General features: G+C 40.8%; 3 protein-coding genes and 1 non-coding gene across 4 annotated transcripts; 3 read left to right on the top strand and 1 right to left on the bottom strand.

Annotated features, from left to right (window-relative positions):
- The first annotated feature begins 47,726 nt into the window (after positions 1–47,726).
- Positions 47,727–53,863, top strand: LOC124606747 (28S ribosomal protein S18c, mitochondrial). Its single transcript, XM_047138784.1, has 4 exons — positions 47,727–47,873; positions 47,961–48,073; positions 48,155–48,365; positions 53,611–53,863. The coding sequence occupies exons 1-4, from the start codon at positions 47,855–47,857 to the stop codon at positions 53,700–53,702; spliced, it is 435 nt and encodes a 144-aa protein (XP_046994740.1). The 5' UTR covers positions 47,727–47,854; the 3' UTR covers positions 53,703–53,863.
- Positions 53,864–91,254: 37,391 nt separating this feature from the next.
- Positions 91,255–92,594, bottom strand: LOC124606746. The gene is made up of 2 exons (XM_047138783.1): positions 91,861–92,594; positions 91,255–91,623 (listed from the first exon to the last, which is right to left on the bottom strand). The coding sequence occupies exons 1-2, from the start codon at positions 92,428–92,430 to the stop codon at positions 91,438–91,440; spliced, it is 756 nt and encodes a 251-aa protein (XP_046994739.1). The 5' UTR covers positions 92,431–92,594; the 3' UTR covers positions 91,255–91,437.
- LOC124606745 (condensin complex subunit 2) lies at positions 92,536–288,105 on the top strand. Its single transcript, XM_047138782.1, has 12 exons — positions 92,536–92,994; positions 132,919–133,086; positions 148,338–148,430; positions 176,811–177,008; positions 191,211–191,457; positions 208,237–208,431; positions 212,668–212,880; positions 229,072–229,279; positions 229,372–229,516; positions 252,403–252,525; positions 286,886–286,990; positions 287,082–288,105. The coding sequence occupies exons 1-12, from the start codon at positions 92,929–92,931 to the stop codon at positions 287,337–287,339; spliced, it is 2,019 nt and encodes a 672-aa protein (XP_046994738.1). The 5' UTR covers positions 92,536–92,928; the 3' UTR covers positions 287,340–288,105.
- Trnat-ugu lies at positions 268,287–268,361 on the top strand. The gene has a single exon. It is a non-coding gene; the product is annotated as a tRNA-Thr (tRNA).
- Positions 288,106–288,358: the final 253 nt, after the last annotated feature.

Raw genomic sequence — 288,358 nt, 5'->3', positions numbered from 1 at the left:
GCACTGATTGCTAGAGTGTGAGTGAAAGTTCTTTATTTGAGTGAGTGTGGCTGTACTTAAATTGCAGAATTACTGAGACTCACAATATCCTAGCGCAACGCCATCTAACTGCAAATAATTAATTCAAAAGAATGGCCCTGACTAAAAAGAAATCCTAACAATAACCTGTACATTTCATTAAGCACTTACCTCACAAAAACCTTCATTATGCGAACTACTGCAATACATCGAGCGTCAATACTGCCAGCTAAATAAAAGATTCTAAGTGCTAAAGCCACTAACTACTAATAGGCATATTGTTAGCAAAGGAAAGATTTTGTTGCAAACCAAATAATGTATTTTTTACCTTAATAATGTGACGTCCAGTTCAAACACGAATACAAATCGTCATTGACATCTAGTACAAAGGTATATAATCATGAATAATATTCAGTCTCCAAGTCGGATACTTCCAGATCGTTAGCCTACGCTAACACTTTAGACTTCTACAATCCATCAATGCTAATTTCTCACATCTAACATCCATCACCGCTGGCTGTTCTCCTCCAACTGCCCAACAGTACTTCCATCACTGCTGGCGCCTAACTTCCAACTGCCCAACAGTTCTGGCAAATAACTTCAACGAGTCCGACTAGCCACAGTCTCTTACAAAGAAAGCGCAGTCAGAGGTCCAATGCAAAGCGCTACACAGTGCTGCCAACACAGAAGCAGCCCACTTACAAGTTGTTGGCCGTCCTCATGAGGGAACATCGTGCCAAACTCTGTCCAGTTGATGAGTTAATTCGTCTAAATCCCGAACTGGTTGGGATTCCTGTCCGTAATCGTCCAAACGTCTAAAACTGGGGAAAGATCCGGCGACCTTACTGACCAACGTATGATTTGGCAAGCACGAAGACAGACAGTAAAAGCCCTCGCTTTGTGCGGACAGGCATTATATTACTGAAACGTAAGTCCAAGATGGCTTCCTATGTAGGACAACAAAACGGGTCGTAGAATATGTTTGACGTACCGCTGTGCTGTAAAAAGGTGCCGCGGAATAAAAGCAAAGGGGTCCTGTTACTGCAAGAGATGACAGTCCGAACCATCACCCCTTGTTGTCGTGCCGTACGTCCTGCGACAGTCAAGTTGGTATCCTATAGCTGTCCAGAACGCAAAATTCAGACACGTTTTCGGTCAGCAATCTCATTGACTGATGTATAATTGTCTTCAGTGACGAGCTCTGCTTCTAACTGAGCGATAAGATTCGAATTATATATTAATACCTTCAGCTGCTGACGGGCGGTGATATATATCAACGGGGACAGGTGAAAATGTGTGCACCGACCGGAACTCTACTGCAGGGACTATCTCGCGCACGCCTCCCGCGAGACCCACATTGCCACCATGTATGTCCACTCAGTACATTCGTAATGTCCCACCCCAACACACTCATCACTCGTGGAAGACATTCTTACCAAGTCCCGTAAGAGTTCGGGGAATATATGTGCATCCGCACAGAAGAAATTCATGGCCAGTATTGCCAGAACTATACAGTGTGGTCCATTGATCGTGACCGGGCCAATTATCTCACGAAATAAGCGTTAAACGAAAAAACTACAAAGAACGTAACTTGTCTAGCTTGAAGGGGGAAACCAGATGGCGCTATGGTTGGTCCGCTAGATGGCGCTGCCATGCGTCAAACGGATATCAACTGCGTTTCTGTAAATAGGAACCCCCATTTTTATTACATATTCGTGTAGTACGTAAAGAAATATGAACGTTTTAGTTGGACCACTTTTTTCGCCTTGTGATAGATGGCACTGTAATAGTCACAAACATACGGCTCACAATTTTAGACGAACGGTTGGTAACAGGTACGTTTTTTAAATTAAAATACAGAACGTAGGTACGTTTGAACATTTTATTTCGCTTGTTCCAATGTGATGCATGTACCTTTGTGAACTTATCATTTCTGAGAACGCATGCTGTTACAGCGTGATTACCTGTAAATACCACATTAATGCAATAAATGCTCAAAATGATGTCCGTCAACCTCAATGCATTTGACAATACGTGTAACGACGTTCCTCTCAGCAGCGAGTAGTTCGCCTTCCGTAATGTTCGCACATGCATTGACAATGCGCTGACGCATGTTGTCAGGCGTTGTCGGTAGATCACGATAGCAAATATCCTTCAACTTTCCCCACGAAAACAAATCCGGGGACGTCAGATCCGGTGAAAGTGTGGGCCATGGTATGGTGCTTCGACGACCAATCCACCTGTCATAAAATATGCTGTTCAATACCGATTCAACCGCACGCGAGAAATGTGCCGGACATCCATCATGTTGGAAGTACATCGCCATTCTGTCATGCAGTAAAACATCTTGTAGTAACATCGGTAGAACATTTCGTAGGAAATCAGCATACATTGCACCATTTAGATTGCCATCGATAAAAGGGGGGCCAATTATCCTTCCTCCCATAATACCGCATCATACATTAACCCGCCAAGGTCGCTGATGTTCCACTTGTGGCAGCCATCGTGGATTTTCCGTTGCCCAATAGTGCATATTACGCCGGTTTACGTTACCGCTGTTGGTGAATGACGCTTCGTCGCTAAATAGAACGCGTGCAAAAAATTTATCATTGTCCCGTAATTTCTCTTGTGCCCAGTGGCAGAACTGTAGACTACGTTCAAAGTCGTCGCCATGCAATTCCTGGCGCATAGAAATATGGTACGGGTGCAATCGATGTTGATGTAGCATTCTCAACACCGTCGTTTTTGAGATTCCCGATTCTCGCGTAATTTGTCTGCTACTGATGTGCGGATTAGCCGCGACAGCAGCTAAAACACCTACTTGGGCATCACCATTTGTTGCAGGTCGTGGTTGACGTTTCACATGTAGCTGAACACTTCTTGTTTCCTTAAATAACGTAACTACCCGGCGAACGGTCCGGATACTTGGAGGACACTTGGAAGATACAGTGCAGCATACATAGCACACGCTCGTTGCGCATTTTGATCACAATAGCCATACATGAACACGATGTCGACCTCTTCCGCAATTGGCAAACGGTCCATTTTAACACGGGTAATGTGTGGGCCCCTCGTGGTCTCGCGGTAGCGTTCTCGCTTCCCAAGCACGGGTTCGATTCCCGGCGGGTCAGGGATTTTTCCTGCCTCGAGATGGCTGGGTGTTGTTGTGTCGTCTTCATCATCATCATTCATCCCCATTACGGTCGGAGGAAGGCAACGGCAAACCACCTCCATTAGGACCTTGCCTAGTAAGGCGGTGCGGGTCTCCCGCATCGTTCCCCTACGCTCTGTAAAGAAGCATGGGACTTCATTTCATTTCAATGTATCACGAAGCAAATACCGTCCGCACTGGCGGAATGTTACGTGATACCACGTTTGTGACTGTTACAGCGCCATCTATCACAAAGCAAAAAAAGTAGTCCAACTAAAACATTCATATTTCTTTACGTACTACACGAATACGTGATAAAAATGGGGGTTCATATTTAAAAAAAAACGCAGTTGATATCCGTTTGACGTATGGCAGCGCCATCTAGCGGGCCAACCATAGCGCCATCTGGTTTCCCCCTTCAAGCTAGAGGAGTTTCGTTGTTTGTAGTTTTTTCGTTTGATGCTTATTTCGTGAGATATTTGGCCCGGTCACTATCAATGGACCACCCTGTATGTCAGAAAGAACAGACACCATATCCACATAAGTATATGAGCGATAAGATGCCAGCCTGACTGCCGCCCACCTTACGGGCCGATAACAAGGGGTTATGGTATTCGCTGTCATTTATTTTCACAACAGGACCCCTGTGGTTGTCATCCGAGGCACCCTTACAGCGCAGCGGTGCGTCGACAATACTCCGCGCTCCGTTTCGTTGCCCTTCATGCCAAGCCTCCCTGAACTTAACATTTCAGCAAGATAAAGTCTGCTCGCACACGGCGGGAGTTTCTACTGCTTGCCTTCGTACTTGCCATACCCCTACTTTCTTGAATGAAATTCTCACTGTGCCGGACCGAGACTCGAACGGGGCGTGAGTCGTGCTTCGGTAGCTCACTTGGTAGAGCACTTGCCCGCGAAAGGCAAAGGTCCCGAGTTCGGATCTCGGTGCGGCACACAGTTTTAATCTGCCAGGAAGTTTCATATCAGCGCACACTCCGCTGTCGAGTGGAAATTTCACTCTAGAAACAACCCCCAGGCTGTGGCTAAGCCATGTCTTCGCAATATCCTTTCTTCCAGGAGTGCTAGTTCTGCAAGATTCGCAGGAGAGCTTCTGTGAAGTTTGGAAGGTAGAAGACGAGGTACTTGCGGAATTAAAGCTGTGGGGACGGGGCGTGAGTCGCGCTTGGGTAGCTCAGTTGGTAGAGCACTTGCCCGCGAAAGGCAAAGGTCCCGAGTTCGGGCCTCGGTCCGGCACACAGTTTTAATCTGCCAGGAAGTTTCATATCAGCGCACACTCCGCTGTAGAGTGAAAATTTCATTCTAGAAACAACCCCCAGGCTGTGGCTAAACCATGTCTCCGCAATATCCTTTCTTCCAGGAGTGCTAGTTCTGCAAGATTCGCAGGAGAGCTTCTGTGAAGTTTGGAAGGTAGGACACGAGGTACTTGCGGAATTAAAGCTGTGGGGACGAGGCGTGAGTCGTGCTTGGGTAGCTGAGTTGGTAGAGCACTTGCCCGCGAAAGGCAAAGGTCCCGAGTTCGTGTGTCGTCCGGCACACAGTGTTAATCTGCCAGGAAGTTTTATACCCTACCTTGGCGAGGAAGGTCGCCGGATCTCTCCCCAATTGAGAACGTTTGCAGCATTGTGGGAGAGGCCCCTCCAGCCAGGTCGGGATTTTGACGATCTAACTCGTCAGTGGGACAGAACTTGGCACGATATCCTTCAGGAGGACTTCCAACAGCTCTGTCAATCAATGGTAAAACGAATAACCGCTTGCATAAGTGCCAGAGGGGCACCAACGCCTTACCGGCTTGCTCAATTTGTGAAGCTCTTTCTCTTGAATAAATGGTCCAATTTTTTCTGAAAATTTAATCGTTTGTTTTTCTGTGCACGTACATCATTTCTATTGACTTCTGTTCCCTCGTGATAATCCCTTTGTGATTCGTCGTTTTCTCCTGCCTTAGAGTGTATAATAACAATCAGCTGGTTCTATCGTGCTACGTCGCCCTGTGGTGTAGTTGTCATCAGAACTGGCCTTGGAATACGCTATCGCAAGCAGCTGACTGTCGCACCGTACCGAACGGCTGAGTATCACGGACAGTGACGTGCGGCTGACTAGGCGCGCCTGACTTCGTGTAAGTTGGACGCTACGTCGTTCTGAATCATCGAAACGCTGTGGAGCTGCTGATCTCTCACTTACATACTATAGTCTGTCTAAAATAATAGGCACATTCAGTCACGGAAAACGTCATTTTATTTAAAATCAGAAAATAATTTTAATACTTCATCAATTGCAACAATCTAGGAATACGGCTGGCCAAGCGGTTAAAGGCGCTACAGTCTGGACCCGCACGGCCGCTACGGTCGCAGGTTCGAATCCTGCCTCGGGCATGGATGTGTGTGATGTCCTTAGCTTAGTTAGGTTTAAGTAGTTCTAAGTTCTAGGGGACTGATGACCTTAGCAGTTAAGTCCCATAGTGCTCAGAGCCATTTGAACCATTTTTTAGGAATACGGCATATGTTGAAAAAGATCTCCCTGCACCGCGATACATTTTTGTGCTCGTGGAATCACGCTTCATATCACTTTATGCACGACTGTAACATGTTTCAATACACCAGCGTAAGTTTCGCTTCAGTTGGTCTACCGATTTATGGTTATTTTCGTACGAGTTACCTTTTAGATATTCCCCTGGATAATAATAACAAGCAGACAAACCAGCGAACGAGGAGACCACAAACGTTTGCTTACTTTGCGTTCTTCTGTCAAGGTTTTATCTGCAAGAGAAACCGACTGACGAGACGTGTAGCACGTAGCTTCATCTTGCTAAAAACGCAGTACTCCCTTTTACTGAGAGCTGAAATTCTAGAAAATGTGAAGATTAACACTTGCACTGACTGTGGTTTCAACTAAAATCGGGCTGACAATTCTTCTGCCAGAAACCGTCCGCCAAAATCCATTTTTCATTTTTATTTTGAAGAGGAATTTAGTGCACACTGTGAGAGTTTGTGGTGTCTGGAACATTTTGCAAAAAGTTACTGCTAGCCCGGAAAGAAAACTGTGTTGATGCTTACACTACTGACAGGTGTTAAACGTACATCTTGTCATTCTGTATTTAAGTCTTTACACATTAACCTTCACCGCATTTCGCGTGTTGAGGCATTACTCCCGACATAAAACAAAAGAGGATTGAGTGCTGCGAATGGTTCCTTAAAAGAATTGTGGGTATACCTGCAAATAAACAAAAAAATAAGTACGTAACTTTATGTTTTGAGGCTACAATTGAAGCTTTGTGCCTACCTAGTATACCCAACAACTCCTGGAAGGAGCACACACTACATAGCTCTGCACAAGACGCAGTGTGCCCAGGGTGGCTTTGTTCCTCATTCTTTTGTACTTCTTGTCTAGAGGGAGATTGCTAACGAATCGTAGAACGTTATATCTAGTTTTCGCCTGGCCTGAGTGCACAAACAGCTCCGCAGAACCGGCACTACCCGCGACTGCAAGCAGTTCTGCGCAACGCGAGGGAATGGAGAAGGGAGAAGGATGTGGTGGTGGTGGAGTGAGGGGGGGTTGAGGTGGGTCGAAGACAGAGCACACGATCAGTCACTTAGCTAATTGTCAATTTATTTTCAAAGCTACTATATTACTAACTTCATTTTAAATACAGGCACTACAGATGATCTACATCTAGAAGAGTGTGCACTGACTTGAAACTCCCTGCCAGGTTATAAGCTTGTACCGCACCGGGTCGCGAACCTGGGGTCTTTGCCTTTCACAGGAAATTGCTCTACGGATTGAACCATCCAAGCACGACACATGACCCGATCCTACAGCTTTATTTCCGCCAGTACCTCATCTCCTACCTTACAAATTTCAGCACTTGCCCACTAAAAGTAAAGGTCCCAGGTTTGAGGCCCGGTCCGACACATTTTTGTAATCTGCCAGGAACTTTCAAATCAGGACACACTCCGCGCAGAGTGAAAATTCATTCTGGTAACAACCCGTCAGGCTGTGTCTAAAGCCACGTCTCCGCAGCATTCTTTGTTCCAAGAATGCTAGTCCCACAAGATAAGCAGGAAAACTTGGGCGAAGCTCTGAAGATAGGAGATGAGGCACTGCGAAGTGCGTGGTGGAGGATATGTAGTATGGTACCATGTATTGAGATTTCTTTCCATTCCAGTCGGGTATGGAGCGCGGGGAGCATGACTTCTTAACTGTGTCTGTACTTGCTGTAATTTATCTAATCTTGTGTTCACGGCCCCTACGGGAGCGGTAGATATTAAAACTGGTTCTCGAAATTTTGAAAATAGGCTTTGCGGGATAATTTGTGCCTGTCTTCAAGAGTCTGCCATCTCAAGTTTTTCAACACTTCCATGACGTTCTGTCATGCAGCAAACAAATCTGTGGCCGGAGGGAAAAGAAGGGGGGGGGGGGGGGAAGAGGCAAAGCGCGGCACTTGCCCCTCCTGGAATTTGGAGTAAAGATTTTTTATTCGTAATAGAATTCTCACGAATTTGTAGCAATGATTGTCTGCCTTTTTACTAAACTGTAGGTTTAGCATGATCGAGGGCGACCGGTAATATTGTGATTTAAGCAATCACTATACATGTTGAATTTTCTTCACTGTCACGCTGATGATGGGAAATTATGTCAGTTGCTTGATGCTTCGGCAGTTTGGACGCTGTTATGTAGTGTCGTACACTGCATACCATGCAGCAGAACAGGACTATCCAACAATCTAGCACGCCGTTTCCGATACTAATTCCCAGCAAAGCATAAAAGTGGCAGTAATACATATGCCTGTCGTGCGTTAACAATTCTCATAAAGTCTCCCTCTCCATTTTCTGCATAACAAAATCACAAATATGGCTTATTGGATGTCTGTGCGCAAAGGAGACCCTTAACCAGTTGCTGACAGGGCTACTGTCACAAACTCTGAAGAACACAACCATGCTATGCTGTAAATGTGTACATCTACAGTCCATATATAGTATCAAATAGGCCTACATTACTCCAAAAGAGAAACTATCATTTTATACACTAGGATAAAAGAAAAAAGTGTGAAATTTCAAGGTTGAAATGATGTCCACACTAGGAACTGGAACTTTGTCAACTCTATGAATGCAATACAGTGACACATGCAAAAAGTAACAAATTTTGTGCTTCAGATGTTATGCCACTATTGTGAATAACTGGAGAGACGAGGACAAACCAAGTGGTTTCGGGAGATTTCCCACACTCGTCTTATAGTGACCCTGATTTACATTTTACCCAATCAACCCCAAAAAGATGTAGTTTACAAAACACATTGATGAACTAAAGTTACCTTAGGCTACATGAAATTATTGTAATAAATCCAGAAACATCATCAGTTGTGAAGTTCCGTTTGCAAACACAATGTCCCCAGAGCTGAATGCGCGTATCAGTGTCAACCTAACACTGTTACAAGATGAACTAAGCTACTGTCAATATTTTCTGGCTATATTTCATAACTCTTTGGATATCTCTGATTTAATAATAATAACATCGAAATATAACTCCAAATTGCTGAATAAAAGAGTGGCATTTATATTCATACTAAGATGTATTTTGCATATGCTATTGAAATATGCTTACTATCCAAGTAACATACCTTAAAAATACTAAATGAGTAAGTATCATCCGTTAGAGATAAAATAAGTTTTATATACATCCTGTCAATATCAGTCGTTGGGCTAGAAACTCTTACAACTCACCGAATAACTAATATAAAAATAGCTACTTTAGAATCTTGCTCCCTCTTGGATCAACTTCTGCGGACGCCTATGCCCTATGGTGACCATCTTCGTGTACGTTTAATAACCCCTGCTAGTTCTATTTGTTACGGGTCCCACACGCTTGAGCAGTAATCAGAGAAGGGATGTACCAATTTATTGGCAGTCTTCTTTTTACATTCACTGTATTTTCCCTGCCGATGAACCGAAGTCGTCCACCTACTAATCATCCCATTTGATAACGCTAAAATCTGTTGTGCCTACGTATTTGTAGAGGCGCTGACGATTCCTATTATTACTCGTTAATATTGTAGTCATGGGATACTACTCACCTGCGTTACGTGAAGCACACAAATTTATATTTCTCAACATTTAAAGAAAGTCGCTAATTTCTGCACCACTTTGTAATCTTAACCATCTGAACAACAGGAACACCATCACATTTTTCTGGGGCACACCTGAAGTTCCTTCTACATCTGTCGATCTCTCTTCATCCAAGATAACGTATTGATCCTCCTTAACAAGAAATCCTCAACCCAGTCATACATTTCGCTTGACACCATACATGATCGTTCTTTCAGTAATGAGAGTATATGTGGTACCGAGTCAAATATTTTTGGAAGTCAAGGACTACTGGCAGCTTCCTAACTGCCTTAATCCACAGCTCTGAGGATATCATGTGACGAAATGCACATATTGGGTTTCGCGTGATCGATGTTTTCGGAATCCAAGCTGTTTGGCATAAATGAGATCGTTCTGTGCAAGATACTGCATTACGTTTGGGCTCCGTTTTATATAACTTTTAACCAGTTGCGACTCAAAGGTTTAAAGGGCCCTCCTTGAAGTTAAATTGAAATTAGGGACATTGTCAAGGATTTTATGAATACTAAAATTCGGGAAGTAGATTTTCTGCAAATATTTTTGCTATTTTTAAAACTGAAAGATTAATTACGAGTTTAATGTTGTTTGTGTGATAATGAATGAAAAGTCTACGAAGTATCTTTCTGTCTCAATCCTAAAACGAAACTAATGTCCCAATAAATTTTTGAATACTAGGGTTGAATTACCTAGTCAACCCAAGCTAAGCATGAGCTGTGGGTGCCAGGGCAGTGCTCACATCTCAGTGACGGATAGACTAGAACCGTTTCCATAGCTCTATCTCTTTCCTTTCGAAGGTGAATGTGACCCTGTGGTGGAAGTGTTTCTAGTACATACTTCGGAGAAGTTTGAATTGTGAATTCTTCGCTGCTGTAGGCCTGCCTTCCAGACATTGCGTCACGGACGAGACCTGTCCTCCACCAACGAAAACATATTTCCACACACCGCTTTACAGCAGTTCGACAGCCAATCATGTACTCACGTACTCAACTCCGCTTGAAAGAATTACATTCACCAAAAACGAGCGTTGTAGGTGACGACAGCCCAAGAAACAATAAAATAAAGCAGACGTTTTAATTTCGCATGTTTCACGTACTCGGGTATTACGGTGCCCCCACACATTGCTAGGCATTTTTAAATGTAAAGTTCTGTTTTTTGTTAGTACATTTTAAGTCCATAAAAAGAATCAAGGATAAATTTGAAAAGGGAATTAAAGTTCAGGAAGAAGAAATAAAAACTTTAAGGTTTGCCAACCATGTTGTAATTGTGAAAGCGAAGACAAACGATTTGAAATGTAAGGTCAACGGGAAAGAGCTTATGACTCTATGAAAGTAAAACAAGGGTAATTATTCATCAGGTGATTCCGAGAGAATTAGATTAGTAAATGACACATTTAAAATATTAGGGGTGTTCTGCTGCTTGGGGAGCAAAAAAGTCACAGCAGAAGAAGTAAAGAATACAGAAAGTGCCGACTGACAATAGCAAGGAAAGATTCTCAGAAAAGATAAATATTTTATCTTACTATAAATTTAAGTGCTGGGTTTCAGCCTTATGCGACATCGACAATAAACGGTACAGACAATCAGAGAACAGAAGCTTTTGAAACATGGTGCTACAGGAGAACGCTGAAGATTAGATAGGTAGATCGAGCAGCTTCGAGTTGAGGGGAAAGGAAAATTACAGCACACCTTGAGCAAAAGAAAGGATAGGCTGATACGACAGACTCTAAGGCATACGAGGAATAGTCAGAAAATGGTGGGAAGTGCGGGAAGGGGATGGGGATGGGGATGGGGGGGGGGGGGACTGAAGAGGCACACCAAGGCTTCACTACAGTAAGCAGCTTAAAGTGGATGACGGTTCCAGTGGTTATCTAGAGACGAACTGACTGGCAAAGGATAGATTAGCTTGAAGCCTTCAGCAACCAATTCTTGATACTGAAGATTAAACTAACAAGAAAACGAAGTTTTTCGGCGTGAAAAATAATTAAAAGTGTAAAATTTACGTGTCTCGAGTGGTCAGGTACTAGAGATCAGGAAAATAGCCTGCGTAGTCGTTTACCCAACGATGGTGAATGGAGAATAAAGATTTGTTGGGCGAATGCTGAAAAAGTGTTGCACATTACTAAGCAAATTACATAGAAGGCTCCTGCGCGGGTTATTTCAGAGTATTTTTCAATCTTTGGGTTCTTATACAGTCTATCAGCGGAAGACGTTGAACGAACTAAAAATCGCGCTACCAGTATCGCTTTAGATTGATACAATACGCACGGAATTGTGGAATTGTGGTACTCTGGGAACTGAAATGGAGAACTTTGGAAATAAAGATGGCGTTGTTCTCACGAAAACTCGTTGTGTGTAGCTAGAGAAGGAAGACAGTGCTCCAAATCTGCTGCACCCATCGCATACCCAGCGCAAGAATTGCGAGAATCAAGTAAGCGTAGTGACATATGTTTGAAATATTCTAGTCAGTTTTCTTTATTTATAATGTTCACGTAGAATACGGTATCTATGTCGGAGTTGTAGGATTCCATCCTTAGATGTCCATATGAGTGTTCAAACCAGTCGATCACGGAGTGAAACTAGCAAATCATAGTGTACACATACGGATACATACGCCTGACTGACATAAAACAACCGTCTTACGAAGCATGAAGTCAAGAAGTCACCATATCAGCATTCGCGTTAATCAGTTTAGGAAAGCTAACGTAATGACCGGATAAAGGTTTGAACCCCTCACCTCCTGAATGCGAATTTGGTGTTTTAACCACCTCTCACACCTCGCTCGATCGTGGTGAATAAAATCTTCGGCACTCGCTCGCCCCTTGAGGCATACTTGCAACATAGTGTTATTAATAACGTTTCGTTGAGAGGAAACGATGAGGGCAAAGTTTTCCTCTCTTTTATAAGCTAATATTTAAAGGCTAGGTGTTTCACGGTTGCGTTTACTTAACGAAACAAGACTTAAAACCATTTTTCGAGCCTCTAAAATAAAACAGATTATTTAGTTATTTCTGTGGATTGGGGGAGCTGGGTAATAAACTGTTTGCTGGCAACAAAGTAACATCGAAAACTGTCACCAGAATTAGAAAATAATGCAAGATCCGACGAGCACCAAAGGTATAACCGAAAGGTGAAGTCCCACATCTCGCGCGTGTTTAAAAAACACCATAGCTCGCCGCCAAGGGCTGCTAATGAATACTTCTTTATTACAAACAATTTCAGCCCTCAGAAGATCTTAAGATACCTGAGGATGGTCTGAGAACTGAAACCGCTTGCAATGGAGAAGTATTTATTAGCAGCTCTTGGTGGTGAGATACGTTTTGTTTAAAGCGTAACTGATTGGTGTTCAGTAAGTTGTTTAAGCCATTTGTTATATACTGTTCAATATTTTTACTAACTAGAACTTAGAAGTATGCTTCACTACTGTACCCAAGATCACGAGGAGCTAAAGAAGTTACACCAAGTCGAAAAATGATTACAAAACTTCTGCATATAAGCATTAGTATGTTGCTATTTTTAAAAGTTTAGCGCTGAAGACGCCTGCCTTTATTGCAACATTGTGTTCTTCTCTCCAGGCAGTGTCTCTAAGGCAAATTTCTTACAGAAAGCAGACAGCGACACTGACTCACTCTCACTTCTATATGACGCAGCCAGCAGAAACAATAGAAGAGTGAATCGTCAGCGAAGGAGTGCACGTCGGGTAGCAGCTGACATTGGCCCACTTACTAAGAATACGCATCAGCATAAACATCAGCTAGGGCAGTGCTACGGAAGCACGTTTCACTACCTTCCACTTGCTTAACCAAGAGGATTACGTGCATCTTTCCAGCTTTGAGACTTCAGGCAGAGTACGTGGAAAGGAGGCAGGTACTGACCGATCTGATTACTATCGAACCATCGTTTTAAACAATGGGAAGTCCAGGTTGGAATATCACCAATACTATGAAAAGGGTGAATTGCTACTCACCGTAAAGATGAGACGTTGAATTCGGACAGGCACAACAAAAAGACCATTACACACTGAACTTTCGGCCAAAACCTTCTTCAGAAAATAAAGCTCACAAACCCTCACACAAGCAAGCACAACTTACGCAAACATGACCGCTATCCCCGGCCGCTCCGACCACAATTGGTTTAATAAGGCATAGTTGCAAAATACTGACACGCATTATTTACACAAGAATGGAAAATATAGTAGAAACCGACCTTCAGTCTGGATTCCGGAGAAATTAAGAAACACACGAGGCAATACTGCCTACGACTTTCCTTGAAACGTAAGTTGAAGAAAGGTAGACCTATGTTTGTAGCATTTGTAAAGTTAGAGAAAGCGTTTGACAGTGTTGAGTGGAATACACTTTGAAATTCTGAAAGTGGGAGGGGTAAAAAATCATTGAGCAAAAGGTTATCTACACTTCCAATAGAAACCGGGCAGCAGTTACAAGGATCGAAGGAAACGAAAGGGAGCTGTTGAGAAGACGATTAGACGGAACTGAGCCTATCCACGATGTTATTAAGTCTGTATATTGGGAGGATAGTACAGGAAACCAAGGAGATATTTGGAAAGGGAATTGAAGCTTAGGGAGGAGAAACAAAGACTTTGATGTTTGCCGATGGAAGTGTCATACTGACTGAAACGCGAAATGAGTAGTAACGTAAAACAAACTCCGTCCGAACAGGCCATGAAGCGCCAAAGGTACCGACCGGCCGCCGTGTCATCCTCAGCCCACAGGCGTCACTGGATGCGGATATGGAGAGGCATGTGGACAACACACCCCTCTCCCGGCCGGTTTACGACACCGAAGCCGCTACTTCTCGATCAAGTAGCTCCTCAGTTTGCCTCACAAGGGCTGAGTGCACACCGCTTGCTAACAGCGCTCGTCAGACCAGATGGTCACCCATCCAAGTGCTAGCCCAGCCCGACAGCGCTTAACTTCGGTAATCTGACGGGAACCTGTGTTACCATTGCGGCAAGGCTGTTGGCAACGTAAAACAAGGGTAATGGAAAATTACATCAGGCGATGCTGCGGAAACAATATTAGGAAATGAGACGCTAGAAGTCGCAGAAAAATCGTGATGATGCCCGAACAGAAGTTACGGATAAATGTTGTCAATTATTGCAAAAAAAAAAAAAAAACTGCTACTTTAAGCCCAATTAGGGTTCTGTGGACCTATTGTCCTCTCTAAGCTTCTCGAACTGGTTGTCTGCTGCTTTAATTCGTTTGTTAGACCGTTTTGACACAATGGCCCATATTTGAGAGATGTTGGAAGTTTCACCAAGTAGTTCGTGTATAATGCTTTGAGGCTAGCTACTCGTATTCTTGAGAGCAACCGAGCGTAATGTTGCAGCGGAAACGAACTGGAGTTGCAGTCGGCTCATCTAGATTGATGCTTTCCGTGGGTTCCCTCGAAGTGGAATGCGGCAATGCGAAGTTAGTTTCTCTTAAAAGGATGCGGCTGATTTCCTTACCCATACATCAACCAGCCGGGTTTCCGTTCCATCTCTAACAACCTTGTCGTCGACGGTACGTAATCTTCCATCTTTGTCTCTCACAGAGCCATTCCTAAGAAGCTATATGCAGCTACATTGTCCATACTCTCAGACTGCAAGACATTAAGTGCTGTACTAATTCCTTCAAGCGGTTTACGTTTAAACTGCAGATGACAAGATTATATTTTAAGACTTATTGCCATACTTTACTCATTTCCCTTCTTAATCTTACGAATTATGTTTTTCAGAGCCTTAAGGACGTCAATAAATTTCTGCTTGTGTAGATGATTTCATAGTTACGAGTCCACGGGTTTGGATTTGGTGTCTTTAGCGCTACCTTTGAACTCACGAAACAAGTGTTTTAAATTCTTTTACGCTAGAATTCTGTGCCAAAAAGATTTGTAGACGTTCTCAGCTGTTCTGAAACATCGCGTTGTTTCTTGATTAGTCTCTTAGCACCACCGACATTTTTAAGGATCAAATTTAAATTGTGATTTGATTCTATTTTGCACACCACTGCATACACTAAGCACCACGGATGCTCCGTCATAGCCTTGGCTGAAACAGTTTTCACATCTAGTTCCTTTCGTTCTTTGCATTCAGTTAACTAACTCACACTGTAAACTTTCCAACTAGGATCACTAAATCCTCAAGGACAGCCATTGATAATATTTTTATAGACAAGTCAAAGGAACAAAATCATATCATAAAACCTGTAATAAATGGACTATCAGATCATGACATGCAGCTCCTTGTTTTAGATGTAAATTCTAAGCAGATTATCAAGACTGCTAAATCTGAGTACAGGAGAGTATTCAATCAACCAAAAATTGAGTATTTTAGAAAACTGCTCAAAGATATGAACTGGGAAGATGTTTATAGTGCTCATGACATGAATGAAAAATATAACAAATTCATGAACAATGTCAGTACCATGTTTGAAAACTGTTTTCCTCTAAAAGTTACTCAAATTAAACAGAAGTCTATAATAAAACCATGGATCACACAAGGAATAAAGATTTCCTGTAAGACAAAAAGGAAAATGTATCTGTCGACCAAGAATAGCTCCAATGCTGAAGATTTAGCTAAATACAAGGAATACTGTAAAATATTAAAAAAAGTAATTCAGACATCTAAACAAATGTACTACGAGAAGAAGATAGCAATGTCAAGGAACAAAATAAAAACAATATGGGATGTAGTGAAAGAGGAGACTGGTAGAACTAGAAAGGAACAGGAGCAAATAGCACTAAGGGTAGATGACACATTAGTAACCGATGGGCATAGTGTGGCAAATCTATTTAACAAGTACTTTATATCCGTTACTGATGGAATGGGATTGTCAGGCTCAGTAAATAATGCCCTTGAATATCTGAAACTAGCCTTTACAAATAGCTTCAGGTACATGAATATGTCAGTCACTTCACCAAAAGAAATAACTTCCATAATAAAATCTTTAAAAACAAAGTATTCTAGTGGTTACGATGAAATATCAACAAAGTTAATTAAGGCATGTTCTTGTGAGTTTAGTACAATCCCAAGTTACTTGTGTAACCAGTCAATTATGACTGGGACATTTCCTGACTGGCTGAAATATGCAGATGTTTAGCCTCTATTCAAGAAAGGGGATAAAGAGATACCATCTAACTACAGGCCGATTTCACTTTTGCCAGCATTCTCAAAAATTTTAGAAAAAGCAATGTAGAGGCAGCTTCTCAACCATCTGACCACAAATAACGTATTATCAAGAACACAGTTTGGATTTCTGAAGAGCTCTGATATCAAAAGGCTATTTACACCTACAGTGAAAATGTACTTAATTCATTAAATAACAAGTTACAAGCAGCAGGTATTTTCTGTGATTTGTCAAAGGCATTTGATTGTGTAAACCACAACATCCTTTTAAGTAAATTAGAATTCTGTGGTGTCACGGGCAGTGCTGCAAAATGGTTCAAGTCATACCTCGCTAACAGGAAACAAAGGGTGTCAGTGCAAGGGACTAGTGAATTAAGTCACCAGTCATCATCATAATGGGAAGAAATTACATGTGGTGTCCCACAAGGATCCATCTTAGGGCCACTGCTTTTTCTTGTGTACATTAATGATCTCTCACCAGTTACACTGCCAGAAGCAGAGTTCGTTTTGTTTGCAGATGACACAAGTATTGCAATAAATAGTATGTCGAATGTAGTTCTAGAAAGATCTGCTAATGATATTTTCATGGATATTAATAAATGGTTTAAAGCCAACTCACTGACATTAAACTTCGAAAAGACTCACTATATGCAATTCAGAACCTGTAAGAGGTTTCCACCCAGCATATGCATCAAGTACGAAGAAGAGCAGATAGAAGAGGTTGACAGTCTTAAATTCCTGGGATTACAACTTGATAATAAATTCAGTTGGGAGGAGCACACCACAGAACTGCAGAAACGCCTTAACAAATCTGTATTTGCAATTCGAGTGTTAGCAGACATAGGCGACATAAAAGTGAAAAAGCTTGCATACTTTGCCTACTTTCATTCCATAATGTCATATGGTATAATATTTTGGGATAACTCTTCAAGTCAAACAAAAGTTTTCAGAGTCCAAAAGCGTGTAATACGTATTATTTGTGGAGTAAAGTCACGGATGTCCTGTAGAAACCTCTTCAAAGAACTGGGTATACTAACTACTGCCTCTCAGTATATTTACTCCTTAATGAAGTTTGTCCTAAATAATATATCTCTTTTTCCAACAAACGGCTCAGTTCATACATCCAATACCAGGAACAAAAAAGGACTTAAAAGCACTTACTTTAGTTCAAAAAGGGGTCCACTACTCTCTTTTTCCAACAAACGGCTCAGTTCATACATCCAATACCAGGAACAAAAAAGGACTTAAAAGCACTTACTTTAGTTCAAAAAGGGGTCCACTACTCAGGAACACTCATCTTCAATAATTTGCCAGCAAACATAAAAAATTTAGTTACAAATAAAGATCAGTTTAAAAGGAGCCTGAAAGACTTACTAGTGGCCAACTCCTTCTACTCCATTGACGAATTTTTTTATAGAAACAAATGATGTATTATACATATTCATACTATCAGTATTGTTATTTCAGCTTTAAAAAAAAGTGACATGTTCCACATCCACGAGGATCTCCTCAACACGGATCTATGGAACGAAAAACTAATCTAATCTAATTTAATCTAACTGAAATTCGTATCCTAATTTATCTCTGACTTGCGTAACGGAGGTAAATGATTTGCGTATCTTTACTCGATAATTATTTCCTAAACAAGTTTTCTTCTTTTTAACGCAGTGAAAAATTTCTCTTGACTACTTCATTTCACTAAAATTTCCACTTTTACTTCCCCATTCACTTTTACATATTTTTTTCTATTTTTAAGTTCAAGAGGCACCTTATCCTGGAGGACATTGTCTCTCCCGTTCCAGCCTATTACGTCCCTACTATTACCACTGGATACTTTCGTTACTTGTGCGGTGGTTATTTTCCACATTCCATCTTATAAATAAACAGCACGCATGGCGACGTGACTCTGTTCTCAACAATACAGCGTTCTTTGCAGCGGTCCACGTCGTTGCATAGCAACAGTCTGAAATGAGACGATTGGCGAGCAACACGAATGTGTCTGTCCCTCGTCTGCAGAACTTAACACCGTCAAACGCGGGAAGAACACAGCAGCAGCCATAGCAGTCAGAAGGTAAGTCATCAACAAACGTCTTATGTCCTGCTATTTCGTGGAAACCAAAATACATGCGTCAAATCGATTGCACCTTACTGCTGCTGTGTCACAGGCAGGTCTTCGACATTCGAGTTATATATAAGTTAAACGGATTTTGCAAACTAAGTGTACCACACCCAACCTAGTGCTACTCATGAAACGTAGCAACGTGGAATTGACCAACTAGTGGTCCTTGCTGCACATAATATCCTTGTCCGCTCAATTCTTGAATATTGATCTCAAGCAGAGGTTATACCAACAAGCCAAGCGAAATGAGTTCAATCTCCTGACCGGAGAATGCTGCGTATTGCTGGAAATCTGCATCATGACTTTCCTACAAATGCTCTTCACCAAGCCTTCAACACAAAAAACATACAGGAAAGAATCAAAGAACAATGCACCAGAATCGGGCTTAACACGCTAATCCGCGACAGACTCACTAAATCTCAACTTTTACAGCGTGACCCTCTAACGTTCAACTTCCAAAAATTCAAGTACTGTTTCCCTCCCTATATCATTCTAGAAGCCATATCCGACTCACTTCACCAGATGCATCTTAGGTAATAGTGAAGTCAACAAGATCGTCCTTAGACCAAAGCTACCCACAAGGATACACAGCAAAATAATTGATTAAGCATTCGTATTTCATACAATGTCTACAGAATGAGACGAAAATTTTACATGGGCTAAATTTTCAGTATCACAGCTGAGGCTTTTCGACCGGGGCGATTTTCCCTCAGCCGAAAGGCGAATCGCGGGATTCGGAATGAAGAAGTTAAAAATAATAACATCTTTCTCCCATCTATCTGCAACAAAACTCATCGAAATTAAATAGCAAATTCTCCTAAATAAATTGTGCCACCACAGAATAAACTACAACTAATAGCATTTAAGAGCTATACTCTCCTGCAGCCCGCCATCTCACTCGGAGATGGGGGAAAAAAACTGTATGTCAAGGTACAACTGAGACACTTTGAGTTGGAGGAACGTGAATTTTATAAATCATGTAATCACAGGAAAACGGGGATGCTAAAATTATACAATCAGAGAGCTTGTATACAGTTGGTGAAGGAAGAGCGGAAAATTTTGAGAGACATATGGGGCACCACAAAACATGGGGATATCTGGATACACAGAACACGACAGGGACTGTATGAAAATATTGAACCCATATCGGGCGAGATCCGGAAGAGGAGGTTACGATTTGTTGGGCACATCATGTGGACGGACGAGGAGAGGTTGACTAAGAGGATATGGAATACAACATGTCATACGGGAAACAACTGGGTGAAGGAAGTCAGAGATGACTGGAAGGCTGTAGGAATAAAAGAAAGGAATCTGCAGGCAGTAGTACAGGACAGGGAGAAGTATAAAGGGACGGTGGATGGTCACAGGTGGCCGGACACCAAATTCAAAGTTGTCTTAATAGAAGAAGAAAGAAACAGAATAAGCGAGAGAATGAAGAGGTATTGGGAAGAAACAAGACGTGTAAAACAAGCCACACGTGATCCTGAAGGGTCCTAACGAAACAGGAGGAGAAGAGTAAGTTCTTCTACGAAGTTTCAGCGCCAAGTGATCTGTGTATTCGCTGGTGTAGAAATTATTCGATGAATCGAGTGTTTCAAGGCGAAGTCTTGAAACACGCGTTTCCCATGTACGTATCATCAGAAATAGTTCATGTTTATCAGAATTTCTAACATTTATAAATGAATATGAAATATTAAGCTGTATTTTTTCAGAAAACTGGTTTTCTTTTTAAAATCTTATGAAGTACGATTTGGAATTGTTGGTTCTGCTTGTGTATAATTAAATAACGTTGATCAGCTTTCATGTCTTCGTGCCACTGCATTTCGTATCCTCACTACCAGCACAGTGCGCCTACGTTTCCTTGGGTTATTGTCTCCCTAGTACTACTTCGGTACGAGTCACTGTAATTTGAGTAGTTAATGTGTTGAGTCTTCCCGCTGTCAACTTGACACTATAGTCGTCTTTGCTTAACGCTGTGTTGCATTTTGGCGATAAGTAATTTGTAGCAGATAGTATCATTTGTATATGACCTCTTCGCCTTTGTGTCTCCCTCCCCCCCTCCCCCCCCCCCCCCCTTTGGATCTGACACGACAAAGTCAAGTCATCGTTCACTCTGGAAAGACACTCGAAGCTGTGGCTGACGGGAGTAGCTATTTCGATAGAAGTCGGATGACTGTGAACGGTCTCGAACTGATTTTCACATGTTTACAGTAGCTAACGATCTCAGTTTTCAATATTGTGTGCAAAGAATGATATTCACATGTTTACAATAGCTAACAATCTCAGTTTTCAATATTGTGTGCAAAGAATATCTTCAGTGAGCTCATCAATCAGTTTAAACCGTTTCATATTTAATTACATACTCCTATAACATTTTTGTGATCTTTAACTTCACATGTTATGTTTACTTTCTTTTACAGGTAGCCTACATAAAAGCATTGGACGAAGCGTCGTCTCCTAGCTAAAGTTCGCATATATTTTCGTCAGCACGATTTCCAAAACGATCTCTGATTATTTTAATGATCGATTTTACTAATTTTACTCGTTTTCTTTTTTCTGTTTGTTCTTTATTTCGGGTACCATGCCGCGCGGAGCGGCCATGTGGTTCGAGTCCTCCCTCGGGCATGTGTATGTGTGTGTGTGTTGTTCTTAGCATAAGTTAGTTTAAGTAGGGGCGATGACCCTAGTAGTTTGGTCCCTTAGGAATTCACACACATTTGAACATTTCGAGCGCAATGAGCCCTTCATCCTCAGTGTCCCCCGGCTCATGCCCCCGTAGCCCCAGTTCAGTTACTTCCTTCCTTTCGATGACTTCCTCGGTCGTCATAGTCAATCGTGGTGGTCTTTTGTGTCGATTATCCAATCGACCTCAGTTTTAGTGACGATATGTAGAATTCAGAGAGGTTGTATATGCCACAAGAGGTTATGTCGACGACAATGATGGGATGTAAGCAACGTCACCAATCCCATACAGACATAGCCCTCTATAGCCTCTCAGCATCCTGCGCCAATTTCCATGAATCACTATGGCTATAATCGCTGTTCCAGTTGAAGCTGTTACGGTACGGTAATACACTGTGATCCCAACAGCTTGTTTTATGAGATGATGAAGGTACGCCGATGATTCGGACAAGATTTTCTGTCTTATCAAATATAATGCTATGACTGTGTGTAATATTGTGCTCGGGAATCACTCTCTTGTGCAAGTCTCGATATTTAATGATAGCATCGGTGTCCTGCACGGCGTTCAGGCCCTGTAGCGTTTACTGTAGCTGCTCTCATAAGGTATTTTATAATCCCATATATCCTGAGACCAATACAGACTTTTACCGCGCATTGCGTCTCTTTTTTCTTATTGGGTGGTCGGAAAGTAGCTTGAATTACTTGTCTTCTCAGGGGAAAGGAAGGAAGATTAGGGCTTAACGTCCCGTAGACGACCAGGACATTATAGTATACGCAGCACTTAGCTCGACTGGGGAAGGATGGGAAAGAAAATCGGCCGTGTCCTTTCGAAGGAGCCATGCCAGCATTCACCTTTAGTAGTTTCGGCAGATCGCGGAAAACCTATATGACGACTGTCGACGGTGATATGGACGGCCATACTCCCGTCGTCTGCTCATCCTGTTACACTGGATGTTGCTCCGCAAAAAGCAAATAGTGTTGCAAGAGTATTGTCTTGTAATGGTTGAATTCTTTCACATTTTCGCAGTGTTCCTTGGGCAGAATTAAAGTCTTGTTCGAGATAATGGTTCTTTTGAGACAATTTCCATGTCTCATCTCAAAACTCACGTCTTTATCGTCATCAACAGTTGTAGTTCTAAGTACGAAGAAAACTAAAAAAGAATTACGCAATTACGATGTTATGGGAAACTGCTTTCCCTAATGATTAGTAAGCGGAACACAGTGGCTCTCTACAATCCACGTGCCCTAATTTTCCTCCAAATTACAAGTACCCTTGTTGTTTATCACTTATAGTTAATTTGAAATCAGAATCATTTGATTGCAGACTGCGATAGGGTTGTTACTTTCACAATTGGAAAATTAGCTAGTCCCAAACGCGATCGAGATCGTGACATTCTGTGTCGTATTCTCACTATTACCAACTAAGTGCTAAGTGTCCATTTGTTGAAGAGCGGGGGATGGGGCAAAAATGTGGAAACACCGAGAGAAGTGCATGCTTGAAATTAAATGAAGACGCCAGTCAGGCCTGCAGGTTGCGCTTTTGTACACACATCAAAAAAGTTTTGCATCACCTCGGTTCCGAGAGTTCCGGAACCTGACAGAAAATTGGAATAGATATCAACATCATTTCCGCCCTTTCTATTGCTCACGAAAACCACACATTGCATCTTGAACCATTATACAGCGAGACCTTCAGAGGTGGTGATCCAGATTGCTGTACACACCGGTACCTCTAATACCAAGTGGCATGTCCTCTTGCATTGATGCATGCCTGTATTCGTCGTGGCATACTATCCACAAGTTCATCAAGGCACTGTTGGTCCAGATTGTCCCACTCCTCAACAGCGATTCGGTGTAGATCCCTCAGGGTGGCTGATGGGTCACGTCGTCCATAAACAGCCCTTTTCAATCCATCCCAGGCATGTTCGCTAGGGTTCATGTCTGGAGAACATGCTAGCCACTCTAGTCAAGCGATGTCGTTATCCTGAAGGACGTCGTTCACAAGATGAGCACGATGGGGGCGCGAATTGTCATCCATGAAGACGAATGCCTCGCCAATATGTTGCCAATACGGTTGCACTGTCGGTCGGAGGATGGCATTCACGTATCGTACAGCCGTTACGGCGCCTTCCATGACCACCAGCGGCATACGTCGGTCCCCAGTAATGCTGCCCCAAAATAGCAGGGAATCTCCACCTCGCTGGACAGTGTGTCTAAGGCGTTCAGCCTGACGGGGTTGGCTCCAAATACGTCTCCGACGATTGTCTGATTGAAGGTATATGCGACATTCATCGGTGAAGAGAACGTGATGCCAATCCTGATCGGTCCATTCCGCATGTTGTTGGGCCCATCTGTACCGCGCTGCATGATGTTGTGGTTGCAAAAGGTGGACCCCGCCATGGACGTCGGAAGTGAAGTTGTGCATCATGCAGCCTATTGCGCGCATTTTGAATCGTAACACGACGTCCTGTGGCTGCACGAAAAGCATTATTCAACATGTTGGCATTGCTGTCAGGGTTTCTCCGAGCCATGATCCTTAGGTATCGGTCATACACTGCAGTAGTAGCCGTTGGGCGGCCTGAGCGATGCATGTCATCGACAGTTCGTGTCTCTCTCTATCTCCTCCATGTCCGAACAACATCGCTTTGGTTCACGCCGAGACGGCTGGACACTTCCCTTGTTGAGAGCCCTTCCTAGCACAAAGTAACGTGCGGACGCGATCGAACCGCAGTGTTGACCGTCTAGGCATTGTTGAACTACGGACATGAGCTGTGTACCTCCTTCCTGGTGGAATGACTGAAACTGATCGGCTGTTGCAACCCCTCCGTCGTAATAGGCCCTGCTCATGCATGGTTGTTTACATGTTTGTGCGGGTTTAGTGACACCTCTGAACAGCAAAAAGGACTATGGTTGTGATACAGTGTCCACAGTCAAGGTCTGTCATCAGGAGTTCTGGGAACCGTGTTGCTGCAAAACTTTTTTTGATGTGTGTATTTGTCCAGTCGTGGTCATAACAGTGTTCAGTGTAGTTGTGAGTGCATTATGTCTGACAAGAGCGCCCGTACAATAGTTTGTAAGTGGGTGGGTGCGTGAGGCGGGGGGCTAAACTTAAGAGGTATAGAGTATTCTTAATATTTCCGAAGCCGAAAGACGACTTTTAAGTAGACATGTAAAGTTACAACTACGACGCAGTTAAAAACGAACGTAATACCGAATTTTAAATTATTTTCTTGAGAGAAATCACCTGAACGCACTATTTTTATCCTTTCCCTGAGAACTAAGGGGGTGTAACTGCACCCCCACTCACCTTTGCCCCCGGCCATGGGCGCCCTCCTTACTACAGCTAAGTGAACTCGAACGTGGGCAAATTGTTGGTGCTCGTTAAGTTACGTGCTTCCGTAACCAAGGTAGCCAAAGAATTTTAGAGGTACCGTATTACATACAGATAAAGCGAAAAAACACCATCCGCTATGTCACAACGTGGGCAAATATGTGTATTGAATGATCAACATAGACGGTTACTGAAGAGGACTGTGACGAAAAATAGAAGGGCGAGACCTGTAGAACTGAATGTCACACTCTGGAAAGCTGTAAGCACTAAAAAAAAAAAACGAAGATAGTTCAATAAGCAGCGAATTGCAGGACGAGCTGAAATTCCAAAACCACTTATCAGTGACACAAATACCCATAACGGGAAAACGTGGTGCCAAGGCCATAAAACATGGACTACAGAGCAATGGAAGAAAGTGATCTGGTCAGATGTGTCTTGTTTCGCACTGTTTCCAACTTCTGACAGAGTTTGTGTCCCGAGGATGAATAATGGCTGACGTTCGTGGACGATTTCGTCATCCATATGGTGGTATTGCATGGATCCTATTGTTACGCTTCGAAGTCGCATTGGCTTATCAGATTCATCCAATGCTACAATGTTTGTTCCGCAATGGTGATACTGTGTTCCAAGACGGCAAGGTCTCTGTTCACACAGCTCGCATCATCCAGGACTAGGTTTATGAAAACGAATATGAATTGTTGCATCTGCACTGGCCACTGCAGTCTCCAGATATCAACAACATTGAGCCTTTGTCGTTGACTTTGGAGAGAAGGGAGCGTGATCGCTATCCCCCTCCATTACATTACCTGAATTTGCCACTATTTTGCAGGAAGAATGATATAATATTCCCTTGAGAATCTGTGTTTATCCATTCCGAGACGACTGCAAGCTATTCTGAATGCCAACGGGTTTTCTACACCGAATTAGGCAAGATGATGTGTTGTGTTTCTGGGGTCTGCATATTTTGTCCAACCCGTGTAGTTACAGATTGTAAAACGCCTATAAAAATATCACTTTTGCTGCACTGAAAGGTAATTCATCGTAAATGGCAATAAAAGCAGATATTACGCACATAAAGAGAAAAATTTAACGTTCTCGATAATTATATCGATGATTTTCTCAGGAAGTAAATTAATCTTTTTACACCGATATCAACTGTTTAAATTGTGGAACGTTATAACACTATGTAATAGGCAAGCAAAAAATGGGTCACACTGAAATACTAGGCTCAAAGTTAGAAACCTGTTTGACGTCTGAAAAGTTGCCACTTTGTGCTTCAGAAGAGCGCTGTAGAGATAGCTGGACATGTTTGGTGAGAAAGTCCACTAAAACATTTTCCCCTACTTTATTTGGAAGTGATGGTTAGAGGTATTGATAAGAGAGGATTGAAACTTGAGTTTTTGTGCAATTAGAACAAAAATTCTATAACGCTCTGTATGCTGATACATTTTGTGGAACGCACACTCAATATTTTCCTATTCGCAGACACAATTTCTTGCTATCGGATCATGTATTCGGTACAGTTGAGAAGGAGTATTGGATTAAGGAAGAGATCATATCACACTGTGAGTGCAGAAATATCCCAGCAAAGTTTGGAAAGGTGCTGGTATAAGGAAAAGACTGGTTTTCCTACGACTTCTAATGGATTTCTGAGGAAATGTGAGTGTACACCTTGCGTTTCAAAATGATGGATTTATAAGCAATAACTCACAGAGAATGACAAAATTCAATGGTTTTAAAATGACGTATTTATCTGGATATTCTGATCAGACATTTGGAATACACGAATTCCTTCCCAGTTGGGGTTAAGGTTGTGGTGACAGGAAGGGCATCCTCTAACGTTAACAGTACCAAATCCGATAATAACCATGTTTACCCCATGTATGTATAGGATAAAGGCAAAACAAAAAGAAGATGAATACTGTAGAGGCAATAAGGAGCGCTGGACTATTTCCATGTGGTAGTTTTCTGTCATGGACATAAAATCAGCAGAATTCAATTTACTGATGACATAGATTTGGTCGCCAAATGTGAACAGAAACTGCTTCAAGAGCACAATGAAATGGAGTGTGTGTTAGCCGATAGCGATAATATGCATGTAAATAAAAAATGAAATTAAGAATTATTTATTTATTATTATCAGCAGATGGAGACCTTGTATGACTAAAGATAAACTCGGGAAACAGACTCTTGAAAAGGTGAATAGAATATCTACGAAGGTGCAAGAAAGGCACAATGGCAAGGTCTGTTCAGTGTCGTCAATGACTGCGCAATGGCGCACAGCGTTTCGCGGCCAAGAATCAGACGGCATTCAGCTAACGGACGATAGACGTCGGCACTGTAACGTACCCTCTCTGTTACGTTATTGTTGTTTTGTGTTATTGTAGTTGTAGAGATATGAAATTATTGTAGCGGTTTGCTTAGTCAGCCGTACTTCGGAATTTTTGACATTAAATGGAGCCTGAAACTTGCGTAATAAATACTTCGCGTGAAGTGCGATTTTCGGCATGTTGCGGAGATGTAATCCACTGAATATTAACAGAAAAGCTTTAGCACAATGCGCACGACTGACTAGACACATTCAGAGGGTACGTACATTCGCGTGCGAGTGGTTGCGATCTGATGAGAAAGATCTATCTTAATTTTTTTCGAAAAATAATTACGTCGTAACACACTCGGAGATTTCGAACGTGCAATCAGGGTAGAGGCACGTACGTTCTATTATTCCCCGTGGCCTGGGTAAAAGAATTACAATTATTTAAATTTAAGAATATTTCTTTTTTTATCGGACTCCTATTTTTATACGAAAAGGAAGATTGCAGGTTCTGAATGTCTCGCCAAAAACACATCGGAATTAATCTTAGCGGCCACCAAAGGAAAGTAGTGAGCACAATCACGTACCTCTATTTCTGAGCAGCGCCGTCGTGAAAATTGTCGCCTCCATCTAAAATTCGCCTTCTCGAATTAACAGAATAATTTGTACTCCATTGGTATGGGATTTAGGCTTGATCTAGACAGAAATTATAAAACACATTTTTCATCCTTTAACACCTTCATTTAACATACACATAGACATGAAATTATACAGTACGTCTTTACGCCAGCACATCAGAACAAAAAGTAGTTAATACTAGAAGTAATAAAAGAATCTCGAAATTAGTCCTTTGTCTGTCAAGGATAAAACAGTTTTTCAGAGTATTCCTCTGGTATGACAGTCGAACAAATTTTCTTCTTGTATCTTTGAGATTAAATTACAACATCTTTTAGTTCCTTTTCAGCACCATCGCCACTAACAGGCGCAACCACCCCTAAGCTGCTTCTGCCGTGACCCCAGCAACGCCATCTGGCATACATACAGTGTTGCCAATTTACTTGTTTTCAACTAGATCTAGTTTTTGAAAGGCCATCTGGTTGGAAAATTTAAGATCTGGTTGCTAGTGGGAAATTTAGTCCTTTTAAAATATTACCTGGTTGAATTCTAGTCTATATATTGTATTCTTCGAAAAGTTTATTTTGTTCATTCTAGTTCGTTTCAGCATGCTCAACAGGTTATAGAAAGAATTACTTTCTTGCAACTGCTCATACTATAAAATCTGTTAAGAAACATAAAACGTTCATTCGAAAGGCCGCTTTCTGGCCACTGCGCATGTGCAAAGCGGAAATGTCGTTCGAAACGCGTCTGGACCCAAATCTGGTTACCTGAAGTGGGGCGCCAGCTGTTTGAAGAGCGACTAGGAAGTAGCATTAAGTAGCCAGATGCTACCTGTGGATCGCCGATAGCGATAATATGCATGTAAATAAAAAATGAAATTAAGAATTATTTATTTATTATTATCAGCAGATGGAGACCTTGTATGACTAAAGATAAACTCGGGAAACAGACTCTTGAAAAGGTGAATAGAATATCTACGAAGGTGCAAGAAAGGCACAATGGCAAGGTCTGTTCAGTGTCGTCAATGACTGCGCAATGGCGCACAGCGTTTCGCGGCCAAGAATCAGACGGCATTCAGCTAACGGACGATAGACGTCGGCACTGTAACGTACCCTCTCTGTTACGTTATTGTTGTTTTGTGTTATTGTAGTTGTAGAGATATGAAATTATTGTAGCGGTTTGCTTAGTCAGCCGTACTTCGGAATTTTTGACATTAAATGGAGCCTGAAACTTGCGTAATAAATACTTCGCGTGAAGTGCGATTTTCGGCATGTTGCGGAGATGTAATCCACTGAATATTAACAGAAAAGCTTTAGCACAATGCGCACGACTGACTAGACACATTCAGAGGGTACGTACATTCGCGTGCGAGTGGTTGCGATCTGATGAGAAAGATCTATCTTAATTTTTTTCGAAAAATAATTACGTCGTAACACACTCGGAGATTTCGAACGTGCAATCAGGGTAGAGGCACGTACGTTCTATTATTCCCCGTGGCCTGGGTAAAAGAATTACAATTATTTAAATTTAAGAATATTTCTTTTTTTATCGGACTCCTATTTTTATACGAAAAGGAAGATTGCAGGTTCTGAATGTCTCGCCAAAAACACATCGGAATTAATCTTAGCGGCCACCAAAGGAAAGTAGTGAGCACAATCACGTACCTCTATTTCTGAGCAGCGCCGTCGTGAAAATTGTCGCCTCCATCTAAAATTCGCCTTCTCGAATTAACAGAATAATTTGTACTCCATTGGTATGGGATTTAGGCTTGATCTAGACAGAAATTATAAAACACATTTTTCATCCTTTAACACCTTCATTTAACATACACATAGACATGAAATTATACAGTACGTCTTTACGCCAGCACATCAGAACAAAAAGTAGTTAATACTAGAAGTAATAAAAGAATCTCGAAATTAGTCCTTTGTCTGTCAAGGATAAAACAGTTTTTCAGAGTATTCCTCTGGTATGACAGTCGAACAAATTTTCTTCTTGTATCTTTGAGATTAAATTACAACATTTTTTAGTTCCTTTTCAGCACCATCGCCACTAACAGGCGCAACCACCCCTAAGCTGCTTCTGCCGTGACCCCAGCAACGCCATCTGGCATACATACAGTGTTGCCAATTTACTTGTTTTCAACTAGATCTAGTTTTTGAAAGGCCATCTGGTTGGAAAATTTAAGATCTGGTTGCTAGTGGGAAATTTAGTCCTTTTAAAATATTACCTGGTTGAATTCTAGTCTATATATTGTATTCTTCGAAAAGTTTATTTTGTTCATTCTAGTTCGTTTCAGCATGCTCAACAGGTTATAGAAAGAATTACTTTCTTGCAACTGCTCATACTATAAAATCTGTTAAGAAACATAAAACGTTCATTCGAAAGGCCGCTTTCTGGCCACTGCGCATGTGCAAAGCGGAAATGTCGTTCGAAACGCGTCTGGACCCAAATCTGGTTACCTGAAGTGGGGCGCCAGCTGTTTGAAGAGCGACTAGGAAGTAGCATTAAGTAGCCAGATGCTACCTGTGGAAAATTTTCTGGCGCTGTCAAGCTGCCGATTTTGCGCATGCACACAGTTAAATGGCTTGTAGTGGGGGTACGTGTCCGCGTTTTTTCGATTGTCTTTCAATAGCCGATCGCATTAGTTCACTGTTTGTGGATCTTCGAGATTGCAAGGTAAGCACATTATTTGTTCTTAAGTTTTATTTATTCTTATAAAATCACCTGTAGAGGTTAACCTGTTCGCCGCTTGATGACAGTCGATCAGTAAAATGCGTTGGAAGAGCCCAGACACCAAGCACAGGCTCTTGACGTCAACGTTGACGCGCATGCGCAGTAGCGCCTGTGTGCTGGTTCTTCAAGTAGCTTCCTGGCAGCTCTTCGAAAGAACCTAAGCTTAATTGCTACTGGAACTCAACAATGTAAAAAACGAGTGCAAGAAGGACTTAAGTATGAAACTCTCATACTTTGTTGTAAAATTGTTTTAAATGTATGAAAAATTGAAATTAACTAACTTCAATAATGCATGATACGGTATAATATTTCTATTATATATTCCCATTGTCGAGGACCGAGCAGCTGAACTAAAAGCAAACTGCTTGTTATTATTCAGCTACAGTCGAGTTCGTGCCAGAAGTGGCTGTGCTTGTTCTTCTCGTCGTAGTGATTGATTATAGTTCTGTTAATTGGGTAGAATTAAACCTCAATACACTCAAATGTTTAGGGAAGAATGGTTAAACAATCCGAAATTTGTCCAATGGTTATCGCAATCTGTAGTAGATAACACAAAGGCATTCTGTAAAGTGTGTCACTGTGCTGTAAGAGCCGGTTAGCGGATATAGAAAATCAGGCAGAAATTAGAAAACATAAATCTGCAGTTTTTTCCTTTTCCTCCGAAAGACAGGAAAAACTTAATTTTAAAACAGTTCAGGATTTCGTAGGGCCCGTCGCCCTCTCTGTGTCCGCACATTGTGCTATAATGTCGTGTGATCACTTGGAGAAATGCGTAAAAACAGGTTCAAAGGCAGTCTTGTTGCAAGCCAGATTAAGTTACATCGTACAAAGTGTAGTGCTATTATCAAGAATGTTCTTGGGCCCTATTTTGCGAACGATCTGAGAAGTGATGATGATGGTTATGTACAGTATTTTAATTGACGAATCAACTAATATTAGTGTCACTAAAGTCCTAGCAATTGCTGTAATTTATCGTAGTAAAACATCTCACAAGATTGGTTCGACATTTCTTACACTAGTGGAACTTGAATAATGCAATGCAGAGTCTTTTGTATCAGCTCTTAAAGAGGCGTTGAAAGAAGTTAATTCAGATTTAAAGAAATTGCGGGGAATAGGAACAGATAATGTTAGTGTGATGGTCGGTATTAATAACCGCATGTATGAAATACTTAAAATGGAGATTCTGCGTTTGGTACTTATAAGGTGTGTCTGTCATTCCATTCAGTTGGCAACCTCTGCAGCAACTACAGAATGTCTTCCAAGAAATTTGAATTTTTGGATTAGGGAAACTTACAACTGGTTTTCTCGATCTTCTTCACGACAGCTCTTTTACTGCCAGATTTTCTCAGTCCTAAATGAAGGGGAGGAGCCACTGAAAATCTCACACACTTGCGACACGAGATTGTTATCTATTGAACCTGCTGTATGTAAAATAATTGATCAATGGCTCGAGCTAAAAACTCGTTTTTAAATTGTTAGGCAAAGCGAAAAAGCTACACAGCTGGACTGCTCTATTCGATGTTCAGTGACGAACTTAATTTAGTATATTTGCTATTTTTGAAACCTATCCTTTCAAGTCTTCAGAGAGTCAATAAGGAACTCGAGTCAAATGGTGTGGACCCTTGCAAGGTATTAGATGACCTGGTAATTCTTATTCAATCTCTTCTTAAGCAAGTTGTCATTCTCACCTATCCAGTTCAGAGAAAATATTTTGACAAAGATTTCTAAAATCACCTAGATCCAAAGCTCTATCATGGATACTTGTTTGAAAAAAATTTCAGAAATTAGAAACAAAATATCCGAAGGTGAAGAAAAAAATATTAGAGAAATATGTGTAAAATATGTTCCTTCACTTGTCAAACGATTACAGCAAAAATTGCCTGATAATATTGAAGTATTGAGGAAATTACCTCTTCTTGCAGTTTCAAAGGCCATTGTAGAGGTAAAAGAACCCTTAATTCCCATGTTAGAAAGCTCTCACTTGGATAATGATACAATTACAATAACTGAATTACAGTGGCAAAAAATGACTGTCGTCCAATAGGATAATGTTACCAATTCTGTCGATTTCTGGTGTGAGGTTTTCAGTTACCATGACACCAGCAGTGAAAATCCTTTTAAAGTACTTGCAGAATTTGCATTATCTGGGCTCTTGCCTCCTTGGTCCAAGGGCGAGGCAGAAAGAATATTCAGCCTATTGAATCTCGTCAAAAAGAAGATAAGGAACCGAATGCGTACAGATATGGTAAACGCCATATTAGGGATTCGTGCAGGTCTTTGCAGAAAGGATCGATGCTGTCATAATTAAATATTTCCTGAGTCAGTTCTCAGAACAATAGGGGACAACTGAAGCATATAAATCGAGGCCATCAACTTCTACTGCAGCTTATCTTTCCCGTGAGGACGATGGCGATAATGATGAAGATGACATTCTTATCCAGTTTTAGGTAAGTTTAGTAAAAAAAAAAAATGTTATTTATGCAATCTGTATCTCGAGTGCGTGGCGTTTCATTGTCATTTCTATGCTTCTGAATAAAATTTTAGAATCTAGTTCTTTTATGGCATTTATAGTCTTTTTTACTCTCAATCTGGTTGGAAAAAAGTATATACTGTTGGCAACACTGCGTACATATGGAAAATAGCAGCCTACTGACTAGCAGCCAGTCATGCCATGCCATGGCACAGCGGGCTCCCCAACGGCCTGTGTACTCATGCGCATTGGACTAGTTCAAAGCGCATTCTGCACTATGGACGGAAGTGCAAAGTCAGGCTGCAGCATCGCAAAATGTTTGGATTCACCACTTATAACTAAGGACATACACAGACTTGAAGTGACAGTGTTGTCTGATGCTGATAGGGACTCACTTTACAATTCCTTCTGACAGTGTTTGTATTCAGACCTTGTGTGAACTTAAATTGAGAGATTAAAATTGTTTTACCACTCACACCTCTAGTGTTTGTTGTTCCACACTTCCCAAATACAAGAGTTTGCACAGTTCAAAAGGGCTTTCTATAAATGAAAAAGTTGCTAACATCCAAAAACATAAACCTTGATATAAAAAAGTGTTCATGAAAAACAATGTAATGTTCACAGTCTAATATCACCAACTGTTTCTGTATGAAATTATTGCCAGACACATAGTTAACTGGAATCATAAAATCATTTTTTAACAAAATAAATTCACTAAATAAATTTGAACAATTACAGAAAAGAAAATTATTGAAAAACTGTTAACAATTATTATGATTTGGTTAGAAAGAGATATCATACTACAAAGAGGTCATTTATTTATTTATTTAGCATCTTTGGATGCACATATGTGGATCAGACTCTGTTTACATCACTGTATTGTCAGTTTTTCAAAATAATAATCATATGCATTATTTAATTATCATAGGCATATTGTATTTAAATACAGTTATTTCATACATAATTAAACATTTTGTATCTGCTGTATAATATACTTACACACAAAGTAATTTAATTACACATACATAAGTACACATCTTGTGTTTACTAACCACCTACTTACACACAATGTAATTCAGTTACACCATACATAAGTACAGATCTCGAATTTACTATATGCACATTTTAACTCTATTACACAATATACACATAGCCATTTTTTACATTTACACATTAACACAAAAAACAAAAAGAAACAAAAAAGCAGCAAATTCCCCTGACACGAGTAGGACTCATGCACTGAGGATTGTGTACAAATTTAATTATGTAAGTAGATGCTTCATCCATTCAAGAAATCGAGGACATTGACGATTTATGCCTGTATTGACATTCATACTGGCAAGATATGGGTCTCAGATTTTTGAGAATGTTTTAATTTCAAGTGTGAAGTCAGACAGCAAATGATAAAAGAACTATTTTTTGGTGTGATATTATTACAAATGAACAATTTTGGAATTTTACGTTTAACTGCACCATGAAGCATTTCTTTTTGCCAAATTTCTTGATTGTAAGTCAGAGGAAAGTACCCTATAAATGTTGATGAGTGAGTTTTCTAGTAGCAAAATATGTGTCATATTTGGCTGCGTCTTTTGATTGCACTGACTTAAAACCTCAAAATTTTTACACTGCAAAGGGACTATATACTTACAATGTGTCATAAATTTGAACTTGATATGCCAACCTGCTCTGTGAAGAGCTTCTATGAAGTTTGGAAGGTAGGAGACGTGTTGCTGGCAGAATTGAAGTTATGAAACTGTGTGGATGCTTGAGTAGCTCAGATGGTAGAGCACTTGCCTGCGAAAGGCAAAGGTTCCGAGTTTGAGTGTTGGTCCGAGACACAGTTTTAATCTGCTAGGAAGTTTCATATCAGCGTAAATTCCGCTGCAGAGTGAAAATTTCATGCTGCAAAAATGGTCTTCAAAGACAGACAGAAAAACAGACAGATAAAAAATGACAAAAAATATTTTTTGTGCTGCATAAGTACAAATACACAATTTATGGATTTTTTGGTGTACTTGTACTGTGACACTTTGTTTCCTGTGAAGTTTCAAGACTGTAATTCTACATGTACCGTATAGGTTTCGATGAATGAGTTTTAGAGTGCCAAATTATGTGGCATAAACGGCTATACCTTTTGAATACACTGATTGATAAGCTTAAAAGTTCTACACATGATAAATTTGTTACATTTACTCGTTCCTGAGAAAGGTGGTTCTTAACAGTCAGACAGACAGATAGACAGATAGACAACAAAGCGATTCTGTAACGGTTCCATTTTTACAGATTGAGGCATGAAACCCTAAACACGATGCACCATGAAGGAGTTACGCAAACTGCTCACAAATTAATATTCATACTGGTATCGATAGAAAATTTATAATTGTAAACTTCGATTGCCGCTGAATGAGTGTGTCACACTGCAGAGCAGTTTCATTGTGCAGCTGATGAGGATACTAAACAGGGAGCATGTCAGTACCAGACAATAAATTCTTCGTGAATTTCATCCAGTGTACTCAGCTGAGCAGTAACTATGTCTTGCTGACAGACGAGTGAGCAGTATACACAGTCAGCATTTGAGAGAAAATGTGTAGTAGGGCTCATAGAAGCTGGTTGGAGTAATCAGCAAATTGCTTGACATTTGAATAGGAGTGATGCCACTATTCAACGACATTGGCGGGAATGGGTGTCTCATGATAGACCACAGCATCAAGAAGGAACCAGTCAACGAAGAGAGATGACAATGAGAGGACTGAGTAGTCATCAGAGATGTATTTGGAGCCCAAGAGTCATCATCATCATCAATCCAATATACAATTTGTGCTTCAGTGACCTCAAGGGTCATGAATAGGTATCTCACAGAAAGGCAGCTGAGTTCATCTGTAGTGGGGCAAGGAGGGTTTTAGCACAGTTTGTTTTTGCGGGATGCATACACTCAGGGACTAGAATTCATTCAGTGGTAAATTATCCCCTCACCCTCCACTTAACCTATTATTATGTAGATTTATGGCACCCTACTGGTTGATTTATGACCACCTCAGATAATTCATTATTCTGAGAAACCCCCCATACCTACCCTTCCCCCCTCCTGTACCCCATCCCTCAGGGAAAAGGGTTGCTAATTCTGGGACACTTTTTTGTCACCTCCTGCCCAGTTCAGTTCTGAGCCACTTCCCCCCTGCCTCAGGAATCCTCCAGCCTTCACCCCTCTGCAACCCTACTCCCCCTCCCCTCCCTCTCCCCCTCCCTTCCCCATCTCGAAACTGGCAGGAGATGCTCAGTCACTGTTGACCTGTAAGTATGGAAAAATCTCAGTCCATGATGTTCAAATAATTATCAGTTACATTATATATACTGTGGAACCTCACATAGCGAGCATAATTTGTTCCAGAATCTTACTCACAGCGTAAAATACTCGTTAAGCACAACAATTTACCCCATATAAAGTAATATAAAATATGTTAATGCTCTCCATGCACAAAAAGCTCTAAATGTTTTATCTTATTCATACCATTTATTTAATGAAAATTATACATACAGTATTATGTACTTTATTATTCAAGATACATAACTAATTCTTTTTTACTAGGATGTTATCTATGGTCATTTGTTTCTGCCAACACTTCAACACTCGGCAACAATGCGACACAGCATTATCATCAAATAAATTTACGGTGCACATAGCCACTGCTTTGTCATGGTGCTGATTTTCATTGTATGATGCAACCTATTCCCATGCTTTCAGCATTTCTCTTAATGTGCCAGAAGATTGCTGCTTTGCTGTTACCACCTCCTTCTCCTCCTCCTCCTCCTCCTCCTCTGAAAAACTCCTCTTGACAACTTCCTGCTGTGAAACACACTGCAACTCCATAAGCTCTTCGGCGGTCATTTCTAGGCTGTGATCTTCCACAAACTCATCAATATCATTGTTGTCCACTTCTAGTACCATGCTCTTGGCCAAGGACACAATCTCATTGGCTACAGGCTCCACAAGTGCTGACTCAGGTGCCTCAGAGCCACATTTGACAACACACTCCGGCCAAAGCTTCTTCCAAGCAGAAGTGAGAGTTCTCTTGGTAAACCGTTTGCTCGCCTTCTCGATCATCTTCGTGCAGTCAACGATGTTGAGATGATATTTCCAAATCTCTCTGAGAGTGAGGCTGGTAGTTTCAATCAACTCAAGGCAATTCTCGAAGAGTGCTATAGTGTAGAGTTTCTTGAAGTTAGAAATAATCCGCTGGTCTGTACGCAGGAGCAATGTAGTGGTATTGGGAGGCAGTATTTGGATCTTGATGAATTGGAATTCTTCAAGGAGACGGTCTTGTAGGCCTGGAGAATGGGCAGGAGAGTTGTCCATAGCAGGCAAGACATGGAGTGGCAGATTCATCTCAAGCAAATATTTTTTCACCAAAGGACCAAAAACTGATTTGATCTAATCACAAAAAGATCATGTGTCACCTAAGCCTTGTTGTTGAACCTCGACATAATATTTAACCTCCTCTTCTGGGGTTTACACTTCCTGAAGGCCCGTGGATTTTCTGAACGGTAAACAAACAGCGGTTAAATTTTCAAATCGGCACTTGCATTGTCACAGGATAGCAGTTTGATACGGTTTTTTATTGGCTTGTGGCCAGGCATTGCAGTTTTCTCTGCTGTTACAAAGATACGCTTTGGCAGCTTTATCCAGAACAGACCCATTTTGTCACAATTAAAAACCTGTTGCGGCAGATAACCCTCAAAGTCTACGAGCATCTTGAAGTTGCTGATGAAGTTCTCTGCTGCCTTTGTGTTGGAGCTGGCTGCTTCGCCGTGCCTCACAACTATGTGGCTGCCGGTTCTTCTCTTAAGTTTCTCGAACTACTCACGGCTTCCCTTAAACACTTCTTAGGCCGCTGATGATGCTGGCGTCTTTTTAACGAGGTCGGCGAAAATCATTCCCGCCGTCTCACAAATGATGTTCTCGTTAATAGCGTCGCCCTGAAACTACTTTTCATTTATCCATATAGGAAGCAACCTTTGGACATCGTCCAGAATACGAAACCATTGTTTTGATATCCATGTCACTCCCTTTGAGGCATCTATCTCCTTAATCTTGTCCTTGGTTTTGAGGATAGTGCAAATAGTTGATGTAGACCTATTGTATCGCGGTTTTCAATGATTTTACGTTTCATTTCTAAGGTCATTTTCTTCCTCAAATGGCCGTCTTCTTACGGCTTTATCTTCGGGGACATTTCTACGAAGATTATTAAAATTTGCACACTAAAAACGCTGTGAACACAAGATTAGAAAAATGTGTGATCATAAGCTGCGCTAAGATGGTAGCAGGAAGAGCACTAAACCAAGACTGCAGTACGTACTAAAGGCATTGTTCATATGCCGCCGCCGACAGTGAAAGGTGTTCATACTGTCGAACGTCTTCCCCGCCGCGCGCAAACGGCTGGTGACGTCACACAAAATCGTCGTCACTCCTTATGCAAAGCATCGCTCGCTAAGCGAGTTATTTATTTACCATTTTTCTCGTTATGTGAATTGCTCGTTATAGGAGGTGCTCGTTAAGTGAGGTTCCACTGTACTGTTTATTTGTCAAATTATGTTTGCTTAATCTTTATTTAATTAGCTTGCGGGAACAGGGCTTTTCTTATCATGCCCTCCATTGCGAATTGGCGGGCAAAAGACTCATTCTGTGCTGAGCTGCTGGAGAGGAAGGACGTATGGTACTGTTTTGGGAACTTTGTTCATTTATTTATGTGTGTATTATCCTGCTGGAGGAATTTCCTAAATTTTGGTTGGAAAACTGAACTGACGATTATCCTACAGCCTCACTGCTCGAAATTCAAATAAACACAACTGCTTAAAATTGTCGAAACGGTTGAAAAATGCTCTCGTGCAGAAACGGATCTCATGTAACGAAGTGAGCGGTAAATTCGAGCAATATATTGTTAATTTATTTGAGCATTAATTAAATTGCTTGGAAATGTGTTCAGTTGACAAGATGTTGGTGGCGTACAGAGAGGAGTTTAAAAAGTACGCAGAGAATTGAGGACTGCGTCCCTAGCCTCTACATGAGGAATGGAAGGAGGCGATAATGGTTGAGCGTAGGGGGGAATGCTTGTCACCAAATAATTTGTGATGCCGCAGGATGGACTGGTGATACATTCGAGACTCATATAGACTATTGCCTGTGCTGGAGGTGTTCATGATTTTGAAATGGCTAGCCAATCCATAGTGCAGGAGACAACTTCGTCCTATTCCACTACCCGAGAGTGAATGAAATGAGGTGCTCGTCTTGGTGTAAGGGGCTCTACTGAGAAAGCTTCTGCTATGGTCGCAGGTTCGAATCCTGCCTCGGGCATGGATGTGTGTGATGTCCTTAGGTTAGTTAGGTTTAAGTAGTTAAGTTCTAGGGGACTGATGACCGCAGCTGTTGAGTCCCATAGTGCTCAGAGCCATTTTTTTGAGAAAGCTTGATACAGGTTTTGTTCCCCTTTCCGATACCGTATCTGTATCTTTCACCTTGCTGTAGGCCCTACTCCACTATTTAAGTCGAAATTGGCGGGGAACTGTCCTACAGCCGTTGTTGTAAGAAATACATCCTACCGATCTACAAGTGAAATAGCTGCTGATAACTTGCACACAGAGACACGGTAAGAAGGAATATGACAGCAAACTATCACCAAAGTGTAGGAAGAATTCGCTCCTACCGATCTGCAAGTCTATAGCTGCTGAGGAATTTGTACCGAGATACATGGTTAACAAAGGATGAGGCAGCAAACTATCACTGTAGTGTAGGAAGGCCAATACATACTACGTACCACAATTGACGGAAGATGCTTCACTGCTCTAATTATACATCAAAATTGTTGTGAAAAAACCACCACTCGTAAACAATGGATCATAATGCAACACATGCACTGGGAATTGAGAAAAATCATTGTAATAACACAACTACCACAAAAACTGACCCCAAAAAGATCACGCTAGGAGACAGTTGCGGCAGCTGCATACGTATTCACCTCAGTGTGTGGATGCAGACTAAGCACCTCAGAACCAGTCTTACCTCTCCTCTTATTTCCCCTCCTCCCTCCCTCTTATTCCCCTGTAGGTAGGGATACCAGTTTTCCAGGCCTGTTTTAACCTGTCGCTGATGGTATAGAAAGAGAAGCATCTGCCGACAGTGATATACTGTTTCCTGTCTGCAGAAATGAGTCGCAGATAAGACTTAATAGAACGCTTCCTGCAAGCTGTTAAACGTATTTCTCGGAAAGACTAACACCTGGAACAATAGCGAAATATTTGACTATTCATCACGGATGAAGAACTGAACGGTCAACAGCAGTGTGCTTTCGAACATTGTCTATGCGCAGTCACTGTCTAAAAGTAATCCTTGGCTAAGTAAAATCAGTCTCATGTAGGAAAAACATTGAAATAATACAGCTCACGCAAATGAGATCCAAACATATCTTTGTTTACTAGTCGTTTCGTTGTGCGCCAGTCTGCCCGCTCTGCCCTGACAGGTGGAGAACGGTGCCTGCACTCACTAGCCTCTGCCACTGCATGTGGTTATAACCCGTCATTGCTTGCATTTATTCTGCTTCTTCAGATAACTATCTGAAGGCTGTGTGATAGAGGTTTCAGATGCTTCACTGTACCGCATAACAGCTTTGTGTGTGTATATGTGTGTGTGTGTGTGTGTGTGTGTGTGTGTGTGTGTATTTTTATGTTCTCATACACTGTGGAAGGATGAGATTCCTGTTGTACAGACAGCAGAGGAATAGATGATGGAGGAATTTTATACAGATCACTTGCTCCTTGTGGGGTCATAGAGTAACACACTGTACACCTCTTAAATTATAGATTGCGGCAATCAGTCGTCCATGCTTAAATTTTATTATGCAGATCTAGATTTCAGCTAGAAGCTAGCCATTCTCAATCCACTATTATTTTCGCTCAAAGCATGCAAGTCCTTGTTGATTGGGTTTCACCCACAGTTCATTGAATACTCACGTACTTACATGCTTTGAGCGAAAATAATAGTGGATTGAGAATGGCTAGCTTCTAGCTGAAATCTAGATCTGCATAATAAAATTTAAGCAAGGATGAGTGAGTGCTGCAATCTATAATTTACAAGTCAATATAACAGTCACTGAGTGCAACCGCTTTCCAAATGGAAGGTAACCTGACACTGTATATCTGCCTGAAGTATTGCCATTCTTTACAACTCAGCTGCTGTAATGTCAGCTCATTTATTTAAAAAAGTGACTGAATAAACACAAACTTCCATTTGCTGTGTGAAGTAATACAATTGCGTATTCTGCAAGGGTGATCCTTATGCTCACTGCGACGAATGTTGTACAGACAGAAATGTTGTACAGACAGACGGCACCTCACAATGTGTAAAGAGTGTTGTCTTACACTTTCAAAAACAAATACAGTGACAGTACAGATAGTGAATATAGAAATAAAATCAATGAAATTTCCTGCTAAATAAGTGTAAACTCACCCTTGTGGTATCAACTTATGCTTTTTACAATCAATACTGAACAGAGAAGATTGAATCTTGCATTGACTATACTACAAAATAAGCAGTTAACACCATCCAACAGTCCTTAAACACCCATTCAGCTAACAAGTTCCACACACTATTGCAAGTAGAAGACTTCGCCAATAATGCAAAGTTAGTAGGACCAAACAGCAAAGTAGTAACCAATATTGAACGAACGTTTCAGGATGGATAGACGTGATTTTCTTGTGAATGGTACCAGCGTGTCTTAGAAGAGCTGAAATGTAATCCTCTTATAAGAGGGCAATTAAAGGAAAAACAGCGACGACTATATTATGCTATGGTTCAAATGGCTCTGAGCACTATGGGACTCAACTGCTGAGGTCATTAGTCCCCTAGAACTTAGAACTAGTTAAACCTAACTAACCTAAGGACATCACAAACATCCATGCCCGAGGCAGGATTCGAACCTGCGACCGTAGCGGTCTTGCGGTTCCAGACTGCAGCGCCTTTAACCGCACGGCCATTTTGGCCGGCTATTATGCTATGAGTACATCCTGTCCGGCCCCAGTAGCTGAGTGGTCAGCGTGACGGAATGTCAATCTTAAGATTCTGGGTTCGATTCCCGGCTGGGTCGGAGATTTTCTCCGCTCAGGGACTGGGTGTTGTGTTGTCCCAATCATCATCATTTCATCCCCATCGACGCGCAGGTCGCCGAAGTGGCGTCAAATCGAAAGACCTGCACCAGGCGAACGGTCTACCGTCCGGGAGGCCTTAGCCACACGACATTTGATTTTCAGTACATCCTGGCATTGGTTCTGATCCATCTATGGCGATGCTCTGCATTGGTCGGTGTTGGATTGACAATGATGTACTATTTCAGGTCTGCAGAAATCAAATGTATCTCTAGGAAGTGCTGACGCTTGGAACAAAATTGAAAAGTGAAATACTCGACTACTCGCCACGGACGAGGCAAAGATAGGTCTCTGGGAGAAGAACAGCCAACAGCATGCTTCTGTCCTCAGCTACATCTCACGGTGGGAAGAGGCAGTTCAGGGGGCTGAGCTCACCATAGGGGTGGGTGCGGTGACCAGTGGGTGTTCACTATTCAATACACTGTTGCTGACCACCCCAGAAGCCTCCTGTAGCCTGCTTGCTCTCTTAGTCACCGAGCATTCAAAGTTAGTGTCTGTGGAAGTCTAGTAAGCAAATTGTCATGCATATGCGTATTACATACATTCCAGACTTACACATATCGATACAGAACTGCGGCTTTCATACTATGTATTCACTTGTTGGAAAAAAACAGTCCCTTTTACACCTGGCAGCAAGCTACAATTCGCAACCCTACCCTCCTCGTTAATTCGTAACATCCAATTGAGTAAAAGTATGAACTTGGCCTACAATACTGTTGTCAAAGATGGATGAGCAAACTGCCAAGGTCGGAGATCAGTAACAAACTTTTTTCGAGTTTTCCTCAATTTTACATATTTTTAATCATTTTCTGCAACTTTTACAGGTTTTCCATAATTACAACGCATTTTACCAGATTACTTGAGTTCCAAATTACTGTTCCTGACGATTTGTCATACGAACAAAAACATCTCATCAGGTCGATCTTGTGATGCTATCAGCCAATGGCAATGCAGCATGGTTCGCAATTTATGAATCATTGCTAAACCACTCCCTCCATTACTTTGAGACTGCTACATATATATGTGGACATATTGCGAATGATGACATAAAAACTCTTTAGCAGTGTGGGAAATAGTCAGCAGCAGAGAGAAGATGCAAAAACTATGTTCCTTAGTCGAAACACTTTACAAATTCGGTAAGATTTTATTAAGATTGGCCATCTTTCCCTGTGTACATGGGAATCACAAAGTATTCTCTTATCCATAGGAGAAAGTCAGAAACTGAAAGATCTCACCAACACCTTTGATGATTACAACCCTAACAAACGAATCACATCTATAGGAGCACATTGCCCTCTACAAGTATTTCGAAACGAGGTGCCCCTTCATTGATCCTGTTGCCTAAGGATCCTGAGCAAAACTCGAGAGTCTAGATGGTCTCTCTATGCATCTTGTAACTGTTCCTCTGCCTTTAACCAGTCTTCCCTGCAACACAGTCTCTGATTTAATGTGGAACTGACCAGAAAAGTGCACTATACACACTACATGCGATGTCCCGTGAAGGTACAGAATGAGATAAGTTCCACGTAATTGATACACTTCGTTATTTTACTTTAGGAAAGAGTGCAACACATGTTCAAAACTTGCACAACCAACCGACATTAGTGATATAGACTGGTATTCTGTGAGGACTGTTTTGTATTAACCTTACTCACATCACCCATTTAAGTACACACACTGTCTTTAGACGCATGCATGCTGCAGGGGTTAGAACTCCTTATTTGTGTATAGTAGATATGAGCCTGATAAATTTGAGAGTATTGTGGTGATATAATGGACACTTAAGGAGAAGAAGAAATGTGTGATTTACGCATAATGGTGCTTCAGATGGAAGGAATTTGCAACAGTTTACGTAAATCACTTGTGCTATCAATTCTTTAGTATTGTTTTAATGCTTGGTGTGCATACCAAGAATACATTGGAAAGAGGGAAATGATCGTAGAACATAAAAACACACTCCTAAATCTGCACAGTTCTGCACTGAAACATGCTGCAATGTTAAAACAGTGTGATTTCTGATATATTAGCTGTAGAATGCAATGCTGTTAATAGTCCAAAGCAGGAAATGTACTTCCATCATCTGATACACATACACCTCCCAAGTTTTCTATCCCAATCACTATGGTGACTAATTTTAAGAAGACAAAACCTTTACCTTATACACCAAAGAAAGAAAAAAAATAGCTTCTTTGTGATACATACTCATTATAGGTTTCCGCCGGGTGTTTAGCACCCACTTTTCATGACCAATTAGGGTTCAGACAATGTAGGGGGAAAATAAGCTGAAGATATGAATTGAAGTTTGTATTGGGTGCTTGGATACAATATTCAGCAATGCTGATCAAAGTGCTGTGGTGATAATGGTCAGCATTTCTGCCTAGTAAACAGCTGGCATGGTAGTTCAGCATGTCTGGACAGAGGGTTAGCTGCTCTCTGTAACAAAAAACTGAATGGATGGATCAAATGGGTGTCATGAGACATCCGCTGTGAACAAATGCAATGCACACTTACAAGCAAAATGAGTTAAAAAAGTAAGCCAGAAGACCTGGGTTCGAGTCCTGACCAGGGCATTGATTTTAGTTCATTTCTTCAGCTTCCATCATTATCGTTTCACACAAGTTTTCACAAATTTCGACAACATCAAAAGAAATTTTTCAATATTTTCGAACGAGTGTTGAAAGTTTTGGTGAACTATTTCGAATTGTTTACATGCATCAACATGCAAAAATACAAACATGAGATTGTCTGTCCCAGTTGAACATAAGCTGTCCCAAGCAACTGGAAATATTATTGAACTGCTTTTGACACATCCTTTCATTCTCAAATTTATGTCTGAATAAAACTTCAAATTTTTGTTGAACAATATTGGTTTATTTCACTTCTTCCGTAATAATAAGAACATCCAAATTGGAAGACCCAAAGACAATATAAGTTTAAATTGTCTAGGATTTGCTGATGACCTTGCTCTTTTGTCCAACAGTATTCAGGAAACCAAACAACAAATTATCTCGCTACAGGAAAGAGCACAGAAAATTGGTCTTGGAATATCCTTTGAAAAAACAGTCACCATGTTAACTGACCCACAACTTATAAACAAAAATGCCATATGAAACCAAGAATTGAAAATTGTAGATACATTTAAATATCTGGGAGAAATCATAACATATAACCTCAATGTCAAGCCAACATGGCATAACATAATAAACAAATTGACTAGAACACAATATATCACCAAGAACACCTACAACAAAAAGAGCCTGTCAATCACAACAAAATTAAAACATAACAAAACAGCCACTCAACCAGAAATAACATACGCAAACGAAATCATCTTCAAATCAACTAACACTGCAGAAATAGACAAAATAATCCAAACAGAGAGAACAATCATCAGAACGTGCATCATCAAATCATAGCAGAAAGATGGACACTGAAGAGTAGCTACAAATGAAACAGTCTACAAGGAAATAGAACCAGTAATGAGTACAATAGCAGGAAACACATTTCATTTTTTGGACATCTAGTCAGAACACCAGAGAACAGGATCATCAGTAGAATAATACAAAAATTGCAGAATAGTAAATGCAACATTAAGTGGATTACAGAAATCAAGGAAGATATGGATGAGCTACAGATTACATTGGAAGACCTAAGAAACAAAACTGACAAAATCAGGAAACTCACAGACAAACAAACCAGACTGCAAACGAGAATCAACAAACAGACATTAGGAAGGATGATTACCGATGAAGAAAGAAGGATGAGATCCGAGAGAATAAAGAAGTACTGGACTGACAGGAAACCAAAAAATTCTTTGTATAAAGTTGGCTAGAGTGGTCCAATGAAGGCCACAAAATGTAAATAAATAAATAGCATTATCAATATTGGCTTTGTGCACAGCCATGTTGTGCAAAGATGGTGATACCATGATTGTGTGTCATTTTGTTATTCTCAGAAAACAGATAGGGAGCAGAGAATACATGCAGAGTGATGAGTCTGTTACCTGTGTGTGTGTGTGTGTGTGTGCAGCAATAAAAACCTAGCAACATGGTAATCGTTTAGTCATGGGCTTGTTCATGCATTGGCAGACAAAAGTGTCATCCTACTGTCATGTCATAAGTTGCATGCACCTACATTGATATCTGTAGACATGGGCAAGAGTAATTAAACAGTCACAGTAAGAAAAGTATAAGCGCTCACAGGTGACTTTTGTCAGCATGACTACTTTGTCAATCAGTAGACATATATGTAGATGCGTGCATGTTTGACATGACAGTCAGGTGACATTTTTACCTGCCGACCCACAAAGAAGCCCATGACAATTCTGTCAGTGCACCACTAGGTTTTGATAGCCATGTACGCACGAGTGAAAAATTGTCACTCTCTGTGGATTCTCTGCTTCCCATTTGATTTTCGATTACCGACAGAGTGACAACCAAACATGATATCAAAGTCTCCACACAACTTGACTGTGTATGATGATGTGGGTAATATTACTCCTATAGAGGTGGAAGAAAGACCAATATTCTTCAACATAAATTTGAAAGATTATTCGGACATAAATTTGAAAATTAAGTAATGGGAAGAGATCAGTTGAATAATATTTTCAAGTGCATGGGACAACTTGTGTTCAACTGGGACAGACAATTCCATATTCGTAATTTTGTATGTTAATGCAGGTATATTGCAAAGTAACCCATCAAAAGTTTCAACATACATTCGAAAATAGAAAAAATTCATTTGATGTTGTCGAAATTTATGAAACATTGCGTAAAATTGAACTCTCATAAGCCTGTCGCTCCAAAGAGGGTGTACCCCTAGTCATTTTTACGGTTTTCTTTTACATCTCATAAATTCGCCAGTAATGACCATCTCTTCAAAATCCATATGGATTTCAATAACAGTTTAGTGGCCACCTGAAGACGGGCACAAACTCGAAACTGGTCGTCTGTTACATAAAATAACCTTCTATTGTGACTGACAGCGGTTATTATTCTACACCCTCGTTTACTGAGCGAGCTCCACTTTTATGATGTGACTTGACAGTGTCATGGTGACGAAAATCACTCATGTACACTAGTCCTAAACGCCATAACAACCAACAACAATATATCACTATTTCAAACCAACAGCTCAATTCATGGAATCAATACTAGAAATAAGAATAATCTTCACAAGGATTTAAAGTCACTTAATCTTGTACAAAAAGGTGTTCGTTATTCAGGATCACACATTTTCAATAACTTGCCAGCAGCCATAAAAAGCTTAACAACCAATGAAATTCACTTTAAGAGAAGCCTAAAGGATTTATTGGTGGCCAACTCCTTCTACTCCATTGATGAATTTGGTTGTTAAGCTTTTTATGGCTGCTGGCAAGAAGTACAATATCACTCTACACAATTTCAGTCCAGTAATGTGTTCATTGTAAACGTGTGTGTAACTACACTCTAACTTCTGCACCATTTCACTGCAGTAATGTGTTTATTGTAAATAAGTATTATAGTAGTTGTTTTATATGTTTATTACCTTATAAATAAATCAAAAACTTTTTTATTTTAAATTCAGTGCATTAGTATTTGTAAAATGATTCTTTCATATAGTGTCCATTAAAAAATGACGATCATTCCACTTGGGACTTTTGGTATGGTACATTAGCTTATTTGTTTTAGTTGTAAATATTTGTCTTGTATTGTTGTTTTTCTGACATGTTCCACATCCTGGAGGACCTCCTCACTACGGATCAATTGGAATGAAAGTAGATCTAATCTAATGCTTACTATCACGAGACATCCCTCTGGCTTGGAAGTTGCGTAGAGTAGCTATGGTAGGAGCCGTTCTAGTATCGATGTTTTCAGTCGTAGCATGAAATCGATATAAACGAGAGAGCGGAAAACAAAACAGTGCTACAGTAACAGTTTACAGTACATTACAGTAGCAGCTTGCCGGTGGTCGGGTGAACGTGAACTGTGAGAGATGTGTTCACCGTGGCGTGGTAATACTCCCGAGAAGTACTGGTGACATGGTCCTGAGTAATTTTTATTAATGTCTTAATATTTAAGAAAATGTTGCCCTGTTGCAGGGTGGAAACGGTTGTTAGATATGTATAAAATACAAACAGTACCATCAAGATGCTACTTCGAAAGTACCTACGATGCACCTGATGACCTGGTAGCTGCAAGACAAAAGGACATGGTATGTTTAAGGGAAGTAGTGACGTTAACAAACAGCAGTATGTATGGAATTTCAAATTGTAGTAGTAGTTTTTATTTTCAGCCGGATTCGAATATGGAGAACCCTTATAAACGTGACAAAACGCTGTGCGTTTTGTGCAAATATAACATTAGACCTAATTACAAGAACGTGAAATTGTTGTCCCAGTTTATATCACCATACACAGGACGCGTTTATGGCAGACACATCACGCGACTCTGCTCAAACCAACAAGCGAAGGTAGAAGCAGAAATAAAGAAAGCCCGAGATGCAGGTAAGCATCCAATTGAAGTGTGATATTTGTGTATTTTTCTATGTAATTAATGATTGACAACGAATTTATCATCGCATAAGGACCAATATTGGTAATCCAGATCAGTAAATAATTACTTTGTCCTGCTAATTAAATAAAGAAAAATTCGTACCCATGCAGTCGATCTGAGACCATAGCAGCACTGGAGTTCACATGTTCAATAGAAAGGATTTCAATCGCTCAGGTTTTCGTGGTGTGATTAATGGCATGCTTCCAGATGTTCAGACGAGTTGTTGTTTCAGTTTTATATACATCATTGTGCATTAAATGTAAACAGAAACTCCGCTGAATAATCGGAAGCACAGCATTAATTAAAGCATTGTAGATGTGAAACCTCTTTTTTTCACAAATAGTATGGTATAACACGGTCATCATGTCCTGCCACTCTCCCATCCCCTGAAATCTTGATTGTGGTGACAGACTGATCTGTAACAGAGCTGGAGATCTAGATTAGGTGAAAGTTGTAAATTTGGTTGAAAGTTTGGGAAGACAACGAATGTACAAACCAGGTAAATGTTGTCGTAACAAATTGACTGTTAGAGCAGCCTAATGTTTGTGCCATATCGAAAAATTCAAAGCTGGTCCAGTATGTAACATTTACCCAACAGTATACTGTGCACTCTTCCACAGCCACATAAGTTATGGATTGTGGTTGGAATTGTATCCCCCTAACCGTGAAGAAATTGCACATATCTTCATTTATAGTTAGAACTAATGACAGTCGTCAGCTGAGCTGCTTATTTTAAACAAAACTGGGGAACCTTTAGTAAGAGACAAGAAATACACAATTGCAGTACTAATCAAAAGAGAAACATACACTCTAAGTTGTTAGTTACCCAACATATAGGACAATTTTCCAGCATTGGCACTGAAAATGTTTGTCATATCCTGACGTACAGTGCATGTGCCCAGAAAAGTCAAGACAAAATTTCGAGATACTGGATATGGCTATGTCTGTATCAGTGATTCTTTTATTTTCACTGATGTCACATAATGGGAATGATTGAAGTATATGTTAACCCATATGGTGATGTTAAGACTAACGCAGTTGGTTTAAGTAACTATCACTTTTAATGAGAACCATAAAACACCTTTTGCCCATGTACTAAACTATGCAATAATCTTGTATATTTTATCAGTATATTCGTATTGTTTTCTTATTGATGGGTTCACAAAGTGCAAGGTTGACACCCTCAGTCGAGTTGTGACTGATGAATGATTAACATTTGGTAACAATATGTGAAAACTAAGGGTAAGCTCAAACTCTGTAATAGTTAGATTTCTCAAGAGTATCTGTATGTGAACTAGTACTCCCTAAAATGATCATAATTGTTTTTAGACATTTCTAGATAGTGCTGTCACTTGTACATTAGATGTCAGATAATAATACGTAATTTGATTTTTCAGTGAGACTTCCTCAAAAACAACAGAACAGATATGTGGCACAGAGATGTTATTTGACACTTATATAACCTGGTAATGGTTGTGAACCTCTCCACAGCTGAGCAGAATATTACATTCTTCACAGATAACCTTTTTAGATGTGAGTAAGCATTAAAAGAAATTAGCATTGACCCAGTCTTCAATAAGATCAGCTCTTGTATTCAGTTACCTATGCAAAAGGAAAACTCATTGAAGTGTTAACAAGAAAAGCATAAGTAACCATATTGTAACAGATACTGATTTAATTTTCGTAATGCTGCATTATGTCAGCCAAACGTCAGGAAGAGGAGTTAAAGGGGGAGGAACTGTCGGGCAAAACTTCGCTGAGGGCTCAGAGAAAGAGGCAGCAAAGGAAAGGGGTCAGAATGTGGTGGCTTCACCCAGGTGCAGGCACAGGAAATTGCTTTTGGCATACAGTGAAGCAGAAGAATTGGTTCGGAAAGATAGAACAAAGGAAGAGGGAGACTGCAGAGAGGGTGTTAGAGTTTAGTTTGAGTGGGAGGATTGCAGGATTTATAGGTGTATTCTAAGGGCAGTTTTCATCTAAGTAATTCAGCGAAGCTATATTTGAAGAGGGGGTGGGTATGCAGATGAAACACATGAAGCAGAAATTAATGTTGTGCTCAGTAGCGCATCCTGCCAATGTGTGAACAATTTGATGATAGCCATTCATTAGGGTGGACAGTTGGTTGGTAGTTATACCCAGATTTTCATAAAAGGCTGTGTCTAAGTTTCAGGAAAGCCAGTATATGTCATGACTGATGCCCAAAACTAAGAAACATTCTACCCATAACCCATCTCACAAAGTGGTATTGCTTTCCCTCTCTATCTACAGCCTGGTTCATTGTTATAACACATGCTCAGAACTCCTCACCACATGGGTCACGTGCCAATGGAAGATCCAGTGCAAGACCTTTTAGAGGTTGTCTTAGTTGTTTTCCACTCAGGATTTCCATTATCGAATCGAGTATAACACACACACACACACACACACACACACACACACACACACACACACACACACACACACACAAAAGCCTATAAGATGAGGCTCCAAAGCGAAACAAGAAAAAAAAAAAAAAAAAAAAATTAAACCATAATGGCCTGGAAAGAGTAAATTTTGAGTCACTAAGACAACAGAGATATGCAATTCTTCTTACAAGTAGTACACTATACATTTATTTGAGAACAACCATAAATATAAAAATGCTTGGATGTTATATTAGAAATATAAAAAAATTAGTGAGAAAGTTAAAAATTATGTAGATGCTAGATCAATGGAGATGTGGGAAATGTCAGAGCCAGTTTTGTTTTATTTTTTATAAACTGCCAAATTCCACAAAATGGCACTGGAGCAGTCAGACATTTCCACTGAACATGTCGTTCAGCAACTAATCAACCACATACTATTAGCTTTAATTATCTATTAGTTGTAGTATTTGGTTATTTAAATAACAGAATTCGTTTGCACTTCCAAACTTCCTGAAGATACTTTCATTAGCTGAATTACCTCATAATAGACCAACAGAAAGTTGATATTACGCAGCTTCGTATGACTGTACAATGATTAATTTTGAGACTGTGATAAATTACTACTGCTGTGACACATGCAGTGTTAATAACGCCAATTCTGTTCTTTTTATGTATACATGACCTCATATCTTATATGGAAAAAACTGGAAATTCTTCTTTTTGGTTGATGGTGCATACAGCATAAGTCTGTGAGCAACACCAACACAATTAACAAAAATTTCCCTTGGGTTATTGTTTTGTGCAAGTGTACCCTCAGTCAGCTTATGTTGATAAAACATACCACTCATAAGAGAAAAACTAGAAAAATTGTTTCATTTTTAACTATTTTAGAGATATTTATTTGACACTGACAATATCATGGTGACCTCTGATGCCTGCCCAGACATCGGAAATACGGAAGCGTCCGATCCGGCCCGTCTGCTTTGACCCATGACATCACAAATATGGCGGAAACGACCATAAACCACGATTCCAATATGCCGCATGTAAAGTCGTTACGTACACATTATGAGGACGAAAATACATCGAAAAGCAAACACACACGTTCCACAAAAAGCCTAATGACACTAACGGGACAAGTGCAGGAAAGGGTTTTTGGGTGGTGACAAACTAAATATAAACAAATTTAGACATCTACCCCCATACAAAACCACGCAAATGACGAAAAAAACCGACATCACAAAACTCCCCAAATATCACTAAACACAATATCATCTGGAATCGGACACTTCTGTTGACCTATATAGCTCAACAGCAGCTCACGATCCCATAAATTAGACCTAACACTTCCCTTGACCTATATAGCTCAAAAACATCTCCCTATACCAAAACCAACATTCACAGCCACACATTGGGATCGAACACTTCCCTTGACCTGTTATCCTTAAAACATCTCCACATACAGCCGTCCCTGGTCTGAGATGCTGGAACTTTAAGTAAGCCTCATTTCTTCACAGCATACTGAACACTTCAAGACTTCATCCAAAAATCGGAATAGTTGAAGAAATTTTATTAGAGACAACTTCTGTCCCCCATCATAGCAGACAACTGAAAACTGTTGACCCTGTCAGTCATATCCATACCTACCAAAGACATAAAAACAGCAATTTACCAAAATTCACACACGACGCCACACTCGCAAACTAAACCAAAAACATCACCCAACACACCACCAGAGAGCACCACCGATCGCATCAAAACGACACCTACAAACACGCCACTCTCACAAACTAAATTCCGCGCCGTCGTGACGTCACACACCACAACAGCCTTACGTCACGGGTCAAAGCAGACGGGTGGAATCGGACGCTTCCATTCACCCCAGACATCTGCAAATTTCTTTCACAAAGTCATGGGATGGTCTGCCTTACAACTTTAGTTTGTGGGATGTAGAAGAATTAGTGTAGTTTAGTAATGCAGTTTGTATTCTGCATTGTGATGTCACGAGTATTTACATGTGCAAATCATGATGGCATGTTCACAATCATAGCCAGGGACATGAAAGTCCTCATATTCAAGAATATCAACAAGCTACGCCTATGGAGTTATGGTGTAGAGCAGGCTGTTCCAGCTCACAGCCTGCTCGAGGGCAGTTGGGCAGTGGGAAGGGGTGGGCAAATGGCTGTAGTATACAAGATTATAGTAAACTGCACGCGCAAGTAGCCAGGAGTGGCTGAAGTGTCACTCATGCCGGATGCCTGTAGGGTGGCTGGATGGTGGGTAGCCCACACTACCAGCCCTTGCCTGTGAACATCCTTAGCAGGTGATGTTGGAACAGCCTATTTTAAAGGTTCTTTGAACCCACTTAATTAGAACACGACAGTGAGTACCAATCATGCGGTAGTTCTATACTATTTGCTACATTAATGAAGTAGATTTCATCTTTGTTTTTAAAAATGAAGAATCAATGGCATATAAACAAGGGTGCTATACAACATACATTAGGCAAGTATGTGCAGAAAAAAGTTGTAAACGACAAAAAAAAAAAAAAACTGGAATCAAGAATGAAGCTATCTTTATGAAAAGGCAATTGGGAGTGACAACAGAATAGTGTCTGAATGAAATCAGAGATGTAGACTATGAGACTCAAAGAACAAGGTGATTTACATAAAGTTAATAAGTTCAGTTCAGCAGATTGGAATAAAAAATGCTGTACCTGTAAGAGCGCATTAACAATATAGCTTGTGTTTTTAATTATGTGTAATAATTTTTAATGGTATATATTTTACAGGTATGATGGCGTACTACTTGAAAGAAGTGGAATTCCTTAAGGACCCAAAATTGTTCAATCCAGAACAGCCTGTGCGTCCCCACAGATTCTAGATAGTTATTTGACACTCTGTTTTCTTTATCAGTCTAATTGTATATGGGTTGTATACTCAAGAAACTTTGGGGAACAATTAATAATTCGAAGACTGACCATTATATTTGATCTTGTTGTTGTATTATAGAATATATTGATAATAAAAGTTTACAAGCTGTAACATCCCTTTTTCTTACAGTGGCTTTTTCCAGTATTTTTCAGATGGGTGTGATGCAGATAATTTTTGAAGTGAAAATTGCTAAGTGTAGCTAATGGTAGTTTTTAATGCTGATTTGTATAAAATATGTATACAAATTATAGCACTAGTTACCTGTGGAGAAAATTTTTTAAAGGTATTAGAAACCGGTAATTGTCCTGTACACTGTTTGTTTCAGTAGGGATGCCCGGGGATAGTCTATTCATGTGTTTAATTTTGTCGCTGTATGAACAAACAACTCTCAAAATGTTGTGTGTTGAAGAAGAACTGTCTGATGATTCCAACCAAATCTTCAGTTTTGGATTTGTGTGGGAGAAGTCTGTTACCTTTCTTTTTATTTTCATGTAGGCCAGAGTAGCCAGTTTTACGGTTCCGTACATCAGTTGGTAAAACGGAACCCTTGTAGGATCACATTTTTGTCTGTCAGCCTTTTTGTCCATCCAACTGTTAAAAACCCCTTTTCACAAGAACGGGTGGATGTATCAAGTTGAAATTTGTTATATAGTAAGGACAATAGTCCCTTGATGGTACAGTAAATATACACTTCTAAGTCGATGCAGTCATAAGATAGGGCCATTTATATCACATATTTGGGTCAATCCATATGAAGTTGTCCAGTGATGGTTGCTTGACCATTTTTAAATATTTTAATTTTTTATATGTGATTGCCCTATATTTGAGAAGTTCAAAACAGTTTTTTTAAAATAATTTATCTTGTACCTTTACTGGATGGCGGCCATTTTTATTTGTAGGCACGCGATGATTTTTCAGTCTGGAGACATTAGCGAAAATTTGAATATCTCTGCACTGGGTCAAGTTACAACATTGTAGTTGGCATGATTGTTTTTAGCTCTACAACATTGTCTATTAAACAAAATACCCAAAATTCAAAAATAACCAGTAAAAATGACCTCCAAAGTTTGGTATCCAAATTTTCAAAAATCCACATTTTTAGGCCCAAAAATAACAAACAAGGAGTGATTTATGAGAGTCTATTTTTTCCTATAGTTAGATATCATACAGTACTAGCCTCATGTAGACCAAGAACACTTAACAAACATTTCCTTAATTTTTTATGAATTTTTGAAATTTTTTGGGTTAGTTATCTCAGTTGGGACTGAATATAAAAATATGATTTTTGCACAGTTTGTACACCTATATGATAGCAACATACTGTAAAAATTTCAACATTGATATCTGACTGTGAACAAAGATGGCTCATTCGGGATGAAATGAGCCAAGTGGTCATTTTTTTGAAAGTCAGCACAGTAATGACTTAGGCATGGTAATACACTAACAAAATATCAAATTTAATGATTTGAAAGTCATTTTTATTGTATTCAGGATATTCATTATGAATTGTCATCCCAAAGATTGTAGTTGACTATACTCCTTAAACACCAAAAAGATTCATTATATTGGCTGAACTGATATGCTGTCCGTGAAACGATGATGCAACAATAAGCACCTTACTGTTTAACAATAGGTTTCCTTTATATCCTGCACTGAATATTTTTTTCTGGTAAGCTTGCTTTTGAATTTTTTTTTCTCTTTTTGAAAGTGACAAGGATTACTGTCACACCTGTGACAAAAAATAAGAGAAAGTTTGCTTTTTGTTTGAACAAATATTAACTCCTAAACCTATTAAGTTTTGGAAATAACTGTATTTTATCCAGGAATGTTGTCACAGGTGTAACAGTAATATTTGTCATGGGTGTGACAATATGCACACATTTTTAAAGATATGCCAGTATAATGAAATACCAATACATAAAATTTAAAACAAGCTGTTTCTGTGAAATCTTATACTGTTGAGATTTCAAATAAACACAGGTCTACTGACATTAAAAATAAATATAAATAATGTATCTTGCATTCCTAGATAATGACTTATCCAACAGAAAGAATGAGAAAGCTGCAGGACAAAATGAAGGAAGATCCACTGTAACATGAACACTTAAAAAAGGAGAGAGAAAAAGACAAAATGAGAAGAATGAAGAACAGAGAGCAACTACTGATGAACCAACCCAGTCTACTAAAAAAAGAAAGAGAATAATAAAACTATACAAAGGTTGTGTAGAGAAAGGAAACGTAGAAATATGGCAGAAACAAACGATACCAGTGAATAGGAGTTTACAAATGTTCCCAGACATTAGGCAAAGCTGTATGTAAGGCAAAAAAATCACTTCCAAACAGTCCAAGGAAACAGACTGCTGTTGCTAGGAAGCTGGTTAAGGACCTGGATCTTGCTGACATTAAAAGAAATATTAAGATATCCCCAAAAGGTTCAAGAAGTTTGCCAACTGAAACAAGAAATAAAGTAGTTGAATATTTTTGTTAAGATGTTAGTTGAGCTACTCCTGGTATTCATGATGTAAAATCTGTTAGAGACTGCAGAAGTGCAAAATGAGAACATGTTCAAAAGTGGTATATGATTATGACTGTTGGTGAGGCCTATTAAGAATTTAAGAATTCAAACCCTGATACTCCATTAGGAAAGTCAACATTTTATGAACTGAGGCCAAGCCATGTACTACCAGTTTCAGAAACACCTCATAATGTGTGTGTATGCAAATACCATGCAAATTTTAAATTTCTAACTGAAAACATTTCACATGTGGTTCCAGATTTTCCTATTTCTACTAAAGAGTTGCTTCAGAAACTTACTTGTGATGCAGAAAATGAGGACTGTATGACATGAAAATGCAGAAAGTGCAAACATGACCTGTCATGTGGTTGACTGATGAAAATCAAGATAAAATTCTGTCCTGGAAGCAGTGGAAGGACAATGATGAGTGCCAAAGTTGGTGGAAAATACATCAACACTGAAAGCAGCCACTGAAGAGTTAAGAGGACCAGATGTCAACATTTAAAAGGCATTTCTGGATAAGAGAAAAATAAGCCAAATATTTTTAATCTTGTAAGAAAGAGCTTACAAAGAATGTTGTTGTCATGCAAGTTGACTTTGCTGAGAACTTTTCTTTAATGCCACAAGATGAAATTCAGGCTGTGCATTGGAGCCATAAACATTATTTACGTGCTGTGTATGGGATAGTGTAAAGACTGTTTCTTCTTATGCAATTGCAAGTGATTATCTTTCACATGACAAATTTGCGATTTGGTGCTTTCTTGAAAAAATTAAATAACATCTAAAATGGCAGAATTGAAATTTACAATAAGTTCATATGTTTTTGGACAACTGCACTGCACAATTTAAAAATGAATTTACATTGTCCTACCTCTGCTGCACTAAGTCCTGTTTGGGAGTTGAAATTGAGTGGAACTTCTTTGCCGCTTCACACAGCAAAGGGGCTGTTGATGGGATAGGGGGAACAGTGAAGAGAAGTGTTTGGAGAGGAATCAGAAGCCGGACAGTGGTGGTGAATATTGCAAAGGAATTTTCAGATTATGCAAGTGGTAAATTGAATGGAATTCATGTTCTCTTCGTTTCAAGCAGTGATGTAGACAAGACAAAGGAATGGCAGTAAAGGCTTTGAGAAGATGTCATTTCTATTCCTAAAGTGCATTCTAGCCATTATTTTAGAAGCTATGACAGTCGCCATATTTTAGCTGCGGAAACATCTGGCAGTGAAATGAGAAGATATGAAATCTTTCGGGAGATCCCTAAATCCAAGAAACAGCTGAAATTTTCTGATGTTTATTTAGATTCTGAATAGTCTAATGTTCAAGATAACCAAGCAACATCAGAAAATGAAGTACAGGAAACCATAAATCCAACTAAGGAAATTAAAGCTGGAACATTTTTGATCACCAAGCTACAGAGTGAGAGGGGAAATGGACAGAATTTTGTTGCTGTTTGCCACTCAGTGTGTGTCGCCCATGAAATCAAGGTTATGTTTTTTAAAAAACATTTGAGAAAGAGAACAAACACTTTCTTGCTAATGAAAATGACATTTCAGTTGTTTCTTTACTAAAGAATGTTGTTAAAATTCTGAATTCTCTGATGATTCAAATGAAAGGAAATAGTTTTTTTATTACTTTCGTGACTATTTAAGTATGTATTTCTATGTATATTTCTTTAGTTAGCTGGTTGAGTATTCATTCCTTTATTTATTTGAACATGACAAGTCTTGTTTCTCCATATTGTGTATTATGTTGAGCTAAGAGTGTGTTTCAATTGAAGATGAACTGTCTGTTGGCCTCTATTAAGGAACTGTGTTTTTTTTGTTTTTTTTTCGTTATTAATTTAACACTAACACAGCTTTCATTAAGCAATGTGATTTTTTTGTACTGCAAAAAATGTAATGAATCATCATCACCCGTTAATTCTCTGAAATATTGAGAGAAATTTGTACATGTCACACCCGTGACAACAGAAATTATCCAGAATGAGATTTTCACTCTGCAGCGGAGTATGCGCTAATATGAAACTTCCTGGCAGATTAAAACTGTGTGCCCGACCGAGACTCGAACTCGGGACCTTTGCCTTTCGCGGGCAAGTGCTCTACCAACTGAGCTACCATCAGCGCACACTCTGCTGCAGAGTGAAAATCTCATTCTGGAAACATCCCCCCAGGCTGTGGCTAAGCCATGTCTCCGCAATATCCTTTCTTTCAGGAGTGGTAGTTCTGCAAGGTTCGCAGGAGAGCTTCTGTAAAGTCTGGAAGGTAGGAGACGAGGTACTGGCAGAAGTAAAGCTGTGAGTACCGGGCGTGAGTCGTGCTTCGGTAGCTCATTTGGTAGAGCACTTGCCCGCGAAAGGCAAAGGTCCCGAGTTCGAGTCTCGGTCGGGCACACAGTTTTAATCTGCCAGGAAGTTTCAACAGAAATTATGTTATTATTTTGAAAATAATGTAAGTTTCTTTCTGATATTTTCATGGCTAATGCAATAAGTTTTTGGTATTATACAGTTATTAATTTGTTTACATATAATCATTCAATTCAGATTTTTCCCTGTAATGGTCATTGTGTTACATTGCACTTCTGACTTTTGTCACACCTGTGACACATGATTTTTGGTTAATAATACTGGTTTCCATCAATTATCAGAAGAAAAAGGCTTAGTAATGTAATCAATTTCCTTTTAAATGATATATATTGAAAGAAGAATCTTTAATATGGGACATTTTAAAATTATTATAGAGTTCAAGTGTCACACCCGTGACTATGGAATCAGTCAGATATGAATTTTTGAAAAATGAGGAAATAATTCACATTACTCTACAACTGATCTTATGACTGTTGTGTTTTGAAATAGTTTCTTGTTTCATTGTAATAAAATTTAATTGTGACATATACTTAGTTAACACTATCACCCAATATTCATTTAGTTTATTTATTTTTAATAATGCAATATTAAACAATAGGAGCTTTCACTTTTGTTCTATGGTAATAAAAATGCCCATTTACGTTTAGGTGTATTGCCAATAAAGAAGTACATTATTGCTGGATGGGGCATTGTTCTTGTCAGTCTGTTCTGGAACCTCTGTTAGAGTGGATGTACATGCTTCAAGAGTGTAGAATCTGTTATGTGCTTTGTTCTGTGTATAATTTGTAATTAATTTTGAGAGATTAACTGGAATGCAATAACATGGATGAACAGTGCTCTGTTGGACAGATAGCCAGTGAAGTGCGTCACAAAACAGTTTACGGTTCAGTTAAAAAAATCTTGAAAAATTCCAATGACTTTGATGAAGTTACACAAACTTTGTTTAAATTTCGAGTAAGTTCTTCTGTAACATCAATGTGTGAGTATCACAAGAAGAAATATATTCTGAAGTACAACCACATTTTTGGAAGAAAGTGCTGTGATCCACTTAAAGTTCATAAAAAGCCTATTACTAAAGGTTTGAGGGAAATGAAACGTGAACATTTGTCCTTGTTATGTGAGAGTGAAACAGCTTCCCAAGTGAAATGTAATATGATTCCTGGAAATTCCCTGTGCCCAAATTGTTCTCAAAAAGATTTGTTGTGACTCCAGAACCAGAATCATGTAACCTTGTTAATGACGTTTATATTCCTAATGAGGAAGCTGTTAGCATATTGGATTTTGCTTGTTGTAAGTATCTCCTGCTTCAAAAATAATGAAATTAACTATCAGAAAAAGAAAAGCAGCTATTGAAGAAAAAAAAAAATGGTATGACAAATTTAAGAAAAGACTTGGAATCATGATTTAATAATACAGATACCAACACTATTTCTAAAGAAGGAAACCTACCACCAGCATCATCATCTGACACTGAATATTTGAGCTTAATAGAGAAATTAAATGCTCAGTGACATCTAAAGAGGAAAAAGTTAAAATTTTAAGTTTGCTCCCTGACTCATGGTCAAGAGAAAGATAGTTCATGAATTCAACGTTTCTCGTCGTTTGGTTAAACTAACCCAAAAATTAGTTAAAGAGCAAGGCATTCTTCCAGTTTTAAGAAAGAAGAAAGGAGTAGGTATAAGTGAAGAAACAAAAAGATCCAGCACTTTTCTGAACATGATGAAAACAGTACAATGTGCCCAGGTTGCAAAGATAGCAGAAGAGTTGTTATAAATGGAGTTAAAGTAACAAAGCAGAAACGACTACTGTCAAATTTAAATGAACTTTATGTAGCTTTCAAAAAGTCTCATCCTGAATGCAAAATTGGAAGGTCAAAATTTTGTGACCTCCGCCCTAAGGGGTGTATTTTGGCTGGATCCTCAGGGATACACTAAGTGTGTGTGTTTATATCATAAAAATGTCAAACTGATGATTATGGGTGTAAAACTTGGTGATCTTAACTACAAAGAGTTACTAGATTTAATGGTCTGTGACACTAACAGTTATTACTGCAAGCTGAGTTTGTGTAATAAATGCCCTGGTAAGGAAACCGTTATTGAACTGTTTTACAAATATGTTGAGGAAATGCCAGACAGTATTACCTTCAAACAGTGGGTCACAACTGACAGGGCAGAAATGATAGTAGTGGTTAAATCTCAGGAGGAGTACTTGGAATCTTTAACTGATAACTTACAAACACTCACAAGTCACCACTATGCTTCTAAAATCCAAGGTAAGTTTTTGAAGGACAAAAAAGCACAACTTCATGAATCTGAGTGCGTAGTGCTAGCTGATTTTTCAGAAAATTTTACATTTGTGATTCAGAATGCAATACAAGGGTACCACTGGGTCAATGACCAGGCAACAGTGCATCCATTTATTCTCTACTTTAAAAATTAGAAAGAAGTTTGTCGTTCTTCAATTTGCATTATAAGCGACTACTTGGAGCACAACACTTTGTAATAAATTACATACAAGAAAATTTTCCCAGCATTGAGAGGCTGATATACTTTTCAGATGGAAGTGTTAGTCAGCATAAGAACAAAAAGAATTTTTCAAACCTATGCAACCACAAAGTAGACTTTGGGTTGAAAGCTGAATGGCACTTTCTTGCATCTTGCCATGGTAAAAATGCATGTGATGGAGTAGGAGGTACAACGTGAAGTAAGTAAAGCCAGCCTACAAAGACCAACCACAGACCAAATTCTCACAGTACAGGACATGTATGTCTTTTGCAAGGATAATATTAAAGGCATTACCTATTTTCTGATCAAGAAAAAAGGAGTTCTGCATATGAAAACAACACTTCAAACCAGATTTGAAAACTGTATAGCAATAAAAGGAACAAGGCATTTCCACAAATTCCTTGGCATTGCAGAAAACTTAGTTCGATGCTATGTAACATCAGAAATCGAAATTTATGGCGATCATTGTGTCAGTAAAATTACATCTTTGTCTTTAACGCTGAATGATATAATAGGATGTGTGTAAAATGGACAGTGGTGGCTTGCAGAGGTTGAAAGAATAAGTTTGAAAAATGATGTTTTTGTGGATTTTACCACCCTGGACCAAGATGATCATTCAAGAAATCTACTAGTGACAAAAGTTTGGATACCAATGAAAAATGTTTTAAGGAAATTTTCTGTGCTTGAACTTAACACAGCAACAAGGTTTTATTATATATCACAGAAGCTGTCTGAAGAAATAAGTGTTCCTAAGATTCACCTCCAGGTTTAGGAACAGTCACATCTTGAAGGATGTTTACTGAAAATATTTATTTTAAGTATGTCAAAATAATATAAATGTTATATATAAAAACAAAGATGAGGTGACTTACCGAACGAAAGCGCTGGCAGGTCGATAGACACACAAACATACACACACAATTCAAGCTTTCGCAACAAACTGTTGCGTCATCAGGAAAGAGGGAAGGAGAGGGGAAGACGAAATATGTCTGCTTGTGTCTGTATGTGTGGATGGATATGTGCGTGTGTGCGAGTGTATACCTGTCCTTTTTTCCCCCTAAGGTAAGTCTTTCCGCTCCCGGGATTGGAATGACTCCCTACCCTCTCCCTTAAAACCCACTTCCTTTCGTCTTCCCCTCTCCTTCCCTCTTTCCTGATGAGGCAACAGTTTGTTGCGAAAGCTTGAATTTTGTGTGTATGTTTGTGTGTCTATCGACCTGCCAGCGCTTTCGTTCGGTAAGTCACCTCATCTTTGTTTTTATATATAATTTTTCCCACGTGGAATGTTTTCTTCTATTATATTAATATAAATGTTAATTTCAATGATGTTTCCAGTTTTTGTATATAATTCAGTACCTTACTTCAATAATAATTGATTTTATCCCGCCAATATCACACATGAATAGGCAACAGCCGTAAGATCAGTTTTAGAATAATGTGAATTAGCTCCTCATTTTCAAAAATTCATATCTTTGTTCAGGTATCAATGTTGAAGTTTTTACAGTATGTTGCTATCATATACGTGTACAAACTTTGCAAAAATCAAATTTTTATATTAAGTCCCACCTGAAATAACTAACCCCATATATAACAAAATACGAAAATTTTCAATTAAAAAATTCATAAAAAATTAAGGAAACATTTGTAAGTGTTCTTGCTCTATATGAGGCTAGTAGTGTATGATATGTAACTATAGGAAAAAAAAGACACTCAGAAATCACTCCTGGTTTGTTATTTTTGGGTCTAAAAAGTGGATTGTAAAAAGTTCGATACCAAATTTGGAGGCCATTTTGACTGGTTAGTTTTGAATTTAGGGTATTTTGTGTAATAGACAATGTTGTAGAGGACACTTTTCTAGAAACAATCATGTCAATTGCAATGTTGTAACTTAACCCAGTGCAGAGATTTTCATATTTTTGCTAATGTCTGTAAACTGAAACATCGTCGCACGCTTACAAATGAAAATGGCCATTCAGTAAAGGTGAAAGGTAAAATTTTTTAAAAAACTGTTCTGAACTTCTCAATTATAGGGTAATAACATATGAAGAGTCCAGTGGAAAAACCTGATAAGTCACAATTATTCTCTTTTTCAGGAGGTGAAATTTAAAGTTTCAAGACTCATAAAATTTTAACTTTTCAAGTTATATTCTTCATTTTTGTTTTAGACCTCAATATTTCTTTCAGAGAAAGAGTACTGCTGCAATTATACACATCTGAATAGGATTTACAATAATATGATGCATTTTTATTACGAAGGCAGGCCGAACAGAGGAAAAATATGACAAGTCCATAACATATTGCAGGCAACTACAAGATTTCAGATTCATGTTACAACAAATTATCTCATATAATCATTTAATAATCTTCTATAAAAGGTCCTGTGCTTTTTCGATGGTGGACTGATGCAAAAGACGACTAAAATACACTTGCATGTCACTATGGCAAAATCTTTTCAAGTCTTGTAAATCTCTATTTCTCAGCAGATATTTTAAGATCACCTCCAAAAAATCATAATCCCTTAATTTAAATAGTTATGTGCCTAATATTAAAAATACTTATTACAATAAATAAAAAACTTTCAAATTATATTGCTGTAAAGGAATTACTATATCTTCATATTTAGCAGAGGGTAGGCTGAACTCACCTTCTTTCAGGCTGGAACCTTGCCCTTTCTTTCCACGAAGAAGTAACAAAGCTTGCTTGTATGCTCCATTGTAGATTCCTCTATACCGAACCAGTGCTACATGGTGCCATGTGACTTCCAATTCTCTTATTGGCCTGGACTGGAAAGGGAGTTTCTTCTTGTGTATTGTATTATCCAGATGCTCTGTCCAGTATTTGATTATCCCTGGTTGCTCCTCAACATCAATGATGACAAAACGCGAAGGATGAGTGCGTGAATTTTGAAAAACCTGATACCAGTCCTTTGGAATTTGACATTCCTGAGTTTGGTCTATCATACCAATATTTTTATCACATTCAAGGTATGAATGACCTATTATGGGGAATGTCATCTTTACATAGTCCAACCGTTTTTCTGTATGGACCAGATGGTGAAGGAATCTGAACACAGTGCCATTCTTGTTCTGCCCTCCGCAGGAGTCACAGAAGATCTCCAGATGTCTGACTTCTGGATTTAGAAAATTGTGCACAAAATGATGAAGGAACGATGAAACTTCATCTGCTCCTTTTCGGCCCGTGTTCTCTGGATCCATGTAAAAGTAGCTGTCCCCTGTTGCCAAAACAGGAACATTGAATATAAATACAGATAGCTGTCATTTATTATAAACTTCATTTGTCTTTATATTTGGACAAGGAAAGTTTTTCCTATAGTCCATTGTAATTGCAACCTTTGATGGATTGTTTTTGACATTCCATCTTTGCCTTTGTTTTCCTGTCATAGAATACCTTTTTCTTTTCTGAGATCCAATTCATGGGCTATTTCATTGGATCGAAGTTCGGAATGAAGCCTTACTTTATTTTCAACAGATGATGTTAAAAATCAGTTTCTTCTCCAAATTTTTCTTCTTGGCTAGATACCCATCGCAGGAGCCACAAGTATCAGATTGTGAATATCCAAAACTTATATTGATATCTGAACTGAATATAGTGTGGTATGTTTCATATGACACATTCTGATCCTGAAACTTCTCCTTGTACGTATAGAACATATTTTTTAATATTCAAAGACTCTGGTAGGTAAATTTTTTCTGACTTCATCAAACTGTAGTGGCTGTTGTGACCTTTAGATGATTCAATGTGCCTTCTTATTATTGCACGTGTTTCATCTTTCAAAGCCTGTGGGCGGGATCTGTGTTTCCCTCGGCCGTCTCTTAGAGGTTGGTCTCCAGATTTAAGTTTCTTCAGTAAATGATCTACCTTGCCCTTCTTTATTCCATGTAACGACATGAATGCTTGCTTGCACACATACTTCTTGGACACTTCCATTAATGGTAATACAAACACTGAATTTATATGATGCATCACGAAACTGTGCTTCCTGCTTTTCTCTTCCCGGACACCTGCGCTGTACAGGGACCACTTTGATTAAACCACTTGAACAGAGGTTTATTTCATCATGATTTTGAAAGTGGTTCATGTTAATAATATTCCTTTTATTTTCATCACTGACAATATCTAAAAAATTGTTTTTGCACTTACATGGTTCTCCTGTTTCATGTGATTGCAATCTTAAATGTTTGGAGGCATCTCCAACGCGGCCATACTTCTTCCTCTTCTTTGTCAGCTTCTTTGATGACATTCTGTAGTTTTCTTCGCAAGTAGATGAGTCACTGTCTTCTTTACTCATTTTACACTGACAGAATACAATGCTAGATCTAACTTCCTCCACAAACTCCATAAAGCTAACAACTTATACACAACAATGACTGCAGCAACAATGATTAAACAACGATAACAGTAGTGAAAACAGACCTGCGCAGCCTGGGAATCATTAAGTCATAAAATTTTATCGTTGCATTCTCTGCACTTGTCAGTATATTCCCCTGTTTTGCATGGACTTATAATGTTTTTCGCCTGCACATGCTTACAAGATATCAGAATATCTCTTGACTCATCAGGTTTTTGACCAGCTCTGTAAAACCAGCTAAAACTACACTGGCTGGTCTATCAAATTATGAAAAAAAAAAACCAGAAATTTTGGACTTATCAGGTTTTTCCCGTGGTCTCTTCATATAAAGAAAGTAAAATATTTTATTGAACCACTTCATTTGGATTGACCCATTTGGTACTCCCAAACTCACTCATCAAATCCTACAAGGTACTTCCTGTAGACCTACAATCATGGAATTCAGCAAAAAGCAAGGTTTCACAGTACAAGTAAAGGAAAATATCTGAAAATTGATGATATGTAATTATATCACATAAAAAGATTAAGAGACCGATATCTTTCCAATATCGATAACGGGCAAAAAATGAACTATCTATGTACATAATTGAGTTTGTATGGAACTGTCAGTATGTAAGTACTACTCGCACTTAACCAGTTTTTTTTCCCTCCTTGTCTCAAATACTACACTCCTGGAAATTGAAATAAGAACACCGTGAATTCATTGTCCCAGGAAGGGGAAACTTTATTGACACATTCCTGGGGTCAGATACATCACATGATCACACTGACAGAACCACAGGCACATAGACACAGGCAACAGAGCATGCACAATGTCGGCACTACTACAGTGTATATCCACCTTTCGCAGCAATGCAGGCTGCTATTCTCCCATGGAGACGATCGTAGAGTTGCTGGATGTAGTCCTGTGGAACGCCTTGCCATGCCATTTCCACCTGGCGCCTCAGTTGGACCAGCGTTCGTGCTGGACGTGCAGACCGCGTGAGACGACGCTTCATCCAGTCCCAAACATGCTCAATGGGGGACAGATCCGGAGATCTTGCTGGCCAGGGTAGTTGACTTACACCTTCTAGAGCACGTTGGGTGGCACGGGATACATGCGGACGTGCATTGTCCTGTTGGAACAGCAAGTTCCCTTGCCGGTCTAGGAATGGTAGAACGATGGGTTCGAAGACGGTTTGGATGTACCGTGCACTATTCAGTGTCCCCTCGACGATCACCAGTGGTGTACGGCCAGTGTAGGAGATCGCTCCCCACACCATGATGCCGGGTGTTGGCCCTGTGTGCCTCGGTCGTATGCAGTCCTGATTGTGGCGCTCACCTGCACGGCGCCAAACACGCATACGACCATCATTGGCACCAAGGCAGAAGCGATTCTCATTGCTGAAGACGACACGTCTCCATTCGTCCCTCCATTCACGCCTGTCGCGACACCACTGGAGGCGGGCTGCACGATGTTGGGGCGTGAGCGGAAGACGGCCTAACGGTGTGCGGGACCGTAGCCCAGCTTCATGGAGACTGTTGCGAATGGTCCTCGCCGATACCCCAGGAGCAACAGTGTCCCTAATTTGCTGGGAAGTGGCGGTGCGGTCCCCTACGGCACTGCGTAGGATCCTACGGTCTTGGCGTGCATCCGTGCATCGCTGCGGTCCAGTTCCAGGTCGATGGGCACGTGCACCTTCCGCCGACCACTGGCGACAACATCGATGTACTGTGGAGACCTCACGCCCCACGTGTTGAGCAATTCGGCGATACGTCCACCCGGCCTCCCGCATGCCCACTATACGCCCTCGCTCAAAGTCCGTCAACTGCACATACGGTTCACGTCCACGCTGTCGTGGCATGCTACCAGTGTTAAAGACTGCGATGGAGCTCTGTATGCCACGGCAAACTGGCTGACACTGACGGCGGCAGTGCACAAATGCTGTGCAGCTAGCGCCATTCGACGGCCAACACCGCGGTTCCTGGTGTGTCCGCTGTGCCGTGCGTGTGATCATTGCTTGTACAGCCCTCTCGCAGTGTCCGGAGCAAGTATGGTGGGTCTGACACACCGGTGTCAATGTGTTCTTTTTTCCATTTCCAGGAGTGTATTTTTTCTACAGTAAAGGCAAAACAAATTGATCTGGCTCTTTTCCTACCATCTTTCATCAAATAAGGCAGGGCTTTGTGGCAAGGTTTCTCAACTTCTGGCAAAATTACAGCTTCACTTTTTGAGGACTCATGAATTCCATCAATGAAGGACTTGAGGTGACACTAGGACTGAAGGCACCCGTGCCAGTTTCAGTACTGTCTATGTGAAAAATCATCTATATGTTGCAAAGGAACATGAGACATTTAGTGCTCTATTAGTTACAAATTAACTTGGATATAAATCAGTGGTGAAAACATTTTTGCTTGGGGAACAAATACCAATCACTAGGAGTCTTTTGCAATATTCACACTTTTGAAAACTAATGGATAGGCTTTGCTTCCTATTTTGCCACTTAATAGATTGAAATAGGCCAGTCTGTATGTGTCAATAACTTTTAATTCACAGCAATGTGGTAACTATTTCTGATGAGCTGAGAACAGCCCAGCCCAGTGGCTGCACTTTGTAGTTGGAAGTAGTGATGGGACAACTGACTGTTTTGAACAGTCGACTGATTAGTAGATTGTTTTTTCAATCAGTATGTTTTTTCAGTCAAATGAAACAAGTCTCTGCAGACATGTTAGCGACATGGATGTTTTTGCTCATTCATTGGCTTTGAGTGGTTTCACTCAACGTGAGACAATCAACTGACAGAAGTTCCCGTCACTTGTGTCTGTCACATGAATGTTTTCACTCACTGACCAGGTTTGAGTGGTTTCATTCAATGTGAGAGAACCGAATGACTCAAGTCTCTGTCAGTTGCAGCCGCTATATGAATGTTTTCACTCAGTCTCTGGTTTTGAGTGATTTTTACTAACATACTTTTTCACCTTTTTCCATGAGGTCATTACAGCGTGTTTGTGGCACTGCCACCGTAGCCTTCTCCTGCAGCTGCCAGGGCCAAGTTCGCAGCTGGCATGAGGAGGTGGCACAAACGCACCACTGCCGGCACCTGTGCTGGCCACCACACTGGCTGCGACCCTGGCCCCGGCAGCTGCAACCCTGGACCTGGCAGCTGCAGGACGCTGCTGTGGAGAGAGTGCAACACATGTGCTATCTCAAATTTTAATTTTATCTATGGATATTATCTATTTGCAGTAAAACATGGTGTAAACAGTTGCAAAAATGTGTCAATGTTCCTTTCTTCTTTTATATCGAAGAGAACTATGCTTGCTCGGCATTGTACTCCCAGTGAAGCTTCATTAGTTACATGTTAATTGCATATAGAACAGTTTAATTCACAGCAATTTATTTATCAGTTTTAAATTGTGAAAAGAAGAATTAGTCTTTCAGTACATAATGAAACAAATGTGTTTATTGCTTCTTTTCGCCCACCCCTGAGGGTATGTGCACCCCTCAGTTTACTGCTTTACTTCACCTAATGAAAGTACTGCAGACTGGTTTGACTCTGAAGAATAACTGGATAATTCGGCCAGCTAAACCACCAAAGAGTGCTTTCAGTTGTATTAATGAATGAACACAAGCTTCAACTGACGTGAAAACTAAATACTGCTCTCATTTCAAAAGGAAAGAACGAATAAGTCAGTAGTATTCAAAACGCCACTGGACTGTGTAAACTGTTTTCCTTCAGTTGCTCCCCGGGACTGGTTTCATGCGAAAGAAATGAATGAATAAAAATCCCACCGATACATAAAACTATGACAGACTGATTTGATTGTTTCCATTCAGTAGCTCTCATAGACTATTTTCACTTAAAAGAATGAATGAATAATTCAACCGGTATGTCAAGCTACAACTGAATGAGTCAATTGTTTTCATTTGGTTGTTTTCATCTCTAGCTGGAAGGGAGGAAGAGAACGCTGCATTCTTTGGCCGTGTTCAGTGAAACAGCTAAAATATAGCTGCCATGATTATATATAAGCCACATTGTGTTTAGAACATTTAACACATTTTATCAAAGTTCATTGCAATTGTGGATTTATGTTGATTCATGGGAATGTGAGTACAGATAGGATGGCATCGCCTACTGTGTTAGTGACAGCACGTGACTAAAACATCTTGTTCACCAGAGATAAATTTGCCTAACGTGTGTGTGTGTGTGTGTGTGTGTGTGTGGGGGGGGGGGGGGGGGTTAAAAAAAAAAACTTGTGGCTCTTAAAATACAGGTTGGTTATAAATCAACTTGCGCATTACTTGAGCCAGTGGAAACAGAAAACTGTTTACCATATGGGTACTTGACTTTATGATGTTCACACTGTGCACTGCAATATTTGTGTTGTTAGTAGTGTTATTGTCAAGACCTGACATTTGGCGCCAGTACTGGTATGGCGATGTATGGTGAAACATAAACATCAGTGTGCATTACAGTTGTGGACAGTCAGTGTGTGTGTGGACTAGGTGAGCTGGGTTTTACTCTTAATGCTGTTTTATCAAAACAACACCAACAGCACTGCTGCTCTTCACGAGGAATAGGGGGAAGTCCTCTTTCCACACTGGGGTTGACTAACATGTGATTGGAAGTTTGAATTACTGACAATTGGGGAATTGCTCCTGTGAAAGGCCGAAGAACTTCCTGTTGCCATGGCTGAGAACACTGGAAGCAGTGTGCAGTCTTCAAGCAGTGCACGAGCTGTGTTACAACTGAACATTCAATGGTTCTGTGCTGAAAAAGTGCTGTGAACAATTATGAATGTTGTCTCTAGTGAAGTTCCCGGCTGTTGTGGATGTAAATGGTCATCATATTGCTCGGTGTATGTAACCTGGAATGGAACATGGTACACAGTTAACAAATGTTACCAACTTACCCTCCCATGGGGAAATTAAAATGTGTTTCCTTCAATGGTTTATTCATTATCCCTCTTCCACGCATCCTTACAAGTTTACACAAGTGTCGTTGTCCTATGATCACTTGTTTTTCATGGGGATCCTATCAAGTAGTGAAAGATTATTATCCCCTCCCCCCAGACTTGATGTCTGGAGCTCACTCAGAGGTAGGTTGGGTGTGTGTCTATAAAACCACAAAACCAATCAATACTGGTGTGGCAATCCATCCCAGCCATGGGTACATTTTTGTTGTATGATCCTTGAAACTGTAGAAGTGGTAGTCTCTAAAACAAAAAGCATTCCTGTTGTAGCTTATTACATTCATAATTTTAAGAAACAAAACCACAAGTTCAAAGTTTTTTGCAATAAATGATGTATTCGAACAGGTGTTTAAATATGCCAAAGGCACACTAACAGATTTGAAAGTAAATTGTAACTGTCTGTAGCCTTTATCAAATGTGATTTATAACAGTTTTTTTTTTACTGTTTACATGAAAAATTGCTGTAGTAGAATTGGCAAAAGAAGATCCCTGACAGTTGCAGTGGACTTGGTGGAGCTGTTTCATTTGTCTTCCTCAGTATGTCACATAATGCGATTTTGTGTATGTCTCTATAACAATTCCTGATTGTCACAGCTTTATAGATGACTAATGTTTTCACCTGCAGCCGTTTCTGATCTGTAGTTGAAAACTGTAATAGTAATGGGGGTTCTTCTTTAGCTGACTTAATTATACTGCACAAAATGTACCTATGTGTTTAATTTTAAATGATACCTGAGTATCACTGTCTTGATCAATTTTCTTCGAGGATCTGTTTGTAGGTTATATATGCAGTTATTCAAGCTGTTACAGACAACAATAAGCTAATGACACAACCTCAGAGACTTTACTGGTCTCATACAGATATGATTTATGTATATAGAATGAAGTGGCGAGTGAAAATTTGTACCAAGGCTGGAATCTAACCCGTTTCTACTAGTTATTAGGCAGGTCTGTTAGCCATTAAAGCACCTTGACACAGCAGTTCATGCAACTACACAGATAACCCTGGCACATCTCCCTCCTTGATCCAAATTCTCACTACCATCCCAGTCTACTGTAAATTCGCCCTTACATATGCACAGAATTTCCAAGGCTCTCCACATTCTGGAACAGCCCCTCAGTATCGAAAGCAAATGGGGCTGGTTCCCCAAGGCGGCTTAGTGGCTAACGTACCTGCCTAGTAAGCAGGAAACCCGGGTTTTATCCCTGGCCTTGGTACAAATTTCCTCTTTCCACTTCAGTCTATGTATATAAAAGCAAAAATGTACTCATTTAGTTTATTTTGGTTAAAAATAAAAAAAAAACACAGAAAAAAATGAAGACCATTTATGTAATTAGTTATTAAACAGAGAGGAACACAACTTCTAGCTTGCTCCAAGTCAGTTGATGTTTCTCACTTGTGAAATACAGATGGACGTTATACAGTGACACCTCCTGTATGTGGAGGGAGGGGAGGGGGGGGGGGGGGGAGGGTGACACCTACAGGCAAGAAAACAAGAGTGACAGATCTCATTTGCTCATGTATTCTCACACTTATACTTTGAACACAGATTTTGAAATTTGAGCAAGTTGACAACAATTGATTGATCACATTTGTTTTTAGTATCCATGATATCAAGAAATTCATTTATGATTTAAATGGAACTACTAAACTTAACAATCTGTAGGCAGTGTTTTACACAAATGAACAAGGAGGTTGAAATTATTAATATGCACATATCCTGTGTCCAATGCTGGTATTACCTACGGCATTATTTCTTGGTGTCTGATCCCATCACTGTGTAGCGTAACAATCATATACGAACGCATTAGTGTAAACCTGAATGGCGTATTACAGCCAGCAGCACTGAGAGCAGGCAAGTGCTGGATGTTCTCACTGTAGTAATTCAACAATGCCAGCACAATGTTGTGAGGCAGGTCAGCTTGCTGATACAGCAAACGCAGTGATATTGCACAAAATTAGTGTGGCAAGAAGCTAGGTAGATTTTCACATGACTAGTAGTAGTACATATGTACAACAAGTGTGCCACTGCTGACTATAAGTTCTGGTCATTTTTGTCATAGAACTACCCTCAGTCTCACAACCCCCAGGGTGACGGGGCTGTGCCAGATGATGATGCCGTATGGACCTGCCAATAGAAGTCAATGGTTTGAGACCAGGGCAGGGCAACTGCTGTACACAAGTTCCTCTCTGGACTTAGTGCCACAGCGCAGCGGGCCACAGCAGATCTTCTCCAGCATCATGGCTGACTCCTCTTGTACACTAGCAACTGTCCGCCATTGCAGGATGGGCATCTCTGCGTGGGCGGCATCCCCACTGTGATGCAGCTGGGCACTGCAAGGGACCATAGCAGATATGCCATTGTCGAAGACAGCGTGCTAGCATGGGAAACCACACAGCTTAGTAACAAGGCTACTGCAGTGGAGTACCTCAGTGTCGTGAGACATTCAGGCAGTCAGCCCAGCAGAATTCAGTGGCCGGCTGGCCACTGACCCAATGTATCAAGCAGCTCAGATGCATTGATAAAAGAACATATCACATTGGAAGATCAGTTGTTAAATTTGAATGTTATGAAGTCTTTCCTGAGAGTATCTCTCTGAATGTAGTGTTGTACACAAGTGAAATGTATGTTATAAACAAAAAAGACAAGAAGAGAATAAAAGCTTTTGTAGTACGATGCTGCTGAAGAGTGCAGAAGATCGAATGTGTAGCTCAGATACCTAATGAAATACTGAAGCAGATAAGAAGAAAATATGTTAATGGCACAAATTGACTAATGTAAGGGATAGGCTGACAGGACACATTCTGAGGCACCCAAAGAACTGTCAGTCAGGTAATGGAGGGAAATGTGCAGTGAAAATTGTAGGAGGATACCAAAGTTTGACTCAATTAAAGTGGATGTACACTGAGGTGACAAAAGTCATGGGATAGCATATGCACATATATAGAAGGCAGTAGTATTGCTTACACAAGGTATAAAAGGGCAATGCATTAGCAGAGCTATCACTTGGACTCAGTTGGTTCACATGAAAAGGTTTGCAACATGATTATGACCACACGACAAGAATTAACAGACTTTGAACACGAAATGGAAGTTGGAGCTAGATGCTTGGGACATATCATTTCAAAAATCGTTAAGGAATTCAATATTCTGAGATTGACAGTGTCAAGAGTGTGCTGAGAATACCAGATTTCAGGCATTGCTTTTCATCATGGGCAACACTGGCTGATGGCCTTCACTTAATAACCAAGAGCAGTGATGTTTGTGTTAAGTTGTTAGTGCTAACAGACAAGCAAATCTATCTGAAATAACCACAGAAATCAATATGGGACATATGACGAACATATTCATTAGGACAGTGCAGCAAAATCTGGTGTTAATGGGCTATGGCAGCAGACAACTGGCACAAGTGCCTTTACTAACAGATTGAAATCACCTACAGTGCTTCTCCTGGGCTCATGACCATATCTGCTGGACACTAGATGGCTGGAAAAGCATGACTTGGTCCGATGAGTCCTGATTTCAGTTGGTAACAGCTGACAGTAGGGTTTGAGTGCGGTGCAAACCCCATAAAGTCATGGACCCAAGTTGTCAACAAGGCACTGTGCAAGCTGGTGGTGGCTCTATAATGGTGTGGGCTGTGTTTACATGGAATGGACTCGATTTTCTGGTCAAACTGAACCAATCATTGACTTGAAATGGTTATGTTCAGCAACTTGGAGACCATTTGCAGCCATTCATGGACTTCATGTTCCTAAACAACGATGGAATTTTGATGGATGACAATGTCACCAGGTCACAATTTTTTGCGATTGGTCTGAAGAACATTCTGGACAATTCAAGTGAATGATCTGGCCACCCATCAAACATTTACAGTACATAATCAAGAGGTCAGTTCGTCCACAAAATCCTGCACTGACAACACTTTTTGCAGCTTTGGACAGCTATACATCTATGTCTACATAGGTACTCCGTAAGCCACTGTACGGTGCGTGGCGGAGGGCACCTTGTACCACTACTAGTAATTTCCTTTGCTGTTCCACATGTCAATAGAGTAAGGGAAAAACAACTATATGCTTCTGTATGAGCACTGATTTCTCGTACCTTATCCTTAGGTTACTTACACACAATGTATGATGGCGGCAGTAGAATAATTTGGCAGTCAGCTTCAAATGCCAGTTCTCTAAATTTTCTCAAAAGCATTTCTTGAAAAGAATGTCGCCTTACCTCCATGGGTTCCCATTTGAGGTTCCGAAGCATCTCTGTAACACTTACATGTTATTCGAATCTACCGGTAACAAATCTAGCAGCCTGCTTCTGAATTGCTTCGATGCCTTCCTTCAATCCAACCTGGTAGGGATCCCAAACACTTGAGCACTACTCAAGAATAGATCAAACCAGTGTCCTACATGTGGTCTTCTTTACAGCTGAACCAATTTTTCCTAAAACTCACCAAATAAAACTAAGGCAATCATTCGCCTTCCCTACCACAATACTCACACGCTCGTTCCATTTCATATTGCTTTGCAACATTACGCCCAGATATTTAAATGACTTGACTGTGTCAAGCAGGACACTAGTAATACTTATCCAAAAATTACAGGTTTGTTCTTCCTACTCATCCTCATTGACTTACATTTTTCCACATTTAGAGCTAGCTGTCATTCATCACACTATCTGGAAATCTTGTATCTTCCTACAGTCACTCAACTTCGACACCTTACCATACACGTCACAGCATCATCAACACACAATCGCAGATTGCTGTCTGCCAAATCATTTATGTACAGAGAACAGCAGCAATCCCATCACATTTCCCAGGGACACTGCTGCAATACCCTTGTGTCTGATGACAACCCACCATTGAGCACAACATACTTGGTACTATTTCTTAAGGAGTCTTCGAGCCACTCAAATATCTGTGAACTTATTCTGTATACTTGTATCTTCGTTAACAGCCCATAATGGGGCACTGTGTCAAATGCTTTCTGGGAGTCTAGAAAAATGGAATCCGTCTGCTGCCCTTCATCCATTGTTTGCAGTATATCATGTGAGAAAAGGGCAAGTTGAGTTTCACATGAGCGATGCTTTCTAAAACCATACTGATTCTTGGACATAAGCTTCTTAGTTTCAAGAAATTTTATTAAATTCAAACTCAGAATATGTTCAAGGATTCTGCAGAAAACCAAAGTTAGGGATATTGGTCTGTAATTTTGTGGGTTCATTCTTTTACCATTCTTATATACTGGAGTCACTTTTGCTTTTTTCCAGGTGCTTGGGGCTTTGTGCTGGGCAAGAGATACAAGGTGAATGCAGGCTAGCTAAGTAAGGGGCTAATACCATAGGGTACTCTTTGTAAAACCAAATTGGGATTCCATCCAGACCTGGTGATTTATTTGCTTTCAAATCTTTCAGTTGTTTCTCTATGCCAGGGATGTTTATTACTATATCATACAAACGGGAGTCTGTCCGATGGTCAAATGATGGTAAGTTTGTACAGTTCTCCTGTGTGAACGATTTCTTGAACATGAGATGTAAAACTTCAGCTTTCATTTTGCTATCTTCAATTGCCACATCAGACTGGTCTACAAGGAACTGAATGGATGCCTTAGACCAACTTAGTGATTTTAAACAATATGAGAATTTTCTCAGGTTCTCTTCCAGATCTTTTGCTAAGGTATGGCAGTGGTAGTTGCTGCATGCCCTGCACACAGATCTTTTCACAGATGCACAAATATTACTAACCTTTGCTTGTTGTCATTTGTGTGTTCCCTTCTGAAACAAGAGCCTCTGTCCTCAACATCCTCCGAATTTCGTTATTAAACCAGGGTGGGTCTTTTCCATCTTTCATCCACTTAAAAGGTATATAAGTCTCCAGACCACCATTTACAGTCTGCTTAAGCTTTGCCCATATTTCCTCTGCATCCATCTTACTAGAAGTAATGTCTAAGTGAGATGCTAACAACTGCTTATCTGTTCTATCTAGCAGAAACACCGTCCTAACCTTCTTGCCTGATTTAACTTTCATAATCATAGTTGCTATGTATAATGACGTCATGATCGCTAATCCCCGTTTCTATACTGGCACAGATAAGGTCTGGCCTATTCGTAGCTATGAGGTCTAATATCTTCCCATTTTGTATGGGCTGCTGAGCTAGCTGCTCAAGACAGTTTTCTGAAAACATGTTCAAAAGTATTATGCATGACTGTTTGTCTGTACCCCCTATAATGAATCCATAGACATCCCAGTCTATACTTGACAGGTTAAAGTCGCCTCCAACTGGTACTGCATGATCTGGGTGTTTTTATATGCTACTGACCATAACCTTTCTTTGAATGACTCTAAAACTGTCACAGTGGAATTGGATGCCTGGTAAAAAAGTCCAACAATTAACTTGGTTTTGCCTATACCTTTTACAAGTGACCAGATAACTTTGCTGTCACACTCAAAATTGACTTCAAGAGAGAGAATATTTTTGTCAACTGCAGTGATTACCCCCTCTCCTATGACCTCTAGCCTGTCTTTCTGATGTATGTTCCATGATTTGCTAAATATCTGAGCTTTCTACTTCGGATTTCAGCCGGCTCTCAGTCCCAAGAATAATCTGTGCGCGAGAACTTTCCTCAAGAGCAATAAATTTGAGAACTTTGTTACGAGTACTTCGACAGTTTACTGATCAAATTTTGACAGTCAAAGTGTCTGTATTCTGAGTGATGTTTGACTTCCCTCGCTGCATATCAACTGACGAGTTTTCATCAGAGCACCTCAAACCACCACCAAGCCTAAAAAACCCTCGTGTGCACTCCACAAATACTCTGCTACCCGAGTAGCTGCCTCCTTTGTGTAGTGGACCCCTGACCCCTCAAGGAGAGTTCTGCAAATATCCACATGAAAGGCAGGTCTGCAGCCAAGACTGTCACAGAGTCGAAGTCCACTCAGCTCCAAACTACACGACCCCTATCAACTATGGGCACAATGCTGCAAACTGCAAGCTGTGCTTGCACCCTGCTCACGAGACCAGCAATCTCCATCACCTCCGCCAGCTGCCTGTAAGAACTGAGGATGGACTCAGAACATATGCGACAGGCATCACTGGTGCTGACGTGAGCCACAACTTGCAGACGATTGCACGTTTCATAGCTGCAGGTGAAGCTGCCTCAATGTCTCGGATGAGCGCCCCCCCCCCCCCCTCCCCTGCTGACATACTGGGTGCACAATGGCTTTCTTTTTAGCTCTGAAAGCTGTCTGCTTAAGGGGCTTCATAACGTGCCTAACACTGGAAGTCCCGATAACTAGTAAACCCCTCCCTCCATGTGCCTGCTCGGTCCCTGCTTAGGGAGCAGCCACCTGTCCATTCACAGAGTGAATGGGCAAGGCCAGGCAGCCAGCCTCCACGTTGGCTCTCCGCTTTGAGCGATATGAGGGTAATACCGGCAGCCAATCACCTCCTGCTGTGAGGATAGATTCACCGAGTCGGGTGCACTAGGTGGTCCCTCTGAAGTAGAGCCCATGGGCGAAACAAGGGACACCTGAAGTGTCCCATGTGATGCGCTTGATTCTTCTCCACCGCTAGCTGGCCAGTTCCTCCTACACACACACACAGCATGCACACATTTTAACCATCCCAGCAAGACTTAACAGAAGAAATAAACTACAAAAGCAGACAGAACCCTAGGTATGAAACTTACTACCCTCCTGATGTGTCATCAGTGGATGCTGATACATTAATGAGCTATGTATCTGGCTGTCCGATGAGTGACTACTGCACTACAGACGTAAGGAATTTACACTTACAAAAATGTGAGTTTACACCTCTCAAACAGAAAAACACGCATGAAATTTTATGCGTATACTACGAGGAAAACACAGAAAAAGATAAACACTTAATTTACCACTCTGCAGATGTATACTATGTGATCAAAAGTATCCGGACACCTGGCTGAAAATTACTTACAAGTCGTAGCGCACTCCATCGGTAATTCTGGAATTCAGTATGGTGTTGGCCCACCCTTAGCCTTGATAACAGCTTCCACTCTTGCAGACATATGTTCAATCAGGTGCTGGAAGGTTTCTTGGGGAATGGCAGCCCATTATCCACGGAGTGCTGCACTGAGGAGAGGTATCGATGTCGGTCGGTAAGGCCTGGCACAAAGTCGACGTTCCAAAACATCCCAAAGGTGTTCTATAGGAATTAGCAGAAGACTCTGTGCAGGCCAGTCCATTACAGGAATGTTATTCTCATATAATCACGCTGCAACAGCCCGTGCATTATGAACAGGTGCCTGATCCTGTTGAAAGATGCGGTCACCATCCTCTAATTGCTTTTCAACAGTGGGAAGCAAGAAGGTGCTTAAAACATCAATGTAGGCCTGTGCTGTGATAGTGCCACGCAAAACAAAAAGGGGTGCAAGCCCCCTCCACGAAAAACATACCACCACCACCGAATTTTACTGTTGGCACTACACAAGTTGGCAGATGATGTTAACTGAACATTCGCCATACCCACACCCTGCCATGGGATCGCCACACTGTGTACCGTGATTCATCACTCCATACAACATTTTTCCACTGTTCAATCGCCCAATGTTCACACTCCTTACACCAAATGAGGCGTTGTTTGGCATTTACTGGCATGATGTGTGGCTTACGAGCAGCTCTCGACCATGAAATCCAAGTTTTCCCACCTCCCGCCTAACTGTCATAGTACTTGCAGTGGATCCTGTTGCAGTTTGGAATTCTACATCTACATCTACATCTACATCTATACTCCGCAAGCCACCCAACGGTGTGTGGCGGAGGGCACTTCACGTGCCACTGTAATTACCTCCCTTTCCTGTTCCAGTCGCATATGGTTCGCGGGAAGAATGACTGTCTGAAAGCCTCCGTGTGCGCTCTAATCTCTCTAATTTTACATTCGTGATCTCCTCGGGAGGTATAAGTAGGGGGAAGCAATATATTCGATACCTCATCCAGAAACGCACCCTCTCGAAACCTGACGAGCAAGCTACACCGCAATGCAGAGCGCCTCTCTTGCAGAGTCTGTCACTTGAGTTTGCTAAACATCTCCGTAACGCTGTTACGGTTACCAAATAACCCTGTGACGAAAAGCGCCGCTCTTCTTTGAATCTTCTCTATCTCCTCCGTCAACCCGATCCCACACTGATGAGCAATACTCAAGTATAGGTCGAACGAGTGTTTTGTAAGCCACCTCCTTTGTTGATGGACTACATTTTCTAAGGACTCTCCCAATGAATCTCAACCTGGTACCCACCTTACCAACAATTAATTTTATATGATCATTCCACTTCAAATCGTTCCGCACGCATACTCCCAGATATTTTACAGAAGTAACTGCTACCAGTGTTTGTTCCGCTATCATATAATCATACAATAAAGGATCCTTCTTTCTATGTATTCGCAATACATTACATTTGTCTATGTTAAGGGTCAGCTGCCACTCCCTGCACCAAGTGCCTATCCGCTGCAGATCTTCCTGCATTTCGCTACAATTTTCTAATGCTGCAACTTCTCTGTATACTACAGCATCATCCGCGAAAAGCCGCATGGGACTTCCGACACTATCTACTAGGTCATTTATATATATTGTGAAAAGCAATGGTCCCATAACACTCCCCTGTGGCACACCAGAGGTTACTTTAACGTCTGTAGACGTCTCTCCATTGATAACAACATGCTGTGCTCTGTTTGCTAAAAACTCTTCAATCCAGCCACACAGCTGGTCTGATATTCCGTAGGCTCTTACTTTGTTGATCAGGCGACAGTGCGGAACTGTATCGAATGCCTTTCGGAAGTCAAGAAAAATAGCATCTACCTGGGAGCCTGTATCTAATATTTTCTGGGTCTCATGAACAAATAAAGCGAGTTGGGTCTCACACGATCGCTGTTTCCGGAATCCATGTTGATTCCTACATAGTAGATTCTGGGTTTCCAAAAACGACATGATACTCGAGCAAAAAACATGTTCTAAAATTCTACAACAGATCGATGTCAGAGATATAGGTCTATAGTTTTGCGCATCTGCTCGACGACCCTTCTTGAAGACTGGGACTACCTGTGCTCTTTTCCAATCATTTGGAACCTTCTGTTCCTCTAGAGACTTGCGGTACATGGCTGTTAGAAGGGGGGCAAGTTCTTTCGCGTACTCTGCGTAGAATCGAATTGGTATCCCGTCAGGTCCAGTGGACTTTCCTCTGTTGAGTGATTCCAGTTGCTTTTCTATTCCTTGGACACTTATTTCGATGTCAGCCATTTTTTCATTTGTGCGAGGATTTAGAGAAGGAACTGCAGTGCGGTCTTCCTCTGTGAAACAGCTTTGGGAAAAGGTGTTTAGTATTTCAGCTTTACGCGTGTCATCCTCTTTTTCAATGCCATCATCATCCCGGAGTGTCTGGATATGCTGCTTCGAGCCACTTACTGATTTAACGTAAGACCAGAACTTCCTAGGATTTTCTGTCAAGTCGGTACATAGAATTTTACTTTCAAATTCACTGAATGCTTCACGCATAGCCCTCCTTACGCAAACTTTGACATCGCTTAGCTTCTGTTTGTCTGAGAGTTTTTGGCTGCGTTTAAACTTTCAGTGAAGCTCTCTTTGCTTTCGCAGTAGTTTACTAACTTTGTTGTTGAACCACGGTGGGTTTTTCCCGTCCCTCACAGTTTTACTTGGCACGTACCTGTCTAAAACGCATTTTATGATTGCCTTGAACTTTTTCCATAAACACTCAACATTGTCAGTGTCGGAACAGAAATTTTCGTTTTGATCTGTTTGATAGTGCTAATGACTTTATACACATTATACACTACTGGTTCAAATGGCTCTGAGCACTATGCGACTTAACTTCAGAGGTCATCAGTCGCCTAGAACTTAGAACTAATTAAACCTATCTAACCTAAGGACATCACACACATCCATGCCCGAGGCAGGATTCGAACCTGCGACCGTAGCAGTCCCGCGGTTCCGGACTGCGCGCCTAGAACCACTAGACCACCGCGGCCGGCCACATTATACACTATTGGGCATTAAAATTGCTACAGCAAGAAGAAATGGAGTTGATAAACGGGTATTCACTGGACAAATATATTATACTAGAACTGACAGGTGATTACATTTCCACGCAATTTGGGTGCATAGATCCTGAGAAATCAGTACCCAGAACAACCACCTTTGGCCATAATAACAGCCTTGATACGCCTGGGCATTGAGTCAAACAGAGCTTGGATAGTGTGTACAGGTACAGCTGCCCATGCAGCTTCAACACGATACCACAGTTCATTAAGAGTAGTGACTGGTGCATTGTGACGAGCCAGTCCCTCAGCTACCATTGACTAGACGTTTTCAATTGGTGAGAGATCTGGAGAATGTGCTGGCGAGGGCAGCAGTCGAACATTTTCTGTACCCAGAAAGGCCCGTACAGGACCAGCAACATGCGGTCGAGCATTATCCTGCTGAAATGTAGGGTTTTGCAGGGATCGAATGAAGGGTAGAGCTACGGGTTGTAACACATCTGAAATGTGACGTCCACTGTTCAAAGTGCCGTCAATGTGAACAAGAGGTGACTGAGATGTGTAACCAATGGCACCCCATACAATCACGCCGGGTGATATGCCAGTATGGCGATGGTGAATACACGCTTCCAATGTGCGTTCACCGCAATGTCGCCAAACATGGATGCGACCATCGTGATGCTGTAAACAGATCCTGGATTCATCCGAAAAAATGACCGTTTTTCCATTCATGCACCCAGGTTCGTTGTTGAGTACACCATCGCAGGCGCTCCTGTCTGTGATGCAGCGTCAAGGATAACCGCAGCCATGGTCTCCGTGCTGATAGTCCATGCTGCTGCTAATGAACGTCGTCAAAGTGTTTGTGCAGATGGTTGTTGTGTTGCAGACATCCCCTTCTGTTGACTCAGGGATTGAGATGTGGCTGCACGATCCATTACAGCCATGTGGATAAGATGCCTGTCATCTCGACTGCTAGTGATACGAGGCCGTTGGGATCCAGCATGGCGTTCCGTATTACCCTCCTGAACCCACCGATTCCATATTCTGCTAACAGTCATTGGATCTCGACCAATGTGAGCAGCAATGTCGCGATACGATAAACCGCAATTGCGATAGGCTACATTCCGACCTTTATCGAAGTCGGAAACATGATGGTACGCATTTCTCCTCCTTACACGAGGCATCACAACAACGTTTCACCAGGCAACGCTGGTCAACTGCTGTTTGTGTAGGAGAAATCGGTTGGAAACTTTCCTCATGTCAGCACGTTGTAGGTATCGCCACCTGTGCCAACCTTTTGTGAATGCTCTGAAAAGGTAATCATTTGCATATCACAGCATCTTCTTCCAGTCAGTTACATTTCATGTCTGTAGCACATCATCTTTGTGGTGTAGCAATTTTATCAGTAGTGTACTTATACCTCGAGCTACCATGGTTCTACAATGTTATAATATCCAGATGTATGTTTACTTCAATTGCCTTGATATTGTATTCACATCACTACATTGCAATTTTCAGATCTTTGCTATTCATCCCCTTTATTCCTTATGTCTTTGTTATACTACAGTTAGACATTAAGCACCATGCTAGCATCTAGGCTTTGTTGATGGCTTGTGGATGATATGAATTGTGTATAGTGAGCTAACTGATCCTATTTGTTACCACATATGTTATGATGTGTTTCCTCCATGTTTCTAGTATTTTTATCACATAATCTCAAATGATTTTTATTAAACATACCTAATAGCAATATATGTTCTTCGATGATTTGTAATGGTAGTTAGGAGTGGAACAGTTGAATGTTCCATTTCAGTATCTACTTGTTGATTAAACTACACCTAGACATTGAGCAACAATTTACGTAGTTCCTAATTTTCATGCTGTACTGTTGGTGGTATTTAACAAAGGGATTTGGTGGTATCTAATAAAGAGATTTGCTTATTGTGATTTAAGAATACACCAGTTAATTGTACTTGTGTTGCCTGTGATAATATGACATGCACTTATTTTATTTTTTCTGTATCCTTGTTATCTACACTTTAAGTGAACTTTTGTAAGTTATTTTGTCAATATATTTTCTATCATATAACTGACTTAATTGCCTATGTATCAACTGCTGTGATGAACATATAACATATCCTGTTACTTTTTTAGATCTTATAAAAAAATTAAAAGATATTTTTAAAACTTCAAAAATTTTAAACAAAACCATTTTGTAATGTGCTCTGATTGGGATTGCTTCTTGTTATAGCAACACAGCAGCTTGCTGAAACCAGTAATCAAAATAAATGCTGTATTATAGCTAGCATCAGATGAGTCTATGTCATGTCAAACAAATATTGTTCAAATCATTCTTAAAAGTGACAGAAAATAACTGAACTCTCAGTAAGTGTGACAGATACATCTGAAGGCTTTCTTTTCTTTTTCTTTTTTTTTTTAAAAAAAAAAAAGTCTCCACATAAATGATACTCAGCAAATAAGTAAAATATTTTGTTATATTCAATACACGATTTCTTTTTCAGGGAACTAGGAATTTATTTTCATACGTAAGCAGATTACATGGGAAAAAAAAAAAAAAAAAAAAAAAAAGTGTATGTAATTAGATGTAATGTTTATCCATATACTGTGCTGCCAGTTTACATACATCCCAAAATCAAAGGTCTTGATATTAGTTTTAGCTCCATACATTTCTCAATGCGTAAGTATACTACTTCAAATGATTGCTAACTTATTGTTGACAGACATCACAACATTTATTAAAATCTGTGTTAATAACTGTTGTTAGCTTTCCACCCTCTCTTGCTGATTATTATACATAAAGCCAACATTTCTTTATTTTCTGCCTTAACTGTTATGAGTTAAATGTAAACTTCATATGTCTTCTGACTGAAACCAACCACATCTACCTAACATGCGTGATCTAGTCATGAATGTATGACACAACTGGATCCCTGAAATGACAATGCAAAAAAAAACATGTACATAAAGGTAATTTATAAAATGGTAATCACACACACACTTATTTGCAGCAGCAACACATGAGCAATGAAAAGCAAGGACAGCCACAGGACCTACTAAATACAAATCAAAGAGATAAAAGCTATAAACAACTTGAATGCATTAGAAATGACATGCCTGATGAAGAACAGAAGATATTGTTCCTGTGTAAAAACTAACTATCAAATACCGCATAATACTCTATGTGCTCATACCAGTTACATGTAATCTAGTAAATTAGATAGAAACCCACTACTACTACAGAAACTCTGCTTCCTCAGTTATATTAACATGTTAACTGCCACATGCATAGTGAAACCATGGTGTCAAACACTGTTATGGTTACCGGCAGGCACATGGAGTAAGATTCTGCTGTGGCAGCCTTGTGGTAAGTAATATGTTAAATAGCTGTTGTTGGTATTTTCTTAATATTATATTCCAAAGAGAATATGTGTAAATACAGAGGTCTATTTGTATTAAACTATTTTTAATGCAGCTCTAAAATAAGTTTCAACTTGCCACAGAGTTAACATGAATTTTCAGTCCTTGCACATACCAACCAGAGGAAAGAACTGAAGCATGACAAATAAAAAGCAGTCATTAAGTATGCACAGATAGCTCAGTTGGAAGGGCACTGCTTGTGAAAGGCTGGTGACCAAATTTGAGTCCCCACTACACAGTTTTATCTCGTCATAAATGCATTTAAATCTATTTCAGAAAAAGAAAAGAAGTTTCCGTATCTGAGATGCTTCCCCCTACTCTTTTGTTACACAATACATGTATTTCATTGGAGAAATCAAACAACAGAAAATCAAGGATGGAATGTAACAATATTATGAGAAGGAAAGTTGCTACTAAAAAGACTCTCACAATAATAGGTTTCGGCTATTAAGGCCTTCATCAACAACAGACCAGACATGTGTGCACATGCACACACACGCCCCCCCCCCCCCTCCCCCACTTGCAGGCACACAAACGCAACTCACACATACGACTGCAGCCTCAGGCAACTGAAACCACACCAGAGACTGCAGTCGTGTGTGTGTGTGTGTGTGTGTGTGTGTGTGTCTTGTTGACAAAGGCCTTAACAGCCGAAAGCTATAAATTATTGTGTCTTCGCTATAGCAACTTTCCTTTTCATAATATTGCATTGGAGGACTGTAATTGGCATTTCCAAACGATGCCGTGTCAAAAGTGGTTCATTGTGATAAGGGCAGGAATCCACTCTTTCAGTACATGAGTCAAGTTGCTTCGGATCATATCAACTTTTAAGTAGCAATACCAACAGGAGTTTGGGCAGCTGCTGTTTCATCAGATCACTTCTTTGAAAGCCAGAATGAATTGTGTGTAACCAAATTTCAATAACAGCAGATAGAAAGAAATCATCATATGACCAGAAAGTCACTTGCTGTAGCGATCATTTGTTTTTGCTGCAAGTGTTCATACTAAGTTACAATCCTTTTCTTCTGTAACAACATAGTACTAGTTTCTAATAAAAAAAAATCCTCATTTCCAAGCCAGGCTGTCAGGAATATCTACATTGAAACAGTGAAGTAGAATCTTGCAGTGGGATATTGGACTATACTTTATTTCTCTTTATTGTTTTCGCGGTTAACTTAGGTATCCACTTTCTTTTCCACATATATATTTTCACCGCGTTTCATTGCTCATTTTACCTACTTCCGTTTCCTGTTTTTGTATGCTACTTCCCTGCAGAACTTGTTGATATCTCACTAGGACTCAACATCTCTCATCTGACACAAAATTCCTTTCAGACTGGGTAAATTTGAAACTATCATCATTTCAGGGCAAAGTAACAAAGCTTTGGTTACAAGACCTGCAAGCAGAACAATTAAAAAATATAAAAGGAGCTGTAGAGATTTTACCCAGGCAGGTCGTGTTCTGGTTAGATCTACATCTACATCTACATTTATACTCCGCAAGCCACCCAACGGTGTGTGGCGGAGGGCACTTTACATGCCACTGTCATTACCTCCCTTTCCTGTTCCAGTCGCGTATGGTTCGCGGGAAGAACGACTGCCGGAAAGCCTCCGTGAATGCTCGAATCTCTCTAATTTTACATTTGTGATATCCTCGGGAGGTATAAGTAGGGGGAAGCAATGTATTTGATACCTCATCCAGAAACGCACCCTCTCGAAACCTGGACAGCAAGCTACACCGCGATGCAGAGCACATCTCTTGCAGAGGTTGCCACTTGCTAAACATCTCCGTAATGCTATCATGCTTACCAAATAACCCTCTGACGAAACGCGCCACTCTTCTTTGGATCTTCTCTATCTCCTCTGTGAAACCGTCCTGGTACGGATCCCACACCGATGAGCAATACTCAAGTACAGGTCGAACGAGTGTTTTGTAAGCCACCTCCTTTGTTGATGGACTACATTTTCTAAGGACTCTTCCAATGAATCTCAACCTGGTACCCGCCTTACCAACAATTAATTTTATATGATCATTCCACTTCAAATCGTTCCGCACGCATACTCCCAGATATTTTACAGAAGTAACTGCTACCAGTGTTTGTTCCACTGTCATATAATCATACAATAAAGGATCCTTCTTTCTATGTATTCGCAATACATTACATTTGTCTATGTTAAGGGTCAGCTGCCATTCCCTGCACCAAGTGCCTATCTGCTGCAGATCTTCCTGCATTTCGCTGCAATTTTCTAATGCTGCATCTTCTCTGTACACTACAGCATCACCCGCGAAAAGCCACATGGAACTTCTGACACTATCTACTAGGACATTTATATATATTGTGAAAAGCAATGCTCCCATAACACTCCCCTGTGGCACGCCAGATGTTACGTTGAGTAACGTCTCTCCATTGAGAACAACATGCTGTGTTCTGTTTGCTAAAGACTCTTCACTCCAGCCACATAGCTGGTTTGATATTCCGTAGGCTCTTACTTTGTCTATCAGGCGACAGTGCGGAACTGTATTGAATGCCTTCTGGAAGTCAAGGAAAATGGCATCTACCTGGAAGCCTGTATCTAATATTTTCTGGGTCTCATGAACAAACAAAGCGAGCTGGGTTTCACATGATCGCTGTTTCCGTAATCCATGTTGATTCCTACAGAGTAGAATCTGGGTTTCCAGAAATGACATGATACGTGAGCAAAAAACATGTACTAAAATTCTACAACAATCGATGTCAGAGATATAGGTCTATAGTTTTCGCATCTGCTCGATGACCCTTCTTGAAGACTGGGACTACCTGTGCTCTTTTCCAATCTTTTGGAACCTTCTGTTTCTCTAGAGACTTGTGGTACACAGCTGTTAGAAGGGAGCAAGTTCTTTCGTATACTCTGTGTAGAATCGAATTGGTATCCCGTCAGGTCCAGTGGACTTTCCTCTGTTGAGTGATTCCAGTTGCTTTTCTATTCCTTGGACACTTATTTTGATGTCAGCCATTTTTTCGTTTGTGCGAGGATTTAGAGAAGGAACTGCAGCGCGATCTTCCTCTGTGAAACAGCTTTGGAAAAAGGTGTTTAGTATTTCAGCTTTCCGCGTGTCATCCTCTTTTTCAATGCCATCATCATCCCAGAATGTCTGGATATGCTGTTTCGAGCCACTTACTGATTTAACGTAAGACCAGAACTTCTTAGGATTTTCTGTCAAGTCGGTACATAGAATTTTACTTTCAAATTCACTGAATGCTTCACGCATAGCCCTCCTTGCGCAAACTTTGACATCGCTTAGCTTCTGTTTGTCTGAGAGATTTTGGCTGCGTTTAAACTTTCAGTGAAGCTCTCTTTGCTTTCGCAGTAGTTTACTAACTTTGTTGTTGAACCACGGTGGGTTTTTCCCGTCCCTCACAGTTTTACTTGGCATGTACCTGTCTAAAACGCATTTTACGATTGCCTTGAACTTTTTCCATAAACACTCAACATTGTCAGTGTCGGAACAGAAATTTTCGTCTGATAGTCTGAAATCTGCCTTCTATTACTCTTGCTAAACAGATAAACCTTCCTCCCTTTTTTTATATTCCTACTAACTTCCATATTCAGGGATGCTGCAACGGCCTTATGATCACTGATTCCCTGTTCTGTACATACAGAGTCGAAAAGTTCGGGTCTGTTTGTTATCAGTAGGTCCAAGATGTTATCTCCACGAGTCGGTTCTCTGTTTAATTGCTCGAGGTAATTTTCGGATAGTGCACTCAGTATAATGTCACTCGATGCTCTGTCCCTACCACCTGTCCTAAACATCTGAGTGTCCCAGTCTATAGCTGGTAAATTGAAATCTCCACCTAAGACTATAACATGCTGAGAAAATTTATGTGAAATGTATTCCAGATTTTCTCTCAGTTGTTCTGTGACTAATGCTGCTGAGTCGGGAGGTTGGTAAAAGGAGCCAATTATTAACCGAGCTTGGTTGTTGAGTGTAACCTCCACCCATAATAATTCACAGGAACTATCCACTTCTACTTCACTACAGGATAAACTACTACTAACAGCGACTAACACGTTACCACCAGTTGCATGCAATCTATCCTTTCTAAACACCGTCTGTGCCTTTGTAAAAATTTCGGCAGAATTTATCTCTGGCTTCAGCCAGCTTTCCGTACCTATAACGATTTCAGCTCCAGTGCTTTCTATCAGCGCTTGAAGTTCCGGTACTTTACCAATGCAGCTTTGACAGTTTACAATTACAATACCGATTTCTGCTTGGTTCCTCCTGTACCCTTTGAGGCTGTTGCCCTTTCTGTACTTGCCTGAGGCCATCTAACCTAAAAAACCGCCCAGTCCACGCCACACAACCCATGCTACCCATGTAGCCACCTGCTGTGTGTAGTGGACTCCTGACCTATCCAGCGGAAACCGAAACCCCACCACCCTACGGCGCAAGTTGAGGAATCTGCAGCCCACACGGTCGAAGAACTGTCTCAGCCTCTGATTCAGACCCTCCACTCGGCTCTGTACGAAAGGTGCGCATTCAGTCCTGTCGACGATGCTGCAGATGGTGAGCTCTGCTTTCATCCCGCTAGCGACACTGGCAGTCTTCACCATATCAGATAGCCGCCGGAAGCCAGAGAGGATTTCCTCCGATCCATAGCGACACATATCATTGGTGCCGACATGAGCGATCACCCGCAGATGGGTGCACCCTGTACCCTTCATGGCATCTGGAAGGACCCTATCACATCTGGAATGACTCCCCCCCCCCGGTATGCACACGGAGCGCACATTGGTTTTCTTCCCCCCTCTTTCTGCCATATCCCTAAGGTGCCCCATTATGCGCCTGACGTTGGAGCTCCCAACTACCAGTAAACCCATCCTCTGCGACTGTCCGGATTTTGCAGACTGAGGGGCAACCTCTGGAACAGGACAAGCAGCCATGTCCGGCCGAAGATCAGTATCAGCCAGAGACAGAGCCTGAAACTGGTTCATCAGACAAACTGGAAAGGCCTTCCATTTAGCCCTCCGGAATGTCTTTTGCCCTCTGCCACATCTCGAGATGACCTCCCATTTTACCATGGGTGAGGGGTCAGCCTCAATGTGGGCAGTATCCCGGGCAGCCACAGCCGTAGTCTGATCGGGGGATGCGTGGGATGAGCTGGTCGTCCCCAACAAACCCCCATCGGGACCCCCACAGTGATGTCCATTGGCAACAGCCTCAAGCTGTGTGACCGAAGCCAACACTGCCTGAAGCTGGGAGCGAAGGGATGCCAACTCAACCCGCATATTTTATCTGACGACATGTAATAAGGACGGATTTGAGACCAGCTAGTCACAGGTGTGGCATACATTGGATTAATAGGAGCCTATGACACTGCTAGCCATAGTAAGTTGGTTAGGAAGGATTAGGAAGCTATATGCTACAACAGCAGGTTAGCGCTCAATACAGATCATCCAATTTTTGCTACAAAATAATCCATTATGTCACCTTGAACAACAGAAGGAGTCTTATTAGAGACCTGAAACATAGGATCCATTATGGAAATGTACTTGAATACAGGTTTTGAACCACTGTTCTACTGAACCCAAGTCCAGTGGATTACTAATGTGACACTTGCCCAGGTGATTGAGAAGCAGCAGGAATCCCTTTTACAGTCACAAAATGGAACCACTTAAGACTCAGGTCAAGAAAAGACTTCTGGCACAAAACATAGCCTATTCCATCATTTCCTAGTGCCCAAAAAATGGCACTGTGGTGAACTACAGCACATGGAAGATCAATGTGGTATCACGGAGAAACTTATTGATCTCCTCAACATTACATTATTGCAATGAAGACTGGAAATGTATTCAGATAGGAGAAATTTGTATAGTCGATACTTTTTAGTTATGTTTGTGTATTTTTCTCCTTTATTTGTAGTTTACATGCTTGATAAGCTTTGCTTGTGTAACTGCATATTCTTCTCAATGTCATAACTAAATTTCATATTCTGAAGTCCTGTAAATAAACCAATGTTAAATTTCCCTCACTGAAAAGTCACTTTTTCTCTCCAACATTGTTAGTGCAAAGTATCACTGTGCATATCAAGCTGTAACAGATGTTATGTGTGCCAATTTTCGGCCCTGATGATATCAGGAAATGGTTATTTGATATGAAGCTCAGGCTGACAGTCTAAGTAACCTCTGTACAACAAAATTCAACATTTCAATAAAAAGTTTTTTGTTACTCTGAAATGTTGAGAGGTTCTATGCTGGTGTTCTGAATGCTGCGAAGAACTGAACAGACAGAAATAGACATTTTACATGACAAATTTTTCCATTCCTACTGGAAGTATTACGCACTTCATAAGAATAATTTCAATTGTATTTTTCTTTTTTCCTTCATATTCATACATAAAATAAGGTAGTTATCCTTCAAAATACATATTTATAATTGGCAACATAATTACTTATGCTAAATAATTAAACTATAATATTTACAAAGATTATGAGTGTATAGGCTCCCCTATGTAATACATTATACTTTACTGTTGCTTTCATGTAAATTCATCCTGTTCGGGTTCATATCCTATCAAAGTAGGTGGTATTCCAAGATGTGACAACAGCTGCATCATAGTTACTTTATGTCCTTGTTCATGTGTCATTTCTAATAAATCCTGAAGAGCACTCTGACATCCAGCTTTCCATTTACAGATGGATTCCCTTAGCTTTGTCAAATCATGCTGCAAACAAGAACAATGACAGATTGTAAAAATTAAGCAATAGGGCTGTAGTACATAAGATGCCACACAAAGTAATTACTTTTAGCTATAGGTTAACAAAATTTCCCAGTACACAAAGCCCAAGTAGAATATATCAACAATATTGTGTAGTCTTATAAAATTGTTATTAAAATCTGTGGAACCAGGCACTCCACACTAAATTTTAAACAACAGATACAACAAACGTGTTTCGCTTGCCTTTTTCCGATAGAGCTGAGCAACTCTCAGCGACTGCACTTTATCCTCTTTCGCGGCTACATTTCTTTCTAAATCGGCCAGTGTTTTCTGATCGTAAACTATTTCGAAATCAGTATCAACACTCGTACTGTTTGCAATCTCTGTAACATCAGTTTTCGAACTACGGTTATCTACGTCTGGGCTTACAGTTTCATTTTCAACTGCGTCTCGCAGTTGCGCCTGCGTGCCTCTCCGCCTCACACGATGCTCTTTTTTGCTTGTAACAGTTTTCTGTGGGCCTTCACCTCTTTTCGGCGTTTCTGTGGACTTTACGTCTCTCTTCGGGGTTTCTGCAGATTTGAAACTGTTTGGTGTCACACATTTCGCCTTTGACAGTAATTCATCACTTCCCTCATTTTTATCAGGTGTACTTAAATTTTGACCACTTACAAAAGAACAACTGGGAGAAACAGTGGGAGATTTTCTTTTGAGGCCTACACGTCTGCAAGGAGTAAGGAGCGATTTATTTATGCCATGAGTTTGAGAGTGTGGTGTTGTAGGATTACCCGTATGCTCATTAACCAAAGCCATATCAACAGAAGGCTACGAAAACACACAGTAAATACAACAACATCTGAATGCCGAACAACTACTACACCAACTTTCAAAATTTGACGCCATCAAACTTCTCACAGATTTTATTTCCTCAAAGCCGTCCACAGCGGTGTCGAATACTAGCAAAGATCTTACGAATGTCGTACACACCTCCTTGGGAACACAATTCAAAGCGGGGTGTCGAGAAGAAATTTTATATTTGTTTGCTGTAGGAGGAAATCTAACAAACGACGCGAGTGTAAAATGCTGGGCAAAAGATCAGAACGAGGGAACCATGATTACAACAACCTGTCTGTTAAGTTTTTCGCTCCCGCTTTTGTTTATGACACTCTGGATTTGCGGCGCACAAATTTAAATTGCTTGTTTTGGTTGTTCGTCGTTCGACAGTTTGTGGTGACTAGAGTTATGGGTTCCGTACGGCTTATAAAGATTATGGTAAACATATGCTGTTAAACAAACAACAGGGGAATAACAATGAACTCTTCATCTTATGGTAGAAGATCCCTTTTTGCTTCTTCGACGGATAGCAGTCTTCCTGTGGTATGTAAAACGTTTCTGACAAGTTATAGCCTTTCAATGTTGCGTTCAGTATTATAAGAATTGGGATCAAGCTACGCAAATGAATGAACGATTTTGCTGGTGAATTTCCGTGGAGAACAGGAGTAATGTAATAGTATTGTTTGTGAATGCTGGTAAATTCAGAACGACAAATGTTTCAATATGGATTTCTGACTGTGTTCATTTCGTGGCCCGTCTTGTGCACCATCTGCCGAAACTGGATGGAAATGAAGACTAATTTTTATTTGTTGGTAGAAATATCGTTTCTCGTCCCAGTGTGAAACTAGTGTCATTTCGTATTTATATAACAGAAAATATTAGAATTCTATTTCATAAGATGATACTGTTACCTAGTGCTTAACCATCTCTGCTGCAATTACTTTATTGGACGTAAGGCCTACTTGGAAAAATTTCAGTCACACTGTTTACAAACAATCACTGGCCATTTTGCCTTGTTTCTAGTGTAAACATACTGTTCATAATGAGATTTTCACAGATATTTGTGCTTATTTTTAAAATAATACTTGTATATTTTTTGTACTTAGACTGGAATGTTGCCAAGTCATATAACACATTACTGATGTACCTAAACTACATTTTGAATGTTAATGCAATTGTGTAATTTATACAGAGTACAGCTAGTGTTACTTGCAACCCACAATATATAACATGGACCTTTGATACATCGTTCATCACTAGTCCATCGGTAACATGTAGTTTTGTCCACAGAAGTATCAGCTTTCATTACTGAGTAGCAGCATGAACTGGTGATTTTCAAAGAATATTGCTTTTTTCCATTGTCATTAAATGCCAATGATATGCAGTACCTACTTGAGGACTGAAGTTTGCAGGAGATACTTATTTGTTTTGGCCAGTGAAGGTGTGTGCTGTGGTCTTAGTAGAACTGCCCTGCAGAGTAGTCCTTCAGTTATTTTGCCACCATGATGCACATTTTGCAAATTGATGTAATTAATGACCCCATCAAGTGTTACTCTTATGTGCTATGATTGTTCATTGCATAGCTGTAGACTATGTGGTCCAAAACAAGTGAAATGTGAGATAATATGCCAGGTCTCATGAATGTGAGCTATTGGTATATTCTTTAAGTCTGATATCATACGTTACATACACATAGTGAAGTAGATGTATTTGTTTGTATGTTTCAGCTATAGTTATTGGTTGTGTATTTTTGTTGTTGTATGTAGTGTCGTTCTTGTGGGTGGTGGCTTGGATCATGTTGTTCAAAAGATCTGTTAGGTATGTAGAGATTGTGATCCAGCAGGGGAAGTATGGTATTTATTTTTTATTGATTTATTTCTTTGACACACATTGCATATCACAAAAAAACATGTACATCCTTAATGGAAACCCTTATTTTCCCTCGTGTTCTCTGATATTTTAAAGTTTTTTATATGTTTTGTATATATAAAGGTGTTAACAAGAACAATTTACCTGCCCAAAACCTTGTGTAGCTAAAATCCTGTTAGCTTTTATGTTTTTATTTTTGATAATGTTTGCATGTTAGCGATGTCATCTATATCCATCAAGATAATGACATCGTTGTCTGTAGGTGTACCATCACATTGTTAACTAATCCAAATATGTCCAGTTTACACAAAATACTGGCTGTTAATAATTATTTATATACATGTTATGGATCATGTTTGTGTATTTCATCACCTTGAGCCAGTCAACTACCTTGTTGAAGACAGTATCAGTTTTCTAGTGTGGGTATTGTGTATATTTTCAGTGAGACAGCATGTTGCATCTGTTATAATGAGTTACAAAACTAATGAGGTTGGTACACTGAACTCGTGTATTATCTTCCAGAGCTTACCCCAATTAATGCTGTCATATGCCTGCCAGAAGACAATGAATGTAATTTGTGGTCTTTATCAAATTCATAAAACTTTTGCATCATCAATGGTTTTAGTCGACTTAGTATTAGAGTGATGTACACATTATATCCTATCTCCGGCAGTAAGATCCCTCAATAATTATGCACTTTTATGACATTGCCTTTTGCAAAAATTGGGCATAAGATCGCCTTTCTCCAATCGGTGGGGATCTCCTCTGCTGATCATATTTCAGCCATAAGCTGTCTGAGACCCTCTATTACCGCTTCCCCCAGTACCGAAACAACTCCACAATGATGCCACTACCGCCTGGAGCCTTACTGTTTTTTCTCATTTGACGTTGCCTCGGGAACTACTACTTCTTTCCCTTCTATTTTCTCTAGTTCTTTTGTTTCTACCTGATCTTCAAGATTTAGTACTTTGTCAAAATATCTTCCAAACTCATCTGCTTGCTCCACTGAAAGAACCGCTCTTTCCTCACTGAAAGAACCACTCTTTCCTTACCACCCGTTAGGATTAAAATCTGTAGTCTATAAATGCCTCTCACAAACCTTGTCTGCCAAAAGGAGAAGTGGATTGCTTTCCTCAACTCCTCAGTTTGCATCAGTAGTTGTTTATCATATTCTCATTTCTTCTGCTTATTATTCCATCTGTCAGTCCTCTTTCCGCTGTGTATGCAATCTTTGTGTTATCAGTGGGATTCTTGAGTGATTCTAATCTTCATGCTGTCCTAGTCTTCACCACCTCTTCACATTCATCATCAAACCACTGCTTTTTCATGGGCTTTGGTTGATGTCCCAGCTCTTCACTTGCACCTGTAGTGACCACCATCTCTCTCCAACTCCACCTGCAGTCCTGGGTGACAGTAGAGTTAAGACTTTTTCTTGATAGTGCCATCTACTTGCTCATTTGCAAGCATGTCTTTGTCACAACGAGCCACTGCTTCATTTCTCTTTCACCATTTGGTGGATGGTTTCAATTGCAGTTTCAGAATCACTAGAAGATGGTCAGTATTATTACTTGTTCAGCACACCTATGGTGTAAGTATTTAAAATTGATTAAAATAGAGTTGTAAAAATGTGATCTGGAGTACAAGTTTTCTTGTACAGCGTCAAGCTTAAAATCACTCTGGGCGTCTGAAGACACTAAGGCAACAAATTGTTCCATCCCTGGCAGTCTGATATATCCAGATACTTGAGACAGTCAGCTGCACGTATCCCGAATGGCTTGGTGGCAGGGGGCCAATTAACGGAACACTCACTCAAAGTTGGGGTGGACTGCCACACTCAGTGCAAATCATTGAGGCAATGCTCAGATTTTCAGGACCTCTCAAGCCAGGAGGAGGTGCCACCAAATTCAGAGTGGTGGTTCACCAGTCTCTGCACACTGACTCCAAATTGAGCTGTTCCGGAAGGCTCCAGTTGGTATCCAAATGTTCTCATGATAGACAGCTTCTAACATCTTGAGGTGGGAAATACAGACAGCCATAAACCACACAGCCATAATCTAACCATGATTTGATAAATCCCCTATCAAACTGCGGGAGGCAGAACCTGTTAACTCCCCATGTCGTTCCACTGAAGCATTTCTAAATGTCAAATGATTTGAAGTCATTCACTTGTTGGTCTTTCAGGTATGGGAGCCAGGTTAATTTAATGTCAAATTTTAGGTCCAAAAGGGCACATTGCTCTTAAAATATAAGACTTTGTTCCCCATTGTGAGCTCTGGTTGGTTAACAACTTCAAACAGCAAGGTTAAAATTGACAAACATAGCCTTCTCTGGAGAGACAGAAAATCAGTTTTATTAGTCCAAGCTTTCATCTTCCTGATGGTCAGTTGTAGTTGCATGTTGTCGTTGCAAGATCAGAGGAAGAGCAGAAGATTGCAAAATCATCCACAAACTAAAACCATTTAGCAGTAGGAGACTGTGTAGGAGACGCCACTGAGAGCAATTGCAAACAGTGTGCTACTGGGTACACTGCCTTGGGGGACCCCATTCCCTGAATACTGCAGTCAGACAAATTATAACCAATGCAATATCGAAAACACAGATCCTCAAGGAAGGATTGGATAAAAAATGGCAGAATCCATGTAGTCCCTATACAGAAAGTTGCCAAAGGATACTGTGCCTCCAAGTGGCAGTTTTTTGGAGGTAAAAAACCACACCAATCAAATAGTTTCAGCATGATAAGCAGCCTTGTCCCAAGTACAATTGAGCTGCCAAGAGCAGAATGGTACAGCCTGAAACCACACTGGGAGTAGGACAGGAGCCAGACAAGGCGAGGGTTGACTGTGTGCTCGAAAGTCTTGCCCATATAACTGTTAGTGTTAGTATGATCCTGGAATTAATACTGCCTCCTCCCCAGTCATGGGGTACTGTCCATAAAACTAGATCCAATTTAAACAAGACAGGGCCTTGCCCATGCCCCCAAGGCATAGATGACAGAGCATGGCATAATGAACCTGATCCAGTCCTGGAGCCTGTCTCTGGCAACAGTCAGGGCTGATTCCAATTCCCATAGACAGAATGGAATATTGTAGACCACCTCATTTACACAAGAATAGCCTCCTCACCTCCACAGTCCTAAGGAACACTTGGAATGCAGGGGTTTGGACGATGCAGTGATGAAAAGAAAGTGTTCAGCTAGAACCTGAGCCTATCTTTAGGCATGCACACCAAGCCCCCATTTCAAAACAAGGCTGTAAGGGGAGATGTGCTGATCTTGCTTGAAATCCTACTTATTGAGTTGAAAACTTGCACAATGGTAGTGGGCCGATTAATGGAAATCATGGTTTCCTTTCAGAAGTTCCTCACTGGTTCTTATACCACTTGTCTTGCTTGTGCTCTTGTAGACATGAAAGCACGAAGATTTTCTGTAGTTGGATGGTGTTTGAATTTCTGCAAACTTGTTGTTGTTGTTGTTGTTGTTGTTGGTCATGGTGGTGGTGCCTTAGTGTGTAAAACAGTTGAGGTCACAAGTGCCTGTGTCATAACTTTAAATGGTCAATTACCAGATGAAGTTGAAGTTGGTAATACTCAGAGCCTAATCGAATGGAGTAGAGGGATAGCTAAAAACAAGCACTACCCCTTTGAGGAGGATGCTCAGATGGTTAAAAATTACGAATAAAAAATAAAATGTGATCTACAGTTCGTGCTGCATCTGCTAAAATATCTGACAACTCAGATGGCAAAATACATCACAATAAGCACAGAGTGGTGCGAGATCTGTACTTAACAAATGACAATGACAAATGACAGTGCCCAATATGCAGCCGAGCTAAAAGTATCTCCTCATGATGAGAAGGGTGAGAGGAAGACAGCCAAGCCATTGTGAGTTGTTTAATTTCCCAGAGTTTGCTACTAAATGGAGAAGACCAGTATTCATGCCAGGATGACACATTGTACCTGTGTGAAGCAAAGCAGAGAGCTTCTGAGGGCACAGAATAGCTAAAAGGCCTACGTAGTCAGACTGCAGCCTTGGCAACAATATCGGCAACTTCAGTCCCTGACATTCCTACATGACTAGAGACCCACATGTACGTCACTTTGGCTCCATCATCAGTGAATACCTGCATTCGTGGGTTTGTTGTACTAAGGGGTGGTATGTGTATAGTACACAGAGGCTCTGGAGGGCACTAAGTGAACTGGAACATAATGCATAACTGAGAAACCTGTACCGTCAGATGTACTGGGTGGCCTGATAGAGGGCAGAAAGCTCTGTAGTAAAAATCGGGCACTGGTCTAGAAGCCAGTATCTACAATATGTTTGTTGCAAATGACAAAGGCAAGGCCAACACCATGGTTGATCTTAGAGCCATCAGTGTAGACAAAGGTGCTGTCTCCATGTTTCATGTGAAATACGAGAAACGTACAGCAATAGGTCAAATCTAGAGTTAGCCTTGGGAAGTGAACTGAGTCCAAGATGAACACCGATATCTGCATGAAGCCAAGGCAGTGAAGGGCTCTTAGCCACTGCGAATGTGGCGGGTAACATAAGGTTAAGGTTCAGAAGCAGTGTCTGAAAGCGAACTCTGGAAGGCAACAAAGAAGCTGCACTTACCCCATATTGGTGGTCAAGGGAGTCATCAAAAAGGAACACATAGACTAGAGGATATATGACATGCATATCTGCTGAGGAGAACATCACACCAGTGTGACGGCAGTAGTTCGGCAGCATCTGCAGAGAGAGACTGAAAACCAGGCTAATGTAGAAAGCTTCAGTAGCCAAACATGACTCAGTAGTGGATCGTGTTGAGACGTCATAAAGTAGACAGTCGTGCAGACAAGTAAACGAGATACCCCTAGTCCATTTTTGATCAGACAAGGGACTGGTATAAGTCTAGAAGGATTTTCCGATCCACCCCCTATGAAGGACTGTTTGAAACATGTAGCATATTCAGAGATCGGGTACAGTGAGCTGCCGGATAAGATATGTAGGAGGAACAACAGAGCTTCATATCAAGCATAAGCCCCAAGAATTTCATGGTTTTGACAAACAGAAGAGCAACAGGACTGGTATGTAAGGACAGTGGAAGAAACTCCATTTGTCGCCGGAAGTTCAGGCAGACAGTTCTTTCAGTGGAAAAGTGGACGCTGTCGTCGATGCTCCTTGAGCAAAGATTGTCAAGACATTGCTGAAGTTATTGGTCAAGTAAACAGGTCCGTGGAGAACTGCAATACATAATAAAGTCATTGATGAAAAAGGTTATAACGTCAAGTTGAACACACATATTCAGAACGACACAACACATATAAGTCACAGAGTAAGTTGACAAGCAAGACGTTAACATTCGAATGAGCACTGAGTCCCAGTCTAGCGGCCGCTGCTCGGCTGGCCGCTTAGGTGGCGCAGCTGCTGCATGGCTGGCAGACAGCGCCGCACGTAGAGGACACGCGTAATTGTGCGGCGGCGCTTTGAATGATCGGCGAGTCACAACAAAAAGAGCCTAAGATGCCTGGTGGAAGACAGTCCACGATAGGGTTAACTGCTATGGCAAAGAGGACTATGCTCAGCACTGGGCCCTTAGGCATCCCGTTCTCCTGAAGAAAACTATTTGACAAAGCTGAACCCACAAATACTTTGAAAACCTGGTCTTTTAAAAACTCACAAATAAAATGGGGCCAGGTGGCTTCGTTAGCCCCACATGTGCATTGTATGGAGGATGCACGTCCTCCAGCAGTTATCTTAAGCCTTCTCCACACCAGAAAACACAGCTACAGTCTGGCATTTCTGTAGAAATTTCTTCATAATGTAGGTTGACAAGGTGATGAGATGATCAACTGCAGAGTGGTGCTTACACAATCCACATTGTGCATTTGTTAGCAAAATCTGAGACTCAAACCACCACACCAGCCGAACACTGATTGTGTGTTCCATCACATTGCAGACACTTCTGGTGAGGGAAACTGGGCAGTAACTGGTGGAAGATGCTTATCCTTACCAGGCTTGGGTATGGGAATTACAATGGCTTCATGCCAATGGCTGGGAAATATGCAGTCCGTCCAAATGCGATTATATGTATGAAGGAGAAAGTGGTTGCTGTCAAATGATAGGTACTGCAACATCTGTATGTAAATACTGTCCAGTCCTGGATCGGAGGACCATGACAAGGTGAAGGCATGTTCAAGATCCCTCATAGTAAAAATGGCATGGAGCGTTTGCGATTCTGGGAGGGGAAAGATATCTCTTTAAGCCACATCCACTTGTTGCCAAGGTAGCAAGGCAGGATGGTATTGGACGGAGCTCAAGATCTCTTCAAAGTATCGGCCCAATGTGTTGAAAATATCGGCAGAACCCACAATGACATCGTTCGCTACAGTCAGCTCCACAATGACATAATTTGCTACAGTCAGGCCAGGAATTGGGAGATGTAACTTGTTTCCAGAAAGCCGGTGTAGGTTATCCCCAAACAACATAAATGGGAATAAACCTGTTAAAAAAGTTAGTAAAACAGATCCAGCTAGCTTTTTTGTATTTTCTGATAATGTAACGACACATCGTGCGCAACTGCTTATAACAAATACAGTTCTCCTTTGTGGGATGGCATTCAAAGACACGGGGAGCACGTGTCTGCATGAACCCCATCGCCGCATTCCTCACGCCACCAGGTGATTGGGACACGTCGCATTGGGGAAGAGGTTCAGAAGATGGAACATTCTGTATTGGTAAGGACAACATTTGTAAGGTACTCTACCTGATCATCACTGCTATGTAAATGTTATTCATTGAGAGTTATCAGTGAAGAGTAGAGCTCCAGTTAGCTTTAGAAAGCTGCCACTTGGTGTTGCGTATAGATGGGACATGAGTTAGCACATGGCTTACATATGGGAAATTGTCACTTGAATATGTGTCTGAGAGGATGGACCACTCTAGACAATGGGCAAGTTGTACAGCACAGAACGAGAGGCCTAGGTGCAAGAAAGCGCATTTGGAATCTGAATGACATGTAGGTTCAGCATTCTTGAGAGAAATGTGAGTAAACTGGTTGAGATTATCTGCCATGAGAGAGCCTCTCGGGCAAATTCTCAGGGAGCCCCAAATGGGATATTGGGTACTGAAGTCACCGAGTAGCAGAAAGTGTCGAGGGATCCCACGGGTAAGTTGCAGTATGCCTGGCCTGGTGAGAGCAGAAGACAAGTGTGTGTAGGTATGGTGATTTGCACTCGTGAAATGGACATCAACTGGACAGAGGTGCTGCATGTTGTCACTATTGTAGAGGAACTCTGAGTTGGAGAAGGGGAAAAACGTTTGTTTTTGTTCCCGTTCTTAGTACCTTTACATTTGTCAGACATGGACCCACATGTTCGCTGACTTGAGGGGCACGCAACATCATCTCAGGACTATTTCTTTTTAAATTTCCATTCTTCTGGTTGTATCACAAGTGACTTCACCAGTGGGTGAAGGTTTTTTGGTGTGCTGAGCAAATGCAATGGGTGGAGGTGAGGATGTCGCCTTAGCACTGAGTGATTTCACAACCATAGCACTGAACTTTGGGTCGCAGGTCTGTGTGGTCATATCTTTCATGTGGCCGCAAAACAGCAACAACAGTACTGTAACTGCTGGATAATGGTACACAAGGCTTTCAGGTAACTAACATTTTGCAAGGGACATAGAAGGGTACCTTTTCTTTCACCCAGATCTCCTGAAAGGCTCACTCATTGTGGTACACATGGCATTTGCAGGATGAAGTGGCATGGTTGCCATTGCATTTGATGCAACAGGGAAAAGGAGACGGGCAATCTCCCTTGTGATCATCCTTACCACAAGTTACACATTTGGTTGTGATTTTACAGGACATGCGAGTATGATAATAATGCTGTCATTGCTAGCAACGCATTGGGTTCGGAACATAGGGTCTGACATTGATGACTTCATAGCCTGTGTTGATCATGAATAGGAGCTCCACTTGATCAAATGTCAAGAAAAGGGTACGGGTAGGCATGAATGATGGTCAACCCTCTTCATAACCCAATGGGCTGCAATTGTGCCCTTATCAGAGAGATAATGTTATATATCTCCCACAGTCACACCATGAAGCAGCCAATTGTATGCAACACCATGTGAAGAAATCAGTGTCCGTTGAGCCTCTAAAGGAATAGGGTTTCTATGGAGGAGCACAGCTGTAAGCAGTTTTTGGGATTGAAAGGCACTGTCTGTCTCTAAAAGCAAAGTTCCATTGCATAAGCAAGTGCAGGACTTCAGCGGGGCTGCAGTTGTGTTCACACCTTTCTGAATGATGGGTAGGATCACTGTTCTGACCACCTATGCATGACACCATGAGGTAGTGGTGTGCAACTGCAAGATTTGTCATTTCATTGGTCTCATTCCATTTCCATTTATTAGACAGAAGTTGGGTCGATGGAGTTGATGTACCCATTGTGGGTGAATCCCCCATGATTGTCAGCATCTCCAATGGCGCACTCCTTTGAGATTGGTTGTGGTCAGTTGTTAGTTGTTAGTCATGCATTTAAGGCTACAAAGATGCCATTATCAGCACCTTGCTAAGTTTGAACAAGGTGATGTATTTGGGCTATGAGAAGTTGTATGTTCCTTTTGCGATACTGCAGAAAGACGTGAAAGGAATGTAGCCACTGTACGTGATTGCTGGCAGTAGTGGTCACTAGAATGTGTGGCCCCAAGAAGACTGGATGTCGGATGGCTACATGGCGCTACCAAGAGGAAAGACGATTGTGTTTGTTGAATGGCTCTGGTGCATTATTTTGCATCTGCAGCTGCAATTTGAGGGGCAGTTGGCACCACAGTGACACAAAGAACTGTTGCAAATTGGTTACTTCAAGAACAGCTCCTAGCTCTAGTGTGCATTCCACTGGCCCCAAATCCACCACTCTTTGCGATTTCAATGGTGTCACACTATAGCTCATTGAAGGGCAATGTGGAAGTCTGTCCTGTTTTCTGATGAAAGTAGGTTGTGCCTTGGTGCTAGTGATTGCCATGTGTTGGTTAGGAGGAGGTCAGTTGAGGGCCTGCAACCAACCTGTCTGTATGCTAGACACACTGGATCTACACCTGGAGTTATTGTCTGTGGTGTGATCTTGTATGACATTAGGAGCACTCTTATGGTTATCCCACACACTCTGACTGCAAAATTGTATATCAATCTGCTGATTCAACCTGTTGTGCTGCCATTCATGAACAGCATTCCAGGGGGTGTTTTCCAACAGGATAACACTCACCCTCATAGTGCTGTTGCAACCCAGCATGCTCTATAGAGTGTTGACGTGGCCTGCTTGATTACCATATCTGTCTCCAGTCAAGCAGATATGGGACGTCATCGCATGAGAAGTCCAGCGTCATCCACAACCCACAAACTGACATCGGGCACCTGTACAACATGATGCATGCACATTTGAATGATTGCATTCATCATTCTGACTGTTACACAGGCTGTTAGTGTACCAGCATTTCTCATTTGCAATGGCTTACGTTGCACTTACATTGACCTGTGATCTTGCAGTGTTGATCACTTAAATACGTTACCTAGACAAATGTATTCCCAAAATTTCATTAATTTACTTTAATTATTATTTGGTGTTGCATTTTTTTCCATCAATGTATGTCTTCCCAGTGTACAAACAGTCCAATTTGTGGAGAGCTTGGTTGGCCACTTCATGAAAACTCACCATATAAGCTACCATTTTCAGTGTCAATTTCAGAAATGACTGATTCCCAGTCCTTGACATGTGCTACCCTTTTGAAGGAGTGCAAAATCCAGCAACCATACCCCAATGGTCCCTCATATTTTGGAGCTTGAAAAAATATACTATCACTTAAATCCCATCCAAATGGTACTGACTGAAATCCCTTCTGTTGACAGGTGGTTGGCAGTAACTCTAATATTTACTGCAGCCATGCAAATAAATGAGCACAGGGTGTGATTGGCCTTACTTGTGATTCTTGTACCAGCACTTCAGTAACCTGGACTCTACATGATCAGCTTTTACCAGTGACAGGGCTCCAGTTAGGGAACTTTCTTCCCATAAATCCAAAGACTGAAGAAGCCACGTGGTGGAGGACCAAGGGCTTTCTGCACCTCCTCCATTCCTATTCCCACAGTGGATAATCTTCCACAAGGGATACCTCTAAAGTAGTTAAAGAGAAAAAGAAGAAATTTTGGGAGAGGGCTACCAGTGACAGCGGAGATGCGAGAATCCCCCCCCCCCCCCCCCCCCCCCCCTTTCCATCGAACTCCAAACAGTGTTTGTTAATGTTGTTTTACCCTCACAGGTGAAAGGCGGTGCTCCTGGGGCATGACCTGTTCTTGTGGGCCCTTCACACTTAAGGCTCTCTTATGTCTACATATACATATACATCTGTACTTCACAAGGAGCATGACAGTGTGTTTTGGAGTATACTTATGGTACTTCTTTCTAATTCTGCCCCTCCCTTTTCTGTTTGTGTCTGGTACATGGGAAGAATGATTGTTGGTAGATCTCTGTATTTACTTTAATTTCCCAAATTGTTTTGTTGTGGTCATTACATTTGATATATGCGGAAGGGAGTAAAATGTTGTCTGACTCTACCCAGCATGTACTCTTGTAACATTTCAATAGTAACATCAGCCAGTGGAGTTTGTTGAGCATCTCCATAATGCTGTTATACTGACTAAAGAATCCCATAATGAAATGTGCTGCTCTTAGTAGGATCGTTTTTATCTCTTCTATTAATCCAATACTGCAAGGCGGTCAGACTGATGAGCAATACTCAAAATCTGTAGAAAAAGTGTTTTGTAAGCCACCTCTTTCATGGATGAATTTCATTTCCTTAAGACTCTTCCTATGAATCTCAGTCTGACATCTGCTTTTCCCCTGTTTTTTCCTCCCCTCTCCCTGCCCCCCCCCCCCCCCCCCCCCGCCTTCCCCTCTTCACACACTAGATGACAGTGCTGGACTGTATCAAATGCATCCTCAAGTTAAAGAAAAGGCATCAGCCTGAGCGCTAATGTCTAAAGTGCTGTAAACAATGTGGGTCTCATCGAGGGACAGAGTGAGCCGAGTTTCACAAGATCTCTGTTTGTGGAATTCAAGAAGATTTTGTAGAGGAAATTTTTGTTTTCCACATCTCAGAAGAGACCTTCCGCATACACACTGGTATCCTTTCCCAACCAGCCACTGTTTCCCTGAGAGGCTCCATTACTCACCTAAGGTTAGAGCTCCCAGTGACCAGCATACCTGTCAAAAGCCAGAATAATCACCTTTTCCAGGGTGGACTGCTACAAGATGTGCAGGAAAGAGAGAGAGTAAGTGAAGTTCCAGAACGTACTGACCACCAGGGAGCTCATGGCTCTTTTGTGAGATATTGAGTGTTGCTTACGGGGTGCTGAGCTATTGCAGCCCTTTGTTCCTTTGTGGGCTGTATTCTTTTACCCAAACCCCTCCCTCCCTGTCCTTATTCCTTCCCCTCTTCTGTTCTCTTGGTGTCCTTGCTTATGATGGCCCAGCCACCTTCCTGGTTTCTGCTGTCCATTACAGTTTTGTTCCTCTTGTTTTTTTTTTTTTTTGTTTTTTTTCATATTTCCTTTTTCAGCATTTATGGTCCGCCATTGGGGTTTGACCTTCCCTTCTAATTTTGTCTCTGTAGTGTTGATCAACTTGAGAAGAAAACCTTTCTTAGTGTCTTTGGCATGTGGCCTTTCCGCCTCTTCCATTTTTTTTATGTCATTGTACTTTAATGTATAAACCAGCATGGTAGCCAGTCTGTGTGGTGGAGTCATTATGTACCCTTTTGATTGATCCACTTGATAACACAGGTATCACACTTTTGATACCAGAGCTGTTACCTCCCCACGTATGCCTAGGAGTGGTTGTTTATCATTCTGAGGCATTGGAACTCCTGGCAATGACTGCTGTGCCTGGGTGATTCCCAAGGGGAGAGCCCCTGATTGAAGTGGGTGGTTCCAGGGCAGACAATTTGTGTATGAAACCTGTTGAGCTCTAAAAAACTGGCCATTCTTCTACAGCAGTCTCTTTAGTTGGAAATGGACCTTTAATGCTGCTGCTTATGACCCCGCAGCCTTTCTTTCACTGGCTACCCTCTGGGAGGATGGCCAGGCTCACCAGCTTGAGACCCTTTACTCACTACCTCGCCTGTACCAAGACTGATGGGAAACCCTTCAGTGCCACCAAGCTGTTATTTTTTATGCAAACTGTTGAAGACAAGTTTGATGAGTGAACTCAGAGAGTAAGATGCAGGTGGGTTTGCTGTTACCAAAACTTGTTCTGTTGCCTAACCTGCTGCCCTTTGTGCCTGTGACAATCTTGGTGACATCTTAGCATCCATTACTCCTCACCATTCTTTGAATATGATTTAAGGAGTCTTTCTTTTTCTTTTTTTTTTTTTTTAAAAGGAACCTCCACTTTCCAACTGATGATGAACTACGGGCTGATATGGAATGGTGGGAAATTCATTTTGTTCAGCATGTTCGGAAAGGCCATAAGGACAATCACATTGATAGAGGTCCCTTTATTCAGGCATTTAAGGAGATTACCCTCCCAGAGAAGGTCAAGGTAATGGTTTATTGGTGTGACATGAAGCCGTACGTCCCGCCACCCATGAGGGGTTTTTGGTGTGTGCGCTTTAGGCAGATGGCTTCCCACTGTACAGGGAACCCTCCATACGGTGAATGTGGATACCCACCAGTTTCTTGTGGACTGTAATATGTGCTTTCTTAATGATGGTTCCCCTTCCCATTTTAAGGCTGCTTATTGCACTTCCACTGCCATTCTTTTGCTCACTTCCCCTTCCTTCTCCCTTGAGCACACTGCTTACTACACTATAACTTCTGTGATAGTGACCACTACCCTTTGATTCTCTCACTCCTTTCTCACCTCCTGATGGCCAAGTTACCCCAATGGTCTTTCCTTCTTGCTGATCGGCATCTATATACCTCCCAGGTCGTGTTCTCTCTTTGTCATATTGTATTAATGAAGTCATCTGTGATGTGTCTGGTACTATTACTCACACTACTGACACTATTGACCCCTTCTCAAGAAGCCCCTTTCACTGCCAGACGGTCCTGTGGTGGAACACAGCCTTTACCATCACCCCTGCTCTGTTTGTGGATGATTTCTGTATCTGGGCTAGTGTCCACTTCATGGCCTCTGCAACAGCTCCAGGGTGCTGTTTGGCATTCTTCTGCATGGACTCCCTCACATGGCTTTCAGTTCTCCCCCCTTAAATTGCAAATGGTGCATTTCTGCTGCTGTACTGCAGTCTATCCCTACCCACAACTCTACCTCGATTTCCAGTCCCTGATTGTGGTCCCCCCAGTTCCTTTTCTTGGGACTTCTTTCTGACAGCAAGATTACTTCGTTGCCCATATCTGCCTTCTAAAGACTGGCTGTTTCTGTAAACGCAGTGCCTTTCCCTTCTCTGCCCATACCTCTTGGGGTATGGATTGTTTAGTCTTCACTACCTTTATCAGGCCTTACTTCTGTCCTTTCTGGACTACAATTGTCGGTTTATAGCTCAGCTGCCCCTTCCACACTGCTCCTCTTGGACTCAGCCTACCATTGTGGTATCCGTTTGGCTGCTGGTGCCTTTCGCACTAGCCCTGTCTATAGTTTTCTGGTTGACATTGGAAAGCCCCTCCTTTCGTCTCAGCAATCCCACCTCTTGGTTTCCTATGACACTGCTATCCACTCTTTCATTGTTCACCCCTCCTATTCTTTTCTTTTTGCAACTTCTGGACATCGCCTGCCTGCCTGCCCTAGGGTTGGTTTATAGGATGGGCTCCACCTTGCTTCTCTCCACTGCAGTTTCAATCTTTCCTGTGTCCTGTTCCTTACGTTCCCACCCGAATGCCACCCGCCTCCCCCTCTCCATCTGCTCCCTTTGGTTAGTTTGTCAACCCTGGGTTCAGATGGGTCTCTTCTGGCTTCTGAAGGGCTCTATCGCTCCATGGTGCACTGTTGTTTGTTCCACCTGCTCTTACAAGAGTTTTTGGTTGTTATTATTTTTTACACCAATGGCTCTAAATCTGCTTTTGACATGGGATATGCCTGCACGTCTTCTGTTGCCATGGAACACCATCTGTTGCCTGCCATGTGAGGGGTGTTAACTGTGGAACTGATGGCCATTTACCAGACTATCTGCTTTAATAAACGGTCCTCCCTCACCTGAGTTTTGTTACGTACGGACTCAATGAGTGGCGGGGTGTTTACTGTGGAACTGGTACCCATTTACCAGACTGTCTGCTTTATTAAACAGTCCTCCCTCACATAGGTTTTTTTTATGAACGGACTGAATGAGTTGCTTTCAGGCTATAACCCAGTGTTTTCCTGCCACTCATTGGTCTCTGCCAACTTTTTGCTCGGTTGTGGACTGACTCTTGAGGAAGGGGGGGCACTCCTGTGTTTAATAGACATTGTGATATTAGGGGACTCCCTCCACATGGCCTTCTTCCCTCTGCCTCTCCCAGTTGGTGTCTACCATTCTCTGCCATCTTTTTATCAGCCATACTAGGTTTACTCTGTAATGAGCAGTCCCCCCACCCCATGCATTTGCAGAGTTCTCCTCTTGATTATTCATATTTTGAAACTTTGTGGCAGATTAAAACTGTGTGCCGGACCGAGACTCGAACTCGAGACCTTCACCTTTCGCGGGCAAGTGCTCTACCAACTGAGCTACCCAAGCACAACTCACGCCCCGTCCTCACAGCTTTACTTCTGCCAGTATCTCGTCTGCCCGTGAAAGGTAAAGGTCCCGAGTTTGAGTCTCGGTCTGGCACACAGTTTTAATCTGCCAGGAAGTTTCATATCAGCACACACTCTGCTGCATAGTGAAAATCTCATTCTGGTATTCATATTTTGCTGCACTGCCCTTGCCTTTTGGCCCTCTGCAGTAAACACACCCTCCCACTCTCCTTGTCCCAAATGTTAGCAGACCACTCTTGCATAGTTGTGTTTGCCCTCAATTTTCTTCGTGAAAGTGGTATTTCCTTCTAGGTTTAAGTACCTGTATTTCCTTCCTGAATTGGAGTCCCTTGGTTAGCATTGGTGTTTGTTTGGGTGCCCTTCAGCCTTACATCCACACTAGCCAGGTGTCCTTCCCATTTTCCCTATGGTCTGGCTTTTTTTGTGTCATTTTGTTTACCCTTTTCTTGTGTTTTTTGCCTGGTGTTGTCATTGTTGTGTCATGATCATAGTATGGTGGGAGGAATGGGATGGGTCGGCAGTGGAGTTGAAGCCCTGTCATGTGTAGTGTGTCTGGAGCACCCCCTGCTCTCGTCCCCCACCTCCTCCCAAACATCCTGTTCTTTACTCTTCTTGCCACTCTGACATTCCTTCTGGCTCTTTGTTTGCTCATTTTCCTACCGCATTTATTGGGCTGTGCTGCTGATGTTGTTTTGCCCTTAGTTGCTGCCACCTAGTATTGTGGAACCGACAACCTTGCTGTTTGGACATCCCCCCCCCTCCCCCCCGCCCTCTACCAACCAACCAGTCAACCTACCTACCAACCTACCATCCTATCTACCTACCTACCTACCTACCTACTTGGAAGGTACCACCAGGGATGTGGAGCCGTGACAACTCCAGTGCTGTGGCCAGTTGCACTAAGTTTCTCAGTTGATGATTTATGGCATAAATAGCCTAGTCAAGGTGGGCCCATAGATTCTTAATTGAGTTTGAATCAGCGGAGTCTGGTGGCCAGGGGAGTATGGTAAACTCATCCTGGTGGTCTTCGAACCACGCACATACACTTTGAGCTGTGTGACACACTGCATTGTCCTGCTGGTGTATGCCATCGTGCCAAGGAAAAATAAACTGCATGTAAGGGTGGGCAAGCTCCCAAAGGATAGATGCATACTTGTGTTGATACATTGTGCCTTGGAGAATGACGAGATCACCAAGGGAATGCCGTCCGGCCTGGACCCTGCTAATGATTAATGCAGGGTGTTTGATTTCAGATGTATCATGCTGTTCTCATTGATGGCCATCTGTCTGATAGAGCATAAAACGTGATTCATCTGAAACAGGCACCTATCACCACTCTGTGGATGTGCAGTTATGGTTTTGGCGTGCAGATTCCAACATTCATTGTTGACACATAGCTGCCGACATAAGTGCATTAACCAGGCGCGTGCTGCAGAGGCTCAGACACCGCAACATATGTTTAACGAGCGTTGAGGAGACACTGTTGGTACCTCGTAGTTCATTAGTGTGGTCAGTTGTGCATCTGTTTCTTGTACACATCTCTGCAACCATTGTTTTTTATTTATTTATTGTTCCGTGGGACCAAATTAAGGAGAAGTCTCCATGGTCAAGGAACGAGTCAGTACATGAAATTATAACACGATATTAGAAACAGATAATATGAAATATAAAAAAACATATTCAGGTGACAAGTCGTAAGTTTAAATGAAGAAAATCAACAATGTAACACTGGAATTTGCTTAATTTTTTAGCTCTTCCAGGAGCTCCTCGACAGAATAGAAGGAGTGAGCCATGAGGAAACTCTTCAGTTTAGACTTAAAAGAGTTTGGGCTACTGCTAAGATTTTTGAGTTCTTGTGGTAGCTTATTGAAAATGGATGCAGCAGAATACTGCACTCCTTTCTGCACAAGAGTCAAGGAAGTGCATTCTACTTGCAGATTTGATTTCTGCCTAGTATTAACTGAGTGAAACCTGCTAACTCTTGGGAATAGGCTAATATTGCTAACAACAAACGACATTAAAGAAAATATATACTATGAGGGCAATCTCAGAATTCCCAGATTTTTGAATAGGGGTCGACAAGAGGTTCTCGAACTTACACCACATATAGCTCGAACAGCCCGTTTTTGAGCCAAAAATACCCTTTTTGAATCAGAAGAATTACCCCAAAAAATAATACCATTCGACATAAGCGTATGAAAATATGCGAAGTAGACTACTTTTCGTGTTGAAGTGTCACTTTTTTCAGATACTGTTCTAATGGTAAATAAAGCAGCATTTAGCTTCTGAACAAGATCCTGGACATGGGCTTTCCACAACAGCTTACTATCTATCCGAACACCTAAGAACTTGAACTGTTCCTTCTCGCTTATAATATGCCTATTCTGTCTGATCAAAATATCGGTTCTTGTTGAATTGTGAGTTAGAAACTGTAGAAACTGAGTCTTACTGTGATTTAGCATCAAATTATTTTCCACAAGCCACGATCTTATTTCATGAACTACATTATTTGTTACTGTTTCAATATTACACACAAGATCCTTCACTATCAAGCTAGTGTCATCAGCAAACAGAAATATTTTTGAATCACCTGTAATACTAGAAGGCATATCATTTATATAAATGAGAAACAGCAGTGGCCCCAGCACCGACCCTTGGGGAATGCCCCACTTAACAGTGCCCCATTGAGACTGAACATCACTACCACTCTCAATATTGCGGAGAATTACCCTCTGGTTTCTGTTCTTAAAGTAAGAGGCGAACCAATTGTAAGCTACTCCCCTTACTCCATAATGGCCCAACTTCTGCAGTAATATTTTGTGGTCAACACAGTCAAAAGCCTTCATTAAATCAAAGAAAACACCTAGCGTTCGCAACCTTTTATTTAATCCGTCCAAAACCTCGCAGAGAAAAGAGAATATAGCATTTTCAGTTGTTAAACCATTTCTAAAACCAAACTGAACATTTGACAGCAAATTATGTGAATTTAAATGCTCCAGTAACCTTGTCTATACAACCTTCTCGATAACTTTAGCAAACACCGATGGCATAGAAATAGGCCTAAAATTGTCAACATTATCAATGTCTCCCTTTTTATAAAGTGGCTTCACTACCGAGTACTTTAATCAGTCAGAAAACCGACCACTCCTAAAGGAAAAGTTACAGATATGGCTGAGAACTGGGCTAACATACATAGAACAAAACTTCAGTATTCTGCTAGATACCCCGTCATATCCATGAGAGTTCTTGGTCTTTAGTGATTTAATTATTAAGTCAATTTCCCTCTTGTCAGTATCATGGAGGAGCATTTCAGGTAACAGTCTGGGAACACTTTTTTCTAAGAGCGCTATATGATTCCCTGTTGGGACTAGGTTTCTATTTAGTTCACCTGCTATATTCAGAAAGTGATTATTAAATACTGTACATATATGCGACTTATCAGTAACACGGACATTCCCACTACGCACTGATTCTATATCCTCGACCTCTCTCTGCAGACCAGCCACTTCCTTTACGACTGACCATATGGTTTTAATTTTATCCTGAGACTTAGCTATTCTATCTGCATACCACATACTTTTTGCCTTCCTAATAACATTTTTAAGCACCTTACAATACTGTTTGTAATGGGCTGCTGCTTTTAGATTGTGACTGTTTCTAACGTTTTGATATAATTGTCACTTTGTTCTACAAGATATTCTTATCCCTCTAATCAGCCAACCAGCCTGCCTGTTTGTGCTAGTACCCTGTTTTAAACGTTCTAACGGAAAGCAACTTTCAAAGAGCACGAGAAAAGTCTTGAGAAAAGCATTATATTTATCGTCTACTGTATCAGCGCTATAAACATCTTGCCACTCTTGTTCCTTTATAAGGTTTACAAAGGTCTCTACAGCAACTGGATCAGCTTTCCTGAACAGCTGATGACTATATTTAACACGTGTTGCAGCACAAAAATCTTTTGAAGTTAAAATTTGTGCATCATGATCTGAAATGCCATTCACCGTTTTGCTAACAGAATGCCCTTCTAGTAATGAGGAATGAACAAAAATGTTGTCTATGGTTGTTCTACTGTTCCCTTGCACTCTTGTTGGAAAGAATACGGTTTGCATAAGAGTGTATGAATTAAAGAGGTCTACCAGCATCCTCTTCCTTGCACAATCACTTATACAATTAATATTGAAGTCACCACATATAACTAACTTTTTGTATTTCCTATAAAGTGAACCAAGAACCTCCTCTAGCTTTAGCAAAAACGTTGTGAAATCGGAGTCTGGGGATCTATAAATAACAACAGTTAGAAGTTTAGCTCCGTTAAATTTAACCACACCTGCACAACATTCAAACACCTTTTCAGTGCAGTACTTTGAAACATCAATTGACTCAAATGGGATGCCGTTTTTCACATACATGGCTACTCCCCCACACCGCAAAGAGCTCCTCGAAAAGCTGCCAGCCAACCTGTATCCTGGTAAAGGAAGCCTCTGAATTATCTCCTTTTTTAAGAAGTGTTCAGATATACCAATAATTTCAGAGTCAACATCTACAAGCAGTTCACTAACTTCGACACTTAACCTGAAAGCTAGTGATCGAGACCTTCTTATTGTTAGATAAATCTCTCTGTTTCCACATTATGGCAATGATTGCACTGTTTTCCATGTCTCCCAACACTCTCGATATGCCTCCACTGCCAGTGCTGTCTATATGTTGTTATTGCACATTGAAAACAAACGTAGGTTTTGGTCACATTAAAGTGACTGGACTGTGTTGATGACACTTCAAAGTCTCATATGTTTGTGCTTCAGAAGCCAATGTTTTTTGATTTTTGTGGAGTTGTCTATGTGCCGATTGCCCTTAGGAGTTTCGGGTGTTATTTACGTATTCCAGTGAAAGTCAGTTTCCTTAAAGCTGTTTTTTATTTGATTTTGATAGTTACCTCATGTACACACACTTGATTTGAAGACAATATTGACTCAATTATGAGTAAGTATGAGTACCTAACAGCTATCTAAAGACAGTTCTGTCTTGAAATAGATTGTATGTACATGAAATAAACATCAAAATTAAATAAATAATACAGCAGTAAGAAAAGTGTCTTTTTTTTAGGATAAATATGTTTTAAATCTGGAGTTGATGTATCGATCAATTTGATGTCAGGAATTGTACGGTGCCATATATCTTTTCATGACAACCAAAATCCACATAGTTGGGAATATGGGATAACAGCAATAGCATACATTATTGTTGTTGGCCATTGAACCAGGTTATTCTTAGTTGCATTAACTGCATTTGCAAATTTTATGGACTTCTCGTGCAAAAATATTTTGGGCACACTGTGTACTTTCCTGTTGTTGATTGCACAGTTAATTTTTAGTTCTATAACTAGAAATACCTGGAAAGCAGCTGTTGACAAATGTATCACTGAACCATCACCTTAATAAATCATTATTGCCAAATATTAACTTGAATTAACTACAGAAGAATGCAGCACCTGGTAGAAGCTGATCCAGGGAAGACTGATGTGGATTCCATAGGAATATAGGAATGCAAAGCAAAGGTTGACGTAAAGCACCCCCACGTTTTGAAGTTATCAGGGATAAATGATAGGGAATGGATAGTTATCTACAACTTATACAGAAACCAGACTGCAGTCACACAAGTCGAAGGACATGAAACAGAAACAGCAGTTAAGAAGAGAGTGATACAATGTTGTAGCCTATCCTCCATTTTATTCAGTCAGCACAATGAGCAACCAATAAAGATATCGGCCCCCTGCGGGTTCGGGGGTTAGAATAGGCCCGCGGTATTCCTGCCTGTCGTAAGAGGCGACTAAAAGGAGTCTCAAACGTTTCGGCCTTATGTGATGGTCCCCTCTCGGGTTTGACCTCCATCTCTCTAAATTATTCCGAAGAGCGAGCCAATTGGGGAAGGGCACCTTACATGGTGCACTGTATCCTTCGTGCAATTAGACCTATAGCCGTCTTTCTCGTCGTTGCAATGGTGTCCCGCTCGTTTTCGATCTCTTGGGCGATTACCACGCTGCACTCTGCAGTGTTTCTTTTAACTGTGACGACGACCTTGGCCAGTTTTGCACCTAAGATCCAGCACGGTAGCCAGTCCGTTGTGGTGGGGTCGCCATGTACCCTCTTGGTTGTAGCCCCCTGACAACACAGGGATCGCTCTACTGATGCCTGCGCCGTTCACTCCCCACGTATGCCAAGGAGTAGATGCCCATCTCCCTGGGGCATCAGGACTCCCGGCAATGGCCATCCTGCCAGGTGGCTATTGCTGTGGCTGGGTGGCGCCCGTGGGGAGGGCCCTTGGTCGGAGTAGGTGGCATCAGGGCGGATGACCCGCAATGAAGCGTGGTACATCATCTATCGCTGGTGGGCCTCCCCCAGCAGTCTCTAAGCGATCGAGGTCTAACCTCAACGGGAAGAAATTGGATCAGAGATCGTTTCCCTCCCTAGCTACTCCATGGGAGGAACATCTTGCTAAAGAAGGCAGTGGCGAATATTCACCCCGGTACCTTGTTTGTACGCGGGTTGATGGAGAATCGTTCGTGTCGACCAAGCCCCAGTTTTTTGTGGAGCATTTAGAGGACAAGTTCGGGGAGGTGGAGGGCTTGTCCAAGATGCGCTCTGGTTCTGTGCTCATCAAAACGGCATCCTCTGCCCAGTCACGGAGGTTGCTCAATTGTGACAAGTTGGGGGATGTTTCAGTTACCATCACGCCGCATAAGAGTCTCAACATGGTCCAGGGTATTATATTCCACAGGGATCTTCTTCTGCAGTCCGACGATGAATTACGCGCCAACCTCGAACGACGAGGTGTTCACTTCGTCCGGCGCGTCCATCGGGGTCCGAGGGATAATCAGGTGGCCACCGGTGCCTTCATCTTGGCCTTTGAGGGTGATGTCTTACCCGAAAAGGTTAAGGTGATGGTTTACCGTTGTGATGTGAAACCATATATCCCTCCTCCGATGTGGTGTTTTAAATGCTGGAAGTTCGGGCACATGTCATCTCGCTGTACTTCCAGCATCACGTGTCGGGATTGTGGACGTCCTTCGCATCCTGATACTCCATGTGCCCCGCCTCCTATCTGTGTTAGCTGCGGAGAACACCATTCCCCCTGCTCGCCGGACTGTAGGATCTTCCAGAAAGAAAGGGAGATAATGGAATATAAGACTCTGGACCGCCTGACCTACACCGAGGCAAGGCGGAAATATGAGCGGCTCCATCCCGTGCCCATGACATCCACCTATGCCGCAGCTGCACAAGCGGTCCGACCATCTCCCATGTCGTCACGTACTGTTGCCTCTCAGCTATGTCACAATGAATCGGCCCCCTTGGTTGTGGGGGGCACTTCGCCCTCTGTTGCTCCATCTACTCCAGGAGCAACACCACCCCAACCATCGGGGACATTCGTCCCCCCTTCCCAGCCGGAGAAACGTAGGGCTTCTTCGGCTACTCTAGCCCGGAAGGGGTCCCTTGGGGCCCTTCCTTCCCAGGCTTTGCCCTGTGTCAAAGCGGACACCCGCAAAGTTATGAAACAACAACCGGTCGCTGGTCATAGGGCTTCACGGTCGTCGTCCGTCCCTGAGACTGACCCAGTGGGGCCCTCCCAGCCAGACCCTCCCAAGGCACAGCATGCGAAGCAGTTGAAGAAAAAGGCTCCCAAGCATCCTGACATTGCGGTGGCACCTGTCCCACCGCAGCCTTCAAACTCTGCGTCTGAGGACGAGGTGGAGATCCTGGCGTCTGCTGAGGACCTCGATCTCGCCAGTCCCTCCGACGCCATGGAAAGCACTGGCACAGGTGCTCACTTGGAGGCAGCAGGTGACCCAGCGGTGTAATCTGCCTTCCCTGACCCGTCACGCCTTTCCCAGCCATGGACAACACCATCCTCCAGTGGAACTGCAGCGGTTTCTTCCACCATCTAGCTGAGCTCCGTCAACTTATCAGCCTTCACCCTTTCTTCTGCATTGCTCTCCAGGAAACTTGGTTTCCAGCGTTGCGAACCCCCGCCCTCCGTGGCTATCGGGGTTATTATAAGAACCGAGCAGCTTATGAAAGGGTGTCTGGTGGCGTCTGCATATATGTTCTTCACACTCTGCACAGCGAGTCTGTCCCTCTCCAGACGCCTTTAGAGGCTGTCGCTGTACGCGTGTGAACGCCACAGGCTGTTACCGTCTGCAGTCTTTACATTCCACCGGATGGTGCTGTCTCGCAGCATGTCCTGGCTGCACTGGTCGCCCAATTGCCGCCACCTTTCTTGCTATTGGGCGACTTCAACGCCCATAACCCTCTGTGGGGTGGGTCAGTGGCAACAGGTCGAGGCGCCATCGTTGAGCATTTATTGTCGCAGCTCGATCTCTCGCTGTTAAATGATGGTGCCTTCACACACTTCAGTGTGGCGCATGGCACCTACTCCGCCATTGACCTTTCAATCTGTAGCCATAGCCTCTTACCGTCTGTCCACTGGAGTGTGCATGACGACCTGTGTGGTAGTGACCACTTTCCGATCTTTTTGTCACTACCACAGCGCCACTCTTCTGGGCGCCCTAGCAGATGGGCTCTGAATAAGGCTGACTGGGACTTGTTCTCCTCCACAGCCGCTTTTGAGCCTCTCTCTACCGATGACATTGATGCGGTGGTTCACTCGGTCACCACCGGCATCGTTAGTGCCACCGAATCTGCCATTCCCCATTCCTGTGGGTCCCCTCGGCAGAAGGCTGTGCCTTGGTGGTCGCCTGAGATCGCTGAAGCGATTAAAGATCGCCGGCGAGCGCTCCAGCGTCACAAGCGACATCCCTCCGTCGACCACCTTATCGCCTTCAAACGGCTGCGTGCGCGGGCCCGCCTCCTTATCCGCCAAGGCAAGGAGGAGTGCTGGGAGCGGTATGTGTCCACAATTGGCCTCCTTGGCCTCCATGTCACTCCATCGCAGGTCTGGGCCAAGATTCGACGCGTCTACGGCTACCGGCCACCTGTCAGCGTCCCTGCGCTCTCACTGAATGGAGCAGTTTGTACTGACTCCGACGTCATTGCAAATCGCTTAGCAGAGCATTTTGCTATGAGTTCCACTTCTGCGAATTACCCCCAGGCCTTCCGCTCTATTAAAGAGCGGATGGAACGTCGGAGCCTTTCGTTTCGCACCAACCACCCAGAATCTTACAATGCTCCATTTAGTGAGTGGGAATTTCGCAGTGCCCTCGCTGCTTGCCCTGATACCGCTCCTGGGCCTGATGGCATCCACTGTCAGATGCTGAAACACCTTTCAGTGGACTGCCAGCGGCGCCTTCTCGATCTTTACAACCGTCTTTGGGTCGAGGGGGAGTTTCCGTCGCAATGGCGGGAAGGCATTGTCATCCCCGTTTTGAAACCTGGAAAGAACCCTCTGGAGGTGGACAGCTACCGTCCCATTAGCCTCACCAACGTTCTTTGCAAGTTGCTTGAACGGATGGTGAGCCGGCGCTTGAATTGGGTACTGGAGTCTCGGGGCCTTCTGGCTCCATCTCAGGGTGGGTTCCGTAAAGGCCGCTCCGCCGCCGACAATCTGGTGAGCCTGGAGTCGGCCATCCGTACTGCCTTTTCCCGTCGTCAGCACCTGGTCGCTGTTTTTTTCGACATGCGGAAGGCGTACGATACGACATGGCGTCATCACATTCTTTCTACGCTTCATGGATGGGGTCTTCGGGGTCCTCTGCCGATTTTTATCCGCAATTTTCTGTCGTGTCGTACCTTCCGCGTGCAAGTCGCGGCCTCGTATAGTTCCTCCCACGTCCAGGAGAACGGTGTGCCACAGGGCTCTGTTTTAAGTGTCTGTCTGTTTTTAATAGCCATTAACGGGCTTGCTGCGGCCGTGGGAAATTCTGTCTCCGCTTCCCTGTATGCTGACGACTTCTGCCTTTATTACAGCTCTACTGGCATTGCAGCTGTTGAGCGTCAGCTACAGGGCGCTATCCGTAAGGCGCAGTCTTGGGCTGTAGCGCATGGGTTTCAGTTTTCGGCAGCCAAGACCTGCGTTATGCATTTCTGCCAGCGCCGAACAGTCCATCCAGAGCCGCGGCTTTATCTTGCCGACGAACTCCTTGCTGTGGTGGAGACCCACAGGTTTTTGGGGGTGGTTTTCGATGCCCGGTTGACTTGGCTGCCTCATATCCGGCAGCTTAAACAGACGTGTTGGCGGCATCTAAACGCTCTGAGATGCTTGAGCAACACCCGCTGGGGCGCCGACCGCTCTACACTGTTGCGGCTCTACCAGGCGTTAATCCAGTCCCGTCTGGATTATGGGAGCCTGGCTTATGGCTCAGCATCCCCATCTGCGTTACGGGTGCTGGACCCGATTCTCCACAGCGGGATACGCCTTGCCACTGGTGCTTTCCGCACCAGCCCTGTGGACAGCGTACTGGTGGAGGCAGGTGTACCTCCACTGCGGTTCCGACGCCAACGTTTGCTGGCCGCTTATGCTGCCCATGTTCTAAGCTCGCCCGGGCATCCAAACTATCGCCTCCTGTTCCCGCGGTCGGTCATCCATATGCCAGAACGTCGGCCCCGGTCTGGTTGTACAATAGCGGTCCGCGTCAAAGAGCTTCTCTCTGGGCTCCAGGGTTTCACTGTTCCACCTCCTTTCCGGGCTACTTTGCATACACCCCCATGGTGTGTTCGTCGCCCTAGCCTTCGGCTCGACTTGGCACAGGGCCCTAAGGACTCAGTCCCTCCAGAGGCCTTCCGCCGCCGCTTTTATTCCATCCTGGCCACGTATCAGGGCTCTGGTGTTGTTTACACTGACGGTTCGATGGTTGCTGGTCGTGTCGGATATGCGCTCACTCTAGGGGACCTTTCCGAACAACGTTCCTTGCCGGATGGCTGCAGCGTTTACACTGCTGAACTGGTCGCCATCTTTCGTGCCCTAGAGTATATCCGCTCCTGCTCAGGTGAGTCCTTCGTTATCTGTAGCGATTCCCTGAGCGGTTTACGAGCTCTCGACCAGTGTTTCCCTCGTTCTCGTCTGGTGATGGCTATCCACGAGTCTCTGCATACTCTCGCCTGTTGCGGCCGCTCTGTGGTCTTTGTGTGGACCCCCGGTCATGTCGGTATCCCGGGTAACGAACATGTTGACCGCCTGGCGAAAGAGGCCACCAGTAAGCCATCTCTGGACGTTGGCCTCCCAGAGACTGATTTGCGGGCAGTCTTCCGCCGCAAAATCTTGGCACTATGGGACGATGAATGGCGCGAACTGCCAATGTGCAATAAACTCCGTGCTGTCAAGGAGACGACGGCTGTGTGGCGGTCATCCCTGCGAGCCCCTCGCAGGGACTCCGTAGTTCTTTGCCGGCGCCGCATTGGCCACTCCCGGCTGACACACAGTTATTTACTGCGCCGGGAGGACCCTCCTCTATGTCGCTGTGGGGCAGCTTTGACAGTGGCCCACATTTTGCTGGCCTGCCCCCTTTTAGCTGTGGTCAGGCAGACATTTGCGCTGCCTGCTACGCTCCCTGCCCTTTTAACAGACGACTCCACTATGGCTGACTTAGTTTTACGTTTTATTCGGGCAGGGGGATTTTATCATTTACTCTGAGTGTTTCTATTTTATTTTCTTGTTTTGTGTTGATTCTGGCCTTTGGCCTATGGTTTTACACTGATTTTTTAATGTGTTTCTAAGTGGGTGGCCTTTCCTTTTTTATGTCTATGGTCGGCCAACCACCGTCACACTCTGTGTGGTTTTAGTTTGTTTTGTCTTGTCTTTGACTCAGTATCTCTTGTTTTGTATCGTCTGTGATCTCTTCTGTTCCTTGTTTTTATTCTCTGTGGGTGGTTTTTGTCTTTGGAAAAAGGGACCGATGACCATGGCAGTCTGGTCCCTTTACTCCCCGCAAACCAACCAACCAAATAAAGATATCGAAGGAGAAATTGGAAAGGAAATTAATTGTAAGAGAAACAAACATAAATTGTGTGGTTTGTCGCTGACATAATTCTGTCAGAGACAGCAGAGGATTTGGAAGATTAGATGAATAAATAGATAATGTCATGAAAGATGTCATAAGATGTATGCCAACAAAAGTAAAACAAGGGTAATGGAGTCTGATAAAATTATGTCAGGTGATGTTAAGGGAATTAGGTAAGGAAATCAAATTAATGCTATTTATTATATTTGGCAATACAAAATGAACTGCAACTAACATTCATGAATTGCATGATTAAAAAAAAAAGAAAGAATGAAGCAACTAAATCTACAAATTAATATCCAGATATTCAATTAAGTCAAGGGCTGTCTCTGTCATTGCAAAGAAATCTCCTAGATTACCATTATAAGCTTGTCTCCTACAGGTTGTTACAAAGTGTTTGATGTTCATTGCCACAGTCACATTTAGAAGTTGAAGCTTTCCCCATCATTGTAGGCTTGTTGCACAGAAGCCTAGGCTGTATGAATCCTATTAATTATTTTCCAAGCGGATTGTGGTAATTCCATGTCAGTTGGTCTTTTGCAAGATCTTATGAGAATCCGATATTCCTCATGGGTAATATTACTCCACGTTTCTGACCACTTTCTGCTCAAGTTGAAATTCGCAGTACTTGAAGTGCCCCCCAAGGGTCTCGCAATTCTTTTATGAGTATGCACTTGGCTACCTCTGGCCGCGAGCTGTTGCAGCACTATTTGCATTCTGTGCTGCAAGTCTATACTTCCATATCACATTTCTCCCTCTGTCTTCCCATCAGGTGCTCTTCTTTGCACAGACGCTGCTTGGACCTGATACATGATTGAGCTGCCCAGTTTTCCAGTTTGTTCCAGCACTCTCTTCACCTTTTTATTAATAAACCCATGGTCCCCATTATTAGATTTGACCTGCCATCACTTTCCAAATTTTTCAGAAGTGTGGATCATGCAGGGAAGGACACCCAATATGCTGTATGTTCCACTTTTGCATTCTCCCTTTCCACCACGGTAGTACATCCGAAACCCAGCAGGTAGCCATCTTGTTGTTGGGGAGGGTGGGCTGTGTCATTACATACCTGCACGGTGGTATCCCCTGACCACGCAGGGAGTGCATTGTTGATGCCCAAGTGGAAACCTCTCCAAGTAAACCAAGGAGTATGTGCCCATCGTGACTGGGGCAGATGGTCACTAAGCATTGGGTTACTGGCCAGGTAGCGATTGCTAAGGATGGTGAGGCTGGCTGACGCCCATGGGGAAAGCTCCTGTTCGGAGTGGGTGGCACCATGGGGGATGACTGACTTGCATATGAAGCAATGAACCTTTCTGCTGGTGGTGGTCATACAACCCCAGTGGTCTATTCAAAAGGAAAGAACTCGTTCAATGCGGAAAGATATGACCCCAAAATATTTATTTCCCTTGCTGTGCTGTGGGAGGAATGTAGGGCTAAGCGGCGAGCAGAGAAGTGTTACCCCTCCCCAACTCCAACTACCTGGCTTGTACAAGGGCAGATGGGGATTCTTTTTTGGCCACAGGGTTTTTATTCTTTGTAGGGGAAGTTCTTTGTACAGAATATAGTGGACAAATTTGGGGAAGTTGCAGCCATCTCCAAAATGAAGAGTGGGCCAGTTTTGATTAAAACAGCATCCCCTGCCCTGTCACGAGTGTTACTTGCTTGAGACAAGCTGGGTAACATTCTGGTGACTATCACTCTCCATAATACACTGTGTGGTCGAAAGTATCCGGACACCTGGCTCCGCCCTCCATCGGTAATGCTGGAATTCAGTATGGTGTTGGCCTACCACTAGCCTTGATGAAGGCTTCCACTCTCGCAGGCATATGTTCAATCAGGTGCTGGAAGGTTTCTTGGGGAACAACAGCCCATTCTTCATGGAGTGCTGCACTGAGGAGAGGTATCGATGTTGGTGGGTGAGGCCTAGCACGAAGTCGGTGTTCCAAAACATCCCAAAGGTGTTTCCAGAATGAGATTTTCACTCTGCAGCGGAGTGTGCGCTGATATGAAACTTCCTGGCAGATTAAAACTGTGTGCCAGACCAAGACTCGAAGTCGGGACCTTTGCCTTTCGCGAGCAAGTGCTCTACCAACTGAGCTACCCAAGCACGACTCACGCCCCGTCCTCACAGCTTTACTTCTGCCAGTGCCTTGTCTCCAACCTTCCAAACTTTACAGAAGCTCTCCTGCAAACCTTGCAGAACTAGCACTCCTGAAAGAAAGGATATTGCAGGAGAGCTTCTGTAAAGTTTGGGAGGTAGGAGACGAGGTACTGGCAGAAGTAAAGCTGTGAGGACGGGGCATGAGTCATGCTTGGGTAGCTCAGTTGGTAGAGCATATGCCCGCGAAATGCAAAGGTCCCGATTTCGAGTCTCGGTCTGGCACACAGTTTTAATCTGTCAGGAAGTTTCATCCCGAAGGTGTTCTATAGGATTCAGGTCAGGATTTTGTGCTGGCCAGTCCATTACAGGGATGTTATTGCCGTGTAACCACTCTGTCACAGGCCGTGCATTATGAACAGGTGCTATCGCCATCCCCAAATTTCTCTTCAACAATGGGAAGCAAGAACATGCTTAAAACATCAATGTAGACATGTGCTGTGATAGTACCACACAAAACAACAAGCAGTACGAGCCTCCTCCATGAAAAACACGACCACACCAAAACACCACCGCCTCCTAATTTTACTTCTGGCACTACACACGCCAGCAGATGACGTTCACCGGGCTTTCGCCATACCCACACCCTGCCATCGGATCGCCACATTGTGTACCGTGATTCGTCACTCCACACAACATTTTTCCATTGTTCAGTCATCCAATGTTTACGCTTCCTACACCAATCGAGGCGTTATTTGGCATTTACCTGCATGATGTGTGGCTTACGAGCAGTCTCTCGACCTTGAAACCCAAGTTTTCTCACCTCCCGCCTAACTGTCATAGTACTAGTAGTGGATCCTGATGCAGCTTGGAATTCCTGTGTGATGGTCTAGATAGTTGTCTGACTATTACACACTTCGAGCCTCTTCAACTGTTGGCAGTCTCTGTCAGTCAACAGACAAGGTCTGTAGGTGTCCCGTCACGTTTCCACTTCACTACCACATTGGAAAGAGTGGACGTAGGGATGTTCAGGAGTGTGGAAATCTCACGTACAGACGTATGACACAAGTGGCACACAATCACCTGACCACCTTTGAAGTCTGTGAGTTCCGCGGAGTGCCCCATTCTGCCCTCTCACGATGTCTAATGACTGAGGTCGCTTATATGGAGTACCTGGCAGTAGGTGGCAGCACAATGCACCTAATATGAAAAATGTTTGGTTTGGGGGGTGTCCGGATACTTTTGATCACATAGTGTAGTCTACACATGGTTCAAGGCATCATTTTTCATCTTGACCCCATTTTGCTGTCTGATGATGAGCTACATGCCATCTTGGAGTGCTGGGGTGAACACTTTCTCCATCATGTCCACAGGGGGCCAACAGACAATAGGGTTGCTTACGGGGCCTTCATCTTGGCCTTTGAGAGTTATTTGTTGCCTGAAAAGGTCACAGAGATGGTATACTAATGTGATGTCAATACGTATGGTCCCCACCCTATACAATGCTGCAATATGAAGAATAGGAGACGAGGTACTGGCAGAAGTAAAGCTGTGAGTACCGGGCGTGAGTCGTGCTTCGGTAGCTCAGTTGGTAGAGCACTTGCCCGCGAAGGGCAAAGGTCCCGAGTTCGAGTCTCGGTCGGGCACACAGTTTTAATCTGCCAGGAAGTTTCTGCAATACGAAATTTGGGCACATCTCTTTGTGTTGCAATGCCAGCACAATCTTTAGAGACTGTTGCATGGGAATATTCCTTGTGCCTCCCTCCCACCCTCTCCCTCCCCCACTTGTCTGTATCAGCTGTGGAGAGCCCTATTCTCTATGCTCACCAGACTGCACCATCTTTCACAGAGAGGAAAAAATGCAGGAATATAAGACTTTGGACAGGTTAACTTACCAAGAGGCCAAGAAAATGTAAGGGCATCTACATCCTGCACACATGTCAATGTTGTATGCTTCAGCTATAATGATGTTGCTCTCTCTTCAGATGGCCCTCACGACTGTTATGTTTCCGACAGCGAGCCCTCAGGGCCTTTTGACTATGCCTGCCCCCCTGACGGTTGGGAGCTCTCCTCTTGCTGCTTCGCTCACATCCACCACTTTGGGATCAGTGGCTTCCCAACTGCCAGAGATATTGATCCCCATACCCACCCAAAGACGCATCACCCTCGTCCGGCTTCTCACACCAGGAAGGGGCTCCTGTGGACACTCCCCTCTAAGGCTTCTGCTGGTCTGTTACTGGTTTCCAGCCAGTGGCTAAAGGAGCCACAGGCTGCTGGTCATAGGGCTTATCTGTCTTCCTCAGTCCCTGAAACTAATTCAGGGAAACCCTCCCAGTCATCAAACCCCCTAAGGAGAAGAAAGGCAAAAGGAAATCTTCCAAGACAAAGGAGATTACAATGGTTCCTATGCCACTGGATTCCATATATTCTGCTTTAGTGGCAGAGGCCGTGATGCCGATGGGCCCTGAGGCACCACACAACGTCTCAGAACCTATGCGTCTTGATACCATACCCTCTTAGGCAGTGGCGGCAGGTGACCCAGCAATGTAATCTGCCTCCTTGGTCCCTTCATGCCCCCACTGTATACTGACAGCATGATTCCCTACTGGAATTTTACTGTGTTGCCCTTCAGGAAACTTGGTTTCCAGCAATGGGGGGACACCCCCCCCCCCCCCCCCCCCCCCCTGCCCTTTCTTGTTTACTGGGACTGGGGCTATTTTAAAAATTGTGCTGTTAATGATGGGTGTCAGATGGAGTTCGCCCATATGTTCTAAACTCCATATATAATGAGCATGTGCCTCTTAATACAAATTTGGAGGCTGTGGCTATTTGGATAAGAGAATTTCAGAATTTTACCATCTGTAATGCTTATCTGTCTGTTGATAATGGAGTGTCCCAGAGCATATTGTCTGCATTGGTTTCTCAGCTCCCTCTGTCTTTCCTAATCTTAAGTACTTTGATGACCTTAACCATTTGTGGGGTGTAACCACAATCACTGCCTGTGGGAAAGACATTGAAAACTTCCTGGCAGATCTCAACCTCTGTCTCTTGAAAACTGGTGCCCCCACACACTTCATTGTGGCACATGGAACTTAATCGGCCATTGACCTTCCTATTTGCAGCCCTAGTCTTCTCCCATCCATCCACTGGTAGGTCCAAGATGACCTGTGTGGTAGTGACCACTTCCTGATCTTCCGTTCCTCCTTCAGGTTCACTCTCATGGGCACCGACCCAGATGGACTCATCACAGTGCTGACTGGGATGCTTTCACCTCCACAGTCATTCTTATCTCCCCACTACATGGAGGTATTAACGCAGCTGTGCAGATTACAACAGCAGCAATACTATAGGCAACTGACTTAGTAATCTTCTATTCTTTTCTTTGTGATCGGAATATAGTACCTTGGTGGACTGCAGAAATCGATCGGCTGTTGGAGATCATAGGCAGGCTCTCCAATACCATAAGTGGCAGCCATCGATGGAGCACCTCATTGCCTTTAAATGGCTCCATGCCCAGGTCTGCCACATATTGAAATGGTGGAAGCAAGAATGCTAGGAATGGTATGTTTCAACCATTGGACCACATACCCATCCTTCATGGGTTTGGGCGAAGATCCGACGGCCCTATGGATACCAGACATCTCTGCATTATGCTCCAGCCTCTGTGTGAGAGAATTATCGAACTGCCTTTGGTGTCCTTAAATAGTGGGTGGAGCGACTGCACTTATCTTTCACTACACACCACCTGGAGCTCTATAATGCACCATTCAATGGGTAGGAATTCTTCATTGCCCTAGGATTTTGCCCTGATACAGTCCTTGGGCCTGACTGCATCCACAACCAAATGCTCAAACACTTACCAGTGGGTTGTCAGCGTCATCTCTGTACCATCCTCACTCGTGTCTGCAGCAAGAGTGAGTTCCCATTTCAATGGGAGGAAAGCGTCGTTGCCCCAGTGCTGAAACTGCGTAAGCATCCCCTAGAGATGGACAGCTATCACCCAATTAGTCTCACTAATGTTAATTACTTGAATGTATGGTGACCCAGCTGTTGGTTTGGTTCCTTGAGTCTCGGGATCTTCTGGCTCCGTCCCACGGCAGTTTTCGTCAAGGCTGCTCCACTGTTGATAATTTGGTTTGCCAGGAGTCTGTCATCAGGACAGCTTTCAACTGATGTCAGCACCTTATTGCTGTCTTCTGTGCCCTACAAAATGCTTATGACATCACATGACGACGCCATATCCTCGCTGATTTCTCTGAGTGGCGTCTCTGGGGCCCACTTGTGATTTTTGTCTGGAGCTTCTTTTCACACTGACTCATGTCATGCACTTCTGTTGATGTCGTACTGTTCATCCACAATCAGAACTTTACCTCCAAGTTCGAGTTGGTGCTTCCCACATCTCCATATCCAAGAGAGTAGGGGCCCACAGGCCTCTGTATTAATTCTCTTTCTAGTGGCCATCAACAGTCTAGCAACATCTGTGGGGTCTTCAGTGTCGCCCTCCTTGTATGCCGACAATTTTAGTTTTTACTATTCCTCTTCTAGCATGGGTGTTGCTGAATGCTGACCGCAGGGTGCCATTTGCAAAGCGCAGTCATGGGCCCCCACTTACGGCTTTCAGTTTTCAGCTGCTCAGACTCATGTCATGCACTTCTGTTGATGTCGTACTGTTCATCCACAATCAGAACTTAACCTCGATGACAATTTACTTATTACTTTTTGGGACTGTTCTTATATGCCTGGCTTTTGTGACTTCCCCATTTTCGCCAGCTTGAGCAAAGATGCTGGCTACACTTTAATACACTTTGTTGCATCAGTAACATCAGCTGGGGTGCACTACCCTTCTGCAGCTTTATAAAACCCCGATCTTTTCCCACCTTGATTATGGGAGTCTGGCAGATGATTCAGCCTCACCTTCTCCATTGCAGTTACTGCACACCACACACCACTGTGCAGTTTGACTTGCAACAGGAGCCTTTTGAACTAGCCCTGTGAACAGCCTACTCACAAAGGCTGGGGTCCCTCCATTTAGGATCAAGCACCAACAACAGCTACTCAGTTATGTTATACATGTTTGTGGCACCCCTACGCATACAAACTACTGTGCCCATTTTCCTGGTAGGGAGATCCACCTTCCACAACAGAGACCCAGAACTGGAGTCACAATTGCAGTTCAACTACAGTGTCTCTGCTCAGGACTTCCAAATTCCCTCACTGTTATCTCTTGTTAGGCAGCAATCAGTATGCCTCCATGGATCTGTCTCGATTTATCCTTTGGACCAAAAGAGGCAGTTGACCCCATGGTGTTTTGCTGCCAGTTCCTGGCTGTCCTCTATGCATTTCTGGGTTTGTATGTGGTATACACTGACAGCTCAATGGTCGATAGATGAACAGGTTTTGCTTACACACATGCACAGTGCAGTGAACTATGCCTCCTGCCAAATTGACGCACACTGATGAATCGTGGGCCATCAAATGAGCCCTTACCCATGCTTATTCTTGCACCAGCAGGATGCTTCATTCTGCAGATACTCACTGAGCAGCCGTTGGGCTATAGACCAGTGCTATCCTCATTACCAATTAATTACGACTATCCAGGATCTTCTTTCTGACCTCCATCAAGCTGCATGGCTGGTCAACTTTGCTCACATGGATATGTGAGGATCTTAGAAAATGGCCATGCTGACCGGTTGGCAAAGTTGGCTACCAGGATGCTGGTTTTGGAAATGGTGGGGCCAGAAGTGGACCTTCAGTTAACTCTGTGCCATCAATTGTTGGAGGTCTGGAACTCAGAATGGTCTGCCCTGGACTCTCCAAACTGAGGGCAATAAAGGAGACCATGACCAGGTTGTCTCCCCTTCCCACTTCTTGCTGGGAATCCACTGTCCTTTGTCAGCTATGCACTGGGTACACTTGGCTGACCAATGGCCATATTCTCTGAGGTGAGAATCCACCTTAATGCCGATGTGGTGCCCGCCTGACGGTGGCCACATCTTGCTAGATTGTTCGAATTTGGCCACTTTGCGGCAATATCTTAAACTTTGTGACACACTACCTCTGGTGTTAGTAGATGATGCCAAAGTGGCTGACCTGGTTTTACATTCACTGTTGAAGGTGGTTACTACTTGTCTCTTTGGCCTCATTGACCGCCTGAGGGTTTGAAGGGGCACTTCTCACCTGCTCTGGCGTAACAGGGCCCTCAGCAGTAATTGCTTGCCAGTCCAGCCTGGCCCCTACCCTTCCCACCTTTTTATTCTTCTTATTCTTTTATGTTTGCCACTTTAAATGTTTTGTCATTCCTCAAATATTATCTTCTTGTCTGTGCTGCTCGTTTTCTTGGGGTAACAGACAGTGAGATGGTGCTGGGGGGTTGCAGATGGTGCATCTCCCGCTGCATCCAATGCTCCAGGGATTTCCAGCTCATTCTGGGCAGAGCGGCTCACCCATATTACCCCCTCTCACTTCCCACCTACTTCTCCTTGATTTTCTCTCCGTCTTATTGTATCTTGGTTACAATTGGGCTTCTCAGGACTTGCCTTTTGTATCCTTCCTCTGAGGATTATTCATAGTTCAATAAGTATAGGTCAAAGGGACTGATGACCTTGTAATTTGGTGCCCTTAACTCCAACAACCTACCAATGTGCAGTGATCTGCCAGTATGATAGGTAACTGACTGTATTATAATCGGCTCATTCCAAGTGCGGGCACATCTGAGTAGATTGGGAGCTGAGGAATTTTAATTATTTTCCGTACTCCTTGAGAAGTGCATTCTCTCTTTGAAGATCTCATGGCACAGTGCGGCTTGAAGGTGGTAACCAGTGGAAAGGAGATGATCTGATGTATTGTCCCCATTGCTGTATTTAACTCAACATCGATTTTTCACACATATGAGCTTTCAAGTCACACCAGGGCACAGTATTCGGCAGTAAAGTAGACAAATCCTAAGGAAGAACGTCTTAGTATTGTAGCTCTTGCACTCCATAAGGTACCACTCAGCTTCTATATGGTGATATTGTACTGCCTCGGCTTTGCTGCAGTTTTCTGTGTGTGCTTTGCATGACAAGGTTTTATCAAGACTTACTACTAGGTACTTTGGGAGGGCTTGGTCATGGAGGACTTGGCCATTCTATTGTTACTGGATGTGGTGCTAATGTCTACTTTTTGAAGTATTCACCCATTAAACTTAGATCTGCAGAGAGTAGCTTTTCACCTGCTTCAAGACTTCTCTGTTGAGTGGCCAAAGCGAAATCGTTCCCATAAATGAACTTCCTCAATTGTGTTTCAGGAAGACCAGATGTATATAAGTTGAATAAAACTGTTGCCCAAACTGAACCCTGGGGAAGACCATTCTTAAGTTTCTTTTGTTTATGCAATCAATTGCTGAGGACCACTTGGAAGCATCTCTGAGATAACATATTGTTTGTGAGCCTCATTATAGTTTGGTATTATATAACATTTGCGAGTTTGTGTAGGAGTCCTTGTTTCTGTACTGTGTCATAGGCAGCTGCAAAATCAGCAAAAACCACTGTTGTTTGAAGTCATTGTTGGAACCCAGCTTTTATGTGAGTAGTTAAGGTAAGTTCGTGGTTTGTACAGCTTCTATTACGCCTGAGTCATGTGTATTCAATGGGAATAACTTATATTTGATGGGAACAACTTAATGGATCTTTGGACTGATTTGTTAAGGATGACTTTCTAAAAGTTTGCAGCAGCAAACTCAGGAAGGCGATTAGTTGATAGCCAACAGCTTTATTTGTATATTATGGTTTTTGTTCTTTTGAAGGCTTTTAGAATGTTACCCAATAGCTTTATATTGGTGAAGAACTTTGCGAGCAATTTAAGAGTCTTGTTTCTGCAGTTGATGAGGAACTCTGGATGTATCCCATCAAATCCTGAGGTTTTGCCCTTTTTTTAAATTTGTGTATGTGCCGCATTGGTATTGTCTAAGATGAAATCTCCATAAAGCTTACTAAACCCTTTCTTAACCATTCTTGTATGTAGCTTATACGAGGGTGCTGCGAAGAGGGAAGTTATTCTGTTTGCAGTCTGGCCTGGTGTGACTTCAGGACCTTTGTAGATGGGGGTCGACTTCCTCCTAGTTTTCTTAAGAGACTTGATGCCACTCTACTTGACTTCTTAAAATCCAGTCTCTCTGTTTTTTATTCCCAGCACTCTTTATGAGCTTTATTTAGATGTTGAAGCACTATAAGCAGATGATACACTATTGTAGACTCGGTAAGTAGATGATGTACAATAGTACATGATGAATCACTACAAGTAGTAGATGAGTTTTACAATTTGGTAACCTGTAAACGGCTGAAGTAAAGAGGATATAAAAAGCAGAAGTGCGATAACGAGAAAAATGTTTCTGGAAACATGTAATATAAATTTTTTGTTAGGAAGTCTGTCCTGTATGTGTTAATCTGGAGTGTAGCCTTGTTCAGAAGAACACCAAAGTTTAGATGGTTAGATCAAGTAACTGATAAAGAGGTACTCCGTGTAATTGAAGAGAAAAGTGTTGTGCAGCACACCTTCAGTAACAGAAGGGACAGGTTGACAGGACACTTCATGAGAGATCAGAGAATAATTAATTTGGTAACAGAGGGAAGTTTGTTGGAGAGAGAGGGGGATGGGATGAAAAATTGGAGAGGGAGACCAGGGCATGAAGGCATGACTATAGCAAAAAATGGTCAAGTGACTTCAGGTTGATGTAGTTTCACAGTGATGAAGAGACTTGAATGAGATAGAATTTTGTGGAGAACTGCCTCAAACCAATCTGAAGACCTCAACAACAACTAGAAATTTCATGGATTGCTGTCATTTAATGTTGATGTTCTTAGTTACTGTATGTGCCTCAGAATATGATATGGATATGTTCCTGTGGCCACTGGCTTCTTTCTCCACTTAAAACTAAGTGAAACATTGGATTTAACTTAGAATTTGCCATTTGTAGTTTGAAACTAAGTGAACTATTGCATTTAACTTAGAAGTTGCCATTTGTAACTGCCTTGGTGCTGTTCAGTATGTCTTACTCAGTGGCTTACTTGAAATGTGTGAATTGAGTTTTAAAATGAGATATATTCTTAGAAAACCACACTGAGAGGACATTTCAGAAAACATGTTGTTGTTGTGGTCTTCAGTCCTGAGACTGGTTTGATGCAGCTCTCCATGCTAATCTATCCTGTGCAAGCTCCTTCATCTCCCAGTACCTACTGCAACCTACATCCTTCTGAATCTGCTTAGTGTATTCGTCTCTTGGTCTCCCTCTACGATTTTTACCCTCCACACTGCCCTCCAGTGCTAAATTTGTGATCCCTTGATGCCTCAGGACATGTCCTACCAGCCGATCCCTTGTTCTAGTCAAGTTCAGAAAACATATTTGTCTGAAAAATGTGCTCTCATTCAATTTTAGGTGTAGCTATGAATGTTCTTGCATTTATAAAATGATGTTACAATAGTGGTTTGACACTTCCACAATTGAAGACTGAATGGCACATGAATGTTATGTGAACATAGCTTCAAAAAACTGCACTGCCTAGGGGGGGGGGGGGGGGGGAATTACACTTGCGGCTCAGTTAACGAGTGACAGTCCTGCCCTGAACTTCAGGAGTTGACACTGAGTGGAGAATTACGTACAGTCAATCATTTACAGAGTTTTCACCACCATACTTTATGATAACGCAGAAACACAACTCGAGCACATTAAAATTTCCATCACCATACTTCAGAATGAGTTTGTTTATCTTTTAAATGTCGCTGGGATGTATTTGGCTATTAAATTTCTTTAATTTTATTTAACAACTCTAATCTTGCCATTTGGTTTTGTTTTCAGAATGATGATGCTGCTGAAATCCGAGAACGCAAGAGACAAAGTGAACTACGCAGAAGGGAATCTCTTATTTTGTCACCAAACAGAAGAAACAGTACAAAGGACATTTCTCTGTCTGTTCCTGAAATATTTGCACATTACACAAACTGTTTGAAGTTGTCTGCAGAAAATGTATGTTATGAGAGGATTGCTGGGAACTTTTATAGCACAAAATATCTAAGTAGCTACTGCACGTGTTATTGAAAAATAACATGTGCAGTAGCCACTTAGATATTTTGTGTTATTTGTGACAGGCTATAATTATTTTAACAACTCTTTTCTTAGTGCTAGTTGTGATGTCTGTTGTACTCCCTACTTTCTTCCTTTTTGTTGTTTTCAAATACAGATTGAAATAATTTTGTGTTGAATAAATATACTCTGTTAATAAAGTAAAACTTAAAGTGAATTAGTTCCTATTGGATTTGTTTAAGGTGATATTTTCCTTTGTAGTAGCTGTGTAGTATTTGATTTGAACTATGAGCTGCATGAATGAGTTGTCACCTGTGACTGAATATATCCTTTTCTTTTAGAACAAATATGTTATAAAACAAGATTAAATTTAATGTGTTGCCAGGAAACCGTCTGCCAGTTGCAGTGTTGCATAGTGATGTTGTGAAATAATGCCAAAAAAAAAAAAAAAAAGGTCGAACATCTTGCAAAATTGAGATCCTATACAGTGGAACCTTGCTTAACGAGCACTTCCTACAGTGTGCAATTCACATAATGTGCAAAACAAATTGTAAAAAAATTACTTGCTTAGTGAGCGATGTTTTGCATAATGAGTGATTACAATTTAGTGCATCGTCACTAGCCATTCGCATGCAGCAGGGGAAACTTTCAGCACTATGAACACCTTTCATTGTTAGTAGTGGCATATGGACAATGTCTTTAGTATGTACTGCAGTCTGGGTATAGTGTTCTTTCTGCTACCATCTTAGTACAGCTTGTGATCACACATTTTTCTAGACTTATGTTCACACAGTGCTTTTTTGTGCGCAAATTTTAATAACCTTCGTAGAATGTCCTTGAAAATAAAGCTGCAAGAAGATGACTGTAACAGAAAGAATATGACCTTAGAAATAAAACACGCGAATGTGGGGTGAGAATTGCTGGTTTAGCACTCATATACCCTCAGCCTGCATCAACTATTTGCACTATCCTCAAGAACAAGGACAAGATTAAGGAGATAGATGCTTCAAAGGGAGTGACAAAAGTATATCTAAACAATGGTTTTGTATTATGGATGATGTCAGAAAGTTCTCCTTGTATGGATAAAAGAAAAGAAATTGCAAGGTGACACTATTGACAAGAACATCATTTGTGAGAAGGCAAGAATGATTTTCACCAACCTTGTTAAGAAGACTCCAGGATCATCAATGGCTGAGGAAGTGTTTAAGGGAAGCTGTGGGTAGTACAAGAAGTTTAAGAGAAGAACCGGCATCCACAATGTTGTGAGGCATGGTGAAGCAGTCAAAGGCAGCTGAAAACTTAAAGATTCTCGTAGATTCTGAGGGTTATCTGCCACAACAGGTTTTTAATTGTGATGAGACAGGTCTGTTCTAGAAAAAGATGCTGAAGCGTACATTTTTAACACCAGAGGAGAATGCATTGGTCAGTCACAAGCCAATGAGAGAGCCTCTCACACTGCTATTGTGTGCCAATGCAAGTGATGATTTGAAAATTTAACCACTGCTTGTTTACTATTCAGAAACTCCAAAAGCCTTCAAGAAGTGTAAAGTTTAGAAGAGCAGGCTAAATGTGATATGGAGATCCAGTGGTAAGGCTTGGGTGACGTGATCTTTTTTGTGATTGGATCAATGAACTGTTTGGTCCTTCAGTGAAAAAAAAAAATATTTGCTTGAGATGAATTTGTCACTCCACGTCTTGCCTGTTATGGGCAATGCCCCTGCCCATTGTCCAGGCCTAAAAGACAACCTCTTCAAAGAATTTCAGTTCATCAAGATCCAATTTCTGCATTCCAGCACCTCTCTGTTATTATGGCATATGGACCAGCAGATTATTTCTGACATTAAGAAGCTCTACAATAAAGCACTCTTCGACCATTGCTTTGAGTTGACTGAAGCTATCAATTTCACTCTGAGAGTTTTGGAAATACATCAACATCATTGCCTGCATCAAGATGATTGAGTAGGCATAGGAAGAGGATACCAAGATAACTCTCACTTCTTTGTGGAAGCAGCTTTGGCCGGAGTGTGTTGTCGAATGTGACTCTCAGGAATTTGTGTCAGTACTTGTGGAGCCTGTAATCAACGAGATTGTCTTTGGCTAAGTGCATGCGACTAGAAGTGGATAATAATGATATTGATGAGATTGTGGCAGATCACAGCCAAGAAATGACCAACTTATGCAGTTGCAGTGTGTTTCACAGCAGGAAGTTGTGGAGAGAAGTTCTCCAGAGGAGGAGGAGGAGGCAGAAGAGGTGGTAACAGCAAAGCAGCAATCTTCTGGCCCAATAAGAGAAATGCTGAAAGCTTGGGAATTAGTTGCATCATACAGTGAAAATCATCATCTCAATAAAGAAGTGCCTACATGTGCTACAAATTTATTTGATGGTAATGCTGTGTCACATTTTCACCAAGTGTTGAACCATCAGCAGAAAAAAATGACTATAGATAACTTCCTAGTAAAAAAAAACAATTAGTTACGTATCGTGAATAATAAAATATATAATCCTGTATGTATAATTTTCTTTGAATAAATGGCATGAATAAGATAAAACTGTAAGTACTTTTTCTACATGGAACACGTCATTGTATTTTACGTTAATTTATGTGGGATAAATTGTTTTTCTTAACAAGTGTTTTGTGCTATGAGTAAGGTTCTGAAACAAATTATGCTTGCTATGCAAGGTTCCACTGTATTTTATTCATAGGAGGAGACATGGTGCAAAACCCCATGTGTGTTGAATGTCAAAATCTGAATAATGAAATTAATTATGGACAGGCACACTCCCTTAAGACCAAGCTACATTACTGTAGTCGAATGGGTTAATAAACACAATGAAATTTTAAGGCCCTAGCTGGGGTTTCTAAAGGGGGGGAACTGCCTAATATTAAAATGTAAATATTTAAGGCGTTAACACCCTTTGGGGGGTGCGCAGTTCTTTCACAAGCCGGTGCGTGGTGCTCATGGGGCCCTGATGTATTGCAGCCCATTCTTTCTTTGCAGGCTGCATTTCTTCCCTGTGCCCCTCCCTCCCCGTCCTTGCTCCTTCCCCGGTGTCAATGTTCTTACTTATGCCAACCTGGCTATCCACCAGGTTTCCTGTATTCCTTGCAGTTTGGTTCGCCTTGCCTATCTTTTTCATCTTTTGCATTTTTCGTCCCCCTTAGGGGTTTGACCTTCACTTCTAAATTTTCTCTCTGTAGTGTGAACCATTTGGGGAAGAACTCCCTCCCTAGGAGCTGTAAGGTGGATTCCTCTCTCCCCTTCCTTCCTCTCTTCCTCCCCAGCTATAGCCCCCCTCCAACCCACTAGATCACCAGCACTTGTAGCCAGTCTGTGTGATGAGGCTGTTATGTGCCCATCTTATTGAGCTCTATGACAATACAGGCATCACACTTCTGATACCTTAGCTTTTGCCTGCCCATGTATGCCTAGAAGTGGTTGCTTGTCATTCCTGAGCATCGGAACTCCTGGCATCAGCCACTAAGCCAGACAGCCCTTGCTGTGTCTGGGTGGTGCTGTTGTGCAGAGCCCCTGATTGGAGTGGGTGGTATCAGGGTGAATGATTTGTGTATGAACTGTATCAAGCTCCAAAAATCTGACAGTTCTTCTACAGCCATTTCTTCGGCTGGCAACAGATCATTGAATGCTGCTTCTTATGACCCTGCATCCTTTCCCTGTCTACTCCCTGGGAGGAGGGTCAGACTCACCAGATTGGGGTGAAACATTTCTGTACTGGGGTGGACAGGGAAACATTCATTATCACAAAGCTGTTATTTTTTGTGGAAAATATCGAAGACTTGTTTGGCAAAGTAAAGTGTCTCGGCAGGATGTGGTTAGGTTCACTTTTGATTAAAACTTCTACTGCCCATCTGCAGCCCTTCATGCTTGTGATCATCTTGGGGATGTCATGGTGTCCATTACACCTCACGAGTCTTTGAATATCATTCAGGGGATCATTTCTCGTAGGAACCTCATCCTTCAAACTGATAAAGAACGATGGGGCGTTCATTTTGTTTGCCTTGTGCAGAAAAGTCATAAGGGCAATTGCACTGATACTGCTGCCTTTATTCTGGCTTTCGATGAAGATACTCTCAAGCTTATATGTTATCAGTGTGATGTGAAGCCGTACGTACTGCCACCCAAGAGGTGCTTTTGGTGCTCGCATTTCAGGCACATGTCATCCCAGTGTACAGTGGACCCACTCCATAAGGGGAGCCCTCGCATTCTCATGACTGTCACTCTCCACATTCACCAGATTGGCTGGCTAATAAGAAAGAAAAGAAGATACAAGATTATAAGTCCCTTGATCATTTAGCTTACACTGAGGCTCATAAGAAATATGTCTGACTTCATCCTGTGTTGATGACTTCTTCTTTTGCTTCTCTTATGTTCTTTCCTCCTCCGCCTTCTTCCTTACCCCAGTCCTGTACCCCTCTCCTCTCCCCCTTCACAGTGGTTCCTACACTCTCCCTTCCGGGTGCCGCTCCCCCTCCCGGCCGAAGGGGTGTTCCTCTTCTTCGGTGCCTGCCAGTGATAGGACTCCCTCCTGGGGCCGCTCCCATTGGCATCTGTCAGGCCAGAGTCTTGTTCCCACAACTTAGCCATGGGACACAGTCTGTGCGCCCCAAGGTTGTCTGCTCTCTTTCAGTTCTGGATCTTACCGAAGGCCGCTCTCCCTCTGTGCCCTGACCTCCTCAGCCTGTGAAGAAGAAGAAGAAGAAGAAGAAGTCCCTGGACAAGGTCCCCCTCCACCCCCCACCACTGATAGCCCCAGAGGTGTCATCTCCTCCCTTACAACCTGAGTCTTGTTCTTGTTTATTGATGTCAGCTGATTCTTGTTGGTGCTGGATGATGACCCAGTGGCATGATTGGCTCCAGCCTATTCACTACCTGTTTGGATACCCACTCTGTGCTTATTCAATGGAACTGTCATGGATACTGCCATCACCTCCCAGAGTTACAATCCCTTATTGCCTTTTACTCGGCATCTTGTGTTGTTCTCCAGGAATCTCATTTTACTGATGTTCCTTCATTGACCCTTCATGTGTTCCTTGCTCTCTGTTGGAACTGGGTTGGTCCTTTGTGGCTTCCATTGGTTCATACATGTATTGTTACTACATGGATCCGACTTCGTACCACATTGGAAGCAGTTGGTGTCCGGATCCACTTGAAATCTGTGGTCATGGTTTGCAATCTCTATCTCCCTCCTGACTGGCCACCTACATCTGCTGGCCTAACTGCCCACCTTCAGCAACACCTCCCTCCCTCCCCTTGTCAGGCAGAATTCTACCATGAGCTTTTCACTGAATAGGAGCTGCTTCTGGCCCTCTCCCGTTCCCACGATTCAGCTCCTGGCCCTGATTCCATCCATAACAAATCGCTTCAGCACCTCAATCCTCCACAATGACAATATCTCGTCCAGGTTTTTAACCGTATTTGGTTGCAAAGTATTTTTCCCTCTCAATGAAGAGACAATATTGTGGTTCCTGCCCTTAACTCTGGCAAGGATGTCTCATCCCTTGATAGTTACCAGTTAGTCAGCCTGACCAATGTCTCGTGTGAGTTACTAGAATGGGTGGTGGCTTGTTGGCTCATGTGGTTCCTTGAATCTTGGACCTTCTGTCTCCTTACCAGAGCAACTATCAGGATGGATGATCTCTGATCAGTTATTGTGTCCCCTCCAGGGCCAGATTTATGGCTTAACATCAAATTCCTTTTTGCTCAATCTTGGGCTGACTTTCTGACTTTTGGGAGGCTGCCCCCCTGCCTAATAAACTTTGTGCAATCCAGGAAACTCCGGCCACATGTTATTCTTCCCTCTGCCTCTCCTGACAGGAATCTACCATCCTCTGCCATCTTCATATTTGCCATACTAGGTTGATGCATGGTTTTTAATCCTGCAATGAGCTGTCTTCCTTTGCAGTTGTGGGACTCCCCTCATGGTGATTCATATTTTACTGGACTGTCCCCACCTTTTGGTCCTTCGCAGTAAATATACCTTCCCACCTTCCTTATCACAGGTTTTAGTGGATGACCCGTGCATGGTTATGTTTGTCCTTGGTTTTCTTCGCGAATGTGAATTGTCCTCTCAGGCTTAAGTTCCTCTGGAATTTGAGTCCCTCAGTCCGCGTAGACATTGGTTATGGAGACCTTGACCTTGCCTCCACACCAGCCAGGTTCTCCCCACCTTTTTTCACTGTTTTGAGTGGTGTGTTGTGCAGTTTTGTTTCCCATTTTCTTATGTCTTCTTCCCCTGGTGTTGTCCCCATTGTATTGTGATAATTGTGTGGTGTGGGTGTCGGGGTGGGTCAGTAGTGGTGTTGGTGCCCCACCATGTGTAGCGTTTCTGAGGTGCCCCTGCTATCGTCATTTTCACCCACCCCACTCCTGTTCTTTCATCTTTCTGCTGCCCTGACATCCCTTTTCCCTCTTTGTGTGCCCATTGTCCCTTCCCCTTAACTGGACTGTGCTCTTTGTGTCATTCCTCCCTTGATTTCTACCATCCTAGGTCATGGGACCGATGACCTCACTGTTTGTTTGACCCTCCCTCCCCCCTCCCCCACACCCAGCCAACCAACCAACATAAGTTGTTAACAAAAACACAATATGAATAAGTATATAAATTTATTCGAAACCCAAATATGGAGATGCATATGGCTATCTGGCACTAAATGAAGTTAAAGTATAATATGTACCAAGAGCTCCAAATAATTGCAATGCTCAAAATGAATTCTGATCAGGGCTTTTCCGAACATATTGGTAATGCTATTACTGTGCACTGTAGATTACAAGTGAAAGATCAACAGATGTTGGGTCTATCTCTGGCTCTTTGAAGTGCGATGCTACGATTGGGCTTCTGGAGACAGGAACATTGGGTGCCAAAACGGCCACTACAGTGGCAACTGCTGCCTGCAGAGATGTGTCAGCAACAAGATTCCCATTGAAGTCTTCTCTTATCTGTCAGAAATGAGCAGCCTGCTCTTTTCTTCTCGCCAAGACAATCTGACCACCAATGATTTTACAAACCCTCTCTCTGCAAATGGAGCAATGCTTTTTCTGTAGAGATCCTGCCAAGAGTGTGTCTCACATAAAAACTCCAGTGACTTCCATAACCTCATCTCTTTTCAAAAAAAAACTTACCCTATGTGATCTGGTCTCCTTATGTTACAAGTATCTTTACTAATTTGTATTGTTTGGCATCCAGCAGTTAGCATCACTTTCCAGGACCTGAGAAAGTTAAGAACTGTGTCTGTGGCTAGCTCTAATTCTGTGGCCTCTTCATGTTTTTTGGAAAGCTGGAGATTCTTATCTGCTAAAGGCACTATTCAAATATGGTAGACTGCCTGCCTTCTACTGATATAAGTGTTTCTCTCACCCCACAGCTCTGCTTGCCCAGCCAGAGTGGGAATGTGCTGTAAAACTAAATAAAAGCTGCTGTCTTCTGGGGGACTGCCTGACAAAGCAACATTCACCTGGCCAACACACTTCTGCCTACCTGCAGCCTGACCAGACTCCATTCTCATGAATGTCAGTGTCCCTGCTACATTCCAAGCCCCATTTTTCTGCCAAACCCCACATCGCCTGTCCTGAGTCGGTTGTGTGTGTGTGTGTGTGTGTGTGTGTGTGTGTGTGTGTGTGTGTGTGTGTGATACCCGAATTCTCTCAGAAAAGTGAAGAACAGTCCCACACCAAGTTAAATGTAAAAATTCCAATTAACACAAGAAGGGTCACTGCCATCATACTTACTCTTCAAATCTATTATTTTTAGATCCTGCCTCCTCATTATCCTCTATTGAAATTGATTATCATATTGAATGAAAGGAGAAAAGATCGAACAGCTTGCTGCCTTTTAGTAGTGAAACAGAAAGTATAACTTGTGTGATGCAAGCCAGAGATAATGTTGGCAGTTTGTTCATGTGATGTTACCTAGTTTTTGCTGCATCCCCCTGCTGTCATGAGATACTGCCAATCTTTGAACTGTTCATAAAGAGTAGTCAATTAAGATATGCAGCTTTTCATTATTATTCTCTTATGCATATCCTTCAACACCAACATCCCTATGTATTTCAATTCTCTGGGAGAGAGTGTGGTCTGGACATTATAAATTAAAATCATGACCAGGCTAACAAAATTATTAGTTGTGTTTTACCAGGTAGAGCAAATGAGTCCTCCTCCACCTCTGAAAGATAAAACAGAAATGGAATCTGAAAAGTAAGGTACTTTGTACTGCAAATACTGAAAGGCTTTCGAATGTTGTTGATAAACTTAAGGTACTTGTAAATTTTTAGTAAAAGCGGATCTTGATGTTAAGACAAACTATATGTTGCAACAGGCATTAAAACTAGAAAATATTTTTGAGTTATGAAACTGTCAGATATCGCAGTCAGAGCTGAACAGTGCAAAATTAGATGGATTGAGTCGACGAAGTAAGGCATAGAAGTAGATGAGGGCCACGCAGGCATAGGAATGGCTCTGAGGTAAAACCAGCTGATTCATTTGATGAAGTAATTGGTGTAGTCATGAAGCAATGGACCACTGATCATAGTGACAGAAATTCATTATGAAATTATATTTTGTGAACCAATTTAACGTATTCTAGTTTTCTGGGGAACACATTTAATAATACTTTATTATGTATTGTAAGCAGCTGACTTTCCCAGCAAGCTGCCGCGATCCACTTTGCCACATCCTGCTTAAACGAGATTACACAATAGTATATGGACCAGCTTTAAATGTGTAATTGATGTGGCAGTGGTTTGCTTATCAACTCTAATATAGTTTTGTGTGATTTCCCTAAATTACTTGAGGTGAATGCTTTGCTGGTTCCTACAACAAGACCACAGTGTGGATTAATTGCACTACTGCCTAATTTGTAATTGTGTTAGTGAAATGTGAAACTATAACCTTTGTAATTTCTTTCTTGCAACACATTTATTTGCCCAGCAATCACCTGTTGGTTTTTGGCTTTATCATGTTGGAGGTTGTTCGCTACCATACTTCATTTTTAACAGAAAATATTAGCTGAATATAAATTAGAATGATTCTCACACTGTGCCTTATTCTTCGCCACAAGCTTCATAAATAAATGTTTAATGAAGCTGTTAGCATGCTTAATTTTTTTAAATAGTTATCTGTGAAGTTGAGGATGGACATCAGATATTAGACTCACAGCCTGTTATGTGTATTGAATACTTTGTATCTATTTTCAATTTTTGTAGTTCTGTCGTCCTCAATTGCACATTAGATTACGGAATGCTGATAATTTTTATTTTGGACCACTTAATTATGAGGCTTTTTTTTTTAAGTAAGGTCCATTTGAACATAAGTACACAACGAAAGGTTATTTCAAAAAAGTGAATTTATTTTCAGAAAGTACATACTTCACTCTATTTTTTGACATAATTGCCAAGTTTGTTCAAACACATGTCATACCTCTCAACCAATTTTAAAATACCCTCTTCATAAAAATTTGCCGCCTCCTCCGATAACCAAGAGTTCACTGCTGTTTTCACATCATCGTCATCATTGTAACGATTGCCACTGAGGTGTTGTTTGAGTTGGAGTAACAGATGGTAATCGCTCGACGCTAGATCAGGACTATAGGGTGGGTAGTCTAAAACTTCCCAGCCAAAACTGTCCAATAAATGACAGGTCTGACCTGCAGCGTGAGGTCTTGCATTGTCATAGAGAAGGACAATTCCCTTTGTCAGCATGCTGTGTCTTTTGTTTTGAATCACTCTGTGTAGCTTTCTCAGGGTTTGGCAGTATGCTTCGGCGTTGATAGTGGTTCCTCGTTGCATGAAGTCGACCAGCAAAATACTATGCCTATCCCAAAACACTGACACCATGATTTTGCACTGGGCCAGAGTCTGTTTGGCCTTCATCTTTACAGGAGAGTGTGTGTGTCTCCATTCCATGCTCTGTTGCTTTGATTTGGGCATGATATGCGAAACCCCCGTCTCGTTTCCAGTTTATGATCTGACTCAAGAAACCGTCACCTTCTTCATGATAACGAGTCAAGAACTTCATCACACACTAAAATCTTTGGTTTTTGTGATCCTCTGTTAGGAGTTTTGGTACCCAATGGGAGCACAGTTTCCCAAACGTTAGGTGTTCAGAAACAATGTTGTAAAGCACTGATTTCGGCACTTCAGGAAATTCTTTTGAGAGACCTGTTATTTTCAAGCGCCTGCTCTCATGAATACTTGCTTCAATTGTAGCCATCAAATCGTCTGTAATCAAAGCAGGGCGACCGGAGTGGTCCTCATCATGGACGTTGTCATGAACATCTTTGAATTCTCGTACCCACTTACCTACTTTGCTTTCACTCATAACAGTATCACTGTACACTTTGCAAATTGGTCGATGAATTTCTGCTGCAGACAGGTTCCTTGCTGACAAAAACCACATCACTGAGCAAACCTCACATACGGCGGGCGAGTTGATAGACTTAAACAGTTTGAAAGCACAGAACAGAACCGTACAGGTTAGCTACAGAGCTGAAACTGAGTACAGTTGTTCCCAAGGCATGCTGGTACACGACACACACGCTCGTTGTGGTATGCGCGCAAACTACTAGTGCCTGCAACAAAACAGGCCTTACTTAAAAATCACGCCTCGTGCAACTGAATGAAACACTATTTTTGCACCATATGTGTTTTACCTTTATTCTTTGCAAGGCATCTTCAGTGGCCTGGACTATGTAAATATTTCTGTTTACACTAATTATTTTACATTTAGGATGTAGTAGCTAGAGGTTATAAACAGTTCTGGCTCATTTTGCTTTTCTATCATGCAGTAATAATTAAAATTTCAAGTTAGAGATTTCATGGATGTTAATCTACATGTTGTGTCTTTGTTCCTTAGTTGTTGCTGTCCTGCTTCTTATAACTGCCATTACAAATATTGTTTTCAGATTTCACAGCACTAGGAACTGAACACTTCATTTTATTGATTTGTTTTGGTAGTTGTTGCCAAATGTTGAATGGCATCGCTAATTATGGAATGTTATTGCCAACTATTGAGTGTACTTTTGTAATATCTTCCATTGTTTCTTTTACTAAGTAGAGAGTCTGTATTGATGTGTGTTTGTTCGTTTATCACATGTCTGTCCTCAACAATGGCTTTATGGATGTGGTAGTTTTCTTCTTGCATTTGTATAAGTTTCTTGTGGCTGTTTATTATGATTTTCATGTGGTGTTCCATGTTTGTAAGATGGTGGTTGTAGTGTTTTAAGTGCTCTGCATACAACACACAGTGACAAATATAGTAAAGGAACAGGGCTTCCAAATAGCATATAAAACTGTATAAACCCTCCAATCAAACGTAAGCCACCCAACAATCAAGAGCAACAAAGTCCAGGGATCGGGGATATGCAAATGTGGATGTCAAAATTGTGATGCAGTATACATAGGTATGACGTGGAGGAATTTTAAAACCCAGTTCAAAGTACACATTAGGTGTTGGATGCTTGGAAGAAACCATTCCATATTTGAAGTGCACTTTAAAAAAATCACAATCACTATCCTACAAACATATAAGGAGACGTAAAAATAATCAGAATAAACAACCATGACAAATACCTGACACAGATACAGGGAAACTGCAGTGTCCATAAAGCCATTGTTGAGAACAAACATCATAATCCAGCAAACATACGTCAATACAAACTCTCTAGTGAACCTACTAAAGAAAAAATAATATAAAAATTATTTCACTTGTACTTGCAGCCATATTAACACAAATACATATATTTTCTCTCTCTCTCTCTCTCTCTCTCTCTCTCTCTCTCTCTCTCTCTCTCTCTCTCTCTCTCTCTCTCACACACACACACACACACACACACACACACACACACACACACACACACACACACACAGATCACAAAATACATTAGACAGTTGCCGGTAACATTCAGTATTTGGCAACATTAACCAAACTATGCATCAAAACTCAAAACTGAATATTTAGTTCTTAGTGCTGTTGAGTCTAAAACAAAATTTCAAATGGCAGTTATAAGAGCAACAGTGATAACAATGGAACAAAGACACAGCATGTAGATGAACATCCATGAAATCTGTAAGTATAGCTTAAAAATTTTAACTGCATCATGAAAAGCAAAAAGTGGCAGAATTGTTTATAACCTATACATACAATGTTCTGAATGTAAGCTAAATGGTGTAAACGAAAGTATCTACATCTTACAGGCAACTGAACATGCCTTGCGAAGAATAAAAGTACAATGCAGATGGCACTAAAATTGTAATTAGACAGTTCCAAAATAAACATTATCTGTTTGGAATTGCTCCAGAAAGTGATTCCACATTACTTAAATGACTGAAAGAAAGCTATTTTTTTTCTAATGCTTTAGACACCAAAATAGCAATTATGTGTAGGACAGATATTGCTGAATTCGAGCATTTGAGAAACCCTGTAATAAAGGATTGTCAATTGAGTTCTGTGATGTGTGATTTCCAATTAAAGTTCTGATCAGTATCCACAGGAGCTTAGAACAGTCATTTTTTGTGTTTCCTTTACCCCATGCTGTATTGCTACTGATGATGATAAAGCTCTTCTTGTACAGAATTGAAATGAACTGTGTTTTTTCTAAGTTAAGTGCTTTTGCTGAGAATCAGTCAGTAATACTTAACGAAGATTTCATTTTTTGTTGTTGCAGCTGTGTTAGTCTTGATTATGAAGTGTGCATCATCATCAGAGATTTATACATAGCAAGAACTGGAGTGGTCCCAGAATTGAACCCTATGGAATGCCAGTAGAAATTTGTTTCCAATCAGAATAAGATCCACATGAGAGCAACATGAGCTAACATGAATCTTTGTTTCCTATTAGTTGAATATGAAGTGAACCACTTAGTATATCCCAAAAGTAATGTTTCTCCAAAAGAATTTGTTTGCACAGTCAAATACCAATACAAAAATCCCAGTTAGTGAAATCTTGTCATTCAGGTATTTTAATACACACTCAATGAAATTTTAGAAGCATGTTCAGTGAAGACAACTCTTCTGAAATCCAAATTATGACTGTTTAAGCGTCTTATATTTGCAAATATGCTTAGTCTTTCTTTAACACATTACCTTTTCCAAAGTTATGCTAACTACTTAAGCCCCATCCTATTCTATTATTTGCTCCTGTGAATGTGTACGTGTTATGCAGGTCTTGGAGTCACTCATGTCCATCTGGAAAGTATTTACTGAGGTTAACGAAGGCGATATTGGCCTGATGTACTCAACGATGCCCTTTAGCTAAACTGCCTAAAGGATCGTCCTAAGAAATACCAAACTAAGATCAGCTTGAAGATGCCTAAATAAGGTGAAACGTGTAGTTGATAAATAAATAAAAAAACTAAAATTGCAACCAAGACTGTTTTCAACTAATACTATTAAACACTGGTTTGCTGATTCATGTCACAGATGGATTGGAAGAATTTCTTTTCCAAAGTTTTGGAGAAGAAAGTCAGTAGTGAAATAGTTTCATTGTTATTGATGTCTGTCTTACAAAATATCTCAAAGAGGCATCTAACAATGGTGCACTTTAGTCTGTCTGCAAAGATACTTTGTACCTGAAATATTATGAACTGTGTGAAATGTTTAGCATTTAAGAGAGGTAATTACAATCCTGATTCCCCTGGAGTAAGTTGGCGTGATCGTTGTTATTGATTAAATGCTTGTGATACTGATTGTCACATACAATTCAATGCTTTATATTTTGCACCAGTTCCTCAGTTACCATTAGAAAGTGATTGTTAAAGAAGCTTGCAGTAGTAGGTCTGGTGTTGTGGACCATTTAGTCATTATATTTAATTACTATACCATCTTGTTCCTTGATAGACTATCCCACTTACCACCTTAATACAAGCCATAGCGTTTTGATTTTATTTTCAGAATTAATTTTCTCTTACATAAAATGCAAGCTTTTCAATTCTTCTCAATAAAGAATAATAGAGTCTATAATATGAAAGCAGATGCATACCTGTGCTTATCCTCACCATTTAGTATAGTTCTGTCACTCTGTTATGTGATACTTGAATATATTTGGTTAGCCAAGATTTCTTTGATACACCACTGGTGCCATATTTCACATTTCTCTCTCAGGAGTTCAAGTCTGAGAGAAATTTATTTACAAACGCGTTAAATTTATTATTTACATTCTTTGCCTTACAGGCCTTATTCTAGATTATGTTTCACAGGTTACTTCTGAAAGTGTCTGTTATGAGTTCATTCACTGTTCTACTTGGTTTCCTAATTAACAAGTAATTCAGAAAAACTGTTAGGGTTCTAAAATCTGCACAGTTGTGGTGCGACCAAGTGAGATGGCATAGTGGACTCACATTCGGTAGGATAGCGGTTCAAATCTGAATATGACCATCCAGATTTAGGTTTTCTGTGGTTTGCCTAAATCACTCCAGACAGATGCGAGGATGGTTGGATGGGCATGGCAGATTTCATTCCCCATTTTTGGTATATTCAGAGCTTTTGCTCCCTCTTTAATGTCTCAATGTCGACTGGATGTTAAACTCTAACCTTCCTTCCTTCTCCTTTAATTCTGGTGGCAAGAATTGCAACCAAAGTTAGACTGTAAGTGATACATAAAATTTTAATATCATGTTTTGTTCAGATGCCATCAACAGATTAATATTGAGATCACAAAAATTTTTTTGCTTCCTGTGCTAGGCAAGTGACATAAGAGTCTTTCAAATTTTTCTAAGAACTTCTCAAAATTTTCAGTAGGGATCGGCAAGGCATAATAATTATAACATTTAATGTATTGGTATTAATGTCTATTTCTAATACTAGGAGATCATTTTTGCTTGTGCAGAATTGTTTAATAAGAGTTCCTGTGAGATTAAGACTTTCTGTGAACAAATTGTGGGCTTGTTCAGCCATTGTCTCAGCTGTGTGTGCTGTGGTTGAGTTTCAACCCTTGAGTAGTACGCTGGCATCATTAGTGAACACTAGTTTTTGCTAAATGAAATACTTTTACTTGTGTACTATATCTTCAGTTTTCAGTCTCGAGATAACAATAATCATTGTGTGTTCATTTGCTTTGCCCATAGCTGGTTAGTCTCATAAAACAAGTGTATCCACAACTGCATTTTATGTTCATTAGTATCATGCTTTCCTTATGTGTGGAACATAGTAAAATGAAAAGTAAAGTAATGATTTTTATTTCAACAGAAAATAAACCAGAAGAATGCATTTCATCTGCAGCTTATTGACTTCATGTCATCTATGCTCAAGAAGAAAGATGCAAGGATGGAAAACTTCCAGGTATATTTAAGTGTGCCATGCCTTAAACAAAATAATTTGATGTTTTAATAAATGTTAATTTTGGAGTTTGATTTGTATTAGAAAGATGTTCAGTAGTTAATATTCCAATCTTTAAAATGTCTCTATTTTCTTTTTTAAGTTTATATCTCAGTGCAGTTAATTGCTCCTTCAAGCATTAAATAAGATAGCTGTGTTTAAAAGAATTTGCAGAATGGTAATGCTATGAAGTGAAACTGTATTTTTGTTGTTGTTGTTGTTGTTGTTGGTGGTGGTGGTGGTGGTGGTGGTGGTGGTGGTGGCCTTCAATCTGAAGACTGATTTGATGCATGTCTCCTCACTAGTCTGTCCTGTGCAAGCCTCTTCATCTCAATAACCACTGCAACCGACAGCCCTGTAACACTGCTTACTGTATTCATACCTGGGCATCCCATTGCAATTTTGACCCTCCAGACCTCCCTCAGTTACGAAATTGAATATTCTCTGTTGCCTCAGGATGTGCAACATCAACTGATCCCTTCTTTTAGTCACGTGGTGCCATAAATTTCTCTTTTCCACAGTTTTATTCGACACATCCGCATTCGATATTTGATCCACCTGTCTAATCTTCAGCATTCTTATGTAGCACCAAATTTCAAAAGATTTTATTCCCTCTTTTCCGATCTGTTTATCATCCATGTTTCACTCCTATACCAGGCTCAACTCCAGACAAATACCTTCAAAAAAGGCTTCCTAATACTTAAGTTTATATTTGGCGTCAACAGATTCTTCTTTTTCAGAGATGCTTTTCTTACTTTTGCCTGTCTTCATTTTATGTTCTCTCTATTTCAACTACTACTTTTACAGATTCATTTCCTAACCTTGTTTCTCAGAATCACTTGATTTAATTCAACTATACTCATTTAACCTTGCTTTAATTTTGTTCATGTTCATCTTATAATCTCTTTTCAAGACACTAGCCATTCCGTTACACTGCTCTTCTAAGTCCTTCCTGTCTCTTGACAGAATTACTATGTCATCAAGGAACCTCAATTTTGTTATTTGTTCCCCATTAACTCTCAATTTCCTTTCCAAATGTTGCCCTAGTTTCCTTTACTGCTTGCTCAATGTGCAAGTTGAATAATGTGGGGTTATGCTACAGTCCTGTCTCAATCTCTTCTCAACTATGTTTCCCTTTCATATCTTTTGGCTCTTATAATTGCAGTCTAGTTTCTGTACAGGTCGTAAACAAGCTGTTTCTAAACCAACAAATGCTAGAATCATAGATTATATTTTCGTCAACTTACCTTCTAAGATTAAACATAGTGTCATTATTGCCCCATGTGTTCCTACATTTCTTTGGAACCCAAACTGATCTTCTCTGAGGCTGGCTTCTGCCAGTTTTTCCATTCTTCTGTAAATAATTTTTGTCAATGTTTTGCAACCACTAAACTGATAGTTCACCTGCGTTCACACCTATTAGTATTACATTCTTGACCTTAAAGTTTTCTGGGGATAGTACTGTGTCACTGATAAGGCCAACATTTTGACCATGGCCACATTCTGATGAGTCTGCTGGTCTATTTTGTTGTTGAGGGCCTGTTATATTTGGTCATGAATGCTCTACTAAGCATGACATTATGGCATTATTGGAGTCTTGTAATGGAAGGAGGAATAAACTTTATTGTAACTGATTTCCTGTGGTCGAGGGAGTGAGAATCTGCTGCTGACTATTGTCTCTTACAGGGTGTGCCATGACTGGTAGTCATGGGCAAATGGGTTTCTGAATTTTGTTTAGGTGATGCTGGACGTAGGCTGTGTGGCAGTAGCTGCTTGCTGGTAATGCTCCCATCTCGTGTTATTAGTGTAGCCAGTTGGGCTGAGCCAAGATGGTGCAAGCCTAAGGCTATCCTCTTTATTCATGTTCTTAGGAAGTTTTAATTTTTCAATGGTCTCTCTGATCTTGTATTTTGCCATCCCTTGCTGTTTGGCAAGCCTGTTGATTTAGTTGAATTTTATTTTCTTGCCACAGTCGTTCTGGCGTTTGGCCACTGCAGGTTTGTTGTGCTGCCCAAGTTAAATGCAGTGCTTGTGCTTTCGTATGTGCATTGCCCCTGGCCTGCTGGTTTTGGCTATGTAACTTCTCCACACTCACAGTCCACCTTTACACATCTGCAGTGTGGAGAGTATCTATCTAGTCCTTGGCATATCCCAGCACATCCTGGATTGTGTGGGTGCTACCCCACAGTCAGTGACACACTTTGCATAACCATGGTGCTGGCTGCAGTCGGTCAATTCCTGTCTGTCTTGCATTCTTTTATCCATTATCAAGGATGTGCAGATCTATCTTGAGTTTTAATCATTGTCCAAGAAGGTTTTTTGCAGCCTTTAGAGCATCGCTTAAGCATTGCGTGTAAATTGTCAGAAAATGTGTAAATACCTGTCTGTATGTGTTTGCTTCCGACATACTATGTGCCTTAGTGTACCATCCTATATACTTCCACACTTAGGAATTGAATCGCACCATTCTTCTGTAATTTGGGTGTGAAGTGGATTTTCTCATGCATTTTGTTCAAATACTCATGAAACCTGTGTAGCTCCAGCTATGTAATGAACATGTCGTCCATGTATCTGACCAAGCAACATGGGTTTAAAGTAGGTGAGCAATGTGCTGTTGCTTCAAAGGCCAGCAGGGATATGTCTGCTGTTAACAGGGATAGAGGAGAAATGGCAGTTAAGCCATCCATATGCTCGTAGTATTTTGCTTGCTATTTTTAGTATGTTTAAGACAAACATAAATCAGCTAGCTCACATATATCTTGTGGGACATGGTCTTGATGTGAACAGTTTCATCTACTGACAAGTTTGTAAATAGTGACTTTATGTCAAAACTGACTGTATGTCTGTGGGTAAAATTGTTCCTCCTTTTACACTTTCCATAAATCAGGTGGATTTCTTCACAGAAGAGTCGGTTTTGCCAACTAGAGTTCTTAATTTGCAGGCTATATATTTACCAAGTTGTATCTAGGAGAATATCTTGTACACCAGGTGAAATAGTTTTGTCAAAGAATTAATACTGCCATTTTTACTATTCGAACGGTATCAGAAGTGAGTGATTGTTCGACACCAAAATTAGTCTACTTTGCTTATTTTCATTCACTATTGTTGTATGGTATTATATTTTGGGGTAACTTTTCTCATTCTGAAAGGATATTTTTGGCTCAGAAACGAGCAGTTCAGCCAATAAGTGGTGTTAGTTCACGAACCTCTTGTCGACCTCTGTTCACGAGTCTGGGTATTTTTGACATTAGCCTCTGAAAACGTGTATTCCTTATTGTCATTTCTTGTTACCAATGTTAGTTTATTCACAAGAATAAGCAGCTTTCACTCGGTTAATACTCGGGAGAAATCAAACCTGCATTTGGATCGGACTTCCTTAATTCTTGTGCAAAAAGGTGTGCAGTATACTACTGCATCCATTTTCAGTAAGCTGCCACTCGAATCTTAGCAGTAATCCACGCGCTTCCAAATCAAAACTGAAGTGTTCCCTCATGGGTCACTCCTTCTGTTCTGTCGAGGAGTTCCTTGAAAAATTAAGCTGATTTTTATTGTATTGCTGATAGCATTTACTTAAACTGACTTTTTTAAGGTTCATGAACACTGATTTTTATCTGTTATTACGTTATGTTGTAATTTCATGTACTGACACGTTCCATGACCTTGGAGATTTGCTCCTCAATTTGGTCCTATGGAACTTGTCGAGTAAATAAAAATAAATAAATGTTTGGCTCTTGCAAGGATCTCAGTAATTCTGAGGGAATGTCATTTATTCCAGGGGCTTTTTTTCCACTCAGGTCTTTCAGTGCTCTGTCAGATTCTTCTTGCAGTACCTTATCTCCTATCTCCTTTTCACATACTATTTCTTCTTTTCTTTGTGCAATATTGTCCTAAAGTTTGTTTCCTCTTTAAAGACCATCTATATATTCCTTCCCTTTTAACTTTCCCCCCTTTGCTTAGTATTGGTTTGCAACATGAGCTCTTGACATTCGTACAGTTGCTTCTCTTATCTTCAAGGATCTATTTAATTTTCCTGTAGATGCTGTCTGTCTATCTATCTATTTATTATGTATCAATGTATCTGTTTGTTGTTGTTGTTGTTATAGCAACCAGTCATCAGAAGGCCTAAAAAGGACAAATCTTTTCATTAGTAACCTCTCACTCCTCCTCCATCACACTTATACTGAAATAGTGTTCGATGAGGCATGTCATGTTTCCAGGGAACCTCCTAGCTGTGCGACTTTTCTTTAGAGAATCTATTCTTTTTTGAATTTGTGTTGATGTCATAACGACTTCAGTTTAATATTTCTGTACTTCTGCTTCAGCCAAAGGGAGTGCTTCTACATTTTCTACATCTACACTCTGCAAACCACTGTGAAGTGCCTGGCAGAGGGTACATCTTATTGTACCACTTGTGCATAAAGCGTGGGAAGAATGATTGTTTAAATGCCTCCATGGGTGCTGTACTGAATCTAATCTTGTGCTCATGATATCTATGGGAGTGATATGTAAGTGGATTAGTATATTCGTAGAGCCATCATTTAAAGCCAGTCCTATAAAATTTCTAAGTAGGCTTTCTTGGGGTAATATACATCTATCTGAGATTTCAGTTTCTGCAGCCTCTCTGTGACACTTTCCCACAGAAGAATAAACCTGAGACCATTCATGCTGCCTTTCTCTGTATATGTTCAGTATCCCCCATTAGTCCTATTTGGCATGGGTCCCACATGCATGTGAGCAATATTCTGGGATGGACCACATGAGTGATATGTAAGTAATCTCCTTTGTAGACTGATTGCATTTCCCCAGTATTCTGCCAATAAACTGAAACTTGTCACCTGTTTTAGCCACAGCTTAACTTATTTGATCATTCCATTCATGTACCTACAGAATTTTACACCCAGGAATTTTATGAGTTGACAGATTCCACCTGTGACTCACTAATATTATAGTCATAGGATACTAAATATTTTTTTTTTTTTTTTTTTTTTTTTTTTTTTTTTTTTTTGAAGTGCATAGTTTTACTTTTCTGAACATTTAAAGGAAGTTGCCAATATTTGCACCATTTTGAAATCTTATCAAGATCTGACTGAATATCTAAGCAGCTTTCAACAAAGACATCGTCATAAATAATCTCATAAATTGCAAAAAGTCTGAGCTTACTATCAGTATTGTCCAAATGATCATTACTGTACAACATGAACAGCAGAGGTCTCAACAGACTTCCCTGGGGCACACAACGAGGTTACTCCTTTATGTGTTGATGACTCTCCATTCAATATAACTTGCTGCGATCTCTCTGCAACAAATCCACAATCCAGTCACAGGTTTTGCTTGATACCCCATAAGATCATACTTTTGATAATAAGTGTAGATGAGGTACTGAGTCAAGTGCTTTTCAGAAATCAAGAAATACTGCTTCTACCTGACTGCCTTGATCCAATCCTTTTAGTGTCTTATGTGAGAAAAATGAGAGTCAGGTTTCTCGCGATTGATGTTTTCAGAATCCATGCTGGCTAACACAGAGGAGATAATTTTGTTTGAGGCATCTCATTACGATTGAGCTTAGAGTATGTTCTAAGATTCTACCACAAATTGGTGTCAAGGGCATTGGACAATAGTTTTGTGGTTCCTGAAAACTGAATAGTTTTTCTATCAGTTTCTCCAGATTCATAAAAATGGACAGTCCTCTTTAATATTGTGCAGTGAATTTATTTATTTATTTATTTGTGATGGGAGAAGGTATATCCATATGTGATGTTTCATAAGCTGTTTAACCCTTGCATATACTAATTGATGAATATTCTAGGAAGTTAAGCCAACAATGTCTCCTTCACCGCCATTTCTTTATTTTTGTAACCTCTGGGAATGCTTCAGTAATGACAGTGGAGGCAAAACATTCGAATACTGTGAATCTCAGAATAAAGGAATAATTTTTTCCTGAATGTTGAACGTGTTACAGATCTCTCTCATAACATTAAATTAAGCCCACAATCTCATGCTGACCTACATGCTAAAGAGTTGAATGTGTGTTGGTGTTAATAACTTTTCAGTATGCAGTTGTCTGTTACAACTGTCACACCACCTCTTTTTATGTTTCCTTAAGTATGCAGGATTCTTCCTGAGTCTGCTTTTGTTTTTCAAGGGTTTTGGGGAACTCTGCTGAGACTTAAAAGCTGCAACTAAGACTCCTGGCAGTTTGAGAGGATTGTCACGGTCTCTTAACATCCAGCCTACTAATCTTGTAAGACTAGTCTTCCCAATGAATTATTAAGCAAAACAAAATAGGTGATTAGAACAGAACACTGATGGGTGTAACAATTTGTTAAAAATGATATGAGAGTGAATCAAATATAAATGGGATTTTATTTTTAAAGAATTCATTTTTTGAAAAACAAAAAGCAATTGCAATTTATTTTTTCACAAATTTCCCACTTTAATTTCAAAACTCCTTAGGCTTACAGTTAAACGTTATCATGTTATAAAAATTTGACTACAACATTATGTTTTGCAGAAGGGCAAAAGTATTTGACATAACCATAATTTTGAAAAAAGTTAGTCTTTTATTTTAATTTTAGTAAATATATTTCTTTAATCATTTAATTCCACACAACCTTAAATTTCATGCTAATTACTAGGGACTGGAAAATGTAGCATCTATTTTTGACAAAATTCACATCTATTTTGTGTCAAAATATATGATCAGACGCACAAATTTAAAAGGTTGTAACATTACACGAGTGAAGATAAACAAAGTCTTAGCTCTTTGAAATTGACTTTAAAAAAGTGCTGACTGGGAACTCTGTGACTGGAATGTTTGCTTTTCAAAAATGATTTTTCTGTTGTAAAGCAGCAGCATTTCCCAGCCATTGAACTGAACATATCTCTGATTTAAGGTGTCTCTGGACATTATTTGTCTTTATCCACTCAGTTCTGCTGGCTATTAATTTCAACCTTTCATGGGCTTTCGTAGCCATGTTACCCATGTTTGACATGGCTACAGATAGAACTAACAAGGCATTTAGCATAGAAGTGTACAACCAAATGCACAGAAACTCTGTTTTAACATTAGGGGAAGACTTTCGGTGCAGTCAGAAAACATGACAAATTTCTGATGTTGTGATGGTCGTGATTGAAATTCGTAATGGAGCAAGATTACTTGCTTTACTTATTTCAAAATAAAAAAACAACAAGTAATGCATAACACAAGGTTTCGGTTCCATCTACTATGCAGTTGCTTGTTGAGGTTAGCAGAGTATTGTTAACGACGTAGTTCAGGCCCATCCTCTAGTGGTATAAGATGCAACCACAGTTCAAAAATCTGCCACCTAACTTGCCACATTGAATGATCCGCATTTAGGGTTACCACACTACCGCTGTCCTCATTGGGACCCTCTGAGAGGGGGGTGTAGAAATGAAATAAAAATATTATTTAATATAATTACTTTTCATTTAGAAGACAATTACATGGAACTTGTTGCAGCAGAAGTAAATGGCACACCATATTTTTTGGAAGATTTCACCTTTTTCAGCAAGTCCTTTTTCTCTTTTATGTATTTATAAAACTCCCAAGTCAGCTTATAGTTAAACTGGCACTATGAGATTGATTCCACAGTCCCTGGCAGCAGCTAATTTCTTTCATCAGTCAACTAGGCCAACATCAGTGAAAATACTCTTTCCACAGTGGTGTTGTGTGTGGTAATAGAAAACAAATACATAATTTGAGCATTTGCCATTTACGTTCAGGATTTTCAGTTTCCTTAAGAAAGTAAATCTACATTTCTTCCACAGTGTGTTCAAACTTCCATTCTTCCGAGTTGATTGGCGACTCCATGGAGTGTTCTGTGCACCACGAGCAGATAATGGGTATACTTGGAAGGAGAGACAGCATTGGTCGTATTTTTGTTTTGTTTTATTAACCGCAAAATCGATTTTCGGTCACTTAGTGACCATCTTCAGTGCTGTAATATAAAATTTAAATTGGTAGGCACTGGTGTCAACAAGCTTAGAGCGATCACATTGTTGACACTAGTGCCTAGCAATTTAAATTGTATATTACAGCACTGAAGATGGTCACTAAGTGACCGAAAATTGATTTTGCGGTTAATAAAACAAAAAAAATGCGACCAATGCTGTCTCTCCTTCCAAGTATATTCTTCCGAGTCATACTTAGTTTCTAAAGAGCTCTTCAGATACATAGATTACTAAAAACATTTGAAGCCAGAAATCTTCACACCTGTTTAGTCAAGTGTATAGTTGTGTTTTCAATCATCACACAAGTCTGGGATTTCATATAGCGTCATCCAATCAAATACTTGATATTTATTGAAAGAAATAGCCCTTTTCTGTAAATAATCAAATGCTTTGATATAGAAAGCCATTGTTTCTTCTTCAAATTTCGAAATAGACTAATTATTTCTTGGGTAGAGTTCTCATTTTTTAATTTGTTCAAATTCATCTTGGTTTGCATGTCAATAAAACTGGCAGTCTTCCTTCGATTCAGATACCTCTGAGTGTCTATTAATATAGTTCGCATTTCAATTATCAAGACTTTATTCTTCTCCATTATTTTTAAATTTTTTTTCAAACAAAGCCAAGTTGGACGGCAGAAACATGAGGTAAATTTCAATGATTGGACAGCTGAAAAAAATCTGAAATTATTTTAGGTGGCCTGTCTTCAGCATCAAAAAATTGTTTTAATGGAATCCAAAGCTTAACAATTCTCTCAACTGCAGGTATTAATGATGGCCATCTTGTTTTTGAGTGAGACAAAAGAGCAGATCTCTTTCAGCTGCTCTGTCCTTACAGTGTATATTGAAAAATAATTAAATAAAATAGAGGGAAACATTCCACGTGGGAAAAATATATCTAAAAACAAAGATGATGTGACTTACCAAACAAAAGCGCTGGCAGGTCGATAGACACACAAACATACACACAAAATTCAAGCTTTCGCAACAAACTGTTGCCTCATCAGGAAAGAAGGAAGGAGAGGGAAAGACGAAAGGATGTGGGTTTTAAGGGAGAGGGTAAGGAGTCATTCCAATCCCGGGAGCGGAAAGACACAAGCAGACGTATTTAAAGAGGTCTTTAAATATGTCTGCTTGTGTCTGTATATGTGTGGATGGATATGTATGTGTGTGTGTGCGAGTGTATACCCATCCTTTTTCCCCCCCTAAGGTAAGTCTTTCCGCTCCCGGGATTGGAATGACTCCTTACCCTCTCCCTTAAAACCCACATCCTTTCGTCTTTCCCTCTCCTTCTCTCTTTCCTGATGAGGCAACAGTTTGTTGCGAAAGCTTGAATTTTGTGTGTTTGTTTGTGTGTCTATCGACCTGCCAGCGCTTTCGTTTGGTAAGTCACATCATCTTTGTTTTTAGAAAAATAATTAAATATTTTCATGATGGTTATTTCAATTTTGACATTTAATACTCCAGCAGCACTTGCACTTGATGTGGTAGTCTACTGTGGAGAATATGGGCAGAGCATCCAATTCCTTCTACATTTTTTCCTAGTTCTTCTTTAATTTGGTAACATTCTTCTGGCCAGGTCGATAAAGCCCTCTGAAGTTGGTATTGGTATTGTCTCCACAAAAAGCGATTGATTTATCTAATGAAATTTGCATTTGTCTTAAAGTGTGTAGACAAAACTTTGGAATTGTGTCTGATGTTCCGCCACTCAGCAAATCAAACTTAAACAGTTTCTATTGGATTCCGTCAACATCAGTGAAGTATTGAAGGAGGAAACATCTTTCCAGCCTTGGCATTTGACGCAGCAGTGTCTGTGCCAAAAATGAAATTTCTTGCAATTGTATTATGCATTCGGACATGGTAAGTATTTTTAACTATTGCTGTGGCTTTGATCCTGGTTGTAGATTGCATTGTTGCAACTCGGGAGTCTCTTTAATCATGACTGTAGAAATAGGTTTTGATGTCAATGCTACAGGTCTCACACGACGTGTCCTGATCTATACTCCTTTTCTTGACAAAAGACTATTTTTTGGTGTAGTGATCCAAAAAGTGACACTTCCGTTTTCCATTCTTAGTCACTTTCCTAAGTGTTGATTAGAAAAGTTTATTCGATGCTAAACAGTTGACAATAACACTTAAGTCATTGAAGTACATGTCCCTATACACTTCAAGCCCCATGTACCCACAGTAAACACTTCAGACATTACTAACTTGCACTCATTGGCTGTATTACATTTAGAAAGAATAGTCTTATCAGATTGCTGTTCAAATTGGAACTGCCTGATTCTTCTCCATGGTGCTGCTTAAATAGTTCCAGCCCCATTCTACTGTAGAAGACTGGTATTTTCTGGAATGATGCCGCTAGATCCAGAAGGTGCTTGCATCGTCGATACAGGATACACAACGTGCAATGTCATCTGTTTGACGACCTTGTCAATGTAAACTTGTTGACATAAATTAAACTAACTGAGGCTGCATTTACATGTTGTGCTAACAGATGGCGTTACTTCAGTACCTGAACCGAGCTCATAACAGTATTTTGCAAAATTGGGAAAAAAATGCGTCTTGTCGGGTTGTAGGGACAAGAAGGTCCAGAACAGTGATGGCACCAATATACATATCAGGACAGATGACAATCCCATCCCCATTATACAATCTTTCGAGCTTTAGCTGACTAACTGACTGTATCTGGCATGGTACCATATCATCAAGCGCATTGGTAAGTCATTGTATTTGTACACTTTTTATTTTGCAAACAGTTTCTTACGCTCATTATCTTTCCAAATTGGGCTTCACCAGATGATGTACGAAATGAGTAACTGAAAATTGGTTCCATTTTCGATTTATATGCAGAAAATAAAGCTATTTCAAACTATCTGTGGTGAAATAGTTCATCTTGGTAAAATTCGCTATGAAGTAACGTCTATTAAATAACTTTGTGTTTTCACATTTTTAGGTGGAATTCGCACCTATTTCGTATTCATCACAAAATGCAAATTTTTCCAGTCCCTGCTAACTACAAAATTATATTGGCTGCTTTCATTTACAGAAGATTCTGAGTAAGAGATACACATTTTAGTCTGAATGTTTCTTATTGCATTATCAGGGTGTATACGACCCGGGACAACCGGGAGATCCGGGAAAAACCCGGGAATTTTTCCATCCAGGAGAAAACCGGGAAAAACCCGGGAATTGTTTAGAATTCCGGGAGTTTTTCATTGTTTTAGTTTTCAGTTAAATTTTTGTGATTTTGACTGGTAAGAACCAATACTCTAACAAAGGAATTATTGTATACCGCTAGTGCAGAATGATACTGCAGCAACAAAACCATGAACGGGAGAAAAAAAAAAAAAAAAAAAGAAAATAAAACTTAAGTTGCAAAGGAAATGCGCCGTATACAACAACAAAACAGTGCTCGTACAAGCGTCTGCCAACAGTAAAGTGTGTCAAAGGCTTTAGAAACACTATGCAATGCTTTATAACAACAAATTGCCACCGATGAGCGTGACGTGACAACTGTTTAAATTAGATACGTTTGAGCAGTTGCGGGCGGGCTCTTGCGCAAGCGCAGTTGAGTCGCGTATGAGTAGTACTTTCTCCCGCTTCTGGTTACGGAAGTTGGCTGGGCGCCACTACTTAATATTGCCCCAGTTCGGAAATATCATAGGTCCGGGGCTGATGCACAGAACAGTCAGAGTTGTGGTGGGGAGGTGGGTCGTGACCTGTGTTTATGTTCAGTGATTTTGTTGTTTTCTCTTCGTTTATTGCTCTCACGTTAAATGATAACAAATCTGATTTTTGTGTTCAGGAGCTGTCAAATGATTTAAAATACGTTCGCATAATTACGGCAGGCTAAAATATGTTAATAATTTCAGATTTTATTTCCACCTTTGACAGTCAAGCCTTACAGAACAATGACGTTATTTTTGCTGGTTTGCTAAAGAGATTTGGCTTTTATTAATCCTTTCTACTGAGGTAGTAAATTTATTTGAAACGAAGTGTTTAATTTCACACTATTGGCTAGTTTCAACTGTTCGCTTCATTTCAAGTGCACGTATGGCATTATGCTATAATAAAGAACCAAACTTGAGTACTGGTACTCCAAGAAAATTTACATACGGATGTGCATTTTAAGCTGAGTTATGCACTTTAGTATGGTTCGCGAAATCCCGACGCTCTTGAAGTATCCTTTGATGTCTTGTTTCTTTTATGACATATGTAAGATCTTTTAATGTTTTACACGTACAAACATATGGGCTTCCTGCGTCATCGTGGCTGCGCAAGCGCGGTGACGCCATTTATCTGGCGCTTTCTTGCAAATGCTGAAACGAACCTATTTCTAACAGGTGGCGGGAAAATATTGCGAATGGTGGTTTGAAAAGCGCTACATTCAAAGCAGATTTCCTTTTACGCAAGATGAATTATGTGCGAGAATGTACAATGAATTACTTAAAACACAAAGCATTTGACTCTCATTTAAAAATCAACTCTTTGAGGACGACCATTTAGAAGTATTTCGAGCCCAGAAGATGAGACATTTGCGTCGTTATTAAAAATTTTACTGGCACATTTGTGTGTGTATCTTATAGTGCAACAAGCGCAAAAAAGATCAACATTATATGTAACTGCTTAGCTTCTCTTCCAACTTATTAATCTTCGAGACCAATATTTTATGTGAATGCTATGTATATATATTTAAGCCATTAACTTTTCTTATTTGTGTATTCGCGCTACGTAAGAGTGATCTTGCTATTGGCTGACTACATCACGTGTCCTATTGCTGTCATCAGCTGGCGAGATCACGTGAATGAGCTATGACGCTTACAAAAGCGCATCACAGTCTCAGTCTCACTTTCAATGCTTCGGAAAGTGACATGCGTTATTTGGTGGAATTCAAATTTATACCTTCGTAATACGAAAATATGCAGCGTACATGTTGCTGCACATCAAAGGTCTTTCAGAACGTGTTTTTCCTCCTACGTTTCGTTTTCTAAAGTGCCGGAAAATTATACGTCGGTATATAAAACCCTAAACATTCAAAGGATTGATGACTTTTACAGTGTCGAGGAAGAGTATACTGTCACTTAACACGGAAAAAGTGTGTTTTCATCTGGGAGAAAGAGTATTTTTAACCGGGAAATCGGGGAATTTTTTTCCTTGTCCACGTATACACCCTGATTATGAAGCATGCTGTTTATATGCATACAACATTGAATAACAAATGTTACAAGAAATGAACTGTAAAACATTATAATAAGTATAACCTGGTAGTCAAGTACTTCTCTACTGGAAAGTGTATAAAATGGTGATTGACAGGAATCTCAATCTGGCATATTACATGTGTCAAAATAAATTTATAATTCTAAAATAGGATTCTTTTGAAAGGATCCTCATACATAATTGTAGTGGCCCTGACATCTGTCAGACTCCGTAACAGCCACATCCCTGTAGAGAGAACTACAATATAATGTCCCATTAGTTAATTCTGTGACAAAAAACATGTTATGCACAACAAGAAAGCCTACAAAAAATATGTTTGAAAAGTTTTCTGCCATTTCATCAAATTGTTTGCACTTGTGTGAACTGTGTAACTCAATAAATATTGCAAAACGATCTGTTGGTCATCAGTATATTAAAAATTAAATCTAATATCCAAAATGTCCATCCCCGTGAACCATGGACCTTGCCGTTGGTGGGGAGGCTTGCGTGCCTCAGCGATACAGATAGCCGTACCATGGGTGCAACCACAACGGAGGGGTATCTGTTGAGAGGCCAGGCAAACGCGTGGTTCCTGAAGAGGGGCAGCAGCCTTTTCAGTAGTTGCAGGGACAACAGTCTGGATGATTCACTGATCTGGCCTTGTAACACTAACCAAAACAGCCTTGCTGTGCTGGTACTGCGAACGGCTGAAAGCAAGGGGAAACTACAGCCATAATTTTTCCCGAGGGCATGTAGCTTTACTGTATGGTTAAATGATGATGGCATCCTCTTGGGTAAAATATTCCAGAGGTAAAATAGTCCCCCATTTGGATCTCCGGGCAGGGACTACTCAGGAGGACGTCGTTATCAGGAGAAAGAAAACTGGCGTTCTACGGATCAGAGCATGGAATGTCAGATCCCTTAATCGGGCAGGTAGGGTAGAAAATTTAAAAAGGGAAATGGATAGGTTAAAGTTAGATATAGTGGGAATTAGTGAAGTTCGGTGGCAGGAGGAACAAGACTTTTGGTCAGGCGAATAAAGGATCATAAATAAAAAATCAAATAGGGGTAATGCAGGAGTAGCTTTAATAATGAATAAAAAAATAGGAGTGTGGGTAAGCTACTACAAACAGCATATTGAACACATTATTGTGGCCAAGATAGACACGAAGCCCACGCGTACTACAGTAGTACAAGTTTATATGCAAAGTAGCTCTGCAGATGATGAAGAAATGTATGATGAAATCAAAGAAATTATTCAGATAGTGAAGGGAGACGAAAATTTAATAGTGATGGGTGACTGGAATTCGGTAGTAGGAAAAGGGAGAGAAGGAAACGTAGTAGGTGAATATGGATTGGGGCTAAGAAATGAAAGAGGAAGCCGCCTGGTAGAATTTTGCACAGAGCACAACTTAATCATAGCTAACACCTGGTTCAAGAATCATAAAAGAAGTCTGTATACATGGTAGAAGCCTGGAGACACTGACAGGTTTCAGATAGATTATGTAATGGTAAGACAGGAATTTAGGAACCAGGTGCTAAATTGTAAGACATTTCCAGGGGCAGATGTGGGCTCTGATCACAATCTATTGGTTATGAACTGTAGATTAAAACTGAAGAAACTGCAAAAAGGTGGAAATTTAAGGAGATGGGACCTGGATAAACTGATAGAACCAGAGGTTGTAGAGAGTTTCAGGGAGAGCATTAGGGAACGATTGACAAGAATGGAGGAAAGAAATACAGTAGAAGAAGAATGGGTAGCTCTGAGAGATGAAATAGTGAAAGCAGCAAAGGATCACATAGGTAAAAAGATGAGGGCTAGTAGAAATCCTTCGGTAACAGAAGATATATTGAATTTAATTGATGAAAGGACAAAATATAAAAATGCAGTAAATGAAGCAGGCAAAAAGGAATACAAATGTCTCAAAAACGAGATCAGCAGGAAGTGCAGAATGGCTAAGCAGGGATGGCTAGAGGACAAATGTAAGGATGTAGTGGCACATATCACTAGGGGTAAGATAGATACCGCCTACCGGAAAATTAAAGAGACCTTTGGAGAAAAGAGAACCACTTGTATGAATATCAAGAGCTCAGATGGAAACCCAGTTCTAAGCAAAGAAGGGAAAGCAGAAAGCTGGAAGGAGTATATAGAGGGCCTATACAAGGGCGATGTACTGGAGGGCAATATTATGGAAACAGAAGAGGACGTAGATGAAGATGAAATGGGGGATATGATACTGCGTGAAGAGATTGACAGAGCACTGAAAGACCTAAGTCAAAACAAGGCCCCGGGAGTAGACAACATTCCATTAGAACTACTGACAGCCTTGGGAGAGCCAGTCCTGACAAAACTCTACCATCTGGTGAGCAAGATGTATGAGACAGGTGAAATACCCTCAGACTTCAAGAAGAATATAATAATTCCAATCCCAAAGAAAGCAGGTGTTGACAGATGTGAGAATTACTGAACTATCAGTTTAATAAGCCACAGCTGCAAAATACTAACGTGAATTCTTTACAGACGAATGGAAAAACTGGTAGAAGCCGACCTCGGGGAAGATCGGTTTGTTGGGACATGTGAGGCAATACTGACCCTACGACTTATCTTAGAAGATAGATTAAGGAAAGGTAAACATACGTTTCTAGCATTTGTAGACTTGGAGAAAGCTTTTGGCAATGTTAACTGGAATACTCTCTTTCAAATTCTGAAGGTGGCAGGGGTAAAATAACAGGGAGCGAAAGGCTATTTACAATTTGTACAGAAACCAGATGGCAGTTATAAGAGTTGAGGAACATAAAAGGGAAGCAGTGGTTGGGAAGGGAGTGAGACAGGGTTGTAGCCTCTCCCCATTGTTATTCAATCTGTATATTGAGCAAGCAGTAAAGGAAACAAAAGAAAAATTTGGAGTAGGTATTAAAATCCATGGAGAAGTAATAAAAACTTTGAGGTTTGATGATGACATTGTAATTCTGTCAGAGACAGCAGAGGACTTGGAAGAGAAGTTGAACGGAATGGATAGTACAAAATTGTTAAGGCTTTCGTGGCCACTTCTTGACAAACTGCCTATTGGCTTCTGTCTTGGGTTCTTCGGCCGACGTTCATCTACTGATTTTTCTGACATTTCGCCAGCACGAGTGGCTGGCATTGTCAAAGCTTCACCCTCCATTGCCGTTGGTGAACTGGAGGCGAGTTCGCGGCCGCAGACTATATGTACCTGGCGCGCCAACGTCCGAGGGCTTCTCCGCGGTCATTTCCGGTGTGGTTCTCCTCTTGGTACCTGCGACGGTCGTTCGCTGCAGTACGGGAAGCCAGGATCCGTTTACCTTAAGGCTTTCCTCTTTCTTGTTGAAACTGTTCGCGTGTTTTTGGCTGTAGAGAAGCACTATCACACGCGCTTGTTCAGAGAAGCTGTAGAAATCCAAAAACACGCGAACAGTTTCAACAAGAAAGAGGAAACCTTAAGGTAAACGGATCCTGGCTTCCCGTACTGCAGCGAACGACCGTCGCAGGTAGCAAGAGGAGAACCGCACCGGAAATGACCGCGGAGAAGCCCTCGGACGTTGGCGCGCCAGGTACATATAGTCTGCGGCCGTGAGCCCGTCTCCAGTTCACCAACGGCAATGGAGGGTGAAGCTTTGACAATGCCAGCCACTCGTGCTGGTGAAATGTCAGAAAAATCATTAGATGAACGTCGGCCGAAGAACCCGAGACAGAAGCCAATAGGAATGGATAGTGTCTTGAAAGGAGGATATAAGATGAACATCAACAGAAGCAAAACACGGATAATGGAATGTAGTCGAATGAAATCAGGTGATGCTGAGGGAATTAGATTAGGAAGTGAGACACTTAAAGTAGTAAAGGAGTTTTGCTATTTGGGGAGCAAAATAACTGATGATGGTCGAAGTAGAGGGGATATAAAATGTAGACTGGCAATGGCAAGGAAAGCGTTTCTGAAGAAGAGAAATTTGTTAACATCGAATATAGATTTAAGTGTCAGCAAGTCCTTTCTGAAAGTATTTGTATGGTGTGTGGCCATCTATGGAAGTGAAACATGGCCGATAAATAGTTTGGACAAGAAGAGAATAGAAGCTTTCGAAATGTGGTGCTACAGAAGAATGCTGAAGATTAGATGGGTAGATCACATAACTAATGAGGAGGTACTGAATAGGATTGGGGAGAAGAGAAGTTTGTGGCACAACTTGACTAGAAGAAGGGATTGGTTGGTAGGACATGTTCTGAGGCATCAAGGGATCACCAATTTAGTATTGGAGGGCAGCGTGGAGGGTAAAAATCGTAGAGGGAGACCAAGAGATGAATATACTAAGCAGATTCAAAAGGATGTAGGTTGCAGCAGGTACTGGGAGATGAAGAAGCTTGCACAGGATAGAGTAGCATGGAGAGCTGCATCAAACCAGTCTCAGGCCTGAAGACCACAGCAGCAGCATCCAAAATGTAAATATTTAGCAAGTCAGATAGCAATTCACATATGACCATAGGCATGAAATGCAAACTCTTTCTTCATTTTCTTGACACATTTCTGCTCATGCATGTCATTGACAACCTCTTTCAAACTCCTCATCTGCAGTTCGTGGTCTTGCGGTAGTGTTCTCGCTTCCCGCGCTCGTGTTCCTGGGTTCGATTCCCGGCGGGGTCAGAGATTTTCTCTGCCTCGTGATGACTGGGTGTTGTGTGATGTCCTTAGGCTAGTTAGGTTTAAGTAGTTCTAAGTTCTAGGGGACTGACGACCATAGATGTTGAGTCCCATAGTACTCAGAGCCATTTTTGAATCAAACTCCTCTTTTCTTCTACAGTCTATCATTTAACATCTCCTCCCATTGCAATCCTCTTTGGGCTACATTATCCTTCACCAGGTTTCTTCATCTTATTTGTGGTCTTCCAATTGGTGTTCATCTGGTTCCTGTTCATTCTAGGGCTCCTCTTGGAAGCCTTTCTGTTTCCATTCTTCAAATGTGGCCGAACCGTTTAAGCCTATTACTCTCCATGGTTTATTTGGAGATCTGCAGTGTGTTTTGCATTATTTCATTCCTTGACCTTTCCCTTCTCATCTCACCCAGAATCTCTTGTAGAAAATGCATATCTGTTACTTGTATTGTGCTCAGATCTTTCTTTGTCCAAGTCCAGGGTAGATAAAAACAAACAACTTATAAAAGTTAATATAAAAACAAAAGGCTATAAACTACAACTATAAAAATTTATTTTGATTAATTTGTGTATTTGAGTACATCTTTGATCACTGGGTTGTTTTGAAAATCAGCCTTATGCAAACACAGTTAGTTTATTTTTATATTTACCCATACATTTTTAGACACCTGTGTGTCCTCTACTGTGGGTCAAATTTTTATTTCTGTAAAGTACAATATGAAATTTATAATAATTTAACTGTTGTATTTATAAATTTCATATTATTCTGTACAGAAAAAAAAATTTCACCCACTGAAGATGACACATAGATGTCTAAACACGTATAGGTAAATACAAAAATAAACTAATTGTGTTTCCTTAAGGCTGATTTTCAAAACAACCCAACTTTTTATTGCAAACACAGAATAACATCAAGAGGAGCTTCAAAACTGTTGGCAAATACTTTTCTGGCTTTTAAGTGCATAAGGGTCTGGAGTGCCGTATCTTGATTTCAGCGTCTTCAGACAGTTGGTGAGTTGAGAGTGAAGGATTACTTTGGATGTTTGTGTATTCTCTAACAAGAGGATGGCCTTGATTTAATTGGGTTGTGCGAATGTGGCCGAGCGTAACAATCCATTTGGTAGGTGAATTGGTGATCTCTTGATGCCTCAGAACATGTCCCACCAACCGGCCCCTTCTTCTAGTCAAGTTGTGCCGCAAATTTCTCTTCTCCCCAATTCTGTTCAATACCTCCTCATTAGTTTTTTGATCTACCCATGTAATCTTCAGCATTCTTCTGTAGCACCACATTTTGAAAGCTTCTATTCTCTTCTTGTCTAAACTATTTATAGTTCATGTTTCACTTCCATATGTGGCTACACTCCACACAAATGCTTTCAGAAATGACTTGCTGACACTTAAATCTATACTCGATGTTAACAAATTTCTCTTCTTCAGAAAAGTTTTCCTTGCCATTGCCAGTCTACATTTTATATCCTCTTTACTTCGGCCATCGTCAGTTATTTTGCTCCCCAAATAGCAAAACTCAGTTACTATGTTAAGTGTCTCATTTTGTCTCATTTCCTAATCTAACTCCCTCAGCATCACCTGATTTAATTAGACTACAGTCCATTACCCTCGTTTTGCTTTTGTTGATGTTCATCTTACATCCTCCTTTGAAGACACTGTCCATTATGTTCAACTGTTCTTCCAGGTCCTTTGCTGTCTCTGACAGATTCACAATTTCATCGGCGAACCTCAAAGTTTTTATTTTTTCTCCCTGGATTTTAATTTCTGTTCTGAATTTTTCTTTTGTTTCCTTTACTGCTTGCTCAATATACAGATTGAATAACATTGGAGAGAGGCTACAACCCTGTCTCACTCCCTTCCCAACCACTGCTTCCCTTTCATGTTCCTCTGCTCTTATAACTGCCATCTGGTTTCTGTACAAATTGTAAATAGCCTTTTGCTCCCTGTATTTTAACCCTGCCACCTTCAGAATTTGAAAGAGAGTATTCCAGTCAACATTGCCAAAAGCTTTCTCCAAATCTACAAATGCTAGAAACGTATGTTTACCTTTCCTTAATCTATCTTCTAAGATAAGTCGTAGGGTCAGTATTGCCTCACGTGTCCCAACAAACCGATCTTCCCCGAGGTCGGCTTCTACCAGTTTTTCCATTCGTCTGTAAAGAATTCACGTTAGTATTTTGCAGCTGTGGCTTATTAAACTGATAGTTCAGTAATTCTCACATCTGTCAACACCTGCTTTCTTTGGGATTGGAATTATTATATTCTTCTTGAAGTCTGAGGGTATTTCGCCTGTCTCATACATCTTGCTCACCAGATGGTAGAGTTTTGTCAGGACTGGCTCTCCCAAGGCTGTCAGTAGTTCTAATGGAATGTTGTCTACTCCCGGGGCCTTGTTTTGACTTAGGTCTTTCAGTGCTCTGTCAATCTCTTCACGCAGTATCATATCCCCCATTTCATCTTCATCTACGTCCTCTTCTGTTTCCATAATATTGCCCTCCAGTACATCGCCCTTGTATAGGCCCTCTATATACTCCTTCCAGCTTTCTGCTTTCCCTTCTTTGCTTAGAACTGGGTTTCCATCTGAGCTCTTGATATTCATACAAGTGGTTCTCTTTTCTCCAAAGGTCTCTTTAATTTTCCGGTAGGCGGTATCTATCTTACCCCTAGTGATATGTGCCACTACATCCTTACATTTGTCCTCTAGCCATCCCTGCTTAGCCATTCTGCACTTCCTGCTGATCTCGTTTTTGAGACATTTGTATTCCTTTTTGCCTGCTTCATTTACTGCATTTTTATATTTTGTCCTTTCATCAATTAAATTCAATATATCTTCTGTTACCGAAGGATTTCTACTAGCCCTCATCTTTTTACCTATGTGATCCTTTGCTGCTTTCACTATTTCATCTCTCAGAGCTACCCATTCTTCTTCTACTGTATTTCTTTCCTCCATTCTTGTCAATCGTTCCCTAATGCTCTCCCTGAAACTCTCTACAACCTCTGGTTCTATCAGTTTATCCAGGTCCCATCTCCTTAAATTTCCACCTTTTTGCAGTTTCTTCAATTTTACTCTACAGTTCATAACCAGTAGATTGTGGTCAGAGTACACATGTGCCCCTGGAAATGTCTTACAATTTAAAACCTGGTTCCTAAATCTCTGTCTTACCATTATATAATCTATCTGAAACCTTCCAGTATCGCCAGGCCTCTTGCATGTGTGCAACCTTCTTTCATAATTCTTGAACCAAGTGTTCGCTATGATTAAGTTCATAGGGGGGGAGGGTGTTCTAGATATTACCTTCATAATGTGGTTTGGTTCTGTGTCGACCTATTTTACTTGGGTACTTTGATTTACACTTGCATGTCTTATTCTGCAGTGGAATATACCAAACTAAGTCGCGTTCAAGGATCCTTGTGCTAAACAACAACGATTTTGTGGAAAGTTGTACCTGATTCGATGTTTCACATTATTATTATTATTCGTATTATTATTATCATTATTATATGTTTTATGTAACTTAAAGTTCTCTCCATGGTCACACCAAAATATGTTGGAGTTTCGTAGTAGGAAAAAGTGATATTTCCATAAAATATTAACATTTTATGGTTGTCCAGCCTGTTGGTTAAATTTAAATGTAACACCTTTTTTGGTGGGGTTTGTGTTATGCATCCATTCGCATGAGGAAGTGCTTAAATTCTTCGACAGTATTTCCTGTACTGTTTCTGTGTCCTTAGGCTGCCCAGGTATAGGTGTATTCTAATTTTATAGCCTCTGTTTGAGGCATGTCTGTGATATAAAATCTGAAAAGAGGTGGTGCTAGGACAGATCCCTGTGGGAGCCCATTGATTAGTTTCATTTTTATGCTCCTTCTATTTCTTATGTTAACTATTAAGGGGTGTATTCCTGAGCTCCTGATTCAGTGTGTGAGTTGGGTTTTCCGCAGGTTATGATTTGCAGAAACTTGTAAATAAAGCTCTGTATCCAGACAGCCTCTGTATCCAGACAGTGGCATTGTTGCTGTCAGTTTGATAAACACGACAGATGTCTTTTTTTTTTTTTTTTTCCTCCATGCATCTATCTTTAAATGGATAATGGGACAGCAGCTGATAATATAAATGAAGCAATGAACAACACCGTCAGCTGTGTGTCTCTATATTTTATTTATGCGAGCAGTTTCAGTGGCCACTCTGCCATCCTCAGGCCTCTGGATACAGCTAGTATAACAGCAGCATTAACTATTCAAAATGCAACATCATACTGTCAATAGTAACCATAATGAAACAAACTTATATTAGCTAATATTGTACTATACCAAATGAAATTACATCTGTTGCCAGCAAAATTCTAAGACTATTAAAGAACCATAATTACAAATATTGTACCATTGTAAAAATCATAATTATTTACCGTTGAAAACCAAATGGCTAAAACAATAGTTGTATTGCTTGCTAACAGCAGGCTATATGAATGAGTGGTATCCATTCTTTCGGACATGTCTGAAAGAACAGGTGTCATGCATTCATATAATTGAGTTTCCTGAGTGGGCTATGAATCCACCACCTTCAGTGTGATGCACAATCATGTTCAACCTCATGTGGGAATCTCGAAGTAACGAGCACGGAGGATGTGGACGGGGACTGCAGATAGGTGGCACTAGGTGGGAGTGTGGGTTAGCCGGGGACATACTGAGATTGTTGGTGGCACTGTGGTTAACACAGCTGCCTAGTACGCTGGAGATCCAGGATTTGAATTCTGATCTGGCACACATTTTGATGTTGCTGACTCCGCATAATGTCCTTATGCATCTGACATCATGAGTCCCTTCACTTTCTTTCCTTTCTTCCCCCTCCCACCTTCAATTTGCATAATAAGAGCAGGCTGTCAGATATATTGAGTGAGATGCAAACATATAGTAAAACGTGTAGATCAGTAAGACAAATTGAATTACATAGAAACATCCAAATAAGGTAGAAATAACATGTTAATGCAATGTTACATCAGACTAACTAAAACGTTCCACCAACTTTGTCCAGTATACTAGTTGGTTGTTTCTGGGGTAGTTTGATAAGTCTGGTAAATTTCCATGAAAGAATAGAAATTTTTGTTGTACCTTCATAGTTGGTAAGCTTGACTGTTCCAATGATAGTATAAAGAATTTCAACAATCTACAGTGTAAGTGCATTGTTGACAGCAATCTGATTTGGTCATTGTGTTGACTGCAAATAAAATGGAGAAAACATCTTCATGCTGTTATAAAAATTTTTTATTTGCCTTTCTTCCTGTGTTTCACTTTCTCCTTTTTTGTACCTTATCTGGCCTTCGTTGACCTTTGGTAGACCTTATGGTTTTCTTCCGCTGGATTTTGCAGAGTAGGCCATCTGTGATGTTTAGTCATGTTGACCTGTCTGTTCGAGGAAGAAGGGATTGATGACCTAGTAGTCTGCTCCCTTTAATCATCCAACCAACCAATCAACCAAAAAATATTGTCGTGGGAATCAGAACACTTCGACTTATCTGAAGCTGCCAACCTTGATGGGGACAAAGACAGGCAGCACTGTGACGCCAGTGCACTTGTACCATCAACAGTGGTGATACACAATGACTCAGCAGAAGGCAAGGCTGGTGGCCAGCCCATGACCCACCTGGGGGTGTTTGCTACATATATCTAACTATACCACCTGCCAGTTGTTGAAATGTGCGGTCTCATCCGCGACAGAAGTGGCTTATAAGGTGCTTGTTCGCCTGCTCCTTGAGTATTGTTCACCTATCTGGGATCCCCATCAGGTAGGACTAATAGAGGAGATAGAGAAGATGCAACGAAGAGTGGCATGTTTCGTCACGGGATCGTTTAGCTGGCAAGACAGCATTACGGAGATGCTAAACAAACTCCACTGGCAGACATTACAAGAGTGGTGTTGTGCATCACGGAGAGATTTACTGTAGAAGTTTCAGGGCAGCACTTTTCAGGAGGAGTCCAACAACATATTACTTCCCCCACATACATCTCACGTATTGACCATGAGGAGAAAATTTGAGAAATTAGTGCCAATACAGAGGCTTACCCACAATCACACTATTCGCGAGTGTAACAGGAAAGTACCCTCCACCACACACCATTAGGTGGCTTGACTATGATGTATATGTAGATGCCATAAGTTCATATGATTTGGTAGTTGGAGCTCCTTCTGCTAAAGAAGTTCAGACAAGGCCAATGTCCTAGTTTGGACATGGACCTCAGAGTTGGGTATCAGTTGGGCAGGCACATCTCTAGGCAGAGAGTATGTACACAAGGCAACATATTGGGGGCACTTTAAGAGACAGTAGCACAAGAGGCCTTGCAGGTCAGTTATCCAAGCTGCATACAACTCCCCAGGGCACCGTGGAGTGGGTTAAAATTCAACCGTGCTGCCACCACATTGGTTTGGCATCCAGAACACTGTGTGAGCAACTGAGAGTGTTCCTAAAAAATGAGTTTTTTTGGGTGTGGTATAGCATTTCAAATTTGGTACAATTTTGTACAACGCCGTACTGCTGGATAATAACAAGGCAGCCTTATCAGCTCGATCGACAATATGCTTTAACTTGGAAGTGCAGCCAGAACTGGTCCAGCATTCTGTAAACTCTTGGAAGCTGGCAAACTGCGTCAGTGGTGGTGGGACAGAAGGCTTCTCTGCAGACAACTGGCTCGCCACCAGCATGGTGGCAGCTCCTGTATCTGCTCCTGCTGCAGCTTTGTTGCTGCTCCTGAAGGTGCAATGATTGCCGCCAGCATTCCAAAAATTCTGGGTCCGTGGTGGCCACAATTTAACGCTACGAAAAAAAAAAGAAAAATATCACACATGTGTGAATGTCCTCAGTCACAACTTTTATATCCACACAGGTGTGGCAATTCCTCGAAACTGTCCTGTCAGCACAAATGTAACTTTCCTAGTCAGTGGTGGCTCAGCTACAGAAGCCGGGGAATTGGACTTTGGAAGAGGAAAGTAAGTTCACATATGGATCAGCCTGTGGGAGAGCAGTGTCCAAACACCTCATAGGGATGAGCACAAGTTAAGTCACAACACACAACCAGTGTGAGCGCCTAAATAGTTAGCTAACATGTGGAACCAAGAGCATGGTGTGATGTGGAGGCGAGGCCCACACTGGTCAATGTTAGTGTAAGAACTGATGGGCTGGCCTATTGCCACTGGCAAGTAAACATCTGGGTCACCAGTTCTGCCCATACAATGCTCTGTGTTACTGTCCGTGACAGCTTGCCGCACTATCCTGCCATGAGACCCGGGCCAACTCGTGTGCATCCTTGTCGATGTCTGCTGGTGGGGATATTGAAATTAGAAACCAGCTTACTTTTTAGAGGTTTTATTTTATGTGAGATGGTCTATACAATTATAAATTATCCTCTCAAGCAGTTTATATAGCATGTCGAGCAGGGTAATCAGGTGGTAAATATTTGGCAGTAAAATGGCATGATATTGATTGTGATAACCTAAGGTAAAAAAATTTCTTAAGCGGTCTATTGCAAGTGACACTTTGTGTAAAACAGACTATGTATACTTTCTGTTTTTGTACATAAATCAATTTTGTTAGTTGCACATTGAATGGCATCCACTCGGAATCCGAAGCGGCACCACACAAAAAACGACATTCAGTGACACTGAAAAGCCTACAAGTGCTACACAAACTGCCAGATGCGTCTCCCCCCCCCCCCCCCCCCCCCAATAGTAGACGCTTTTTGGACACCACAAAATAAAAATGAACATTTTATCTCTCTCTGGTTATTACTCGACATTAACCATTGTACTTTCCATGAATTGGGAAAGTCTCTTAGACATACATATGCAAAGTGACTAAGTCACATCTAATACAGCTCAGAATTTGGAATTCCTTGAAAACTTCATGAACAGACTGTTCTCATTCAAAATTATTTAGGTCTACGCCATTTACAGTTATGTTATTCAGAGAAGACGACTAGAATACTACGTGAAACTGAAGACAGGTTGTCAAATTGCCCATGGATTTTCAAACATTTCACTAACATATTGCGGGTATGAGGTTTGTTGAATTGGCTCCTATCTTGTCACAAATGAGGCTACAAGATGAATAATCCTCTCTCCTCTCCTAAATTGAAAGAAAAAAAAAATGAAATCATTAATTGCTCATTTCCACTAACTTTACAAATTTCATAATATTTTAGCTGCCACAGAATCAAACTTTTATTTAATCTCATTAAGAATACTTCTCTGCCAAGTTACGTGAATAATTTACAATAATCAAAATGCATTACTTTTTTAAAATCAAACATTGAAAAATCCAGGATGAAATAATGACAAGGTTATGAAAAGGAAAGCGTGCTACACACCATATAGCAAAAATGTTAAGTCACAGACAGGCACAACAAAATACTACTAACAAGTAAGTTTTCAACCAGAAGGCCTTCCTGTGAAGTAGATATCATAGACACATACACATTCATGCAAATTCAGCTCGCTCACACGAGACAATGGTCATGTGTGTGTGTTTTGTCTATTTCGGAAGAAAGCCTTCTGGCTTTGTATCTTTCCCTTTCATGATATTATCATTACTTTGTTAAACATACTCTTACTGCAGCTCTCAGCTTGTTCAACAATTAATACCTCAAATAACATCAACATTACTAATTGTGCAGGAAAGGTCAGTACACATTTAAATTATTTAAGCATTACTAGATTTTTGGAATTGAACACTTTAATGAATTCTTAATGAGATACACACCAATACACGCTACCTATACCCATAGTAACAAGAGAAATACAGATACATCTGTGTATAGGTGACACACAGAAACTGGTCCATCAAGCATGCATAGTTAATAGGTGTGTTATTACACTTGTCAGCTCTCTTTCAGCATCCCAAATATATCTATTTGCTTGAGTTCACACCAGGTGCTGCATCTGACATATTAAATGAAAATTGAAATATCAGGCAGATATCAGTACCTCATTCTCGAAATTTAACTTAGAACTAAAAATAAAAAATTCATAATCTGCATTATTATTCTTCATATGTGTTGAGAACAGCTGCACAGAAAACTGTAATAAAAATTTAAAAAAGGGGTTATTTGATTATGGTGTCCATTAACTGACACAGTGCAAGAAAGGAAAAACAATATTTCATATCAGACATCTAACCTTCCAGCAGTAAAGCATATTAGTACTATACAGTATCATATGGAGGACACAGTCTTGCTAATTTTAGTGAGGTTTTTAAAGTTGTGTAGGTAAATCATGGATGTGGATGTTAGAGATCTATAGAGATGATAAGAGGAGGAAGGGATAACTGCAGTGAAGAATATTACTATAACAATCAGTGGTGAGTTGGAAACAATGTCTTCCTTAATCTTGACATTTAACTTCTCGATATTCCACAAGTCTGAGATTGGTGGTGTTCTCTGCAAAAAGGTGGTCCTTAACTTCTGTAATGCTACATTCAAATTCAGATGCTGGTGATACTGTACCCTCCAGTCCATGCAAGCTTTATGCAATGTTAGCTAAAAACATTTTTGAACCTGGACCAGAATGTTCCTCTCTGATTTCTGGGTCAGCTGCTGATTCCTCAAAACATGAGCAAGTGATGTCTAGTGTGAATACCGTGTCAGGTGGCACAGTGCTCATGACATTGACGTCTCATTCGGATGGAATTGAGTTTGAATTCCCATTTGGCTAACCTAATTTAGATTGTATAAATTTCTGGAGTGAAGTATTTACCAGAAAGATTTGGTGGCAGAAAGTCATGGTGCTTAGAAAAGTTTGATTTCCTTAAAGGCAAGAATAGTCCTTTAAACAAACTACAGCAGGTTCTTAGTTTTGATTTATTTATGTTTTACCAGAATTTTCCATTAATATGCTGGTCCTGGATGTGGACTTAAATACGTATGTGTTCAGTGGGGCTTAAACACCATCTGCTACAATGGTAAAGTGAAAGATTTTTTTTTGTTTGTAGAGGTCATGTGCTTTTGAAGGAAGTGGCACATCCTTCCTCAGTAGTGGTGTAGTCAGCAATAGGTGTCTTCTGGTCTCCTACTTTTGGAGATAGTCATCAGTAGAAAACGGTCACACATATACACTTTTACTGAACTTCTTATGTGAAATCAGACAATGTCATCACTGTTTTTTTTTTTTTTTTTCTGCAGAAACCATTTTGTCATAATTTCTGTAGAATTTCTTTAATTATCTTCAATTGGTGAATGACCAGTGATGAGTTGACGGGTGACTGGATTTGTATTCATTTGAATAATATGGATTGTGATAAGGTGTTAACTATTGACTTGAATACAAAAAAAAAAAAAACTGTACCCAGGATGAACAGAGATTTGCTCTTACACCTGCCTTGACCTTCTTGACAAATGTTTCTGTTGCTTCATACCATATGTTTTCAAGAATTGACATAAAAAATTTAACTTATGCTCAGATGAAATGTTGATTTTAAAAAATTAGAGAATTAACATGAAGTTTGTGTTGTTCCTTTGTCAGGTTGCCAGTTGTGCTCTAGATGCAAGTACAAAGATATATGCTGCTCGAGTTGATCGTGTACATTCCGATGGAATGAAAATGGCAGGCAGTCTCTGTATGCTTGGTAAATGTAAGAATAATCGCAGGAAGGCCGAAAATGATAAGGAATGCATAGAAAATGCAGTGGAAGGTACAAAAAAGGTTACAAGAAGACGAAAGGTATAGTTAAGTGTACAATTTTGCTTGCTTGTATTCTCCATGTATTGGATAAATGTTGCTACTGTGTTGCTATTGTCTCTTTTGATGCAATTGTTCGCTTACTAAAAGCTTACAGTGAAATTAAACAAAAACGAGAAAATGACCTTTACATGTGTTAAATGATTTGGAATTTGTTTTAAGTTTGGTATTTTGTGTTAATGCAGGAGGATTTCCTGTCATGTTGTTTCATTTTTTAAAGTGGTTTCCAAATCACTGAAACAATAACTCAGAGACTTGCTCTTTATTTCAAACACATATCATAAATAAAACAATGGAAACTCCAGGTAGGAATATAAAAAATGTAGAAAAAGATAGATTGCTACTTACCGTAAAGAAGACGCTTATGTTGTAGACAGTCACAATTAAAAGAGTTACATAAAGCCTTCAGCCACAACCTTCATCAGCAAAGAGAAACACATCCAATTCATACACATGAGCAAGCACACCCCACACACACACGTATCTGCCAACCCCGGCAGCTCTGACCAAATCACACATTTTCAGTTGATCAGTGCCCAGCGGTGTAGCTCTTTATTCCACCTCAAGCATTGCTTGGCAGTGACGACAGGAATGTGTGGCTTATGAGGAGCTGCTCAGTATTGTATCCCCATTCTTTTGAACTCCCTAGGCACAGTCATTGTGCTAGCTGGACTGCTGGTAGCACTTTGTAACTCACGATTGATCCATTCCTCTGATTTTGTACAATTTTTACAGCCAACCTCTGTAATCCTCAGTGGTTTCTGTCTGTCTGTTTTGTCATGGTATTGGTTTAGCAGCAGTGTTTCCAATTCACAGTCACATCATCAACAGTAGACTTGGGCACCATTAGAATGTATGAAATGTTCCTGATAGATTTGTTACACTGGTGATATCTAATGAGTAGTCAGCATTTGAAGTCACTGAGCCCCCCTGATTGACTCATTCTGCTGTTACTGTTTCTCTGCTAACAACACAATACTCCCTGCCTCCTTTTGCATTGACTAGTCTACCTCTTGTGACATCTAGTATCTCTCTCTCTCTCTCTCTCTCTCTCTCTCTCTCTCTCTCTCTGACAGCATGAGAAGAAAAGACTGTTGGTACCATTACCATTGCTGGACAAGATCTGTAAACCAGAGAACTTGAAGGTATGAGATAGGGTAATAAGCAAGACATAAACAGAAAAAAAGATAAGTGAACAACGAAAAGTAATTGGTGTTCCGCCCCCACCTATCTACCATATATAATGCACTTCATTTTACATTCTCGTGACTCTTCCACAATGTTTTTTCTGTAATCTCTGTCTTGCTTATTACCCTATTGTACACCTTTAAGTTCTCTGGTTTTCAAATCTTGGCTTACACTGATACCAACAGTCAGTCTTCCCTTCTCAACCTGACCCATGGTTCTGAGCAGCCTTTCCATATCTCAATTCCCATTTTCTAAACCTTACCTGTCGTTTTCCTTCATGTCTCTGCCTTTCCCTTCAAACCTTCTGCCAGAAGAAGAAGCTACTGGCTATGAACTCTTGTGTGTTTCCACATCTTTTATGTCTTTGTTCCTGTCACTGCTATATGTAAAATAAAAGTTAGCACTAACTCACAGTTTGTTAAAATTTATGCTAGTGTTATCCAGAATGCAAAAAATATAAGTCTAATACAATTAGTATAAAAGTTAGAAAATGGAAAATCTATGATGGGCTTCATACAATAGCTGAATAGTATACAGCAGTAATTTTCATTGTGGCTATCTGCCACTCAGTGCCTCCACTATGCAGTGAGCAGCAATCCATTCTTTTCAAATTGTATTATGAAAGTTACTTTTTCTCTGCTTTGACTACGCCATCATTTCTTCTATTACCTACACAAAGTGCCAGACATGTCAGCTAAAAGAACATGCCAGTTTCACATCCCTCAAAGGGGTGTGTTCATGTTATGATTTAAAGTGAAAATGGCTTCTAAAATTCATCACAAACTTAATTCTGTCTACAATGGAATGTTTTGAATTGACAAATGAGGAAAACTGGTGTAATGCACCAAAGATGGAAGCAATATGTTTGTGCAGAAAGGATGATGAGGAGGGCACTCACGATAGTATGTAAATGATTGAGGAAGAGATCAAAGCCAACAGATATTTAACCCTTACATAACATGAGGTCAAAATGTTTCATGAGTTGGTTGCAGGCAGTTTTGGGTTCGTGGAAACTGTGTACATGTAGGATGTTGAAATATGCAGATCAGTAACAAAGTTTTGATGTACACGTTATACAACAAATCCAAGATAAAAGTGGCACTGTATCAATAATACTCACATTCAGTCCTATAACAACTTAGAGAATGATTTAAAACCATACATGGCACTTTCAAGCAACAATCAGCAACTAAAGCTGTGACATTTAACTGTGCCCGTAATGGGATTGAAGATGGGGGAAGAGGAAATAGTAAAACTGTGACATGTTATGTATGCTGTAGGACTGCTTTTTTTCTTGTCTGTACTGTGTAATACCGTTATGGCATGAAAAGACTAAACTTGTTTTGTAGTTGTTCCAGTGTCACATGCTGATATTTTTTACAGATCAGAGGTGTCATGTTTCAGGAGTGTAGCCAAGAATATAATAGTCTTACCTGCCTCAGCTATCATAAAAAATGTGTGGTAGATGAAAATTGTATTAATAGAGTAAATTTCACATTTTGTGACAAGAGTAAACTATTATCCCATTTTGAAACTTCCTGGCAGATTAAAACTGTGTGCCCGACCGAGACTCGAACTCGGGATCTTTGCCTTTCGCGGGCAAGTGCTCTACCATCTGAGCTACCGAAGCACGACTCACGCCCGGTACTCACAGCTTTACTTCTGCCAGTATGTGAGTACCGGGCGTGAGTCGTGCTTTGGTAGCTCAGATGGTAGAGCACTTGCCCGCGAAAGGCAAAGGTCCCGAGTTCGAGTCTCGGTCGGGCACACAGTTTTAATCTGCCAGGAAGTTTCATATCAGCGCACACTCCGCTGCAGAGTGAAAATCTCATTCTGGATATTATCCCATTTTCTTTTTGCTGCTGCTGTTGTGGTCTTCTCCAATGACTGGTTTGATGCAGCTCTCCATGCTACTATATCCTGTGCAATCCTCTCTATCTCTGCATAACTACCAATACCTACATCCATATGAACATACTTACTGGATTTAAGTATTGGTCTCCTTCGACAATTTTTATATCCTACATTTCATTCTACTGCCAGATTGCCAAGTTCTTGATGCCTCAGGATGTTTCCTAACAGCCAGTCCATTCCTTTAGTCATAACTATCGTAGATTCATTATAAGTAGCAGCAATAGAAACTCCTGGATGGAACAGTATGTAAAACCAGAGAAAGTCAGTCACTCGTCTTGAGTATAATATAAATGGATAGATAAAAAAAGGTACTCACCAAACAGCAGCAGGAGAACACGCACACAAAAAGGTTTAACTTTTACAAGCTTTCAAAGCCTATGGCTCCTTCTTCTTGCAGAAGAGTCGAAGGGGAAGGAAGAGGGGTGAAGAGGGATGAAGGGGAAGGAAGAGAGGTGAAGGGAGAGGACTGGAGAGGTTTAGGAAAAGCGGTACAGATCAGAAAAGTCGCCCAGAACACCAGATCAGGTGAGACTTGCTGGATGGGATGAGAAGGAAAGATTCATTGTTGGTGACTGCTCCAGACAAGATTTGAAAACCTGAGAGCTTAAAGGTAGAAGACAGGGTAATATGCAAGATGAGATTACTGCTAAAACAACATGCATGAGTAAATAAGGGTGAAAAGCTAGGTGCATTGTGTGTAATGGAGGTGGAAGGGGAAGTGGTGAAAAAAAAAAAAAAAAAAACAACAGGTCAGGAAATGACAGGTGTGGAAAATTAAAATTGAGTGAAGAAAGGAGTGGTTACTGTGAAGAAATGCTGAGATGGAAGTAATTAACGTAAATTGAGGCCAGGCGTGTGGCGAGAACCAAGGACATGTTGTAGTGCTAGTTCCCACCCGTGGAGTTCTGAGACACTGGTGTCAAGCAGGAAGAATCTAGGTGGCACATGTTGTGAAACAGACACCGAGGTCAAGACTGTCACGCTGGGACATTGTGTGTTGCACACCTTCTGCCTATACCCATTCATCCTGGTGATAAATGGGTGGCAGTCATGTTTATGTAAAAGGCTGTACATAACAGCTGGTCTATAATGCGTTCTTTCACAGTGGCTCTACCTTTGGTAGTATATGTTTTGCCAGTTGCAGGGCTGGAATGGGTAGTGGTAGGAGGGTGCACAGGGCAAGGCTTGCAGTGGGGCTGCTGTCACAGACATAGGAGCCATAGGGTAGGGAGATGGTCACAGAAGGAGCATAGGGTCTGACAAGGTTGATGCGAAGACTGGGAGAGCAATGTAAAGCTATTCTAGGTGCAGTGGGCAAAAGCTCAGACAGAATGGATCTTATTTCGGAGCATGATTTAAGGAAGTCATGGCCTTGCTGAAGTAGCTGATTAATACATTCAAGATCGGGACAATAGTGAGTGACAAGTGGTGTGCTCCAATGTTGTTTTTTGGAGGGATCAGCAATACCAGGATTGGATGTGATGGCCCAAGAAATCTGCTTCCGAACTAAGCTGCTGGGGTAATTATGTCCAGTGAAGGCTGCTGCTGAGAATGACGGTGTGTTGCTGTAAAGAGTCTCCATCCGAACAAACACGTCTGCCTGAAATGCCAAGCCTGTATGGGAGGGAACATGGAAAGGATGGCAAATGTCAAAATGTAAGTACTGTTGCTTGTTAGTAGGTTCAGTGTGGGTGGAAGGGTGTAGCTGGCCTTTCGTGAGGATGAGATCAACATTGAGGAAAGTGGCATGGGATTTGGAGGGATAGGACCATGTGAAATTTAATTGGGAGAAAGTATTTAGATATTCCAGGAATTTTAATAGATCAGCCTCACCATGAGTCCATATGGCAAAGATGTAACCAATGTGTCTAAACCAAACCAGGGACTGAAGGCTTATGGATTCCAGGAAAGCCCCCCTCCAAGTGACCCATGAAAGGGCCGGCATAGGAAGGAGGCATCCAGGTTTCCATGGCCGTACCCCTGATTTGTTAGTATGTCTGCTTCTCAAAGGTGAAGTAATAACTGTTAGGTGTAAAGTTGATTAAGATGAGCCAGAAGGATGTCATAGATTTGGTATCAAATGGGTATTGACTGAGGAAATATTCAGCAGCAGAAAGACCATGTATGTGGGGGATGTTGGTATAGAGGAAGACAGCATCAGTGGTGCCAAGCAAGATGTGTAGTGAGTGTGGGACAGACATGGATGTTAGACAATCTAGAAAGTGGTTGTTCTCTTTACTATAGGAGTGAAGTCTGTACTATGGGTTGCATGTGTGACCAGCTAAGGCAGATATACATTCAGTGGGTGCTTTGAAGCCAGCAACTATAGGATGGCCAGGAAGATTGAGTTGGTGGAATTTAAGAAGAAGGTAAAAGGTGAGGACTGCATGCTTTAAGTGGGGTAAGAAGTTCCATGCATTTGGGTGTAAGTCCTCGTGAGGGGCCTGAGGTTTCTAGGAGGGACTGCAGGGCAGTGTGGATTACAGGGACGGGATCTTGATAGCAGACTGCTGGCCTAGATCTTCACTAACAAACTCCTGTTGGTCACGTACCACATTGGTAGATCCTTTGTCTGCTGGGAGGATAATAATGGGGTCATTAGCTTTTAGGGAATGCAGAGCCTGGAGTTCTACAGAGGACAGGTTAGGATCATGTTGTAAGGACCCGAGGAAGGGTTGAGAAACAATGCTGTATGTGAGAAATTCTTGGAATGCTTTTAAGGGATGATTTTGATGTAGTGGTAATGGTATCGTGGTCAGAACTGTTAAAGACAGGATTGAATGCCATGTTTGCTGTTGGAAAAGCTTTGGGATTTGGTTGCAAAGTGATTTTTCCAGTTGACATTATGTGTAAAGGAAAGTAGCTCCTTCACCAAAGCAGCATGATTAAATGCAGGTTTAGTGCTGAAAGTGAGACCTGTGGATAATGTAGATAATTCAGCAGGGGAGTGAGCTTTAGACGAGAAGTTGAGAACACACTATTGTGAGTGATTCTTGTGATTTTGAGTTATTACTGGTCTGGGAGGCAGTAGTGAAGGCTGAAGGCTGTGGGATGTTAAGGAGGTTGGCTGAGCTCGGTTTGTAGGAGAGAGGAGTGGTTGACGGTGTGGCAGTTTGGGAAACTGCAGAGGGGCAGGAAGGGGAACACTGCTATTGAGGTAGTTTAAAAGAAGGTGGGATAGCTTTATGAGGTGATATCTAGCATGTTGTTGCAGTCTGAAGTTGGCTTGGCAGATGATACCATCCAAGGAAACGTGAAGGGCAGGTAGCAGCAGGATTTTGTAGAAGAAGAGTAGTCTGGTGGAGTGGAGACTGGCAGATGAGGCATATAGGTCACAGATTAGTCGGGTAAGTGCAAGAGATTGCTGTATTTTAAACTGTAAAAGAGGCTGGTGTAGAGTAGGATTACATCCAGAAACGAGGACTTTCAGTGTTAAGCCTTTGGGAGTAACTCCAAGGGACATGCAGATTTCAAGAAACAGAATAATGGGACCTTAATTTTGACAGTGCAAAAGCACATTTTCGAAAAGAATGGATCTAATATGTAATGGGATTCATCATGGCAAGAAAGGACACTTTGGAGTGTCAGAAATAGGGGGGAGGGGGGTGGCAAAAACGACAGGTGGAGGGTGCAAAAAGACAGAAAAAGAGGGTGAAAATTTGAAAAAATCAGAGAAATTCACACAAAACTTGTGAGTACAAACAATGGTTAACAAGAGGTAATGCGTGGGTGAGAATTTCTCACCACAAGAGTGGTCTATATGGCCTGAAAAAATGACTGGAAAAGAAATAAAAGGAATAGGGAAAGTCATGAAAGGAGATAAAATTTTAAAAAACTAGGCAGACAGGAAGAGAAAGTCACGGCAGAAAATATAAACTACTCTGCTTGGCAAATAAAGTGATGTAGGAGACAGCAGGAAAAGCTGCTAAGAGCAGTTTGGCGAAAAACACATGCACAAAAGCAGGAAAGAACTGCATATTACCACGGTAAGTGGAGTATAGGAAAGTAAATAGCTGTCAAATTTGCAAATAAATTAGTGAAAGACGATCGGGAGAAGGCACAGCAGTGTAGTGTACTGTAAACAAATTATTATAGGCAAATTCATAAATAACAGTGTAATTGCTATTTACAAATTTGCAAATAACAATGGCCCGTCTATGTCCTACTACATCGTCTTCGAGGGGCAGACATACAAACAAATCAGGGGTACAGCCATGGGAACCTGGATGCCTCCTTCATATGCCAGCCTTTTACAGCCATGGGAACCTGGATGCCTCCTTCATATGCCAGCCTTTTCGTGGGTCACTTGGAAGGGGCTTTCCTGGGGTCCATAAGCCTTCAGCCCCTGGTTTGGTTTAGACACATTGGTTACATCTTTGCCATGTGGACTCATGGTGAGGCTGATCTATTAAAATTCCTGGAATATCTAAATACTTTCTCCCAATTAAATTTCACATGGTCCTATCCCTCCAAATCCCATGCCACTTTCCTCAATGTTGATCTCATCCTCACGAAAGGCCAGCTACACACTTCTACCCACATTGAACCTACTAACAAGTAACAGTACTTACATTTTGACATTTGCCATCCTTTCCGTGTTCCCTCCCGTACAGGTTTGGCATTTCAGGCAGACATGTTTGTTCGGATGGAGACTCTTTACAGCAATACACTGTCATTCTCAGCAGCAGCCTTCATTGGACGAATTACCCCAGCAGCTTAGTTCGGAAGCAGATTTCTTGGGCCATCACATCCAATCCTGGTATTGCTGATCCCTCCAAAAAACAACATTGGAGCACACCACTTGTCACTCACTATTGTCCCGATCTTGAATGTATTAATCAGCTACTTCAGCAAGGCCATGACTTCCTTAAATCATGCTCCAAAATAAGATCCATTCTGTCTGAGCTTTTGCCCACTGCACCTAGAATAGCTTTACATTGCGCTCCCAGTCTTTGCATCAACCTTGTCAGACCCTATGCTCCTCCTGTGACCATCTCCCTACCCTATGGCTCCTATGTCTGTGACAGCAGCCCCACTGCAAGCCTTGCTCTGTGCACCCTCCTACCACTACCCATTCCAGCCCTGCAACTGGCAAAACATATACTACCAAAGGTAGAGCCACTGTGAAAGAACGCATTATAGACCAGTTGTTATGTACGGCCTTTTACATAACCATGACTGCCACCCATTTATCACCAGGATGAATGGGTATAGGCAGAAGGTGTGCAACACACAATGTCCCAGTGAGGAACGTGCTCTGTAACATGACAGTCTTGACCTCGGTGCCTGTTTCACAACATGTGCCATCTAGATTCTTCCCCCTTGACACTAGTGTCTCAGAACTCCACAGGTGCACAGGTGGGAACTAGCACTACAACATGTCCTTGGTCCTCGCCCCCCACCTGGATTCAGTTTAAGTTAATTCCTTCCATCTCAGCATTTCTACACAGTAACCACTTCCTTCTTCACTCCATTTTAATTTTCTATGTTTGTCATTGTGACCTGTCTATTTTTGCTGTCCCCTCTCCCAACTCTGAACATACAACACACTTACCTTTTCACCCTTATTAACTCATGCATGATGTTTTAGTACTAATCACATCTTGCATATTATCCTGTCTTCCAATTTTAAGCTATCAGATTTTGAAATCTTGTCCAGAGCAGTCCCCAACAATCAATCTGACTCACTCATCCCGTACGGTAAGTCTCCCCTGATCTGGGGCTCTAGGTGACCTTTCTAAACTGTATCCCTTTTTCTAAACCTCTCCAGACCTCTTCTTTCCCCTTCTACTCTTCTGCCAGAAGGAGGATCCACTGGCTCTGAAAACTTGTAAAAGTTAAACCTTTTTGCGTGTGCGTTCTCCTGCCGCTGCTTGGTGAGTAGATCTTTTTATCTATCCATTTATACTATGTTGTCAATAATTACTCATCTAGAGTAGATTGATGTGTGACCCGTAGACATGTGTAAAAGAACACTGTTTTCTGTTACATATGTATGTACTACACACCAGTCTGCTATAGGCGAGCGACTGCCTTTCCATTATTTTACGCACTGAAACTTGATCTGGTTCTTCCTGTTCTCAGATACTGTCAGCCCAGAAGTATTGGTGGAGTTCATGTTGCAGCAAAGATTGACTTAACGACAATATCTCTGACTCCCATCAGTTTATCCTATAGAACATGATTCCTGTGGCACTTTCATAGCTATTATTTGCACATGATGTAAGGAGGCTTTCTGTTGCAATCATCTGCAGTAGCTATCTCCTCTATGTGATGATGCAAACAGGTGATGACAAATTTTATAGAACAGCAAAAACTAAAAAATACTATCATTCCTACAATTCCACGTCATCGTGATTTATTTCCCAATGTGTTTGTTAACAGAAGAAGAAAAATACAAATTAAAATATTGGTCGTAGGTTCTGAGAAATGTTCTATGGTAGATGTATGCGAATTAGATGTATCTGCACATCAAACACAAGTTGCATTTGAATGAATGGGGTAAGCGTCTTCTGTGGAAAAATAAAAATAATTAAAAAACAATCAAACTTAGGAAAACAGTTTTCCACAAAGTTTTTTGGACTATAGCATTTTCAGCATAGACACACAAAGGCATAAACCTTCTGGCAACACCGCAGAAGACAGAGATTCAAAACATTCCCAAATGCCCGGTAAATTATTAGTAAAAAAGAACAATCAGGTGGATTTCTAGAAGAGAGTATTTCTCACATGCATTATGAATAAACTTGAGTTCTGGGTTGAAGAGACTTGTACTTTTTATTTAAATAATAATAAAATTGTAAGTGTTTATTGTAAAAAGATAAACAGTGGTGGTGGTGTGGCGTTTCATGTTAGAAATAATAGTCAGTGTGAAAAAATTGAGTGTATAATGTTGCTTTTGAGATGAACTTTGAAGCAGTAAAAATAAAGCTATTCATGTGCAACACAATAATAGTTCCCTATATAGATCTGGTGAAACTCTCAACAAACATAAAATCTGCCTCTTCAGGCTTTCCTGGCAAATATGTTCAATATATGGCTTTCGTGTCTTTTGCTGGATTAAATTTTGTGCACCCCACTCAAATATTTCCTCAAAGCGATGGGAAGACATTGTTAGATGATGGCTGCCCATTATTGCTAGTAATTAGCAACTGCCTAAGTCAGCACTACTATTGCGTGTTATGAAGGTATTGTTTGAAAGTCACGCCTATGGAATTGAGTTGCTTATGGACAGATGACATAAGCATGTTCATAACTCCATATCAGAAGCTGAGATGTAGCTTTTTGTATATTTCTGACAACAGTTACACCACGACATAATGGAGGGTCCATCTAGCAGCAATTTTGATATGGCTCCCAGCCGCAGCGACACTCAGCACATGTGCAAAAGACCACATTTCAGCTCTCAGCTGGGTGCTTTCAAAATGCTACCACCATCTGTCTGCAACCAACTCTAACATGTATTTGTGACTTCAAAATAAGGCTTACATATTGGACTTTAGCATGCAGATACAGACAGTTTCTATTTGTCATCAGTAACAAGCAGCCACCATTTAACAATGTCAGGCAGTTGCCTCAAGGAAATATTGTGCGATAAACAGATTGTAAACAAGCTGCATACCTTAGAGCCATATAGTGAACAAAAAAGTGGTTATACAGGTAATAATAAGACATGTGAATACGAGGGTTGGAACTTAAATAGTGGCAACTATTTATTCACAACCGATACCAAAGAGTTACATGTTTGCACCTGTTACTGTCGTTCAAAGTTGTCACCAGCGTTGTGTAGAACCCGTTGCCAGTGATGTGGAAGGCGTAGTATACCGTTAGCAGAGCCTTTTCTGTTGATGGTGCGAATGGAGTGGTCTACTACCTGTCAAATCTCTGGAACAGTTATGAAGCGAATGCCACGAAGTGGTTCCTTCATTTTCGGAATCAAATCAAAGTCACAAGGACTTAAGTCCGGGGAGTATAGTGGATGGTACAGTACTTCCCAGTCCCATTGACCGGACAGAGCAACCACAGCTTGCACTGTATGCACCCGTACATTTTCGTGCAAAATGATGGGTGGGTTGCACAGAAAGTGTCGCCACTTCTTTTGCAAAGTTGGTCGCAGGTGATGCTCCAAAAACAAACAGTAATACTGTGCATTGATGGGCTAACGTGGGGGAATGTAATGTGTTAGGATAGCACCATCACAGTCATACATGAGAATCATCATAACTTTAGACGGCTCCATTCGCACCATCAACAGAACAGGCTCTGCTAACAGTGTATAAGCCTTCCACATCGCTGGCAACGGGCACCACACAATGCTGATGACTACTTTGAAGGACAGTAACAGGTGCAAACATGTAACTCTTTTGTATCGGTTGTGAATAAATAGTTGCCACTACTTAAGCCCCAACCCTCATATATGCTCTTCCAGCTGCAAACTTAATTGTGTTAGGTATTCTGGTATGTTACAGTACTAAAAAGATAACTATATAAATTCAAACCCACAGCATAACACCTTCCTCACAGATGTTCATTGTACATGTTGCCAGTAATTTAAATAGGGAAGAATTGGCAATTATAACTATTGGAAACTCTCTCTAATCATAAGGCTCTATCCATCGAGAATAATACAGATGATAAAATAGTGCCACAGAAGTACTTATTTATGAAAGAAACTGATTAAGGAGGTCCTTGCTCATAAACTAGCAGCATATATATGAGAACATTTTCATGAAATATTTAACCATAGTTTAAATCATATGTGCCTAGTTTTGAAACTGCTAAAGAAATCGGTCAATGAGAATAATCTTAAAATTCCTCTAATAGTCATCAAATTGATGGAACATGTGAAAGACTTTATAACCTGTATAGGGCCACCTATTCTCAGTACTCCCTGACAAAGTACAAAACCAGCAGAAAAGCACATGAAGAGCTCTTTAAAATATAAAAGCACAATTTTGCAATGTTCAGACAAGTGAATCCACTAATGATAGTGAAACAGCCTGGAGTATAGTAAATTAGAAAATATTAGAAAAGAGAGTATTTAGGCTTTGGTAATATAGCACTAAGAGAAAATGATATTGGTGAGTGCATCAAAAAGAGGACATAAGCTTTCGTAGAACAATATAGTAAGGCATGCGAGGGAAATCATGGATTGTCCAATACCAGGGATATTTTCAAGTAGATTGAGTGATTCATTTTTCCTGGTGAGAGTTCCGGAATGAGAGATCTTAAAAATTATTTCAAAGCTCAAAATAAAAACTTGCAATAGCTGAGATGACATAAAAAATTAAATTATTTAAAACGCAGAAATGAAATACTAAAACTATTATAATATTTAATAAAGAATTCAGTTAAACAAAGAACTTTCCATTACCTTTTTAAGGTCACTGAAATATAATCAGTGTATAAAGGGAGAGACAATGCTTGATTCACCTAATTACAGATCATTTTCATCTACCTCAACACTTGGCAGATTATTTGAAAGAGTAATTCTTGATCAAGTGTAATCTTTCTTCTGCTAAGTTGATTTGCTGAACAACTTGCAGCATGGATTCCATAATAACAGCAGTAACAACTTCCTTCCATGATGTTTTGAACAGACTGAACAATGGAAACAGTCATTGGGACTTGCCTAAATTAGTCTAAGACCTTCGATTCTGTGAATCATTGAATAATCTAATGCAAGTTAGACTCTTGTACGGTACACATGGAGTAGTACTAGATCTCTAAAATTATTATCTTCACAATATAAGACAAGGTGCCAAACTATATTATAAAAATGAAGGCAAGATCCTTACAATAAAATCATCAGACAAGAACTGCAATTGTCGAGCTAAAAAGGAAAGCATTCTTGTGCTATTTTTATTTCTTGTATGCATTAGTGATATATAACACCACTACAGAACTTGAAGTTCGTGAAACACATTGTCGAACATTATCAAGCAACTCCATGGAAATCCTATTCGGGACAAATTAAAACACTTAATAAAGAAGATATTTATGCTCACTGAAAGACTTATGAACTCCCTTAATCATAATACTATGTTAGAATATATACTCAGTGTCTGTATATTAGTGGTAGTAAATATTCATTTAATAATATGTGATGTGCTATTTTTTGTGTTACCATTATATTTGTGGTGTGATTATATTGGTTTAAATAAAAAAAGTTATGCTGACAACTGTGAAATTACTAAAAGCAAATTTTAAAAAGCTATTTGCAATATTTTGCTGCTTTATTTTGGCCAAAATGGAATAAAACTCACAAAATATCATTTGCACACCTTCCACTGCCAAACATATACATTACGTTTAGTTGATATTCCCTTGTAACTTTAACTGAGATGTAAGTTAACATATTGAACATACTGAAGCATTGAAATCTCTTGACATAATAAAGCTGCAGACCAGACTTGGATCAGTCCTGGACTTAGGCCATTAAAATCTCAAAGTTTCATTGCAGAGAGCTTCCACTCAAAAACTTGCAAGCCCACATTCCAATATTAGTCCAGAAGCATACCCTCTCTTTCCAAATGTTACTTGTAGAATGAACATGACAGTGAATTTAGACAAATTTGGGCTTGTACAAAGGGACACCAAGAATAATTTTTTGTGTTGACCATCAACAAACAGTATAGAATGAAGAGAAAATTCTGGAACACTGTATACCCCGACCTCAACCATACATTACTTGTGGAGTATAATTATAGATGTAGGTCACAGAATACTTTCACCTATAAAGTAGAAGTTTTCCATCTAGAAGTAGCCTCTTGCCTTTGATTAAGCCTTTCACTACTGCATTCTTTATCCCAGAAGTGCTAGTCCAGTGAGCTTATTGAGAATTTTTATGGACTTTCAAAGAATAGAAGAAAGGTGTTAACATATTAAGGTTGTCTTGAGTGGGTCTGCTGAAAAGAACGTTGTCTGGAAGAAACAAAAGACCTGATTTGTGTTCTCACCTTGTGAGCAGTTTCATCCTGTCAGGAAGTTTCATAACCATGTACACTCCATTAAGGAATTGAAATTTCATTCTGTTAAAAAATTGTTTCTGTTCTTTGATTGCTTAACCCTTTTTTCCCCCAGGAAAGAAAAGCAATCACAGATAATTCCCAGTCACTGGATGCTCCGTTGGTTCAAAATTATCAGCTACATCCATCATGTTTATATATGAGAAAAAAGTTTGCTGATTGTCGGCCAGGAAGTTCAAATTTACTGACAAGGGTTGAGGTGTATGATGATAGCTGCAAATTAAAATTTCTTCATTCAGAAAATTATTTTCCCAAAGGATGGAAGAACACAGACACCTACAAAGCATTCCCATCTATACAAGGTAATTGTGTCATTTGTTTGTATTTTACATAAAAAATATAAATGATGGTTTTGTTTATTAGCACCTTCCTTAAATCTATGAAGTAATCTTTAGCAAATATATCATGTGAAAACATTCTCATTCTGACATAGAAACTATAATGAGCAAGGCTCTGTCACAGTGTCTCAGTATTTTGAGACAAATACACATCTGGCCAGAAATATTTCAATACTTGGTGCTGTGACAGTTTTATTAATTTATTTTTGTATTTATTTATTTCTGCTATTAGCTGGATGGAAGTAAATATGATAGTGATATTTTTATCATATTACTTTGTGGACAGTTTTTGAAGTCATAAGGAAGCAACAAAGTGCTGTGACTAGAAAAGTAAATCATTCCGGTATCTCTTAAACATCCTGCAGGAGATTCTGCGATCAACTATAGATTTTGTGGTTATGGAGTAGAAATGCAATGTAATTTCACTAACACAGTATTATAAGGGCCTCATCAAAAGTGCCTGAGGGCAGGGATGGTGTCAGTATCACTGAAACGTTGTTTTTGTTGAATGGCACCTTATTTTTCAAGGAATATTGTTATCTGATCATTATTTCAGCTTAGTCACTCATCAAGGGATAAAACATAATATTTATATCTGATTTGGGTAAGCCATAGTGTAAAACTGTAAGTGGTAAAACATACCATCTACTCATCCAGGGGAAATTGTGTACTCCTCTGCTTGACAGTGTACGTCAGTGCACAGATTACATTATGTGACCTGTGTCATATGGTACATTCTCATGTATGAGCAAAGACAAACTTGTGAATTTATGGATATATTATTTGAATGTAGATGATTTGTGTTTTACATGGTGTCTTCAGGCGTTAATGAATTTTGCTCGGTCTCGGAGATCTAAGAAAGTAATCCATAATATTTTATTCCCTGGTGATAGGCTTAGCTCAGATGCTGTTTAGATATTAGAATAATTTAAATGCAGCTGAGGTATCTTCTTCAAAAGTTAGATGATCATCATGAAATTTATGTAAACTACAGAACATTGCACATCAAATGTGTTGTTTTTTTTTTATTTTGGTACATTTAACGGAATAACCTACAGCAAGTGTCATCATGACCTGTAGATGAGTCTTTTTATACAGCTTTTCAACGTTTTGATCTGTGAGCAACAGTGCATGATGACACAAACAGTCTGGTTGGTGAGGGTAGGGAGGAAGCTGGGGCAGGAAGGTGGAGGGATAGCAGGGTAGGGGTGGAGGGTCAGTAAACGCCAGTCTGGTCACAAGCATCACCTATTCCATCAGAGTCAGAGCTACATGTGAAATCAGTTATGTGATCTACAAGCTAAACTGCAACCACTGTGATGTGTTCTGTGTGGGCATAACATCCGAGAAGCTGTCTGTCTGCATGAATGCCCATTGACAAATGATGGTCAAGAAACAGCTGGAACACCCAGTCACTGAGCCCACTGCCCAACACAACATTCTTCATTTCAGTGTCTGCTTCACAGCCTGAGCCATCTGGATCCTTCTTAGCACCACCACTTTTCTGAACCGTGCAGGTGAGAACACTCCCTGCAATATATCCTACGTTTCCGTAATCTTCCAGCCCTCAACCTTCATTTGTCACTGCCCTCTTTCCACGTGTCCCCTTCCCTGTTCCCAACCCGACACTACACAGTCTTCTGTTTCACTAATGCACACAGTCTGTCTACTTCACTCCTACTTAATTTTCAACTGCAAAGTAATGAGTGGCAGAATACAAACATGACCATTCTTCTTTGGAAGATGATCCATATGCTGGATGTCCTTGAATTGCATTCATTAATGAAAGCAACGGTTAAAGTGCACGGTATAGTATTGCCAGATTGATGATTAATGGCATATGGAATACATTACCCCTACTGGCATTTTTGAAGATTTGATACTTTTTATGTGAAGATTTAACTATGAAATAACTTTGTAAAAGACTGATACAAAAAGAAGTGTATCAAAATTGTCATAAAAGATCCAACCAAGTTGGTCATAGATTTGCTACTGTGGTTGGAACAGGAGACTAAAACTACATGACAGAACCAGAGGTCAATCAAAGCAGTGAGTGGAAGGTGGTGATCCAGTAACAAAGAAGACAAAGCAGGTTTCATTACCCATATACTTTGTGATCAGGATGCAAAAGGCATTCTTCTGATTACCTTGTGAAGGGCAAAACAGTAATGGCAAATGTTACAGAAGTCTTCTGTATCAACCGGATGGACAAAAGGCCTGCATTGCTGAAGAATTTCAACAAGACACTGTGCCTGTTATGTTATGGAGGAACTGGGAAATTTGTAGTATAAATTGTTGCAGTTTCTTCACTAGTTACCAATTTTGGTACCCTCTGACCTTCACATATCCTCAGATTTGAAGAAATATATCTCTGGAAAATCATTTAGTATCACTGCCTCCAAGGATTGCACATGAGAGATGGAATGCACCTATGGGAAAACAGCGAACAAACTGGGCTGCTCTAAAAGAGAGCTATGATGAAATATAAGTGTGCTTATGATCTAAAAAAGAAAATGTTGTTTCATTGCCTGTTGAAAACTGTACTCCTTGCCCTTATACAGAACATGAATATTAAGTCCGCAGAGGTTAATGTAAAAAGCTATGTGGCATCGAGAAAAAATTCTCCTCAGTGCTTTGATGTGCCCCTATCTGTGAGATAGTACCAAAGCTGTCCACAGAAAGGAAAATGATTGGAGATTGTTGCTGGTGTTATTTCACTTTCACATTTATTTAATTAATCTATTGGTTATTAACTTTGGTGTCATATGTATTCTTTTCTATTAAGTATCATAAAAATGGTTTTCACCTATAATAAACCAGTTTATTAAAAGTGGACACATGATTTTCCTTTCTTGTTGTACAGCAGACCGGATAGTCATGTGTGCCTCAGAAATTTTCCTATATTTTTAGCTCAGTGCCATGGGCAGTAGAGTCAGGTGCCTTCAAGAAAGATCAGAACTGTTCAGCACAGCGCCTGGTCAGTAACAATTGTCGGTCTCAGTGAGAGATTATGTTCTCGCAAAGATAAGCCAATTGCATTATTAACTTTGTGAAGTATCATTAGACCTAAACTTACAGTACTTACATTTACATCAGTATTGTGCAGTCTTATTTAACAGTTATTAATAAATTCATTGAGCGTATCAATAATCAGCTACTTGTACAATTGTTAAGTAGACCGCAGCGCAGTAAAAAGTGTTTAAATGGTATAAAATTAACATTTTTTGTTAATTGAAGTGGGTCAGGAACAAATACTAAGTATGTGTACTGCATGTAAGTGTAGTAAATCCATTTTAAGGGATAAATTTTGTTCTCAGGGCTTAACGGGATGGTGGGATAGCAGTGGGTAGCTGGAGGGTAGAAGTGTGAGGGAAGGTAGCTCACTGGATTGTGGTTACGCACTTCACTCCTTTATAGGTCTGCATACTATAGAGCGAGCAGTCAGTTCCCTCATCTCTGTACCCACCAGAAAGTTCTATTGACTGTCGCCTACGAATCACTGGCGACGTAGAGCGCAGTTTGGTGTTTATTTTCCACAGAGTGCATTACCACTATGTGGAATACATACATAACTTACTAATGATACTAATGCAAAAAACATTTATGGAGAGAATTTACGTAAATTGCACACTGTTCTACATTGCTAGACAGTAAATTGATTTTTAGTCATCCTATATGACAGGTGCACTGTTCTTCCAGAGAAGGTGAGATCGCAGACCACAAACACTGCTAACTTTTTGGTTTACAGACAGAGCTATACTTCCTCAGCATTTCCATTACAAGAGTACACAAAATAACTCCACTGAGCTTGTGTTTGTGTGAGGAAGTCATTTTCAGTTTATTAAGTTAGTACTTATTTGCAGTTGTTAAGCGAGCTATTATGTAAGAAAGCTTAACACCTGGATCGAGGCTGCCAACTGTCTACCACATTGAAGACTCTGCCCCAAATTTGATATGCTGTCAATATATTACAATGTTGATTTTATTGCCTCTACTGTTAATGACTGGAATACTTTTCACAGCATGAGGGGTATCAAATGTGTCACATCAGCTTCAGCTCTCCTAACATTTGAAGAGGCTCAGATTGGCTCCCTCTACAATAGAGTAGGTCTCATAGGTGCTACAGAACTTCATATATTTCAACATAAGTCAAGCAATGCAGATTAATGTTCTAGATTTGAGCTCAGTCAGTCACATTCCGTCAGACATATTACACCCACCTCGCAAGATACAATGTGGGAAGTGCTATACTCAGTGCACCCCACTCTACAAGTGCCAGCAATTACTAAATGAAAGTGATTTATGCAGTATACTAGTAACACGATTATTAGTGAGAGAAGTGCCATAACTTTTCGACCATCCATTAATTCACCCACAGTGACTATAACACGGTTACTTGGCTGTACAACTCACTGTCTGTGATAGACAGCAGCAAAGTGCCACACTTTCAAATCCAGTCCCTTTCCAACCAACACTACGTAGATCACAGACATCACACACAAAAATTAAACTTCTCAGCCATTGTTTACGAGAATTTTTTTTTACATAAAAGCTCTCTTAACAATTACAAATAAGCGCTCAGTAAACTGAAAATAACTCCATTACATAAGCATGAGATCAGTGAAGTTATTTTGTTCCCTCACTTAATAGAAGGTGAGGAGAAATGCTAGGGAGATATATCACCCTAGCTTAACAGTTCTGAATCCACTGCCCATCGTGCCGAGCTACAAATGCAGAAAAATTTCTGAGGCGTGTTGGACTATACAGTCTGCTGGATTATTGTGACCTCGCTGTATGAAAGGACTGAAAAATGGGCAACTCTCATGGGTGGGGGAAGTTGCCTTTCCTAGAAGAACATTGCAGATGCCACACAGAATGGCTAAGAAGCAATTTCTCCTGTAGAAGTATAGGACCGTGTGCAGACATATATGTAGATTCTCTCTATATGTATTGCTTGTATTAGTATTATTAGTAACTCATATCCATATTTCATGTTGCGTTAATGCACATTGTGGAAATACCCCCATGTACACTGTGTCGTCAGTGACCTACAGGTGAGCTGTGGAAGAGTCAGTATCACTTTCTGAAATGCCCTGTGGCTGCTTCCTGTGACTTAGTGGGACAGCAAGAGGGGGGGAATCACCTGCTCACTATCAGTCTGCAGACCTGTGAAGGAGACCACAATCCATCTGTTTTAACTAGGAACACAAGGAAACACACAGCCATAAAAGAAATACACATTTATTGGATCAAAGAATGCCAACACCAAGAGTAAAATGTAGGTAGAGTCACAAAGTGACAACAACAGGAATATAGAGCAGATACTGACATGTCTCAGAAACACTTACCAACCAGGGCTAGAGTCAAGTATATAGCCTTATTAACACTCTGCCTCCATTTGGTGTTGCTGGCTTTGTGCTGCGTGTGCACAGCAGTCCTTTTGATTGTGGTTAGTGATGTTGCTGCCCCTGGCAGTTGCCTCGGGGTATCTGTGTGGGCGCCATTTGAATGTTGATAAACATTATGCTTGCCTTAGTGACCTTACTCGTGTCCACAGTAGGTGCAGTAGCTATTGGGTTACTAAACTTCTCCTTTCTTGCAAGAGGACAGACAGACAGCAAATGACATAAGGAAAATGAGAAAAAACATCAGTTGCCACTAACCTGAAAACATCTAAAAAGGGACCAGCAACATCAATGTGGAGTGTTTCCCAAGGCTGTGTAGGGGCTGTCATGGTGAAAGTACAAGGTGTGGCACTTCCTGCTGAACCGAACACTTGCGGTAGGCCACGACAACGTATTCCACCTCCCAGTCAATGCCCAACCAAAACACATGGAGGTACATGCAGAGTTCGGTGTGGGAAATCGCTCGGTGTCCCTTATGTAATAAACGAAGGACCTCCTGCTGCAGAGCCATTGGAACCACCAAGTGAGGAATGACTCCTTTCATTGCCAAAAGGATAATGCTGTCCAAGGAGGAGAGGAATGGTACAATGCATAGTAAATCTAAAGCAGATCTGATGCCTTGCCCAGCGAATGGTCAGGCCACCCATACTGGATCATACTTATGACTTGTCAGAGCACCGGATCCGGTGCCACAGCAGAGTCAACACGGGAACTGATGATGGGGAAGCCATTAACTGTCTCTCTTGCCTCTATATCCAGTTGAAAACAAAGCAATTCCTCCTGATCGAATGAGGACTCTGGGCCCACGGGGAGTCAGGACAGAGCATCTGTGTTCGGATGTTGCGACATGGGACAAAAATGGATCTTACGATTGTATCAGTACAAGAACAGAGCTCATCGCTGAAGATGATGAGAGAATTTGTGTGGTAAGGATGCTGACTGGCTAAACAGGGACTCTAAGGCCTTAGCATGGTAAATAAATGAAATTTTGCACCATTTAAGAACACATGAATTTCTTTAACATCAGTAATTAAATGGGATTTCACACAGTACAAGAACATGTGATTTCTTAAGACATAGAACAATAGCAAGAGTTTCCTTTTCCATATGAGAATAATGTTGCTAAGTCAAGGCGAGTGTTTTCCAAGCAAAGGCAATAGGCTGTTGGGAGCCATCTGAATGGCGATGGACCAGGACAGCTCACATCTCATAACATATGCTTGCCAGGTTGAAATGTTGCAAGAAATAATGCACTGAGATGACTATGCTCAAGTTGCAGATGGATGCTCACAAGCTGCAGACCAAACAAAATAAGCATGTTTATGTGGTGACATATGCGAAGGATGGGTGATAGCAGCCACTCTGGGAATAAAATTTCGACAGTATGCCACTTTGCTACGAAAAGCCTGAAGTCCTTGGATTTAGTCATATGGGGAAAAGCCATAATGACAGTGGCATGTTCCATGCCGCTGCTGTGGGACTTTTTTTACATTCACAGCAAGAGGCCCGCTAATGCTTTACGGCAAGAGAGGTCAACCAAGGAAGTGACGTTCACTGTTCCTGCTGCCAATGAAGTGTTTGTCTGCATCAGCAGGTTGACTTGTTTGTGCTGATGCTACCTCCTCTTCCCCCAGTGCATTTGGCTTCATGTGATGGGGCTGCACGCTTTCAACAACGGTGACATCACAGCAAACCTCTAATTGACAGCCCGCAGCATAGGAGACCTCAAACATCTATGCAATATCCAAAACCTCCTCAAGCTGAGGAGCACGTTGACACGCCTCTTTATTTGGGGTTGAATGAACGATCGCATCTCTGACTCTGGCATCCACGTGCTGCTCCTGAGACATTGTGACAAATCGACACTTATACAGTTATGAAACTCATCTGCACACATTCATTGTGATTACTGTGGCTGTCAGCAACATTAATAAGTTTCAACACATGCAGCATCACATGTGTAAGCTTGTGGTGATTGGTGGACAGAAAACTACACACATCGTGAAAAGAAAGCAACACTGGTTGTTCCAGAGGAGCTAACTGTGATAGAAAGTATTCGTACGATGGGGTTCCGCGGTAAGAAAAGAGCTTTACAGACTTCCTTGTTGACCGCTTGAAAAGCCATGAAATATTGGTGAAGCCACTTCTGGTAAGTGTCCCAGTCTTCAGTGGATTCCTCAAACGGGAAGAACAGTGGCAAGTGAACGGCTGGCGGTGGAGCCTGTGTCAACGTACCCATCATCATTCCAACATGTCCGTATATGTATGTTGTTGTTGCAGATGTAACTTGAGTGAGACCTCCATAGAAGAGCTGAATGGCAGAAAAGTCACAGAATTTGAAATGCATAAAAATTCCACCCTCCCTCATTGCCACTTCTGTTCCAAGAACACAAGGAAACACATGGCATTAAAAGAAACCCAGATTTATTGGGTCATGGAGTGACAACAACAAGAAAACAGAGCAGATAGTTACACAGCTTGGAAATTTTAACAGCTAAGGGCACAGAGGCTTATCTACATCCTTACAAAAACACTGTCTCTATCTAGTGACGATGCTACTCCTGGCAGCCACCTCAGGTATAATTGGGGGCACCATTTGAATGTCGGTGCACACTATGCGTGGCTTAATGGCCTGACTTGCTTCTGCAGTAGGTTTAGTAACCGGTATGTTATTCCACTGGTGACCTACCTTCCCTGCCACTTCTTCTCTCCACTCTCCCACCACCTTGTTACACCTGCAGAAAAAAAATTATCCCTTAATATGTCTCTACTGCATTGAGATGGGGTACACATATTCAATATTAGTTCTTAACTGCTTTAAATAACAATAAACAATAATTTGATAACATTAAAACACTTTTTTTAATAATCTATGATTTTTTCATCCCTGCAACACAAACTGTTAGTCCTACAGAAAAAATTAATTGTACCTTATTTGGTGGGAAATTTGATGTAATTTAATTTTGTCCTGGGCATCATTTTGGCTAAAAACTATAGTTTCAGAGTTATTCAAGAAAAACAAAAAAGTGACCATTACACTCATTGTGTGACTACATAAGTTTTCTCTCGTATTTGACTTTTCTTGATTGTTCTTGGCTGGGCTATCTGGAAGATTAAAAGTAGCAAAGATTAAGGACGGATTGTCACAGATAATTAAGACAGCAATTGTGCTGCAGTTTCTGGCTTACACTGTTTACTTAAATTATTGGTGCACAACCTCAGAAGAACCATCACCTGTGGGGGAAAAAATAGTAAAGTACTTGAAGTAGTGAGGTGGAGAATGCTGTGGAAAACAAGAAGGCCCCAAGAGAGGAAAAATATTAAAAATTGAAATGCTTAAAGTAGGAGGAAAAGATCTGTTAGAAGCTACAACAATATTCATAAACAAATATATTGATTCCATGCTAAAAATCTGGAAAATGCTGAAATGTTAGTTTTATTCAAGGAAAGGGACAGACAAAAATGTTGAATTATTGTCCTGCAAATTTTGTAATGCAAATTCATATATCTTTGAGTAAGGTCGTAACTGAGCAACACTATGAACAACTAGACTTCTACTAACCAGTTGAATAAGCTGAATATTGCCAAGACTTCTTTACTGTTGGTGATATCCAGAGCATTCGACTATTCTTTGAAAAGACCTTGAGGTATAACATCAAGATACATCTAACATTCATTGACTTAGGACTATTAAGGTACCAAAAGGCTAGATTGCTACTCACCATATAGTGGAGATGTTGATTTGCAGACAGGTGCAACAAAAAGACTACAGTCATTATTCCATTCTGGATTTTCCGTTGTTTTACTCATTGACTTCCCTGTTGTTACAAAACATTTGAGTCAGTAAAGATGTGGGCAATTCTGCAAGCTCTTAAAATTATCAGTGGTAATCAGAAGCGTGTAAGGTTTTTAGAAACAGGTGACAGTGACCATCAGAGTAATTGAAGACCCCATCACAGATATCATCCTAATAGCCAAAGGAATTTGCCAGGAGGACATAATAGCTCCAAAGTTGCTTGTTCCAGCTGTGGAAGATATATTCAAAAGTGTGGAATGGGATAATAGAGGGATCAAAATCAGTGGCTAGTGCCTGAACCACCACTGATTTATTGATAGCATTGTGCATGTAAGTGAAAATCTAACAGAACTAATAATTATGAGTGAAGAACTGAAAGTTGATTGTATGGAAATTGGATTGGATATAAATAGAGGTACTTCTGAGTCCAGACATCCAACTAGCACTTGGATGGGTGACCGTCCGGTCTGCCGAGTGCTGTTGGCAAGCGGGGTCCACTCAGCCTTTGTGAGGCAAATTGAGGAGCTACTTGACTGAGAAGTAGTGGCTCAGGTCACAAGAACTGGCCAACAGCCGGGAGAGCAGTGTGCTGACAACATGCGCCACCTTATCGCATCCAGTGATGCCCCTGGGCTGAGAGGATGACACAGCAGCCAGTCGGTACCATTGGGCCTTCCAAGGCCGGGTCAGACAGAGCATTGAAGTTCCTTGAAAATATTTACTTTAACCAATAAATTCAATTTGGAAAAACTGACCAAAAAGCAGAAATTCTGCAAAGAATAAGTTGGAGTTGGACAGAATCTTTACCAATAAGAATGTTCCAATGAATCTAAAAATAATAATAATAATAATAATAATAATATGAAAGGTTGCAATACCTATGGCCTACCTAAAATTTATGGTCTAGAAAAACTGGTTCAGACGAAGGCCAGTGCTCATAAATTAGAATGCAATAAAGAGCACTGGAGAGGCAGATGCTGGGCACCAACCTCAAGGATAAGGTCACCAGAACAATATCATGGGTAACAGACCTCGTGGAGAGAGGTACCAGGCTGAAGTGGCAATGGAATGGCCACATACTGAGGAAATACCCCAACAGATGTAGCAATAACGTGTTGCACTGGATACGTCAGGAGCACAAAAAAGCATTGGAAAACTCCAGAAAAGGTGGCTCAGTGAAATCAAGAGAATTACTGGAATATGATATCTGACAGCACAGAACTGAGTGAAATGGAAAATATTAAAGAATCTTTCAGTCAGTAGTGGATGAATAATAGCTATAAAGAAGAAGAAGAAGAAGAAGAACCATAAATCTTTAAAACATGCAGTTACATGTGTTAGGTCATAATTACAACGCGAGGGAAGTAAAGACCAATAAATTAAATCATCTTCTTTGTCTTCACACAGTTAGAAACAATATTTTAGTTTTTCTAATTAACTGTGGCATGTTTCATAGCAGCAATGTTCTCAAAGTGTATTAACATTGTATGAATTGATGAGAACTATTATGCAGTGGCAGCTGCCACATAGGAGCACGTGAACACACTAACTTTTGACACCTTGCTGATTTATTGGTTATTTTTCTTTGAATGCTGTTAAACGTAATGTAGATGCAATAGTCTGAAGTGCATGGCACTAAATGTACAGTGTTGCGCAACATATTGCACCTCTATACTCGGTGAAACTTGACATCAGAATCATGAGCACATCTTCACTTGTGCATGTTTTAAGGAGTGTCTGCGCATGCGTGACTAGCGTGACATAATTGCGTCACAGGTCAAATACATATGGATTTGATAAACAATGTGCATGGTTCATGGCGTGCACTGCTAGCTCTTACCACTCACCTACAAGTTTACGTCAGTGCCACCATGTGGTAGCACACTGCAACAGACTTTTATCTACGTTCACTTGGCAGAAATCCTGCAAAGCGGTAGCACACTCCACAAATATGCGAATTCACTCATTATATAGTAAAATTAGATCAGACATCAGTGTATGTTATAGTTATACTGATAGGAAAAACTATTTTGTGGGATTCTGAATGAGATATAGTACATTAAGCTTTGGATTTTATCATAGAGTTATCTATTTGAGGTGCTGAGAACCATTAAGCACAATATCATTGATTGTGAGGCTGTAGCATTTATCCATGCTTCTTACATGTGTTGATCTTATAGTAGGTCAGGTTTACCTGTACTGTAGGCCCACATTGTACGTATATCTGAACATTCACAAAAAGCTGTCTCACTGGGTTCTCTAAAGTTCATCTGAATATGGAGGACCAAGCGAGGTGGCGCAGTGGTTAGCACACTGGACTCGCATTCGGGAGGACGACGGTTCAATCCCGCCTCCGGCCACCCTGATTTAGGTTTTCTGTGATTTCCCTAAATCGCTTCAGGCAAATGCCGGGATGGTTCCTTTGAAAGGGCACGGCCGATTTCCTTTCCCATCCTTCCCTCACCCGCACTTGCGCTCCGTCTCTAATGACCTCGTTGTCGACGGGATGTTAAACACTAATCTCCTCCTCCTCCTCCTGAATATGGAGGGCTGAAGATGGTGTACTTTTGACCCTTGTGGTTCTCAGTGCCTCATTTGTATTCTAGTCAAGTGAGCTTGTTGGTAGGTAGTATGACATGAATTTAATCATTTCTGCAAATGGCAGTTTGTGTTTGGAGTTGGTTGTCTACTGTGCAGGAATCGGCTTTCCTGTGGAGTGTCAACATGAACTCTCTTGAACTGTATTAAACACTATCAGAAAAGTGAATTACCAAGAAAAGTTAACTGCAAAGAAACTAGGACATTCCAGACCAGATCTGTTACCGAGCGGGGTGGCGCAGTGGTTAGACACTGGACTCGCATTCGGGAGGACGACGGTTCAATCCCGCGTCCGGCCATCCTGATTTAGGTTTTCCGTGATTTCCCTAAATCACTCCAGGCAAATGCCGGGATGGTTCCTCTGAAAGGGCACGGCCGACTTCCTTCCCAATCCTTCCCTAATCCGATGAGACCGATGACCACGCTGTCTGGTCTCCTTCCCCAAACCAACCAACCAGATCTGTTGTCTGAGAAAGTGACAAAATGAAATAAGCATGACTACAAGGAAACATTTAACAAAGAAGAGTATAATAAGCATAAGTTGTTGTGTGGATCAATGTAAGAATGCTTGATTTTCAACCCAGAATTAATTCGTTAACTAATACATGAATTAGGGATCTTGTACATTTGTCCGGAAAAATAAAAATGCACGAAAACTCCCGCTTACACAAAGGGAAATGGAAAGTAGCAAAAGCTTAAACATTATTTGGTTCTTGCCATAAACTGTACTTAATTATGTACAAAACAACAAAATTTTGCAAGAACAATTCTTTCTTTTTCAGACAAGTTATGCATATTATTATTATTATTATTATTATTATTATTATTGACAGCAGGTGAAGTTGTATAGATACACTTCTGGCCATTAAAATTGCTATGCCAAGAAGAAATGCAGATGATAAACGGGTATTCATTGGACAAATATATTACACTAGAACTGACATGTGATTACATTTTCACACTGTTTGGGTACATAGATCCTGAGAAATCAGTACCCAGAACAAGCACCTCCGGCCGTAATAACGGCCTTGATATGCCTGGGCATTGAGTCAAACAGATCTTGGATGGCGTGTACAGGTATAGCTGCCCATGCAGCTTCAACACGATACCACAGTTCATCAAGAGTAGTGACTCGCGTATTGTAACGAGCCAGTTGCTCGGCCACCATTGACCAGACGTTTTCAATTGGTGAGAGATGTGGAGAATGTGCTGGCCAGGGCAGCAGTCGAACATTTTCTGTATCCAGAAAGGCCCGTACAGGACCTGCAACATGCGCTCATGCGTTATCCTGCTGAAATGTAGGGTTTCGCAGGGATCGAATGAAGGGTAGAGCCACAGGTCGTAACACATCTGAAATGTAACGTCCACTATTCAAAGTACCGTCAATGCGAACAAGAGGTGACCGTGACGTGTAACCAATGGCACCCCATACCATCACGCCGGGTGATACGCCAGTGTGGGATGACGAATACACACATCCAATGTGCATTCACCGCAATGCAGAACCTGGATTCATTCGAAAAAATGACGTTTTGCCATTCGTGCACCCAGGTTCGTCGTTGAGTACACCACCGCAGGCGCTCCTGTCTATGATGCAGTGTCAAGGGTAACCGCAGCCACGGTCTCCGAACTGATAGTCCATGCTGCTGTAAACGTCGTCGAACTGTTCGTGCAGATGGTTGTTGTCTTGCAAACGTCCCCATCTGTTGACTCAGGGATCGAGATGTGGGTGCATGATCCATTACAGTCATGCAGATAAGATGCCTGTCATCTCAACTGCTAGTGATACGTGGCTGTTGGGATCCAGCACGGTGTTCCGTATTATCCTCCTGAACCCACCGTTTCCTTATTGTGCTAACAGTCATTGGATCTCGACCAACGCGAGCAACAATGTTGCGATACGATAAATCGCAATTGCAATAGGCTAGAATGCGACTTTTATCAAAGTTGGAAACGTGATGGTACGCATTTCTCCTCCTTACACGAGGCATCACAACAATGTTTCACCAGGCAATGCCGGTCAGCTGCTGTTTGTGTATGAGAAATCGGTTGGAAACTTTCCTCCTGTCAGCATGTTGTAGGTATCGCCACCGGTGCTAACCTTGTGTCAATGCTCTGAAAAGCTAATCATTTGCATATCACAGCATCTTCTTCCTGTCGGTTAAATTTCGCGTCTGTAGCACGTCACCTTCATGGTGTAGCAGTTTTGATGGCCAATGAATTTAAAAATACCTACGAGCTGCCACTGCTATTATGTGTCAAAATATACATTGAAATGTCATTGTCAGACAACAATTGAGCCTGCAACTGACGGTATATACAGGGTGGTGCATTGATCGTGACCGGGCCAAATGTCTCACGAAATAAGCGTCAAACGAAAAAACTACAAAGAACAAAACTTGTCTAGCTTGAAGGGGGAACCAGATGGTGCTATGGTTGGTGCCCTAGATGGCGCTGCCATAGGTCAAACGGATATCAATTGCATTTTTTAAAATAGGAACCCCCATTTTTTATTACATATTCGTGTAGTACGTAAAGAAATATGAATGTTTTACTTGGACCACTTTTTTCGCTTTGTGATAGATGGTGCTGTAATAGTCACAAACATATGGCTCACAATTTTAGATGAACAGTTGATAACAGGTAGGTTTTTTAAATTAAAATACAGAACGTAGGTATGTTTGAACATTTTATTTCGGTTGTTCCATTGTGTACCTCTGTGAATTTATCATTTCTGAGAACGCATGCTGTTACCGCGTGATTACCTGTAAATGCCATATTAATGCAATAAATGCTCAAAATGATGTCCGTCAACCTCAATGCATTTGGCAATACATGTAACGACATTCCTCTCAACAGCGAGTAGTTCACCTTCCGTAATGTTTGCGCGTGCATTGACAATGCGCTGATGCATGTTGTCAGGCATTGTTGGTGGATCACGATAGTAAATATCCTTCAACTTTCCCCACAGAAAGGAATCCTGGGACGTCAGATCCGGTGAACGTGCGGGCCATGGTATGATGCTTCGACGGCCAATCCATCTGTCATGAAATATGCTATTCAATACCACTTCAACCGCACGCGAGCTATGTGCCGGACGTACGTCACGTTGGAAGTACGTCGCCATTCTGTCATGCAGTGAAACATCTTGTAGTAACATCGGTAGAACATTACATAGGAAATCAGCATACATTGTACCATTTAGATTGCCATCGATAAAATGGGGGCCAGTTATCCTTCCTCCCATAATGCCACACGACACATTAACCCGCCAAGGTCGCTGATGTTCCACTTGTCGCAGCCATTGTGGATTTTCCGTTGCCCAATAGTGCATATTATGCCGGTTTACGTTACCGCTGTTGGTGAATGACGCTTTGTCGCTAATTAGAATGCATGCAAAAAATCTGTCACTGTTCCGTAATTTTGCTTGTGCCCAGTGGCAGAACTGTACACGACATTCAAAGTCATCGCCATGCAATTCCTGGTGCGTAGAAATATGGTACGGGTGCAATCAATGTTGATGTAGCATTCTCAACACCGACGTTTTTGAGATTTCCGAATCTCGCGCAATTTGTCTGCTACTGATGTGCGGATTAGGTGTGACAGCAGCTAATACGCCACTTGGGCATCATCATTTGTTGCAGGTCGTGGTTGATGTTTCACATGTGGCTGGACACTTCCTGTTTCCTTAAATAACGTAACTATCTGGCGAACAGTCCAGTCTCTTGGATACTGTTGTCCAGGATACTGAGCAGCCTACATAGCACACGCCCATTGGGCATTTTGATCACAATAGCCATACATCAACACGATATTGACCTTTTCCGCAGTTGGTAAACAGTCCATTTTAACACGGGTAATGTACCACGAAGCAAATACCGTCCACACTGTCAGAATGTTGTGTGATACCAAATACTTATACGTTTGTGACTATTGCAGCGCCATCTATCACAAAGCGAAAAAAGTGCTCCAGCTAAAACATTCATATTTCTTTACGTACTACACGAATATGTAATAAAAAATGAGGGTTCCTATTTTAAAAAAAACGCAGTTGATATCCGTTTGACCTATGGCAGCGCCATCTAGCGGGCCAGCCATAGCGCCATCTGGTTTCCTCCCTCAAGCTAGACGAGTTTCGTTCTTTGTACTTTTTTCGTTTGATGCTTATTTAATGAGATATTTGGCCCAGTCACTATCAATGGACTACCCTGTATGTTGTTTGTAACTTAAACAAAATGCAGGCTTAGTTTGTTTACATTCTTAAATCCTATTACCTTTGGATGTTTATTGGTAGTAAAATTAAAATCAGTAGCATTGCTTTCCTTTCTTCCTCCACAAAAAGTGATTCTTTCAGCTGCACAATTAAGTTAGAAACAGTCACCAAAATTCATTTGAGCCCATATACATATATCTGAATTATGTACGTGGAATTATTTGTTATTGCTAAGAGCCGATGTTGTCTAATTTAATGGAACTGTGCCTAATGTTATTTTATTTGAGCCTCTGAAATTATGCACTTACATGTGAATATTCATACTTCCACACAGCATACATTTTGACTTCAACTTTTCCCTTCTTAGAAGAGAGAGAAGTTACAGCTCCCTGTTGCAAATAAAGACAGATTGGAATAAAACACACACACACACACACACACACACACACACACACACACACACACACACACACTAAACAATCAAATTATGTTTCTCCCTGACTTGTACATTGTAAATAATGTTATTGCCATTATGAAATTAAATTATGTGTATTGACACACAAACGGAATACATTTCTTTTAAGTTTTGTGAAATTTATAGGAATTAAAAAACATTTATAAATTAGGTGAGTTTCTGAGTATTTATCTTAATGTGAAACTAGGAAGTAACTTTAATGATTCTTATATAGAAAGATGACAGATCCCTAATTGACATGATATTACCTTTGCAGGTCTTAAAGAAATGCACATCAGCTCCTACAGCTGTGAGCCAGCTGATTTTTCAGAAGGACATGATATTGGAGACAAAGGCAAAATTAGCTACATGGGACTGATTCCATGTTCTGCAGCTTCTCAGTTTAGTGAAGAGGTGCAGACTGAAATAATACATCACAAAATAAATGGAGAAGCAGAAGCTGAGTGTGATGGTATGATGAGTATACAGAAAATTGCTAGTAGATTATAGATTATTAGCAGAATAATATTAAGATTATCTGTAACTGTTTCTGTTTTCCAAAAGTATATTCCAAAATGTGGAAAAACAATACATGCATACTAAACACTGTGTGGCACATGAGTATGAACTAAATCCATATTCATACACTGGATTTCCTGTGTCTTACTTTAAACAAGATCCTACAGCATTCATTTATGTCTTCACCATTTTCCATAAATCCTATAATGGAAGTGAATCTTCAGGGATATGAACAAAGTCGACAATGATTAACAAAGATGATCTGCTTCCAGAAATAGCATTGGCAATTAAATGTAGTTAAACTGGCATGAACTATGTGTACTAAAACGTTTTTGGCATAACAAAATTAACAGTAGGGTGCTATAATCTGAAAATAGGCCCTGTTTCATATGTTAAATGAGATAGCTATTGTTTATGCCGTACTGTTAGCAAAACATGTAGAGGACCACATTGATATTTATTTTACAACATTAGTTATCTACATGTCACATGAATGAGGTTCTGCTTACAGTGAACATTTCTGCTAATCATGCAGCTAAAAGTAACTTTCACTTGTCGAACATAGATAAGTAGTTACTCAAAAATATTATTTTTGTGACTTGTCTTGTGATTCTAAGTAACAGTCAAGCTAAAGTTGCTGTGTACTATTAGCATCAAATATCAGCATCCTCAGAAAAGATTGAAAGAGCCCTTTGAAGAATTACCTACAAGATGTTCAGTGATATACTTTTTACATTATTTTTACTACACTTCACGAGTAGTGTGGAATACAAAGTCCCAGAATCGGCTGGACTGCCATGAAGTATCACATTGTTTTTTTCAGTAGGTGAAAGTCAAGTCAATACTCACTCACCAAGTCCATCAACAGCAGTGTCACAATGAGCCAAATTTGTAATCGCATTGCTATTAAATACAGTATATGTAGCAAACTGAGGTCCAAAGTAGTCCTTCTTAAAAATGAAAATCTCTGTGTCAGCTGCACAGGGGACACAGAGCTGGTCATTTTCAAGCCATTCCATCTCCTGGCAGTTTTCATATCTTTTGTTTGCTGATCATACAGTCTGCCCATACAAATGTTGGAGACCATGTAAATTTATTACTTTGATATAGTGGTGCCTGCACCAGAGATATTTTTATTTTTGTGGGAAATAGGACGCCATCTGCTGATGATCCCAGGAACAAGAAATCCTGAAGTATTGATATCTGAGTTCTAGCAATATCTGAATTGTCTTCACAGTGTATAAGGTACTCCCAACCTCGGAAATTAGTTGGTGTGGACAGCAATGGAGTGGCTGTCGATATTGACTGTGTTCCAACCAGGAGACAGGGTAGGGGCTAGATGTTGCTGAAGGACCATGTCCACATTGCAACTTACTCATTCTCCCTTAACAATGAAAATTAGTGGTTCTATTTTCACATGATTAAAATACTATTGAATTAAATTCGCTGTTTCTGCATAAAAATTAATCTTAAGCTTTATGATTAATCTTTGCTTAACAGTATCTCATTACAGTTTTTCATTCACTGCTATAGCCACTGTCATACAATTCCTTCAAGTCTCTGGGGTTCCGGGTGTATGAGAATCAAACAAAGAACTCATCATTGTTTAACATTCCATTAAATATGGGACCTACTCTTTAACTTTCTGAATAAATTTCTTCTAGTTACTCACCAAGTATCTTAGCCAGTTAGTGGTAACAGTTTCTAACAGACAGTGGAAACATGGCTGACAGTACTCCAACGACAATATTGTCCCTCTGTGTGTGGACAACGAGAATTTAATTGGTGCTGGAAACAACTGTTGCACACTTGTTGGGTTTGGGTAGATGGGTCTGCCTGAACCAATATGACTGAAGTGTCCAATGATATTAGTAAATTACAGTGGGAGCTGCAGTAGATTTGCTATATGGGGCGCCATCTGCAAGTCTGCATGGAAGACTGACAATTAGCGGAACTGAACAGACTCGATCTAGTGACTTTCTGTAAGAAAGGGGTGTGGAGTTTACAGAAGACAGAGCAGAACTGAACAGACTCAATCTAGTGAGTTTCTGCAAGAAAGGGGTGTGGAGTTTACGGAAGACATAATCCTTTTTGGACAAAAAAATGTGGTGCCATCCTAGACACCTCATATGCTATAGATACTTTGAGTATTTCCTCAAGAATGGGATTGTCTATCTGAAATGCTTGTGAACAAAGCTCAGAAACAGCAGAAAAGCAAAGTGTGTTAGGCTTTGCCCAGGCAGCATAAGATTGTTTTTTGTGTGTGCAACAATGAAAAATTTTTAACGAACAGCAACAGCATGGCATTTTTGCTCCTAGAATGATGACACAATGGTAACCATTTCAGAACTTCCAACACTTTAAAGTTCTGGATAGTAGCTGCCATTTTCAAAGCAGTGATAACTTTTTAGGTTAGTAGATAGAACGCAAAAGCACTGTAAAGCAATATTGACAATCTTACATTCTCTGATCTTTGATATGAAGCAGCAGCTGAGGAAAGCTGTTTTCATCCTTTCACCTCCTCCTAAATATGTGGTATTTGAAGTGACAGTTTGTCCTTGTGCTGCATTAACTATTTTAAGAACTGCTGTTCGTGCTGTAGTTGCGCTTGGTATTGCTGTTGGCACACTATTTACTGCTGCCACATTTGCAAAAGAATTGGATTCATCATTACTCTTCTGCACCCACTATTGCACCCAATTTTAGTGATGTTCTAGAGTGAGGTGATATTTTTGCCTTACTGCCACTGATAAAATTTAGGTTTATTGGCTGTATACAACAGTGTGCAGCATTTGTTGTACTGGGGGAAAGAAACTTGCACTACGTAAGTCATGCGGAATATAAAGTCCAAGTTGGCTGTCTTGATCCAGCACTTGATTCTGTCCAAAATATTTTCCTCGAGTCCATGATTACTCACCAACTTTATAAACAACACCAATAAATCCAATCCGTAATCCCGTTATCATTAACAGTAGACAGCAGTTTGAGGCCCAAAGCAGTGTTCTGTTGACATGCTCATTAGTTCCATGCCAGCTGCAGTCCTCCCTCCATGTCTTAGCATTTCTTATCTCTCACATTTGCTTATCATGTGGCCTACCCACATGATGTGTTGGGATCCGAAGTTGTCGCTTCTGCATGTGGTGGAGCTTCTGCCATCTTTCAGGAGATGGGCCAAACCCATCTCTTCAAACAAACATAATGTGCAAAATGCACAAAACTGAGTTTCTTAATTGTATTATCTTGTGACTTTCCTTCACTCTAGCCTGTTACCTAGCTAGATATCAAGGAATTTTACTCGTGTTGTTTCATTAATGCTTGAGCATCAGTGTCTATTTCTGTTACTAGCCAAACATTTTTACTTGCTTTAAACCTCACAATATTAGTCTTTTTGAAACCAAAATTTAGTGTTTGCTGTGAAGCAGTTGTAGGTCTGTTGAGTTGTCATCTGGATTGTGTATTAGGACGGACTTTCATTCTGTGATTACTTTGCTGGTGTTATCACAGTACATTGTGATGTAGAAACTGTTTTTAAGCCATTGAAGATAATTTAAATAGGTAGGAAGAACAGGAGCTGACACGGTGCAGAACCTTGTTGCATTCCATACTTTATGTTCTCCCATTCTGAGTAAGAAATATTCTGATGGAATGACAGTTGTCTCACAGAACATATGTTATGTTGTGAATTTTGTTATTGACTATTCATGCTAGTTTGAGAGTAAGTGACATTTAGAAGTTAATATTTGCAGGGAGTTTAAAAGGAATAAACAAACAACACAGTAATGGACTACTGGTGTTACAGTCAGGGAAATGAAATATTATTATGAACCTGTTTAAAATGGGATGAAGGTTGCTTGAGCTTCATTTGGCAACTCCTTCATACTACTGATCTTTCTTACAGAAGGAAGTAGCTAGGGGAATAGCTGTATACAGCCAGGTTTTAGATTGCATAAGTGACATGTTTCTCTTATTTCTTAATGTGATACTACCAGTCATAGTTATTATGTAAGTAACAACAACAACAAGTGTTTTATGTGCCAAAAGCATGGATTTACAACTGCAGAACTTTAATGGGCATATGATGATGGAAAAAGTTAATCAACACATTCCACACCATAATATTAATTTTGGACTTTGTTTTTGGAATAAGTAACAAACTAACTAATGTAATTGAACATTTGTTTTATCATAGGATTCTGTTCTGATGATGATGATGATGATGATGCAGAGGATGACTGCCAGTCAGCTGTTGGTGTAGCAGCTTGTATATCAGAGAGACCACGTGATAGGATTATTGATATAACAAAGCATTTGTCAGCAAAGCCTTTGGAATATTCTTATTTTAATATGGAGCAGTTACAGCTGTGGGCTGGACCATCACACTGGAAGCTGCCAAGGAAGCAAGGTACAATTTTTTGTCATTATGTGACTAGTTTAAAATGACTAAAATATTTATTTTGCAATGATTTTTTTTTAACTTTGCTTTTGTTGATGGTGAACTCTACATTTTGTATTACATTGGAATATTTAATATCCTGAGTTTATTCACGTTAAGTTCCTGTTTAAGATGAAGATAGATTGCATATTTTTTGGTATTCCTTTCTCTCCTCTAATAACACATTTTGTGCATGTTTGCCTGTTGTCTGTGCATTGTTTTCAGTATGTGTCACTGTATTTCTAATTTTACCTCACTTGTTTAGGCATTCTAAATTTTGTAACAAGTGAATAATCCATCATGAAGGTTTCATTTGCCTTATATTAGAAAAATTATGAAAATAAATTTTGGTGAATGTTTAAGACCAGTACTTTGGTATAGTACAAGTCAGTCTTCATTCAAGTTCACCCTTTTCTTAATCAGGAACTGCTCCCCCTAACTCCTTGTCACAGAAGCAGTACAAATGTTTTGAAAAGTTTTTGGTTACATACTGTATTTGCACAAATATAGGCTGTGTGCAAGTATTGGCTGCATCTAAACTTTTGACCCAAGGTTATAGAGAAAAGTAAATCTCAAATATAGTCCTCACTACTAAATTTGGCTCCAGTTACGAAGTGCTGCCATGTTTGACTGTGGTGTTACTACCATTACATACATAATGCAGGCACTAAATTATCTTGACACCCCTACATAACAATTGAGCAACTTCAAGTTGTCAGTATGCATTATGCAAAGGAACAGAAAAAGTTGGAAACAGGATGTACATTTCATATAGATGAAAAAAACATTTGTTAGCGGTGTGCAAGTGAAGAGACACTCTTACATACAGCAGTCTGAACAGTGAAGGGCAAATGAGCACATGTCCAGATAGATAAAAAAGACATGTTTGAATTTCTAGTTCATAAGAGGAAATGTGGATATTTGACCACAACTAAAATGATTGAAACTGAAGTGCAAAATAGCATGTGAAAAAAACATGGAATGTAAAGTTTTGTATGGATGGGTTTGATGATTTATGCAACAAGACAACAAGACAAAAATTGGACACAGAACAACATCACTGTTATATCTCTACAAGCAAAAAGTGCACTACTTGTATATTCTTTTGGCAATGGCAACTTGCATTTATGGGGCACTGGAGAGTCATGTGGCTTATCATTCATTCCCAAAAATTTTTCAAAGATTGCTGTAAATTTGTTTTAATAATTGGACTGCAATTACCAATAGGGACCCGAGTTCCAAAATCAGAAACTGAGATATTGCTCCATTTATAAACTTCTCACTGTAAGATCTGTGTAACGGCTATCATTTCCAAAACTGGTGGAAATTTACACAATTATGTGCACTGTTAGTGTTCAAAAATAATATATGCATATATACTTGATACATATGTCACTTGGATCATTATCACTTAATTAGGAAACTAGTATTGTGGGTTCAGCAACAATAAACCACCCACTAAACTATGGATATTTTGATGATGTTGCTAATTGGTTATAACAAGCACATTTATAAAGTAATACATTTTTCAGCAGTATTTATTTATTTCATACTGAAGCAAACAGAATATGGAAAAAGTTAGTATGAAACAATTATTCAACCCAGTGTTCGGTTTTGAACTTTATGCAGCCTTTTTACCATCATTATGCATCTTCTTCAATGTCATCGAAGACATGCGCATCTGTGATAAGAGAATGATAAGTGCTTGGTATTACTGGATATCAAGTGCAACATAGATTTCAGATCTTGAAGTTTATTTCTAGATATGGCTCTCCCTTGAGGCCACAGTGGTTCAAAGAGTGCATAACGGTTAGAAGGTCATCACCGCTGTTTCTTCTAGAGATCCACAGTAATCTAGGCATGATCATTATGGTATTCTTTTGTATACAGGTTTAATGGGTCTTCAAGCAACGGAAAATCCAGAATGGAATAATGACAGTATTATGAAAAGGTCAGATTACTACTCAACATGTAGTAGAGATGCTGAGTCGCAGATGGACATGACAGGAAGATTGTCAAACACATTTGCTTTCAGCCGAAAAGGCCTTCATTGGAGTTAGACAACAACTGCTCGCAGTCTGGCCTCAGCAGCCAGAGATCGTGATCATCTGCGTGTTTTGTGTTTGAATGAGTATGTGTGTGTTAATAGGTCTTGTTTATTCAACACTATTTTGCATATTTACATTCTGTTAATCATGTTTCCTTTAGTGTCAAACTTATGGTTCACAGTGCAGTTCTCCATCTTAGAATTCCACCATAATTGCTGGCCTCAATTAAAATTAAAACAAGAGGATTTCTTTTCCTACAAGTTTTCAAAACATTTAGATAATCACTCAGTAGGTACATGCCTTGCTGAATTGTCAAAGTTTGTTCATCATCACTGAAATTGGCATCGTTTGGCAGAAATGTGTACCCAGGAGTTGGGAACCTTAGAGAAACTGAAATAAGGGATGGATGATTTTGCATAATAACTTCAACATCAAGTTTATTTTGATGTTTCGGTTTTGGTCACCACATGAATCTGCCCGTAAAATTAACTCAGTAATGTCTTTACATCTATATCAGTGTCTACATATATACTCCATAAGCTAGCATATGGTGCATGGCGTATTTGTCTGCTCGTTTAAAAACTAGTATGATATGCTGGCAATGTTCTTCTGACAAGACCAAAAATACTAATATGTTGCCAAGGTAGGCAAAACAGAATGGCAGACCTTGCAACACTTAGTTGATAAATCTGTGCCATGTCTGAGCAGTGTTTCTGAGGCTGAAAGTTATGAATTTACTTTCAAACAGGCCGAATGGCACAATTATGGCCGTCTTCGGGGTATCTTCTTCGGCAACAGGTATCTGCATGTACACCTTGGTGCAGTCCAACACACTGTACAGGCAGGCATTGCTCAATGCTTAGTTATAATCGCAGAACATTGGAACTGAGTAATGATCAGTCACTGTACGGACATTAAGTGCTCTATAGTCCCTGCATGGATGCAACGCATCGCACATCTTAGGCACTAAATGTAACGGCAATGACCAAGGGCTACTGGATGGTTGCATGATACCCTCTCGAGTCATACTATCAAACTTGACCTTGGCAATAGCTAACTGACCGGGGACTAACCATCAAGGTTTACAGGATAATGGCGGCCCCTCGGTGGTCTTTATATGCACTGTGCTATGCTTCACTTCCTTGGGCATATGTGGAGGTTTCGTCAGTGCTGGAAAATCCCAAAGTAAAGCAGTGTTCTCGCTCTCTGCTGTTTCAATCAGCTTGACGGATTGGATGGATGTGTGGCACTGGAATCCTGCAGCCATCAGTCCAGTGGTTTGGTTGACCAGGCGTGTGTTGATGATGTCAGGCAGAAGGTTGCAATGTGCCTGGAAGTCCACTCCTATTATCGACTTGGCGACATCCGTGATTGTGAAATCCCATGCAAATGCTTGGTGTAGGCCTAAATCTGGTTTAAAACAACGTGTACCACACATTGCAATAGAAGAATTGTTTGCAGCAGCTAGACAGAAAGACGTATGGAGCCTACACCGGTGTAACATTGTTCGCAAGAAAATACACAGATCAGAGCCAGTGCGCCGGTAACTCACAAACAGACACTGTGACGTAGACTGGCAATTGGATCAAGTGTCTACACCTGATCGCCGCTAGCATTGGGTAAGTGCAGGGTTTGGTACAGTAATGAGCTTGGATCACCAAATTTTCTGTGGTACCAGCATATCCTCTGCTGTGTTTTAGTCACAGGTGCAGATGAGGCAGTTGATGATCTGCTGCATGAGTGCTTCCAGTATCTTAGTTGGCCACAATCACTGTTGGTGTTACACCGAGACATCAGTTGGCTAATCTGTTGCGTCAACATATCAACCTTTGCCGTCAGAGCATCATAGTCAGCGCGCAAAACTGTGACTGATGTGCTCGCGCATTACACAGTTGCTACATTAATAGGTGCAAGTGAGGTAGCATCCTGTACCTTGTCTGCTAGCTCTGCCACCGTGTGTAAAAGCATTTCCGACTGCGATGCTATTATTGCTTTGGTGATAGGTGGCAACCGACTGCTCCAGATGGTTCTCAGCAAGCTGTCAGGCACAATACCAGCGTCGACCTTCCTTTGTAGATGCCGCAAGTACTGCGACGGTTTATGATCTCTGATGTCCTCCTGTGTCAGAATTTCGCATAGGCGTTCTTCTTGTGAAGCTGATACTATGTGGATAAATTCTGCCTTGAGCCACTCGTGGGCATTACTGTCTTGTGGTGCGATAATCACATCTTGCCCTTCGGCCGCGTACTGGTGATCGAGCTGGCTCACGACCAGTGCAAACTTGGTAGTGTCAGCAGTTATTCGAGAGTAAAAAAAACTAGCTTCAACTTACACAAACCATAGTGCTGGATTGTGAGGCAAAAAGGTGGTAGTCTAATGGCGTGTGTGGACACAGCAAGGTTGGACACGGTCAGATTTTCCGTCACCTTACAGTATCACTTTATTTTGTGCGTCAGGCAGGAGATAAATCACATCGGGGTCACCAGTTTGGCCATAGGGCTATGTTCTGGCCCGTCTCATCCGACCAGTTAGCCTTCTAGTTTGCGATAAATAACGTAGAATGATATCTCCAATGCTGAGATGACAAGATCTTTAATCGTTCATTCGGCAATTCATACAGGACGTCTTTTAGACTCAGTGTACATCAAGGCAAGACTCACACGAAAACGAATAAGTTGACTTGTTGACTGGTGTCTCAATAACTAAGTATAAAAATGGTACTTAAGAATTAACAAGGAGAAAACAAGAACATGGAAAAACTATATACTAAGAATAAACATCACGGAATAACGGACACAATACAGCACTCCTGGCAGCCAGCGTGGAATTAATTTATCCACGCAAAATAAAATACTTGTGGTGTGACACACGGGTGAACCAAACTGCACTGCATTGCATATTGTGGTCATTAAAATACTCTTTGTAAAATTGAACTAGGATTTCAGCTAGAGGTGGCAATTTATTTGATTTCAGCTTTCTCAGTTGTTTCTCTGTTCCAGGGATGCTTATCACTGTGTCATCCATACAGGAATCTGTGCAATGGTCAAATGATGGTATGATTATGTGAATCTCCTGTGTGAATAATTTCTTAAACACAAAATTCAATACTTTGGCTTTCATTTTGCTGCCTTAAAGTGCCATACCGGATGGTCAATGAGTGACTGGATGGACTCCTTATACCCCCATAACAATTTTACATAGGGCCAAAATTTTCTCAGGTTGCTGGTCAAGGTATGTAGGTGGTAGTTTCCGTATGCTTTGTGCATAGATCTTTTCACAGAAGCACATATCTCCACTAACCGTCGGCTGTCTTCATTTGCACGTTCTCTTTTGAACTGAAAGTTCAACAGCCCTTGCTTCCTCAACATTTTCGAAATTTCATTGTTTAACCATGTGGGTCTTTTCTGCCCTTAATCCACTTACTAGGCACATAATTCTTCAGAGTGATATTTACAGTCTGTTTAAACTTTGCCCATAGTTTCTCTACGCCCATCATACCAGAACTAAAAGATGCCAGTTCATTGTTAACAACTGCTTATCTACTCTTTCCAGCAGATATACTCTTCTAACCTTGTTGACTGATATATTAACTGTCTTAACCATAACTGCTATGATGACATCATGATCACAAATAACCATCTCTGTACTGACGCAGGCGATAAGGGTTGGCCTGTTTGAAGCTACAAGGTTGAAGTTATTTCCATTGAACATTGGCTGCGGAACTAGATGCTCAAGACCATTTTGGGAGAATGTGTTCAGAAGTGCTTCACAAGACGGTCTCCTGCTCTGCTGCCTTCATGCCCGTACTGATTCGTTCAACGTGAGCGGACCACATGTCCAAAGCGCTTGGGAACGTGTAACAGGTTCCATAATAAAGGACACACTGCTTCTGTATGTAACTCCTTTCCAATACTGAGTGAGGTTGCAATGAACATGGATGTGAACAGTGTGTCAGCAGTGACGGTGTCTCACAGCAAGTTATACATTGAGGTGCACTTGTTTCACAAACCATTGAGAATGTAAGTGAATAGGGTTGCAGCAGCTACATTGACAAATTCTCAGGCGTATTTGGATTTGGGTTCTTCCCTCTGACTCCAGTGTCACAGAGGGCGGTGAGTTACAACAAACAACAGATTCCCATTCTTGGACAGTTCTCTGCACCTGTGACTTAAAAGACTGTGGTTCATTCATTAACATCCTAGTTGTGGACAATGCTTACTCTGAAAATCTGTTTGGTTTTGACACTTTTAATCTATTTGGATTCTCCATTGATGATGAAGTTCACTTGGTTTCTGATCTAGTTCTGTATCAACAGTTAGATGCTCTCTGTGCCAAATTTTCCTGTATATTTTCTCCAGGACTGGGCTGTGCAACAGAATTTCAGGCTCATGTTACAATGAAACAGTCTGCTCGGCCCCATTTTTCCTGGGTCCACCCAGTACCAATACCTTTATGGGATAAAGTAAACACAGAATTAGACTGTGTTCAGTCCCATGATGTTATTCAACCTATTTCTTCCAGTGAATGGTCGACACAACTGGCAATAGTAAAAAAACCTACGTGTGAGTTACACCTTTATGGGATCCTTTGCCGCACCCTGACAAGCTATTAGCAAAATTATCAGCGGGCTATTATTTGAATTTGCACAGGCATGTTTACAACTGCCGCTCTACGAGGAATCTAAACGCCTTCTAGTTATCAATACCCCATTTGGGCTGTGTCAATACCAGAGTTTGCCTTTTGGTATGGTAAGTGCACCATTCATTTTTCAACACTTCTTAGAGCAACTTATTACATCAGTTCCAGGCTGCATCAACTATTTAGATCTCATTTTAGTGTCTGGTGCCTCTACAGAGGATCATTTGCAGAAGCTTCTTGCTCTGTCTTCTGTTTTACAGTCTGCAGGATTAAAGTGCATCTTTGGCAAGACACAGTTTTTTCATCCACTCATTATTTATTTCAGTTTTGAAGTGTTGCATGGTGGCATTAAACCATTGCGCCAGCACATTGATGTCATTGTCACGTTGACAGAACCCACATCCATCAAAGAATTACAGGCATTTTTAGGCAAAATTCATTTTAATTTATTTTTTTAAACTCCAGCTGAACGGGTCTTGGAAGACCCTAAATTGTATTGATCAACTGCCATGTTGTCCTTAGCCTATAGGCGTCACTGGATGCAGATATGGAGGGATTTGTGATCAGCATACTACTCTCCCAACTATTGTCAGTTTTCATGGCGGGGGCTGCACCTTTTCAGTCAAGTAACCCCTCAATTTTCCTCACAAGGGCTGAGTGCAAAATTGCGTACTACCACAAATTCATACCAGACACTGCTACTGAGGCACAACCACTCCATGCATTATTACATAAAGATTTCCCTGGCTTGTGACTAACATTCAAGTTGTTGAAATCTAAGCTGCAGTCGACTCCTTGTTTGTCATTCTTCACCTGAGTTAGTACCTTGTGTTACTGACAGATGCATCCCAGTTTGTCCTTGGGCCCGTCCTGGCTCATAAGTATGTGGACGGATCTGAATGCCCCGTTGCACATGCCTCCAAATCATTAAATTCAGTGCAACAGCTATTCTCAGATAGAGAAAGAGACTTTGGCGATCGTGTATGCTCTAATTTTTTTTTTTTAAATACCAGTCTAAGTTTCAGCTCATCACAGACCAAACCACTGGTGTCTCTTTTTAGCCTTTGGCATCCTTGCCTAACAAAGAAACATGTAACCTTCAGTGGTGAATTCGTTTCGTGTGGCGATATAGTTACGAGATACATTTTCAACCTGCCTATGATGATGCCTTATCGCATTTGCCAATTGGTTCAGATTCAGAGTTTGATAAAGAGGAATGACTTTGGATGTGAAAGCTCAAAATGTTGCTGGCTTCCCTATAACTACCCCTAAAATTGCAGCCATGGTAGCTGCAGAACCTGTTTTAAGTGAACATGGTTGGTCAGGCAAACTCCTGGGTCGTGCTTCTGATCTTTTGCGAAATTATTTTTCATTACAAAATCATTTTTCTGTTTGGGACGGAGTGCCGCTTTTAGGTATAGAGAACACTACTCCCAGACTTGTAGTCCCGTCCACTATTTGGTGTGAGATTATGTATTTATTACATGTGGACCATAGAGATGTGTCACCTACAAAAGCGTTAGCACAGATACATGTTCTTTGGCCAGGCATCAATAGGGAAATAGTGTGAATTGTTGCAAGCTGCCTACAGTGTGCCACCCATCAGGCGGCTCCCCATGCATCTTCGTCACTGTGGCCAGATCCACAATAGCCTTGGGAACGAATTCATGTAGATTTTGCGGGACTTTTTTGACTTTCTACTAGCTTATTGTAATTGATGCTTATTCCAAGATTCCATATGTGGTGTGTTGTCTGTCTACTTCTGCGGCAGCAACAATTTCCACTTTGTCAAAATTTTTGCAGTGGGAGGTCTTTTATATATACTAGTTACAATGTCCCCCAGTTCATATCACAGGAATTTGAAGATTTTCATAAAAAAAAGTGGTGTTTCCCCTGTAACGGTTACTTCTTTCCACCCTCAGTCGAACAAGGAAGCTGAATGGCTAGTGCAAACACTTACGACTCAAATGAAAAAATACATTTCAGATGTGTCACCAGAAGTAACTCTTGACCTGTTCCTCAGGATTCATTGGTTCACCTATTGGCAAAAAGAGTCCAGCAGAGCTGTTGATCGGTCATCAGGCCCAGACTCTGCTACATCTGCTTTGGCTGATGCCAGGCCATCCACCAACACTGGTGTCGCAATGCTTCCAGCCTTGCACAGCTGCTTGGGCTTACAGTTTTTGCCACCAACCAGAATGGGTGCCAGCAGTAATCGAGAGTACCCATCCATCTCCGACATCATGGCCAGTGACCTCCCCTTCCCCATCACCACTGCAGATGCCTTCACAACTTTCTCCTCTGTTGTGGGTGCCTCCTTCAACTGTCAGGTGGCCATGGCAGGACCCTAGCTTCCATTCGGTCACGACCGATGCCTCCACTGCTGCTGCTGCCACCACCATTGCAGCCAATGCTGCCTGCACCACAACCTCCTTCCTTGTGGTTGGACTTGGATGTGGAAATGGACGCTGTGTCAGCATTGCCTGTCCTACCGTATGACCTCTCACAGGGGTTGGCCATCACACATGTCAACGCTCGCACCATTTCTGATCCTACACACCAGTGGCAGTGCGTCACAAGACTCAACAACCTATATCAACCACAGAAGAAATTGATGTGAGCACAGTGATCACTTCTTCACAAAGGAAGAAGAGTGCTGTAACTACCAGTTATGTGTGCACCGCTTTGTAGTTCATAGCACCTGACGTTTGTGCTTGATTTGCCCACTAGAGGCTACCCAGGCTGCTAATATGACAGCAGTTATTTATGCAGCCTGCCAGCTGCTCCCCCTGTTGGAACTAGGCTCCACCAGCCACTTCTGTATTGCTGAATGTATTGTATCTTGTCTTTGATGTGCATGTACTGTTCGAGCAATAAATCACAGTGTTCTTGGGTTAGAACAGTCTTCCTCATATGTTTCATCTTAAGGCAATCTGCAACAATCAGCAGCCAGCATTATCATGACAGGATGATGAACCAGAAAACAACAAAAATCAACAAGTAAATCTGTGGTCCTTCAAAGCTAACAGTTCTCAAATAATGCTTAAGAAAGCATGCTTTCATGTTAACATTTCCCTGTGTATTACCCCTTTTTTGAAATAAAATACGATATTTACATGTAAAACGAAAGAAGACACTTTCTAAATTTAGGAAAAGTGTGACGCATTGATGTTCGTTATGTGATGATGAATTCCCCAGGGGAACTCACAGGCAGGAGTAAATCTTTGTGAAATGGATAATAGTCACATCTCAAGGTGTTTCTTTACACAAATGCAACTACTTCTGTCAATGCTGCACTTTACTCACTACCTCTGCACTCTGCATGTGTTGGCTTACTCAGTGATGTTTCTTTCTACCACTGCTGACTGTAAAATCCCTTTTCTCAAAGATGTTCCTTATGCTGCCTACTGCCTAGCAGTGTCTATGATACTTACTAGGCTATGTCTGTAACATTGCCCGCTTTAATAAAAATACCCGTTTACAATGTTTAACCCTCTGGCAGGTGCGTGTTTTTCTATTACTTGAGGAGTCGTGTGGCACGTTTTGTGTGTCACATTTGCTGCTCAGTTCTATAGTAATTTTCATAAGCTTTCACGCCAGTGTTGACATCAATTAGTTTATTTCTTTTAAAGGTAGATATAGTGTCACTCAAAATGGCATTAATAATATCGAAATAATAAATTTTATTGTGCAATTAATGCAAACAATTTATTATGGTCACAGTGGAAAATACTTAGAAATAATGTTGCATATCTAGCCAAGAAATGTCTTTACACTGTTGCTCACTTATAGTGGGAAAGAATGTTTTGTTATTTACCATGGCTGTTAATTATACTTTATTTAGAAAAGTTGATATACATCTAAACACATGGTCCTCAAAAATCTACATTTTTTTTGTCAGCGTTGAAAGGTAATATATGCATAGTGAATGGCTACGGAAACCCTATTATAACAGCTTATAGACAGGACATGTTCACTACTTAGTAATTTCAGAAATGTCAAGATTCAAATCACTAGTCATCTGAGTCTGCAGGTGTAACTTGACACTTTTCACAAGTGTAACTAACACTTTATACTTTGCCCTTCCACAAATAACATAGTGTCCTCATTTCTTAGCTGAATGCTTCTCAACGTGCTCAGATGTTGTCCGCTACCTATGTCCGTGGGAAGACTCTGAATTTTAGCTCTGTTAGTAGTGGTTTCATGAGGTCACAAGCCATGTTCTTCAGAAATACTATTCTCTCAACCTTTCAATTTGTTCCATTTGAGTAAAAAAGATCTGGGCATTGATACCAGAAACGTCCATTAGAGTGAAAAAGATTACCAAAGGTCACCTTTTCTTGTTATAGGAGCCACAGAATATGTGCCACACATCTGGTTGACTGTGTCAACGCCACCCTTAGTGGCATTATAATCTAACACAATCTCTGGCTTCAAAGAATCTTCATCGATAGTACCTGTATCATGCATAGTTGACAATTACAAAACCGCCTTGTTCTTCTTTGGTACCTACAAAACCAATCTCAAATTGTTTTTATATCCGAAAAGAGATGGACCAGGTACGCGATTTTTCTTAGACAAGAATTCAAAGGGAATTTCTCGTTTATTCTTTCTTAGTGTCCCAATGCACATAAGCCTTTTACCTAATATCAACATAGCCAAGGGGCAACTTGTATACCAGTTGCCATAGTTATATTGTTGTTGGATCCCTCTATATGACTGACAAGACTGTGAACTATTTCCGACGCTGAATTCGAGACTGTATAAGGTCCTTTGGGCTGCTTTCCACAATATACCTCAAGGCTGCTTGTAAAAAATGTTTTTGCATCACAAAGCACAATTTGGCAGGTTTGTTGGGGATATATTCCACAAATCCACAACGACCACAAAAAGCTTGAAGTTTCTTATCTGTGGTTACAAACTCACCGATGCTGTACGTACTTTTGCACTTGGTTTCAAATTCATACAGAATCGAACGTACTGCGGCCAACTTATCAGATCTTCTCCTCTCTTCTCTTGCACTTTTATCACTGAAATGAATGCAACGCAGCAAGAATAGAAACCACTTGTACCTCATGACAGCTCTTCCAATTCTGCCTTCATGTGGTTAGCTTTCTTCATTCCGGAGAGGTAAAGTAACCCAAGGAGTGCCAGTATTTCACTTCTCATTGTTTCTTTTTTGTCTCTTTGTCTCTGATAATCAGAAAATTCTGGTTGGAGCTGAATATATTTATTTGTATATTCCACAATAGTACCAATCATTTCCATGTTAATTATTTTGAGGAATCCAGAAATCTCAGTTGTTACATCCCTGGCAATAGCGTTGGGACCAGGAAAAATGTTTACAATATATTTCCTTCTCACTTTGCTTGTGGCAGAGCAAGTACTTTTCCTCCATTTAGAAGTTTTGTCTCTTCCCACAAACCATTCACCAATTGAGCCTGGTTGACAATTATTGTCTTCATTTTTGTCTGACTCTCTTTCAGTGTCATGGTCAGTACTAGTAATTACCTCCACTTCCTCATCAGTATCATCATCTGATATAGTGTTTACATCTTTTGTAAAATCCAGATCTTCATTCAAGAACCATTAGAGTTCCTTGTTAGTTAAATAATAATTTATATTTATATAATAATTTATATCTTTTTATTGTGTACCCCCTCGAATGTATCATGTACTGTGCCAGTTAGCTCCTCTGCAAGAATCAGTTTTCTGTGCTCCTATCACCACAAGCATACACATGTGGCCACTGTGCATGTCGATTTCTACCAGTGTTTCAAACAGCCACAGCAATTGTATCAAGCTTGGGGGCCGAGCTTCATGGCCTCAGTTGTAAGTGTCAGTTTGTCACAGCTAAGACTCCAGGGTTTTCTGCAGAGACCAGGGTTAGAAGCACAATCAGTCATTCGGCCCCAGATAAGGAGGTCCATCAATGTGCCCTTGAGTTTGAGGAACTATGTCGGAACACGTTTTTAAAATTGCACAGTTATTAGAGGTCTCTTGCACAGCAGGCCACCAATCTGATGGTTAGAGTGACAGAATACAGCCCAAGCACATGGGGCCTAGTGCACTGAGGGAAAGGAGGTAGCTGCAATACAAATCAGCCAAATGGGTCAATGTAGACAATAATGTAGTCAGCAGAGGGAACAGCGAACACCATTTCCTTGGTGCCCCTCTTGTCTCCTACAGCACGAGTGGGTAGCCTGCCTCAGTTGGTGGACTCCTTGCCACAAATGTAAAGAAAAGAAAGGTCACATAGCAGTGATATGTCAATCTGTACCACCCTCCCCGAAGTCAGTGCAGGAATCAGTGAACATAAATACTCATATTATTTTGTCATTGTGTTCACTGTTGGCTGGAGAACAGAATAAACCTTTCATTGAAGTGTGGGTTATGGATACACCAACAATCCTACAAATTGACACAGGGGCCACCGTGTCCCTACTCAACTCACAGACATACACCATACAAGGATCCCCACCATTGGCGTGTGTTGAGTATCAGCTGATAAGTTATAACACACAGCAGATTCCTGTTCTCAGCCAGTTTGCAATCAACACAGCGTACAAGTCAGTTGTCCATTCCATTGCCTACCTGGTGGCTAACAATGCGAGTACTAGAAATTTGTTTGGCTCAGAAGCCTTTGCTACTTTTGGTTTCTCGATTGGAGATGCAATGCATCTAGTGCCAGACCAAAAACCTTATGATGAATTGCATTCCTTGTATTCTGAGTTTTCAGATCTGTTTGCCCCCATGGTTAGGTTGTGCAAACAATTTCATGGCACACATCACCGTCAAACCCATTGTTTACCCTCACTTTTTTCAGGTGGGGTTGTGTCAGTTGCTTTCTGCAAGTGCGTTTAAGTGGAGCTGGATTGCTTAATGTCATTGGGAGTGATTAGACTGATTTCCTAAAGTGAATGGACTAGGCCCTTAGTGATCATAAAGAAGCTATCTGAACAGATCCTGCCCTGTGGCGATTTAAATGCCACTATTACTGCACAGGCAGTCTTAGAAACTCATCTCCTGCCTAGCCCGGAGGAGACGAAGCCTATCTTCAGATTCTGTTGGATAAGGAATCAAAACAGCTGATTGTGGTTAAAATTCCTTTTGGCCTCTACCACTATTGACAACTAGTGTTCGGGTTTGCTAGTGTGTCCGCCATCTTTTCATGATTTTTTAGAACTGGTTATGCTGGTTGCCCCATCACTGCATTAACTATGTTGATGACTTTGTTGTGATAGGTGTTACCACGGAGGATCACCTATGTAAACTCCATTCTGTGTTTACTGCTCTACAGGCTGCAAGCCTCAAGTGTAATCTCACCAAGTCTCACGTAATCTCACCAAGTCTCACTTTTTCCTGCCATCTATTGCTTATTAGGGTAATGATACTTCCTGACAGGGCGTGCGCCCATGGAACAGCATGTCCCATCATTACAGCTTTCCCTGTCCATCTAATCTATAAGAATTCCTGGCATTCCTCAGCGAAGTGACGTACTATCACAAGTATATTCCCAGTGCAGCTACTATCGTGCACCCCTTCCATTTGTTGCTTTGGAAAAGGGCTCCTTTTGTTTGGTCTGCAGCCTGTGAGAATGCTTTTGTGCAGCTTAAGGATAGTCTTCACTCTGCATCAAGTCAAGCAGCATTTCAACCCGGTCAGCATCAGGTCCTGGCCATGGATGTGTTCCAGTAAAGGGATGAGGCAGTTTTGGCCTATCGCCATTCAGAAGGCTCCAAACAGCCTATTACCTTTGTGTTGAAAACACTCAACTCGGTTCATTAACATTATTCGCAGGGTAAAAAGAAGCTCTTGCTATTGTCTATGCCTCTAAAAAGTTCACATTCTTTCATGGTGCAAAATTTCATTTAATTAACAACCATAAGCCCTCTTTCCCCTTTTTAGCCCATAAGTGTCCTTACCAGACAAAGCCACTCATTATCTTTAACACTGAGCTCTGTCATTGAACTGGTACAGTTATAAGCTTCATTTTCATCCCATGTCGCAACATGCAAATACAGACACTCTGTACTGGCTCCCCCTGGGCCCTGATCCCTCATCAACCAGCTGAATATGGAGGCAAGACACACAGTGGAGGGCTACCCGATCACCAGTTCAAATATTGCCTCTGCTGCAGCAGAGTATCTGGTGCTCTGGCACATGTACTTATGATACAACATGGGTGGACTGACCATCCGCCAGGCCGGGCATTGGGTCCTCTTCAGAATTTTTATGCACTGCACCACCGTATTTTGAGTGGTGGTATTTTCTTGTCAAAGGAAGGGTTTACTCCTCACATTGTGGTTCCAGCAGCTCTGTGGCGAGAGATCTTCCGCCTATTGCAGAGTCACTGGGGGATTTCTTGCACAAGACGTTGGCATGCCACCATGTATTTTGGCCAGCCATCAAATAGGAGATGGTACACCTTGTTATGGCCTGCCATAAGTGTTCAGGTCAGCATGTGACTTAAGTACTTTGTAAAGAAAGGTGTGAAAGCAAAGGAGATTCATGCCTATTTCCAGAATACACTGAGGGATTTTGCTCCTTCATATTCAGCTGTTGCCAGATGGACAAATGGATTTAAATATGCTCAGGAGAGCTTAGATGATCCACACAGTGGTCGGCCAAGATGTGTTAGTATTCCAGAAATCATTGCAAAACTGCACAAAATAGTAATGGAGGATCGCCGATTGAAACTGAAAGGGTATATCACATTTCAATTGAAGAATTAGAAATGAAAAAATTATCTGCAAGACGGATGCCGTGACTCTTGACGCTGGATCAAAAACGTACTGTAGCCATGGCAAAATTAGATGAACTAAGGTATGAATTGTTGCCACATCCACCTTGTTCACCTGATAAGGCTCCGTCAGACTTCCATCTCTTCCCAAAACTGAAAATTTTTATTGGAGGACAAAAATTCGTTTCAAACAAAGAATTGATAGCTGGAGTTGACAACTATTTTGCAGGCCTGGAGGAAACTCATTTTTGAGATGGGATCAAGGCACTGGAACATTATTGGACCAAGTGCATTAATCTACAAGGGGACTACATTGAAACATAAAAAAAGTTTCAGTGATGTAAGTACTTTTTTTCTATTCCGTTCCGAGAACTTTTCAAACCACCCTTGTAATTGCAGGCGCACCACTTGGACACTGGTGCGCACTGCATTTCCCTTAGTGGTGCAGCATATGTCTGCTGTGAGTAGAGGGTGTAGTAACCAACGGGTTACTGCACAATTAGCATTACTACTGAAAACCATGACAGATAGAGGAACAAGTAGCGAAGCATACTGAGACCGAAATCTCCACTGAATATGTCACTGCATGAGCAATTCAGTTAGGATATGTAATTACACCTTAGGTAATAAGTTAATTTTGTGTGTCTCTTTAAATGTGAAGATTATTTCTTATGTTCCATTACATCCAATTAATCTGGAATACAAGTTTAAAGAAATACTTTTTTTTTCTAGGTGCTTTTGTTTCAAAGATGAAAGGCAGAAAAGGGAAGAAGAAAGTAATTTTGGAAAACATTTTTGACATGGTGCCAAACGATATCTATAAAATACTTGCATTAGGTGGCACTATAATGCTAAAAAAGAAGACAGTTCGTGATACATGGGAGTCACGTAAAGTAACAAAGGAACTAGATGTTCACTATGACACTAAAAACTTTCAAACGTAAATTTACACATCTTGCGGACAATGTGATATGTATGTTCACATTCTCTATTGTAAAAAATAATCCTGTGCTATACTATTGTATATTGCAGATTGTACTTCAAGAAGAACACAAACATTCTTAAATTTGGACAAAGCAATCATGACAGGGATGCAGATGATGATTTTGAAGACAATCTACGTGCGAGTGAATACATTAACTTAAATGGAAAGGAGAATATGGATCCTAATGTGCACGTAAGAGAATATTATTCTATGCAAAATGCAGTAGAAGAGTTTTGCTACTTGGGCAGCAAAATAACTATTCCTGGTAGAAGTGACCCTCTCTGCTTGGGGTCTCAGTGACTTGTCCTTTCTGTCTCTTCCTCAAGGAAGACACTAATAGTTCCAAAAACTAAGATAGGTACTCTTGTGTGGTTTTTATGTGTGCTTATTGGCAGTACTAATATTTTGTCTTCTGAAGATAAATTAAAGCCCTCATTTCTGTCCCATAATTTTATGGTTTTCTCAAATGAATTCTCCTGTTCTCGTCTTTGTTTTGGTCCTTATTTTTTCCACAGTCACATATTAAAAGTTATATTGATTATACTGTCTTTTCTGATCCCTCAGGCATGGGTGTGTGTGTTTGTCCTTAGGATAATTTAGGTTAAGTAGTGTGTAAGTTTAGGGACTGATGATCTTAGCAGTTAAGTCCCATAAGATTTCACATACATTTGAACATTTTGTCTTTTCTGACTAATAAAGTCTAAGATTTAATGAGGCTTTATTACAGTTGCAAAAGACTCTGTAACCTATATAACTTGAATTTTCCTTATGATACAATACACTATTGTGATTCACTAAATACATTACCTTGATGTAGCCATATTCTGCCTCTCACCGTCTGCATCTGTGCTGTATGGTTGAAATTGTTACAGCTCATTCCAGTGATCATGGTGTACAATATGGATGTTCTGGGGCAACCTCTTACTCTTCCTCACACTATTTTTCCTTCAAAGATGTTTTTTATGAATCACTTGTCCAATTAATTTGGTCCTTTTCTCTAAGATGCTTATTAATGTGCTGTTTTTATGTACACCCTGTACCACTTCCTCATTGAATTTTCTTCCAATCCATAATGTTTTTGTAATACACTAACCGAACAAAACAAAGTTTACACAGTCCACAAACAGGTGGGTCACATGACATTTTGTCTTTAGGGTAATTGCCCTGAGCTCAGGCTGACTATTTTGGAAATGAGGGGAGAGAAATTGTGAAAGTTACCAAAACCTACTAAATTGCATTCATCATGCATTTTAAGTTTACTTCTAGAAGATAAAATGTTGAACATATTTTCACCTGCGTTTTCTGTGCATGTGGACAGTACTGGAACTAGATTACAGTTAAAACTGATGGATTCACAGTGTGGACCACAGTTGCACGATATACTGACTAGTGTCATGGACTTCTACAAAGATTTTACAAAGCTTAAATTTCCTGTGCTTCGCAAATTACAGGTTCCGCTGTCCTCCATATACTTGGAATCTGCAGTGAAAAGAACTACAGGTTGTTCAAAACTATGACAGGAGCACATGAGGATGCGGAGCAATGCTCTGATAGTGCTCAGGTGCTAAGCACTCACTCATTCGTTTTTATTACAAGAAATGGATTGCTAGGTTTATAATTAACCTGTTATTAATTTTTCTGATTCTCATACATACTTCTAACATAAAATAAAATTTATACTGTTTATTGTGGTGAGAAAACTTACCTTAATTAGGGCAACCATTATAGGGAAGAAGAACAAAAACAATGCAAGAAACAGTGCCTCAGTGCTGCAATAGTTACTGATATCTATTTTGTGTGATATATACTAAACTGCTGAGATGTGCTTCATTTGAAATTAGTTGCTGATAGTGGCCTTCTTGTTAAAATGTCAAAATTTGCAGAAATGTTTTGGTCTGTACTGTTTACCATTGCAAACCATGCATTTCAAACATTCAGTGGAATATGCCTAAGCCTCACTTCTTTGGTGACTGAGGAAAATAAATTCCACCAACATGACTCTTTAGACCACCTGGTTAGCTGTGCGGTCTAATGCACTGCTTTCCAGGGAGGAAAGCATGCTGGTCCCCAGCACAAATCCCACCGGCAGGTTAGTATTGAGGTCCAGTGTGTCGGCCAGTCTGTGGATGGTTTTTAAGGCAGTTTTCCATCTGCCTCGGGAAATGTGGGCCGGTTCCCCTTATTCCGCCTCAGTTAAACTATGTCGGCGATTGCTGTGCAAACACTTTCTCCACATACACTTTCACTATAATTACTCTACAACTCAAACATTGGCGTTATACTCGTCTGGTGGGAGATGTTCCTTGGGGAGGGGGAAGGGGGGGGCGGGAGGCACTGTGGGCCAAACTGCACAACAACCCTGGATTCGGTGTGGGACAGCTGTAGCCTGTTGTTAGGTTGTGAACCACTGAGAGCTACAATGGGGATGCAGCCTCTCTGTCGTTTCTAGGTCACCAGTTCAATACAATACAACATGACTCTGGTCACTGTCACAGATGCTGCATGTACCATGGCCTCTGTCACTTCTGCCTCTCACTGTCATTATTTAATGAAATAATCTTCTCCTCCACTGAGTTTTCCAAAACAGCTTCACTCTACCTTGCTGTTCTCACATTACTGTGCATATTGCTGACACCTTTTTTAAAATCTTCAGAGTCGATGCTCCTTATCAACTTTATTTGTGAGTGCTTTCACTGTAGACAGGGTAAATTTATTATTATTCCTGGCAATGTAAACTGTAGTTTTGGCCCATATAAACTATATTTGTGGGAGATGGAAGTGGTAAGAGGTAGACTAATGACTACATTCTCATATTCTTTTTGCTGGTTCATTGATTTTTTATATGGGAAACTTTTGTTTATGGAGAGATATTAGTTCTATAAACCTCACCTTTCTGAGATGATTGCTTACATTGATGTTGAAGCCATTCAGTCATCTCCTCCTTTCGCTTTTCCATGACACATACATTGGCAACAACAACTGGATGGTAAGGAGCTTTGTAAATAACATCTATTGGCTATCTTAGATTTGGAAATAGTGGTTCTGGGAATCACTTGCTAAACATAACATGATTCATTTCTTCATGATATTCTCTCATCTTCTTTGATTTAAAAAACAGAAGACTGTTCATGAGAAAACCTTAAAAGGTACCTACATGCAGAATAATGAGATAATAAGTATGCCTCACTAGCTGGAAGTGATTTCCATTCCATTGTTCCTGTAGTTGTGTTATCCATTCAGCCCTGCATGACAACATAGCCAGAATTGACTCATAATTCACCAAGCCACAGCACTTTGTGGGTATTTACACCATGGATTTGTCTTAAAATTGCAGCTATGTCCTCTGTTTTCTTCAACAGCTTACACCTGTAGAAATATCATTGGTAAAAAAATTCCAGGTTAAACAAAACTATGTGCAAAAGCTTTGAAAAAGACAAGATTCCTTGAAGGTGACCAATAATATGCTGAATGTTGGGTGTTCCATGATGCAGCGATAATCATAGACATGACAGTAACTGAATCTGTATTAGTAATAATAATAAATGTAGTAGTAATAATAAATGTTTTTTCTCCAGAGTTTCAAGCTTTGATGCTTTTCAAGTTTCATTGTCTTTCTTGAATATTTCCTTGCCAGCCTTCACAACAGCATTTTTGTATAATTATATTAAAAACAAGAGCAGTTATATTGATTACCTTATTATTGAAGAACAGTACCCCACCAATAAGTTTTTCTGTCTTGAAGTAGGCACTTAACACTAACCATTTTTCTCAAGCGACGTTTTTCTCAGGCGGCATTTACAACAATACCTTGACCAAGAAAATTAAATCAAACTTTTATCCTCATAACTATTAACAAATGTGCTTATGACGGTTGTAAAAACAACAATTAACTAAATCACAGAGTCCACTGAATGCTCACAGAAGATAGCAAGCTTCCTGAAATTAAATTCTAGTGCAATCAGAAATTGTGGTGGTGGGGAGGGGAGTTGGCAATTGTGAGTGCTTTCTGTGGATACAGGTCTTGTGGGAATGGCAAAGTGTGTGCCATACCTCCTGTGAGAGACTCATTCCACTACTGCTGTTGTAGCTGTCAATCCTAAAGTGCTTCTGTACAAACTATAAATCACAGCAGAGAAGTTTGTACAGAAACTGCTACTTAAGAGCCCACTTCCAAGCTAGTAGTTTTCAAAAATGTGTTGGAAACATTAACACTTTCGTGAAGTAGAAAGTAAGGAAAATATTTAAAATACTACACTTAAAATGCAAGTACATGGTTATGAAATTAAAGTTAGCTGCGGTACAGACTTGGTGCAAATATGTATACTTCATTTTAAGGTTGTGTCGGCTGCTAGGACTATTACATTTCCAAAGGCTGCCCCATAGTCATCACTTTGTCAGAACATTAGTAGTAAGTAGTTTTTTTTCTGCACTAATTAATACAGCAGTTTTAAAAAATGAAACAAATTTGGCCTGAATCCTGTTGGGTCACTATGATGTGAAAAATTTCTACAAATTGTAACATGTTCACTAGAATACACCGTAGGTATCATATGTAGATGCACTGTGAGCCACTGACCCTCCGCTTCACCACATGGCAAAGCAGCTTAAAGGCATACCACAAACATGTTAAACTCATACACAGCTGTGATACAATCATGATTTTTCATGTTATACTACTGCTGCTTGCAAATAAGCCCATTAGACTACAGAAAGTACTTTGAGGTGGGCTTTTGCCTCCCTCTGTGCTCATATTTCTTTCATTCTCTTCCTGTGGGTTTTCTTTTCTGCTTCAGGCCCTGTTATTCATCTTCTCTTTTGGTTTTTCTTCCTGATAAATTTGCCATTTATTAATTTTTGACCTGAAGAGAATTACCACCAACTTCAGACTGGTATTGATTTCACAGACCCATTCAAGTCAGTTGTCCATTCCATTGCCTACCTGATGGCTAACAATGCGAGTACTAGAAATTTGTTTGGCTCAGAAGCCTTTGCTACTTTTGGTTTCTCGATTGGGGATGCAATGCATCTAGAGCCAGACCAAAAACCTTATGATGAATTGCATTTCTTGTATTCTGAGTTTTCAGATCTGTTTGCCCCCATGGTTAGGTTGTGCAAACAATTTCATGGCTTTGCTCCTATTGTCAAAAAAAACTAGACTATTTGTTTTTGTAAGTCCATCTGGGTTTACTCTTTTAATGTGTCTGTAGAATCCTAACCTACATTTCCTAATGTCACTATGGATATTTATGTATTGTTTGATTTCCTGATTGCTTCTGAGTTGGGATTATTTGTCTAAAAGCTTTGGGCCTAGAATTTCTCTCTCTCTCTCTCTCTCTCTCTCTCTCTCTCTCTCTCCCTCCCTCTCTCTCTCCCTCTCCCTCTCCCTCTCCCTCTCCCTCTCCCTCTCCCTCTCCTCCTTCTTCTTCTCCCCCCCCCCCCCCCCCCCTCACTCTTTTCAGTGTTTGTTTTCCTGTAGAAAACAAGTATTTCTCATTCATAGGAGCATTTTGGTTTAATTATTGTGTTATTATGTATTAGTTTTGGCGTGTGCCGTTTTCATCTATGGCTTCTAATTTCATTTGATTTTGTTTCCATTCCATTTTCCTGAATGGTTTTGCCGATATACTATGGAACTCGTTTCATTTTGCCGTATTTCACCTCGAAGAATTTTGGTGCTTCTTTGTTGCAGATTGGATACTCACTTCTCAAAAGATATTTGGAGACCAAATTTTTCTCTAGTTTCTTTCAAGCAGCCACTGTGGTTTTGTTAATTGTTTAGAATTAACTCTCCATTTTTTTTTTTTTTTTTTTTTTCTTGAAACACAGACTTTGTGGTTGATATCCTACAAGCTTACAAGGCAACGGTACAACCCAGTATGGTAAAAGCAACCCTGAATTTTTTTTCAGGAAGAATACAATGAAAGAAATGCACTATCAAAATTTTGGCTGCTAAGCTGTGCTGTAAGTATTTTTTTAAAATAGTTGAAGTTACTCATTTTCGTTCCACTGAGAATAGCATACTCCTGTGGTTTGCACAGCCCTTCCTGTCTAGTGTGTGACTGGCTGTGACGAGAGCGTAGCACTACATAGTGAAAATGTGCAGAGTCACGTACACAAATTTGAAGCACCTAAACCATACAAAAAAAAATGTCATGTATCATTAATGGTTTGAATAAGAGGCACTTCATATCGACAGCTAAACTGTTGTATGTGTGATTCTTACAAAGGTGACATGCGGAGGAAAATAAATTAAGACTGTGGCTGATGTTACATTATGGACGACTTCCATCAGTCGTGACTTTAATTTATCGAAATGAAATATTTCTTACACATACGTCATTTTGTAACAGTCCTTGTAGGACAATTGTTATGATAATTTTTGAATAATGTCCATTTTAGTAGCAATGAGTTATTTGTTTATTCCCCATAGTCATCACAATAAAGTGAAGTGTCATTTAAATGATGTAAACCATTTTTCCTTACACCATGCACATCTGGTGAAAGAAAAATTAACTCTTTCAGGCACTTCACAGTAATTACTAGTTTTATCTAGGCAGAATGTTGGAGGAATAAGAAATGGCCCTGGCCATTGCTCTGCTTATTGTGCTGTATTTTGGTCAACCTTAAAGCAAATTGTAAAACATGCCGGATCAAACTACATGCACAAATTACTGCAATTTAAGAATGCCATTCACCTGATAAACTTCAAATGGCACAAAGCTATCGGAAATTATGTCATCAGGCAATTTCCTTAAAAATATTGTCCACTGTTGCAAAAAATCTTTATCAAGAGTTGGACTGGTTGTTTGGGTGGAATCTGAATTATATCAACAGTCTTTTCTTCATCCTCCTGAAAGACAGAGGAATCTTTATGTGCAAACCAAGAGTCCAACAAAAGCAATGAATTAATTTCTGCAGCAGGTTAGAAATCATTTTGAATGAAATGTTAAAAGCTATTCTTTCCTGTTTTTTTTTTTCAGATTTTGATAGTTCAGTTATAAGATTCTAGCCATTGAAGAGCTCTAATGTGTGTTGAGGTCCTTGAAGCCAGATGTAAAGCCGCAGAAAAAATAATCCACTCTTACTTATCACTGTCTCTGTTGTATTTGAATGTGTCATAGAATTAATTGGTTGCACAACGTACTGTCTTTTTTCATCACGTAATTATAAAATGGGGTTTGCTCACAGTTCTTTCATGAATCCTGACTGATCAGTGTTAGACACAGCGGATGTGGGGATAAGAGCAAGCTTTTCTTCACATTAGCTACGAATTAATGGCATCTCCTCTACACTTTCACTTGAAATGAACATCATTGTTTTGCGACTCTCTGTACTTTTGGATTCCTTGAGTTTGCTCAGACAGGTTCCTTTGCGACTCTCTGTACTTTTTGATCCCTTGAGTTTGCTCAGACAGGTTCAAGACAACTTGAAATCAGCAATGTTCACCTCCATTGCTGTTTGGAGGATCCTAATGTCGTAGATCTCCATCGGTAATAGGGCAGTGCCTCTCACAAGGAGCTCTATGTTGTTCATATCTCAAGAAAGCTCCTGTAAAGGACAGTTGTTCATATTATTTATCTAAGTTTAGGGGTTTTATGTTGGTCATCAATGGGGAGTAATAGGACTCTGTGGCTCCCCTGTACAATAAATCTTCAGGATAGTTCTTGTTCACAGTCTTGCAAGTTTTATGTTGGTACCTATATATTACTTCATTTAAGTCTTTCGTCCATTTATGCAATTCACAATCAGATTTTATGAAGCAGGTTTGCCAACTCCTTAACATTAAATGTTAAACACAATGAATAATAATTCAGTTTTAACTCTCATTGTTAACACTTATGCTACTGCAAGAGCAACTGGTAATCATTTTGGATTGCAAATTACTTGGAAATTTGAGTGAGCAGTAACTGCAGAAAGTTTCAGGAAAACTATCGACAAAAACAGAATTTCTCTGTGCAAATTATGATTGCACCAAGTCATGTTATCTGTTTACCGAACCAGGGACATGCGCCTGCCATGTTGCGCATGCACAGTCCGCTACAGCTCTGGTAGGGGTGTACAATTCTCTAGCCATCTTGGGAGCAATGAATTTTGCAGTTTTCAACATAAAAAACTACTTGCAGTTTGTATTAGAAGCTAAAATTTTGACAGAGTATTTCTTCATGTTTAAAAAACTTTTTAGAGCATGTTTCATCGTATCAAATTGGACCATTTGCTTGTTAGTTTCAAAGTTCCTACAGAAATTTCATGATTTGTTTCTTTCTAAATTTTTCTTGCTTTCAAGTACTTGATTCGTTTCAAAATTCTTTTGTCCTTTCTGATTAATTTGGCTTCTTGACTGTCACAAAAGTTTTGGAGTTATCTTTTGCCATATGGTTGTTGCAGTTACTGTATACATCCTGTCTGGACTGAAATGCATTCTCACATTCCTCGGTCCACCAAAGGTGCTTTTTTTTTGTGCTGTTTCAGTCAGTTTGCTTTTGAGTTGCTGCCAATTGTTTGACTGCTTTTTATCTAGTTTTACTGTGAGAGTTGATTGTACTCTATTAGTGTCAAATTTGGGCATTTGTGTCTTTCTTGTTGTGAACCCCTGAGGTTTTAAACATAGTTTTACACTGAGGTGACAAAAGTCATGAGATAGAGATATGCACATATACAGGTGGTGGTAGTATCACATACTCCAGTTACAAAAGGGGAGTGTGTTGGTGGAGCTGTCATTTGTACCCAAATGATTCATGTGAAAAGATTTCCAACATGATTATGGCCGCACGATGGGAATTAACACAATTTGAATGCGGAATGGTAGTTGTAGCTGATCACATCAGACATTCCATTTCAGAAATCATTAGGGAATTCAATATTCTGATATCTACAGTGTCAAGAGTGTGCCGAGAATACCAAATTTTAGGCAGTACTTCTCACCACAGACTACGCTGTGACCAGCGGCCTCCACTTAATGACCAAGAACAGTGGCATTTGAGTAGAGTTGTCAGTCGTGTCGTGTGACTGGGGCTCCCGTCAGGTAGACCGTTCGCTGGGTGGAAGTCTTTCAATTTGACGCCACTTCAGCAACTTGTGCGTCAATGGGGATAAAATGATGATGATTAGGACAACACAACACCCAGTCCCTGAGCAGAGAAAATCTCTGACCCAGCAGGGAATTGAACCCTGGACCTTAGGATTGACATTCTGTCGCGCTGACCACTCAGCAACCAGCGGTGGACAGAGTTGTTAGCAGAAAAGCAGAACTGCATGAAATAACTGCAAAAATTAGGATAGGACATATGACAAACATATCATTTAGGACATGATGATGAAATTTGGGATTAATGAGCTATGGCAGCAAACATCCGAAACGAGTGCCTTTGCTAACAGTAAGAAATTGCCTGCAGTGCCTCTCCTGGACTTGTGACCATATTGATTTGACCATAGATGACTGGAAAACTGTGGCCTGGTCAGATGAGTCCCCATGTCATTTGGTAAGAGCTGATGGTAGGGTTAGAGTGTGACACAAACCTCACAAAGCCATGGGCCAAAGTTGTCAATAAGGCACTGTGAAAGCTGAGGGTGGCACCATAATGGGGTGGTCTGTGTTTACTTGGAATGGATTGAGTCCTCTGGATGTTTGGCTACTTGGGGACCATTTTCATCCACTCAGCGACATCATGTTCCCAAATAGTGATGGAATTTTTGCAGATGACAATGTGCTATGTCACCAGTTTGAAGAATATTCAGAATAATTGGAGTGAATGATTTGACTACCCAAATTGCCCAACATGGATCCCATTGAATATTTATGGGACCTAATCGAGAGATCAGTTCCTGTACAAAATCCTGCATTGGCAACACTTTCACAATTACGTGGGTCTGTAGAGGCAGCATAGCAGAATATTTCTGCAGGGGACTTCCAACAACATGTTGAATCCATGCCCTGTCAAGTTGCTGCATTACAGTGGGCAAAAGGAGAGCCAACATGAAATTGGGAGTTACCCCATAACTTTTGTCACATCAGTGTCTTCTTGTCATGTTTTGATCTGAGCCTATGTTTACACTCTTTCTCACTTGAACATTCATAATGTCACTGTGGTTTGGACAGGAGATAGCTGCATGTTCAATTTGGAATTCGCCAATGAGTGAGTATGGTGATCCCCACATCATCATCTCCTTTCATCATTTCTTTTTAAGTGTGTTGACATGGAAAAAGTCACAAGTCACACCTGTCTAAAAGAAGGGTAGTAGAAATGATCCACAAAACTACCATCCAATATCCTTTTCATCAATTTCTTGTAGAATCTTAAAACATGTTCTGAGCTCAAACATAATGAGGTATCTTCAACAGAATGACCTCCTAAATATCAACCAGCATAGATTCTGAAGACATCCATCAAGTGAAACCCAACATCCACTTTTCTCACATGACATGCTGAAAGCCTTGGATTGAGGCAATCAGGTAGATGCAGTATTTCTTGATTTCCAAAAAGCATTGGACTCAATACCACACCTACACTTATTATCAAAAATACAATCGTATGGGCTATGAAGTGAAATTTGTGACTGGATTGAGAACTTTTTGGTAGGGAGGACTCAGCATGTTATCTTGGATGGAGTGTCACTGTCAGATGTAGAAGTAGCTTCATGTGTGCCCCACAGAAGTGTGTTGGGACCCTTGCTGTTTATGTTGTATAGTAATGACCTTGCAGACAATATTAACAATAAAATCAGGCCTTTTGCAGATGTTGCAGTTGTCTATAATGAAGTACTATCTGAAAGAAGCTGCATAAATATTCAGTCAGATCTTCATAATGTTTCAGTGTGGTGCAGAGATCGGCAGCTTGCTGTAAATGTTCACAAATGTTAAATTGTGCATTTCACAAAATGAAAAAAACACTGTGTCCTATGACTATAATATCAGTGAGTCACTGCTGGAATTGGCCAAGTCATACCAATACCTGGGTGTAACACTTTGTAGGGATATGAAGTCTAATGATCACATAGGCTCAGTCGTAGTTAAAGCAGGTGGTAGACTTCCATTTATTGGTAGAATACTGGGGAAGTACAATCAGTCTACAAAGGAGATTGCTTGCAAATCACTTGTACGACTGGTTTTAGAATATTGCTCAAATGTGTGGGACCCATACCAAATAGAACTAACAAGGGATACTGAAAATGTACAGAGAAGGGCAGCATGAATGATCACATGTTTGATCTGTGAGAGAGTGTCACAGAGATACTGAAGGAACTGAACAGGCAGACTCTTGAAGATGGACGTAAATTATCCCAAGAAAGCCTACTTAGAAAGTTTCACAGACTGGCTTTAAATGGTGGGTCTAGGAATATACTACAATCACATGTGTATAGTTACATAGGAATCCGAAGACTAAGACTAGAATAATTACAGCATCCACAGAGGCAGTCAAAGAATCATTCTTCCCACACTCCATACGTGAATGGAATGAGAAGAAACCCTAGTAACTAGTATAATGGGACATGTCCTCTGCCATGCACTTCATGGTGGTTTGCAGAGTATAGATGTTGATTTGCATTGATCAGCTAGAACATTATGACTACCTACCTAATAGCCGATATGTCTATCTCTGGCACAGAAAACAGCAGCACTGCACCCTGGCATGGAAGCAATGAGCCCTTGATAGGTTGTTGAAGGGAGTTGGCACCACATGCGCGCATACAACAGAGTGCCCCCCCTCCCCAAAAACACACAGACACACAAACAAACAAAAAAGTCACCCAATTCCCGTAAATTCCCACCTAATTCCTATAAATTCCATGGAGAGAGGCAATGGGTTGTGACGTCATGTTCAATCACATCCCAGATTTCTTTGATCAGGTTCAGATCTGGCCAGTTGGGGGTCCAGTGCATCAGTTGAAACTCACCATTGTGCTCCTTGAATCACTCTATCACACTCCTGGTCTTGTGACATGGCACATTATATTGGTGAAAAATGCCACTGCCATCGGGAAACACGATCGCCATGAAGGGTTGTACATGGTCTGCAACCAGTGTACGATAATTCTTGATTGTCATGGTGCAATGCATGAACGCCACTGGACCCATGGATGCCCACATGAATGTTCCCCAGAGCATAATGGAGCTGTCGCCAGCTTGTCTCCTTACTGCAGTACAGGTGTCAAGGAGCTGTTCTCCTGGAAGACAACAAATTTGCTCTCTCCCATAGGCATGATGAAGAAGATATCGGGATTCATAAGACAATGCAGTGCTCTGCTACTGCCCCATTGTCCAGTGGTGGTATCATATGCCCATTTCAGTTGTAGCTGCCGATATTGTGTGTAAACAATGACACAGGCATGAGTCATCAGCTGTGGAGACCCATTGTTGGGAGTGTTCAGTGCACTGTGTGTTCAGATACACTGTACTCTGCCCAGCATTAACATCAGATGTTAGTTCCGCCACAGTTCGCTGCTTGTCCTGTTTTACCAGTCTGCCCAACCCCACAATGTCTGGACATGGTTTCTCCTCGATTTCTCCATGTGTCGGAGACATTCACCACTGCACTCCTCGAACACTCCACAAGTTGTGAAGTTTCCGAAATGCCTCTGGGCCATCACAAACTTAGGTAGAATGAGTGCCTTCTCCATTGTACAGACAGACAGCATACACACTGACATTACGAGTACATGCACCGTGTGCGTCATTCCTCACCAGGTGATGCTGCTGTGCCTTGACGGGTTTATATCGATAGTAGGTTGGTGGCCATAATGTTCTGGCTGGTCAGTGTAGGTGATTTTAAGGTCAAAAATCCTTCAGAATTCAAGTAATCTTTGTCCATTCTGGTTGGCCCATTTTAGTGCTAGGAATTTTCCAGTTATTTTCCTGTACTTTCTCTCTTTGCCTGGCTGTACATTAAATTCACATAGAGTTTTGACATGGTTTTGTGGCATTTTAGATACTATTTCTTTTACTGTTTCCCATGATTTCTCTCCCTTTTTTGCAGTTGGTTTTATTTTCAACATTGACTGATTTGTGTGCATTGATTAGTGTGTGTGGTGATTAGTATGTAGGGAGTCTGTCATTAGTCTGTTGTTTCCAGGCTTCACATTTGTTATGAAAATGAGTATGTACTTGTAGTTTTTGTTCGTTTAGGGTTTGCTCTAGTTTATGCATTTTTCTGCTCTTAACAGACATTTTAATGTTCTGAAACAGTTTGTGGTGTTTGGGTGAAGTTGGCCAGAGGACTTGGCCTCTGATAGTTGGGTTGTACTGTTCTTGACAGCAGTGGATTGTTTACCACCTTGACTAAAAGTTTGTTTCCTGCCATGCATCATGGTACTTGATTATCTTAAGTTTTGGGCTGAAGTCCAGTTTTTTAGGACCGGAGGATTAGTACTACTACTACTACTACTACTACTACTACTATTATTATTATTATTATTATTATTATTATTATTATTGGTGTATTTTTAATAAACAAATAAATTTATTTTTATTTAAATGCTTTAAATGAATGAGCATACATGAGCACTAGCAACTGAAATTGAACTGGTGTGTTTAAAAGCATAGTACAACTCATGAATGCACAGCAAACCATTATTTTTCGCTGGAAACAATTGAAGACATGCTTCCTGAACCCGACAGTGCACTGGAAACTGTAGCATAACCCAGCGATTAATGATAAATTGTGGATGGTGCTCTTATATGTAGAGAACTGACTAGAAAATTGAAGTAAAGTGCAGGAAGATATGTGGACAATCAGCATTTGGTGCGGGGTTGACCCTTAGCATAAATAAATGCAACATGTTGTGCATAAATAGGCAGAAAAGACAAATTATTGAATTAGTGCATGATTGCAGGACAATCGCTGAAAGCAATCACCACCTTGTAGTAACTCAGAAACCCAGTGTCAACACAATAGATTATGACAGAGATTTAATTTTACTGCCCTCCAGCCCCAAATTTTACTTTTGTTAGTGTTCATCTTATAACTTCATTTCAAGACACTATACATTCTGTTCAGATGGTCTTCCAGGTACTTACTCATCACTAACAATTGTGTTGGCATTGGTAAATCTTAAAGCTTTAATTTCTTTTCCGTGAACTTTAATTTGCTTTCCAAATTCTCTTCGATTTTCTTTGTCTCATGATTTGTGTGTGTGTAGAGAGAGAGAGAGAGAGAGAGAGAGAGAGAGAGAGAGTGAGTGAATAACAGTAGGAATAGGCTACAAACCACACTCACATCTCAGGGACTACCTTCCTTTTCGTGTCCAGCAAGTCTCATAACTGCAATCTTGTTTCTGTAAACGTTGTAGAAAACCTTTTGCTCCCTCCATTTCATCACTGCTGCCTTCAGAATTTGAAGGTGTGTGTTCTAGTTAACATTGTCAAAAGCTTTCTTTAAACTACAAATGCTATAAAAGTACATTTGTCTTCTTCTGTCAATCTTCTAGGATAAGTTTTAATGTCATTATTGTCTAATGAGTCCATATATTTCTCCAGAATCAAACATAAACTTCCCCAAGGTTTGTTTCTACCTGTCTTTCCACTGTTTCAGAAAATCAGGTGAAAGATTTATCCTGTCAAGCATTCCTCAGAAATACTTTTGATTACCTTCTCATTGCTTATTTACCTTTGTACTACTCACACAGTAATCACAGAGGTTTTGGAATGAAGTGTCAGGAAATCAGAGGCTCCTTATGTGTGTGAAGTTATCTCAGGACCTAGATTGTCTAAGGCACCTGCCCTTGTAATCATTATTTTAACAGCATATTTATAGAGTCAATTCTTAAGATGAGCATCTTATTTATGGTGTTCTCAAAACCTGAAATGAAACTGGCACTGTTATGGCCATAAAGCTTCCTGTAATCCTCCAAGTAGTCACACAAAAAGTGCTCCTGATGCCTAGAAAATTCATTGACAGGACAAATAAGTTTTTTTTTAAAACAGAGAGCAAGATATTTATGGCAGTGCAGAAGTTTCCTTGAAAAAATATCCATTAATGGTGTGTCATTCCTGATGATAGTGATCAGTTTTGCAAAATTAAAGAGAAGGGTGGTGCATCCTTAAAATATTAAAGACATTGTGGCACCATATAGTGGAGATGTTGAGTCGCAGATAGGCACAACAAAAAGATGATCAAACAAGTAACCTTTTGGCCAGAAAGGCCTTCATCCGAATTAAACACCACACACACACACACACACACACACACACACAACTACACAGACACACAAATGGACATTCCTGTTGCAATGGCAAGACTGTTTATTGGTACTCGATTATTGAAAGCAGTTGGGGGAGCTTATGGAGGTGGGGAAGAATGCAAGGAGGGGTTTGCCGGAAAGAGACAGGTCTTCAGACAGATGACTTAGTGCCTGGACAAGACGAAAAGAATACAAGAGGTGGAGCAAAGAGACATGTAGGAAGAGGGAGAGGGGTAAAATACAGCACAAGACTCTCTGAACTATGTAGATGGGAGTTATCTCTCCAGCATATCCTGCACTCTTGCAATTCCCCTGGCTGATATGTCTACTAATCTGTTCCCAGTGCCTCACCTTAGCCTTCCCTTTCTCTCTTCTGCCCTCACCACTCCTCCTCTGTTCGGATTGTATGCTGCTTTTCCCCACCATTTTCCTCCCTCTCTCGACCCCCTCCACATGTGAGCATTCTCTCTCTCTCTCTCTCTCTCTCTCTCTCTCTCTCTCTCTCTCTCTCCCCCTCTCTCCCTCCCTCTCCCTCTCTCCCCCCACCCCCTCCCTCCCCCCCTTTCCCTCTCCCCCATCTCGCCCTTCATCTTTTTCCTCCCCTCCCTTTTCTCCAGTCCATTTCCGTCTTCCTACATTTCTTTTTTGCTCTTCCCTTTTTTCTCATAGTCACTGAAGGCCTGAATTGTATAATTCTTAGAAATGGGGTGTGATTCACTTTGTACTAGGAAAGAACAAGTTGGTGTGGACTGAGATAATGGTGAAAAATGAAAAATCCCTTGAATCTCTGCTGTTCGGGGGAGGGGAGAGAGAGAGAGAGAGAGAGAGAGAGAGAGAGAGAGAGAGAGAGAGAGAGAGAACTTCATTTATGATTTAAACCTACTCTGCCTACATTTGTACTCCTCAAGCCATCTTACATTGTGTGACAGAGGGTACTTCTGATACCATTAATCCCCCCCTCCCCCCTCCGCCTTTTTTTCCTGTTCTAGTCATGAATAGTGATAGGAAGAGTAATTGTCATTAAACACTCATATTAGCTCCAGTTTCTCTGATTTTTTTGTTGTGAGGAAAACATAATCTACTAACAGCAGAAAAAATCATAATGCTAAGGAGGAATCGTGCGATGTAAACAAAAATTGGAAGGCACTAGCGGGCAACCTCTGGGAAACCTGCCACACCTCAGTTGTATAAGGCGTACCTAGGCATGCGGGTCTCTGTTTTGGTGGACTTGTATTTCCCTAGCTGTTTATGGGACCGAGACGGATCCTTCGAAATTTTCCCTTCCTGCTCCCAGCGGAAGGGTGGGTTGCTAGAAGCTAACACACCCAGTCTAACAAGAGGGCCCAGGTAGCCAGTCCTCCAGATGTGGGAGTAAATCAGAACAATGTAGTAAAGAGTAACAGTACACAGGCTGGCAATCAGAATGTGTGTTTAGTAACAGAAGGGCTTGGAAGGAATTATTGGGTCTCTCAAATCTGTAAAGCAGTTTTGAAATGGAACACTATTGGTTGAAACATTCAGTTCCCAACAAGCTGTTAATCTAAAGAGAGCTAAGTGCCTGGGGAAATATGCCATTGACACAGAGCTCCACAGCACCCTGAACTTCAGCAAAGGTGTTATGTCATGTAGAGATCTAGTTAATATTCCTATAGGAGAATTTATCCAACTTTTTGTTCTATATGGCTGTGAGACATGGAGTATCTGGAAACAGGACTTCCATAAGCTCCTCGTTTTTGAGAGAAAAGTGCTTCGGAAGATCTTCGGTTTGCTTTTGGATGCAGACACAGGGGAATGGAGGATCACACACAACCAAGAGCTTTAGGAACTATACCAGCAGCCCAACATAGCAGGACCTGTCAAAGGCAAACGAATGCAGTGGGCCGGCCATGTGGCCTGGATGAAAGATCACAGATGGCCTCAGAAGCTCCTGGATTTTACACCTACAGGAAAGGGACCTCCAGGGAGACCCAAAAAACTTTGGAAGGATGGCCTCCATGAAGATTTAAACCAAGCATCAATAAATGTGGACCGATGGCAGATAGCAGCAATGGACAGAATTCAGTGAAGGAGGAAACTTGTAGCAGCATGTGGTCCACTGGGCCTGATCATGTAGAACAAGAGAAAAATATAAGAATTGAGGAGCAAGTCCAGAGGGAGTTGTTGGTGTTCAGAACATTATGAAATGGCGGTTGGAGAACTGGTGAAATCCATCTCCTCCTTTCTTACCTTCAGTAACAACAAACTCACAGAACACATCAAGCCGGGCTTTCTTTGCCTAAACGTATGGCCATATGTCCCAAACCTGATGTGCTGTTTTAAATGCCAAAGTTTTGGGCATACCATGCTAGCGTGTAAAGGAGAAGCGATGTGTGGCAGCTGCTGTAAGATCGCTGATGAAGGAGTTGGTTGTTCGTCTCCTGCACAATGTATAAGCTGCTCTGGAAACCACCCTGTATGGAGTAAGGGCTACAGAATCTTCCCACAGGAACGCAAAGTACAGAAAATAAAAACAACAAAGCATATCCCCTATGATGATGTCAATAAGTTCTACAAGTCCATGCAGCCTTCCACATTTGCTTCAGCTCCAGCAAAGCCCGCAAAACAGAGAAAAGCCAATGGGAAGCAACAACAACAGGTAAAATCTAGTAATAAACTGGCAGACCATGTCGATGTGATTCTACATAATGCTTCATCTGACTCTTCCCCAGAGCTGATAAGTATGAGATGTGTGTGGTGGCAATCATTTCACCCCACAATTAACCCTCTACCTGCTGCAGTCTCCCTACCCCAGCAGAGAGACAGGATGATGGTGCTACCCCTGTGATAGATGGCTCCTATACTTCAGTGGAACTTGCAGGGGTTCACAATGCATGTGGAGGAACTTCGGCTACTATCTCATGATAGACCACTTTATCTGTGTCTCCAAGAGATTAGTTTCCTTCACCATATACCCCTGAGCTATGAGGCTATGTACTCCACAACAAGGATGACCTGAGTGGAAGAGAGCTAGAGAAGGCATAGGTATTTTAGTCAGTACTGACTACCACTCCTCACCTCTCTTCCTTATGATAAATTTACAAGAAGTTGCCATATCAGTGCTTGTATGTCATTCATTGGCAATATGTTCCCATTACCTGTCCCCATTTGATGCGCTGGACGAAGAGGCTCTCAACCCCCTTACACAGCTCCCCCACCCCCTCATCCTCTGTGGTGATTTTAGTGCACGCAATGTGCTTTGCGGCTCTGCAACTACTTGCCCCCGGGATAGAGTAATTGAGAGGCTTCTCATATCATCATGTGCCTATTTGCTAAATACAGGAACTTCTGCACTGCAACTGGGTTGTTCTCTGCCATCAATATTTTGTTTTGTTCTCAAGCCCTTGCTCACATTGATAAATGTGATAAATGGGAAGTGGTCGATGAATTGCATGGAAATGATCACTTCCCAATGTGGATTCACCTACCAGATGGAGTGGAGCCTGAAAGGAAACCACCTTGATGGGTGCTCAGTAGAGCAGACTGGAGACTGTACAATCAGCTAGCCCAGTTTGAACATCATGTCATTGTAGAGGTATAGGTGGATTATATTACCAAAATGATCCACCGCGCTGCTGAAGCATCCATTCCACAGTCGATGAGACAACCGAAGAGGCAGCCTCTTCCTTGGTGGAGCTGCCCTGCAGTGAGGATTGGGCATATGGCTCTGTGTAGGTTCAATCTAGCCAATTGCAGAGAATCTTGTAGCCTTTCAGATGGCATGGGAAAAATGTCAGAAGACTATTCGCAAGAGCCAGAAGAGGTCGCAGCAACAGTTCCTGGACACCATAAATCATTCCACGAAGAGTTACACTTTATGGGAGACCATCAGGAGAATTTCTGGAAGAGAAGGGAGGTGTCTCATGGCTTCTGTAATGGGGAATGGCACTCTCCAAACCAGACTGCAAGACACTGCTCAGAGTATGGCAGCCTATTTTTCCACAGTTACTGCAACTGCCGGTCAGGATCCAGACTTCCAACACCACAGAGCAGTTGCTGAGAGAGCCACTTTGGAGTTCTGCTCCACCATTGATGAAGATTACCACTGCCCATTTTCCATGTGGGAGCTGGATTCTGCATTGTCTATGGCTCGTAACACATCCCCTGGTCATGACAGTCCATTACAGTAACCTGCGGCACCTCACAAGGCAAAATAGAGAGATCCTCCACGCACTTCCCACTGCAATTTCAGTGTTCGGTCACTTTTCTGACTCATGGTGTGAGGAAATTTTAATTCCTCTTTTAAAACCTAGGAAAGACCACACGTGCCCAAGTAGTTATCACAGTGTTGCCGTCACTATCTGCATGGGAAAGATCTTGTAGCAGAAGGCCGTCCGCTGCTTTGTCTGGATCTTAGAAACCAGGCAACTCCTTAGTCGCTTTCAGTTTGGGTTTAGGAGGTATCGCTCCATTTTTGATAACCTGCCACTCCTGGAGGCAGTTATCCAGCAGGATTTCCTGCACTGGCATCATCTTCTGGGTATATTTTTTGACATTGAGAAGGCTTGTGATACTACTTGGAGACATTTTATCTTTGAGCAGCTTCACAAATTGGAGTTTCGTGGCTGTCTTCTCATTTTTATTCAGTCCTTTCTCTCGCCATGGTATTTTCGATACAGAGTTGGTGACATTCTGCTTGATTGCTTTGAGCAGGAGAACGGTGTCCGTCAAAGTAATGTTTTAAGTGTGACTGTCTTTGCCATAGCTATTACTAACATTACATCAGTAGTGAAAAGTTCTGTCCAGTGTTCTTTGTTTGTGGATGACTTATCTGTGTTTTGCTCATCTTCAAGCCTTGCAGCGACAATGAGTCAGTTCCAGCTAACTCTTCGACGTTTGGATGAATGTTCATGGAAGAGTGGTTGTAAGTTTTCAATGGAGAGGTCTTTGTGTATTCTTTTTCCATTTTAAACTTTCCGGAGTTGAGGATAAGGGACACTTTCCTTAATTTTAAAAACATGGTGATGTTTCTAGGCCTCAAATTGTAAACTCACATGTTTGCCCATATTAAGGCCCTAAGTATTTTAAAATATGTTAGCCACAGTACATAGGGGGCAGACAGGACTTGTCTGCTCTGATTTTATAAAGCCTTTGTGCACTCTTGGCTAGACTATGGGAGCACGGTGCGTGGGTCTGCGAGGCCCTCTTATTTATAGATCCTGGACGCGGTGCACCATGAAGGGATTTGGTTGGCCACTGAGGCGTTAAAAATGAACCCCATACCAAGCCTCTGTGTGGAGGCTGGTGAACCACCACTTCACATCAGGCGAGAGCTACCAATGGTGCACCACGCATATAAAACACACTCCATGCCATACACACCTGCATACCATACCGTTGCTCAGCCTCGAATGGAAAGTTTTTTTTGTAATCGGGAATGAGCAACAAGGCCCTATGGGATGCGCACAGAGGATTGCCTTTTAGAGATGGGTGTGGCCAGTGTTAATGTTTTACATCGAGGTTGGAGCAGATTTCCACCTTGGCTCCTTGAGAGGCCCAGACTTATTTTAGACTTGATCAATTTGAGAAAGATAGTACACCAGATTTTACATTTCAATCTTTGTTTTTTAACATTTTAGATATGTATCACAGTTTCACAGTAGTTTACACTGATGGTTCCAAACAAGGGAATTCCCTTGGCTGCTTATTAGTGTTCCCCAACCATGTTACCAGGATTTGCCGTTTTGATGAGTATACTGTTTTTTCAGTGGAGCTCCACATGATCCTTAAGGCACTGGAACAGATGCATCATATTCAGGGCAAACAGTTTCTCATCTGCCCCGTTCCCTTAGTGCCTTACAATCTCTACAGAACCTGTACCCAGCTGAGAAATTTGCCCAGCTGATATATGACCTGGTGCTTGTGGTGTACAAATATCTGTATGCCAGTTTTTACAGAGTGCTTTGTATACCGTGATGCAAGGGCAGAAGATAATATCGATGGGGATCTGCCCTCTATTTTAGCTGATGATGAGACGAGTGTGACTCAAGTTTTAAAGTTCTGTAATGTGTCTGGATTCTGGCCTAAGCTTTTAGACTGGAGGCTTTAGTATGTTGCAGAATGGCTGGCTCATCCTCTTTTTTTATTTTTTATTTATTTTTTTAATCCAGCAGTCTGCCAGTCACATCCATCTGCTACATCGATTTAACTCCTCCCAACAATTTTTTCATGTTTAGTTGATATTTTAATATTAGCATGATACTTAGTTTCATGCTACCTTGTAGGTACACATGGCTTTCCATATTTTATTACTTTTCATTTACACGCTGTTTTATACTCCTGTTTAGTGTATTTTCCCGACACTCATCTCAAGGTATATTCGTGGGTGTGCTGAAGACCTTGCCGTCATGTGCCCATACCATCATCCTACCTACTGCTTGTCTACGTGTAATTTGATAACAGCATTATGGCACTGCTATCTTCGTAGAAACAACTGCATTGTCTGGATAGCCATGTGAAGCTGCCAATTTTATCCACTAGATCATTTACATATATTGTAAATAGTAATAGTCCTATCATACTTCTTCAGTACTCCTGAAATTACCAAAGGAGGATTTGGGCAATCTTTGAAACCAGAGGTATCCATGCACCAGAATATTTGGTTTGCATTCCTATTATTTTATTCAACTCTGGTGTAATCCTCAGATGCCTGACATATCACAGAAAATGATGTATGTCTGATGTTGTTTAGAAGGAGGTTTTTGCATATTACGTTATTGTTTAAAAGGATACTTCACTGTTATTTGTCTAGGTTAAAATATAAGTAGGTGTGTGGCACACAGGATTTCTGAATTGTTTGCCGACAGTGTCTTTGATGTGAAGGTAAGAGACTGACAGATATTGAACTGTAACTCTAGTAGATGATTTTTTCAAGCCAGAAATATATGGAAGAGGATAGATTGTTGCTACTCACCATAAAGATGACACGTTGAGTTGCAGACAAGCACAAAAAAATACTGTTCCTAACTGCCAGAGATGTGCTTGAGGTATGCTTGCATGTCTAAATGAATGTGTGTGTGTGTGTGTGTGTGTGTGTGTGTGTGTGTGTGTGCGTTCATATGCATATGCATATGCATGTGTTTTATTTTCTGAAGAAGACTTTGGCTGAAAGCTAAATCATAACAATTTTCTTGTTCTGCCTGTCTGCAACCCAATGTGTCATCATTATAGTGAGTAGCAATCTTTCATTATACCATTGATATTCCAATCTGGAGTTTCTGATGTTCGACTTTTCAAGCTAACATTAATATATCTTGCTCGAACAGTCCATGGGTATGCTGCCAGTTCATAGTGTGCAACGGGCACAATATTTCGGCAATCAGACATGTCGCCATCGTCTGGTGCACTGACGAACTGTTCGTCAGCACACCTGACGATGGCAACATGTCTGATTGTCGAAATATTGTGCCAGTTAGACACTGTGAACTGTCAGTATACCTGTGGACTGTTCGAGCAACAAATACACCGGGAGAAACTGAAGAATCACTTAATATATCTTGCTTCTTGAGATAATGGCTTATGTAATGCTCTTTTCTAAGAGAGGGATAATTCTCAAATTAATGTTGAACAATATAATGAAAATGTTATTTGCTGTATGAAATAGAAGATATGAAGTGAGATAGCAGATATGAATTCCCCAAGATTCATATCTTCTATATCATATTCCAACAAACATTGTCGTTATACTGGTTCAACATCGGAGGAGTAAAATCTAACAGACGAAAGGTGCTAAGATTAGAGTCGAGTTAAAGATACCACCCCACCCCACCCCACCCCTTGCCTCCCCTCCCGTTGCACTTCTGTTAGTTTATCTACGTCTTTCCTCATATATATTATCGCACTGTTGATGTAGTATTTGAAATTCACAGGTTGACAATAATGAAGAACCGCCATGTACCTCAAATGAAGACTATGTTACCTGTTTACAAGAGGTATACAATGATGATAATGAAGGCAATGATAAGTGGAACTTGCTGTCACCACCACCAAAGGTAATATCATATTGGAGTAGTAGTATAGGTTTTTTTTATTTAAGTATAAATTGAAGTCAAATTTAGGTATGTGTTCCACAAGAAAAATGCACAGAAGAGTGTATCTCCCCATGGAAAATATTTTGGTTTGAATATAGTATATACAAATAGATATTTTCTCATATTAAATGAGAACATGTTGCTAATTTGGTCCATGTGCATGTGTGTGTGTGTGTGTGTGTGTGTTGTGTGTGTACTGAATGTGGTTGTAGTTTTTGTGACTTGCTTTTAATATGATGATGGTCTGCGTATTTCCTAAGGTGTAAGGTAAAATTAAGCATTAATGTTATGTCCCCCTTCCAACTTGTATTGCCTTAACTCACTCTCTCTTCCTCTCTTTGTGGTGTCAGTGTTAGACTCATTCATTCATTCATTCATTCGTGTGTTCCACTGATCCCATCAAGAAGGATAACTTTCAGTAATGTGGAATAAGTCAAAGTATACATTAACGTAAGACAAAGACATCATAGAAACATAATCTGTGTATGTATTATATTAATAATAAACTATCACTTTACTGTGTGATGTATGACAATTAATATCTACTTCTGGTGCTAAAAAGTCATTATTTTTTGTTTGAAATTGCATAATATTAGTCTTTGTGAAATTAAGGCTTAAAGTGTAAGCTCTGAACCACTTGTAGGTCTATGCATCTGTATTCTGAGCTGTCTCTGCTGATGTTGAGTTTGGACCCTTCAGTAAAATCATTGTGTCATCAGCAAACATTACAGTTTTTGAACTTTCCTTTAAAGACATTGGAAGATTATTTATATAGGTAGAAAGAAGTGTAAACTCCATACGAATCTCCATAGCAGTCCACATCTTATGTTCTCCCCCCCACCCAACTCCAACCCCAACCCCCCTTCCCGTCTGATCACATATTCGTGCCTGAAATACAGTCTGTTAATGGGACCTCCTGCTTTCTGTTATGGAGGTAGGATTGCATCCTTGCAAGAGTGATGCCATTAATCCCATAATACTTTAGTGTCCTAAGTAGAATTTTGTAATCCACACATTCAGAGGCTTTGGCAACGAAACAGAATATATCAACAAAATATTCTTTCTTGTTTAGCCCAGCTAGCACTTCATCTGTGAGATCTTGGATTCCTTTCTGTGCAGAGAATCCTATATGAAAGCCAATCTGAGAGGAGCTTAACAAGTTCTACTCAGTGAAATGAGTCATTAATCCATCATACACCACTTTCTCCAATGCTTTTGAAAATATTGGAAAGAGTGGTATAGATCTGTAATTAGAAGTGGTTTGCTTGTTTCTAGTTTGTAGATTGGTGTTACTACAGCATATGTAGGTCTGTCAGTAAATATGCCCTGAGTTATTGATTGACTAAAAATATAGTTTAAGGGTAATTCTATAAAGTTAGCACAAGATTTCAATATTCTGCCAGGAACACCATCATAGCCAACAGGATTACTACTGTTTAGCAACCTGATAGATTCTGTAATCTCCTTGTTGTACTTTGTAACTATTGTCTGTTGACAGTGCATGCAGTGACTGCACAAGTAAATCTAATGCATCTATATTTACTTGTTTATTACTAGGTACAGTGCTTGTAGTCCTGTGAGAAAGTAATCATTGAGTTTGGTGACCAGTGATTTGAAAGTGTCACCACAGTCTAACATAACAGTTGCGACACTCACTGCTGTAGAAGTTGTTACAGTTTGACAGCTGGAGCAACAGTAGCGCTCGAAGCGGCAAGAAAGGGGAACTTCAGAAGTGTTGTAAACATAAAATTTGTTTTGCATCCCTTTCGTACATTTTTTACAAAATATTTGAATTTTTTGTGCCTCCAAGACTTTGTGTAATATCAGCAGACATAGATGTTGCTAAAAATGATTGTAAAATAAGTGCAAGTAGCGAGTAAAATCGTGAAACCAGTGGCATGTTACAACACATTCGTGAAGAAGCACTTTTGACGTTGGATAGAACTGCAGCTTGCCACGTTGATATCAACAGAATATAAACACATAGATTCACAGACGTGTACCTCTACATGCAAAAGGGATTGATGCCCCATTTGTCGTTCCGTTGGCCTGCTGTGTTTCAGTCATTGTCGCCTGCTGCCGCAAGTACGACCTTCATCTGTATATTATTCTAAGTGGGACAAATATACAGTGAGTGTAAACACCAAGTTCTCTAATCCAATAACACTGTCACAAGTGCTGTCATATGTTAAATTTTGCCATTAGAGACTTTTCATCCAATGACACATGCACTAGTTAATCAGTTTTGGAGAACTGCTGTACCTTTTGCTTTAAAAGGTGGAACATATTGTCACTTATCCCACATGTTATTTGTATGCCTTCCACATACCTCTGTAATGTATGCACTGATGGAAACATGAAACATTTTGACAAAACCTGTATGCCTTTGGGCTGTAATATAATAAATTTAGAGCAAACAGATTATTTTTGTCTTTCCATATTGCAGGTGGCATACTAATCTGGCTTAACAAGAAGTCAGGGGCTCTTTTTTAAAATATCGGGATCCTATAGTCTTCAAAATTGGTTTATTCCTCTTCACTTGATCCTTCCGATACAGTTTCTGTTGCTATCTATACTTAAAAAGGTAGGCACTTTCCTTGTCATGTAACAGTTTTGCACAAAGTCTAGCGATCTGCATGTTCTGATACTCCACATGCTTTTTCTAGACACTAATGACTGCACTTAATTTTACCACTTTATCGGCAAAGCATGTCTGTGTTGATGATTCAGATGAATCTGGCACTGATATATGGAGAGTTGAATGGATGTTTCTGTGCCATGGGAGTGTGTTACAGTTGTAGACGGATTGTAGAACCTTTGTGGCAGTTTCCTCTTCAGTGTCAGTTGGGATGGCTTATCTGGAATGCCAAGCAATGTGGTTAACTGCATTCCACATGAGTTTATTATTGTCTGTGTTTATGATCTGGTTTTGTTTGATGTGTAGCGGACAAAACTAAGTATTATTGTAAAGGAAAACAGGGTCTTTTTTTCATAAGATGTTCTCGTCTGCTGTTCACTATCAGTTTTCTGCTCCTAAAACAAAACATTAATCATCAATGTACATGTAGTTTGCAAGCGAATATCCTGACAATACAGTTTACTAACATGATGGTATATACCTCTCAGGCTGAACTCAACAGTTTAATTACTGGCCACTTGGCGCGCTGCTGGTGCAGTAGGCAGCAAAATCAAGGCGAAGTGTTGTGACTGTTATGTTAGACTATGGTGTCACTATTTCTACCTGAGCTACATTCAGGTTGGGGGAGGGGGGGGGGGGGGCGTTCAGTTTCATTTTGATTACTAAGTTTTTTTTTTTTACGTCATTCTAAAGAGTTTTTCCCTTCCAGAATGAGATTTCCACTCTGCAGCGGAGTGTGCGCTGATATGAAACTTCCTGGCAGATTAAAACTGTGTGCCGGACCGAGACTTGAACTCGGGAGCTTTACCTTTCGCGGGCAAGTGCTCTACCGACTGGGCTACCCAAGCACGACTCACGCCCCGTCCTCACAGCTTTACTTCTGCCAGTACCTTTTCTCCTACCTTCCAAACTTTACAGAAGCTCTCCTGCGAACCTTGCAGAACTAGCACTCCTGAAAGAAAGGATATTGCGGAGACATGGCTTAGTCACAGCCTGGGGGAAGTTTCCAGAATGACATTTCCACTCTGCAGCGGAGTGTGCGCTAATATGAAACTTCCTGGCAGATTAAAACTGTATGCCGGACCGAGACTCGAACTCGGGTCCGGCACACAGTTTTAATCTGCCAGGAAGTTTCATATTAGCGCACACTCCACTGCAGAGTGGAAATCTCATTCTGGAAACATCCCCCAGGCTGTGGCTAAGCCATGTCTCCGCAATATCCTTTCTTTCAGGAGTGCTAGTTCTGCAAGGTTTGCAGGAGAGCTTCTGTAAAGTTCAGAAGGTAGGGGACGAGGTACTGGCAGAAGTAAAGCTGTGAGGAGGGGGCATGAGTCGTGCTTGGGTAGCTCAGTCGGTAGAGCACTTGCCCGCAAAAGGCAAAGGTCCCGAGTTCGAGTCTCGGTCCAGCACACAGTTTTAATCTGCCAGGAAGTTTCAGTTTTTCCCTTGTTCTGCTTGTTCTCAGGGTTATGTTGAGCTCTCTCTTCCTAGCACAAGATACTTGTCCCAAGAGCTATCCACTCCTTATCCTTGCTTCTGTTTGATTTTGACCTTGTTTGTTTCAGGGAAAAATAAGATTGAAAGTGCTGTAGAAATATATTTAATGTGTCACATTTTTTAAATTGCACTAAAAAGTGCAAATTTCCCATATCTCCTTAAAGACACCTAACCACATGCATGTTGTCCTGAAAATATGTGATTGTGAATTTTTAATAATTATGAAAATACTTTTAAGAGTTAAAATGTGAAAGGGTGGAGTACATGGTACAGATGATAGCAAGTAGGTGAACTGCTCAAGCATTGGATGACAGGTAGCATAATTGTACGGAGGTGAACAATTCATGTATGAATTATGTATTACGTGTGCCCCACATTTTTCATTTTAAATCTTACAAGTACTTTGAAGCAATTAAAAGCTCATGATTGGACATTTTGAGGACTATCTGTATGGGGCTAGAAGAATTTATATTATACTTTCTAGTCTGATTGTGTGTGTGTGTGTGTGTGTGTGTGTGTGTGTGTGTGTGTGTGTAATTTTGCAATTGATTTAAAGCATTTTGATGAGATTGCAACAGAGATATGTAATACATTTCAGGCTTATTTCAGTTCTCTTCACCTGACTCAACCAGTACATTGCTTCGTGCTGCGTATATCACACAAAAAAACTGTGAAGGTAAAGATAGAGATTCAAGCTCACATGGAGGCTTACCAGCAATTGTTCTGCCCACAACTCATTTGCCACTGGAACAGGGAAAAGACCAAATGGCAGTGGTACACAATGTACCTCCGCCACACTCCAAACAAGAAAGCGAATTAATATTACGTTTTCATCCATTTCTGACATTTAAAATTTCGAGTCTGTAGCTCATTAGGAAGTTACTTTAAAATCAGTTGCAAAATTTGTACCGAACAGATAGACAGATGAGAAAGTGACCTAATAAAAACATGGTAAAAAATTTAATTTTCCATCAACACTGCCTACTTTATAAATTTCTCCTCTTACAGTCTTCACATGCTTTAAATCCTTACTGTTCTGCTGCAATCTCTCTTTTTTGCACTCCATTGCAACATACGTTGCATTAATTTCCTTTCACTTTACTACTTCCCTTCGCTTTTCATCATATTAAAATTTTGTTGTTGACAAATAACTTAAAACTTCACTTCTAATATTCTTTGATTTACATATCAACATAATAATTTTCATAAAACTATCTTTTATTCTTCTTTAGCATTAATGTAGACCATTTTATGAGTCTCTTTCTAACTGTGTATCGCCTGAGATAGAAAAATTGACAGTTCATCTACAACTGGCTACGAAAAATGGCGCAGAACTTAACACAAGGTTCATTTGCATTTTAGTGTATTAAAACATTTTCATTAACTATTTTTGCAGCCATCTATTATACTTCTGCTACTGATTAGTCAGAGATGTCCACTTATTTGTACTGTTTAACTCAATGTGCCAAATGAATATGACATTTTTTTTCCAATTAGGATGTTATATTTATTATTCTTAGTTACATGACTAGTTTCAGCTTAACAAACTATTTATATTATCCAGATCAAGGTACTATAGACATGAAAATGGCAGTGATCTCTCATGATGTGCTCTTGTCCCATGGTTGTTTATAAATTATTGTAGAAATGATACTATTCATGATGGTTTTCAGTCAGTGCACTTAAGGTGGGAAATAGCTGTACAGTTTATCTGTGCTCTTGCTGCTTAACACTAGGAATGCAGCATCTAATATGTTTAATATTTTAGAAAGCACTCTTTCAATGAAGAATGAACAGCGATCAGAGTACATAACACTGAGGTGAGGTGACAATAATCATGGGATAGTGATGTTCACACATACGGATGGTGTTAGTATTGCTTACACAAGGTATAATGGGGCAGTGCATTGTCAGAGCTGTCATTTTTATGCGATTATGTCCACACAACGGGAATTGACAGACTTTGAACATGGAATGGTAGTTAAAACTAGATGCGTGGGACATTTCATTTTGAAAATCGTTGGGGAATTCAACATTATAAGGTCAACGACTGACAGCAGCAGCGTCAGCATAGAGTTGTCTGTGCTGAAATACAAGCACCACTGTGTGAAATAAACATAGAAATCAATTTGGGATGTACGACGAACATATCCATTATGGCAGTGATGCAAAATGTGGCGTTAATTGGCTATAACAGCAGACGACCGACACGAGTGCCTTTACTAACAGCACATTGCCTGCAGTGCCTCTCCTGGTCTTGTGACTGTATCTGTTGGACCCTAGATGACTGAAAAACCTGTGCCTGGTCAGATGAGTCCCAATTTCAGTTGGTAAGAGCTGTTGGTAGGGTTAGTGTGACACAATCCCCACAAAGCCATAGAACCAAGTTGTCAACTAGACACTGTGCAAGCTGGTGACAGCTCCATAATGGTGTGGGCTGTGTTTATGTGGAATTGACTGGGTACTCTGGTCCAACAGGACAAACCATTGACTGGAAATAGTTATGTTTGTCTACTTGGAGACTTTTGCGGCCATTCAGGCACTTCATGTTCCCGGGTAGTGATACCATGTCACCAGGCCACAACAGTTGGCAACTGGTTTGAAGAACATTCTGGACGGTTCGAGCAAATGGTTTTGCCATCCAGATTGCCCATCATGGATCCCATCAAATATTTTTGGAACGAAATTGAGAGGTCAGTTCACGCACAGCATCCTGCACTAGCAACACTTTCACAATTACGGCTGCCTATAGAGCCTGCATGACCCACCATTTCTGCAGGAGACTTCTATCAACTTGTTGGATTGATGCCATGTCAAGTTGCTGCTCTACGCCAGGTAAAATGAGGGCCAACATAATTTTAGGAAATATCCGATGACTTGTCACCTCAGTGTAAAATTCAGTAAAACAGTCTTGATCGGAACAGGTGTTTATTTTGGTTGGCAGCTGGTTTCAGTCTATAATTCAGACCATTTTCATGCCAAATGCACTTTAATACAATTGTAGTGCTTATTCAGAAGGACTTCTGTAAAAATAAAAAAAAAATTAAAAAAAAAGGATGGTAACATGCTAAAAACATCTAGAATAATAAATCTTTGAAAACTGAACCAAGTAATTTTTCTGTACATTACTAGCAGATTCTGGAGACTTCCTCATTTACTCTTTTTCTCAGGATAGTTCTGAACACATCCTTACTACTGTCTAGCATTGGCAGTATTAATTTTGAACTTTTATTTGTTGTTGGTCATACAGAATATCTAGGATTCTTGTTAAAGTGTAGTAACTGATCAGTGAGAGACCATCCAATTAACTGGAATTAATTGTATAGAGGGAGGGCTGGAAATGTATTAACCATAGGATTACCAGAATAACTCAAGACTGCAGTAGAAAAATTCAATGTATTCAATAATGTTGTACATTAAGGGAGAAAAAACTGTGTAAGCCCATTATAGAAAACAAGTGTCACAACGTACAGTATAATGATATGCAAACAAATAATCTTTAGTGTCTAATTCACAAAGCAGAATTAAATGAAATAATATTAAGGGGTGAAATATCTTTAAATAACATCTGCTCTTTGAATGATTACCATGCACGTAAACCATAAGATTTCTTCATCTGTCAGAGATCCACACACCTACTTATTTTTCTGATACCCGACTTCTTAAAATATCATGTGGAACATGTGATTGTTCAATATGTTGCTTTAAACTTTCTCTTATGTCACAGTTATCCTCATGGCCTGTGGTGGAGACCAGTTTCCTGTCCTGTATTTGTGAACCGAACATTACAAATCTTTCTGAAAAATTCCTGATACAAAATAAGTATCCAAAAAAGCGGTATATGATGTCTGTCACCTGGGCTCCTAGATCACTCTTGGGACATCCCAGTGACTGGCAGAGAAAACTGAGAAGAGTGGAGTTTCAACGAAGCTCACAATTTGCAGCATTGTCTGATTGTAGCCTTTGGTTCTGAGTCAAGTGGAAGCACTGAACTAGAGACTTCAAAGGTTCTGTGACAAGCGAGGCTGCGACTTCCTGGACTTGTGCCATAGGGTTAAGAACTGTAGGGTTCCCATAAATAGGTCAGGTGTTCACTACACATCAGAGGCTGCTACTCAGATAGCTGACTGTGTGTGGGGTGCAGACAAGGCTTTTTTTTTAGATTAGGGGACTCTTCAGCCAATCCAGATAACAATAGCTATAGGAAACCCAGAAGTACTGATGTAAGATAGAAAGAAATGCCTCCTTCAGGTGAAAGTAATAAATTCCTAATGGTAAACTGCCGAAGCATTCGCAACGAACTGCCTGGAGTTTGAAGCACTCATGAAAAAGGTACTGAAAGCAGGTTGAAACCTGAAATAGATAGCAGTGAGATTTTTGGGGAAAATTTAAATGTATATCACAAATGGGGTGTGGAGGTGGTGTCTTTGTCACAGTAGACGAGAAACTCAAATCCACTGAGTTAGAAATTGAAGCTGCCTGTGTGATTGTTTGATCAAGACTTAGTATTGGGGGGGGGGGCATAAAATGATTGATAATTTGGATCCTTCTATTGCCTACCAGACTTATCTCCTGATGCAACTGAAAACTTTTTTAAAGAAAACCTCAGTTCACTTGTATGTAAGTTCCCCAATCATACAGAAATCATTTAACAATTAATTGGGAAAATTACAGTTTTGTTAGTAGTGGCCATGATAAGACATCCCGTGAAACTTTACTGAATGCCTTCTCTGAAAGCTATCTAGAATACATAGTTAGGAACCCCACTCATGATGGCAATATATTGGATCTAATGGCAACAAATAAACTTGACCTCTTTAAGGATGTCCACATTAAATATGTTCAGTAAGCCATGTAAAAAATCAGTAGTGTCATATCTCAACAAGGAACTTGAAACTTTCAGCACAGAGTAGGAGTGTGTAGAGGAACTCTAGCTCAAGTTTAAAAGAATAGTTGACCTTGCACTGTATAGATATGTACCCAGTAGAACAGTTCATAATGGAAGGGAACCTTCATGGTATATAGTCACCGTAAAGAAAATCCTAAAGAAACAGATAATACTGCATAATAGGTGTAAAATGAAGTGTAGGGCTATAGAAAGAGAGATACTGAATGAAATGAATTTGGCTGACGAGAGCAATACGTAATTCCTTACCATAGCAGAATACTGTTATGTTATGTTTCACAGAACACAAAGAAATTCTGGTCATATGTACATGCTGTAAGTGGCACAAAAGTTAGCGTCCAGTTCCTAGCGAATGAGACAGGAACTGAAATTGAGAGTAACAAAGCAAAAGCTGAAGTGCTTAACTTAGTTTTCAAGTGTTACTTTGCGAAGGAAAACCCAGGAGTATTGCCCCAATTTAATCCTTGTACCCCTGAAAAGATGAGTAAAACAAGTATTAGTGTCAGCTTAGATAATTAAAACTGAATAAATCTCCGGGCTCCGATGGAATCCCTGTCAGATTATATACTGAATTTGCAGCTGAGTTAGCCCCACTTCCAACTCTATCATAGATCCCTCAAACAAAAAACTGCACCCAGTTCTTGGAAAAAGGCACAAGTCACACCCATTTACAAGAAGGGTAGTGGAAGTGATCCACAAAACTACCATCCAATATCCTTGACATTGATTTGTTGTACAATCTTGGAACATATTCTGGCTCAAACATAATGAAGTATCTTGAACAGAATGACCACCTCAATGCTAACTGGCATGGTTTTCAAAAACATCGGTCATGTGAAACCCAGCTCGCACTTTTCTCACATGACATGCTGAAAGTTTTGGATCAAAGCAAACAGGTAGGTACAGTATTTCTTGACTTCTGAAAAGCGTTTGACTCAGTACCGCACCTACATTTATTATCAAAAGTACAGTCATATGGGGTATCAAGTGAAATTTGTGACTGGATTGAGGATGTTTTGGTAGAGAGGAAAGAGCATGGTATCTTGGATGGAGCACTTTGGTAAGGAGGATACAGCACGGTATCTTGGATGAAGAGTCATCTTCAGATGCAGAAGTAAGTTCAAGTGTGCCCCAGGGAAGTGTGTTGTGACCCTTGCTGTTCATGTTGTATAGTAATGACTTTGCAGACAATATTAATAATAAAATAAGGCTTTTTGCAGATGATGCAGTTATCTATAATGAAGTACTATCTGAAAGAAGCTGCTTAAATATTCAGTCAGATCTTGATTAGATTTCAACGTGGTAAAGAGATTGGCAACTTGCTGTAAATTCTCAGAAATGTAAAATTGTGCACTTCACAAAATGAAAAAAACATTGTGTCTTATGATTATAACAACAGTGGGTCACTGTTGGAATCGGCTAAGTCAGACAAATACCTGTGTGTAACACTTTGCACGGATATGAAATGGAATGATCACATAGGTTCAGTTGTGGGTAAAGCAGGTGGTAGACTTCCATTTATTAGTAGAATACTGGGGTTGTGCAATCAGTCTACAAAGTAGATTGTTTACAAATCACTCGTGCAAGACATTCTAGAATATTGCCCGAGTGTGTGGGACCCATACCAGATAGGACTAACCGGGGATATTGAATGTATACAGAGAAGGGCAGCAGGAATAGTCACTGGTTTGTTTAAACAATGGGAGAGTGTTCACAGAGGCGTTCAAACAATCTTTCTTGCCATGAACCTTGCAGTGGTTTGCAGAGTATAGACATAGATGTAGATACATCCATTAGAATGGCACTGTTATAGTATTAGCTGTGAATGAGACTGATGATGTACACTCTTTGGGTTTCTGCCATCCTAGGATTGAGTGTCTTTCTCTTCTTTTTTTAACCTTCGCCAGTATATCCCTGTCTCCTTGGCCAAGGAAGGAACTACTAGTTCTGAAAACTTGTTAGTGTATCACTTTAACTTCTACATGTGTCCGTCAGTAGTGCTACACATTTCTTCTGAAAATATCTACTGGCAAGCAATTATGCCCCATAATTTGTTAGTTTTCTTGATTGAATTTTCCTGTGGCAACTATCATTTTCTATTTTAGGCAAGAATGAACTTTTTATGTGAACTGGAAAATTATAATATCAATTAATAAGAATTTTATGAATCTATACTGCAATGCTTTTAACTGTTGAATACCTGCTGGAATTCCTTACTATGCATTTTTACTTTACATGTTGCAAGCATTAGGGGATGCTACTGTGGTCGGTATTAGTCCATTACTTTGCACATTTTTTTCTTTCCTACACCTTATATATGAATCTCACCACTGAGTAATTTAGTCACATGGACAGGAACTTCATCAGAAAACAAATTTAACAATTGATTTGGTACAGCACATTAGTCTGGACAGATCATCGCATCCATGGAAATATATATTTCTCTACTATTTGTCTCCTGAAGTCACATCTCAAAACATTGACTTGAAAAATCAGTGTGAATGAATTTCAAGTATTTAAATCCACTAAAGAAGTTAGTCTAGTCAGTCTTTTAAAGAACACCACTATACATTATCTTCTGAGCACATCGAGTGTCAGCTAAATGTATTTCCACTTTACCTGTTTCAGTCAACTTTATAGAATGATACTGGTAGCAGATAAGTTAATTTTGATATACTGAAGAAACAATCACAAACTGCATTATCTAGACTTCATTTTGAACTACAGAACCAGAGTTGTCACTTCAAGCATAACTTATTTGTCTTCACGAAATTCATCCGTACTATGGATGTGTACCATATACTGTGCCAGGAAGTTCCTCGTCATGCACATAACTTTCTGGGCCAAATTGTCTCAGTAAATATACTTCTACCTCTAGAATTCAAAAAGTTCTAAACTTCTTTGCTAATTATATTTGGTAAACACACATCAACATAGAAAGGATGTGTTAGAGCACTGTTGATCAGCTCATTTGCTGGAGCTATGGAGAAACCCCCTCATTTTATTGTTTTGTTTAGTGCTGCCTTTTTTGGCAGAAGTGGGGAGAGGGGGTATGTGAAAATGCAACTTCTCTTCTCAAGAGCTCTATAAGGAAAATTTGCTGGGATATGGTAGGTCACTGCTCCTTCATTACTGTACTCCAGCAACATCCAGTTTTGTGTGTTAATGAGCACAGTGTAAAGGTAGAGTTCCCAGGAACATATTGTGGTCCTTTCTGATTCCACATCAAGACATTTACAGGGTATGACTGCACCATATAAGAGCTTCAAGCCACACTGAATTCTAAAAGTGGGAGATCATACATGATTATGTAATCCTAAACTTTTGTGTGATTATGTAATCCTAAACTTTTGTGTATTGTTGTATATCTTATCTGGAACATGCATAAGAGTATTTTAGTCATGAGTCTCATTTGTGGTGGTAGGATTGTCACAACTGTCAAAATACAAGTAGAGTCACAAACGTCCTGTCAGATTAAACAGTGTGCCAGATCAGAACTTACTCTCAAACTTCCACATTTTGCAAGCAGTGCTGTCACTGTTCCAGCTATCCTGGCACACCTCACTTCACATCTTCTAATACCTTTACCTTCCAAGCTCTTCAGAAGTTGTACTTGATACCTTACGAGACAAATATTTCTGTAGGGACAGAGGGGAGTTGGGGGGTGGGGGGGAATTAGAATATTCCAGAGAATGGTAAGGGTCAGGGTCAGGGTTTGAGCATACAGTTGTAATCTGATGACATCCCAGAACTGCGTTCTGAACTAAGTACCAAACACTGTGATTATCACAGTAGACTCACTTTTGGGGTTTCGGGAGAAGTGTATTTAAATCTCTACCTGAAAATCATGATTAGGTTTCTGTGGTTTCCCTAAATCAGTTATACACATTTTTTGTCAAAAGATTATGTTTAAGTGCTGCTGTAGTCAACAGGTAACTGCGAAGCAAATTGTATTTCAAATTATAGTTTGACACAATGTTCCTGAAGCATGAATTAGTCGTTCACATTTTCAAGATTAATTTTTCATATAAACATGTCAAACCAAAAATTGCATAATGTTTATAAAAATTCTAATTGACAATGAGAAAAAATTGCATAAAACTTTTGTAAACTTCACTTGAAATTTATGTGACAAATGAAAATACAAAATTTCCAACTGACCTTCAGTAAGTAAATGGTTCAACACCTCTCTCTATAGGAGACAAAACCTCTGCATATGTATTCCAATGACATGGCATACGTAAATCTCCACTTCAGATATTCCGAAAGATTGAGCAGGTTTTGTGCATAAAAAGTCAAATATTGAAGCAATTATGTTATAATTATGTTAGGGTTTGAGCCCATGTTAAACTGTAGGTCCTTCTATAGCTAGCGGGTAAATCAGTTCAAAGGCCAGGCAAAAACACTCCACTCCCCTTACGACCATGCCTATTAAAGCACTCAAGTGTTCAAACCAGCCTTCAGATCAGGGACAGCTTTACCTCCAATTGCCTGCCCCTTTTTTGTGCTTCCAGAGGATCACCTATAATTTTAATTCTTCTACTCAGTTGTACAGATTAGTAATCAACATGTTTAACTCGAAATATATTCAGATCATTTGTGTAATGGGTTACATTTGGAGTAATAACATGCCTCTTCATTTTACATCTCTATATATTTATGAATTTTATTCCCATTCATATGCTGAAACATTTTAATTTTGGTGATTAATTTAAAGAAAAAGTTCATAAACTTCCTTCATCTAAGTTTCCCCTGGCGTACAAGATGTTCACGTATTACGGGAATGCAGCCAGGTGACGCCGTTGACAACCACCAGCCATTCAAAAGCAGCACACCGTGTCACATTCAAAGCCAAACAGCAGCAAGTAAGCACTGTGCAGGGGAATTTAAAACCTCATTTTTCAAAGAAACTCTGAAAAACTAACACTCAGACACACTGTATACACTAAGATGACCAGGAACCTAGAAGGACCCTGGTGTTTGATGGTGGCCGAAATGCACAAACTTTGTATTTCCACAAAATATGGCCAGTCCTGTTCAGAATATTCCTTGTGTAAGGTAGAAAGGCTGTAGACTTCGGTGCCACCTCGGTATTATCATTCACCCAGTGCCCAGTTGGTCCATACCACAAAGCACGTATGACATGTCTTTCACTATAATCATGTGGATGAAGGTACAAAGTTGAGCTGGATGGTGAGAACTATCATCCTGCAGATAAGACAGTGTGAGAGGCTTACTATAAATGGCATGTCCCAATGTACCATCCGCCTTCCTCCTGATCAACACTTCAAGGAAGAGACAGCAGCCATTCTTTTCCACCTTCATTTGTGAAACAAATATTCGATTGGATTCAATTAATGCGTTCTAAACAGTTATTCAAATTCTCACTTTCATGATGCCAAATAACAAAACTATCATCTACATATCCAAAAAAGCATGCATGTTTCAGGGCCACCAATTCCAAGGCACATTCCTTGAAATCTTTTGCAAACGAATTGGCAATAATAGGTGACAATGAGCTTCCCATTGCAACTTCGTCAGTCTGTTCATAGTGTTGGTCACTGAATGTAAAGTAAGTGTCAGTCAACACATGTCAAAATATGTGTGTTAATTCATTACCAAACCTAACCTCAGTCAACCATAATGAATGAGACAGAGGAACACAAGTGGGGAGAGATAGAGAGAGAGAGAGCACATCAAAACTTACTAGAATATCAGAGTCACTCAAATGCATTCCCTCCAATCGATGTAATAAATCCACCGAATCCACCGAGTTCTTAATGTCATGCTCACATTGACCTACTTGTAGGGTTCAACAGAGTAGCAAGGTGACTTGCTACAAGATATGCCAAACCACCAATGTTACAATCAGATGAAGGAACCCTTTCCTCATGGATGTTAGGGAGGTCTTATAACTTTGAGGGAACAGCACAATAAGAATTAAAGACTCTTGATAATCTCCTGCAATAAGGAACTTTGATCGTGGAGGCAGTTAGTCTCTATCTCAACACTTTTTGTGGGCTCAACACAGATCCTGATACGCTGAATCAGACAGTAAACACTGCATACTTTGAATGTAATCCTGCTTGCCCAAATCAACAGTAGCATTGCTCTTGTCCACAGGTAAAATAACAGTTTCCAGATCAACTGTAAGTGAAGGTAAAGCAGCCCTCTCATCTGCTGTAATATTACTCTTTGGTGGATGTGCCCCAGTCAAAGCATGACATGCCTCCCTCCTGGCCTCCTCTGCAACATCTGGAGGTCGTTTAAAAACAGCCTCTTCAGAAGAAGTAATAAAATCAACCTCTGGCAACTGCTTGGGATTCGGTGCAAAATTTAAACCGTTCCCTAACATGAAATTAGAATTATATTAATACTTTCAGCTGCTGACTGGCGTTGATATGTATCAACTGGGACAGGTGAAAATGTGTGCCTTGAGCGGGACCTGAACCCGGGATCTCCTGCTTACATGGCAGTCACTCTATCCATCTGAGCCACTGAGGGCACAGAGGATAGTGCGACTGCAGGGACTATCTCGTGCATGCCTCCCGCGAGACCCACTTTCTCACATTGTATGTCCACACACTACATTCGTAGTGTCCCACCCCAACACACTCATTACTTGTGGAAGACATTCTTACCAAGTCCAGAGATAGTCCCTGCAGTCGCACTATCCTCTTTGCCCTCGGTGGCTCAGATGGATAGAGCGTCTGCCATGTAAGCAGGAGATCCCGGGTTCGAATCCCGGTTGGAGCACACATTTTCACCTGTCCCTGTTGATATATATCAATGCCCATCAGCAGCTGAAGGTATTAATATAATTCTAATTTTGTTCTAGACAGCTGCTGGTCATCAATGGTGTCTGTCCTTTCTTCAGGCACAATGGTGTCTGTTCTTTTGGGCAAGTCCGAAAGAACAGACACCATATCCTTATAAGTATATTACCCTAACATGGATAAAGCTGCGTCGCCAAAAGCTTTCTCCATGAGATTTATAACAGGACATCAAGGTATGCAGGGTGAGTTAAAAAGGAATGATATAGAAATTTATTGAGATAACTCACATAATCAGTAGATGTGTCCGTTTACAGGAAACAGCCTCAAAGCCACTACGAGCACCAGCATAGTGCACAGTCAACATGACTACTTTCAGTAGCACAGAGCATACCCACTGTGTGTTTTGGTTTCATGAAATGAACTCTGCAACAAATGCTCTGTGTAAATTTTGCACAGAATATGCTACTGAACCTCCGAGTAGACCCGCAATTTACTCTTGGCTCAAGAACTTTCTTGGGACAGAGTGTTCACTGCGCTGTGATAAATTACCAGGTCGCCAACATGTTGCTGATTATGTCAGACAGGTTAGGAAGAACTTTGCCCACAGTCCACAAAAATCAACACAACATGCATCTCATGAAATCGGTATTCCACAAAAGACTGTTTATCTGATGAGTACTGTGTAGAAGTTTAAACTTGAAACCATATATATTCACAACGGCACAGCACATTACTGATGCCGATAAGGCTGCTCAGGTGTAATTCTGTGTGGAAATGTTGCATCAGTAACAGGATGATGAGACATTCCTGAACACAATAATCTTCAGCCATGAGTCAACATATCATATCAATGACGTGGTGAACACCCGCAACTGCAGAATATGAGGCAGTGAAAATCCATATGCACCTTGGAAGACGTTCATGGCAGCCCCAAAGTTAATGTATTCTGTGCCCCTTGCAAACTGAACGTGTACAGCCTTTTCTTGTTCTTGGAGAAAACTGTCACTGATATTGTGTAACTGGATATGCTTGCAAATTTTTTAAATTCCACACATCGATGATGATGATGATCGAGATGAGATGGTTTCCTACCAGCAAGACAGTGCAACACCTGATTTCCTCACAGGATTCGAGGTTTCCTCGATAATCACATCGCAGGTCAATGGACTGGCCAAGAAGGGCAAATTGCATGGCCACCTCACTCCCTAGATTTGACACCACTGGATTTTTTCTTCGAGGTGTCATTAAAGACCATGTGTATGTCTCGCCCCTACCAAACAATTTAGCCAACCTGAAAATTTGAATCAACACTGCCATTGCACAAGTTATACCCAATTTGCAGGAAGAAATTGATTGAGAAGAGAAAGTGGATAGTAATCACCAAAGGGCTCAGTGTGAAAGGGTACTTAATACCTTGGTTCACAGGGCCCATTTCATCTCAGACCCTGAGAGTTTGTCAGCTGACTTATCCTATCTAAAAGTCACCTTTCATTATAATGGGCAAAGTCTACAGCCTTCCGCCATACACACACACAGGGAGCATTTCAAACAGAAGTATGTGCTTCAATCACTATCTACAATCAGGAATCTTTTAGGTTCCGTAAAAGATGATCTTGTTTTGCGTATGGTGGGTATCTACTGTATGCCTTGCAGTTGTGGCATGTTATATATGATCAGACTATCAGAACTGTGGAGGACCAGTGTACAGAGGATAACCAGCACACATACTTACAACAGCTGCACAAATCTTCCATTGCAGAACATTGTCTTGGCAGTGGTCATCCTATAGAATATAATATGGAGATTCTGGCATGCTCTTTCAGCTACTAGGATAGTGTTGTCAAGGAAGCTGTCGAAATTAACTAGCAAGTAACCTTATAAATAAAATTGGCGTTTGTCATTTAAATTTTGCATGGAATCCTGCTCTCTCCCTTTTCAAAAAATAGAGGGACAGAGTTTATTGTACCTCGCCCATTGATTATTAATTTCACTACTGATAACTTCTAATGTCAGTCTTCATTGGTTTGTGATGATGCTAGTGTTTACAGCTTTTGTGTGTGTGTGTGTGTGTGTGTTTGTGTGTGTGTGTGTGTGTCAGAATTTCTTTGAAAATCAAAGTTTTAAATTGCCCTGCACAGCACTTACTTGCTGCAGTTTCACCTTGAAAATGGCAGGGTCTGCTCCTGTCAAAATGTTGGCTGTTGTCGATGATGTCACCCAGCTTCATTCCCATAAGTTACTTGAACACCAATTACGCTGGGGGAAACTCGAGTCTCATACTGTTTACCTCTATGCAGAGGAAATACATTGTTGCTTGCATAGGCTGGATAAATTTTGCAGCAGTAGAGTAAGCTTGCAATGCGTATTTGGTTTTTGTTTAGGTGTCATGTTCAAAATATTGTTCCAATGTTTGCTAAAGTTGTGCATCATATTAATCCTCCTGCCACCTATCACATCAACCACTGATTCTGGCATCCATTGCATCCTGGACCTTTAGACTCCAGCTTCTCTCAGGTCGTCCACACTTTCTTCTTTCCGCTGGGGTCCATTGCCACACTTTGGCCATCAGCTATCACCTATCCTTCCTATATGTCCATATCATTTTAGAAGTTCCATTCCTGTGGTGTCTGTTACTGATTTATTGACATTCATAGGCTCTCTCGTATTGGCATTTGGTATGTGGTTCAGCCTGGAGATGGCACAACGCCTCCAAAAGCCTATCTCTAGTGCAAGCAATTTGTTTCTCTGATGTTTGTTCATTACCCGTGTTCCTGCTTCATATATAGTGATGTTTTCAGAAACTAAAGGATACGCTGCCTGTCTGGTTCCTTTTTATTATGCGAAAGGACCGAGTTCAGTTGTCATACAGCCTTCGTGCCCTGCCCTCTGACAGAATCACAATGTCATCGGCGAACCTCAAAGTTTTTATTTTTTCTCCATGGATTTTAATTTCTGCTCTGAATTTTGCTTTTGTTTCCTTTACTGCTTGCTCAATATACAGATTGAATAGGCTACAACCCTGTCTCACCCCCTTCCCAACCACTGATACCCTTTCACGTCCCTCGACTCTTATAACTGCCATCTGGTTTCTGTACAAATTGTAAATAGCCTTTCGCTCCCTGTATTTTACCCTGCCACCTTCAGAATTTGAAAGAGAGTATTCCAGTCAACATTGTCAAAAGCTTTCGCCAAGTCAACAAATGCTAGAAATGCAGGTTTAACTTTCCTTAATCTATTTTCTAAGATAAGTCGTAGGGCCAGTATTGCCTCACGTGTCCCAACAAACTGAATTTCCCTGAGGTCGGCTTCTACCAGTTTTTCCATTCGTCTGTAAAGAATTCGCATTAGTATTTTGCAGCCATGACTTATTAAATTGATAGTTTGCTAATTTTCGCATCTGTCAACACCTGCTTCCTTTGGGATTGGAGTTATTATATTCTTCTTGAAGCCTGAGGGTATTTCGCCTGTCTCATACATCTTGCTCACTAGATGGTAGAGTTTTGTTAGGCCTGGCTCTCCCAAGGCTGTCAGTAGTTCTGATGGAATGTTGTCTACTCCCTGGGCCTTGTTTCGACTTAGGTCTTTCAGTGCTCTGACAAACTCTTCACGCGGTATCATATCTCCTATTTCTTCTTCATCTACATTCTCTTCCATTTCTATAATATTGTCCTCAAGAACATCACCCTTGTATAGACCCTCTATATACTCCTTCCAGCTTTCTGCTTTCCCTTCTTTGCTTAGAACTGGGTTTCCATCTGAGCTCTTGATATTCATGCAAGTGGTTCTCTTTTCTCCACAGGTCTCTTTAATTTTCCTGTTGGCAGTATCTATCTTACCACTGGTGATATGCACCCGTACATCCTTACATTTGTCCTCTAGCCATTTTGGACTTCCTGCCGATCTCATTTCTGAGACATTTGTATTTCTTTTTGCCTGCTTCATTTACTGCACTTTTATATTTTCTCCTTTCATGTATTTAATTCAATACCTCTTGTGTTACCCAAGGATTTCTATTAGCCCTCGTCTTTTTACCTTCTTGATCGTCTGCTACCTTCACTATTTCATCTCTCAAAGCTACCCATTCTTCTTCTACTGTATTACTTTGCCCCATTCTTGTCAAATGTTCCCTAATGCTCTCCCTGAAACTCTCTACAACCTCTGGTTCTTTAAGTTTATCCAGGTCCCATCTCCTCAAATTTCCACCTTTTTGCAGTTTCTTCAGTTTTAATCTACAGTTCATAACCAATAGATTGTGGTCAGAGTCCACATCTGTCCCTGGAAATGTCTTACAATTTAAAACCTGGTTCCTAAATCTCTATCTTACCATTATATAATCTATCTGAAACCTGTCAGTATCTCCAGGCTTCTTCCATGTATACAACCTTCTTTTATGATTCTTGAACCAAGTGTTAGCTATGATAAAGTTATGCTCTGTGCAAAATTCTACCAAGCGGCTTTCCCTTCCATTCCTTACTCCCATTCCATATTCACCTACTATCTTTCCTTCTCTCCCTTTTCCTACTATAGAGTTCCAGTCACCCATGACTATTAAATTTTTGTCTCCCTTCACTATCTGAATCGTTCGTTTTATCTCATCATACATTTCATCAATCTCTTCGTCATCCGTGGAGCTAGTTGGCATATAAAATAGCTACTGTAGTAGGCGTGGGCTTCGTATCTATCTTGGCCACAATAATGCATTCACTATGCTGTTTGTAGTAGCTTACCCTCATTCCTATTTTCCTATTCATTATTAAACCTACTCCTGCATTACCCCTATTTGATTCTGTATTTATAACCCTGTATTCACCTGACCAGAAGTCTTGTTCCTCCTGCCACCGAACTTCACTAATTCCCTCTATATATAACTTTAACCTATCCATTTCCATTTTTAAATTTTCTAACCTACCTGCCCAATTAAGGGATCTGACATTCCACGCTCCGATCCATAGAACACCAGTTTTCTTTCTCCTGATAATGACGTCCTCCTGAGTAGTCCCTGCCCGGAGATCCGAATGGAGGACTATTTTACCTCCGGAATATTTTACCCAAAAGGACGCCATCATCATATAACCCTACAGTAAAGCTGCATGCCCTCGGGAAAAATTACGGCTGTAGTTTCCCCTTGCTTTCAGCTGTTGGAAGTACCAGCACAGCAAGACCATTTTGGTTAGTGTTACAAGGCCAGATCAGTCAATCATCCAGACTGTTGCCCCTGCAACTACTGAAAAGGCTGCTGTCCCTCTTTAGGAACCACACGTTTGTCTGGCCTCTCAACAAATACCCCTCCGTTGTGGGTACACCTACGGTATGGCTATCTGTATCACTGAGGCACGCAAGACTCCCCACCAACGGCAAGGTCCATGGTTCATGGCTATACAACGTCTGTGGTATAGTCCTTTTGTTACAGGAAACTCCAGTGACACTAAATTTCCTACTTAGACAGCACTGATACAATCTGTATAGAACTTTTTAATGTGAATAGTTGACACACCACTGTTCTTTATATTTGTCTACAGATTGTTTTGTATTGCTGTATCATAGGCCTTCTACAAATCCACAAATACTAAATGGATTCCTCTGCTTCTGGCATTTCTCTTCTCAATTATATTCTGTACTGTGAATATTCCACGTGAATGTTGTGGTCTAAAATCATTTTGTTTCTCAGACAATGTAGCCTCCATGTCTATTCTTTCTTTAAGGATTCTGCCATATATTGGCTGGGTTACTTGTCTCGTCATCCTCCTCCTGAGTGTTCGCCCATATGCTTTTGTTATGAGAATCAGGTTGCTAGGTTTATGTTATTAATTTTCGTGATTCACTTATTTCTAACATAACAAAATATAAGATTTATGCATGTTTAAACATATCTCAAATAGTGCAACCAGTAGGAGAAAGAACAAAAACTATACAGAAAACTTAATTCAACATTGCAGCAATTATACTGTAAGCAGTAACATTTATTTTGTGTGACATAGATTGAATTTCTGAAATGAACTTTGGAGTTTGTTGCTGATAAGACCTTACTATTAAATGTTGAAACTTATGAAAACATAATGTTGCTATGTAGATACTTATCATTCTAAATTGTGCACTTCAAATGTGCACCTGAATATGTGTGTACTTCATTTTTATGGTGGTAGTGGAAAAACTCCACTGAAATCACTCATCACTATGACAAATGTTTGAAGTATTACTATAACTGTCACTTGTTTTTAATGAAATAATAATTTTCTCCACTGAATTTTCCAAAAGGCTTCATTCTGCCATGCCATCTCCATGATACTCTATGTATGTTTGATGGCCTCCTTCCAGTCTTCAGAGATGACTTTCCTAACAGTTTCTTTTGTGAGTGCTTAGACTTCAGAAATAGTAAACTTATTATAAATCCTGACAGTGTAACATTTAATTTGGTTTCATATCAACTCTAATGAGTTGAAATGCCAACAGAATACCCTTGTCAACAACAGCTGATTAATAATGAGTGTTGCCGAACGTGGCTCACAGCACGCGGCGCCCTGTCTGCTACACGCATTCTCTAGTAGCAGAAATAAAAGCGAGACAAAATACAAGTCGTATTGGTACGCGTGAATTTATTTAAAGTTGATGCTTGAAATATATTAACTCGAAAACTGATAAGAGCTATTTAGTACAAGTATCTAAGATGCTGAAACATAATAAAGTTATTTGTTAAACTTCACAACTGAAATGAAAACTATTTTCGCAAGTTGTTGAACATTAGCAGTTTTGGTTTCCATTGTTAAGTATTAGCATTATTGATTTGTTCTACTACAAGCTACAGAATAATTGGTCAGTGTATTAAGAGTTATAATCTGAAGAAAGTACTCACAATATGATGATCTGGTTGTAGATCGATAGCAAACTCCCTCCTTACATTCCTGAATACGTTGTAGTTACTGTAATGGAAAAACACCACTCACATCACTGTCAGAATCTGATTTGACATGTCTTCCTCAGCACTACTTGAACTATCACTGCTCTCTGCCAGATGTATAATTAAATTTTCGATGCATTCTTCCACAACCCCTTCGGTTTTGGCCGCCTCTCTGATGGCACTTGCAGTGCTGTTTACAATTTTAGCCCACGTCTCACTTGTCACTTTATTGATAGCTGCTGGAAGGAGAGTTTCCACTTCAGAGATCGTGAATTTTTTATTGTTTGCAGCAATGTAATTTTTTATCTGCGCCCACACTCCTTCAATTGCATTGAAGTGGCAGTGGTATGGAGGAAGCCGAACGATTTCATGCCCGTGCCTTTTAGCAATCTCGTCAATTACATATGTTGGAAATTGGGGTTTCTTTTGTGCCACAATTTCGAGCAGTTCCGCCTTCCTTAAATCTTCTCTGAAATCTACTTTTCGCCGTTTCAACCACTGAATGATATCGTCTTTTTTTGTTGCCAAGGTTGGTGCCTTATCGTGGACAATGGAATGATAAGGCGCATTGTCCATAACAATCACTGATGGACTTGTCAGATTCGTCATAAGCGATGTCTCGAACCATTCTTGAAATACTACACTGTTCATTTCTTCATGGTAATCTCCCGTCTTTTTTGACCGAAACATTTTCAAGCAGTTTGGCACAAAACCTTTCAATGTTCCTGCATGTAAGACAGTAATACACCCTCCTTTGCCAACAGGCACTGCCATTGTCCCCTCGGGCGTTCCATCATTCCAGCCTCTACGTAAAGAATGGCTGGCATTGACCCAAGTTTCACCTAACCACACTATACTTTCAAATTCCACACCCATGATCCTGCGCAGAAATCTGCACCGCCATGCAACTACATCTGTCCTTTCCATTAATATTTTGCGTCCGTTAAACAGTGAATAGCTGAAGCCTATGTCTTTCAACACTGTACGCAATGAAAATTTGCTCCCTTTAAAAAGATTGTCTTTCTGAAGCGACACCAGTAATTTAGATAGAGTGGGATGTTCCCTTCTCTTATAATAGCTGTATATATGACGACGAATAGCGTCTTTCTGAAAATCATCCAAAGCGGTCACCTGCTTATTTCTCGGTCGCTTCTTTCCTGGTGTGTGCAGCTTTGTTGTGCCACTCTCGTCACAATCTACACTATACTGTTCTTTCCCTATCTTTACAACAGTGTTCTTACTTATTTTCAATGCTGCTGCAGTTCTCTTCACAACCTGAACAATAGGAATTAAGGGCCCACCTTTGTCCTTTTCTTTCTCAAAGTAATCCCTCGCAGAGCACACGAATTCACGGGCCTGGGTGTGTAGCACACTTTTCTTCCTCCGTTTCACTTCTTGTGTTGGGCTGGTACTACCCGCCGCACTAGACATTGTTTACAACGAAACATAAACAAAGAGACACTAAAAACAACAAAAACGAAATAAACTGCGAATTCAACTTCAGACAAATGACGAACGACCGCACCGCCTGCACGCGAGACACTGGTAAGTTTCATAAGCGCGTGCGACCGGGTTTCAGAGCGGCAACGTGGCCCTTGCTACCCGCTCAAAGTCAGGCCGTCATTGGCTGCCTGCCTGCGGTCACTAGGCAACGGAAAGACGCTATCGAGCTTTCAGTACCAAAGACTCGTCTCCCAGACTATAGAAAAATTGTTGGCAGTTTTCCCTGATTTTGAATTAGTGATTCTATGAATCATTTTGTAAAATTTAGGTGGTTCATTTCTTCATGATGATCTCCTGTTTCCCTTGATTTAAAAAGGTGGAGACTATTCAGACGAAATCCTTGTGAGGTGCATACTTGAAAAAGAATAATATTGTCCCCTTTGCCTGGAGGCATTGCCATTGTCATCTGTCCAGCCCTGTTCGACAAAACGAGCAGAAGTGGCCCACGTCTCTTCAAGCCGCACCACTTCTTCGATATTCATGCCGTAGATCTGCCCTAAAAATTTGCATCGTCAAACAGCTACATCCTTGTTCTCCATCGACAGCATAGGGCCACAGAAATGTTCTTACTGAAATACTAGGTTGTGCAAAACTGTGTGTGAGTGCCTTGAAAAAGACTGGATTCCATAATAATGGTGACCAATAACCTGTTGATTATTGGATTTCCCTTTCTATGATAATGGTCACAAATGTGACAATGAATCGCATCCTCAGCAAATGAATCTATATTGGTAATCTGTTGATCCATACAATGGTTTTTCCCGAAGAGTTTAAACCTTCGATGTTTTTACAACTTTTTATTTCTTGGACATTTTCTTGCCAGTATTCACAATAATGTTTTTTATTTTTTTGTTCTGTGCTACAGCAGTTCTTTTGATTGCATGATGAATGGATAGCAGCAGGCCACCGTTAGGTCTTTCAGTCTCAAAGTAGACATGTAACACGTAAACCATTTCTCTTGCCTGGCCTCATACAGCAATCCCCCAGCCAAGAGAACAACATGGAACTTCTCCACTAATAATTTTCAATGAACTTTTTTCTGATATTCAGTACCACAGAGCAAGCAAGAGTAACAACAAACAAAATACTAACTCATCCAACAGTAAAAATTATGACAAACAAAATTGCGGGGGTGCAATGAGCATACAGAACAGCAGGCTATCTGAAACTTGAGCACAGTGTAAGCATGAAATGTTGTGGTGGTGGGGGTGAAGATTTGGCAATTACAGCTGGTTGATGTGGTAGTCCTGCTCCTTGCTTAAAAGCTTGACTGTAGCTGCATGAGACAAGAAAATTCCCCCCAGCAATATCTGCATGATGTAATGAGATTCATAGCTTATGTAAGCAAAACATTCTAATTATAAAAAAGCTGCATCAGCCATACAAAATATAGTGTTTCATTGAGACCTCATCCAGACTTCCACACCTACTACAGTCTTCAGGTAAACATACCAGTATTGATTCTTGTTTCCTAATGTAATGTAGCCTCTTTGTAGCATGTCATTACCTCAGTCTTTTCTTATCTCTTGGTATCCTGCAAAGTATTCGCTTGGTTCATCTCCCACCCATTAACCTGCCAATTGTCCTGTCCACATCTGTTTAATTTTTGTTACAGTCTTAATTATGCTTTTTGCTACTGTCGGTTCTATCATCAATTTGTTTGTTTCTCTAGCACTCATAGTAATTCCAAACATGAATTTCCAGGCTTGCTGAACAGCACACAGTCTTTGCATTAATATTACATTCCTCATTGTCACATTTCAAAACTGTTAATACACACTGGCTGCAAACTTTGCTTTTCAGACTCACTGGGAGCTAGTTTTCAAAGCTCTGTTTAGTTTACTCCAGGAAATTTTTAGCTGCCTCTTTATTTCTTTAGCCTGCCTGCAAAAACAAAACAAACAAAAAACCCTCACCAACAATTTTGTAACTCCATTGTTTATTTTCTTTGATTTTTATGTTGTGTTATTTGTTTAAGTCTTGTTATAATTTGTTTACAAGCTTTCTTTCAAACATGCTCTATTAATGGCCTTCATTAATTGTTGATGATTATTTGCAGTCTTTTCATGGACCTGAAGATGGATTCAGGTACATACCATTAGTACATCTTCCTGCTTATCTTTCCCAGAATCTGGAACTGCCTCTGTGGCTACTAATAATGCTGACATGCAATCTTGCAGCCTTTTTTCCAGTCTCAAATGTCCCACCACTTGACAAGACACAATGGAAATGGTATCTTTGATGTGTATTGTCTTAAGTATATTAATGTAATTGAATCAATGCCTACCCTCTTAAAATCTATGAATCCTAGGCAGAGTTGTAATTTATACTTATTGCTTCATTCTATAATTTCATTCATTAGTTGCAATTAATGTCTAAATGTCTAAAGCTAGTGTGTTCCTTTGCCATTAAAATCAGTTTTTTTCTATACAGTTGGTGACAATTTTAATGAATATATTGTGCACTGCGGAGAAGAGGCTGATAGGTCTGTAGTTTGATTCTCTTCCCCCCCCCCCCCCCCCCCCCCCCCTCCCCCTTCAGTCTTGTGAAATACGTGGGGTTCAGATTTTTAGAATTGTCTTCTTTTGTATAAATATTCTGTGAGTATGCAAGGGAAGTTTTGAAGACAGAGATGAGGTACTGCCAGAAGTAAGGCTACGAGGGTGGGACATGAATTTTTTTGGGTAGCTCAGTCAGTAGAGTACCTACCTATGGAAGACAAAGGTTCCAGGTTCAAGTCCTGCTCTGTCACACAGTTATAATCTGCCAGGAAGTTTCAGATCAATGCACTCTCCACTGCAGAATGAAAATTCATTCTGAAAACGCTGAATGCTTGCACAATTTTCTCTCTGCTGTTGGGTAGTGTGCCATCTTAACTATTGAAATGGGATCTTACCCAAGTTAAGTTATTATTGTGACTTCTTTGTACTGTTGTTTTTTTTCAGTTTTTTGTCCTCAAATTTTAGCTGTATCTTCTCTCCATCTTCTAAAAGATATTTCCAGTAGATTAGTTTAATTCATGATATTCTAATCTTGATCTGTCATTGTTTTCTTGTAACTCAACAACAACAACAATGCGCGAGTTCCCACTTACACACGCACAAGCACTGAAAACTGCCCGCAACTTAGTCTGATGTCATAGTTTGCCTTTAGTGGTCATAGTTTTTGTGATGTTTTGAAATTAAGAAACCTATAACAGTTAGTTCAGAGAGGAAAAATGTGATCGCTAGGTACTTCATGTTACATAGTTTTTGGGTCATATGTTACTGTATACAAAATATAGTCATCGTGGAAAATTGTAAGTTATTGTCTGTATTGAAGAACACAGCTGATTACCATGAAGAAATGAACAGGGACATGTTTCAGCGGTGGTTTAAGGACTTGTGTTTGAAAAAAAAAACTTGAAAAAGCCTTTAGTAATAGATATCAAGAATTCCTCATATCATTCAATTTAGCCTTGATAAGGCAGCTGTAGTAGTTTCTGTAAAACAAGACACTGTCAAATGTCTACAAGGAAACACCATTTGTATACCAGATGACTGTGTAAAGGATGAATTACTGGATCTCATGACTCAGAATAAACCATCTTTACCTCCATATGTTACAGATCAGGGATGTCCAGTCTTTTAGCTTACCTGGGCCACATTGGAAGAAGCCATGTTTTTGGGTTGTGCATAATGTACTTAGCAATAACAATAACCATTGCATCATGTGGTAGGAGTTTCAAACTTGTAATATCAATTTATCATGAACAAACAATGGAAAATCCAAGATGGAGTAGTGACAGTATTATGACAAGGATAGATTGCAACTCACCATATAGTGGAGGTGCTGAGTTGCAGATACGCACAACAAAAAGACAGTCAAACAAGTAAGCTTTCGGTCAGAAAGGCCGTCACATGCAAATTCAACTCGCACTGTCATGACCGCAGTCTGGCTGCTGAGGCGAGTCTGTGAACAGCAGTGCATGGTGGGAGACGCAGTGTGGATGGTAAGGCTAAGGAGGAGGCTGGGGCAGGACGGGTCAGAGATACCAGGATAGGAACGGGGTATAGTAAAGTGCTGCTTGTGAGAATATGGGTGCAGAGAGGGTAGGGCAACTAGATGCAGTTGCGATGTTAGACATAGGGCAGGGGAGAGGGAGGCAGCGGAAAAGGAGAGAAATAAAAAGACTTTGGGTACATTGGTGGAATAGAGGGCTGTGTAATGCTGGAGTGGGAACATGGAAGGGGATACCTGGTTGTAGGACAGTGATTAATGAGGGTTGAGGCCAGGAGGGTTACAGGAATTTAGGATGTACTGCAGCGAGAGTTCCCACCTGCACAATTCAGAAAATCTGATGTTGGTAGGAAGGATCCAGATGCCACAGGCTGTGAAGCAGTCATTAAAATGAAGAACACTGTATTGGGCAGCATGCTTAGCAACTGGGTGGTCCAGCTGTTTCTCGACCACAGTTTGTGGTGTGCGGACACATAGCTGGTTGGTTGTCTTGCTTACTTGGAATGCAGCATAGTGGTTGCATCTTAATTTGTAGATCACAGGACTGGTTTCTCAAGGAGTCCTGCCTGTGTTGAAATAGGTGATGCTTGTGACTGAACTGGAGTAGGTGGTGGTGGGAGCATATATGGGCAGGCCTTGCATCTAGGTCTGTTACAGGGATATGAACCATGGGGCAAGGTAATGGAAGCATGGCTTGTGTATAGATGGATGAGGATATTATATAGGTTCAGTAGGCAGTGATAATACCACTGTGGGAGGGATGGGAAGGGTAGTGGGTAGGCCATTCCTTGCTTCAGGGCATGACAAAAGGTACTCGAAACCCTTTCAGAGAATGTGATTCAGTTACTCAAGTCCTGGGTGGTACTGAGTTACAATGGGAATGCTCCCCTGTGGCTTGACTTTGAAACTTTGGAACACGGAGGGTGACTGGAGAGCCAAGATTCAAGAGATCTGTTTCTGTACAAGGCTGGGAGGGTAATTGTGGTCTGTAAGGGTCTCAGTGAGACTCTTGGTTTATTTTGAGAGTGGCTGCTCATCACTACAGGTGTGATGGCCATGGGAGGCTAGGCTGTATGGAAGGGACTTCTTGGTATGGAATGGGTGGCAGCCATTGAAATGGAGGTATTGCTGGTGGTGGTTGGTAGGTTTGATACAGGTGGAGGTGTTGGTGTAGCCTCTTTGAGGTGGAGGTCAACATCAAGCAAGGAGGCTTGTTTGGTTGAGGAGGATCAGTTGAAGTGAATGATGGAGAAGGTATTGAGGTTCTGGAGGAATATGGATTGTGTATTCTTGACATTGATCCAGATAGCAAAGTTGTCATCAGTGAATCTGAACCAGTTGAGGTGTTGGGATTCTGGGTGTGCAGAAAGGATACCTGTAGATGGCCCATGAATAGGTTGGCATAGGACGATGTCATGTGCATTCCCATTTCTGTACCCTGGATTTGTCTGTGGGTGATGCCTTCAAGGAAGAAGTAATTGTGGATGAGGATATTGTTGGTCAGTGCAACTAGGGAGGAGGTTGCAGGGTTGGAATCCGTCAGGTGTTGGGAAAGGTAGTGTTCAGTAGTGTCAAGGCCATGGGCATTAGGGATTTTAGTGTAAAGGGAGGTGGCATCAGTACTTATGAGCAGGACATGATGTGCTAAAGGAACAGGATATGTGGAGTGTTGGTGGAGGAAATGGTTGGTATCTTTTATATAATACTGAAGGTGTTGGTGTGTGAGAGCAGAGATTCTCTAAGTGGGGATACAGTAACCGATCACAATAGGGTGTCTTAGGTGGTTGGGTTTTTGGACTTTAGGAAGCATATAGATGGCAAGTGTGTGGAAAATGGTAGTGGTCAGGGAGAGATGAACTATGGGGAGGGGTTCTGGGATGGCTGTAAGGCTCTGAGGAGAGACTGGAGATCCTGCAGGTTTCTGCAACGGAGTCACTGTGGCAGAGTTTTTGGGTGAATGAATCTGACGGGTGGCAGAGTCCTTCTGCTGGTAACCCTTGTAGTTCAAAACAACAGTGGTGGTGCCTTTGTCAGCAGGCAGGATTGTAAGGTCAGGATCAGTTATTAGGAGTTGGATTGCAATTCTTTCTGCGGGTGTAAAGTTAGATTGCATGTTGTGATATTTGAGGAATGATGGGGAGGCAAGGTTCAAGGTTAAGAATTTCTGGAAAGTTAACAGGTTAACAGGGGGTGATTTGGGGGAAGTGGGGCTGGATCACTATTGAGTGGAGTAGTACATAAACAGATTTATTTATTTATTTATTTATTTTTATATACCGATTGTGTCATATTTGCTCACTTCTTGGGCCTCTCTGATAATTGCTTCAGGCCACATGCGGGCTGTGGCTTGGACACACCTGTTATAGATAAACTAACAGAAAAATATGGTCATAGGGTCCTTAGACTGACACCATACCATTGCCACTTCAGTTCCATTGAAATCATATGGGCTCAGGTTAAAGTTTATGTGACAAGGAACAACAAAAACATGTATGTTAGCATAAGTGGAAAGAACTGCATTGTCAGATTGGCATGATGTTTAAGACACATGTAGGATGTAATAATGAAAGTGTGGTAGAATTAAGGTTTAGTGCAAAATGACAATGAATAACTTATTATTTCATTAAATTCTGACAGTAGTTCTAGTGGCAACACAGACAACAGTGAAAGTGATTCTGATTTGACCTCTCCACTGCCTACAAAGACATTGACAACAGACAGGGAGTAGACTATTTGTTTCTTCTTTGGTGTGCATGCAATTATTGACTGCACAAGCACATACCATTTATGAGATGCCAACTCGGCTCTCCACCACTGCCATCAGTTAATCAGTTAATTTTAATCATATTATAACCACTTCATTCACTGTCTGTTCACCATCCCCACTCCTTTACCTCCTGGATTCCTACTCATCACAGTTGATACCAACTCCCTGTACACCAGCATCACTTATGCTCATGGCCTCGCTGCCATCAAACACTACCTTTCCCAACATCCTTCAGACCCACTACCTCCTTCCTCACTTACCTTACGAACTATATCCTGACTCACAACTACTTCCTTTGAAGAGAAGATATTTAAACAAAACTGCAGCACAGTTATAGGAAACCAACACCATCCTATGCAAACCTTTTTATGGGCCATGTAGAGGTAAGCTTTCTAACCTCCTAAAACGCCAAGCCCTGTGGTTCAGGTTCAGTGGTGATACTCTCATGATCTGGACTCAGGACCCAGACACTCTATCTTGATTCCTCCACAACCACAACACCTTTTCTCCCATCCACTTCATCTGGTCCTCCTAAACTCCAGGTGCCACCATCCTGGGTGTTAACCTCCACTTCTCTGATGGTGCCATCCACATATCTGTCCACAATAAGCTCAACTGCATTTCAAGAGCTGCCACCCCTTCCACACCAAAACGCCTTTCCCATACAGGCTGACCATCTGTCGATTGTGTAGCTGCAGTGACAAGAACTCCCTTCCCCAATATGCTGAATGTGGTGTCACCGCCAGACACCACACTTGCTAGGTGGTAGCCATTAAATCGGCCGCGGTCCGTTAGTGTACATCGGACCCGCGTGTCGCCACTGTCAGTGATAGCAGACCGAGCGCCGCCACACGGCAGGTCTAGAGAGACTTTCTAGCACTCGCCCCAGTTGTACAGCCGACTTTGCTAGCGATGGTTCACTGACAAATTACGCTCTCATTTGCCAAGACGATAGTCAGCATAGCCTTCAGCTACATCATTTGCTACGACCTAGCAAGGCGCCATTATCATTTGCTATTAATCTTGTGATGCATGTACTGTCTGACCGATGTTCACCAATTATGGATTAAAGTTAAGTATTCCCGAGGCTATGTACTTATTTTACTAGACTCAACTCCTTTAACTGTTCCAGACCTCATGCCAGCCTGCGTGAGCTTAAACGCGTGCCTTTCGGCTACCCGTCACTGTGGATTGGCTGTCTTGCCAGTCCACAACACTGAAGGTCTCTTAAAGGCATTCAAATGGGCACTACTTCTCAAACGTAGTCTGCAAACAGAATTCCCGTGCCATATCCTCACACACAGCTAATCATCCCACCACCCCCAAGAATCAGCAACAAAGGAGTGTCTCCTTGTCACCCATTATCTCCCTGGACTGGAACATCTGTGTCGTATTCTTTGCCAGGGTTTTGATGATCTATCTTCATGCCCTGAAATGAGGGATGTCCTACACAAGATACTTTCCACCTCTCCGAAAGTGGTGTTCCATCACCCACGAAACCAACACAACGTCCTAATCCATCCATATGCTGCTCCCACTCCCAACCCCTTGCCAAAAGGATCACATTCCTGTTGAAGACACAGATGCAAGACCTGCTTAGTCCATTCACCCATCACTTCCTACTCTAGTTCTGTCACAGGCTTATTCCTTCTCATCAGAGGCCGGGTCAGCTGGCAAAGTAGCAATGTCATATATCACCTCTACTGTTATCACTGCACAGCTTTTTGTTTTGTTCTCAACCAACCAGGTGTCCACCAGAGTGAATGGCCACTGCCAAACTGTGGCCAAGAGCAAAACAGACCATCTGGTGGCAGAATATACAGTGGAGCACAAAACATGCTCGATTTCACAGGCTGCTTAACAACCCAAGCCATCTGTATCTTTCCCTCCACTACTAGCTTCTCTAAAATATGCAGAGGGGAGTTATCCCTGCAGCACGGTGTCCATACCTGGAACCATCCTAACCTCTATCTTCATTAACCAACTGTCACCAACCCTCCACCTGGCAGCTTCCCCTTCCTGTGTACTAACACCCCCTCCCAGTCCACTTCTGCATGTCACCTTCATTGTGTGCTGCTTCCCACCACCTTTGACACTGGTGCATCACATGCCTAGCCTGTGCACCTGCTGATCCTCCCTCAGGCATTCCTAGTCAGCAAAGTGGCTGCCTCCCTTCAAACAGCTAACTACCCATATTCAAGCCCTCTTCCTGCAATTTGTATATCTCTCTCTGTGCTCACCCCACCGGACACTACCCCACCTCTCTCTGCCTCACCCTACCCTTATCCACCTGCCAAACTGCACTCTTTGACATTATGCGTTCAAGTGGTACTGCGTAAGTGTACAGAGGTGTGTGTGTATGTGTGTGTGTGTGTGTGTGTGTGTGTGCGCGCGCGCGCGCGCGCGCGCGCGCGCGCGCGCGTATGCATGTGAACACCCTAGCTTGAGAAAAGATTTAATCTCAAAGCTAGTGAGTTTTATGCCCCCCCCCCTTTTTTGTGAGTGCCCTTGTTGACAGCTCAACACTTCTGCTTTTCAGTGAGTGCTCTCTTTTACTCCTAAAGTATTCACTGATAAAACTGTATGGGTCACGGGTGAGCAATGGAGGGTGTACATTCTAGGCTTAAGCTAGTTATCTTCAGAGCTACAGTGTTGAGTTTATCATACCTCTATAGTTGTGTGTGTGTGTGTGTGTGTGTGTACCTGCACCAGCCACTGGACCTGTGTTTTCATCAAATATTCACATTTTTGCCGCTATGCAGCAGCTCTGGGACATTCTACAAATGTGCTTATTTACAAGCTGAAGGCAGTGAATCTTGATCACAATAGTCTGCTTTTTATAAAAACTGGTAAGTCATGTTCTTTCTTCATTATGTTCAAAGGCATATTGACTTACGAATTACTATGTACGAAAAGATTCTCAGAAGTATTCCTTGCAATATTAAGTAGTCACATGCCCAAGTTCATATTTTGGCAGGGTTGCCATAATATAGTGGTCACTCAGTGTATATAGTGAGTGACAAACCTTGTGTTAACTATACATCAAGTAGCTTTAGTGTGTGAAATTGTTACACCAAGAGCACAACAATTTTTCCCCAATTACCCATATCCTCCTGTTAATAATGTACAAATTATATTGCTATAGTACACCAAATATGTCTCACCCTTCTGCTCCCTACTCACCACTTTACTAATTTCCAGGTCGTAGATATACTGATACAGCAATTATTCCATTAGATTATTATCATCTGTTTATTCTTATTAAACTTGAATTTTGTTCTGCTTGATAACTTATGTGTTTGTTCTGTATTGTGATACAGTGAAAGGCTTTCCTTTTCAGGTGGCCCGAATAGAGATTCCATTTGCTAGAGCTGCAAAGAAAATAGACATTAAAAAACTCAAGAGAATTATATGGGAAATTCTTAGAAGATCTCCAGTTATTGGGGTTAGTGAGAGAATTATTATAAACTTGAAATTTAAAGTAGTAGATGTAATTTTCTTCACTATTTTTACTAACTCTGTGCTCTCTTCTATAGGGAAATGATTCATCGTCAAGTAGCAGCATTTCTGGTACTGAAAGTTCGGGAAATGAAGATGAAATGAAGTCACCAATGTGGGCAAGTGAAATGTATGAGAAACTCAAGAGCAACGTGACAGGAGATCTGGCAAAGGACTTGAACTTTCCAATTGCTTTTAACTGTTTACTCCATTTAGCTAATGATAAGAAGTTACTTCTCACTGGGAAAGATGATTTGTCTGATATTTTTGTTACTCAAATCAGAGAGAGTTCTTAATTTACAGTGAAAAAGACTGGGATGTTATCAGAAGCAACAAATGTGCTCCTATGTGAAATATCTATCTGATGACTGTGGCTGTGACTAACTATCATGAACTGTGTTTTACTTTGCATCGCAGGCATGTTGGTCAATTCAGTATCTGAGAAGAAATATGTATTATTTTTCATGGATATTTCATCAGGAGTTCTTTTTATTACTGTGTTAAAACCTTTGTGACAATAGTCACAATTGAAACTATTTATATTTCTGGTTAAGTATGCCAGACTTTGAAGTAGTGTGAAGAAAATAGACAACAGAAAGTGAATGCTGTTACATAGAAACCTTAGGGTGAACATTTAATGAACGATCATTACTTTTTCATAAGGAAGTCATATGTGGAAGCATAAAATATGAAGATAGACTTAATAATATTTATTGAACTCTTGTAATTGTTATTGTGTGGGAAGTAGAAGCATTCCAAGTTATTTGAATAGAAAGTACCCTTTTTTTTCTCTCTTCCTCTGCCCCTCCCTCCCGTCTTCCCAGGAGCAGGATAATAAAAGTAAGATAAGAATGGGATGCATGCTGCTTCCATATCTAGGCTCAAGAGAAACATCATGTCTACTGTGCTGCAGTAGGAAGATAATAATATATACAATGAAGAATTTAGACTTCAATTAAAATGAAAGTATCAAGGATTCTTGACATTGCCATTTTTTCTTTGCTATAGTCAAATAAACACACAATTCTTAAACTTCAGTTTCTGTAATTAAGGATGTGTCACTTGGCCATATAAACATTACATTTTGATTAATATATCTTTTATTTATATTTAATGTTGTATAGCTGTATTTGTTTATATTGCTGTATGGTGCTATAGTACATATTTTGTTGAGTTTTTCAATTAAATGCTCAGACAAAAACTAATTAATAAGTTTATTTTTTGTGTATTCATGGCTGTGGTGGTCACTATGTTTTGATGAAATGAGTATCTTTACCTGTCTCCTGTAGATCACAATGTATTGTGTCGTCTTAAT

The sequence above is a fragment of the Schistocerca americana genome, chromosome 3 (assembly GCF_021461395.2).
Source record: "Schistocerca americana isolate TAMUIC-IGC-003095 chromosome 3, iqSchAmer2.1, whole genome shotgun sequence".
NCBI classification, from domain to species: Eukaryota; Metazoa; Arthropoda; class Insecta; order Orthoptera; family Acrididae; genus Schistocerca; species Schistocerca americana.
Note: the sequence above shows the minus strand (reverse complement) of the source record. Positions and strands in the feature narration are given on the sequence as shown.

Excerpts from the sequence above, each read along its gene's own strand:
- LOC124606746 (XM_047138783.1), bottom strand. The coding sequence starts at position 92,430 with ATGGCTTTGGTTAATGAGCATACGGGTAATCCTACAACACCACACTCT. Across the intron at positions 91,624-91,860 it reads CTCAGCTCTATCGGAAAAAG|CATGATTTGACAAAGCTAAG; the intron begins GCAAGCGAAACA and ends TCTTGTTTGCAG.
- LOC124606745 (XM_047138782.1), top strand. The coding sequence starts at position 92,929 with ATGAACTCTTCATCTTATGGTAGAAGATCCCTTTTTGCTTCTTCGACG. Across the intron at positions 229,280-229,371 it reads GACACTAAAAACTTTCAAAC|ATTGTACTTCAAGAAGAACA; the intron begins GTAAATTTACAC and ends TGTATATTGCAG. Across the intron at positions 229,517-252,402 it reads ATATGGATCCTAATGTGCAC|GTTGACAATAATGAAGAACC; the intron begins GTAAGAGAATAT and ends TGAAATTCACAG.
- LOC124606747 (XM_047138784.1), top strand. Across the intron at positions 48,074-48,154 it reads CTGCAAGACAAAAGGACATG|CCGGATTCGAATATGGAGAA; the intron begins GTATGTTTAAGG and ends TTTTATTTTCAG. Across the intron at positions 48,366-53,610 it reads AAAGAAAGCCCGAGATGCAG|GTATGATGGCGTACTACTTG; the intron begins GTAAGCATCCAA and ends TATATTTTACAG.